Here is a 277,500-nt window from a genome sequence, read left to right on the forward strand (position 1 = left end):
CGTGGGTTCTTATATAAACACAGAAAGGCCTGAGGCTGGGGACTCGTAAAACCCCTACTGTTCTCCCAGCACAGGCTTCTTATTCACACAGCCAGTCATATGGTGTTTTAGGTGTGTTACACTGTTATCAGTAACATCCTGTAAATTCACAGCGGTAACCTTAAAAGGGCAACCATGGAGAGGGGGGGGGGGCAGTGGATGTACTATATTGCAGGCAGCAGCAGATGCCAGAGCTTCTATATCTGTCTCTTCTCTTTCTCAGTCAGTGTTATGGCAGGTATACTGTAAATCTGTGGTTCCTGCTCTGCTCTCTACAGCTAATGGCAAAGACAGAGGCTAGATGCAGGCAGGGGTCATTCAGTGACAGTGTGACAGAAGAGAAGTGGCGAACAACCATCAGACATATGGTTCGGGACCAAAGCCTTGCTGCCAGTCTGTTCCACTCGCCTGTTATTGCATTGTTATAGGACCCAGAACTACAGATGTAGGATCTTAATTTGATCACCCTGTTGCAGGAGAACTTTCCTTCAATTTAAAACGTATAGTGTATTTGAGGTTTGAAAAGGCTTCTGAAGTTTGTAATTTTCACTTTGACATTTCAGACTTGATTTTCCCTTACACAAAAATGTATCAACCCCTACAAAAATGTATATTAATTCACATAATAATTCACATTTCCTGTTTATTTTCCTGCTGTAGCAAACTGACTCAAATTAATATCCCATAGCTGTATGAGCAGAGTGATAGTAAGTAAGGCCTAACATTGCTGCAAGTACCTGGACCAAGACTTTTGGATTCAACTTAAGTTAAATGAACCCAGGAACCTTCCAGTAAGCTGTATGAAAGGGCAATATAGTCCTGAGTGGAAAACTAAACTAAACTGTCCATGAAAGTAAGCCTTTCGATGCCTTTCGACAATCAAAGAAATGCAGTCGCTGCCTGCCAGGCTCCCGGTGTAATATCCATTTCACTTTCATCCTGTCTCAACCCACCCAAGGAAAATGAGCGAGAGCGAGTCATCTAACAGTGTTTCCACCTCATCTGTCACGCTCCCAGTCCACCCTGCGTGACGCGTACGCATCAATCCTCACACGCACGCGCTAGGAAAACAGGACCGCCGTTGAAATGAACCTTAAATTACCCCTAAATCACATAATCAAACATGAAGTGGGAGGGAGGGTGGAGAACGGGCGGCTAGTTTGGGGCATAGATGTTGTTGCCTTCCCCCTCCATTCCTCCATCCACTTCTCTCTCCCGGTGTGACCGCCACTGCTGCTGGCTGCCCACAGTTGTTTGGGGAGGCTGTTTGCTCAGACACCCACAGACACCGACTCACACAACACAGCACTGGGCCTTCTCCTTCTCCACGCTGGGTTTGATGTGGTCAACGTCCGGGCACTCTCGGACCTGTGGCTCTCTGTTAGTGCGGTTAGCGAGGCTAGCAGCCCCACACACACAGCCTCTGTATTGACCCAGCCAGCCATCTAATGGCTCAGGGGCTCAGCAGACAGCCTGGCGAATAAAGAGACTCATTTAACAGCAGAGAGGGCGATACATATGCATCGAGACCCCAACATTTGTTTTGGAAGCTTTGCTCTGATAAAATAAAATTTATATGCATATTTCAAAATCAGTTTATGCTCTAATAAACTCATTGGACCTACCACAAGGGCAGAGTCCTCAGTGAACCGAAAGTTAAATTATGGCTGGTTATTTTCCCTCCCAGTTATTCCTATTAGTACTGCAGACATGAGAGAGTGGGCTTAGAGGTTAAAGGTTGAACTATAAAATAGTGATCGTTGTTAATAAAAGAGAGAAATGTGTTTATGTAAAATTCTGCCGTGTCAGTGAGTAGAGTAAAGGTTTAAGACAGTCTGGTATCCTCGTATCTCCATAGGGCTAAATGTATGGATTTACTGTCAATTGTAGAGCTTGCCATTAAGCAGATCTATAAACCAGACACTCTCTTTTTCTCAGGAACATGGTTAAATTACACTAAACATGTCACCCTGATGCTGTCCAGTTCAGTCTACCAGAGCTAACTGCTCAGGAAAGACCATGCAACTCCATGCATGGTACTGTATACTGTACGTGTGTAAAACAATTGATGAGAACAGTCAATAATCTGAACAATAATTTGTGTGAGCATCCTTTAACATTTTTGGGTCCCTTTGTTAAGGGTGAAGGTGAGTAGCTAAGTAAGTAGTAATGCTTTCTCTGAGAACACATTATGGGCCCTGGTCAAAAGTAGTGCACTATACAGTATTGGGGAGCCATTTGGGACGCAGAAAGTAGCTTTCTGCTCCTCTCCTCCACCTACTGTGTGACTGACTGAGACATGGGTGCCATGTAGTCTACATGCAGTCTGCTTTGACAGGCCTACAAAACAAACACCGGCAGATCCAGCCTGCCGTCGGTCGGCCGGTTAGTGTGGGCCGTGCTGAAACTCTCTTCTTCACTGCAGTGCCAAATGCGTGTCCATGCCAATGTGTGCTCTGACACGTTCATGTGACGGGCGGGCTGACATGCAGGATGAAAGAACAGTCTCCGCTAAACCAACAAAGTCCAATTACCCCCTCTAGTAGCAGACACTTCCAGCAGACCAGACAGAGGCCAGTTGGGCCTTGTTCCCTAAAGCCCCTTGTAAACCTAAAGTAAATCTATTGCACGTGACATGTTATGTTATGAGTGATCTCTGATAGATAAAGGGGAAGAGATGGGCCCCTGGGTGGATGAACATGCAAATAAATACATCTGTCAGTACATCTGTCAGTAACTAACCGCAGGCTTCGACGACACAGCCTAATGCAAACACAGCACACAGCGTATCACGTATCAATATTCTGTTACACAGCGTGATAGTGGGCCAAACCAAGGGGGAATATTATGCTGTTACACAGCCTGATGGTGGGCCAAACCAAGGGGGAATATTATGCTGTTACACAGCCTGATAGTGGGCCAAACCAAGGGGGAATATTATGCTGTTACACAGCCTGATAGTGGGCCAAACCAAGGGGGAATATTATGCTGTTACACAGCCTGATGGTGGGCCAAACCAAGGGGGAATATTATGCTGTTACACAGCCTGATGGTGGGCCAAACCAAGGGGGAATATTATGCTGTTACACAGCCTGATGGTGGGCCAAACCAAGGGGGAATATTATGCTGTTACACAGCCTGATGGTGGGCCAAACCAAGGGGGATATTATGCTGTTACACAGCCTGATGGTGGGCCAAACCAAGGGGGAATATTATGCTGTTACACAGCCTGATGGTGGGCCAAACCAAGGGGGAATATTATGCTGTTACACAGCCTGATGGTGGGCCAAACCAAGGGGGAATATTATGCTGTTACACAGCCTGATGGTGGGCCAAACCAAGGGGGAATATTATGCTGTTACACAGCCTGATGGTGGGCCAAATCAAGGGGGAATATTATGCTGTTACACAGCCTGATAGTGGGCCAAACCAAGGGGGAATATTATGCTGTTACACAGCCTGATGGTGGGCCAAACCAAGGGGGAATATTATGCTGTTACACAGCCTGATAGTGGGCCAAACCAGGGGGGGATATTATGCTGTTACACAGCCTGATGGTGGGCCAAACCAAGGGGGACTATTATGCTGTTACACAGCCTGATGGTGGGCCAAACCAAGGGGGGAATATTATGCTGTTACACAGCCTGATAGTGGGCCAAACCAGGGGGGGATATTATGCTGTTACACAGCCTGATGGTGGGCCAAACCAAGGGGGAATATTATGCTGTTACACAGCCTGATAGTGGGCCAAACCAGGGGGGGATATTATGCTGTTACACAGCCGGATGGTGGGCCAAACCAAGGGGGAATATTATGCTGTTACACAGCCTGATGGTGGGCCAAACCAAGGGGGGATATTATGCTGTTACACAGCCGGATGGTGGGCCAGAACACATACATGTACATCACCAAACTGAGGGGACGAGGATAAGCTTCAGTTGTCTAAACAATCTGTCTCCTCACTTCTCCTTTATTGCACTGATCTGAAAGAACTTACTAGGTTCTTTAAACATGTTTTAAAAGTCCTACAGATTACAGTACATGATGCACAGTCTAGATAATGGGGGGGGGGGTGATCATAGAGAACTAACTGTAGAGGAACCTGCTGGCGGGAAAATAAACTGAAGATCCTATGACAATAGCTGCTGCCAAAGTAAATATCTTCCATCTAGTCAGAGGAAAAATACATCTGGGGATAAGGGAGGGGATGTGAGGGAGGAACAGAGAAGGAGGGGGGGTCTTGTCCCCCTGGTTTGACTACATACACAAACACTTACTGTATGAACACCCAGCAGACATGTGCTCACACACACGTCTGGCTTTAGCACGACACTAGGGGCTCACAGGGGAATCATCGCAGCGAGCCTCCTCTAATAAAATGTGCAGTGATGGTATTAGAGAGATTTACCAGGGAAAATAAACATTCCTCACCACTCGGAGGAGAGCAGAGCGGAGCTGGGGTGGCTGGGCTGGGGTTCTTGGCTGGCTGGTACCCAGGCTGGGGTGTAGTTCAGGGAGGCGATTGGGCATCACGCTGGGCCTCTCCCTCGCCTCGCAGGATCAACGCCTGGGCCTGCATGCTTCACCTCAGTCTAGGGTCACCTGAGAGAGAGAGAGCAGTGGATGTAGTGGAACCACTGTATAGCAACTATACTAGAGAAAGAGAGTCCAGAGAGTAGTCCTGAGCGATTAACCAAAATGTTGGTTATTTTTCATTTTTTAGAAAACTAATTGACTGATGTCTTTTACATTTGATTGGATTCCATTTGGTTCTCTTTTTGAGCTGTTGTTTCTCTAGAGATAAATCAGATCATGACCGAACTGTGCAATGTAGTAGGGAGTTTCCAACAGGCCAATGTTATACATAGTTTAGCGCAGAAAACATGATTTTTAACTGCATTGACCATAATCCATAGCGCAGCAGCTACTTGTCCAGTCTGTGTTTATTTCACGCCTGCTATGTAAGAGAACGAAGAATGCGCGATCAAGAGGGGATACAGAGCAGTTGCTTTGCAAGGTATTGGTATTGAGTAGACATAAAAGTATGCCTTATTTACTTAGAAGAACTACTAAAATTGGGATTTTTGTCCAACAGCATAGGAAGCAGCTCTATAGTGATGAGATGATGAATTGGAATGAAATAATCAAGTAATCAAGTAACACAAATGTAATATACACAACAACTGAAATATTTGATTAAAGTAAAGTACTGTGAATAACTGATGGTTAATCACACATGATCCGTCACACCATCATGGAACTTTAATGTTTTATTCTGTGTTGTAACAGCATTCAACCCACATAATGCATAGTGCATTTCATGTTTTAAAAAATCATCAAAACCAAAATCATGCAAAAAATATATATAATCAGTGAGAGACCAGATAGACCAGAGAAAGAGAGACCAGAGAAAGAGAGACCAAGGAAAGAGAGACCAGAGAAAGAGAGAGACCAGAGAGAAAGAGAGACCAGAGAAAGCGGGACCAGAGAAAGAGAGAGACCAGAGAGAGAGAGACCAGAGAAAGAGAGAGACCAGAGAAAGAGAGAGACCAGAGAGAGAGACCAGAGAAAGAGAGAGAGACCAGAGAGAGAGAGAGACCAGAGAAAGCGGGACCAGAGAAAGAGAGAGACCAGAGAGAGAGACCAGAGAAAGAGAGAGACCAGAGAGAGAGAGAGACCAGAGAAAGCGGGACCAGAGAAAGAGAGAGACCAGAGAAAGCGGGACCAGAGAAAGAGAGAGACCAGAGAAAGAGAGACCAGAGAAAGAGAGACCAGAGAGAGAGACCAGAGAGAGAGAGACCAAAGAAAGCAGGACCAGAGAAAGAGAGGGACCAGAGAGAGAGACCAGAGAGAGACCAGAGAGAGAGACCAGAGAGAGAGACCAGAGAGAGAGACCAGAGAGAGAGAGAGACCAGAGAGACCAGAGAAAGAGAGAGAGAGAGACCAGAGAGAGAGAGAGACCAGAGAAAGAGAGAGAGACCAGAGAGAGAGAGAGACCAGAGAAAGCGGGACCAGAGAAAGAGACCAGAGAAAGCGGGACCAGAGAAAGAGAGGGACCAGATAGAGAGACCAGAGAGAGAGAGACCAGAGAGAGAGACCAGTGAGAGAGAGACCAGTGAGAGACCAGAGAGAGAGAGAGAGACCAGTGAGAGACCAGAGAGAGAGAGAGAGACCAGAGAGAGACCAGAGAGAGACCAGAGAGAGAGAGACAGAGAGACCAGAGAGAGAGAGAGTCAGGGCCAGAAAGCAGCGGATGTAGTGAATCAACACTCCTAACTAATGACCCAACAAAGCCAGGCCCTCCACAGGTTTCCACTGGCTCTCCTGGTCCCATGCAAACTGTTACACTGAACAAAGGGAGACTACCTTTGTGTGCTGTGCTGTGTGTGGAACCTGTGCCAACTCTTATTCCGGGGGCTTTGGTTTAGGGCTGTACTGGGGTTGGTGGGGAGGGACAGGGGGTAAAGGATAACTACCAATTAGAGTTTTCCGATTTTCCACAAAGCCATTTCAATTAAAACAGCAAGGCAGATGCTTAAAATAATCACTCTGCCCCCTTTTCGTTTTTTGGTGAATGTGCACTGAAGTGCCTGTAATTATGAGCCCAGATCCCCCAATTATAGCCAACCCTCCCCGTGCTCTTCTCTCCTCTGCTCCCACAGAGAGAGTCCTATACCTAAAGAACAGGACATATCTCTCTGCCAACGCGGCGTATCCCACCTCTTGGAACATCTGGTTTCTCACTCTCCGCTGCCGGAACCTGGCGTATCCCTAAATTAGAGCCCCGCCACCTATAAAACACTCCATCGCCGTGTGAGTGGTGCCTGAGTGACCTCTAGCAGAGCAGACGCAGCAATGACCTTGTACGCTGTGTCTCTAACACGGGGGCCCGGGAGGAGTGTATCCTTGGTGTGCCAGATCCAGGCTAGAGGAGTAAACACTGTTACCATGCACACACTGTTGACTAACACATTAGCTAGGGAAAATGAAGTTGTATTGAATTGCATAGGGAGAGACTACAGTTTGTCTAGGGGTGGATACGGAGGGGGATTTGGGGGTTGGAGGTATAAGGTAGGAGAGGAGATCCTGTCTGAGGGTAGGAGTGTGTGGTGGTGGGTTTGGGGGGTTATGACTACAGTTTGTTCAGGGGTATAGGGGTGGGGTTTGGGGGAGGTTGTAGGTATGAAGCAGTCTTTTGGAAAGGGGAGACCATGTCTGGGTAATGGGGGTTGGAGGGTAGGAGGTATGAGGCAGTCTTTTGGGATAGGTGCCAAGGGGGTGAGGCAGGCGCCAGCCTTGCCAGGCTGCGAGTGGTACCCTGTTTTGTTTCCTGATTTATTAAGTGGCACATTAATAAGCATCTCCCCTGAGGTTCAGTTCTGAAGCAAGCAGAGATTAATAGGACCACTGCACCGCACGCACACACACGCACACACACACACACGGCTCCACAATGGGCCAGCCCAGTCCCAGGCAGAGAGAAGGAGCCATTAGACTCAATGTAAATCCACCTCAAACTTTTCTAGAGAACTGTAAACCCACCACTGTATTCGGGTATCAAACCTCCCCCCCCTACTCCCTCTCTTCCCCCTCTCCCCTGAGACAAACCCCCCTCTTTCTCAACACGCCTAATGATACATGACACATTTATTTATTAGCTTCATAGAGGAACATTCCTAAGGACCGTTTGTTGTTTTTGCCAACTCTTTCATAAATATCTCTTACATCTCTACAGCTCGTTTTCATAGAGCAGCCAGAGTCCTGAGTCCTGCAGCTCTTTATTCACATATGCCTTTTACAACGTAATAGTTTGAAAACGTAAGACTTAAGTTTTAACACACACACACACAGACACACACACACACACATACACACACACACACCATGTATAAGACTACAGTTTTTATGGCCGTAGGTTTGGAATAGTATAGTGGTCTCTGGATCCATACGGCCTGGAAGGAAGGATCACTAATTTACCCAATAAAGCAGGTTGACAGTGGTGTGTTTGACATGTTGGCGGCTGGTGTGTGTGCGTGTCTGTGTGTGACGGGGCATGTGTTTTGGCGAGGTGGGATGAGAGCTATTAAGAACTTCCTGTTGCCAGAACCTCTGATGATGCTCCCTGTTAGGCCTAATAACCCTACAGACGAGTACTACCCTCAGTCCTCTGCCCTGGTCTGTGTCCTGTCCCCTTACACCAGAGCTAATGCTCAGCACCTGTTGACCCACAGCAGCTGGCCAACACTCCCCTCTACCCTTACCCTGTATTCCGTTAGCCACTCCCCCGTACCCTTACCCTGTATTCTGTTAGCCACTCCCCCGTACCCTTACCCTGTATTCTGTTAGCCACTCCCCCGTACCCTTACCCTGTATTCTGTTAGCCACTCCCCTCTACCCTTACCCTGTATTCCCCTATCACCTCCTCTGTCTCTTTCCATCTCTCCCTACAGTAGCTGTCACGCATTGCCACTGGAACACAGAGTCCAAACCAAAGCCAACAAAGAAAAATGAAAGGAACTTTTTGGATACCCCTGAAAGACATCTTTCCAAATGTATTTGACTACCTGGAACGGTTTAATGTAGCAGGGTAGAAGGGGCTTTCCATTGCATGTCCCAACGAGGAAGGTTAAAGTGAACTACGTGCTCAATTCAGGTCAGATTGACGTACACAGAACTAGGTGGTTTTAGTATGTCTACATGCATTCTTATATGAAGTTAACACAAAGTACCAAAACAACAGTTCATGGCCAAAAAAAGTCAAAACCCATTTTATTTTACTGTAATGTTCATGCTCCAAAAACAGCTTAGGAAAAGCCATCCACAACTCTCTAGGTTGACTTCTGCCCTTTGTAGCTATGCCTCATTCTTTTAATGCTATTCTCAAATAAATGTTTAAATTGCCTCCATTTAACTTGCTGAAATGCAACTGACTGGGTGAGATTCTTATCACGGTAATTACAGAAATGATTGCAAGTGATTAATTATGCATAAGAGGATGTGAACTTTAAGGGGAGAAGGAGGGTTGTATGAGAGAGATGCTGGAGAGAGATAGGCTGTATCCCAAATGGCAACTTATTCCCTATACAGTGCACCACTTTTGACCAGAGCCCTATGCCAGAGCCCAGTCAAAAGTAGTGCACTATAGGGTGGCGCAGTGGTCTAGGGCTCTGCTTCGCAGTGCTAGCTGTGCCACCAGAGACTCTGGGTGGCACAGCTACTAACTACTAACAATTGGATACCACGAAATTGGGGAGAAAAGGGGGCAAAATTCAACAACAAAAATGTTTAAAAAATAAGGGAAAAAAGTAGTGCACTATATAGGGAATAGGGTGCCATTTGGAGCACATCCATTAACAGACTGAGGGGGGACTGTACTGTAGTCTAGACCAGACTAGCAGCACAATGACCTCTACTAGAACGCCTCTGGAGAAAATATTTGTGCTGCTTTCACCTAAAAACAGACGATGACTAGTGACAACAGTTAAACAGTTATCAAATACATTTGATTGATTGATTGTGTTCATTCTCTGCAGTGTCCAGGTTCTCCAGCCCCAGACTGACCCCCAGGCTGAACAGGAAGCGAGCCCTGTCCATCTCCCCTCTCTCAGACGCCAGCATCGACCTGCAGACCATGATCCGTACCTCGCCCAACTCTCTGGTGGCTTACATCAACAACTCACGCTCCAGCTCTGCAGCCAGCAGCTCCTACGGACACCTGTCAGTCAGCGGCATCAGGTGCAGGACATACACACACGCATTCACACACATACTGTACATACATACATACACGCACGCACGCACGCACGCACGCACGCACGCACGCACGCACGCACGCACGCACACACACACACACACACACACACACACACACACACACACACACACACACACACACACACACACACACACACACACACACACACACACACTACAAGGCATTACACCAGTCACTCACTCAAAGACTTACACGGTATTCTAACTTTCCTCATCTCTGTGTTAAAGTATGTATTACTTTCACATATCTATACATCTATTGAAGGGCTCCACGTACACTAGTCACTCGCTCACTCAATCTATAGCAGAGTTATGTCTGTCTCTTGCTGTTGTAAATGGAGTGGATCTGCTAATAACTGTCCTTCCTTTCCTCTCCCAGTCCGTCGTTCACCTTCCCCCACTCCATCAACCCCATGGCATACCAGCAGCTGTTTAACCAACAGAGAGGCCTGAGTGCGTTCGGCCATACCCCTCCCCTCATCCAGCCCTCGCCCTCCTTCGCTGCCCGCCAGCATGCCCACGCCATTGCAGCCTCTGCCCTTAACACCACCCACAACACCTCCAGCTCTGAGTCCAACCAGGTGAGTCTCCTAAACCAGGGATGCAAACTGCTGAGGGCCCAAAAAGGTGACTTTTTTTGTTGTTGCACTGAAACAGGCAAAAAATCCCTGCTAGGGGGAATGCAGGTTAACTAATTAAACCACCAAGAATATGATCTACATGATCAGTCTTTGTGTGTAAAATAAAGTGGTTAATGTGAATCTAACTCACAGCTAAAAAAAGCAATCCAATGTTATTTGTTGCCTAGACTTTACAGCAAATGACACTCTTGAGAAAGAACAATACACTAATATTGCAGTTAGCCATGAAGGCCTTTATAATAGAGTGCTTGTGACCACGCACACATCTATATATTGCCATGGGGCAAAACACATCTTAAAAGAAGAAAAATAATGAAAGAAACTATTTGTGCTATTTTTGCTCTATTATAGTGGCCACTATAGACATCGACCAAGTGCACAAGGCTACATGTGTGCAAAAATAATGTTCACTGAGTAAAACCTATTTTAATCTGCCCCTCACTCACACATGTTACTGTCAAATTCAACACAACAAAAACAATATCTTTGGGCTACACTGGCCATTATTACATTGTACACTTTCTGCCTGTGGACATCTGTTCTACAATGTCCCAGCAACAGTGAGAAAGCAGGAAAGTGTGTGGTGTTCCTTTCACCTCTATAGTGGCATCCAGCTTAAACCAGGCCCAGCTCCAGCTACACTTGATCCCTGAATCCAAGCAACGCCTCATAGTTAGTTAGCTAGTTAACATTTCACACGGAATGTCAGGGTCCAGTAAGCAACTAACGCGTTATAACTTGAGGAACGACAAGGAGTCGTATACGTTACCAGTTAATAATGACCTGACTGGATCATAAAGGAACAATTGTCCAGACAGAGGATTGAGTTTACGAATGTACGGTTTATTAACCCAACTTCACACAGGCTACTGTTTGGCCGTAGCCCACGCCAAATAAACAAAGGATACCCTATGAACCAACCGTGACCTTCTCTTGTGAAGGCCAGAACTAAGAGAGAGAACAATGTCTGAACCTGGTCTTAACTTCCAACGCTCTCTGCCCAACCCCCCTCCTACTCCACCAACCACCAGGATGCCCGGCTTCAGAACACTCCAGGCATTCCCGTGATTGGCAGATAGCAGGTTGATTGGCATGTCGGTCCCCGCGAACACTGGGTACTGGCAAATACAACACAACCAACAAATAGCCTAACAAAACACACGGGTCGCTTCTTCCCAAATCGCTGATGGTTGTATCTTCTCTCTTCAGTCGCTTGTTGTGCTGATTTCTGTTGTTATGTAAATGATTGGCTGGGCCTTGGATGCAGCCAGTAGTGATCCAAACGCGCATCGCTCGTTCGCTTACAGCCAGTAGTGATCCAAACGCGCATCGCTCGTTCGCTTACAGCCAGTAGTGATCCAAACGCGCATCGCTCCTTCGCTTACAGCCAGTAGTGATCCAAACGCGCATCGCTCCTTCGCTTACAGCCAGTAGTGATCCAAACGCGCATCGCTCGTTCGCTTACAGCCAGTAGTGATCCAAACGCGCATCGCTCATTCGCTTACAGCCAGTAGTGATCCAAACGCGCATCGCTATTGTTCGCTTACAGCCAGTATTGATCCAAACGCGCATCGCTCATTCGCTTACAGCCAGTAGTGATCCAAACGCGCATCGCTCGTTCGCTTACAGCCAGTAGTGATCCAAACGCGCATCGCTCGTTCGCTTACAGCCAGTAGTGATCCAAACGCGCATCGCTCGCTCGTTCGCTTACAGCCAGTAGTGTTCCAAACGCGCATCGCTCGTTCGCTTACAGCCAGTATTGATCCAAACGCGCATCGCTCAGCCAGTAGTTCGCTTACAGCCAGTAGTGATCCAAACGCGCATCGCTCAGCCAGTAGTGATTCGCTTACAGCCAGTAGTGATCCAAACGCGCATCGCTCGTTCAGCCAGTAGTGATCCAAACGCGCTTACAGCCAGTAGTAGTGATCCAAACGCGCATCGCCAGTAGTTCCAAACGCGCATCGCTCGCTTACAGCCAGTAGTGATCCAAACGCGCATCGCTCGTTCGCTTACAGCCAGTAGTGATCCAAACGCGCATCGCTCGTTCGCTTACAGCCAGTAGTGATCCAAACGCGCACGCTCGTTCGCTTACAGCCAGTAGTGATCCAAACGCGCACGCTCGTTGATCGCACAGCCAGTAGTGATCCAAACGCGCATCGCTCGTTCGCTTACAGCCAGTAGTGATCCAAACGCGCATCGCTCGTTACAGCCAGTACAGCCAGTAGTGAGTCCAAACGCGCATCGCGCGCTTACAGCCAGTAGTGATCCAAACGCGCATCGCTCGTTCGCTTACAGCCAGTAGTGTTCCAAACGCGCATCGCTCGTTCGCTTACAGCCAGTAGTGATCCAAACGCGCATCGCTCGTTCGCTTACAGCCAGTAGTGATCCAAACGCGCATCGCTCGTTCGCTTACAGCCAGTAGTGATCCAAACGCGCATCGCTCGTTCGCTTACAGCCAGTAGTGATCCAAACGCGCATCGCTCGTTCGCTTACAGCCAGTAGTGATCCAAACGCGCATCGCTCGTTCGCTTACAGCCAGTAGTGATCCAAACGCGCATCGCTCGTTCGCTTACAGCCAGTAGTGATCCAAACGCGCATCGCTCGTTCGCTTACAGCCAGTAGTGATCCAAGCGCGCATCGCTCGTTCGCTTACAGCCAGTAGTGATCCAAACGCGCATCGCTCGTTCGCTTACAGCCAGTAGTGATCCAACCTCAACCACTCAAAACGGTGAATTTCACTGAAAGGAGACATGTTTGCATCCCTGCTAAACAGACAGACAGGGGTAATATAATAATAATCTACATCTGTCATCTCACAGAATCTGGGGTCATGTTCAGATGGCACAAAACACAAGATGTACTGAAATGAAGTGAAGATTCCCTAAGAACACCTAGAACTCTCTAACATGAATGATATGTATATTGTGTACAAGTTATGTTATTGGTAAAATTATGTCATGCTAAATTAATCCAGCCCAAGATTCTCATAAACTGTCAAGTGTTTTTGGTGAGAGATGTTTCAGCTGGAGGATGACTCCCTCCCACTAGCAGCTGTTTTTATCTGTCTCAGTTCTTAGAAGTGTTTCCTCTGTCTCCTTTATCAACATATTGTATACAATATGGTCTCTATGAATGTAAACTTCCCCCTCATTTACCATCTCCCCCTCAGACACACACAGACACCCATACATTCCATCACTATGTCTATTTTAGTACACCAATGTGCGCACACATACGCACACACACACAGAGAGAGAGAGACACACACACACAGGCAGAGAGAGCTGAATTCCCCCTCAGCTTGACAGTGAACAGAACCACATTTCCCCTGGTTTCCAGCCAAAGAAGTCAGTGTTAGTGAGATCCCAGAAGCACAGTCAGCGCGGTACTGTAGTGTAGTGTAGTGTAGTGTAGTGTAGTGTAGTGTAGTGTAGTGGCTGGGTGAGATTTGGAGATTAGAGACCCCTCCTCACTGACTCTGAACCCTCCCTTCATATATTTTCTTACGATGCTTAAACACACACACACACACACACACACACACACACACACACACACACACACACACACACACACACACACACACACACACACACACACACACACACACACACACACTGAGTGTCTCCTTCTCAGAGCCTGTGACTGAGGCTTTAAAAGGCTGTTTCTGCCTGTCGTGTTAAGAGTTGGCCGGAGGATCAAAGCTCTGAGCGTTGCAGTGTGGGTAATAATTTCTTTCTTTTCATATTTCCACTGGCTGACTCTCATAAAGCAGTCTGAACTGTTTCTCTGTGGTGGGTCGCTATACGAGTTATGGGCCCTGAGCCTGGTGCTTGGCTGGCTCAGGTTGTCTCTGGAACCAACCAACCCTCACATCATCATGTTGCCATAGAACAGAGCCAGTCAGCCAGAACCAACCTGGGTTATCTTCACACTGCCTCCATCTCTTCGCACCAGAGCACCGTAACTCTCTGACTCCTTCTATTTGGCCATTTGGCAGACATTTTTGTATGTAATCCCTGTGTGAATTGAACTCGACACTCTTACCAACTGAACCACAAAGGACCACGCTATCTGAACTCTACCTCTCGCTCTACAGTATGTCCTTCAGAAGGCTGGTATAGCCTGTGTCTCTCTAACTCCTTCTCTCTCCTGCAGAATGCTGGTAGCGACCCGGCGGTGAGCAGCACAGTCAACCCCATGATCACCAAGAGGCACAAGGTCAAGACAGAAGCAGAGGGTCCCCGGTCCATATCACCATGCTCTCAGGTATGGGACCCCACGACCCCTCACTTAATTGATCTTTATAAATGGCATACAGAAGTATAAAATACCGGGACCTTTTACTCTAGATCAATAAGACAAACTGTGTTGTTGCTTTTTCTTATCTTTACAGCGAGTTGTGCAAAAGCAATCTTAGATCATCAGGAAGCAGATAAGCAATTGCAGAATAGTACAGTATAGTTGGTAGCGATATGCTATTGTCATTTACACAAACTTGCGTGCATGCACGTCAGACACAGTCATGAACCCCTCTCTAACTGAGTCCTCTGGTCCACAGGAGCATGTTCTGGACCTGAGTGAGGAGCGGGATAAAGATGAGTGGAAGCAGGAGCCAGAGGCTGTCTACGAGACCAACTGTCACTGGGACGGCTGCACCAAGGAGTACGACACTCAGGACCAGCTCGTTCACGTGAGTTATTATAAATTATACAACAGGTGGGTCTAATCCTGGATGCTGATTCGTTAAAACCACATTGCAGCTGGTGTCTATTCCACAAGTTACCACCGGCTAAAGCTATGACGTTAAAATGCCTATTTACTTTGTTCCATCTCCCTGGCAATCCATCAGCCCAGCCAGACAATTTATAAACTTGATCTCCAATGTAAAAAGCATCTAGACATTAACTCCCATTTCTTTTAGACTAACATTTAGTTTTCAACAGTGGAGATTTGTATTAACCTTGCTGTCTGTCTCTCCATCATTTGCAACATTGTTTCAGTATTGAAACAATGTTTCAGTATTCGATCTCCAGCTGTACTATAGTAATGAACATGTAGGGGTCAGGAGTTGGGATGAGACAGGCAGGCAGGCAGCTTTTCTCAGCCAGTCGAAATCATGAATCAACATCATTTTTATGGATATACAGTGTATACAAATACATGTCAGTAGAAAACAGGCAAAACGAAACAAAGTGCAGCAAGTTTGCAGTCTTTCCAGCTTCAGTTTGAAGTGATTGTGTTAGCTGTGTTGTTGGCTAGCTCCACCGAACAACAGTGTCCTAACGAGAGAGCACATTTTCTATGCCAAGTGAAATCGCACTTCATTAGCTCATCGTTATGGATATATCCAAATAAATGTCACTAGAAACAAACGCAAATGCAGCTACTTTGCTATTATTCTGGCAGCACTGTTTAAAGGAATCTTGTGCAAGGATGAAATAGTATGAATAAATTCATCAAAATAATGTTTTTAATGATAATATAAAAGTGATAATGCCCTCGAAGCCGGTGTTTGGGGAATGTATTGGCACAGTTTGCCAGCCCTCTACTTAATCTCGGGCCTATCAACACCTGTGCCAGTATATCCTCCAAGCACTGGCTTCGAGGGCATTATCACTTAAGTGATCTTTAGTTACCGCAGAGAGTTAGGACATCTGTGAGTAGTGAGCTGCTGGTGCCATTACAGCCAGGGGTATGCCTCTGACTCTCAGTACTGTTTCATCTAGCTTAAGGGACAGTATGACAACACTCTTCACCAAATTAACTATTCTCCTCTATTACAATGACATGGGGTGCCAGTCAGATGAGGCTGGTGAGAGGAGGATAATGCCTGGAAAGGAGTGAAGGGAATGGTATCAAACATGGAAACCATGTTTTTGAGAGAGAGAGAGAGAGAGAGTCACACAGAGAGAGTCACACATAGAGAGGCACAGAGAGTCACACAGAGAGAGTCACACAGAGAGTCACAGAGAGAGAGTCACAGAGAGAGAGTCACAGAGAGAGTCACACAGAGAGAGACACACAGAGAGAGTCACACAGAGAGAGTCACACATAGAGAGGCACAGAGAGTCACACAGAGAGAGTCACACAGAGAGTCACAGAGAGAGAGTCACGGAGAGAGAGTCACAGAGAGAGTCACAGAGAGAGTCACACAGAGAGAGACACACAGAGAGAGTCACACAGAGAGAGTGTCACACACAGAGAGAGTCACACAGAGAGAGTCACACAGAGAGAGAGTTACACAGAGAGAGAGGCACACAGAGAGAGGCACGCAGAGAGAGGCACACAGAGAGAGTCACAGAGAGAGAGTCACAGAGAGAGAGTCACACAGAGAGTCACACAGAGAGAGTCACAGAGAGAGGCACACAGAGAGAGGCACACAGAGAGAGAGTCACACAGAGAGAGTCACAGAGAGAGGCACACAGAGAGAGGCACACAGAGAGAGGCATACAGATACAGGAAAAAGTTGAAAAGACCTCACATTTAAAAAATAAAAATAAATAAAGTTCAAAACGGCCTCCTCTGCTCATCCTTGAAGTGTGCATGGTTAGAGTCAGTGCGTCAAGTTTAATATTTAACCAGTCAGTGCCGGGTCAGAGCCAGGGGTTAGGGGTCACAGCTGTTGATCCTTTCCTGTAGTGGACACGCGCAGGGTTAATGAAGCCTGTTGATTGTGACTGAGGAGACATAGGTACACTAATGGCCCTGCAGCTGTAACCCCGAACCCCTGGCTCTAACCTCTGACCTTTGAACTTTGTTCTATTCCTTTCTTGTCCACTAAACTCCCGACGCAGCCTTCTCTGCTGCTCCACTCCCATAGGCTGTGATTAACAATTGGATTTCCCCAACCTGACAGACAGGTGGCAGGGGGCATTTGTCAGCCCAGTACCCAGACTGGGAGTCTCTGAGCTGAGCCTGCAATGGTCTGGAGTCTCCCAGTGTTACGGGTCAGGAGTGGATTCACCTTGGAGCCCCTTTCTCCCCCCCTTTCCACCCTCTCCCTCCACTCTCAGCACCCCGGTCCCAGACTGTCCTGACAAGTCAAGGAGGAGAGCAAACTAAGAACCCCTTTTACCCCATCTTTCCCCCTTTCACTCACCTCTCCTCCCCAACCCTCTCACTTCTCCCCCTCCTCCTTCCACCCAGCCCCTCCGCCCCATTCTGTCCTGACAGAGGGCTAGTCCAGACAAACCCAAGTTAGTTCCAGCATCCATCCCCCTACTATGCTGCTCTGTCAGGGGCTGAGGGGATCAGAAAACAGAAATTGGACCTGCTGGTGTGGATTGTAGGGTGTGGATTGTAGGGTGTGGGGTGTGGATTGTAGGGTGTGGATTGTAGGGCGTGAGGTGTGGATTGTAGGGTGTAGATTGTAGGGCATGGGGTGTGGATTGTAGGGTGTGGATTGTAGGGTGTGGGGTGTGGATTGTAGGGCGTGAGGTGTGGATTGTAGGGTGTAGATTGTAGGGCGTTTGTAGGGCATGGGGTGTGGATTGTAGGGTGTAGATTGTAGGGCATGGGGTGTGGATTGTAGGGTGTGAGGTGTGGATTGTAGGGTGTAGATTGTAGGGCATGGGGTGTGGATTGTAGGGCGTGAGGTGTGGATTGTAGGGTGTAGATTGTAGGGCATGGGGTGTGGATTGTAGGGTGTGGATTGTAGGGTGTGGTGTGTGGATTGTAGGGCGTGAGGTGTGGATTGTAGGGTGTGGATTGTAGGGTGTAGATTGTAGGGCATGGGGTGTAGATTGTAGGGTGTAGATTGTATGGTGTGGATTGTAGGGTGTAGATTGTAGGGCATGGGGTGTGGATTGTAGGGTGTGGGGTGTAGATTGTAGGGCGTGGGGTGTGGATTGTAGGGTGTAGATTGTAGGGCATGGGGTGTGGATTGTAGGGTGTAGATTGTATGGTGTGGATTGTAGGGTGTAGATTGTAGGGCGTGGGGTGTGGATTATAGGGTGTAGATTGTAGGGCGTGGGGTGTGGATTGTAGGGTGTAGATTGTAGGGCGTGGGGTGTGGATTGTAGGGTGTAGATTGTAGGGCGTGGGGTGTGGATTGTAGGGTGTAGATTGTAGGGCATGGGGTGTGGATTGTAGGGTGTAGATTGTAGGGTGTGGATTGTAGGGTTTAGATTGTAGGGCGTGGGGTGTGGATTATAGGGTGTAGATTGTAGGGCGTGGGGTGTGGATTATAGGGTGTAGATTGTAGGGCGTCGGGTGTGGATTATAGGGTGTAGATTGTAGGGTGTGGATTGTAGGGTGTAGATTGAAGGGCGTGGGATGTGTATTATAGGGTGTAGATTGTAGGGCGTGGGGTGTAGATTGTAGGGTGTGGATTATAGGGTGTAGATTGTAGGGTGTGGATTGTAGGGTGTAGATTGTAGGGCGTGAGGTGTGGATTATAGGGTGTAGATTGTAGGGCGTGGGGTGTGGATGGACAAGGTGAAGCAAAGAACATACCACAACTCTCTGGAACAAGGGTTAGGCAGCCAGGAAGGAAAATACTAACAGTATATGTCAATACATTGTAAATACAGTGTTATAAAATAATGTATTCATGAATGAGTCTCTTGTTACAGTAACTTCTAATTATATATCTCGGTAGATGTAGATGTAATAGCTGAGAGTCTGCCGCTAAGAGTTTGATAGGACTTTATACCTTCATCTACATTTCTGTACACATGCCCCTGTACTGTAGATCCAAGGTTTCACACAATGTTCTCACCAGTGAAATCACACACCTTGAAAAAATACTAATTTATGGCATAGCGCTTCTAGGTTCTATTTACCCAAACTAATTCTTCCTGAGTAGCCCCATCCTCAAACGAGGAGACAGGGATAAGGTAACCAAGGTATTTATTGAAAACCGGGGGGAAATGGGGTGCAGGTCAGGGGGAGCTCTGGCGGGTAGCAGGGAACCAGGAACTGAGGCTACGGCTTAGGCAAGGGAAGTAGGGGCAGGGTAAGCAGGTCCGGAGCGGAATCCAAGGGAGCAGTAGAGCAGGGGTCCAGGGCTGGGAAGCTGGACTTACGAGACGAGGGACTGGAGACAGGGACCAGAGTCAGAGCAGACGGAACTGTAGCGGAGATAAGAGCAGTGTCAGACTCGGGAAAACAGGCACCACAGGATAGGTATTTTCATTATTAAACATGCAATGAACTACACGGAGGGAAAAGTACACTGCATTCAGCACCACAAACAGAACTCTTGTTAACGGGTATGCACAAAAAACACAAGAAAGAGAGAGAACTCAATATTACATTTAAACTATTCAATCAGTGTGAGGAGTGAAGTCTCTGATAGGCATTGACTAGAGCAGTGAAGTCAGGTATAGTTTCTGATGTCGCTATGCGCAGGATTGCTGAGAGGTGAGAGTCAGTAAGAGATGATCTGTGCCTTGACTTGTTATATTTCATCACTGAAAATGCCTGTTCACATACATAGGTTGACCCAAACAGTGCAAACATCTTCTGAGCGTGACTCTTTATCTTTGGAAAGTTTTGTCGTCGAGAGATGCATAGAACCTTGTCAGTGACATTGTTTTGAGTAGTTCTCCAATCACTGCATCAGACTGAAGATCGATAAGCTCAAGTTGCAGGTCAGTGGGAGCGTTATCCACATTGAACCTGAAAGGAGAGGAAACCAACAGCATGTCATTTTCCAACACTTTGAAATCCTCAAAATGACAAGAAAACTCAGCGTTCAAAGCACGCAGCAGCGATGTATACTTCTCCTGCTGGTCATCTGATAGGGAACAGACTAGTAGTGTCGGAAGGTGGGTGAGATTGTTGGCTTCTACTTGGGGGTCAGGAGGAGTCATTTTCCTTTGAAGGCTTTGACAAGGCTGTACATCTGATGTGCTAAAAGGCTTGTAGTTTGGAATTCAGTTCATTCATGAGGTCCATGATGTCCACGGCGAAGGCAAAATCAGACAACCATTCTTTATATTGCAGTTGAGAGAAATCATAATTTTCCTTTCATTTACAAAAACTCAGCAATCTCCGACTTCAGGTCCCAGATTCTTTTAAGCACCTTCCCCAAACTCAGCCATCTCATGTTTGTGTGGTAGGGGAGCTCTGTCTCTTCCAACAGTGAGACAAACTGCCTGTGGTTTAGATTTTGCTCTTATGAAGTTTACCACTTTAGTGACTGTATCCACAACATGGCTCTTTTCAGAACACATTTACAGAACACCTCCTGATGAATAATGCAATGCAGGAAAATAATTTCTGGGTTCAACTAAACTACTTGATCTTGTGTCCTTTTCAAAAGGTCAACGTTTTTTCCTGTCAAGTTTGGGCACAGTCACACTGGATAAAGTCCCAGCTTTGCTACACACTTATTAACCTCCTCCAATAAATCTTTCCCTGTGGTTGTGCTCTTCATTGACTGCACTGAAGCAAGCTCCTCTGTCATTTCAAAGTCTGGGGTTTTGCCTCGTCAGAACATCAACAACTGCTCCGTGTCAGGTGCATCAATGCTCTCATCCAGGTAAAAGGAGAAATAGTTTAAATCCTTTACCTCGTCGAATCAGGTCCGCGGGCCATATTGAATCAGGTTCACGGGCCATATTGAATCAGGTTCACGGGCCATATTGAATCAGGTCCGCGGGCCATATTGAATCAGGTTCGATGGCCATGTTGAATCAGGTTCGATGGCCATGTTGAATCAGGTTCGCGGGCCATATTGAATCAGGTTTGCGGGCTATATTGAATCAGGTTCGATGGCCATGTTGAATCAGGTTCGCGGGCCATGTTGAATCAGGTCCGCGGGCCATATTGAATCAGGTTCGCGGGCCATGTTGAATCAGGTTCGCGGGCCATGTTGAATCAGGTCCGCGGGCCATATTGAATCAGGTTTGCGGGCCATGTTGAATCAGGTTTGCGGGCTATATTGAATCAGGTTCGCGGGCCATATTGAATCAGGTTCACGGGCCATATTGAATCAGGTTTGCGGGCCATATTGAATCAGGTTCGCGGGCCATATTGAATCAGGTTCGCGGGCCATGTTGAATCAGGTTCGCGGGCCATATTGAATCAGGTTTGCGGGCCATGTTGAATCAGGTTTGCGGGCTATATTGAATCAGGTTCGATGGCCATGTTGAATCAGGTTCGCGGGCCATGTTGAATCAGGTCCGCGGGCCATATTGAATCAGGTTCGATGGCCATGTTGAATCAGGTTCGCGGGCCATATTGAATCAGGTTCGCGGGCCATGTTGAATCAGGTTCGCGGGCCATGTTGAATCAGGTTCGCGGGCCATGTTGAATCAGGTTCGCGGGCCATGTTGAATCAGGTTCGCGGGCCATATTGAATCAGGTTCACGGGCCATATTGAATCAGGTTTGCGGGCCATGTTGAATCAGGTTCGCGGCCATATTGAATCAGGTTCGCGTGCCATATTGAACCAGGTTCGCGGGCCATGTTGAATCAGGTCCGCGGGCCATATTGAATCAGGTTCGCGGGCCATGTTGAATCAGGTTCGCGGGCCATATTGAATCAGGTTCGCGGGCCATATTGAATCAGGTACACGGGCCATATTGAATCAGGTTCGCGGGCCATATTGAATCAGGTTCGCGGGCCATGTTGAATCAGGTTCGCGGGCCATATTGAATCAGGTTCGCGGGCCATATTGAATCAGGTTCACGGGCCATATTGAATCAGGTCCGCGGGCCATATTGAATCAGGTTCACGGGCCATATTGAATCAGGTTCACGGGCCATATTGAATCAGGTTCACGGGCCATATTGAATCAGGTTCGCGGGCCATGTTGAATCAGGTTCGCGGGCCATATTGAATCAGGTTCGCGGGCCATATTGAATCAGGTCCGCGAGCCAAGTACGGCCCCCGGGTCGGCCTTTGCCCAGGCCTGGTGTAGATGAAGGGGAGGAGACACGTTAAACAACGATTTTTAAGCCTTGATATAATTGAGACATGGATTGTGTATGTGTGCCATTCAGAGAGTAAATGGGCAAGACAAAAGATTGAAGTACCTTTGAACGGGGGGTACCAGGAGCCAGGCGCAGCAGTTTGTGTCGAGAACTGCAACGCTGCTGGGTTTTTCACACTTAGCAGTTTCCGTGTGTATCAAGAATGGTCCACCACCTAAAGGACATCCAGCGAACTTGACACCTGTGGGAGGCATTGGAGTCAACATGAGCCAGTGTCCCTGTAGAACACTTTCAACACTTTGTAGAGTCCAAGACCCAACGTATTGAGGTTATTCTGAGGGCAAAATGAGGGTGGGGGGGTGCAACGTGTTCTTTGGGAGGGTGCACCGTGTTCCTCGAAGAACATAATCAGCTGTTGAAGCATGTGCATCTGAGGGAGAGAGAGGAGGAGATGTGTGTAAATCTCAGGTGTGACTGTCCCACAACTCATTCCTCTTCTGGTTAGTTAAGGAAGTCCCCTCCCTCTGACGCATATAGGGCCTGAGAAAACATTGTGGTTTTTTTGTGAGACACAGGACCTGACAAAACAGTTACAACCCTTTGTCTACAACGTGAGTTGCAGACAAACTGTTAGCCATGATGGATGGAGTTGTCACTCGTGGTCTGGCTTGGGGAAGGGAAGGGATCTCAGAAAGGGATGTTTGGGAGGCCTGCTCTCACAAGCTCTTTGCTGACTAAACGTCTCACTTTTCCACACACACACACACACACACACACCTCGAATGCTTTAAAGAAAGTCTGACAGTTGATTGAGAAGATCATATCCTGAAACAAGTTGAGATACATGGATGTGTCGGCTGTGTTTTACTCCCATGTAACCCCATGTTCCCGTGTTCTCTCTTCAGCACATCAACAACGACCACATCCATGGGGAGAAGAAAGAGTTTGTGTGCCATTGGGATGAGTGCTCGAGAGAGCAGAAGCCCTTCAAAGCTCAGTACATGCTGGTGGTCCACATGAGGAGACACACTGGGGAGAAGCCACACAAATGCACAGTAAGAACTCCAACTCCCAACTAGCACCTGGGCATGTACACATTATTTCAATAAGCCCAGAGCCTTCTATTATAGGTCATGGATAAGCCACTCACATAACTATCTCTCCTTGTATTAATCACATTTCTGCACAAGTCCTACCTCTAGATAGTGTTATGCTTTTCACCCTATAATAACTATTGACCATAACTTTACTGTATTTCTTCACTCCAAGCCTATTTCTTACCAGTAGTGATCCTTCCTCTCCATCTAGATGAGTTTTCCGGGAATTCCTACAGGCTTCATCTGTAGCATGCAGTCCACTCATGATGATCACATTCAGAGTGTAGTTTCCTCAGCTTCAAAGCTCATTGATGAGGCCTTGTGAGTCCAGTCCATTAAAATACTTCTGACTAGAGACTTCACAAGGCTGATTGACAGGAGGGGAGGATATTAGTTATTAAAGTGTAAAGAGTTTAGTTTTAAATCCCACATGCATCTAATTCACCCCCAGCTATCTCCCTCTCTAGCAAGTCTTGTGTTTTTGAAGGGAGGATCTTAGGTCTTTTATGTCCACTTTTGAGCGAATATAGTTTGATCCCATCTCACACAAACTGTCAATTACCCACAGTGCCCAGCACAGTATGCCGCTCTGAAGGAATACCAAATCAATGCATAGCCTATTGTAGCATACCAAAGATAAACACAGACCAGCTTTGATGCTTTGTTTCAACAAAGCTGTCCATGGTCTCTTACTTAGCTTAAATACGTGTAGTAGTCATTTTTCTCTCTGAGGCTACGTCTAACTTACCTTTGTCTCCCTCCCTCTCTTTAGTTTGAAGGATGCTGTAAGGCCTACTCTCGCCTGGAGAACCTGAAGACCCACCTGAGGTCCCACACAGGGGAGAAGCCGTACGTCTGTGAACATGAGGGCTGCAACAAAGCCTTCTCAAACGCCTCAGACAGAGCCAAGCACCAGAACCGCACACACTCCAATGAGGTAAGGCTCTTATAGACAATCACCTCAAAGACATACTTTGAGCTACATCAGTATATACCCACTGCCATTATTTAAATCAACTAATGTGCGTTTCAATTTATTTAGTTTTTATATATTGCATTTTCAGAAGACAATGAAAGAAATCAGTAATCAACATAAGCATCATAAGGTAATAAGACATACTTTAAAATTATTTTTCCCAGAAACCCTACATCTGTAAGATCCCTGGGTGCACTAAACGCTACACAGACCCCAGCTCTCTCAGGAAGCATGTGAAGACGGTTCACGGACCAGAGGCCCACATCACCAAGAAACAACGTGGCGATGTGCCTCCCAGGGGTACTCCCAAGGGAAATGGAGAGAATGAGGCAAATGCCAAACAGAGTGATAGAGGGATAGATGGAAAGATGGAGGCCAACAGCATTACTAGAGGAGTGGAGGACTGCCTGCAGGTCAAGTCAATCAAGACCGAGAACTCGATGGTAAGACTGGGTGTGACATTCCAATGTGTCATCACCACTAATTATTTAACAAAGCATTGACTTTGACTATTGTCCAAATCCTCTCAACTACTAACTTAAACTATCAATGCAAATCCTATCAGTACCATCATACATATTCTATGTTATTTGAGTCTTGTGACTCAAATGCAGGCATTTCACCATCTATCCCATCACCTTTCACGCTAACTGTGATGGACAATTGACCTGCTGATGGTCTACCCTTCTCCTAATCCAACTCACCTCTCTGGTCACTACTTGAATGTGCTTCTCTTTCTTTAACACTTTCCATAACGGACAGGCATCTCTGAGGTAAGCACCACCACTTTTTCTCTTTCATTTCAATGCTTTCTAACTCTGCATGTCAATTTTGCATCTGTACATTTGAAATTGCACTGCTCTGTTCCTTTATGTATGAAAGAATAGAGGATTACACCAAGCACTTTCCAATCGTGCTTCTAGTTTTAAAAGTCTATACTGTACTGTCTACAGTTTGATGTTTTTGCATGAGTTTATTCAGTTATATTCCTCTGTGGCCTACGTGATCTGACGGTAATGTCTGTCGGGCCATGATAAAAGTCATTATCAAATTAATATTCAAAGAACGGGACTGTTCAGCATGTGTGTGGAACAAATAGTGTCAGCAATCAAGCTGTGATCAAGACTCTTTCTAGTTCAGTCTGTGTCAGAATTCATCACTATCAACACTTGACTGTGATTAGACTCACAGTATCCCTCCATCGCTCCACAATATACTTGTTTCCTTTGTAAATGAATCCAACATATCTATGATAAATAAGATTATGAAACTATAGCTATGCTACATCGTTTATTTAATTTGTGGTTTGGCAAAGATTTTAAATACTTGATTAATCAGAATTGTGCAACTGTATTCCAGTACAGATGTTTTTTTCTCAATATCAAATCATTTCTGGGTAACAATTAAGTACCTTACTGTGATCCTTTTCAATTAAAATGGTCAAAAAGAAACAAAAATAGGTTCTTAGCAAATAGCAATTTCTCAAGCAAGAATTTTGCTAGGACTGTCTGGAAGTGGTCTGTGTGGGGAGGGGAAACTGAACACTAGCTGTTATTGGCAGAGAGATTTGGAACTCTTTCTTATTGGTCTAATAACAAATGTACTACCTGGTGATGTCACAAGGCAAGCCAAAACTCCATCCCACCAAAACAGGCTGAAATTTCAGGCATTACACTAAAAGTGCATTAACATATTTTTCACAATTTCACAGTATTATTCTAACCTCATAGTGTGAAAATATATAGAAAACACAGAACAATTCCATTAGCATATATATTATTATTATTTTTATATTATATTTAGATATTGCAGATAGATTGTAGCTTCCATCAATGTAATTGTCTACATCATTTCCAATCCCCCATATTTTTTTGTAAATATATATATACATACATACACACCCAAATATATATACATAAATGTGTGTGTGTATATATATACATATCTTTTAAAATGATATTTTCCTTTATTATTTCCCGCAAACCCTACCACCCCTCCCCTAATTGGAGTAAACTAAGAAACAACAACACTTAGGCTTCTACATCCAGCTTGTACATACTTTAAGCATATTTTTACATTGACCATGCCCTGAATTGGTCTGACTGTGGTACCTTTTTCACACTAACAAGCCAACCTGAACAAAACCACTCAGTAGAGCTTGGTTTGGCTCAGCTCAGTTCAACTTAGTAATATGAGAAGCCCTTGATAGGCTTGATCTGGTGTCTAACATAAACCATATACCCTGTCCTCCTCTCCAGACGTATCAATCCAGCCCTGGCGGTCACTCGTCATGTAGCAGTGAGCCATCGCCACTTGGCAGTGCCCACAACAATGACAGTGGAGTAGAGATGGCCCTGCACAGTGGGGGAAGCTTTGGGGAGCTGAGTGCACTGGATGACGCTCCCATGGTGGACTCCTCCACCCTCTCCCATGGCAACTCAGCAGGGGTGGGGCTTGGGCTCCGTAAAGGGGGAGGAGTCACCATCAAGCTGGAGAACATCAAGAAGGAGAGGCTGAAGAATGTGAGGGATTCGTGTCCCTGGGTCAACTCTGGTCCACAGATCCGGAACACCAACACCAAGCTGCCTCCTATTCCTGCTGTTGGTAAGAGTTTTATATAGAGTTTTTGACAACTGTTGTTAAGAACTGTCATAATGCTGAAAGTTTAATAAACGATGACAAGGAAGAAAAATATTATCTTATAAAAACAATTCTCGCTAGGGCCTCCCGAGTGGCACAGCGGTCTAAAGCACTGCATCACAGTGCTTGAGGCATCACTACAGATCCAAAATCCTGGGCTGTGTCACAGCCGGCCATGACTGGGAGAGCCATGAGGCGACACACAATTGGCACAGCGCCGTCGGGGTTAGGGGAGGGTTTGGCCGGCCGGGATGTCCTTGTCCCATCGCGCTCTAGTGACTCCTGTTGCGGGCCGGGTGCAGTGCACGCTAACATGGTGGCCAGTTGTACGGTGTTTCCTCTGACACATTGGTGCGGCTGGCTTCCGGGTTAAGTGAACAGTGTGTCAAGAAGCAGTGTGTGTTTCAGAGGATGCATGGCTCTCGATTTTCGTCTCTCCCAAGTCCGCATGGGAATTGCAGCAATGGGACAAGACCGTAACTACCAATTGGATATCACAAAATTGGGGAGAAAAAGGGGTACAAATGACCAAATAACAAACTTTATTTTTTTTTTGCGTTCATCCACAATCGGAGAGATGGAGTTGGGAGGAATTTGTGAAGCAGCCTTAGATACCAGGAAAGGTGTTTTGCCCTATATGTTCTAATGTAGTTCCTCTTGTTGGTTCCTCAGGTTCCCTTCTGGAGAACTCCAATATGATCGCTTCACCCGGGCCCTACCCTGGTCAGCGTCTTGGTGACCTGTCATCATGCGAGGTGACCATGCTAAACCAGCTGTATGAGCAGGGTCGCCGGTACAGCAACACCAGCACTGCCAGTTCAGCCTACACCAGCCGCCGCTCCTCGGGCATCTCCCCCTGCTACTCCAGCCGCCGCTCTTCCGAAGCTTCACAGTTCAGCAACCGTCACAACAACATCAGTTCAGCCGACTCCTACGACCCCATCTCCACAGACCTGTCCCGGAGATCCAGCGAGGCCAGCCAGTGTGGAGGGGGTGGTGGAAACGGCCCTAGTTTGCTCAGCCTCACCCCGGCTCAGCACTACCATCTTAAGGCCAAATATGCTGCCGCAACCGGGGGAGCTCCACCCACACCTCTGCCCAACATGGAGCGCATGAGCCTCAGGACCAGGATGGCCCTGTACGGGGACCACTCCCAGGAGAGGGAGAGCTCCTCCAATTCCAACCTGTTCCAGCCCCCTGCTGGAGCAGTGCCCAGACGCTGCAGCGACATTGGCTACAGTAACTATAGTATGATGCCCCACGAGGTCCCTGGTAACCTGCCACGGAGAGCCAGCGATCCCGTCCGCAGACCTACCTTGGACCCACTGTCCCTGCCCAGGGTCCAGCGCTACAACAGCATGAACAGTATGAACCCCAACTCCATGATGCCTCCTCCCTCTACTGATCGCCGGGGCCTGGCCATGCAGGGCTACACACGATCCGACGGAAGTCTGCACCGCCACCCTTTCGCCCCGCGGCCCCCCAGCATCTCAGAGAATTTGGTGATGGAGACCATGGCTGTGGACGGGCTGGACCATGCAGGGGACGAGGACATGGTGCTGCCTGATGATGTCGTACAGTATCTCAGGTCTCAGAACACTGGCGCCGGCCAATCAGCAGGCCCCGTCGACTACACCAACAGCCAATCACACGGCTTCCAGGTCCAAGGGAATATGACCTCCTCCCAGCAGCCCCAGCAGCAGTTCTATGGGCAAAGGAGGATGGCCATGGTGGATACCAACATGCCCCTGTCTGAGTCAGGCCAGGCCCCCCTAACGCTCTACAAGATGAGCCCTGGTTCTGGATCACAGCAACAGCAGTACCCAACCTCACCCGGTATGAACAACAAAAACAACATGCCAGTGCAGTGGAATGAGGTCAGCTCAGGGACTATGGACGCCACAGGCACCCCAAGACTCACAAAGCAGAACCTCCTCAGAAACAACAACCTGGCAGTGGTTCAGCAGAGACAGAACTGTGGGCCTTTCCAGGGTAGTATGGGTAGTAACAGTAACCAGCAGGTGATGCCTATGAGCCAGAACATGGAGCTACAAGGCTACACTCAAAGAAGCAACGCCCAAAGGATCAACTTTGTCCAACAGCAACAGAGGCAGCCATGCAGCATGAATTATACTGAGCAGATGAGTCCCCAGCAGGGATACGGCCAAGACATTGTCCCCATCCCTAACTCTGGATCTGGGAATGGCAGCCTACGACCCAACAACAACGGCATGGCACTGCCCAATGGCAGAGTAATGGCAACACATAATCCAGATATTCAAAACTACAGATCAAGGACTCAGGTTGAAAGCTATCCCCCTCACATGAATCAGGTTGAGCAGCTGAACTACAGTAGTACGCCTCAGCAGCAAGCCGTCCATACTGGGACCAGAGATGGGATGCAGCCCAGGCTTCCCATGGAGACCAAGTCTATGTCCAGACAACATGTAAGATCCAGCAGTACGATGCAGAACCGTTTCCTTCAGTCTGACTTCAATCACAACACCTCTGAGGCCAGTCCAAAGAAGCCAGGCCGCACCGCAGCACATAACGTCGGACAAAAGGGAAACTCCAACTCTAACGCTCCAATGTTATACACTGGCCAGATACACATGTTCGAGTCCAACAACAACCCGAGTTTCGATTCCCCCATGTCCCCCTGCGCACCCCAGGCACTGGTAGGCACTGCCGTTACCATGGCATCCCCAGGGGTCAACCAGGTCACCAGCACCGTGGACTCCTCTGGTGTGGAGCACGCCCAGATTGACTTTGATGCCATGTTGGATGATGGTGACCACTCCAGCCTGATGTCGGGGACCCTCAGCCCCGGGCTCCTCACAAGTCTGTCCCAGAACTCCTCCAGGCTCACCACCCCCCGTAGCTCTGTGACCCTGGCCTCTGTGCCAGCAGGGATCGGTAACATGGCCATCGGCGATATGAACTCCATGTTGACCGCCCTGGCTGAGGAGAGTAAGTTCCTCAACATGATGAGCTAACGCCTTGGCTGCATCGCAATAGTTTTTCTCCCAAAGTGTTCACGTGTTCACTTCCTTTAATGAATTTCAAAGGAAATGATTGGTGAATGGAAACTTCCCCTGGCCCATGCCTACACCAATCCAATGCTTTTACATTTGTGGGGAGTAGTGCACACTTCAGGAGGAAGGAGAGATTATTGGGACGCCCCCTTGTATACTCAGACCATTTCAAGAAAGCATCAGGAAAATTGTACTATAAAAGCTCTGATTATATGTAACAACACCTTATGGAAATAGTTACTTATCAGGACAATGTCGATCTCCACCGCCCTGAAAAGAGACTTTGCTCATCCAGTTAAATGTAATATTTGCTCAAGTACATTTTAAGTAATGTTTATGTTGATAAAGTAAGTGTAGTAAAGACATTAGGGGTATTTGTATCACTGTTTTAAAAAGCCATACTTTGTATCTACGAATAAAAATAGACAAGGGTATAAAAATACATTGGCAAATGTGTCCATTGTTGATGCTTGTTACCTTTTAAAAAGCAGTGCACTGAAAGCAGTTCACCAAGTGCCTTGATAAAAAGATCAAGTTTGAGTAATATGTGAACTCATAAAACGTACATACATGTAACAATGTTGCCAAGAAAAAATGCGTATGAAAATATTAGAATATCATTTCTCATTACAACCTTCCATCATGTTTATAAATATACTGTAAGGTACGTGGTTTAAATTATGTTGAAGAGACGTAATTATTGCAAGCCGTTTACAGTATGATGCCACTATTTAACATTGCGATGCTTTCATCTATCCTCGTATAGAGGAGCTTGCAGTGGAACAGGTTCCCTTGCCAAGCTCTTAGGGCCGGTTTCCCGGACAAAGATTAAGCCTAGTGCTGGACTACAACCCATGCTTAGTGGAGATTACCCATTGAAAATAATTTTTAGTCCAGGACTAGGCTTAATCTGTATCTGGGAAACCAGACCCTGGCGTACAGCAGGAGATGGCCCCTTTCAGTCATACTGTATAAAAGATCCTCCAAGTGCCCTCTAAAAAATGTCTAACCCTCTATGGACCCTCCTCCTTGTCAGACTTACTGTCTGATTGAAAAGGACAGAGATCTGCCTCAGTGTCAGTCAGTCTGTGAAGATACACACGGATCCCCATGCCTCGCAACGTCTTGGAGGAATCAGATCTCTAAAGGAATATGCAAGTACTCCATGTGTTCTCTATGGACATGATCACACACTAATTAGTGGATTCATTACCCCTCCCTCTTCCCTGAGTTCTGAGCTAGACATGGACTATATGGAGATTCAAATAAGGAATGTATTACTTTGATTACGAATCATATCAAAGACAATGAGATACCGCAACTCCTAAGTTTTTATTTCGTTTGTTTCCTGGAGTTAAAGTAGCCTTGTAGTATGTATAGGTATACTGCTCATTCATTTGGCTATGCTCAGTGTGAGTGTGTGTGTATGTTGTATATAGCTTTTGTACATTTCAAATACAGTATCCACGTTTTTCTTTTTGAACCAAAGTCTTGTTTTGTGTCTCCTTTGAAATCACATGGTCTCGTCCCTCTGCGACACATGAAAGCAATGTGTCGTTATCTAAACTCTTCAGCACCCACCCTAATGAATTCTACACACCATGAAAACCATCCCCATGTCAAATAACTATAGAGCGTGGCAATGTTCCCGCTGTTGCGGAGACGTCGCCTCAACTGGAAATTAACGTGACATTTTATTGCAGATCTTACGCGATACTTCATCAATACAGATTGATATACAGTACCAGTCAAAAGTTTGGATACACCTACTCATTCAATGGTTTTTCTTTATTTTTTCAAGAACTTTGAAGGTTTCTTCAAGTGCAGTTGCAAAAACCATCAAGGGCTATGATGAAACTGGCTCTCATGAGGACTGCCACAGGAAAGGAAGACCCATAGTTACCTCTGCTGCAGATGATAAGTTCATTAGCCCAAATAAATGCTTCACAGAGTTCAAGTAAGAGACACATCACAACATCAACTGTTCAGAGGAGACTGCGTGACTCACTCCTTCATGGTCGAATTGCTGCAAAGAAACCACTACTAAAGAACACCAATAACAATAAGAGATTTGCTTGAGCCAAGAAACACGAGCAATGGACATTAGACCTGTGGAAATACCTTCTTTGGTCTGATGACACTGGCGTGTCTTTGTGAGACGCAGGGTAAGTGAAAGGATGATCTCTGCATGTGTGGTGAACCATGGAGGAGGAGGTACGATGTTTTGGGGGTGCTTTGCTAGTGACACTGTCTGATTTATTCAGAATTCAAGGCACACTTAACCAGCATGGCTACCACAGCATTCTGCAGCGATACGCCATCCCATCTGATTTGCCGTTAGTGGGATTATCATTTGTTTTTCAACAGGACAATGACCCAACACACCTCCAGGCTGTGTAAGGGATATTTGACCAAGGAGAATGATGGAGTGCTGCATCAGATGACCTGGCCTCCACAATCACCCGACCTCAACCCAATTGAGATGGTTTGGGATGAGTTCAACCGCAGAGTGAAGGAAAAGCAGTCAACAAGTGCTCAGCATATGTCAAAACTGTTGTAAAAACATTCCAGGTGAATCTGGTTGAGAGAATGCCAAGAGTGCAAAGTTGTCATCAAGGCAAAGGGTGGCTACCTTGAAGGATCTAAAATATATCTTGATTTGTTTAACACTTTCATTGGTTACTACATGATTCCATATGTGTTATTTCATCGTTTTGATGTCCTCACTATTATTCTACAATGTCGAAAATAGTACAAATAAAGAAAAACCCTTGAATGAGTAGATGTGTCCAAACATTTGACTGGTACTGTAAATACATAATTGTAGCTAGCAAAATAACATCTACCTACAGTATATTTGATGTTTAGCTGCAAAGGATGCCTTTTGTTTTGGGGGGTGATTTTATCATAGATTAAGTTGAGGTGGTTAGAAAAATAGGAATAGAAGAAAATAACATAACAGGTTACTACAGATGTAGGATCTTAATTTGATCACCCTGTTGCAGGACAACTTTCCACTTCTTAAAGTTCAAAAAGGCTTCTGAAGTTTGTAATTTCCACTTTGAAATTTCATACTTGATTTTCCCTTGTGAAAAATGTATCTACCCTTACAAAGATGTCCATTAATTATAACCTGCATAATAATTCACATTTCCTGTTGCTGCAGGATTATTTTCCTGCTGCAGCAAACTGGCTCAAATTAAGATCCTATATCTGTAGTAAATAATCTAGTGAAAACTATAGAATTAGGAATTAGAACGTGTTATAGGATCTCTATGGGGAAAACATTGTTTTCTCTTTTATCCCTTCTTTTTCTCTTTCATCCATTACTTCACAATACATATTTACTTAAACAAATTAAGACATCTTTAAATGTGAATCTTCTTAGTTGTGTTGCTCTTTCAGTTTTTTTAAACAATGTCAGTAAAGGCATAAAATTCAACCTGAAAACGCAGGCTAAAAATGATTCTTCCAGAAAAACTAAATGCATATATAGCAGTTTCTAAAGTTAGGCATTTTGTCCAAAATGAACAGTGGCAGGCAGGCTCTGAGGAAATGGTTTTCAGGAAAGACATTAAACACACCAGTGGAGAGAGAGAAAGAGGAAGAGAAACAGATAGAAAGGAAGAGAGCGATAGGGGCAGAGAGGAAGACAGAGATAAGGAGAGCGGAAGAACGGGGATTGTAAAAAGGATGACGGCGTGGAGAAAGTGTAAAAGCAGGGGGAACAAATGATTTTACTCTGACAGGCAACGGAACTCTGCTGAGGATCCTTTTGATGTGTTTGCCACTCATTTCATTTGCCACTTGAATTCCTTATTCTCTCAGAGAGAGGATGGAAGAAAAATAGCCTGGGGTAATAAGGGAGCTAAGAGAACAAGAGGTTAGGACGGGAGGCAAGATGAACACTAATGGACAAGGCACTAGCTAATTAGACAAGAACACAAACGAGGTGAGATGTAAGACTCAAAACACTACCATAGAGAGAGAAAGAGAGAGTCCACAGAGATAGTCTGGGCTGGGCTTAGCTTTGCATGCCCCGTCTCAAAGCTCAGAGAAAGAGAGAATGAACGGAGAAAGAGCGAGGTTCAAGACATCACGTTCTAGAATCTACACAGTGTGTTCTCCATGCTGCTTGGTCCCATGGTTCCAGTGGTTCCAGACTGAGATGCAGTTTTATAAGAATAGGTCTCAGGGGAGAGAGCAGGGCATTCACTCTCTCTGTCCCTCTCTCTCTCTGTTTCACTCGTCCTCCCTCGTGCTCTCTCTCTATCCATCCCCCTCTCCACTTAGCTGTTGCCTAGATGGCTGACACTGGGCCGCTGGAGATGGAGCAAGAGAGAGGAGGGTGGGCAGGGCAGGGCAGCTGTTAGAGAAGGGAAGGTAGCATGATAAAACAATGCCACAACTCACACTAGGCTCAGAGGCCTTACAAATTTGATCCAAAAGGATTCTTCTTTCCAAGTGTCTTATGTTGCTGACAAAAGGCCACTAAATAAGCACCTCTTCCTATCCTCATCCAATGACAGCTCAACATCCACTGATTTAGTAGTAAGTCATTTTTATCCGCTTGAAATCCTTCCACTTTCTAATGGTATTGGGGAATCAAGCAGCTAAACTAAACCCAGTCGGCTGTAAACAATGTATCATTGTTTGTGTGAAGGCATCAGAAAATAACCTCCACATGATATAAATAAATCCACCAGAAGAAAAACTGCATGTTGTTGAAAGAGAAAGATGATCAATTACTGATCTGTTGACTATATATCTGTCTGTCTACACAAGACCACTAATCATGCAATTTCACACACCCATTAACATTACAATTATATGGTACGCAGAAAAAGACAGGAGATCAAAGATGCTGTGCAATCATTGTGAGAGAGAGTGAATGGGTGAAATAATATTATGCTATTTTAATAAACAACAGAGTGTCACATCTTGACATTTGACCCAAGTGGGCAGATCACCGTAATAAAGCAATTTATGGACTGGGCCTCTCTTGGGGATGGAAAATCCTGCTGTGCTGTGCTGTGCACCTATTTTCACAACTTCACCATTGTAATTATGCCCTACAAATACAGACTGAAACTACAGTTTGAACAGCTGAACACAGGCTTACAAATGGGGCCGGAGGAGATGGCTGCCGTTTTATGGGCTCCTAACCAATTGTGCTGTTGTGTGTATTTTCTCACATTATTTGTAACTTATTTTGTACATATTGTTTCTGCCACCATCTCTTATGACCTAAAAAAGCTTCTGGATATCAGAACAGAGATTACTCACCTCGTACTGGACAAAAATTCTTTCTTTAACAAGTCTGACGCAAAGGATTTACTTTAGACAACGGACAAGGCCCAAATCCCCGTCATTCACGTGATAGGAGACGGAGATATAGGGGTTGTAGGTTGGGGTGCTTTGTAAGAATCAGATGTCAAGTGGGTAACCCGCCTATACCTGTAGGGGGTGCGTACTGGCGGCAGAGAAGTCAGAAGCAGGAGAGCAAAAACTGTACAGCAGCGCAGTTTAATAAACAAAACCACCGTAAACAGAACAATAAATCAATGGGTAAACAAAACCCGGTACACACCAGCATAATGTGCACACGCACTACAAATAAACAATACCGGACAAGGACATGGGGTGGAACAGAGGGTTAAATACACAACATGTATGTATGTATGTGTGGGAAGACAAGACAAAACAAATGGAAAATGAAAGGTGGATAGGCGATGGCTAGAAGACCGGTGACTTCGACTAACGAACGCTGCCCGAACAAGAAGAGGGGCCGACCTCGGCGGAAGTCGTGACAATACCAGTCCTATTAGCCGATGTGCAATCATTAAATAATAAACTGGATAAACTCTGATCAAGACTATCCTACCAACGGGACATTAGAAACTGTAATATCTTATGTGGCTGAAAGATGACATGGATAACATACAGCTGGCTGGGCTTTCCGTGCATCGGCATGATGCAGCTGCCTCCGGTAAGACTAGTGGTGACGGTCTGTGTCTATTTGCCAATAACAGCTGGTGCACAAAATCTGATATTAATGAATTCTCGAGATTTTGCTCGCCTGAGGTAGAGTAAGTATCTCATGATAATCTATAGACCACACTATATATCTTTATTTTTCGAAGCTGTCTATTAACCACAAACCGATGCTGGCATTAAGACTGTACTCAACGAGCTGTATAAGGCCATAAACAAACCAGAAAATGCTCATCCAGAGGCGGTGCTCGTAGCGGCCCAGGACTTTAATGAATGAACCAATGTATATATCCTGGAAACAGCTACATTACATGAAGGATGTAGGGTATATTTGGAGATATTTTTGTCTTTCATTGTGAATCCTTTTCTTTTTAGATTTCTACCTCAAGATCTGGTGTGACCAGTTTGCTTTTGTGGTGTCTAACTATTCAGACAATTTTAAAAAGTCTGCACATAGTGTATATCATATCATTTAGGTACTTGGAGAAATAAAGGTGGTTACTTGTTATATACAGTATGACAGACAACAAGACATCAAGAAATGTGAATTATTACGATGATTATGATCCATGGACATTTTTTGTAGGGGTTAATAAATGTTTCTTAAGGGATAAGTGGAAATCATTTTTTTAAAGTTCTGCTGCAATATAGGGTGATCACAGTAAGATCCTACATCTGTCAACTGAACCCCCCCTCTAGGAGAGGCCCTAGTAGTACAGAGTGGAAATCTTATATGTAATTAAAATTGTACTTCGTGTCAGAGAGATAGCTGAGCTAGCTGAGGCTTTGATGCCTGGGGGTTTGTTCAGAGGGCATTTTAGATTGCGATAGCCGGAGGTGCCTTGAAGATGTTTCTATTGATATTCCCTTTAACAAGCTAAATGTGCTGACAACTAAGACACCACAGAAAAGAAAAGCTGAGGATCTTGCGAACTGCCAAAACAGCTCAAACATAACCCCATTTTTACATGGCCTTGTGTTTTTTTTCTTCAGATTTATAGATGAGTATTATTTTTGTGAAAGTTAGGAGGGTCCTTCTTTCAAACCACTTGGAGGGTCCTTCTTTCAAACCACATGCACTCGCTCTAACACACACACACACAAGTTTGTTGTACTATCCTTGTGGGGACCCCCAAAAAATGTCCCATTAAAATCCTATTTTCCTTAACCCCTAAACCCAAACCTAACCCTAACCCCAAACCCTAAGACTACATTTAACCGTAATTCCTAACCTTAATTCTAAACCAAACCCTAATTGTAACCCTAACCCAAATTGGAACCCTAAACCTAACCCCTAAGCCTAATTCTAACCCTAACCCTGATTGCAACCGTAACCCCTAAGCCTGAAATAGCCTTGTTCCTTGTGGGGTCCAGCGAAATGGCCCCCACCTTGTTTTTTAAAACCAAACCAAACCACACGCACACGCACACACACACACACACACACACACACACACACACACACACACACACACACACACACACACACACACACACACACAGGTAATTGTGAAGTTATAAAACAATGTGCCTTTAAATCTTGTGTGTACTGTGTGCATGTGACTGTGTGCGCGTGCGTCTGCGCATCTGTCTGCCCTTCTCCACCAGCGTGACTTTACAAGGAATGCTAAATCAAAGCCTGTGCTGTGGCCAGGGGTTCAGATTTACCTGAATTGGACTCCAACTGTAGAGCAGAGTAGAGCATCATAGTTTCCCAACTGTAGTACAGTGCAGACCTGGGTTCAAATACCATTTCATAGTACTTTGAGCATTTGCTTGAGCCTACTACTTTTGAGCCTACCTACTTGAGCCTAGAGTTTTGTGACTTTGTGACTATTCTATGGGTTCCATTGCACCAAGCAAGCTCAATCAATCACTGCTAATGTCTTTGAAATTATTTTAAATAGTACGTGAACCCAGAACTGGTGTGATGCACCCTGGCAGTGCTGACAGGCTTAACCGCCCAACTAAGCAGTCGCCTGCCCGCTCGCTTTGCTTGCCCCTTCTCACACAGGAAACCTGCCTCTGTACCAACAACAACCAGCCCCAGCAGGACCATTTACCACCTCCTGAGTAAGCCATGCCTACATCTCACAACCAATCATTTTACAGGGAACTCAAGGAAGGCACTTTTTCATTATTTGTCTGATGAGATGCCTAGTACCTTCTGTAGCTTAGGCAAAAGATTCCACTGCTGTTTCATGTTTTTCTTTTCATTATACTGTACCTTATTTCTTTAGTCTAAAACGTTGGGGGGGGTCACACTATGGATCATTTAGCTATTTTATTTCGAATTTAGGTATTGCAAAAATATATTTAAAAAGTGATTTGGTAAAATATTGATTTTGGCCTTTAGAAACGCATTGCAAAACAAATGATAAGAAAGGTTTTGAAGTGTCTGTACTAAATCTAGGAGATATAAAAAGAACATCTGGAAATATTTTTTATTTTGACACATATTTAATCCACTTTTTTGGGGTAGACAACACTACCTTCATACTTCCATTCTATTTTATTCTGGTACCGGTTACCTTCAGACAAGTCCCTTGACACTTGTGGGGGTCATAGAGCAAAACGGAGAACAAATTAAATCAAATGTTATTATTCACATACAGTGAAACACTTACTTACGAGCCCTCAACCAATAATGCAGTTTCAAAAATACAGACAAGAATAATAGATAAAAGTAACAAATAATTAAAGAGCAGGAGTAATCAACAATAGCGAGACTATATACAGGGGGTACCGGTACAGAGTCAATTTAAGGGGGCACCAGTTAAAACTTCTCCGAGATAGGGGGCACTCTTTTAATTTTTGGATAAAAAACGTTCCCGTTTTAAACAAGATATTTTGTCACAAAAAGATGCTTGACTATCTATGCATGTAATTGACAGCTTTGGAAAGAAAAAACTCTGACGTTTCCAAAACTGCAAAGATATTATCTGTGAGTGCCCCAGAACTAATGCTACAGACAAAACCAAGATGACATTTCATACAGGAAATGCCCCAGATTCTGAAGGCGCTGTGTTCCAATGTCTCCTTATTTTTTTATTTTTTTTATTTTTTATTTTACCTTTATTTAACCAGGCAAGTCAGTTAAGAACATATTCTTATTTTCAATGACGGCCTGGGAACAGTGGGTTAACTGCCTGTTCAGGGGCAGAACGACAGATTTGTACCTTGTCAGCTCGGGGGTTTGAACTCGCAACCTTCCGGTTACTAGTCCAACGCTCTAACCACTAGGCTACGCTGCCGTGGCTGTGGATGCGCCAGGAATGAGCTGTGAATGCGCCAGGAATGAGCCTGTCCTTTCTGTCGTTTCCCCAAGGTGTCTGCAGCATTGTGACGTATTTGTAGGCATATCATTGGAAGATTGACCATAAGAGACTACATTTACCAGGTGTCCGCCCGGTGTCCTGCGTCAAAATTATTGCGTAATCTCCAGGTCCATGCGTGTTCCATTTCTTCAGAGGAGAAACTAAACTGCAACAAATGACTTATCATCGAATAGATATGTGAAAAACAACTTGAGGATTGATTGTTTGCCATGTTTCTGTCGATATTATGGAGTTAATTTGGAAAAAAGTTCGCTTTAATCGTTTTGATTCGTTTTAATGACTTAATTTTCGGGTTTTTTCTTACCCAAATGTGATGAAGAAAACGGAGCGATTTGTCTACACAAATAATATTTTTGTAAAAACTGAACATTTGCTATCTAACTGAGAGTCTCCTCATTGAAAACATCTGAAGTTCTTCAAAGGTAAATTATTTTATTTGAATGCTTTTCTTGTTTTTGTGAAAATGTTGCATGCTGAATGCTAGGCTAAATGCTATGCTAGGCTATCAATACTCTTACACAAATGCTTGTTTAGCTATGGTTCAAAAGCATATTTTGAAAATCTGAGATGACAGTGTTGTTAACAAAAGGCTAAGCTTGAGAGCAAATATATTTATTTCATTTCATTTGCGATTTTCATGAATAGTTAACGTTGCGTTATGGTAATGAGCTTGAGGCTGTATTCACGATCCCGGATCCAGGATGGCTAGAATCAAGAGGTTTTAGGGTAGTATGTACATGTAGGTAGAGTTATTAAAGTGACTATGCATAGATGACAACAACAGAGAGTAGCAGCGGTGTAAAGAGGGGGCGGGGGGGGCATCCTCTGATAATGCCTGGTATAGAGGTCCTGGATGGCAGGAAGCTTGGCCCCAGTGAGATACAGGGCCATTAGCCCTACCCTCTGTAGTGCCTTGCGGTCAAGGCCGAGCAGTTGCCATACCAGACAGAGAATAATTGTCACAGAACACCATTGTGTAGGTGGATCTGTTCGGACACTAAAGACGTTTTTGTTAGAAGACCGATGTTCTGGATGTCTCACCGGCGGATGCGATGGCGTCCAATGCAAAAAGAATCTGATATCTCTTCAACTGACGAATTTGGATGAGGATTTTTTGTTAGTTATGTAACTTAGTGTAACGATCTGAGTGTAGTGGGTGAGGAGTCAGGCGCAGGAAGCAGAGAGTTCAGGGGAGTGCTATTTTAATGTACAGAGAAACGGCGAACATAAGCCAACCCTCACGAAAACACAGGGCGTAAAGAACAAACAAATGCCCCAAACAGGGGGACTTAAACTGTCCAGGGAAAACCCACAAAATGAGAAAACACAAAACCCATAGACGTGCACACAAGTACACCAAACAGACGGTCACAATAATTAATCCCGCACAAGGAACCAGGCGGGCCGGCTGACTAATAAAGCCTACTACTAACTACCTAACTCCAAACAGGTGCATTCAATAAACACATAAGAAGGGGGAGGAAATAATCAGTGGCAGCTAGTAGGCCAGCGACGACGAGCGCCACCCGAACGGGAAGGGATGTGTCCTTCGGTCGGAGTCGTGACACTTAGATTGACGCACCGGTGCATCAATTGACTCTAGAGGGTTATTAAATGATGTGACTGGAGATGTATTATTTTTCTTTAACCTTTATTTAACTAGACAAGTCAGTAAGAACACATTTTTATTTACAATGACAGCCTACACCAGCCAAACTCGGACAACGCTGGGCCAATTGTGCACCGCCCTATGGGACTCCCAGTCACGGCCGGATGTGATACAGCCTAGATTTGAACCAGGGACTGTAGTGATGCCTCTTGCACGGAGATGCAGTGCCTTAGACCGCTGCGCCACTCAGGAGCAAGGAGGAACATATTCAACAGCTGTATGATATAAATAAATATTTTTTAATTAGTCCATTTCTTTACTCACACACATTTTCACGGAAGCTAAAGAGGTCAGCCCCCGTGGCACCCGGACCATAGTTGTCACAGTACAATCCACCTGTAATTATTCACAATATGCTCCTATTCAAATCAGCATCTGTTGTTCAATAACCCTTCCTCTGTCTAAGTGACTCTGCTCCACTTGGAGTTTATTAAGACATGCCATAAAGCAAGCTTTGATGAATACACATTACTGAAACTGATCACTATTTAATATATGATATAGCATATGTCCAATACACTGAAATAACACTGTAATAACTCATTCATTAATGAATTAAATCTGCATTAGCAAGGTATTTTCCTTCTACAGTATAAGTGTTGCATCTAAATGGAGACTTGTGCTGCTTAATGGGTTAAGTCTATTGCTGTTCAAGCAGGCTCCATGTGAAAGCAGAGAGGACCCATCAGTTTGAGCTCAGTGAGCTAGAGAAGGTTAGAAAAGACTGTGTGTCTGACCAATGACCCCCCCAACCCAAAATTACAAACATGTACAATCCCCTCAGTCATTCTCCCCATAGGGATGGAAAGAGGAGACACTTACTAGACCCTTTTAGAGTAATTTAAGAACAGTGCTAAACCCCTACCAATATCTGTGCTTTTAGCACCAGCAGTGTGTCAAAACCCTGCATTTTAGGTGGGAAAGCATTCTCACACATCACATCAACCTGGGTGGGGGTGCAAGGCAGAAACAGCTGGACTGGCATTATCACTAGTAGAAGTTCTGTCCGTCACTGTGGTTGGGGCTGCTCATTCCCCTGGAAAGTTGAGCTGTTATACAGTACAATGTCAAATATTTCCTGTAAAATGTACAGTAATTTATTGGTAGCAGTTGGCCAGTAAGTTACTGTAATTTATTTTACAGTACAGCTAAGGTAATACATTTTACAGTTATCCATTTTAAGGTAACATAAATGTTACTGAAATCAAATTTACAGTGCATTACTGGAATTGCCCATGCAGCGACATATTACCCAGTGTTCTTTGCAAGTTTTCATTTTGACATTTTTGGTCATTTAGAATTTTAGCTTGTCCTTAGCATTCAGCACCTTCAACCAAGGTTGTTAAAAAAAACTGCATAAGCAAGTCAAAAGTAAGACCTTAATTTGAGCCAGTTTGCTACAGCATGAAAATAATCCTGCACTAACAGAAAATGTGAATTACGTGGATTATAATTAATGGACATTTCTTTGTAGGGGGTTGATTCATTTTTCATTAGGGCAAATCAAGTCTGACATTTTAAAGTGGAAATCACAAACTTTAGAAGCCATAAGCATTTTGAAACACATTTCACTGTACTTGTGCACGTGACATTAAAACTTACACCTTCAACGCACTACAAGTTTGCATTTCCTGTTGTGCAGGAAGATTCTCAGCAACAAATAGTGATGAAAATAAAAAAGCTCTAGCAGGGCATAAATTTGACGAACTGACTTGTTTGAAAGGTGGCATCCTATAACGGAGCCACGTTGAAGTCACTGAGCTCCTCAGTAAGGACATCCTACTGCCAATGTTTGTCTATTGAGATTGCATGGATGTGTGTTCGATATTATACAACTGTCAGCAACGGTGTGGCTTAAGTAGCCAAATCCACTAATGTGGGGTGTCCACATACTTTTGTATATATAGTGTATCTCTGACTCTCTGACTAGTGCCAATACAATACTGACATAATGTAAATTGACGGCAGAACAATGAAACACAGTACCATAGAGTAAGGGCCCAATTCAATCAGATCAGCTTTAGCCCACATCTGCAAAGCGGTTGTTTTGGCGATGTCTGTCGGAGGTGGAACTGCATTAGAACTGTCAAATGCACAAGCAGCCCTGTACGGTAGACTATTGGATGGACCGAGTCACATTAGTAATAATCCCATACAGTTTCTACACCTCAATTAGGCTGACATAAATCCGAATGACTTAGTTCAATGATTTTAAACTTGAGTGTCATTATTTCAATAGACTATTCAGCCTACTCACACTTTCTCATTCTGAACTTCTAACACGAGTGGGAGGTGTGTAGCTTCGTGACAACCACATGAGCAGCCGCTCACCGATTTGACAGTTATTAATCTCTGACACCACCAAAACACCAGCAGTGTCGAATATCACTGGGTAACACTTGATTTGATTGAATCCTGGCCTAAAAAAAATGAAATTGTAAGAAAATAATTTCTACAGTATTTTACTGCAATTCCAAGTGATTAGAGCATGCTGGTTGGCTGTAGGCATTTACATATTACAGCATATTAATGAATACTAGGTGTTTTATCTCACTTTCACTTCTAGAGGCCTAAACAAAGGCTTCCGAACTGGCCGTGATTACAGCGCAAAACAGATCAAATGGACATGGGTAAATATTCAACCATTAAAAGGTTTAAGACCCCCTACCACCGTGATCTGTTCCCTATATACATTTAATGGTTAGGGAATTACTACCACATATAACTTGTGCAACAAATAGAGGTTCTTACAAATTAAGCCTCTTGAAAAACATGCCTCTAAATATGTTAATGAGTGAGAACACCACACACTACAGTAGTCCTCAAATTGTTTTTGGCGCTCCAAAAACTCAGTATATTCCTTTATTCTGAATTACAATCAATTACTGGCAGCAGTATATTACCTTATTCTGTGTGCGTACAACATTCTCACTCAGGGGTGCAACAAATAAAGGCTCTTACAAGGCACACCTTAAAATATGTAAATGAACCAGAGACTCTTTCACTGCCCACAACATTTTCCCACAATGAACCATTATTAATACTGTAAAACACAGTTACAGTGTTTTACTTTGCATTCTACAGTGTGATGTATAACAAATGTACAGAATTTTACTGTGCATTCTACGGTAATCAACTGTATACAGTATTATACTGGTAACTAAAGCTATTCGCACTGATTCTCCTCTTAAAAAACATCAACTCAGAAAAAAAAGACATGTCCTCTCACTGTCAACTGTGTTTATTTTCAGCAAACTTAACATGTGTAAATATTTGTATGAACATAACAAGATTCAACAACTGAGGCATAAACTGAACAAGTTTCACAGACATGTGACTAACAGAAATTGAATAATGTGTCCCTGAACAAAGGAGATGGGGGTCAAAATATAAAGTAACGGTCAGTATCTGGTGTGGCCACCAGCTGCATTAAGTACTGCAATGCATCTCCTCCTCATGGACTGGACCAGATTTGCCAGTTCTTGCTGTGAGATGTTACCCCACTCTTCCACCAAGGCACCTGCAAGTTCGCAGACATTTCTGGGGGGAATGGCCCTTGCTCTAACCCTCCGATCCAACGGGTCCCAGACGTGCTCAATGGGATTGAGATACGGACTCTTCACTGGCCATGGCAGAACATTGACATTCCTGTCTTGCAGGAAAACATGCACAGAACGAGCAGTATGGCTGATGGAATTTTCATGCTGGAGGGTCATGTCAGGATGAGCCTGCAGGAAGGGTACCACATGAGGGAGGTGGATGTCTTCCCTGTAACACACAGCGTTGTCATGCTGGAGGGTCATGTCAGGATGAGCCTGCAGGAAGGGTACCACATGAGGGAGGAGGATGTCTTCACTGTAACACACAGTGTTGTCATGCTGGAGGGTCATGTCAGGATGAGCCTGCAGGAAGGGTACCACATGAGGGAGGAGGATGTCTTCACTGTAACACACAGTGTTGTCATGCTGGAGGGTCATGTCAGGATGAGCCTGCAGGAAGGGTACCACATGAGGGAGGAGGATGTCTTCACTGTACCACACAGCGTTGAGATTGCCTGCAATGACAACAAGCTCAGTCCGATGATGCTGTGACACACCAGCACCAGACCAGGTCGGACCCTCCACCTCCAAATCGATCCCACACCAGAGTACAGGCCTCAGTGTAATGCTCATTCCTTCGACGATAAACGCAAATCCAACCATCACCCCTAGTGAGACAAAACCGCGACTCGGCAGCGAAGAGCACTTTTTGCCAGGCCTGTCTGGTCCAGCGACGTTGTTGCCGGTGATGTCTGGTGAGGACCTGCCTTTACAAGAGGCCTACAAGCCCTCAGTCCAGCCTCTCTCAGCCTATTGCGGACAGTGTGAGCACTGATGGAGGGATTGTGCATTCCTGGTGTAACTCGCGCAGTTGTTGTTTCCATGTCCCGCAGGTGTGATGTTTTGCATGTGTCGATCCTGTGCAGGTGTTCTTACACGTGGTCTGCCACTGCGAGGGTGATCAGCTGTCCGTCCTGTCTTCCTGTAGCACTGTCGTAGGTGTCTCACAGTACGGACATTGCAATTTATTGCCCTGGCCACAACTGTAGTCCTCATGCCTCCTTGCAGCATGCCTAAGGTACGTTCACGCAGATGAACAGGGACCCGTGGCATCTTTTTTTGTGTTTTTCAGAGTCAGTAGAAAGGCCTCTTTAGTGTCCTAAGTTTTCATAACTGTGACCTTAATTTCCTACCGTCTGTAAGCGTCTTAACGACCGTTCCACTGGTGCATTTTTTATTTATTTTTTATTTTACCTTTATTTAACCAGGCAAGTCAGTTAAGAACACATTCTTATTTTCAATGACGGCCTGGGAACAGTGGGTTTACTGCCTGTTCAGGGGCAGAGCGACAGATTTGTACCTTGTCAGCTCGGGGGTTTGAACTCGCAACCTTCTGGTTACTAGTCCAACGCTCTAATAACTAGGCTACGCTGCCGCCCCGAGCTGTTTATGGTTCATTGAACAAGCATGGGAAACAGTGTTTAAACCCTTTAAAATTAAGATCTGTGAAGTGATTTGGATTTTTACGAATTATCTTTGAAAGACAGGGTCCTGAAAAAGGGATGTTTCTTTTTTATCATGTTTATCATGTTGTGCATAATAATAAGTTTGTCATCAAACATATGAACTGAACATTTTCAACCAACCAATCTTTTTTATTTTTTATAAATCCCCCATGATTGTTAATACTACGCAATTCAGCCGCTAATCATAGGCCAGTTTGATGGTCAGGCCAGTTGTTGCAGAGGAAACGTGATTCCAAGGGCCGGAGAGTAGGCCAGTCCCAGTTTAAAGGGTTAAGTCCTACCCCCATTTATTCTGCTGACAGCTGGCTCTAGAACAGAAACAGTTGTATCCTCTGAGACCTTGTTCAAACAGTGTACTTAGGGAACAGATCAAGCCAGCCCAACTCTCTCCCAAGATCCTCTGGATATCCAGTGATAAAGATGTCTTCCGCAGATCTCTTTAGCCAATGGTGGATATGGCAGAGGAGTGTGGTGGGTGGAGACATGTAATAATGTGTGCATACGTAGAATGTATGCACACATGACTGTAAGTCGCTTTGGATAAAAGCGTCAGCTAAATGGCATATATTATTATTATTATATTATAATAAGACTAAGACATATGATATGTGCACATGACTGGTAGATGAAGTGTCCAAGTATGTTAGACACAAGCACTAATGTAGAAATGTGGTTCAGCTTGCTGGGAGTCTATATTCTATTCTTGACACCCATAGATTAGGAAACATTTATTGAATCTTCCCCAGAATCAAGCCAAGCTTCTTAACTGGGAGGATTGTCCTACAGACGTGATCCAAATGTGTGGCAGAAAGAACGTGAGGAATGTTCTGTTAGAGAGAGACAGCACAAACATGCACACTTATGGCTTAATGCTATAGTTTGAATCAGCCAACAAATATGAGATACAAGATGAAGTGATTATGTGATCGGGCAGCGATACATACAAGAGCCCATATCCACAGTCTCAGAGTAAGAATGCTGATCTAGAATCTTTCCATATAAACTTATCGTCACGCCCTGACCTTAGAGAGCCGTTTTATTTCTCTATTTGGTTAGGTCAGGGTGTGATGTGGGGTGGGCATTCTACGTTTTGTTTTCTATGTTTCTTTATTTGTTTTGTTTTATTTTGTTTTGGCCGGGTATGGTTCTCAATCAGGGACAGCTGTCTATCGTTGTCTCTGATTGGGAATCATACTTAGGTAGCCCTTTTTCCCTCCTTTCAGTTATCTTTGTTAGTGGCACTAATGCCCTGTTAAGCTTCACAGTCTTTTATTTTTTTGTTGGCGACATTCTAATAAAGCCTCCAGTGATGATCCATGGCACGAAGCCTCCAGTGATGATCCATGGCACGAAGCCTCCAGTGATGATCCATGGCACGAAGCCTCCAGTGATGATCCATGGCACGAAGCCTCCAGTGATGATCCATGGCACGAAGCCTCCAGTGATGACCAATGGCACGAAGCCTCCAGTGATGACCAATGGCACGAAGCCTCCAGTGATGACCAATGGCACGAAGCCTCCAGTGATGACCAATGGCACGAAGCCACCAGCGACGGTCTCCAGTCCGGAGCCTCCAGCGACGATCCACAGTCCGAGGCCTCCAACGAGGGTCACGGGGCCTCCGAGTGATGTGGGGTGGGCATTTTATGTTTTGTTTTCTATGTTTCTTTATTTCTATGTTTTGGCCGGGTATGGTTCTCAATCAGGGACAGCTGTTTATCGTTGTCTCTGATTGGGAATCATACTTAGGTAGCCCTTTTCCCTCGTTTCAGTGTGGGTAATTATCTTTGTTAGTGGCACTAATGCTCTGTTAAGCTTCACGGTCATTTCTTTGTTTTGTTGGCAACATTCTAATAAAGGTCAAATGTATGTTCACCACGCTGCACCTTGGTCTCCTTCCGATGACGGCCGAGACACTTATCCGTTATGATATAAAAGGCAAAACTGATCCTAGATCAGCACTCCTGCTCTTAGAGCCTTTGTTGACTTACTGACTGTCTGAAAAACCTGGTCTCTCAGTCTGAATAGAATATAAAAAACGCATGCTTTGTGTATCAGAATTAAACACCCCACTGTGGTATTCTATTTTTCTCCGTCTAGCCACACCACAAGCCTTTTTGAAAGCACAGTTCCAGGAGCCAGAGTCCCCACTTGTTTAAACCATTAGCGATCCAGAGACAGCGAGACATTTACTGAAAAATAAACAACAACAAACAAAAGAGAGCAGGGGACCAAAAAAACTTGCTCATGACATGAATTAATTGCAAGTCACAATTTCAAACAGATGTGTGTTTGGTTGGACTTGGCCCGGCCATGCGGCTCGTGTTCCTGTTAAATATAGTCATTTAATTTGACAAACAAGTAGTGAGTGTGGGATGGGCTGTGGGCCAATGGGACCATTCAGAGAGCATTCTAATGACCCTAGGGGTCAGGGGTTATTGGAGTAAAAGCAGATCAGAGTGAGGCCGGCGGCCAGGACAAGGCCCATAAATCCACCCAGCTCAGCTCCCCTCTCTCTCAGAAGAAGCCATCTTTTAGTTTACCATTAGAATTATATCACAAGCCTCACATTGTGCTACAGCCAGGGCCAGGGTCAGGGAACCTAGCACCATGTGTAACCCAGAGGTTATAATTCAAAGAGGGGACAGTGGATTGGAGGGTGAGAGGGAAGGGTCAATGAGGTAATGTATTTTAGAAGCGTTGTGGTGCTGGCTGACTGAAGGGTTGTGGGAAACTGGCTTGGACTTTATTGGGATTTACAACTGAGAGAACATTGGACTTGGTAATGGTGGAAACAGCATGATTTGGAAAATGCAATGTGAGTAATTACTATACAAATGCTATGGGGGAGTCGGGTAAGTCGTGCCAAATGGTTAGTTGAGCCACCCCTTGTTTCTAGGTAACCATACACAAAGTTACCAAATATTTAGGAAGGGGTCATCATTTTATGGAGTCTGTGAAGGAAGGGGGGGTGTCAATGTAAATAGTCCGGGTGGCCATTTGATTAATTTTTCAGAAGTCTTGTGACTTGGGGGTAGAAGCTGTTAAGGAGCCTTTTGGTCCTAGACTTGGCGCTCCGGTACCGCTTGCTGTGCGGTAGCAGAGAGAACAGTCTATGACTTGGGTGACTGGAGTCTGAAAAAATGTTGGGCTCTGAAACCGACTGGTGTATAGGTCCTGGATGTAAGGAAGCTTGGCCCCAATGATATCCTGAGTTGTACGCACTACCCTCTGTAGCGATTTACGGTCAGATGCCGAGCAGTTGCCATACCAGGCAGTGATGCATCCAGTTAGGATGCTCTCGATGGTGCAGCTGTAGGACGTTTTGAGGATCTGGGGAACCATGCCAAATGTTTTCAGTCTCCTGAGGGGGAAAGGTATTGTCGTGCCCTCTTCACATCTGTCTTGGTGTGTTTGGACCATGATAGTTCATTGGTGATGTGGACAGCAAGGAACTTGAAACTCTTGACCCGCTCCACCTTGCCCCGTCGATGTTAACGGGGGCCTGTTCGGCCTTCCTTTTCCTATAGTCCACGATCAGCTCCTTTGTCTTGCTTACATTGAGGGAGAGGTTGTTATCCTGGCACCACACTGCCAGGTCTCTGACCTCCTCCCTGTAGGCTGTCTCATTGTTGTCGGTGATCAGGCCTACCACTGTTATGTCGTCGGCAAACTTATTGATGGTTAGAGTCGTGCTTGGCCATGCAGTCGTGGGTGAACAGGGAGTACAGGCGGGGACTAAGCACGTACCCCTGAGGGGCCCCGTGTTGAGGATCAGCGTGGAAAATGTGTTGTTGCCTACCCTTACCACCTGTAAGGAAGATGTTTAGTCCCAGGGTCCATAGCTTAGTGATGAGATTTGTGGGTACTATGGTGTTGAATGCTGAGCTGTAGTCAATGAACAGCATTCTCACATAGGTGTTCCTTTTGTACAGGTGGGAAAGGGAAGTGTTGAGTGTGATTGAGATTGTATCATCTGTGGATCTGTTGGGGCGGTATGTGAATTGGAGTGGGTCATGACCAGCCTTTCAAAGCACTTCATGGCTACCAATGTGAGTGATACAGGGTGGTAATCATTTAGGCAGGTTACCTTTGCTTTCTTGGGCACAGGGACTATGGCGGTCTGTTTGAAATGCGTAGGTATTACAGAGTTAGTCAGGGAGAGGTTGAAAATGTCAGTGAAGACACTTGCCAGTTGGTCCGTGCATGCTTTGAGTAAACGTCCTGGTAATCCATCTGGCCCTGCGGCTTTGTGAATGTTGACCTGTTTAAAGGTCTTGCTCACATCGGCTACGGAGAGCGTGATCACACAGTTGTCCGGAACAGCTTGTGCTCTCATGCATGCTTCAGTGTTGCTTGCTTCGAAGCGAGCATAAAAGACATTTAGCTCGTCTGGAAGGCTTGCGTCACTGGGCAGTTCATGGCTGGGTTTCCCTTTGTAGTCCGTAATAGTTTTCAAGCCCTGCCACATCCGACGAGCGTAGTAGTAGGATTCAATCTTATTCCTGTATTGACGCTTTGCCTGTTTGATGGTTCGACTGAGGGCATAACTAAATTTCATATAAGCGTCCGGTTTAGTGTCCCGCACCTTCAAAGCGGCAGCTCTAGCCTTTAGCTCATTGAGGATGTTGCTTGTAATCCATGGCTTCTGTTTGGGATATGTACGTATGGTCACTGTGGGGATGACGTCATCGATGCGCCTCATTGGACCCACCTGAACTCCATTATTATTTGATTGCCTCCCCTTTATCTGTCTGTTTCCTCTGTTTCATCCCCGTGTCAGCATTGATGCCATTTATTTGTCCCCTGTCCTGTCTTGTTTTATGTCCGTTATTCATTAAATGTTCTCCCCTCGACGGGCTTCCACGTCCTTGCTGGCTCGAGAGGTTTTTCTTGCCCAGGTGGGCTCGGCAGGAGCCTACCCCACGTCATGCTCTCACGCATCAGCCGGTTCATCAGGCTCCCACATCTCAGCGGGATCATCGGGCTTCTACGCCCCCAGCCAGCTTGTCCAGCGCCAATATCAGCTATGTTTTTTTAAAAGGCAGTAAATGAGGCTGAATGAACTGTTTCACTGCCAGACAGGGCTCCGCTGATAGCCAGGTGTAGCAGTGGTAAGGTGTTGGGACTGCTGTTGGGACAGCTTTATGGAGGCCCTAACAGTTTGTGGGCACCGTTTGTCACCGTTATATTATGTAATTAATGTATTGTTTAGTGTTGTGTTGTGCAGTTGCTTTACTGGCATGCATTCCCCTTTTTTATTTTATGTCCCGACTAAGATTTGATGCTAAAATTGCCACTGCCCAGGGTAAGTTGTGCCAAGAGACCACTTTTCTTGTACAAGCATTGTTTTCAAAACTGTAATGCTCTTATACATTAATTCTGATTATTTCAAGGGATAAACAACATCCCGAAATATATATTGGTCTTTGTTAGAAAGAATACTATATTTCCTTTGACGTAGTGATTCTGAATTTAAAAAATGCCTTAAAATACCCCACTCTCCCCTACATATTACAATCAAACTTTACAACATAAATATTCAGTCCTTCAGCCAGGCAGCTATACAGAGATGTTTTAACACTGAGCGGACATTCTAGGTCATTTTCATGGCTTGGCCCTTGAGAGAACACACGCACCTTTTAATTGTGCAGGTAAAAACCTTTAGCACAAAAACAAACAAAGGCTGAGAAAGAGAGTGAAGAGGGGAAAATGGTTTACTTTCACTCAACAACAACTTAGGCCAATTTGAGTGCTCTTTTGTGTGCCAACTAGACAGCCAGGGTACTTCACCATAGAGAAGCTCTGGCATGCCCTCTAGTGGTGAAGGAGTAGAATTGTGCCTTTCGAAGTGGAACTGGAGGACAAAGCAGAATGGGTTTTTGTTCAAGCAGCTTACAGATAAAACCCATGAGTTACAAAGAACAGATATAGACAACAAGTATCTCTAAACATACCATACGGAACATCCAATCAAACAAAGGATAAGCATGTGAAGCTATAAGATATGAAATTACTCTCTGCACATACTATTCTCACATTCCTCCGGCCCCCATCTCCAAGCCCACAGTGGCTGACAGAAAGATGTACTGGACAGGGGGCATAAAGTCCCACTCTATGGCCCTACATGGAGTTATGTGACTCTTGGACCTGATGAAGACCTGAGTGGTCGAAATGTTAAATTTATCACATGGGAGCATAGAATGCATTGATTGGACTGCGGGGTCTCTTTTCAACCTTGGCACCCAACAATGGCTCCATCCCAAACATTGAGCGGCACCATGCCATCTATCCCTCACATCCCATTCTCCACCCAACTCCAGTAGATTCACCTTTAACCTCTAACCCCCCCCTCATGACCCCCTGCCCATGACCTGATGCGGATTCCATTCAGCTTGGCGTCTCACCCTGGTCCTCTGAAACCTAGAACATGAACTCTGGGTAACTAAAGTGCTAGGGCATTCATGCTACAGTGCCTTGCGAAAGTATTCAGCCCCCTTGAACTTTGCGACCTTTTGCCACATTTCAGGCTTCAAACATAAAGATATAAAACTGTATTTTTTTGTGAAGAATCAACAACAAGTGGGACACAATCATGAAGTGGAACGACATTTATTGGATATTTCAAACTTTTTTAACAAATCAAAAACTGAAAAATTGGGCGTGCAAAATTATTCAGCCCCCTTAAGTTAATACTTTGTAGCGCCACCTTTTGCTGCGATTACAGCTGTAAGTCGCTTGGGGTATGTCTCTATCAGTTTTGCACATCGAGAGACTGACATTTTTTCCCATTCCTCCTTGCAAAACAGCTCGAGCTCAGTGAGGTTGGATGGAGAGCATTTGTAAACAGCAGTTTTCAGTTCTTTCCACAGATTCTTGATTGGATTCAGGTCTGGACTTTGACTTGGCCATTCTAACACCTGGATATATTTATTTTTGAACCATTCCATTGTAGATTTTGCTTTATGTTTGGATCATTGTCTTGTTGGAAGACAAATCTCCGTCCCAGTCTCAGGTCTTTTGCAGACTCCATCAGGGTTTCTTCCAGAATGGTCCTGTATTTGGCTCCATCCATCTTCCCATCAATTTTAACCATCTTCCCTGTCCCTGCTGAAGAAAAGCAGGCCCAAACCATGATGCTGCCACCACCATGTTTGACAGTGGGGATGGTGTCTTCAGGGTGATGAGCTGTGTTGCTTTTACACCAAACATAACGTTTTGCATTGTTGCCAAAAAGTTCAATTTTGGTTTCATCTGACCAGAGCACCTTCTTCCACATGTTTGGTGTGTCTCCCAGGTGGCTTGTGGCAAACTTTAAACAACACTTTTTTATGGATATCTTTAAGAAATGGCTTTCTTCTTGCCACTCTTCCATAAAGGCCAGATTTGTGCAATATACGACTGATTGTTGTCCTATGGACAGAGTGTCCCACCTCAGCTGTAGATCTCTGCAGTTCATCCAGAGTGATCATGGGCCTCTTGGCTGCATCTCTGATCAGTCTTCTCCTTGTATGAGCTGAAAGTTTAGAGGGACGGCCAGGTCTTGGTAGATTTGCAGTGGTCTGATACTCCTTCCATTTCAATATTATCTCTTGCACAGTGCTCCTTGGGATGTTTAAAGCTTGGGAAATCTTTTTGTATCCAAATCCGGCTATAAACGTCTTCACAACAGTATCTCGAACCTGCCTGGTGTGTTCCTTGTTCTTCATGATGCTCTCTGCGCTTTTAACGTACCTCTGAGACTATCACAGTGCAGGTGCATTTATACGGAGACTTGATTACACACAGGTGGATTGTATTTATCATCATTAGTCATTTAGGTCAACATTGGATCATTAAGAGATCCTCACTGAACTTCTGGAGAGAGTTTGCTGCACTGAAAGTAAAGGGGCTGAATAATTTTGCACGCCCAATTTTTCAGTTTTTGATTTGTTAAAAAAGTTTGAAATATCCAATAAATGTTGTTCCACTTCATGATTGTGTCCCACTTGTTGTTGATTCTTCACAAAAAAAATACAGTTTTATATCTTTATGTTTGAAGCCTGAAATGTGTCAAAATGTCGCAAAGTTCAAGGGGGCCGAATACTTTCGCAAGGCACTGTAAGTACTGAGATTTACCAGGCCTCACCAGATGCATAGCTCAGCCTAAACCGTGTCAGATGAAGATGTTCTGTGAGTTATGTTGGTGCAAGAGGAGCTGGAGAATCTTTGGAATGCTTTGGAGTTGCTGTGATAGGTACTTTATCAGTGGCAGTTATTGTAAGATGCAGCTGCTGGACATATTTGTTTTAGACCCTAAAACGAATCTCAGGACCCAACAATCTGTCACAATCTCAGGAATCGTGCTGCTTGAAAATCAGATTACAATTTAATTTTTAGTCAATTAAATAAAGATTTACAAATCCCAAACTATTTAGACTGTCATTAAATCTGGAGGAACTCTCAAATCAATGCTCTACCTCAGATTAAGACTCACAAAGCCTATTAGAAAGTACATGTCATTCACAGACATACCTTTCATCATTATAATATTATTCTGACAGCTCTCAATCTCCTGAGTATGATGGATACCTCAGTCAGGATACCTTAACCAGGTAGGCTAGTTGAGAACAAATTCTCATTTACAACTGTGACCTGGCCAAGATAAAGCAAAGCAGTGCGACACAAACAACAACACAGAGTTACACATGGAATAAACAAACGTACAAGCGTCAATAACACAATAGAAAAAAGAAAGGCTATATACAGTGTGTGCAAATGGCATGAGGAGGTAAGGCAATAAATAGGCCGTAGAAGCAAGTAATTACAATTTAGCAAATTAACACTGGAGTAATAGATATGCAGATGATGATGTGCAAGTAGAAATACTGTTGTACAAAAGAGCAGAAAAGTAAATAAAACGATATGGGGATGAGGTAGGTAGATTGGATGGGCTATGTACAGCTGCAGCGATCGGTTAGCTGCTTGGATAAGTGATGTTTAAAGTTAGTGAGGGAAATATAAGTCTCCAGCTTCAGCGATTTTTGCAGTTCGTTCCAGTCATTGGCAGCAGAGAACTGGAAGGAAAGGCGGCCAAAAGGGGTGTTGCCTTTGGGGATGACCAGTGAGATATACCTGCTGGAGCGCGTGCTACGGGTGGGTGTTGTCATCGTGACCAGTGAGATATACCTGCTGGAACGCGTGCTACGGGTGGGTGTTGTCATCGTGACCAGTGAGATATACCTGCTGGAGACCAGTGAGATATACCTGCTGGAACGCGTACGGGTGGGTGTTGTCATCGTGACCAGTGAGATATACCTGCTGGAACGCGTGCTACGGGTGGGTGTTGTCATCGTGACCAGTGAGATATACCTGCTGGAACGCGTGCTGCGGGTGGGTGTTGTCATCGTGACCAGTGAGATATACCTGCTGGAGCGTGCGTGCATACCTGGGTGGGTGTTGTCATCGTGACCAGTGAGATATACCTGCTGGAGCGCGTGCATCGTGACCAGGAGATGGGTGTTGTCATCGTGACCAGTGAGATATACCTGCTGGAGCGCGTGCTACGGGTGGGTGTTGTCATCGTGACCAGTGAGATATACCTGCTGGAGCGCGTGACCAGTGAGATATACCTGCTGGGTGGGTGTTGTCATGAGATATACCTGCTGACCAGTGAGATATACCTGCTGGAACGCGTGCTACGGGTGGGTGTTGTCATCGTGACCAGTGAGATATACCTGCTGGAACGCGTGGGTGGGTGTTGTCATCGTGACCAGTGAGATATACCTGCTGGAACGCGTGCTGCAGGTGAGTGTTGTCGGGATATACCTGCTGGAACGCGTGCTACGGGTGGGTGTTGTCATCGTGACCAGTGAGATATACCTGCTGGAGCGCGTGCTACGGGTGGGTGTTGTCATCGTGACCAGTGAGATATACCTGCTGGAGCGCGTGCTACGGGTGGGTGTTGTCATCGTGACCAGTGAGATATACCTGCTGGAGCGCGTGCTACGGGTGGGTGTTGTCATCGTGACCAGTGAGATATACCTGCTGGAGCGCGTGCTACGGGTGGGTGTTGTCATCGTGACCAGTGAGATATACCTGCTGGAGCGCGTGCATCGTGACCAGGGTGGGTGACCAGTGAGATATACCTGCTGGAACGCGTGTCATCGTGACCAGTGAGATATACCTGCTGGAGCGCGTGCCAGTGAGATATACCTGCTGGGTGGGTGTTGTCATCGTGACCAGTGAGATATACCTGCTGGAGCGCGTGCTACGGGTGGGTGTTGTCATCGTGACCAGTGAGATATACCTGCTGGAGCGCGTGCTGCGTGGGTGTTGTCATCGTGACCAGTGAGATATACCTGAGATATACTGGAGCGCGTGCTACGGGTGGGTGTTGTCATCGTGACCAGTGAGATATACCTGCTGGAGCCAGTGAGATATACCTGCTGGAACGTGCTACGGGTGAGATATACCTGCTGGAGCGCGTGCTACGGTGGGTTGTCATCGTGACCAGTGAGATATACCTGCTGGAGCGCGTGCTACGGGTGGGTGTTGTCATCGTGACCAGTGAGATATACCTGCTGGAGCGCGTGCTACGGGTGGGTGTTGTCATCGTGACCAGTGAGATATACCTGCTGGAGCGTGTGCTACGGGTGGGTGTTGTCATCGTGACCAGTGAGATATACCTGCTGGAGCGCGTGCTATGGGTGGGTGTTGTCATCGTGACCAGTGAGATATACCTACTGGAACGCGTGCTATTCATTCAACATTTTTAGGGTCCGTACACAGATCGGCTACATACTACAGCTAGCTACACATCCATAGGCATACAATTATTTTTATCATTCACTACAAAATAAGCAGTACATAGTTAGCTAGCTATGTTAATTCAGCTGCATTGCAAGGCAAGCGTACACAATTGCACATTCAATTTGCAGTAAATGCTTTAGCTAGCTAGACTCTTTACATCCACTGTTTCACAAGACGATAGCATGGTTTGCTGGTTTTCCCAGGAGTCCCTATAACATTAACAACACAAATTACAAATTCATTCTCCTAACACTAGCGCGCATGACTCGTTATGACGTTGTAACAACTAACATCTGGTTCCACCGTAATGTTTTGTCAACCATCTTTGCTGAAGAACGCCACAAGGCAAAGGGTGGCTCGTGTCAAAATGTATATTTGGAACCACTCGATATGATTGGTCATATAAAAACCTTGCATCCATGCTTTAACTCCCCCTTGTGGAGGTCTGGAGCCGTGACGCCGAGTACCTCTAAATCCCACGGTGCAAACTCGCAATTTTTAAAGGAGGAACCATTGTAGATTCCTAGTCTGGATTTGCATTTAAATTTGTGTAGGCTTGTGAATAAGGCACAGGACTGGTCTACGTCAAGGGTGTATATTCAGTACTATAGCACACAGATGGAAATCAGTTAAGAACAAATTCTTATTTACAATGACAGCCTACCAGGGAACAGTGGGTTAACTGCCTTGTTCAGGGGCAGAACGACAGATTTTTACCTTGTCAGCTCAGGGATTTGATCCGGCAACCTTTTAGGTTACTGGCCCAACATTCTAACCACTAGGCTACCTGCCGCCCAAGTTAAGACAAGGAGAAAGAGGAATCTAATTTAGACGAAGGCCCTTGCACACAGTTTCAGTATAACACACACTCGTTTAAAATCCCTATTTCAACTAAGTGCCTGAAAATCGTTGACATTTATTCCCAATTTCTTTTGCACTAATTCAGTGAAGTCAGATGCTTGCCATGTTGCCAACAGTGTCTTCTGCATCCTTTAGGTCTCTCCCCCTTTCGACATAAGCATTTTCTCATTTGGGAAAAGGTCTGTCCTCTTCCCTCTGTGACACGGAAAACATTAGTTGAGGAGATGTCAATTCGTTAGTAGGTGAGGATCATTGAAGATAGTCATGTGTATCCTAACTGAATCTTTCACATAAGAGTTTAGAAATCTGCCACACCCCCTTTGAATCAGCTTTTGCTTTTCGGGGGAGAAAAGCATGCAAACATTTAAAAACAATATATTACTTAAGGTTTATGTATAAAATGTCTTGCACAACTAACTTGAAAAAGAAGGGTCAACACTGCAAATATTGACTCTTTGCATCAACTTCATGTAAATTGTCAATAAAAGCCTTTGACAATTATGAAATGCTTGTAATTATACTTCAGTATTCCATAGTAACATCTGACAAAAATATCTAAAGACACTGAAGCAGCAAACTTTGTGGAAATTATATACATTTACATTACATTTAAGTCATTTAGCAGACGCTCTTATCCAGAGCGACTTACAAATTGGTGCATTCACCTTATGACATCCAGTAGAATAGTCACTTTAAAATAGTGCATCTAAATCTTAAAGGGGGGGGGGGAGAAGGATTACTTATCCTATCCTAGGTATTCCTTAAAGAGGTGGGGTTTCAGGTGTCTCCGGAAGGTGGTGATTGACTCCGCTGTCCTGGCGTCGTGAGGGAGTTTGTTCCACCATTGGGGAGCCAGAGCAGCGAACAGTTTTGACTGGGCTGAGCGGGAACTGTACTTCCTCAGTGGTAGGGAGGCGAGCAGGCCAGAGGTGGATGAACGCAGTGCCCTTGTTTGGGTGTAGGGCCTGATCAGAGCCTGGAGGTACTGAGGTGCCGTTCCCCTCACAGCTCCATAGGCAAGCACCATGGTCTTGTAGTGGATGCGAGCTTCAACTGGAAGCCAGTGGAGAGAGCGGAGGAGCGGGGTGATGTGAGAGAACTTGGGAAGGTTGAACACCAGACGGGCTGCGGCGTTCTGGATGAGTTGTAGGGTTTAATGGCACAGGCAGGGAGCCCAGCCAACAGCGAGTTGCAGTAATCCAGACGGGAGATGACAAGTGCCTGGATTAGGACCTGCGCGCTTCCTGTGTGAGGCAGGGTCGTACTCTGCGGATGTTGTAGAGCATGAACCTGCAGGAACGGGCCACCGCCTTGATGTTAGTTGAGAACAACAGGGTGTTGTCCAGGATCACGCCAAGGTTCTTAGCGCTCTGGGAGGAGGACACAATGGAGTTGTCAACCGTGATGGCGAGATCATGGAACGGGCAGTCCTTCCCGGGAGGAAGAGCAGCTCCGTCTTGCCGAGGTTCAGCTTGAGGTGGTGATCCGTCATCCACACTGATATGTCTGCCAGACATGCAGAGATGCGATTCGCCACCTGGTCATCAGAAGGGGGAAAGGAGAAGATTAATTGTGTGTCGTCTGCATAGCAATGATAGGAGAGACCATGTGAGATTATGACAGAGCCAAGTGACTTGGTGTATAGCGAGAATAGGAGAGGGCCTAGAACAGAGCCCTGGGGGACACCAGTGGTGAGAGCGCGTGGTGAGGAGACAGATTCTCGCCACGCCACCTGGTAGGAGCGACCTGTCAGGTAGGACGCAATCCAAGCGTGGGCCGCGCCGGAGATGCCCAACTCGGAGAGGGTGGAGAGGAGGATCTGATGGTTCACAGTATCGAAGGCAGCCGATAGGTCTAGAAGGATGAGAGCAGAGGAGAGAGAGTTAGCTTTAGCGGTGCGGAGCGCCTCCGTGATACAGAGAAGAGCAGTCTCAGTTGAATGACTAGTCTTGAAACCTGACTGATTTGGATCAAGAAGGTCATTCAGAGAGAGATAGCGGGAGAGCTGGCCAAGGACGGCACGTTCAAGAGTTTTGGAGAGAAAAGAAAGAAGGGATACTGGTCTGTAGTTGTTGACATCGGAGGGATTGAGTGTAGGTTTTTTCAGAAGGGGTGCAACTCTCGCTCTCTTGAGGACGGAAGGGACGTAGCCAGCGGTCAGGGATGAGTTGATGAGCGAGGTGAGGTAAGGGAAAGGTCTCCGGAAATGGTCTGGAGAAGAGAGGAGGGGATAGGGTCAAGCGGGCAGGTTGTTGGGCGGCCGGCATCACAAGACGCGAGATTTCATCTGGAGAGAGAGGGGAGAAAGAGGTCAGAGCACAGGGTAGGGCAGTGTGAGCAAACCAGCGGTGCCGTTTGACTTAGCAAACAAGGATCGGATGTCGTCGACCTTCTTTTCAAAATGGTTGACGAAGTCATCTGCAGAGAGGGAGGAGGGGGGGGGGAGGATTCAGGAGTGAGGAGAAGGTGGCAAAGAGCTTCCTAGGGTTAGAGGCAGATGCTTGGAATTTAGAGTGGTAGAAAATGGCTTTAGCAGCAGAGACAGAGGAGGAAAATGTAGAGAGGAGGGAGTGAAAGGATGCCAGGTCCGCAGGGAGGCGAGTTTTCCCTCATTTCCGCTCAGCTGCCCGGAGCCCTGTTCTGTGAGCTCGCAATGAGTCGTCGAGCCACGGGGCGGGAGAGGAGGACCGCGCCGGCCTGGAGGATAGGGGACATAGAGAGTCAAAGGATGCAGAAAGGGAGGAGAGGAAGGTTGAGGAGGCAGAATCAGGAGATAGGTTGGAGAAGGTTTGAGCAGAGGGAAGAGATGATAGGATGGAAGAGGAGAGAGTAGCGGGGGAGAGGGAGCGAAGGTTGGGACGGCGCGATACCATCCGAGTAGGGGCAGTGTGGGAGGTGTTAGATGAGAGCGAGAGGGAAAAGGATACAAGGTAGTGGTCGGAGACTTGGAGGGGAGTTGCAATGAGGTTAGTGGAAGAACAGCATCTAGTAAAGATGAGGTCGAGCGTATTGCCTGCCTTGTGAGTAGGGGGAAGGTGAGAGGGTGAGGTCAAAAGAGGAGAGGAGTGGAAAGAAGGAGGCAGAGAGGAATGAGTCAAAGGTAGACGTGGGGAGGTTAAAGTCGCCCAGCACTGTAAGAGGTGAGCCGTCCTCAGGAAAGGAGCTTATCAAGGTATCAAGCTCATTGATGAACTCTCCGAGGGAACCTGGAGGGCGATAAATGATAAGGATGTTAAGCTTGAAAGGGCTGGTAACTGTGACAGCATGGAATTCAAAGGAGGCGATAGACAGATGGGTGAGGGGAGAAAGAGAGAATGACCACTTGGGAGAGATGAGGATCCCGGTGCCACCACCCCGCTGACCAGAAGCTCTCGGGGTGTGCGAGAACACGTGGGCGGACGAAGAGAGAGCAGTAGGAGTAGCAGTGTTGTCTGTGGTGATCCATGTTTCCGTCAGTGCCAAGAAGTCGAGGGACTGGAGGGAGGCATAGGCTGAGATGAACTCTGCCTTGTTGGCCGCAGATCGGCAGTTCCAGAGACTACCGGAGACCTGGAACTCCACGTGGGTCGTGCGCGCTGGGACCACCAGATTAGGGTGGCTGCGGCCACGCGGTGTGGAGCGTTTGTATGGTCTGTGCAGAGAGGAGAGAACAGGGATAGACAGACACATAGTTGACAGGCTACAGAAGAGGCTACGCTAATGCAAAGGAGATTGGAATGACAAGTGGACTACACGTCTCGAATGTTCAGAAAGTTAAGCTTACGTAGCAAGAATCTTATTGACTAAAATGATTAAAATGATACAGTACTGCTGAAGTAGGCTAGCTGGCAGTAGCTGCGTTGTTGACACTACACTAATCAAGTCGTTCCGTTGAGTGTAATAGTTTCTGCAGTGCTGCTATTCGGGGGCTAGCTGGCTAGCTAGCAGTGTTGTTTACGTTACGTTGCGTTAAGAGAACGACAATAGCTGGCTAGCTAACCTAGAAAATCGCTCTAGACTACACAATTATCTTTGATACAAAGACGGCTATGTAGCTAGCTATGTAGCTAGCTACGATCAAACAAATCAAACCGTTGTACTGTAATGAAATGAAATGAAAATGTGATACTACCTGTGAATGCGATCGGGTTGTTGAGTACTATTCAGTAGACGTTGGCTAGCTGTTAGCTGTTAGCTGTTGGCTAGCTAGCAGAGTCTCCTACGTTAAGGATGACAAATAGCTGGCTAGCTAACCTCGGTAAATTAAGATGATCACTCCAAGACTACACACTCTAAACTACACAATTATCTTGGATACAAAGACAGCTATGTAGCTGGCTAACACTAAACTAATCAAGTCGTTCAGTAGAGTGTAATAGTGTAATAGCACTACAGTGGTGCTAATCTGTGGGCGTTTGCTAGCGTTTGCTAGCTGCTGGGCGAATAGCAGTGAAGGCTACGTTAGGGCGACGAAATACGATAATTATGCAATTATCTCTGATACAAGGACGGCTCTGTAGCTAGCTAAGAAGAAATTGCTAAGATTAGACAGATCAACCGTTGTACTATAATGAAATGTAATGAAAAAGTTATACTACCTGCGGAGCGAAGTGCGATGCGACCGCTCGCTCCAAGCCGGAACCAGGAGTATATATTTGAAACCATAGTTTCAGCTAACCACGTGAGACCAGCTAACTATTTAATGTTGCTGTCAGGAAAGCTTCAATCATGAATGGTAAGTTTGCAGTTTTACATGATAACTTTAAACACAGGCTACATATTTTATGTTCAGTCTAGTTGTGTTGAAGCCACCGCGTCTCCATCTTGGTACTCCACCACCATTGTAAAAAATATTTTGGAAGCTATATAAATGCATTTACCACTGTCTACATTCATTTTTTCCAATCTTATTATATTACAGACACCTTAATGCATACTTTTAAAAATAAAAAATATTGGAGATCGCTAATGTTACTATCCACACTACAACAACAAAATGCTTAAATATATGTAATTTTTTCCTTGAAACATTTAAATGAAGTACTGTAGAATTCCATTAATTCCTATGGAAGACTGCTCCTGCTGGTTCTGGTACCATCTCTCCCTGTACCCCTTGCGACCAGACTGACCTCACTTGGAGGTCATGTCAGAGGTGAGCAATGAGTTACCTAACAAGTGTCCTAGACCATCCACCTACTGTTTCACAACTCCTGTGTTAAACAAGTGTCCCCTGGGCCTCAACCTGATCTGTATTGTAGTTAGAGCTGCATTATGTTATAATTCCGTGTTACAGGTTTTGGTTTTTCCATTTGTTTTGAGTGCGACTTTAGCACGTATAGGACCTTAGCCATAGGGCGCACCAATTGGTGTCACCTCATTAGTCAGTATGTGTTACACCTGTGCTGGTTGCCATCTCGTTAGTGGGAAGGTATTTCACCTGCACTGGCCCAGGTGCTATTCTTTATCTGATCTTCCCTGTTTTGGTTTTGCTCCACTTTTTGGTTTGATTCCTATCTTTATCTTTGGTGTGGGATTTTCTTTTGTTAGCCTCTTGGGAAAATTTTTGCACTCATGGTGGGTGTCTTTTAGGACCCAGTTGTTGTTGTTACTAGTCAACTTTTAGTTGACAACCCCATGAGTGTCTTTCAGAACCCCTCCGAAAACACCTGTTTAGTTTGGTTGTTGTCAGTGATTCTTCGTTAGTTCTTCTTTCAGTTTGAGTGACAATTTTGTTTTTTTCTTGTTGGGGAACATAACATTCTTCATTAAATACATTGAGCTGATCTTGTTTATACTGTAACAAATGTTAGTGAATGATAAATTGAACTCAGAAGAATAGTACAGAGCAGTGCAAAATTCTTTATGTTGAGTGAAATCACATCACAGTCATGGCAGTCAAGTTTTTTTCATTAAAATTCAAGCATTAGCAGTAATACTTAACGTATTGGACAATATCAAGCTATTTCAATTTCAGTACAGGTATGTGGAACAACTGATATGCTGTACATAAAATGTTACATTAAATGGGAGATAAATAACAGAAGCAGGATAGAATCCTTAGCTATTACAGCTGTATGATTTGTTCATTTGCCTTATCTGTAAGTCTGTACTGGGGGTTGAAATATTTGTCTAGATTCTTTTAATTCAAATGTTTAAAATAGGAAAAGCAATTGTGGCCCGAAGCAAACAGAGTTAATACTTTACATCACTTTTGAAACACTGTAGTATTGCTAAACACTATTGAATAAACATAAACCATGTGGATAGGAAAGATATCATTTGAAGATGAAATCAAAGTAAGTTTCAGAATGAATACTTGAATGTGACCCCTAGAAAACAGTTGGTCCTCACTCTTTATGAAACAATATGTACTGATACCGCAGAAAGTAATGTTTGCCTTCTAATATGTAACATCAAACAAATCAACAACTATAGATCGTAACAAAGGAATGCCAATAATGTAGTATATTTTGGATTTCTTTGAACAACACTTTATGATACATTTCAACAACTTAAAGAGTGATTTTAAATAGATTTTTATGATATTTACTTTTTTTTTTTTTTAAACATGTCCATTTTGCAGGAGTAATGAACCATGCTTTATAAACGAATTACACATCTCATCAAAATTAACCAATAACTTAATAAAAAAATACATTAAAAAAGTAAACTAAAAAGCTGTCTCAAGGACATTTTCAGAGTTATTGCAATGCCTGGACAGGAACATGATATATAGAATAAGCTATGAACAATATATACAATTCCACTATTTAATGTTACAAAGTTTCAATACTCCACAACAAGCCCTATACGTTCCAGACACTTGAACAGGGATCTAAACTATCCACTCCAGACCTGTCCTCCAGTCACTTCAACACAACATGGTAGCCATCATTATTTTCATCTGCAATTAGAAGATTAACATAGGACAACTATTAGCTCTGTTAAAACATTAAATAAGTATACAAATTGCATATTTACATGAGGTTCTGTGCATTTAAGAGGTTAGTGAGGGAAATATGACCTTTCAGAGTGTTGACAACAAAGCTGGTTTCCTCTGTGAAGTTCTGCACCATCTGAGAAATAAGAAATTAAGAAGATATTAATTTGACATTTAAATGGCATCTTTCTCTTTATTTGTTTGATGCTGGTAGTCAATCAGTAACCAGATATCATAATCAAGTGCATGGAAACAGCGCTGGCCATATCAGCCTGAGCCAGTTGATTCTGTTGTAGTTCCTCTGCATCCATAGGTCTACATTCCCCTGTTTCCTACCAGTCATTAATGATTGATTTTCTATGCCGTTGCCATTTACACAGGGCCATTAGTGATATTAGTGACCCAAGCTGACTGACCCATGCCAGCCCAGGGCACAAACAACCAACACAGGGCCTCTGGAGGAAATACAGATAACCTAACAACTCCACAACCCCTACCACTATCACTATCACTACTCACTGATAGAAACACTACCCACGACCCCAACCCCAACCCCTGCCACTAGCACTATCACTACTCACCGATAGAACAACTACCCACGACCCCAACCCCTACCACTAGCACTATCACTACTCACTGATAGAAACACTACCCACGACCCCAACCCCTACCACTAGCACTATCACTACTCACCGATAGAACAACTACCCATGACCCCAACCCCTACCACTAGCACTATCACTACTCACTGATAGAAACACTACCCACGACCCCTACCCCTACCACTAGCACTATCACTACTCACTGATAGAAACACTACCCACGACCCCAACCCCTACCACTAGCACTATCACTACTCACTGATAGAAACACTACCCACGACCCCAACCCCTGCCACTAGCACTATCACTACTCACCGATAGAACAACTACCCACGACCCCAACCCCTACCACTAGCACGATCACTACTCACTGATAGAAACACTACCCACGACCCCTACCCCTACCACTAGCACTATCACTACTCACTGATAGAACAACTACCCACGACCCCAACCCCTACCACTAGCACTATCACTACTCACTGATAGAAACACTACCCACGACCCCTACCCCTACCACTAGCACTATCACTACTCACTGATAGAACAACTACCCACGACCCCAACCCCTACCACTAGCACTATCACTACTCACCGATAGAACAACTACCCACGACCCCAACCCCTACCACTAGCACTATCACTACTCACTGATAGAAACACTACCCACGACCCCTACCCCTACCACTAGCACTATCACTACTCACTGATAGAAACACTACCCACGACCCCTACCCCTACCACTATCACTACTCACTGATAGAACAACTACCCACGACCCCAACCCCTACCACTAGCACTATCACTACTCACCGATAGAACAACTACCCACGACCCCAACCCCTGCCACTAGCACTATCACTACTCACCGATAGAACAACTACCCACGACCCCAACCCCTACCACTAGCACTATCACTACTCACCGATAGAACAACTACCCACAACCCCAACCCCTGCCACTAGCACTATCACTACTCACCGATAGAACAACTACCCACGACCCCAACCCCTACCACTAGCACTATCACTACTCACTGATAGAAACACTACCCACGACCCCAACCCCTGCCACTAGCACTATCACTACTCACCGATAGAAACACTACCCACGACCCCAATCCCTACCACTAGCACTATCACTACTCACTGATAGAACAACTACCCACGACCCCAACCCCTACCACTAGCACTATCACTACTCACTGATAGAAACACTACCCACGACCCCAACCCCTACCACTAGCACTATCACTACTCACCGATAGAACAACTACCCACGACCCCAACCCCTACCACTAGCACTATCACTACTCACTGATAGAAACACTACCCACGACCCCAACCCCTACCACTAGCACTATCACTACTCACTGATAGAACAACTACCCACGACCCCAACCCCTACCACTAGCACTATCACTACTCAACGATAGAACAACTACCCACGACCCCAACCCCTACCACTAGCATTATCACTACTCACCGATAGAACAACTACCCACGACCCCAACCCCTACCACTAGCACTATCACTACTCACCGATAGAACAACTACCCACGACCCCAACCCCTACCACTAGCACTATCACTACTCACTGATAGAAACACTACCCACGACCCCAACCCCTACCACTAGCACTATCACTACTCACTGATAGAACAACTACCCACGACCCCAACCCCTACCACTAGCACTATCACTACTCACTGATAGAAACACTACCCACGACCCCTACCCCTACCACTAGCACTATCACTACTCACTGATAGAAACACTACCCACGACCCCAACCAATACCACTAGCACTATCATTACTCACTGATAGAAACACTACCCACGACCCCAACCCCTACCACTAGCACTATCACTACTCACTGATAGAACAACTACCCACGACCCCTACCACTAGCACTATCACTACTCACCGAAAGAAACACTACCCACGACCCCAACCCCTACCACTAGCACTATCACGACTCACCGATAGAAACACTACCCACGACCCCTACCACTAGCACTATCACTACTCACCGAAAGAAACACTACCCACGACCCCAACCCCTACCACTAGCACTATCACTACTCACTGATAGAAACACTACCCACGACCTTAACCCCTACCACTAGCACTACTCACTGATAGAAACACTACCCATGACCCCAACCCCTGCCACTAGCACTATCACTACTCACCGATAGAAACACTACCCACGACCCCAACCCCTACCACTAGCACTATCACGACTCACCGATAGAAACACTACCCACGACCCCTACCACTAGCACTATCACTACTCACCGAAAGAAACACTACCCACGACCCCAACCCCTACCACTATCACTACTCACTGATAGAACAACTACCCACGACCCCAACCCCTACCACTAGCACTATCACTACTCACTGCTAGAAACACTACCCACGACCCCAACCCCTACCACTAGCACTATCACTACTCACTGATAGAAACACTACCCACGACCCCAACCCCTACCACTAGCACTATCACTACTCACTGATAGAACAACTACCCACGACCCCAACCCCTACCACTAGCACTATCACTACTCACCGAAAGAAACACTACCCACGACCCCAACCCCTACCACTAGCACTATCACGACTCACCGATAGAAACACTACCCACGACCCCTACCACTAGCACTATCACTACTCACCGAAAGAAACACTACCCACGACCCCAACCCCTACCACTAGCACTATCACTACTCACTGATAGAAACACTACCCACGACCTTAACCCCTACCACTAGCACGATCACTACTCACTGATAGAAACACTACCCATGACCCCAACCCCTGCCACTAGCACTATCACTACTCACCGATAGAAACACTACCCACGACCCCAACCCCTACCACTAGCACTATCACGACTCACCGATAGAAACACTACCCACGACCCCTACCACTAGCACTACTCACCGAAAGAAACACTACCCACGACCCCAACCCCTACCACTAGCACTATCACTACTCACTGATAGAACCACTACCCACGACCTTAACCCCTACCACTAGCACGATCACTACTCACTGATAGAAACACTACCCATGACCCCAAACCCTACCACTATCACTACCCATGACCCCAACCCCTACTTACTGATATAAACACTACCCATGACCCCAAACCCTACCACTATCACTACTCAGTGATAGAAACACTACCCATGACCCCAACCCCTACGCACTGATAGAAACACTACCCATGACCCCAACCCCTACCACTAGCACTATTCACTGATAAACACTACCCATGACCCCAACCACTAGCACTACCACTACTCACTCACTGATAGAAACACTACCCATGACCCCAACCCCTAGAACTACTCAACAAATGTTTTCAAAACTTTGTCTCCCTCTGAAAATGCATTGGAGGAGAAGGTCAGAGGGTTACTTTGTAAAGCCAAGTAATTCATCTGCAGTTACTAATGATTAAATATGCATACATACAATATAACTACTAACCAAATGCTTGAAAATCAAATAGTAATCTGTAGATACACTATATCCTTCATCTGAACTCTGACCCCTGCCTTCTCTCACCTCATCAGAGACCAGTATGTGTATCCCTGTGGGTCCTTGTCTGTAGATGTGGCTGATCTGCTGGGGAGTTACACTGTAAAGGAGAGCTATCTTCTCTGAACTCTGACCCCTGCCATATCTCACCTCATCAGAGACCAGTATGTGTATCCCTGTGGGTCCTTGTCTGTAGATGTGGCTGATCTGCTGGGGAGTTACACTGTAAAGGAGAGCTATCTTCTCTGAGAGGTCCCCCAGTGTCAGGTCCTCCAGATATAGAGCATGGTACACTATAGACATAGGAGGAAAGGCGATTAGCTGAGGGTTAGAGATCATCATCAGCTAAAACATGATATGGGAAATACTGGAAAATCACTGGAGGTTCTTAGTCCAGGACTAGGCTTATCTTTGTCTGGGAAAGGGTCCTTTGGTGTCAGATAACTAGTACCCAGAAAAATTGGAGATGTACAGTAACCTACCCTCTCCCCCCCCGGGCTTTGTCTGTGGTTGATTCCTGGCTTGTTGTTGACACACATAGATGGTGAGGCGGGGCTGTATACACCTGTACAGAGTAAAGACGAATAACACCCATCCAGAATTGACCATGGTAAATGTGGGATAAAAGTTACACACTTGAGTAAAGTACTAATTAAACATGTGAAGTGTTGCCAAAAAATGTATATTGGATTAGTCTTCCTGCCACTGCAGTTTAGTCTCACCTTCCTTTGATGGTGTTGAACAGCCGGATGCCATCTGACGGACCACAGATTTGGATCAGGTCCTCTCTGCTCATCTTCAACAGGTCAGCACCTACAACATTCACAGAAGATCCACAGTCACTTACAAACTGGTCTGATGACGTTTTGGAGGAACAAGGACATAAAGAGAGAGAAAAGTCCCTGGTTATTCTCTGCCTTTCTACAAAGTTAGAAGCAATTCTAGATTTGTGGTGTCTGACAGTCATCTGAGTGTCATTCATGTGTTAAATTATTTCACTTTAAAAATAATCTATATTTAATTTTCACTGGAAATGTCCTTCAGATATCAATTACATGCATCAAAACAAAAAGCTACAAAGAAAGGTTTATAGTCTTAGAAACAGGCATAACATTGTCAAGGAAATGGATGCTCTGGCAACAGTGTTCAGGAACATACAACTAGGTCTTAAGGTTGAGTCTTGCATTAATTGAACCACACACACTACCTGAGAACCTGGAGAAGAGCCTACAGTAAGGCGAGAACCTGTGAAGCTGAAGCCACAGCTGCGTGTCCTGCGGTGAGGACGATGGCACAAGGTGCTACATGTCAAAAAGAAGAAGAGCCCTTGAAATGAGTAGCTATAGCACCCACTGACTGCCCACTGTCTCCAAACAATTGCCTAAAAAAATAAGAGATGAGAGCAATGGCATTAATACTACTTCTCCCGTTACTTACATCAGAAGAGCAGCCGGACAGAATCAGCTCCCCCTGCTGGATTGGAGAGCTGTTGCTATAAAAGTAAAGTGTCACACAAATGGGGAAGATGACAAGAGTTGGGTCATTAAGTAATGACTTGTCCTGATAAGACTAGTGCAAATAGGCAGATCCAATGGGATTGCACTGTAGATAATGGAGGATCCAATTTGGCTAACCTCTTGTCCTACATAACGGTTTTTCAGAAAATGCGTGGGTGTGCAACTGAACTGCCATAGATGCACAAAGACAGACAAATCCTATATTTACCTCATGATCAACAATTTAAGTCATTGAAACAGTTAAATTCATCCAGATAAGAGAGGTGTCTTACCCATCAGTAAAGCTACATGAGGTGGGGGAGCTGTGGTAGACTGGGGAAGGAGTGTTGTTAGTGCTACTGAGATTTGGGGCATCAGGCCAGGGGGAACACTGAAACAAAAGAGAGAGGAAATGAACTTTAATAAGATGTCCATGGCAAAGAGAAAGGTACGTCTGGTTACTGTTTTACTAGGACAATGTGATTGTAGACTGATACAGACATAAGTGGGAAATCCTAGAAACCTAAAACCAGGTTGGTAGAAAACAATCACTGTTTTTTCCAGCATGTTGGTTTGACGTCAAAAGAAAAGGCACTGACGGACTGTTGCCCTAACTGTCACAATCATTAACAGACAACTGCATCAAGGGCTGGTTAGAGTGACTACGGAGTCAATCAACATGAGTGGACTTAAGCAACATATTAACATATTATGACAGAATAGCTTGTCAAGTGACAAGCCACAGTGTTAGGGTCCCTCACCTCGGTAAGCATGGTGGTTTCATGAGAGGATTGGTATTTCTCCCTGTCTTGATGGGACTTTTTATCAATCTTTTCCCTATCAGTCTTCAGTTTACGATCAGCTCCTTTTGGCTTAAAGAAAATAGAAGAAAATATTAAGTACACAAAGAAATTAAATGGACTAATAGCTCTCACAACCAGAAATGCACACACACACACACACACACACACACACACCCACCCACCCACCCACCCACCCACCCACCTAAGAGCCCCTTTACCTTGAAGACCTTGACCTGACAGCTGGAGGAGTGCATATGTTCCAGGTACTCTCCATGTTCGTTCTGAGTGAAGGTGTCTATCTGGATACGGAAGGGAACTCCCTTCTCCCCACCATGCTTCCTAGGGGTGAACTCAGTGCTAATGCAGTTGACCTGAACACAAACAAACATACATACACAGTCCATGAGCCATTCTATATGGTAATTAGAGTTTCAAATGCAAGAGATGGGTGGAATTGGAAAATAGTACCTCTGGGATGTGGGAAGTTACTGTATAAACTCACTTCCTAAAACCTTTTATATGTCTAATGATTTTACTTTCACCCCCCCCAATTCCAGGACCAAAGTAAGCTAGAAAGCAGGGAAAAGAACTAGATATTTGACCGTGTTACCTGGATGAAGACGGATGCGTTCTTGACGGGATCCCAGAGGAACTCTATAGTGTTGAGCTGCAGTGGGTGAGCACGAGGCTCGACGACACCCACAGAGAGGGGGGTATCTGGACACAGTCAATCAAGTCAGTAAGTCACAGCAGGTCAGAATAAATTATTATGCCTTTTTACCAGGTAGATACTTAGAAAGGATTAGTCAAAACGGTAAATAACTAATAATTGCATAGTAATTACACTTCACTATTAGACCAAAGGCAATGTAGATCATATCATAGGTCAGTCATCAAACATACTGTGGTTGGGCTTTACTTAAGAAGTTCTCTGGTCTGCAGGCAACCAGCCTTACCTACATCCAGGATTCTGTCCCCAGGCCTGTTCCATCTCCAACCCTCCAGCTGCTGATGTTCTGTGTACTGCAGGCGCCGGTCATGAAACACCACACGCACAATGCTCTGTGGACAAGCAGGACAAAGCATTAGTACGAAGCACAGTGACTAGGCAAGGCAGCCTCGCACGTGGCCGATCGTGTCGTTCGGCAAAGTGCGAAGAGCTACGCACAATCTCCCAGAAGAACCATTTACAGATAATTTATTCAGACAGCATTAATGAGTGGAGATCCATATGGATTGCATCACCCTTGGCTTTGACTCATATGAATAACACTTCAAATAACAGCCACAGATTCCCATTGACGAAAAGCATAGAAAGGTAGATAATGCTGTGGTTAAAGGATTCAATTATGTCTGATGGTTGTGCAATAATCTGCCATCATAACAAAACTATTTGTTGACAGAAGCTATGAGATAAAATATCCATGAGTTCTTCCTGTGCTATTAAGACATTTAGTGAGGAATCAGTAGAAGTTGTTTGAAGTGTCACCGTTTGAGAACAAAGCACATACATAAAGATTGTCATTATTAAAGCCCTGGTCGGGATGGGTAACGACAGACTAGACAACTGACTGTGCATACTTAATTATTGTTTCCACGCAAACGAAGGGACATAAATTAATGTTCCTCCTCACTGTTGCATTAGTATTAAGTTAATTGCACATTTAAAACCTACTAAGAACATAAATCAAATCGTAAAATTAACAACCTGTAAAAACAACGTTTCCATTAATTTCAGCCTATTACACTGAGAGGCTCATGCGTGACTGCGCAGAGCACAAGGACATAGACAGACACAACACGTCATCTGTTTGTACAAGTGCCACCTGTTCCATTCTAGTGTCGTTAGACTGCTTCATTGAACACGACCGAAATATGACCGTCCATTCCTGACAGCCTGACGACACAGAACTTTCAAGTGGATGGATATGTGTATTGGGACATGGCTAAATTAAATTAAAATGACTTCATTTTTCCCTTCATGGAAAATGCATACCGATATCTGCCTTAATTTTAAACCAAGTCATTTGATTGAATTTCACTGGGGAAAGACATAAACGTATATCAAAGTCGAGTCCCATAATTCATATCACTTAAAAACAAACATAGATACAACATATTATAACAACCTGCAACAAAATGTGCACATAGTGACAACTTGAGTTGTACTAATGGGTGTTATTCATAAACCAGTGGCATCTTCAATATACCACTTGTTCTTTTTTAAATAATTAAATAAAGTTAAACACGGTTTCCTTTACAACAGACATGGGATTGTAATAATTCCCTTGCTATATTGATCAACGTTCTTGATGCACATTTCGTATTTGAAAAAGAAAAACAAGAAATACATTTCAACAAAGAAAAAGATGTCAAAACGTTATGAATAACTCCCAGTAGTAAAGTCTATAGACGAAAGCAGAATTGTACGTAAGATGAACTTATGCAAAAAGAGCAAATAAGACAACTTGAAGGTATGTGATGTGCGATAAAGCTGATGTGTTGAAGGGTAAGCTGAACTGAGCTGAGTGTGTGGTGGTGTATAAGTTCAGAAGGGGAGAAGATGGGTGATAGTACCAAGTCTTCAAAGATGGCACCCGCCCAACCCCCGAAGTGGAAAGAAGAGGGTTGAGGAGTCACCTGTGTGTTGACAGTTTCAGGAAATGGAGGATACATACAAACAGATAAAGAAAAAAAGGTCAGAGAAGAGGTCACATGAAAGTTAAAAATACATACACAATACCTTTAACCTACCTTAACATATTTGCTGCTTATATCTGTATACTCCACTAGTTTTCTGTTAAGCATACGGATTTCGTAGGACTGACCTACATTTTAAAACATTAAGACAAACCTGATTAAAATTGAAAAATGTGAAATCAATTAGTCAGAAAAAGGGGCAGCATAAGAATAGAAATGCATTCAATAGGCACCTTTTCTTTAACAATCATTTTACAGTCAGGGTTTACCCCCATAGACCCTTTGCAGTGCCCCCTAGAAGTTTTCAACCAGATTATGGTTGAGCCCACCAATTGTCAAGTAAAAATCTTTACTTTGCAATTTACTATTACAATTTCCATCATATCAAGCAAGTACTTCTGTGCAATAGTCATGTCATATAAACATATTTTAAAGGCAGGTAGACCTACATAGTAGACTAACTTTTTTTTCTTTCTTTTTTTAAATGTGGGGGTTGTATAATTTTGGGCTGGTTTACCAATAGTTTCCAATTTCATTCACCGAAATATGCAACCTACTTAGTAACTTTCGGTAAATGGCCGTCTTATATGCAATATATTCATAATACAAAAATCCAATGATGATCGTAAATTAGACCACAAGAGAGAACAAGAAGATGAGAACAATGAGGGAAAATGCAGTTCAAGATAAGATGAATATGAAAATCAACTATATACCTTGGGGGAGCTTTCATAAACTGAAGTGGAATATCTAGAGATCCAAGATTCCTGATGTGGGACTATTTAAAGGGGAATTGTGTGTCTCTATGTAAATAAGCTGAACAAGATTTACTCAAATGTAAGTGTCATTCATCTTGTGTGGGTAGTAAATGTAAAGAAAAAAGAGTGAATATGACCATTACATGAACTTCCTTTGCCTAAAGATGAGCGTGCAGCATGTGTGTGATGCAGTTGTTCGGTTTACTGGAGGGATGTTTTTTCCATATTGTATCAGTGCTGATAAGAGGGAGAATGTTCTTCTGAGTGGGCCTACACTCAATTACGTGCCATGAATTCAATTCCATCCAACAACCTATAACTTTAGTAATAAAGAAAGAATAGCTAGCTACCTTGGTTTAGATAAGTCAGAGTTTCTTCTTGCTGTTTTACAGCTGGCGAGGTGGCTGCACAGAGAACATATTGGAAAGGAGACCATTTGGCGCCATTTTCTGTTGCGTGCCGTTCCTCCTCGTGTTTCAGGAAAGGCGCCAAAGCATCTCTGAGCGAGAGCAGCGAGAGAGGAGAGGGAAAATGTGCGGTTGATCATTAATTATCGAAGCGTAAATAAGTAAGAGGCTTCTCAATGGTCAGCCAGATTTAATCTTATCAGTACCTCTTGACTATGGTGTAGGTAGGTAAAATGTTTTAATTAACTTGTATGATGCATAATCACATTGCACAACATTATTTAGCCATATATTTTGTACTTTATCCAATGCACCTCAGATTTAAATGTAGAGTAGCAATTTTGCAAGATCTTGGCCTAAGCTACTACAACACTCAAGTGCAATATTGGTGAAGTTGTGGGCTAATTCAAATGTATGAAACATTTTGCTGCTTTCAATCCCATTTAAATGTTAAATTTTTTTCTTAAAGGCTTCATAAATTTTTTTCTCCACTGAATTAAACTTTTCTGATTATTAAAGTTCTCTAAAAACATACTAAAGTTTCCTAATTGGAGATGTCCACTTACCGAATATAACTTGCAGTTGAATGCTGGTGGTAGGGCTCTGGCTGATTGTGCCAAAACAACATGTTTTCCAGTGCAGCGTCTAAAGTATCCCCAGAAACAGAGAATGGGAGTTGGGAATGGCACCCTGGTGTGTTGTTTCCACAGGTAGGTCTGATAGCGCTCTCAAAGAAGTTTGCCGGCCAGCACCCACGCTCCAGACTTATATACCGGGTATGACATCACTTTCAACTCATTAGAATACCTTACATGACCTTTGAGAAGCGGACTGTGACTCACTGTTTGCCTCCCAAATGGCACCCTATTCCCAATATAGTGCACTACTTTTGACCATAGTTCCATAGGGCTTTGGTCAAAAGTAGTGCACTATGTAGGAAATAGGGTGCCATTTGGGATACATTCACTGAAACACTTCCCCTGCCCCATAGTAGTGCAGGACAGGTAGCTTAAAATTTGAATAAGCGCACAGTCCGATTTGTATTTTTTAATGGCTACTTGGCAAGATTAGCTTTAACATATCTTTTTTTTCTCTAGTGTTTTTGCTTTATTTTGTAAAAAAAAAAAAATACATACAGTACCAATCAAAAGTTTGGACACACCTACTCATTCATTCTACATTGTAGAATAATAGTGAAGACATCAAAACTATAAAATAACACATGTAGAATCATGTAACCAAATCAAAATATATTTTATATTCTTCAAAGTAGCTACCCTTTGCACACTCATGGCATTCTCTCAACCAGCTTCATAAGGAATGCTTTTCCAACAGTCTTGAAGGAGTTCCCAGATACAGTTGAAGTCGGAGGTTTACATAAACTTAGGTCGGAGTCATTAAAACAAACTATAGTTTTGGCAAGTCGGTTAGGACATCTACTTTGTGCATGACACAAGTCATTTTTCCAACAATTGTTTACAGACAGATTTCACTTATAATTCACTGTATCACAATTCCAGTGGGTCAGAAGATTACATACACTAAGTTGACTGTGCCTTTAAACAGCTTGAAAAATTCCAGAAAATTGTGTCATGGCTTTAGAAGTTTCTGTTAGGCTAATTGTCATCATTTGAGTCAATTGGAGGTGTACCTGTGGATGTATTTCAAGGCCTACCTTCAAACTCAGTGCCTCTTTGCTTTTGACATCATGGGAAAATCAAAAGAAATCAGCCAAGACCTCAGAATAATTAATTAATGAGGAAGGAAAATTTGGTGGATATATTGAAGCAACATCTCAAGTCATCAGTCCAGAAGTTAAAGCTTGGTCGCAAATGGGTCTTCCAAATGGACAATGACCCCAAGCACACTTCCAAAGTTCTGGTAAAATGGCTTAAGGACGACAAAGTCAAGGTATTGGAGTGGCCATCACAAGGCCCTGACCTCAATCCTATAGAAAATGTGTGGGCAGAACTGAAAAAGTGTGTGCAAGCAAGGAGGCCTACAAACCTGACTCAGTTACACCAGCTCTGTCAGGAGGAATGGGCCAAAATTCACCCAAATGATTGTGGGAAGCTCGTGCGAAATGTTTGACCCAAGTGAAACCATTTAAAGGCAATGCTACCAAATACTAATTGAGTACATGTAAATTTCTGACCCACTGGGAATGTGATGAAAGAAATAAAAGCTGAAATAAATAATTCTCTCTACTATTATTCTGACATTTCACATTCTTAAAATAAAGTGGTGACTGACCTAAGACAGGGAATTTTTACTCTGATTAAATGTCAGGAATTGCGATATACTGAGTTTAAATGTATTTGGCTAAGGTGTATGTAAACTTCCGACTTCAAATGTATGCTGAGCACTTGTTGGCTGCTTTTCCTTCACTCTCCAGTCCAACTCATCCCAAACCATCTAATTTGGGTTGAGGTCAGGTGATTGCGGAGGCCAGGTCATCTGATGCAGCACTCCATCACTCTCCTTGGTCAAATAGCCCTTACACAGCCTGGAGGTGTGTTTTGGGTCAATGTCCTGTTGAAAACCAAATGATAATCCCACTAAGCGCAAACCAGATGGGATGGTGTATCACTGCAGAATGCTGTGGTAGCCATGCTGGTTAAGTGTGCTTTGAATTTGAAAAAAAAATCACAGACAGTGTCACCAGCAAAGCACCCCCACACCATTACACCTCCTCCTCCATGCTTCATGTGGGAATCACACATGCAGAGAGCATCCATTCACCTACTCTGCATCTCACAAAGACATGGCGGTTGGAACAACAATTCTCAATTTCGGACTCATCAGACCAAAAGGACAGATTTCCACGGTCCAATGGCCATTGCTCGTGTTTCTTGGCCCAAGCTAGTCTCTTCCTCTTATTGGTGTCCCTTACTAATGGTTTCTTTACAGCATTTCCACCATGTAGGTCTGATTCCAGCAGTCTCCTCTGAACAGTTGATGTTGAGATGTCTGTTACTTGAACTTTTTGAAGCATTTATTTGGCCTGCAATCTGAGGGTCAGTTAACTCTAATGAATGTATCCTTTGCAGCAGAGGTAACTCTGGGTCTTCCTTTCCTGTGGTGGTCCTCATGAGAGCCAGTTTCATCATAGTGCATGACGTTTTTTGCGACTGCACTTGAAGGTTCTTGACATTTTCCGTATTGACTGACCTTCAGGTCTTAAAGTAATGGACTGTCGTTTCTCTTTGCTTATTTGGCCTTTTCTTGCCATCTTCTGTATACCACCCCTACCTTGTCACAACACAATTGACTGGCTCAAACACAATAAGGAAATAATTCACTTTTAACAAAGCACACCTGTTAATTGAAATGCATTCCCTGTGGCTACCTCATGAAGATAGTTGAGAGAATGCCAAGAGTGTGCAAAGCTGTCATCAAGGCAAAAGGTGGCTACATTGAAGAATCTCGAATATAACATATATTTTTCTTCAACAACTTTTTTGGTTACTACATGATTCCATTTGTGTTATTTCATAGTTTTAATGTCTTCGCTATTATTCTATAATGTAGAAAAAAGTATAAATAAAGAAATATCCTTGAATGAGTAGGTGTGTCCAAACTTTTGACTGGTATTATATACACTGCTCAAAAAATAAAGGGAACACTTAAACAACACAATGTAACTCCAAGTCAATCACACTTCTGTGAAATCAAACTGTCCACTTAGGAAGCAACACTGATTGTTGTTGTGCAAATGGAATAGACAACAGGTGGAAATTATAGGCAATTAGCAAGACACCCCCAATAAAGGAGTGGTTCTGCAGTTGGGGACCACAGACCACTTCTCAGTTGCTATGCTTCCTGGCTGATGTTTTGGTCACTTATGAATGCTGGCGGTACTTTCACTCTAGTGGTAGCATGAGACGGAGTCTACAACCCACACAAGTGGCTCAGGTAGTGCAGCTCATCCAGGATGGCACATCAATGCGAGCTGTGGCAAGAAGGTTTGCTGTGTCTGTCAGTGTAGTGTCCAGAGCATGGAGGCGCTACCAGGAGACAGGCCAGTACATCAGGAGACGTGGAGGAGGCCGTAGGAGGGCAACAACCCAGCAGCAGGACCGCTACCTCCGCCTTTGTGCAAGGAGGAGCACTGCCAGAGCCCTGCAAAATGACCTCCAGCAGGCCACAAATGTGCATATGTCTGCTCAAACGGTCAGAAACAGACTCCATGAGGGTGGTATGAGGGCCCGATGTCCACAGGTGGGGGTTGTGCTTACAGCCCAACACCGTGCAGGACGTTTGACATTTGCCAGAGAACACCAAGATTGGCAAATTCGCCACTGGCGCCTGTGCTCTTCAAAGATTAGAGCAGGTTCACACTGAGCACGTGACAGACGTGACAGAGTCTGGAGATGCCGTAGAGAACGTTCTGCTGCCTGCAACATCCTCCAGCATGACCGGTTTGGCGGTGGGTAAGTCATGGTGTGGGGTGGCATTTCTTTGGGGGGCCGCACAGCCCTCCATGTGCTCGCCAGAGGTAGCCTGACTGCCATTAGGTACCGAGATGAGATCCTCAGACCCCTTGTGACACCATATGCTGGTGCGGTTGGCCCTGGGTTCCTCCTAATGCAAGACAATGCTAGACCTCATGTGGCTGGAGTGTGTCAGCAAGTTCTGCAAGAGGAAGGCCTTGATGCTATGGACTGGCCCGCCCGTTCCCCAGACCTGAATCCAATTGAGCACATCTGGGACATCATGTCTCGCTCCATCCACCAACGCCACGTTGCACCACAGACTGTCCAGGAGTTGGCCTGGGAGGAGAGGAGATCTGGGAGGAGATCCCTCAGGAGACCATCCGCCACCTCATCAGGAGCTTGCCCAGGCGTTGTAGGGAGGTCATACCGGCACGTGGAGGCCACACACCGTAAAAAGGTTATTCAATGGGCTATTTGTCCCTGGCTCAACCTACTGTAGCAGCCTATGCTTCAGCTCCCTTGGTAGCCAAGGGAACTCTTTTCGTATCAAAAGAGCATATCAAAGTCTCAGTTGGGTTAATGTTTAGACAGAAGAACTAATGCACAACTCAGCACTCAAATTTGTTTAAAAATTAATGGGAGACTGAGCAATCGAACTGCATACAAATGCTAAATTCAATCACCTAAATATACAAATACAAACTTACATAAACAAAGTGAATCAACTTGAATGTTCGTTTATTTCTAAAGCAAACAAATGTACATTGAGGCAAATCATTTATCACAGGTGGATGTTAACGAAAACCCTTCTGTACAAGTTGTCATGAAAAACTACAACTAAAATAAAACTATCATAAAAACAGATATGAATCTTAAATGACAAAACAATAGAAACAAACACAATAACATGCAAAGGGAACAGATTGCTAGGATTAGCTTCTCTTAGGGACCATCATAACCAGCAGATAATGATCCAGATCTTCAGCCAGATCAGCCAATACTTTGTCTTTAACAAAACAATTGGCTTCTCCCTAACACACAATCAAATAAAATGAACATACTTACAAAAGGATGATGGCCCCATTTAAAAACAAAGCAAACAATTAGTGTCATTTTTAAAACTGTTCAACAGATGGAAATAGATGCCACACACTTTACTATGGTAACAAGGCACGCACACAGTGTACCTTTATAAAGCCACATGCCCAAATATGTAGTACTGTACTAAAGGAGACCCAGTACTGTATATGTCTGCTTGGCATCTTGAGACGGTTAGGTCCTGTACAGTGTACACAGTTGTCTAGGGCAGACAGAGTCTTCGTAGTTCTGGACAACTCACAGAGCTCTGTGAGTGTATTCCTGCCAGGTGGCTACCTGTTGTTGTAAAGGCTGACCAAACTGATGCGGTTACAAGTGCACTTCAACAGCGAAAACAGGACCCATCGATTAAAGGCAGCACCAAGTGGATGTGCTGCCCAAAAACATGCAAGCTAATTCGCTAGCGTGCAAAAAAAGTGAGAGAGCCAACCTTTTTATTTCATTACACGAAAGTTGCGAAGTGGTGATTGATTAAGAGTCATGTACAAAATACTAAAATTTGCTCATCATGGTATTTTCTTTATTGCAAAAGCTGTAGTTGCTTGAAAGGAAGGTGATGAGAAGATGGGTGTAATACTGTATTATTATAAACAACTAACATTTGCATCATCGTGGTGAATATTATTGTATCGGTTTGCAAGCCAGTTTATTGTAGTTCCTGGAGTAATGGTTTCACATTTTTAAGAGCTGAGAGCTTCTGTATGTACATCTATCCTGTAGAAGTGATCCAAACATTACTGTGGAAAATTAACATAAACCTAGTTGGGACGGTTTCCTGGACGCATATTAAGACTAGGACTAAAACATACTTTTAATAGATATTCTCCATTGAGAATAGTTTTTAATCCAGGACTAGGAGTCTGTCTCAATGAATACACTGATATCCTTCCAAAACTGAGCCTGTAATATTCGCATTATCAATAAGTGTAGGGTTGTTACTCATCAGACAGGTATACGTTATAAACAGCAGTATCAATGCCATAATCTGGCAACATAGGTGGGAATAAATAAACGTGACACTTTGGATTTGTTTAGTGTTTTCACTGACAAGTTTGTATGTTGTCATGACTTATAATGGCCCACTCATTCAGTGTGACATCATTAGCAACATGGACATTGAGTAGGTTGTGAACACTCATTCAGTGTGACATCATTAGCAACATGGACATTGAGTAGGTTGTGAACACTCATTCAGTGTGACATCATTAGCAACATGGACATTGAGTAGGTTGTGAACACTCATTCAGTGTGACATCATTAGCAACATGGACATTGAGTAGGTTGTGAACACTCATTCTCATTATATGAGTTGGAAGTGATCCATTCCATTTCACTTGATTGAGGTTGGAATGTAATTTCATAATTCAGGGAATGTAAATAAATATTTGTTTTTATTTGACAATGGAAATGGAGTTAACCACAACAATAATTGATTGTGAGTTGGCATCTTTACCGCTCTCCTTATTTTGAACAGCTTCAATTTTAGATTACCAATTTCTGTTTGAAAAAATGAAGGTCACCATTTATTTAATACAATACTTCTATTTTTTCTCATGATATAGCCAAGCTATTAGCTGGAAGTTGGCCTCTGATAATGTTTCATTATAATTTCTCCCAAACTAATGGATACTAACAATAACAAATAGTGTTAGCTTACCTGGGCTTAAGTTAGTCTTTATAATGATTGACATACGTAAAAAAAAAATATTAAAATGTTTTCTTCTTTCACTTTTTATAGGATTGTATAACGTCATACCTCAATCTACTAATTCTACTTCATTCGCTGACATATTTGGTTTTCATTGTTCCTAAACTGTTTATAGGGGCTTTGTATCCTCACTGGGCCAGTCATATGATTCTTTATCACAAACCGACTGTCATGTGGTCCCCCTTGACAGGTCTTCTGACCTCAATGGGACTTCCTGGTTAAACGTGAAGGCCCTATTCTACTGTGACGTTTCAGGCTGTGTTTACTCATCCAATGGCATTTGAAGTGATGTTTTGTTTTTGCTGAATCAATATCAGGGTATTATTTAGTATTGGACCATACGTACCATTCTTATTGGACCATATCATAACCCTTGGTTACGTTTCCATCCCTACACTCTGAATGCTCAACATAATGAATATCTGATCTTTACCTTGCAACACATTGCTAGTGATGCGTCATAACAGCTGGGGGGGGCGACAACGATGGGACGAGACAAATGAAGGTACAAGTTCCATGGGGGAAAAAAAGAGCAAAGTAAGTGAATTGGTGGTTGGAGCGATGAGCAGGTCATAGTGTCACCCAGAGGAGTCCAGTGGGGTGAAGGAGAGAAGAAAAGATCAGGAATGGAGAGGTCTGGAAGAGGCACGACTATGAATCTGTCCCAAATGGCACCCTATTCCCTATATAGTGCACTACTTCTGGCCTGAGCACAACAGTAGTGCACTATATAGGGAAAAGGATGACAATTTGGGAAGCAACCTTTCCCCCCTAATTCATATGCACAGTACAGGCAGACGGATCTGTGTTTCCCTCCCTCTGCTCCTACAGTTAGCTGTGTGAAGAGACATCCGAGGAACTGCTGCTGTTGCTGTTGGTTGTCTGAGCCCTCTTGATGTACAAGTTCAGCAGCTTCATCTGCAAGAAGAACAGTTTTGCATTGTTGTGATCATGACGGAAAAGTTACAGTGGCACCGTTGTCCCGACCAGGGTTGGTAAAAGTAAGTCAACTGAAATGTCAATATCAGGATGTTGGGTTTGCTTCCTGAATTAACATCTACAATACATTTTAGTACTTTAGCAGACGCTCTAACCAGGGCGACTTACAGTATTGAGAACTCAGCGACACAGGACTCAAAATGGAATTTACCCCAACCCTGGTCTAGACCAATCAGATGACCGAAAGCTGTGGCGGTACTGAGGTGACGGGAGAACGGCTGGCGTAGCGTGACAGGCAGAGTGACCTTAGTAACATTTAGCTCATTGTGCCAATTGCGTATTTCCTCACAGAAATGAGGACAACATTGTTTCAAGGTTGACATCTACTAATGAATGGGTAATCATTTTGTAAGTTAATGTTAGCGAGAATGTTTTTAAATCGGAGCGAGCTAGGTCATCCAGTGGAATGACATGCCTGATTAGAGTAGAGCTTGCTAAGGGAAATGTGTGTTATAGTCTACTTACTACGGCGGCTCTAGGATTAGGCTTTGGGCATGGCACTGCTTGGAATGTCGTGAGGGTCCAGAGTCTCTAATAAGGTGTAAACGCTAACTAATTAAACGGTTGCTGTAGCGATGAACCTACGAGCCAATGCTCCGTGACCCTGCTGCTTTCTCAACCCATCCAAGGTCATTGTGCAACAGGCTCAATCCAGCCAGCACACTCTCTTACTCTCACTTTATGCCGGCCTGCCTGTCAGAAACCAGGAATAGGAGGGGGAAAAGGGGATTCACATTGGATAGTGTTCATAAGGCACAAAATGGAAGAAAACGGTCCGAAACGAGGAAGTACTACCTGAACTTGTCCAATAAGAAACACAGATTTTCGTTTTCAGTTGCACAATGTTTTGCTACAGTGTGTCCTAATGAGTATGACCCTGATGGACTCCAGTGCCCCCTTGTGCACTCCAATTACCCTTACTGTACATCCAAACCACACACCACAGACCAAACCAGTCAAAACCAGAGGCGAAATAAAAACCTGGAAAACCGATAAGGGGGTTGTGTTTGGGAGACGTGTGTGTGTGTGTGTGAGGACTTTGAGATGCAGACGAGCACATGCCAGTGGTGGGTAGCGTACCTTGCTGCCCGTGAGTAGCTGCAGGTGTGGTTTGAGCTCTTCTCCAATCACGGAGTAGATGGCCACCAGACAGAACACGCTGGCCTTGCGAACACTACTCTCTGTGTTGTCATAGCCCTGGGAACAGACATGCAGACTATCACTGGACTGGCTGCCAGCAGGAGAAACAAGCACGCACACGCACACACACACACACACACACACACACACACACACACACACACACACACACACACACACACACACACACACACACACACACACACACACACACACACACACACACAGCGAGCAGCGAACACACTCGTGAACGAGCACACATAGAACAACAGGTCATTGGGAACGTGGGAGGAGTGGCAGAGGTGTGTGCCCAGGGGCAGAGTACAGGCAAACATTTCCAGGTACAAATAAGGCAAACAGTTCTCACTGTCAAAATATGAACATGAACAAATACGGTGTAGGCCTAGAAACTACCAAGGATGTTCCTACTAGATTTTCTTTCCATGACCCCTTACCCTAATCCTGCATCGCAGGAGTTCTAAACCAAGTCATCTACAGAGCTAAAACCACTATTTACATTAAGAAAACAGAGAAACACTTTGTTTTCTGTGCAGTCGCAGTATGATTGAGACATTATCTGTCCACCACTCCACTAAGCAACTTATGCAATTTTACATGTTTTTTATTGAACCTTTATTTACAAAGGTAGTCATGCTGAGATCAAGGTCTTTCAACAGATGAGACCTATATACACATCAATGCACATCAATATATACATCAACAAACAATATAAACTATACACGTCAATACACATATCAACAATATATAAAACAGAAACAACGGCAATACACGAAAAAGCAAAACACAAGCATAGAAAACAAACACATTCTTCATTAATAAGGTCCTGAATCAGCCTTTTGAATTGTCCTAGAGTCACCAACTCATCCAACTTCATAGAGCATTCCACAAGTAAGGTGCAAAAAAAACTAAAAGCAGATTTACCTAACTAGCCACTCCTGAGACCGGGTCTGAAGTAAGGTACGGCGGAGGTTAATGCAGGAGGACTTTATAAACAAAAAGAGTGCAAAGCAAAGAGGGCCAGCCTACTTTCTGATACAGTGGTGTGTACTGAACCTATGCAGTGGTGTGTACTGAACCTACACAGTGGTGTGTACTGAACCTACACAGTGGTGTGTACTGAACCTACACAGTGGTGTGTACTGAACCTGTGGTGTGTAACCTACGCAGTGGTGTGTACTGAACCTACGCAGTGTTGTGTACTGAACCTACACAGTGGTGTGTACTGAACCTATGCAGTGATGTGTACAGTACTGAACCTACACAGTGGTGTGTACTGAACCTGTGGTGTGTACTGAACCTACACAGTGGTGTGTACTGAACCTACACAACCTACACAGTGGTGTGTACTGAACCTACACAGTGGTGTGTACTGAACCTACACAGTGGTGTGTACTGAACCTACGCAGTGATGTGTACTGAACCTACGCAGTGTTGTGTACTGAACCTACACAGTGGTGTGTACTGAACCTATGCAGTGATGTGTACTGAACCTATGCAGTGATGTGTACTGAACCTATGCAGTGATGTGTACTGAACCTATGCAGTGATGTGTACTGAACCTATGCAGTGGTGTGTACTGAACCTATGCAGTGGTGTGTACTGAACCTATGCAGTGGTGTGTACTGAACCTACACAGTGGTGTGTACTGAACCTACACGGTGGTGTGTACTGAACCTACACAGTGGTGTGTACTGAACCTACGCAGTGGTGTGTACTGAACCTATGCAGTGGTGTGTACTGAACCTATGCAGTGGTGTGTACTGAACCTACGCAGTGGTGTGTACAGAACCTACACAGTGGTGTGTACTGAACCTACGCAGTGTTGTGTACTGAACCTACACAGTGGTGTGTACTGAACCTACACAGTGGTGTGTACTGAACCTACACAGTGGTGTGTACTGAACCTACACAGTGGTGTGTACTGAACCTATGCAGTGGTGTGTACTGAACCTACACAGTGGTGTGTACTGAACCTACACAGTGGTGTGTACTGAACCTATGCAGTGATGTGTACTGAACCTACACAGTGGTGTGTACTGAACCTACACAGTGGTGTGTACTGAACCTATGCAGTGATGTGTACTGAACCTACACAGTGGTGTGTACTGAACCTACACAGTGGTGTGTACTGAACCTATGCAGTGATGTGTACTGAACCTACACAGTGGTGTGTACTGAACGTATGCAGTGATGTGTACTGAACCTACACAGTGGTGTGTACTGAACCTATGCAGTGGTGTGTACTGAACCTATGCAGTGATGTGTACTGAACCTACACAGTGGTGTGTACTGAACCTATGCAGTGATGTGTACTGAACCTACACAGTGGTGTGTACTGAACCTATGCAGTGGTGTGTACTGAACCTACACAGTGGTGTGTACTGAACATATTGCCATTAATAATGTGTAGTGTGCTACGATAAACTTTGTCCAATGGCTTCAATACAGTGGCAGCTGCATTCATATAGACAATATCATCATAGTCTATAAACAGTATACATTTCATTTGAATAACTATGTAATCCATGCAGAAATTGAACCCACAACCTTCCCACTAGGCACAGACGTCTTCATCTCAACATCTAGTTTGGATTTACATTTGATTGAGTTGCTAACTAAAGTGAATTCATATGGAAATCAACAAAAAATGTAACCATGTCATTGGATTTAGGTTAAAAGTTGTGTGACAGAAATACAAAAAAATTGACTATTTTTTGCAAATCCAATGTTTGATTCAACTTCATCACATATAAAAACAAGTATGAAAAGACGTGGAAACAACTCTGATTTAACTAGTTTGTGCCCAGTGGGTTGCCGTAACCAGCGTAGCACCGCACTCTTACCAAACACTCACATAATGCAAAACAGGACCAGATTCTCACCTGCAGTAGTCCTGGTATGATGTCAGGCAGCAGCTGGTGCAGGGACTCCTTGGTGATGCGTTCGATCACCTTAGTCTGCATCTTGATGGCAGCCAGGTTGATGGGGTAGTCAGCCGTCTGGACGATGGGACACAGCACCTTGATACACTGCTCTGGGTGGATGGAGCTGGCTAGGGTGGAGGCAGACTCCTCCGCTGCTCTTACCACCTACGGGGAAAGTGGAGGGAGAAGGTTTATATGGTGATTTATATCATGGGTTTGATGACAGAGAACTGCTCTGGGTGTAACAGTGATAAGAGAGACCATGTGGAAGATATGACAGAAGCAAGAATGGACTTGGTATACAGCGAGAACAGGACTGGTACCGAGCCTTGGGGGACACCAGGGAGTATAAATATAAGGAGTTGCACCTCCTTGTGGGAGTCTTTGTGTGCCTCCAGGGTCTTCATGATGGTGAGTTCAGCGTAGTTCTTGAAGCGGGCCGGCTGGTTCCGCAGTATCTCCTTCAGTACCCTCAGTGCCATGGCCCGGATAGTGTACTGCATGGGAGGGTAACAAGCCACCATTACAAACCATACATGCATTCTTGCTCACAGACATGCACCCCTGCCGACTGACATGCACCCCTGCTCACAGACATGAACCCCTGCTCACAGACATGCACCCCTGCTCACAGACATGCACCCCTGCTCACAGACATGCACCCCTGCTCACAGACATGCAGCCCACACCCACACGCCAAAAGCCATATCTTTCAGCTTCAGAATGTTTTACATTTGCAGCTAAACAAATAATCAGTGAGGTAGTTGGGGATGCAGTCTTATTATTATGTATGAATGTGTTTGTCACAATAATAATCACCATCATTGCAAGTAAAACCTTCCAACTAGCTGCAGTCTATCTGTCATGTCAGAACTAGTAAAAGTAAAGGATCCCTACGTCTTTATCCCCCAGTGTCTCCAGGAGCAGTAGGAGGATGGTCTTGAAGTGTTCGTCCCACACGGCCAGGCTGTCCTCCCGGGTGATCTTCAGGAGCTCCACCAAAGCCCCTTTACGCTCCTCCATGCGTTCATTGTGATTTGACAGTTCCTTCAGCAGGTCTGCAACCAGGTCCGAGTGGTCCTGGGAACCTGGGGAGAGGACAGAGGAGAAGACTGGGTGAGTGGTCCGGTTCATATAACACTCAGCCCTAGCTAGCTACTAACCCCATGTACCAACAAAAAAGCGACAAGGAAATGGATGGCAATGGAAACAGCATTGAAAAACTTTAGAAAACAAAAAACGATAGTCATGGAGTAGTGTCTCTACCTGGAGCAAAGCCCTTAGAGAGCACCATCTTGTTTTCACCACTGCTGTCCTGCCGACGGCCTGTAGAGGGAAGAAGTGGGAGAGGAGCGAGGAAGACAATCAGACTTACTTTTCACTGCAGATAAAGGGCCATCCTAATCCCAATGTTTTTGGTCTAAGCAGGAGGTGGAGTCACAGGATCAAGGTTCAAGCAGAGGTCAAAGGTGACTCACAGTCTCTAAACTGCTCCACATCGTCATCAAACACGGCCTCCTTCAGGGCGCTCTTGTCGTAGGATGAGGTGATGGTGTCTCCGTATCCGTAGGGGGCGAACTCCCTGGTTCGCGGCCCAGAGAAGGAGCGGGGGGACGGGGTGTTGAGAAGAGAGGTCTTGTTATCCAGGGCCGTACGCCCACCCTCCACCACATCCAGCCCCAGACGGGCATCAGAGCATGGAGAGGGCGCCACACCTTCCCGTCCCGCCTGGGGGGAGAGAGAGAACAGAGTTAGTCTCAGACGTGGAAATGGTTATGACATCCAGGGCAGTGGGGGCTGCTGTGGGAGGACGACTCATAATAATATTTTGCTAATAATTCCGCTACAGACATTACAACGTGCCTGTCCTCCCCAATTAAGGGGTCACCAACCTGCTGTGAACCAGAAAGGTATATAGGAACGCAACATGAAGTCCTGGTCCAGTATCCACAAAGCATCTCAGAGTACGAGTGCTGATCTAGAATCCGTTTTGCCTTTTAGATCATAAGGAATAAGATTATATGGACAGATCCTAGATCAGCACTTCTACTCTGAGATGCTTTGTGGATACGGGCACTGGGCTCTTTTCCAATTTGTTTGTCTTCATGTCCTCTCTCTTCGCCTCTTACTCAAAATTCATTAGAGGAGGAGGTGAAAGGGGTGGGACTTTGGATGTATTCTCCTATTCGTTTTGATAAGGAGCGAGGAGAGAGGACACTTCCAATGCAGAGGTTGGGACTCACAGCATCGTCCCTCTTCCCTCTCAACTCGTTGAGGTCCTCCTGGCTGCGGTAGCTGAAGCTCTGGATGGCCTCTGTGACCCCTCGCAGGGAGCTGTAGATCTCATCAGAGTTCATGTTCTCTGTGTCATACTCCAACATACTAAAGAGACAGAACAGGAAGAGAGGATTTATATAAAGTGTCCCTCAGGACAGCAGACACACAAACAGTAAAGCTGCACACACACACATGAATACACTTATAGGGACACTTGCCGTTTCAGTCTGACACCGTACAAGAGGTTAATGCTTCTGCAAGCTAAGTAGATGACCTTCAGACAGATAGGTAAAGATGTATTCTGGGCAAAGCTCTGAAAATGGATGATGGTGTGTGATGTTCTAACTACCCAATTTGTCACTTGTAAGGGATTAGTTAGGAGGGACTGATACATCCCCAGAGAACATTGACAACATAGTGCAAAAAGAGACAACAAAAAAAAGGAAAATGTTCCCTATTGTTCCCTATGTTCCCTATTGTTCCCTATGTTCCCAATCCCTATTGGTCGAGGAAATATTGGGAGGACAACAGAAGCACGACGTGTCACTTCCTGTCCTGGCCATCCTAGGGAACTGAAGCTCCGCCCCTAGGTGTGTTACCTGGGAGAGTACGCTCTGCGGAGGACCCTGAGGGCGGGTCCGGCGGGGGTGGAGTGAGGTGGAGGAGGATGAGGGGGGTGCTTAGGTAGCCCATCGCCACTCCAACACCCACCCCACAACCGACTGTGGCCACAGAGGAACAGGCGGAGAAGGAGAGAACGGGACAGGGTGGGGGCAACAACACAAGAGGCCACACACACAGAGGAGAGAGAGAGAAAGAAGGAAGGAAAAATAGAGAAAGAAGAAGGGAGGAGTGCAGCAGAGAGAGAGAGGAGGGAAGAGAAAAATAAACTATAGTCTGAGTTGTGGTTAGAGGTTGGCATGCGTTAATATGAGTAGAGTATTAGAATGCATGGTGAAGGAGAACAAGCCCTCAGTCAGTCAAGCAGCGCTCTGTGGTTTAGCCATGCATTAGGAGACAAACAGACACTGGCACCTCTGGATGGAGGTCAGAGAAGGTGGGTACGTACCTGGGAGATAGCCCCCCATGGGAGCAGTTGGTTGGGGAAGTGAGAGGGCTGGTCCGGCTTGGGGGGTGCCGGCTTGGGGTCCGCCCAATAGTGTTGCTGGGAGAACTCTGAGAAAGAAAGAGACAAACAGGTTTATAAATGGTAAATATGCACCAAAAATAAAATATTACTAATGACCTCACCAATATTGATAAGGCTGCTGGTGTAAACAGATCCCCCTCCCTTTTATCCCTGGTTGTACTCATTTACCACGCTGCTGGTGTAAACAGATCCCCCTCCCTTTTATCCCTGGTTGTACTCATTTACCACGCTGCTGGTGTAAACAGATCCCCCTCCCTTTTATCCCTGGTTGTACTCATTTACCACGCTGCTGGTGTAAACAGATCCCCCTCCCTTTTATCCCTGGTTGTACTCATTTACCACGCTGCTGGTGTAAACAGATCCCCCTCCCTTTTATCCCTGGTTGTACTCATTTACCACGCTGCTGGTGTAAACAGATCCCCCTCCCTTTTATCCCTGGTTGTACTCATTTACCACGCTGCTGGTGTAAACAGATCCCCCTCCCTTTTATCCCTGGTTGTACTCATTTACCACGCTGCTGGTGTTGCTGGAGTTCTTCAGGTGGTTCTGGAGCAGCTTGGTGGCCCCGTCCTGGAAGGTCTTGGGCAGGGCTCCCAGCAGCATGGTGAACTCTGGAGTGTTCAGCTCAAACAGAGAGATCAGCACAACCTGGGCTGCCTGGGGGGCAGAGGGACATACAGTAGTCAATTGTGGGTTATGGACTGTCTGGGGGACAGATAGGGGGAACAGGGACATAGATAATAGTGGGTTATGGGCTACAAGGGGGGCAGATAGGGGGAACAGGGACATATAGCCAATAGTGGGTTAGGGGCTACATGGGGGACAGATAGGGGGAACAGGGACATAGATAATAGTGGGTTAGGGGCTACATGGGGGACAGATAGGGGGAACAGGGACATAGATAATAGTGGGTTATGGCTACATGGGGGATAGATAGGGGGAACAGGGACATATAGTCAATAGTGGGTTATGTATTCTTACAGGGAAGCTCTTTGCTCCTCTAGGAACTAAAATTAATTTGTCAGCTAACCATACCAGTGGAGAGACTTGGATGTACACCTTGAAACTGCTGTGTCTGTAGTGTTATATACTGAATAAAACAGTACAGAGAAACAGTCCAAACATCTAAATCACAGTTGATCACATTATCAAACATGTTTTTGCAACTTCTGCTGTAATATACATTTGTGGTGAGTGACATCATGCTTTAAAAACAAAATATTAAATTCACAAGTACTTAGTTCTAGCAGGTTAGACATTGCTTATAACAAGGACTGAGACATTACCTTAATTAATACAAAACCATTTTAAATAATTAAAGTAATTCTTTCTACTAGAAACGACCATGTCAGCATGCATATGTAGAGGCTGTTAATGTGGTTCAAAACAGACAATGTGTTAGGCACAGAACAAAAGGGAAAATAGCATTCAAGTTTTCACATCGTTATTCAGCGATGATATCGGTCGGTAGAACTTCGAACAAACAAAGCAACTATCCATTCACATACTCCTGAGACCTAATGACATAAATTCTTTGTTGTGTTGTAGTAGTGTTCTGTTGGCGAACAACGGCAGTTTTACTTTCAAACCTGCCCATTTATCCAGAATCAAATTCGCAAGGCATAGCTACTGTAGGTTAAAGCGAGCAGTAGAAAGGGCTAGAGCGTGAAGGTGAGGTAAAAAAGGCAAGGCCACACTTGAGATCATTTCACACTCTTTGAGGCAGCTAGGCATCTGTGCAGCTCGGCAGGCGGTGCGTGCTTGGCGGTGGACAGTGATTGGTTGATGAGGCACTACCTGCTTACACCTCTCTTCCAGTTGCCCCTCCCCGGCCTGCTGGGACAGTAAGGCTGTAGTACTGGACCTGCCTGATAGCTCCTCCACCACCCAGTTATGAAGGGTCTGGGGCACAGTGGCAGGGAGGTAGAATTATGGGTATTGTAGTTTTGACAAAGGAAAGCAGATGTTTATAGGAGTACACTACTATAAACATAGACAAGGTTATAGCTGTTAACAGGGTCCTCCTGTGGGATGCAAGTGGGGTATATAAAGTTTGTTTCTATTATAAAACAATTAAAAGCATGAAAATAATATTTATTTCCCATTCCTTTAAAGATTATTTTTAGGCTAGCTGTTTTTAATACCCTACAGTGTATGGTACGTCCTGTGTTAAAAACTAGTTGAGGACTTAAATTGGAACTAGCAGTGGTGGAAAAACAAACAACCCAAGAGTGAACACACGTCCTGCCACAGAACAGAGAGATAGCAGAGTCTTATCACCAGGTCATTTCTGGTGGAACATGGATTCATTGCCAACACAGTTAATAAGAACATAAACAAATACAAACATAAAATCTGTAGTAATTCAAATGACGTAAATCCCTGTGTATCGATAGCTACATTTTAATATGGATAACATTTAAAAACTGTTGAATGCATTTCTTCTAAAGGAGGGTGTCTGAGTTTTGCTAATAGTTAACAACAACTGATGACCGACTTAATCAAAGCGAACCAATCCTAAAAAAAAAGTAAAGCTGAGGAAGTAATCTAGCTGCTGTACTATTAGCATTGCAGTATTATCGTTGTTTTCTGCCTAGAGAGCATGTTATTCAGATGGTATTTATTGAGCAGGCCCTTGGGACTATGCCCTAACTAGTAGGTCCTACTTTCCACTGAGACATACAGTGCCTATAGAGTCTACAACCCCCTTGGATTTCTTCACATTTTATTGTGTTACAAAGTGGGATTAAAATGGATTTAACTGTCATTTTCTGTCAACGATCTATACAAAACACTTCGTACTGTCAAAGTCAAAAGGTTATTTCATTTTTTTGATTAATGAAAAATAAAACACTAATATACCTTAATTATAAGTATTCAACCTCCCCATAGTCAATAAATGTTAGAAACACCTTTGTCAGCGATTAAAGCTGTGATTCTTCCTGGGTAAGTCTCATAAGAGCTTTGCACACCTGTATTGTGCAATATTTGCCCATTACTCTTTTCAGAATTCTTCAAGCTCTGTCAAGGTGTTGGGGAGCATGGCTAGACAGCCATTTTCAAGTCTTGCCATAGACTGCCAAGTAGATTTAAGTCAAAACTGTAACTTCGCAACTCAGGAACATTCCCAGTCTTCTCGGTAAGCAACTTCAGTGTAGATTTGGCTTTGTGTTTTTGGTTATTGTCCTGCTGAAAGGTGAATTCCTCTCCCAGTGTCTGGTGGAAAGCAGACTGAACCAGGTTTTCCTCTGGGCTTTTGCCTGTGCTAAGCTCTATTCAGTTTCTTTTTATCCTAAAAAAAACTCCCTAGTCCTTGCTGATGACAAGCATACCCATAACATGATGGAGGCCGTTTCTCAGTGATGTGCTGGATTTGCCCCAAACATAAGACTTTGCACTTAGGCCAAACAGTGTATTACTTTATAGTGACACCACAATAATGACCTAAATGACAGAGATAAATTAATAATTACAAATAAACACAAATGGAAATATTCCAAAACATGTTAATTGTTGTTTCATACATTAACATGTTTTAGAATATTTTCATTCTGTTTATTTGTAATTATTCCTTTCCCTCTGTCATTTAGGTCATTATTGTGGCGTCACTATAATGTTGTTGATCTATCCTCAATTATATCCCATCCCAGCCATTGAACTCTGTAGCTGTTTAAAATCACCAATGGCCTCATGGTGACATCCCTAAGCATGTTTCCTTCCTGTCCTGCAGCTCAGTTCAGGAGGACGACTGCAATCGTCCAGTTCAGGAGGACGACTGTATTAAACCACCCATGTGTCTGGGTGGTTTAATACTGCATCCACAGCATAATTATTAACTTGCCCATGCTTTACGAGATATTCAATGTCTAATTTGTTATTGTAACCCATCTACCAATCAAAGCCCTTCTGTATGCTTACGAAAAGCTCCCTGGTCTGTAGTTGAATTTGTGCTTGAAATTCAATACTTGACTGAGGGTCCTTACAGATGTTGTATGGGGGACAAAAGAAGAGGTAGTCATTAAAAATCATGTCAACCCCTATTATTTCACACAGAGTGAATCCATATAACTTATTATGTGACTTGTTAAGCCAAAGTTAACTTCTGAATAACTTAGCCTTGCCTCGACAAAGTGGGTGAATACCTATGCAACAACTATATTTTAGTTATTTAATTTGAATTAATTTATAAAATGTGTAGATTTTTTTTCTTCACTTTGACATTATGAGTGTTTTGTGTAGATCAATGACAAAAAATTACAATTAAACCTAGTTCCATCCCAATTTGTTACGCAACAACATGTGAAAACATTTCAAGTGGTTGTAGACTTTCTATAGGCACTGCACCTTCCTGACGTCGGAGCTCTTGGGCTCTGTGGTCCAGGTAATGATGCGAGATACAGCCAGTCGGGTTTCACTGGAGTTGACAAAGTCTGTCGGATCCATCTGTCTTGCCAGTGATTCTATGTACTTCAGAATGGCCACCTTCACCTGCATGATACACACATGGTTTAGCTTCAAGATTCACACAGTATTTAGCTACATGATTCACACAGACTGTTAATCTACATGATTCACACAGTGTTAAGCTACATGATTCACACAGTGTTAAGCTACACGTTTCACACAGAGTGTTAAGCTACACGATTCACACATACACGATTCACACAGAGTGTTAAGCTATACGATTCACACAGAGTGTTAAGCTACACGATTCACACAAAGTGTTAAGCTACACGATTCACACAGTGTTAAGCTACATGATTCATACGGAGTGTTAAGCTACATGATTCATACAGAGTGTTAAGCTACATGATTCATACAGAGTGTTAAGCTACATGATTCATACAGTGTTAAGCTACATGATTCATACAGTGTTAAGATACATGATTCACACAGAGTGTTAAGCTACATGATTCATACAGTGTTATGCTACATGATTCACACAGAGTGTTAAGCTACATGATTCACACAGTGTTATGCTACATGATTCACACAGAGTGTTAAGCTACATGATTCACACAGGCATTTAGCAAGTTTACTTTTAAAATATTTGACAATATCATCATGGCACTGTGTCTACTGGTATTTGAAATCATAAACTCTTAGACCCTGAGCCAATCCCTAAAACAAACAGAAAATCATCTAGCTAGGTAACATTCTATGCAAACTGTACCTTGAGGTTGGGTGTCTGTGTCTGGTCAACAATGAACCTCATCAGGATGTTGAACTGGTGATCAAACGGAAAAGACTCCCTAAGGAGAACAAAACAGAAAACACTAAAAGTTACTACCTGCCCTCCCGATGTCACAGGAAGGCCAGAAAGATCATCAAGGACAACAACCACCCGAGCCACTGCCTGTTCACCCCGCTACCATCCAGAAGGCGAGGTCAGTACAGGTGCATCAAAGCTGGGACCTAGAGACTGAAAAACAGCTTCTATCTCAAGGCCATCAGACTGTTAAACAGCCATCACTAACATTGAGTGGCTGCTGCCAACATACTGACTCAACTCTAGCCACTTTAATAATGGAAAAATTGATGTATCAATTTATCACTAGCCACTTTATATAATGTTTACACACCCTACATTACTCATCTCATATGTATATACTGTACTCTATACCATCTACTGCGTCTTGATGTAATTAAATGGATCACTAGCCACTTTAAACAATGCCACTTAATATAATGTTCTCATACCCTACATTACTCATCTCATATGTATATACTTTACGCTATACCATCTACTGCATCTGCCATCTTGATGTAATGTATCACTAGCCATTTTAATATCCCTAGGGTAGGGGGCAGCATTTGGAATTTTGGATGAAAAGCATGCCCAAATGAAACTGCCTTCTACTCAGGCCCAGAAGATAGGATATGCATATCATCAGTAGATTTGGATAGAAAACACTCTAACTCACTTGTTATTGTAGTTTTCTATTCAATGCCATTACAGTATCCATTTATTAGGCCCTAAATTGCAGTTCCTATGCCTTCCACTAGATGTCAACAGTCTTTAGAAATTGTTTCAGGCTTGTATTCTGAAAAATTAGGGAGTAAGAGCTGTCTGAATGAGTGGACCCTGCCGTGTCACAGCGACCAGAGAGAGTGCCTTTCTTGTTTACCTTTTATATAGACAACGTTATTGTCCGGTTGAAATATTATTGATTATTTCGGCTACAAACAACCTGATGATTGAATATAAACATCGTTTGACATGTTTCTATGAACTTTACGGATACAATTTGGATTTTTTTGTCTGCCTGTTGTGACTGCGTTTGTGCCTGTGGATTACTGAAGAAAACATGCGAACAAAACGTAGGTTTTCAGATATAAAGAGAGACTTTATTGAACAAAAGGAACATTTATTGAAAAAATGAATGTCTTCTGAGTGCAAACATATGAAGATCATCAAAGGTAAGTGATTCATTTTATCTCTATTTCTGACTTGTGTAACTCTTCTACTTGGCTGGTTACTGTTTGTAATGATTTGTCTGCTGAGCTATGTTCTCAAATAATTGTAAGGTATGCTTCCGCCGTAAAGCATTTTTTAAATCTGACACCGTGGTTGGATTCATAAGAAGTTAGTTGTATCTTTTCTGAATTTGTATAATGAGTATTTCTGTATTTGAATTTGGCGCTCTGCAATCTCACTGGATGTTGGCCAGGTGGGACGCTAGCGTCCCACATACCCTAGAGGTTAAACAATGCCGCTTTATATGTTTTCATACCCTATATTATTCATCTCATATGTATATACTGTACTCTATATCATCTACTGCCATCTATATCTTCTCTATACCATCTTGCCTATGCCGTTCGGCCATCACTCATTTATATATTTTTATGTACATATTCATATTAATTCCTTTACACTTGTGTGTATAAGGTAGTTGTTGTGAAATTGTTAGGTTATATTACTTGTTAGATATTACTGCATGGTCGGAACTAGAAGCACAAGCATTTCGCTACACTTGCATTAACATCTGCTAACTATGTGTATGTGACAAATACATTTGATTTGATGAAATCAAACTCTACTGAGGTGGCCTGGTTACACATCCACCATAGTTGGGTAATTCTTACCAAACTGTCCATTTACAAAATGTCCTCTTGAATCCAAAAAAATAGGATCTGTACTTCTCTATTTCATAATTATGTTTTTTGATCAGATATTATCGATTTTACCAGCATTTTCACAAAATGATCACTACGTAACAATTTTCGAAGTCCAAAAAACATTTTACATTGCTCACCTAATGAAAAGGTGTGAGTCAAACATAACACTGAACAAAAAAAATATTTCAAATGAAATTATACAAAAAATGTAACAATTCAATTGGACTTTTTCCCAATTAAAACTCTTTAGCCATTTCCATAATGAGAAGGCCAAGTGGGTTAAAGGGGGTGTTTGAGAATAAGAACCTAATTTTTAAGGCATATACTGTAAGCTAATTAATTTACTTAATTTTGCTCATCTAAGTACTATTGCTCTAGGTGATGAATCATGGGTGAATACAACTTTTAGTTTTTACAGGAACTTGAATAAGTGATAGTGTCTGGACATGTCTCATTACCTATGTTTATACGTAATACATACAGTTGAAGTCAGAAGTTTACATACACCTTAGCCAAATACATTTAAACTCAGTATTTCACAATTCCTGTCATGTAATCCTAGGTAAAATTCCCTGGCTTAGGTCAGTTAGGGTCACCACTTTATTTTAACAATGTGAAATGTCAGAATAATAGTAGAGAAAATGATTTATTTCAGCTTTTATTTCTTTCATCACATTCCCAGCGGGTCAGAAGTTTACATACACTCTATTAGTATTCAGTAGCATTGACTTTAAATTGTTTCACTTGGGTCAAACGTTTCGGGTAGCCTTCCACAGGCTTCCCACAATAGGTTGGGTGAATTTTGGCCCATTCCTCCTGACAGAGCTGATGTAACTGAGTCAGGTTGTAGGCCTCCTTTCTCGCACACGCTTTTTCAGTTCTACCTACAAATCTTCTATGGGATTGAGGTCAGGGCTTTGTGATGGCCACTCCAATACCCTGACTTTGTTGTCCTTAAGCCATTTTGCCACAACTTTGGAAGTATGCTTGGGGTCATTGTCCATTTGGAAGACCCATTTGCGACCAAACTTTAACTTCCTGACTGATGTCTTGAGTAGAGGTCGACTGATTAATCGGAATGGCCGATTGTGGCCAATTACATTGCACTCCACGAGGAGACTCTGTGGCAGGCTGACCACCTGTTACCTTGGCTCCTTGCTGCACTCGCGTAAGTTGCTAGCTAGCATTAAACTTATCTTATAAAAACAAATCAATCTTAACTTAATCACTAGTTAACTACACATGGTTGATGATATTACTAGTTTATCTAGCGTGTCCTGCGTTGCATATAATCAATGCGGTGCCTGTTAATTTATCATCGAATGACAGACTACTTCGCCAAACGGGTGATGATTTAACAACTGTCGTTGCACCAATGTGTACCTAACCATAAACATCAATACCTTTCATAAAATCAATACACAAGTAAACATTTTTAAACCTGCATATTTAGTTCATATTGCCTGCTAACATGAATTTCTTTTAACTAGGGAAATTGTGTCACTTCTCTTGCGTTCTGTGCAAGCAGAGTCAGGGTATATGCAGCCGTTTGGGCCGCCTGGCTCGTTGCGAACTGTGTGAAGTCCATTTCTTCCTAACAAAGACCGTAATTAATTTGCCAGAATTTTACATAATTATGACATAACATTGCACAACCTTCAATGTAACACAACATTTAGACTTATGGATGCCGCCCGTTCTATAAAATACGGAACGGTTCCATATTTCAGCGAAAGAATAAACGTTTTTATAGTTTCCGGATTTGACCATGTTAATAACCTAAGGCTTGTATTTCTGTGTGTTATTATATTATAATTAAGCCTATGATTTGATATTTAATAGAGCAGTCTGACTGAGCGATGGTAGGCAGCAGCAGGTTCGTAAGCATTCATTCAAACAGCACTTTCCTGCGTTTGCCAGCAGCTCTTCGCTGTGCCTCAAGCATTGAGTTGTTTATGACTTTAAGCCTATCAACTCCCGAGATTAGGCTGGCAATACTAAAGTGCCAATAAGAACATAACATATTCAAAGGTTAATGAAATACAAATGGTATAGAGAGAAATAGTCCTATAATTCCTATAAAAACTACAACCTAAAACTTCTTACCTGGGAATATTGAAGACTCACTTAAAAAGGAATCACCAGCATGTTCTCATGTTCTGAGCAAGGAACTGAAAATGTTAGCTTTTTTACATGGCACATATTGCACTTTTACTTTCTTCTCCAACACTGTGTTTTTCCATTATTTAAACCAAATTGAACATATTTCATTACTTATTTGAGACTAAATGGATTTTCTTGATGTATTATATGAAGTTAAAATAAAAGTGTAGGGCCTCCCGGGTGGTGCAGTGGTTAAGGGGGCTGTACTGCAGCGCCAGCTGTGCCATCAGAGACTCTGGGTTCGCGCCCAGGCTCTGTCGTAACCGGCCGCGACCGGGAGGTCCGTGGAGTGACGCACAATTGGCCTAGCTTCGTCCGGGTTAGGGAGGGCTTGGCCGGTAGGGATGTCCTTGTCTCATTGCGCACCAGGGACTCCTGTGGCACAGTGCGCGCTAACCAAGGTTGCCAGGTGCACGGTGTTTCCTCCGACACATTGGTGCGGCTGGCTTCCGGGTTGGATACGCACCAAGCAGTGCAGCTTGGTTGGGTTGTGTATCTTTCAACATTAGTCTCTCCTGAGCCCGTACGGGAGTTGTAGCGATGAGACAAGATAGTAGCTTCTAAAATGATTGGATACGACAAAATTGGGGAGAAAAAGGGGTGAAATTCCAAAACAATAAAAATACATTTAAAAAAGTGTTAATTCAGTATTGTTGTAATTGTCTTCATTACAAATATATAAACATCAGCTGATTAATTGGTATCGGCTTTTTTTGGTCCTCCAATAATTGGTATCGGCGTTGAAAAATCATAATCGGTCGACCTCTAGTCTTGAGATGTTGTTTCAATATATCCACATCATTTTTCTTCCTCATCTATTTTTGTGAAGTGCACCAGTCCCTCCTGCAGCAAAGGACCCCCACAACATGATGCTGCCACCCCCGTGCTTCACGGTTTGGATGGTATTCTTCAGCATGCAAGCCTCCCCTTTTTCCTGCAAACATAACGATGGTCATTATGGCCAAACAGTTCTATTTTTGTTTCGTCAGATCAGAGGACATTTCTCCAAAAAGTACGATATTTGTCCCCATGTGCAGTTGCAAACCGTAGTCTGGCTTTTTTATGGTGGTTTTGGAGCAGTGGCTTCTTCCTTGCTGAGCGGCCTTTCAGGTTATGTCGATATAGGACTTATTTACTATGGATATAGATACTTTTGCACCGTTTCCTCCAGCATCTTCACAAGGTCCTTTGCTGTTGTTCTGGGATTCATTTGCACTTTTCTCACCAAAGTACGTTCATCTCTAGGAGAAAGTATGCGTCTCCTTCCTGAGCGGTATGACAGCTGCGTGGTCCCATGGTGTTTATACTTGCGTACTATTGTTTGAACAGATGAAGTGGTACCTTCAAGCATTTGGAAATTGCTCCCAAGGATGAACCAGACTTGTGGAGGTCTACAAATTATTTCTGCGGTCTTGGCTGAATTATTTTGATTTTCCCATGATGTCAAGCAAAGAGGCACTGAGTTTGAAGGTAGGCCATGAAATACATCCACAGGTACACCTCCAATTGATTCAAATGATGTCAATTAGCCTAACAGAAGCTTCTAAAGCCATGACATAATTTTCTGGAATTTTCCAAGCTGTTTAAAGGCACAGTCAACTTAGTGTATGTAAACTTCTGACCCACTGGAATTGTGATACAGTGAATTATAAGTGAAATAACCTGTCTGTAAACAATTGTTGAAAAAATGAATTCTGTCATGCACAAAGTAGATGTCCTTACCGACTTGCCAAAACTATAGTTTGTTGACAAGAAATTTGTGGAGTGGTTGAAAAATAAGTTTTAATGACTCCAACCTGTGTATGTAAACTTCCGACTTCAACTGTATTATAGTTGAATGTAAATATAAACATTTGATGATTTATGGACAAACTACAGCAAAACACAGTATTTTGTGTTTTATTCAAACAAGTTTGGTTTTGTAAATTATGTTTTTCATAAAATGACCTGAGAATCTGAATGTGTGCAAATGTACAAAATTCAGGCGAAAATGTAAAATGTATTTAAAATGAGACACTTTCCCAAAAACTAGACATCTTAGTCCTCAGAATGACAGTTGACCATGGTTTTGTAACTCATTTTGCTATAGACATTTTAAAACTGGTTTCATGAGAAACCCTCAAGTGCTCAAACAATGTTTAAAAGCTATGTAAAAAGACAATATCCAAGCAAAGCACAGTTTGGTTTGGGTCGGCATTGCGTGAAAATGTTTAGAGATGTAATCGGAGGGGGGATGTAGAGGTCCATACCTGGTGATGTCCAGAGCCTTCTGGACCTTGGCCTGGACAGACCCCAGCAGGTCAGCTCCCATCTTCTTCAGTAGCTGGGTGAGCAGGACAAACAGCCAGTCCTGCAGGTCTTCTCTATGCACCAAGATAAAGTCCAACAGAGTCTCCAGAAACATACTAAACACCTGAGGGACACACACACACACACACACACACACACACACACACACACACACACACACACACACACACACACACACACACACACACACACACACACACACACACACACACACACACACACACACACACAGCACCTTTATAAAAGTAACAACACAGGCAATAGGTGTCTGTACAGTAGAAAATTGAAATAATAAAAACACACACTTACTCTCTGTTGTTAAAATCCACACCAAAGCAGACCATGCAACAAAACACTCAATTAGTTTTCAGACAAATCACTGCAAAGCAATGGGTTTTTGAATGTCAAAAGTAAAAGTTATGAGTGAGTGTGTCAATGTATTGATATGAAACGTTCAAACAACACAGGTGAACATCCTGTCACCTACCTTGCTGTGTGGATCTGCAAACATCCTGCTGAAGATCTCACATAGTCTCTTCAGCTCCACTCGGCTGCAACACACAAACAGCATCCACCGGCAGACATTAGTAAACACAGGCAGACATCACTAATAGATGTCAGAGAGGCTTGATTTAAAGCAGCTCCTTCTGGAGACAATGTTGCTGCCCTCACAGGGAGAGCAGGCAGACAAATGGCCTCGTCTCACAATCTGACTCCTCTGAAACTCATCTTTCACTTTACCACCTGACGGGGGGCATTATAGCTGCAGGGTCCTCGTGACCAGTCATTTCTCCCTCAATTAAGGAAAGCTATGAAAATAAACACCCTGCTGGACTCTCCTTGACAGGATATCCTCTTTAAAAGTTGAACAATTTCAAAAAGGAAATTCTAATTTATATATGAAAAAGAATCAAGACTACTTCAAACCCTATCCACAGCTGGCAGAACATTCTTAACAACAATTCTACTATCTCGAATGCCATCGAAAAAGACAGCAATGCATAGAAAATACTTAGTGAACCCTACATGACAGAGGTAGGAGCAGATCAGCATAGTTACAGTGACATGACTTCCAAAAAGTCCACCCCCCTGGCCCCGCACCCACCTGAGTATTCTTTGGTTCTTGAGTAGGTTCTGCAGACCCAGCAGACCCTCCTTCCTCTCTGACCAGTTGGAGCTGGCACAGTGGTTTAGCACCTCCGCCACATCCTCCGTTTGACGCAGGTAGTGAGGGATACCTAGATAATAATATATATATACCATTCAGAAGATGCTTTTATCCAAGTGCATACATTTTAGTCTATGTGAATCTATCAGGATTCGAACCCACTACCCGTATGTTGCTAGTTCCATGTTCTTACCAACTCAGTAACAACACAGGACCACATACCTCCGTTCCTGGACCCGTATGAGCGCTCTGAGCATGCACTGGATGCGTCGCTGTTAGCATCGTCGTCAGAATAGATACCCGGAGACTCATACCGCCGCCTCATTGGCTTCCTCTGTTCGGAGAGAATGGGAAGGGATGGGTAATGGTGAGGTCATTGTTCACAGGACCAGGAGAGAAGTGGGACAGGCAAGCTAGACCTCTGGTCACTTTGTCACTCAAACTCAACCAGGAAGTAGGATTTAATGGGCTACGATACGATGCCATTCACAATGAATGAGGTAGCCATGCAATTTGTTCCAACTGTTGATTTTTCATGATTGATATGAACATGCAGAGAGATGATTAAATAATGTTATAAGAATGCCTATTGTTAATAATATTTTATTGAATAATAAACTAAAATCTGCCAGCAATTGCTTTTGGCCAAATAGCAACATTTAGTGATGGTACATTTTTGTTGATTAGTGAATAGAATGAATAAACAAACGGTACACGAATTGGACAACTACCTTATTATTTCTGGAGTCTCCTAACAGCTGAAGTTACAGGCAACCAAGCAGGAAAGAGAAAGAGGGATATTTTAGAGGGAAAATATCATGACTGCAGTCCTGCTTGGGAATAAGATAAGACATGTTTTTATCTACATGGTAACAATGTTGACTTTCTTGCAGTCAAAGTCTTTCTTATTGAAATATATACTGACATTCTGATTTCCATACACAAACACAGGCTTCATTTCATCTCATTACATTTTACTACTCAATGCAGTTTTATTTTCTGACAAAAAAAAAAAAAAAAACTGGGATTCATTCATTTTTAGGAGGGCCCACAGTAAACATCTAAACACAGACTTAAAATGCATATGGTTTCCACATCAAGTCCTCAGCGATTAACTGGCATGCCTTAATGAGGGACTGACTAAGTGTAACTCTACCTTAAGACAAACTGTCTTCAGAACTGGCAGCTGGTAAAAGTTGATTGGTAACTTACCAGTGCATCAGCCACAGCAGCCTCCACCTCAGTGCCAGTGTTGAGGACTCTCATGGCATTTACTGAGGCAGAGATACGGTCCTGGTGAATCAAACCAAACCGATCTGGGGGGAGAGGAGAGGGGGGTGAGTGGAGTAACACAAGAGAAAGTCAATGGGATCTTGCTCTAGGGAGACAAAAGGCAATATGATGGGGTTTACAGACCATACACCAAAAATATATAAAAAACTAAAACACCAGAAAGCTTGAGTGATATGTAAAAGATGAATAGTGAAAAAGATGACACCAACAGAAATCACCAGAGAATGATTAGTGCTCATTTGAAATGAAGAGAAAAGAAACTGAGACTTGCAAACGGGGAAATAAACAACTCTTATATGAGATACTCAATACACTGAAGTACAAATACATCATACAATGTCCAAAAAGTCACTAACAAGGAGAAAATCATACAGATGGGGACAGGCCTTTTGATTACACAGTAACACAAGCTTTTTAAAAGAAAATCACAAAACATCATATTGAAGCAGATGATAACGACACATAATATGACAAAGCAGCACGCTTACAGATCTCCTCCTCAAAAGTTTGAACAAAATATTGCATCCTGTGGCAGGGTGGGCACAGCCCTCACAGCAACATGTATGGACTCATGCTGGCATAATCGCTAAATGTGGAAATGAGAGGGTGGGGCATGCAGGTCACCTGACTGGCCGTGGGGGTCAGCCGTGGATAGGGCACTGGTAGAGCGGGAAGTACGTCGGGAGGCTGCAAGGGACAGGAGGGGTGGATGACACCCGGGGCGTTAGTGACACAAACGCAACAGGTACCGTCCTCTGTACTTGAATCAGTCTCAGCGCCTGGCTGCATTAATCCACTATGATTATGAGCAACCAACCACATCTACAACAGTCATAGGATAGGAGGGGCGAGTATCCCTCATGTATCCCACTTTGTCCCTCTTGTTGTTGTCCCCCATGACAAAGCAGTGACAAAGTTGTGTCATTTCCTGAGATGTGGCAGGAGCACAGGAGAGAGCTGAGAAGCAGGTCAGCTATGGACATTGAATACGATGACACATACATTACACTGTTTACTGTAGTCACTACCTATTCTGCCTCTTGTTTTATATTTATTATGAGATGTGCCAAATCATTTTTCATTGGACCAAAAACAGAATCCTAGAACATCCAGAGATTTTCGTGATCTTTCCACGTTGCTGGTCATTATATTACACATACAAAGGCACACAAATACTTATATAGCATAAGACTTGGAGAATTCCCAACAAGACAGACACAAACAAGACAGCGCAGTGATTATATTCCAGAAACTTTGAGAGGGTTAGTGCAGGCAGAGTAGATCAGAGAAGGCAAGAGAAGTTCTAGAGGGGGATCTTCTATCTAGACATCCTGGGGTGTACAGGGAGGCTGGGACAGAGAGTAGGGGTTTAGAGGCGGGGGCTGAGGAGTGGGTACTAGTGGGCCTTGCTGCTTACGGGAGGCCTCCTGGTGTCCGGTTGGTCGTGGTACTCACCAAGAGGCTTGAAACCCCGAGCAGGGCTGGTGTCTCGGCTGCTTTCCCTAGAGGTTTCCCTGCTGCAGCCCTGACTCATGCTGGGCCGGGGGATACGGCTCCTCGCTAGCATGTGGTAGGAGGAGAGAGGAGTACCAGGAACAAGAGCTTTACCACACAGCCTGGCTGTCAGTAGGGCAGTAGAACACAGGTTTGGGGTTAGTGAGGTGATGCCTGGGGTTGGGCTGGGGTTGGGGACTGGAATAAGAGAGGGGAGGGGGTGAGGGGAAGGAGGACTCTGGGACGTGGTGGTGGGTCTGCTGGACATCAGGTTAAATTTTAGAACTTAAGTTAGCGCAAGTCCATTTTTAAATGTTTTTGTTATTTTGTGACAAGGATTAGGTTGTCAATGAAAAGACGATTGGTATGACTGTAGCTTACAACAGATAAACAGAGTTAATACACAATATAAAAACAAAGAAAACAATTAAGAATTAAAAGAGGGTATAAAAATAAAGATATGGTAAAAACACCAAAGAAAGACAAACCATTATAGTCAATTATAACAAAAAATATGAACTGAAAATGATTCAGAAGAAGACAAAAATACAAACTTAAAAACATTGCAACGTCTAATTGTCAATTTACTGATGTAAAAAAAGGCGGCCTTCCCAATTCAGGACGGACGGACGGACGGACAGACAGACAGACAGACGGACAGACGGACAGACAAGAAGCTAAGATGGGGGGAGCTGTTTGGTCGATGAAATACACAGACCAATCAAACAAAGCAATAGGACAGGGCCAGTGTGTCACGCCCTGACCATAGAGAGGCTTTTTATCTCTATTTGGTTAGGTCAGAGTGTGACTAGGGTGGGTAATCTAGGTTGTGTATTTCTATGTTGACCTGGTATGGTTCCCAATCAGAGGCAGCAGTTTATCGTTGTCTCTGATTGGGGATCACATTAAGGCAGACATTTTCCCACTGTGTTTCTGTGGGATATATATATATATTTTTTAGCCAGTGAGCACTCCAGAACGTCACGTTTAGTTTATTCTGTATTGTTTTGTTGTGCGGTTCACTTAATAAACAATGTCGAACCGATTTCCTGCTGCGCTTTGGTCCGAGTGTTCTTACGACGATCGTGACAGAAGATCCCACCACACCAGGACTAAGCAGCGTGCCCAGGAGGAGAAGGTATCCTGGACTTGGGAGGAGATCTTGGATGGGAAGGGATCCTGGACTTGGGTGGAAATCCTGGCAGGACAGGGTAGCCTTCCTTGGGGGCAGATGCAAGGAGAGAAGGGAGGACAGCGACAACGCTGGGGTTCGCGGCCACAAAGAAAGCCCAAAAGACAGACCAAAATTGTTTTTGGGGGGGGCACGCGGGGTGGGTGGCAGAGCCAGGGAGTGAACCAGAGCCCGTCTGGGAGAGGATGGAGAAATTGGAGGGAGGGAGTCAGCTCCCCGTATGAGGAGCATGCGATCAGTCTGGTGAAATCTGTGCCAGCTCCACGCACCATGTCTCCAGTGCGCCTCCACAGCCCAGTACGTCCTGTGCTAGCTCCATGCACTCGCCGTGCGGAGTGTGTCATAGTTCCGGTACAATTTGTGCCGGCTCTATGCACCAGGTCTCCAGTGCGCCTCCACAGCCCAGTACGTCCTGTGCTAGCTCCCCGCACTCGCCGTGCGGAGGTTGTCATCTGTTCGGTACCAGTTGTGCCGGCTCCACGCACCAGGTCTCCAGTACGTCTCCCCAGTCCGGTACGTCCTTTGCCTGCTCCTCGCACTTGCCCTGAAGTGCGTCTCCCCAGTTCGGTGCCAGCTCCACGCACCAGGCCTTCGGTGCGCCTCCCCAGTCCGGTGCGTCCTGTGCCAGCTCCCCGCACTCTCCCTGAAGTGCGTGTCACCAGTCCGGTGCCACCTGTGCCGGCTCCACGCATCAGGCCTCCAGTGCGTCTCCCCAGTCAAGCTCCAAGGCAGGAGCCTTCCTCTGCACCGATGTCCAGTCTAGACCCGGTGTCCAGTCCAGCTCCAAGGCAGGAGCCTTCCTCTGCGCCGGTGTCCAGTCCAGGCACAGTGTTCAGCCCAGGTCCAGGGCCGGATCCGCGAGCGGAGTGGGTACTTCGCCCCGCACCGGAGCCGCCACCGATGCTAGATGCCCACCCGGACCCTCCCCTATAGAGTCAGGTTTTGCAGCCAGAATCCGCACCTTTGGCAGGGGTACTGTCACGCCCTGACCATAGAGAGCCTTTTTATTCTCTATTTTGGTTAGGTCGGGGTGTGACTAGGGTGGGTAATCTAGGTTGTGTATTTCTATGTTGGCCTGGTATGGTTCCCAATCAGAGGCAGCTGTTTATCGTTGTCTCTGATTGGGGATCATATTTAGGCAGCCATTTCTCCACTGTGTTTTTGTTTCGTTTATTGTTTTGTTGTGCGGTTCACAATAAAAAATGTCAAACCGATTTCACGCTGCGCTTTGGTCCGAGTGTTCTTACGACGATCGTGACACAGTGACTCAGTCTGACTGGAAGGAAGGACATAAGCTGGGCTGCTGATGACAGAGCTTGACCTACAGAGGCTCATCCCGAAAGAGGGGCCACCCCAATGATGTGACATGCTTGGATGAGAGACCCCTCCCAAAACATTGTTTTCTTCTTAACTGCTAACCCTGAGAGACAGCTACAGTCCATAGAAGATGAAAGACGGGCGCTTACCATTCACCCCTCTTTCCAAGGGACCTTGCCTTTTCACATTCAGTATTTTGTTATTCAGTGTTTTACCATTCAGTATTTTGATATTCAGTATTTTACTATTCAGTATTTTGTTATTCAGTATTTTGCCATTCAGTATTTACATTTTAGTCATTTAGCAGAAGCTCTTATCCAGAGTGCCTTGCTCAAGGGCACGTCGACAGATTTTTCACCTAGTCGGCTCGGAGATTCAAACCAGTGACCTTTCGGTTACAGCCCAACGCTCTTAACCGTAAGGCTACCTGCTGCCCCCGTTTGAGTTCAAAGGGTCCATTGGTGCGTCATAACCTTACTATGTGGGTATCCTTGCATTCAAGGCTTATCTTTTGTGTTTGTGTTTCCTTGTTTTGTGTTTATGACCGGGAAAACCAAGATAGTGTATCTGAGCTTCAAAGGACACACTTGGTGTACTGTATATAAGGTTATCACTAGATTGATAGAAGTGCACAATGATGACTTTGGGCATATCACCGGCATGTTTTGACACATACATGGCCCTCGACAGCATGTGTGTGGTATCCTATTGATCAGCATACATGTGCTGTCTGTTATGTATGTGTATCCAGTGTGTAGGTAATACACTGTTCATTTAGGCAGTTACTTAGTTACTATGTGCGTTGCTAGCAAATTACAAATCTATTTTTCCTCGTATAGAGTGAATACATGATTTATTTTGTGTTTACATGCACAATGCTGAAGTTGTGAGGACATGTAAAAGGTCCATTACCTAGTCCCAGTCGGCTGGGAGAGGAATCTCTACTGCAGCCCTGGCTGCGGGGGACCTTGCTCCTCTTGTCTGCAGGGGTGCTGGAGGCTGAGGGGGGCCTGCTGATCCTCCCGTACCCAGACGAGTGGCCCAGAAGCTTTCCAGGGGAACTGGAGCGACTGCCAGCTGCAGGAAGGACAACGCACAGGAGTCACAGGCAGAGAGTGAAACGATACGATGGGTCACAGCGAGCAGAGCGACGCACCTCTTCATGGCATGCTGGGAAGGTTCTGTCACGGCTCAAAGCTGAATTCCCTCATTTTCTATCTCATTCTTTCTGGGGGAATATTTCATTACTTAAATGTTTCTAATGGCAAATGTCACTTATTGTAGTAATAAAATAATCATATACAACTCTTAGCAGTCACTTATCTAAAGCCACTTACAGTACAGTGAGTGCATAATGTGCATGTGATTCCAGTGGGAATTGAACCCACAACTTTGGCTTTACTAGAGCCACACCAACTGAGCACATATCTCTGTGTGTTTACAGTGCCTTGGTGATTTGGAGGGGAATAATCCACAGAATGTCAAACCAACACTTGAGGTAACGGGACCAATAACATTCTGTTTCTATTCTAACATAGATATTGGATTTCAGCTTTGATGAGATAGATAGGGAGGGACATATAAACAGTTGCAGGACAAACAAGATGGGTTGAATCCAGGGTCTAACTGGGCTGTGGGAAAACCAATCAGTGATTACAACAACAACACCAACGGCATCAACAATGAAAACAGTTCAGAGAACACAGACAACAATCAACAATTGACAACAAAATGTACCAATCAAAACACTTGTGAAACTAAAATAATAAACATGCACTTGAGTTGAATGGACCATAAAATAATGAATTGATTGACATGCAGAGAACTGCACAGGAGGAAGGGATGGGACTAAGAACTGGATTCTTTACTCTGATTGGATGAAGTCCGGGCCTTACCACCGCCAGTGGGGTTAGCAGATCTGGATCCTGTGGTTGTTATGGTAGCAAGCGGCAGAACAGGACGTGAAAATAAAACGGTCAAATGTGACAGAGAGTAGTGTTAGCCCAGCATGCACTGGGCCAGATGTTATCTGTCGATGTCATGTTACACATGCACATATCATTGAAGCCCCTCATCGAGGCTTCAGAGAGAGAGAGGGACAGAGGGAGAGAGAAAACCACACACACATCTTGTGAAAGGGTGCACTAATAACAGGCGCTCAAAGTTCCTTCAGGATGTAAAATGTATGAGGTAAAACATCACACAGACTGACGAGAGAAATTAAGAGAACCTAGTATATAAACTGAAGAGAACCTAGTATTTTGGGGCGGCAGGTAGCCTAGTGGTTAGAGTGTTGGACCAGTAACCGAAAGGTTGCTACATCGAATCCCCGAGCTGACAAGGTAAAAATCTGTCGTTCTGCCCCTTAACAAGGCAGTTAACCCACTGTTCCTAGGCCGTCATTGTAAATAATAATTTGTTCTTAACGGACTTGTCTAGTTAAATAAAAATAAATTGTATATAAACTGAAGAGAACCTAGTATATGAGTTGGACTGGAGAGTGAAGGAAAAGCAGCCAACAAGTGCTCAGCATATGTGGGAATTCCTTCAAGACAGTTGGAAAAGTTTCTAGGTGAAGCTGGTTAAGAGAATGCCAAGAGTGTGCAAAGCTGTCACATCAAGGCAAAGGACGGCTACTTTGAAGAATCTAAAATATATTTTGATTTGTTCAACACTTTTTTGATTACTACATGATTCCATGTGTATTATTTCATTTGTTTTGATGTATTCACTATTATTGTATAATATAGAAAATAGTAAAAATAAAGAAAAACCCTTGAATGAGTAGGTATGTACAAACTTTTGACTGGTACTGTATATAAACTGAAGATGTAGTATGAGCTCACAGCAGACAGGATAAAGGTCAAACTGGGGGTTTACATGATAATGAGAGACTGGAGATGACATTGTGGACCGCTTCCCTGAGTTCAGACAGTGTGCTGTGAGGGAATGAAATCGGTCTTGGGTTCTTTTGCTGACAGTGTGTGTGTGTGTGTGTGTGTGTGTGTGTGTGTGTGTGTGTGTGTGTGTGTGTGTGTGTGTGTGTGTGTGTGTGTGTACTCACGCTGGGACTGGGATACCATTTTGGCTCGGCTGCGCCCCCTGCTGTCAGTCACAGTAGCGCTGGCTCCGACGGCACTGCCAGCGCTTGTCCTCCTCGTACGCACACGACCTGTAGAAAACACAGGGAGTTAGTAAGAGAGTTGAAGCCACTACACTACAAATGATACTGTATGCAAGCAGTTGTGCACCACAGTTTACCACGACACTAAACAAAGAAACTGCTTTAAACTGACGGGGACAAAAGATCTGGATGTGGGGGGGTTCTGAAACACAGACAAACATACTGAATATTTCTACACATTCCCACAAAGAAATGCATTGGATCTGGGAAACGTGTGTCTAAAGCAACATCAAGACAACAACATTCTTTACAGTATGTTAAACTACTCTTCAGTTTATTTGAAAAATCGCAAAAAAAATGGCATTGTCATATTTGCAATCCAGCCAAGTAATGTTCCTAAGAGCTGGGACAGCACATTGACTGATGCTGAGAAAGAGATTGGGGCGTTCAGATGTCTGCTAATTTTCGACTGTATTATCAAAAAGGTATTCTTACATTTTTCCAGCAAACCTCTCCAATTTTAGATACACAGACACACATGCACTCACAACCACCACACATTGAGAATATCTCTTTCCACAACAGCTGGGACCTGGCTCTACACCTTAGCCCAGGGTTTCCTCAAGTCGGTCCTGGCGCCCCCCCCCCCAGGGTGCACGTCTTGTTTTTTACCCTACACAGCTGATTCAAATAGTCAAAGCTTGATGATGAGTTGGTTATTGGTGTCGTGCTGGGACAAAAACAAAACATGCACCCAGGGGGAAACCCTGCCTCGGCCAACAACGAGTCTTATGGGTAGAAGCAGTGACCTTATATTCATTGGAAGATGTTTGATAAGCGAGGTCCTACTCAGTCAGAGAGTGCATTACATTACAGGATCGGGAAAGGCCTTTCCTTAAAAGAACAACAAAGTCTATAAGTGATATCTAGATAATTAGAAGAGTACCAAGAGGTAGAGGATCACCTTGAAAGGCAGGCAACACTAAACCTCAGTGACCTCTGACCTCTTAACACAGACCACTTACACACAGACAGAGACCAAAGGGTGGGTGAGTTTCACTGCATGCAACATTCACCTTTACATACATAAAACAGAGTGCTTTCCCTTCGCTAATCCCTAATAAACTAAATGTAAAGGGGGGCTCAGCCGAACCTTTGACTGTCCCCGACAGATGCAGACACACAAACACACACAGATCTTACCCATATTAATTTTACCAGGTGTGCCATCTTTTGGGCATAAATCAAAGCGGGGGGCGGCGGGTGAAGAGAGTTATAGAATTAAACATTAGTACCAGTTAGCCAGGAGAGAGAGAGAGAGAGAGAGAGAGAGAGAGAAATAGAGCAAGAGATAGAGTGAGAGTGAGAGAGTGAGAGAGTGAGAGAGAGAGAGAGAGAGAGAGAGAGAGAGAGAGAGAGAGAGAGAGAGAGAGAGAGAGAGAGAGAGAGAGAGAGAGAGAGAGAGAGGGAGAGGTGGGAGAAAGACGTCTCATTAGTAATGGATAGTAAGCAGTACACTCCACAGGGACGCGTTAGGGAAAGAACAGAGGGACAGCAGCTGGATTGCAGGACTCCTCAGTATCAAATTGGTACGTGGAGAGTTTTTCATCATTATTTATCAAGGACTTGAATATTTATATAATGGTCAGTCGTCAAATCAGAGTGATTATAGGCAGCCATTTGACATCTTTAGTTTAATTAGTTTACATACAAAACTTTGGAGCCTGTCTATCTGCACATTTTGGCCTTGTTGTCTGTTTCATGTTTCTATACAGCTTAATGATGTCTTACTTACAACCCTCACATGAATTCATATCTACATACCAGTGTTTTTCAGATTTTAATTTCTACAGAATAATGTAATTAAGACATGGTGGTAACTTTGAGAAATGACTCTTCCAGAACTGAATAGCGCGAGTCGGTTTGACTACTTTGTGTCTCTCTCTCTCCATCCGTGCCACACACTGACTGTCACCCACACCGGCCTCTGCTCTTCTCCCGCCCCTCCCCCCACCCGCTGAAACCAGAAGAGCACTCCATTTAAAAAAAATGTAAACATGTATTTCGACTATCTGGATATCCAAAGAAATATCATGATATCATGATAATAATAAAGTAATTATAAATGTCCATTCCTAGTGTGTGTCTGATTTACCTAGAGAGGCGTAGGAGCCTGGGGGCAGAGTAGCGGCTGAGCTGAAGGGAGAAGCGGAGGGCACGGTGACCAGACAGGATTTGGCGCTGGCCGCAGCGTTCACATCGACGTCACTACGGGAACGCTGAAGAGAACCGCCGGGGTTAGAGTTCACCCTGGAACTCACCATCTTCCCTGCCATCGGGGAGACAGGGAGAACGGGAGAGGTTGAAATATCAACATATCATACCAACACATTATACATTTCATTAGTCGGTATTTAGTCTCACAGAGGACAACATTATAATCGGATTTGCAAGAGACACCTGACATAACCCACAAATAGAAAGAGGTGGCATGAAATAAGCAAGACGTGTTGAGAAATGAATACTGTAGCAGCTAGTACTCTTACCCCTTGTCATGCCGCCTCCTATGACACTCTTGACAGACAGGGGCCGGCTGAGTAGAGAGAAGGACACACCATTATGGAGTTATTGGAGTTATTAACAGCTCAGTATCCCTATACTTCACACTACCAAAAACAAGACAAAACGATGTCATAGGCCAGGGCTCAGAACCCTCGGACGATGTACGGAAAATGATGATTCAAACTGCCAGTGACATTATAAAAGATAAAGGTCTGGACACCAGTTCAGGGCTCAGACCCCTCTGACAATGAGGATGAAGAGGAAGATTAGCTCACTCTCTCCAGTCGTTAAACTGGATCAACCGATACAATCTACCTCAGTGTGTCCATGAGGCAGACAGATCCATTAGTGGTGTGTTCAAATCAATGATACATTTTTCCACATCATCATCAATCATATGAAGGGATAAAGAGAGAGGAAGGGATGGGGGGAAGGGGAAAGTAAGGGATGGAGTGGTGTCTTGATGCTCTTCTGAAAGGAGGAAGATGAGCAGTCTGACTTGGGGAGGGAAGGAGGGGTGGATGGATGAAGGGATGAAAGTAAACAGGGATGAGGGAAGGATAGAGGGAGAGGTATCTTACTTGAGGCTCTCCTGAGAGGAGGAGGATGAGCGGTCTGATTGGGGGAGGGACACAACGCTGTCAGAACTTTTCAGGTGTGACTGGAGAGCCTTCTGATAGGTCGACTCCAGGGCCTGGAAAAGATGCTCCGCTTCCCTGCTGTAGTGGCCATGGAAACCCCAATAACACCTATGGGTGAGGGAGGAAGGAGGGGGTGGAGAAGGTTTGAGGTCACATAGGTCACAGCCCCTCATATCAGTACATGAACAGAACTGTCAGCACACATTTTCTAAAACGTTTACATTTGAGTCATTTAGCAGACAAACTTATCAAGAGCGACATACAGGAGCAATTAGGGTTAAGTGCCTTGCTCAAGGGCACATCGACAGAGCCTTGTTGGCTCTGGGATTCGAACCAGCAACCTTTCAGTTACTGGCCCAATGCTCTAACCACTAAGCTACCTGCGACCCACATACCTCTGATAGGTCACCGGAGGGAAAGTTACATACTGTATGAGACAATGCCCGGAGGAATTTATATTCGTAGTAAAATAAGAGACACAGAGAGATGTCATTTTATTCCATATTGTTATCCATACTGTCAGTCATGAAATCATAAAGCAATATATTACTTTTTACAAACTACAAAGACAAATTCTTTGTTTTACTGAGGACAAATTCAGACAAATTTACCAAATAAACAACCATAAAAACAGAACTTACTTTCTGGCCACGGACCTGGCCTCTGAGTCGGCATCATGGATCCCTTTCTTGATGGTCTCCGTCAGAATAGCCACGTGCCTGGTGGGGTAGTAGGCAAACATGACAGAGGCAACTTCAGGTACAGCAGCCAGGAAACCACAACTACACCAACAGAGAGTGTGTGTGTTTACCTCTCCAGTGTATGTGTCTGCCACTCCAGTGTGTGTGTTTACCTCTCCAGTGTATGTGTTTACCTCTCCAGTGTATGTGTCTGCCACTCCAGTGTGTGTGTTTACCTCTCCAGTGTATGTGTCTGCCACTCCAGTGTGTGTGTTTACCTCTCCAGTGTGTGTGTTTACCTCTCCAGTGTGTGTGTTTACCTCTCCAGTGTGTGTGTCTGCCACTCCAGTGTGTGTGTTTACCTCTCCAGTGTGTGTGTTTACCTCTCCAGTGTGTGTTTACCTCTCCAGTGTGTGTGTTTACCTCTCCAGTGTGTGTGTTTACCTCTCCAGTGTGTGTGTCTGCCACTCCAGTGTGTGTGTTTACCTCTCCAGTGTGTGTGTCTGCCACTCCAGTGTGTGTGTTTACCTCTCCAGTGTGTGTGTCTGCCACTCCAGTGTGTGTGTTTACCTCTCCAGTGTGTGTGTCTGCCACTCCAGTGTGTGTGTCTGCCACTCCAGTGTGTGTGTCTGCCACTCCAGTGTGTGTGTTTACCTCTCCAGTGTGTGTGTTTACCTCTCCAGTGTATGTGTCTGCCACTCCAGTGTGTGTCTGCCACTCCAGTGTGTGTGTTTACCTCTCCAGTGTGTGTGTTTACCTCTCCAGTGTGTGTGTTTACCTCTCCAGTGTGTGTGTTTACCTCTCCAGTGTGTGTGTCTGCCACTCCAGTGTGTGTGTTTACCTCTCCAGTGTGTGTGTCTGCCACTCCAGTGTGTGTGTTTACCTCTCCAGTGTGTGTGTGTCTGCCACTCCAGTGTGTGTGTTTACCTCTCCAGTGTGTGTGTCTGCCACTCCAGTGTGTGTGTCTGCCACTCCAGTGTGTGTGTTTACCTCTCCAGTGTGTGTGTTTACCTCTCCAGTGTATGTGTCTGCCACTCCAGTGTGTGTGTTTACCTCTCCAGTGTATGTGTCTGCCACTCCAGTGTGTGTGTTTACCTCTCCAGTGTATGTGTCTGCCACTCCAGTGTGTGTGTTTACCTCTCCAGTGTGTGTGTTTACCTCTCCAGTGTGTGTGTTTACCTCTCCAGTGTGTGTGTCTGCCACTCCAGTGTGTGTGTTTACCTCTCCAGTGTGTGTGTTTACCTCTCCAGTGTGTGTGTTTACCTCTCCAGTGTGTGTGTTTACCTCTCCAGTGTGTGTGTTTACCTCTCCAGTGTATGTGTCTGCCACTCCAGTGTGTGTGTTTACCTCTCCAGTGTATGTGTCTGCCACTCCAGTGTGTGTGTCTGCCACTCCAGTATGTGTGTTTACCTCTCCAGTGTGTGTGTTTACCTCTCCAGTGTGTGTGTCTGCCACTCCAGTGTGTGTGTTTACCTCTCCAGTGTGTGTGTTTGCCACTCCAGTGTGTGTGTTTACCTCTCCAGTGTGTGTGTCTGCCACTCCAGTGTGTGTGTTTACCTCTCCAGTGTGTGTGTTTACCTCTCCAGTGTGTGTGTTTACCCCTCTCCAGTGTGTGTGTTTACCTCTCCAGTGTGTGTGTTTACCTCTCCAGTGTGTGTCTGCCACTCCAGTGTGTGTGTTTACCTCTCCAGTGTGTGTGTTTACCTCTCCAGTGTGTGTGTTTACCTCTCCAGTGTATGTGTCTGCCACTCCAGTGTGTGTGTTTACCTCTCCAGTGTGTGTGTCTGCCACTCCAGTGTGTGTGTTTACCTCTCCAGTGTGTGTGTCTGCCACTCCAGTGTGTGTGTTTACCTCTCCAGTGTATGTGTCTGCCACTCCAGTGTGTGTGTTTACCTCTCCAGTGTGTGTTTACCTCTCCAGTGTGTGTGTCTGCCACTCCAGTGTGTGTGTTTACCTCTCCAGTGTGTGTGTCTGCCACTCCTGTGTGTGTGTTTACCTCTCCAGTGTGTGTGTTTACCTCTCCAGTGTGTGTGTTTACCTCTCCAGTGTATGTGTCTGCCACTCCAGTGTGTGTGTTTACCTCTCCAGTGTATGTGTCTGCCACTCCAGTGTGTGTGTTTACCTCTCCAGTGTATGTGTCTGCCACTCCAGTGTGTGTGTTTACCTCTCCAGTGTGTGTGTTTACCTCTCCAGTGTGTGTGTTTACCTCTCCAGTGTGTGTGTCTGCCACTCCAGTGTGTGTGTTTACCTCTCCAGTGTGTGTGTTTACCTCTCCAGTGTGTGTGTTTACCTCTCCAGTGTGTGTGTCTGCCACTCCAGTGTGTGTGTCTGCCACTCCAGTGTGTGTGTTTACCTCTCCAGTGTGTGTGTTTACCTCTCCAGTGTGTGTGTTTACCTCTCCAGTGTATGTGTATGCCACTCCAGTGTGTGTGTTTACCTCTCCAGTGTATGTGTCTGCCACTCCAGTGTGTGTGTTTACCTCTCCAGTGTATGTGTCTGCCACTCCAGTGTGTGTGTTTACCTCTCCAGTGTGTGTGTTTACCTCTCCAGTGTGTGTCTGCCACTCCAGTGTGTGTGTTTACCTCTCCAGCGTGTGTGTTTACCTCTCCAGTGTGTGTGTTTACCTCTCCAGTGTGTGTGTTTACCTCTCCAGTGTGTGTGTTTACCTCTCCAGTGTGTGTGTCTGCCACTCCAGTGTGTGTGTTTACCTCTCCAGTGTATGTGTCTGCCACTCCAGTGTGTGTGTTTACCTCTCCAGTGTGTGTGTCTGCCACTCCAGTATGTGTGTTTACCTCTCCAGTGTGTGTGTTTACCTCTCCAGTGTGTGTGTCTGCCACTCCAGTGTGTGTGTTTACCTCTCCAGTGTGTGTGTCTGCCACTCCAGTGTGTGTGTTTACCTCTCCAGTGTGTGTGTCTGCCACTCCAGTGTGTGTGTTTACCTCTCCAGTGTGTGTGTTTACCTCTCCAGTGTGTGTGTTTACCCCTCTCCAGTGTGTGTGTTTACCTCTCCAGTGTGTGTGTTTACCTCTCCAGTGTGTGTCTGCCACTCCAGTGTGTGTGTTTACCTCTCCAGTGTGTGTGTTTACCTCTCCAGTGTATGTGTCTGCCACTCCAGTGTGTGTGTTTACCTCTCCAGTGTGTGTGTCTGCCACTCCAGTGTGTGTGTTTACCTCTCCAGTGTGTGTGTCTGCCACTCCAGTGTGTGTGTTTACCTCTCCAGTGTATGTGTCTGCCACTCCAGTGTGTGTGTTTACCTCTCCAGTGTGTGTGTTTACCTCTCCAGTGTGTGTGTTTACCTCTCCAGTGTGTGTGTCTGCCACTCCAGTGTGTGTGTTTACCTCTCCAGTGTGTGTGTCTGCCACTCCTGTGTGTGTGTTTACCTCTCCAGTGTGTGTGTCTGCCACTCCAGTGTGTGTGTTTACCTCTCCAGTGTGTGTGTCTGCCACTCCAGTGTGTGTGTCTGCCACTCCAGTGTGTGTGTTTACCTCTCCAGTGTGTGTGTTTACCTCTCCAGTGTGTGTGTCTGCCACTCCAGTAATAACAGCTCTAAGAACTCATAACTGCGCCTGGAGAGAAGAGACATGATGAGAGTTAACACATTTATAAGGGAAACCTCAGGGAAAGACAGAAGATGTTCACACCAAATGATTTCACAGAGGATCTTTGAGTCTTTACCGTCTGACTGCCACTGATTTGGACGTGCAGTTACTAGTGATGATTGGGATGAGACGTGAGTAGTGTGTATGCTGGAAGAAAGAGGAGGAGGTCCCAGAGGTCTTCAGATACAGGTTATTTTCCACCTCCCAGTGTCTTAACAACACATTTCACAACCAGATATCAGTTATACTGAGTAATAAATACATCAGGAAATAATTAATTTTCTGTTTGACACAGTAGCTAATGCATGAATCCCATTCATCCAATGTGATTCAACCCCTGACGTACGGTATATGAATGTCTGCATATACAGTTTGTGTGCAGTACTCACCCTGAGGATGAGACGTATGGCTGCCATGCCAGACGTGGCCATCACCTTGGCACTGTTTGGCACCAGGTTGAGCAGTGTGGGCATCAGGGTCTCTGCACAGTGGTCAAACTTGTTGCCCATTAGCGTGGACAAGTATCTGAAGAGGGGAGGGGAGAGATTGAACACATACAGCAAACCAATATCAATCAAAGATGTTAAATCTCCTCAGAAACATTTGATTTAACGTACTGGAACTTATACTGAACAAGAATATAAACGCAACATGCAACAATTTCAAAGATTACAGTTACAGTTCATATAAGGAAATCAGACAATTGAAATAAATTAATTAGGTCCTAATCTTTGGATTTCACATGACTGGGCAGGGGCGCAAAAAACTAATTCTGATTGGGTGGACCTGGGAGGGCATAGGCCTACCCACTTGGGAGCCAGGCCCAGCCAATCAGAATTAGTTTTTCTCTACAAAAGGGCTTTATTACAGACAGAAATACTTCTCAGCAAACCCCCCCTCCTCTGAAGATCCCGCAGGTGAAGAAACCGGATGTGGAGATCCTGGGCTGGCGTGGTTGCACGTGATCTGTGGTTGTTAGGCTGGTTGGACATATTGCCAAATTCATTGGCAATATGGTCATTTATGAACATTTGAACATCTTGGCCATGTTCTGTTATAATTTCCACCCGGCACAGCCAGAAGAGGACTGGCCACCCCACATATGCTCTCTCTAATTCTCTCTTTCTTTCTCTCTCTCTGAGGACCTGAGCCCTAGGACCGTGCCCCAGGACTACCTGACATGATGACTCCTTGCTGTCCCCAGTCCACCTGACTGTGCTGCTGCTCCAGTTTCAACTGTTCTGCCTTATTATTATTCGACCATGCTGGTCATTTATGAACATTTGAACATCTTGGCCATGTTCTGTTATAATCTCCACCCGGCACAGCCAGAAGAGGACTGGCCACCCCACATAGCCTGGTTCCTCTCTAGGTTTCTTCCTAGGTTTTGGCCTTTCTAGGGAGTTTTTCCTAGCCACCGTGCTTCTACACCTGCATTGCTTGCTGTTTAGGGTTTTAGGCTGGGTTTCTGTACAGCACTTTGAGATATCAGCTGATGTACGAAGGGCTATATAAATACATTTTATTTTATTTTATTTTATTTGATTGGAGGTGGCTTATGGTAGAGAAATTAACATTACATTCTCTGGCAATTGCTCTGGTGGGCATTCCTGCAGTCTGTATGCTAATTGCACACTCCCTCAATTTGAGACATCTGTGTCATTGTGTTGTGTGACAAAACTGCACATTTTAGAGTGGCCTTTTATTGTCACCAGCACAAGTTGCACATTTGTAAGTAATGATCATGCTGTTTAATGCCATGTAAAATATGTGCCATGTAAAAAAGCTAACGTTTAAGTTCCTTGCTCAGAACATGAGAACATATGAAAGTTGGTGGTTCCTTTTAACATGAGGCTTCAATATTCCAAGGTAAGAGGTTTTAGGTTGTAGTTAATATAGTATTTATATGACTATTTCTCTCTATACCATTTGTATTTCATATACCTTTGACTATTGGATGTTCTTATAGGCACTATAGTATTGGCAGTGTAACAGTATAGCTTCCGTCCCCCTCCTCGTCCCTACCTGGGCTCGAACCAGGAACACATCGACATCAGCCACACTCGAAGCATCGTTACCCATCGCTCCACAAAAGCCCCACTTGCAGCGCAAGGGGAATAACTACTCCAAATCTAAAAGCGAGTGACGTTTGAAACAGTATTAGCGCACACCCAGCTAACTAGCTAGCCATTTCACATTGGTTACACCAGCCATTAGGCTGATAGGCTTGAAGTCATAAACAGCACTGTGCTTGCGAATAGCTGCTGGCAAAACACACGAAAGTGCTGTTTTAATGAATGACTACAGGCCTGCTGCTGCTCAGTCAGACTGCTCTATCAAATCAGACTTAATTATAACATAATAACACGCAGAAATACGAGCCTTTGGTCATTAATATGATCCAATCCGGAAACTATCATTTCGAAAACAAAACGTTTAATATTTCAGTGAAATACGGAACCGTTCGGGAATTTTATATAACGGGTGGCATTCCTAAGTCTAAATATTCCTGTTACATTGCACAACCTTCAATGTATGTCATAATTACGTAAAATTCTGGCAAATTAGTTCGCAATGAGCCAGGCAGCCCAAACTGTTGCATATACCCTGACTCTGCATGCAATGAACGCAAGAGAAATGACACAATTTCACCTGGTTAATATTGTCTGCTAAACTGGATTAGTAGTTATAACTAGTGATTATGATTGATAGTTTTTATAAGATAAGTTTAATACTAGCTAGCAATTTACCTTGGCTTCTACTGCATTCGTGTAACAGGCAGACTACTCATGGAGTGCAATGGTGAGAGCGTTGGACTGTGCGGTTGCAAGATTGGAACCCCTGAGCTGACAGGGTGAAAATCTGTCGTTCTGCCCCTGAACAAGGAAGTTAGCCCACAGTTCCTAGGCAGTCACTGAAAATAAGTATGTGTTCTTAACTGACTTGCCGAGTTAAATAAAAGGTATTTCCGATTGTTATGAAAACTTGAAATCGGCCCTAATTAATTGGCCATTCCGATTAATCGATCGACCTCTAGTCAAGATACACATTTAAAGATCAGGTTGATTTACAAACTGGGCCAGGTGGGACGAGGAGCTTCCCTCCCTTTAATGTCACCACTTTACTGTGGCATTTCCCAGAGTTGCTACATATGTAACCACTGCCTCTGGTCAGCCTTACTCAACCACTCTGAGATAGCAGCTTTTGGAACAGATGGTTAACTCAACAGTGTAGATAACTCTACTTGGCATAGAAGTGGAAGAGAGAGGTTGAAAGCTGGTTTGCGTGTCTGCAGGTCCTTACCCCAGTGTGATGCAGGCCTCTCGTACCACCTGGGACCTCAGGTCTTTAGCCGACAGCTTCAGAGGGGCCTCCAGCAGACGAAGCTGCTGAGGGAAACTCTCATACTCCAGCGCTCCAGCCAGGAGCAGAGAACGCACCTTCTTCAGCTAGACAGAGGAAACACAAACGTTTACGCTACAACAGTCGTTTCTGACTGTTTATAGGCTACTACTGTCAACAAGGCCAGAATATACAGTACAAGGTGCTGAGATGGTCATGCAGACATTGATCATTAGTGGTTGTGGTCCTTACAGCGATGACTCGGTGCTCCCAGTCGTTTTTGTCGTCAGACAGAACCTCCCGGACCTTGGAGAGGTTTTCCTCCATCTCTCTGTTGGAGTGGATCTGGAGAGGAGAGGAAAGACAGGAGTCATACTGGGGTTGATAGCAATTTATACTGTAAACACACACACATAACCCCTATCTGTGCATGTTACCTGGATAGTAGGAACCTCTTCAAAAGCCTTGATGAAGTCCTCCTCATCTACTGCTCCTGCAGCAGCATCTTTAGCAGAGATCTTACCGGGTCCGGTGGCAGAGCTGGGCCTGCGGACAGAAGCTGCAGCTACAGTCCTCCTCCCGCTGGGGGGCGCCTTGGAGGACGATGCGGAGGAGCAGGACCGGCCCCCATCCACAGAGTCCTCATCATCAAAGTTCTTATCTGCCAGGGGAGAGAGGAGAGGAGTGGCGTTAGTCCAGTTTTAAGTTATATCATTTCTGCATTGGTGACCACCATGTTCATTAAGACACACCTTAAGGAAACAAAAACAAGCATTTTATATTGGACACCTAGCCTAGTATGTTCCAGTTTCACTTCTGTTTCCTGTCTACTGAGCTCGACCCTGTTGTTTGGGGTGAGTGTGTGGGTGTTGTAACCCACCCATCTGCCATGCTGGGTGTAGCTAGCTCATTTCATCTGGATTGTCACTGTTACATGAATACAATCCGTTCTGTCACTTCTACAGTTTTCCGGTGTACACGAGGGATTATGAACGAAGAGAAAATATGATCCTGGAGAGATGCCTGGAGCCAACATTATTTCCCAGAAAGCTATGTGAGAGAACAGTAATGTACTCCTCAGCAGGAAGACAAACTGCACACCATAAAAAAAATGTTTTTCTTAGGAGGGATTCATACAATAAAAATAGCGAATCAAAGCATGTTCAAAGGTTGTGTCCCAAACACCATAGTAACGTTAGTGGTAATTATGAAAGACAGCAAAACAAGTCACCATTCAGACAACCAGACCGATATCTCCATAAACAAAGCAACAGGCAGGCACACGGAGAGAAACGCCCCGTTCACAGCTGTCTTCCCCCACTCATCCTCCTCACAACACTCCATTCCTCCACCAGACTGCTAACCTGTAATTACCATCAAACCAGTATATATCTACTAAGAGAGAGAGAGCGAGAGAGAGAAGAATTTGAGAAAGGCAGATCAATTGGGGAAAAGAGAGGAGGGAAAAAACATCGGGAGAGATGTCGGTAGGTAGTGTGAGAGGAACAGAGAGAGAGACACACCACGTAAAGAGAATATATTATAAATAGCATCTGGTTCTTACAGGCACAGATCTTCTTACACACCAGCTTCCTCAGCATCATGATCTATAGCACGCGCTCTAAAGTATTTCCTCACCAAGCTTCTGCATCAGCAGTGTGTGTGTGTGTGTGTGTGTGTGTGTGTGTCTGTGTGACGCGTGCCTTTGTGAGGGTGCCTGTGCAGCTCTGTGATGACAGTGCTAGACCAGCTTCCCCCTTAAACCCTTCTGTCCAAGGGTTAGCTGTCAAACACAGTGTGTGTGTGTGCGTGTGTGTGTAGCAGGAGGATGCTGGCAGTTCCTGCATTGCCAGCCTGGTGTGACATGTCCTTAGGGACATTGGTTGTCCACCACAGAGGGAGGGGAGGGGCCAGCACCTGTGATGTCACCTCTGATCAATCATTGTTTATTCAGGGTGTTGCTGGAGGAAACAACAAAAGGAACCTAGCCCGGTGGTCATTGGCCCAGGATAAAAAAACACAGTTTATAGTCCCACTACTGTTACTTACACTGCATTACGCATATTCATATGTATGAATACGTATGTAAATTAATTCCTATTTTCACGGCACGTCACACTATAACACTAGCATACCTCAACATTGTGTTGGCTTCATTTTCCCCTGGAGCCTGTCTAGCATGCTGTCAAACTATCTCAGTGAAAACCGTCACTAGCTCACCCACCCAGTTAAGAAAGCCTTTGTTCCAACATAACAAAAGCATAAAATCAATTATGCTTTGCCTCATGCAAGCTGCTGATATTATACATAGTTTGCCTGGAGTCTCCCTGCTCTAGCATCCATCTACCCTTAGTTTATATACAAGAAAACATAAAGCACATACTGGTTTTAGAAAACATCCCTCTCATGTTCGTATGCATACTCACACAGCAGTGCTTTATTACACTGATCGAGAGTAAAGTTATGGCCCCTTAGCTCTCTAGTGTAGTGTTAGTTATTTAAGTGTGGCGTGTGGGGGCTAGCATTATCACTGTGAGACTACAGTCTCAGTGATGACTGAGGCTAGCATTATCACTGTGAGACTACAGTCTCAGTGATGACTAAGGCTAGCATTATCACTGTGAGACAACAGTCTCAGTAATGACTGAGGTTAGCATTATCACTGTGAGACTACAGTCTCAGTGATGACTGAGGCTAGCATTATCACTGTGAGACAACAGTCTCAGTGATGACTGAGGTTAGCATTATCACTGTGAGACTACAGTCTCAGTGATGACTAAGGCTAGCATTATCACTGTGAGACAACAGTCTCAGTAATGACTGAGGTTAGCATTATCACTGTGAGACAACATTCAATACAGTGATGACTGAGGTTAGCATTATCACTGTGAGACTACAGTCTCAGTGATGACTGAGGTTAGCATTATCACTGTGAGACAACAGTCTCGGTGATGACTGAGGTTAGCATTATCACTGTGAGACAACAGTCTCAGTGATGACTGAGGTTAGCATTATCACTGTGAGACAACAGTCTCAGTGATGACTGAGGTTAGCATTATCACTGTGAGACAACAGTCTCAGTGATGACTGAGGTTAGCATTATCACTGTGAGACAACAGTCTCAGTGATGACTGAGGTTAGCATTATCACTGTGAGACAACAGTCTCAGTGATGACTGAGGTTAGCATTATCACTGTGAGACAACAGTCAATACAGTGATGACTGAGGTTAGCATTATCACTGTGAGACAACAGTCAATACAGTGATGACTGATGTTAGCATTATCACTGTGAGACAACAGTCTCAGTGATGACTGAGGTTAGCATTATCACTGTGAGACAACAGTCTCAGTGATGACTGAGGTTAGCATTATCACTGTGAGACAACTGTCTCAGTGATGACTGAGGTTAGCATTATCACTGTGAGACAACAGTCTCAGTGATGACTGAGGTTAGCATTATCACTGTGAGACAACAGTCTCGGTGATGACTGAGGTTAGCATTATCACTGTGAGACAACAGTCTCGGTGATGACTGAGGTTAGCATTATCACTGTGAGACAACAGTCTCATCTGACATTATCACTGTGAGACAACAGTCTCAGTGATGACTGAGGTTAGCATTATCACTGTGAGACAACAGTCTCAGTGATGACTGAGGTTAGCATTATCACTGTGAGACAACAGTCTCAGTGATGACTGAGGTTAGCATTATCACTGTGAGACAACAGTCTCGGTGATGACTGAGGTTAGCATTATCACTGTGAGACAACAGTCTCAGTGATGACTGAGGTTAGCATTATCACTGTGAGACAACAGTCTCAGTGATGACTCAGGTTAGCATTATCACTGTGAGATAACAGTCTCAGTGATGACTGAGGTTAGCATTATCACTGTGAGACAACAGTCTCAGTGATGTAAAGTGGCTGTTCCACTGGACGTCATAAGGTGAATGCACCAATTTGTAAGTCGCTCTGGATAAGAGCGTCTGCTAAATGACTTAAATGTAATGTAAAAAATGTAAATGTTAGCATTATCACTGTGAGACAACAGTCTCAGTGATGACTGAGGTTAGCATTATTGTACCAAAGAAACAGAGACGGGACTGCAGCCTGTGAAATGCATGTGAAAAGGCTCATCCAACAGCATCTATCTTACTGACGGCACACGTTCCATTTGCTTTGCACTGAGGCTAGCAGCATCAGGGTACCAGAGACACAGGGAGGAGACTGCAGCATGTGGGATGGCTCAATGTACTAGGAGGAAATGTCAACTTTATTCAACAGCATCCATCTCATTAATTGAACAACTTCAAATCAGTTTTTCCCTGATCGTTAAATGACATGGAGAGTTTCAGACATAGTTAGAACAGGATAGATAGAACTGTTCTATATCGATGGTCTTAGAGCACTGAAAGAATAGCCTGAGACAAACTCCATGATAATGTTCAGAGAACCCTCCCAAATACCATCTCTAAACGGAGACTATTTACCTTCAGTTTATTGATTGCAGCAGTTACAGCAGCACTTAATCAAACACTGACACAAAAATGTCTTGAGCTGATTTATACACACATAGGGAGCCATTAACATAGCGGGCGGATGGACGGACACACACACACCCCCGTCCTCCCTGGGGGCAGTAGTTAGGTCGTGAGCTGTGTGTCTGTAGCTTGCGGCAGAGGGGTCGTGTTAGTAATCCACATCATCATCTAACTCCATCACATCCTGCCTGCTCTGCCCTCAGCCTGCTCTGCCCTCAGCCTGCTCTGCCCTCAGCCTGCTCTGCCCTCAGCCTGCTCTGCCCTCAGCCTGCTCTGCCCTCAGCCTGCTCTGCCCTCAGCCTGCTCTGCCCTCAGCCTGCTCTGCCCTCAGCCTGCTCTGCCCTCAGCCTGCTCTGCCCTCAGCCTGCTCTGCCCTCAGCCTGCTCTGCCCTCAGCCTGCTCTGCCCTCAGCCTGCTCTGCCTAGTGATATGATTACTGTAAGCTGGACTGTCCTGTTCTACATGTAGGCTACTATGTGACTATGCATTATATGACCTATTTCTCGAGCTGAATGCTCAAAGTCTTGGTCACTGGTCAATGACTGTGTGGAGTAGAGGTCGACCGATTATGATTTTTCAGCGCCGATGCCGATTATTGGAGGACCAAAAAAAGTCGATACCGATTAATTTTTATTTCTTTATTTGTAATAATGACAATTACAACAATACTGAATGAACACTTATTTGAACTTAATATAATACCTCAATAAAATCAATTTAGCCTTAAATAAATAATGAAACATGTTCAATTTGGTTTAAATAATGCAAAAACAAAGTGTTGGAGAAGAAAGTAAAACTGCAATATGTGCCATGTAAGAAAGCTAACGTTTAAGTTCCTTGCTCAGAACATGAGAACACATGAAAGCTGGTGGTTCCTTTTAACATGAGTCTTCAATATTCCCAGGTAAGAAGTTTTAGATTGTAGTTATTATAGGAATTATAGGACTATTTCTCGCTATACGATTTGTATTTCATATCCCTTTGAATATTGGATGTTCTTATAGGCACTTCAGTATTGCCAGTGTAACAGTATAGCTTCCGTCCCTCTCCTCGCCCCTACCTGGGCTCGAATCAGGGACATATCGACAACAGCCACCCTCGAAGCAGCGTTACCCATGCAGAGCAAGGGCAAAACGCACGAAAGTGCTGTTTGAATGAATGCTTTCGAGCCTGCTGGTGCCTACCATCGCTCAATCAGGCTGCACTATCAAATCATAGACTTAATTATAACATAATAACACAGAGACATACGAGCCTGAGGTCATTAATATGGTCGAATCCGGAAACTATCATCGCGAAAACAAGAGGTTTATTATTTCAGTGAAATACGGAACCGTTCCGTATTTTATCTAACGGGTGGCATCCATAAGTCTAAATATTCTTGTTACATTGCACAACCTTCAATGTTATGTCATAATTACGTACAATTCTGGTAAATTAGTTCGCAACGAGCCAGGCGGCCCAAACTGTTGCATATACCCTGACTCTGCGTGCAATGAACGGAAGAGAAGTGACACAATTTCACCTGGTTAATATTACCTGCTAACCTGGATTTCTTTTAGCTAAATATGCAGGTTTAAAAATATATACTTGCGTATTGATTTTAAGAAAGGCATTGATGTTTATGGTTAGGTACACGTTGGAGCAATGACAGTCCTTTTTCGCCGCATCGATTATATGCAATGCAGGAGACGCTAGATAAACTAGTAATATCATCAACCATGTGTAGTTGGTTATAACTCGTGATTATGATTGATTGATTGTTTTTATAAGATAAGTTTAATGATAGCTAGCAAATTACCTTGGCTTCTTACTGCATTCGCGTAACAGGCAGGCTCCTCGTGGAGTGCAATGTAAGGCATGTGGTCAGAGCGTTGGACTAGTTAACCATAAGGATGCAAGATTGAATCCCCGAGCTGACGAGGTAAAAAATCTGTTGTTCTGCCCCTGAACAAGGCAGTTAACCCACTGTTCCTAGGCCGTCATTGAAAATAAGAATGTGTTCTTAACTGACTTGCCTAGTTAAATAAAGATGTTAAAAAAATTAAGTAAAAATTAAATCGGTGTCCAAAACTACCGATTTCCGATTGTTTTGAAAACTTGAAATCAGCCCTAATTAATCGGCCACTCCTATTAATCCGTCAACCTCTCGTATGGAGGATTGGTAGGGAAAGACAGGTAAGACCATCAGTGACTTGTCCTTGATGATAGAGGAGGAATAATATGGGTGATGTTATGGAGAGGTTGTCCTCTCTGGCACCCTCTGCTGGTGAAAGTGAAACTGCATTGTCTGCCCCATAGAGACATTCACATCATTGTATGGCTCTATCTGGTTCACAGGAAGTTGTCTGACTGTAGTCTACATCCTTCAGGAAGTTTAACAGTTCAAGTGTCCCCCAACCGCCACAGATTCTCTCTCCAACTAAAACCTCCCCAACACTGCAGGACTGCCATTGACCGCTTTCTGACTGCTACTAGAGTTGCTCTATAAAGCAATATTATGTATGAAACTGCTAGCTAGAGCTAGACAAGTATATGGAAGAGAAAAGAAGACATACGTGACAGCACAGCAGAACTGATATAGGTCAGTACTCAGGCTTCAGGAATGTTACTGAAATGACGCACTTCACTGCCAAACTCAAAGATCAGGGAGAGAACAGAGAAACAAAAATGGATGGGTGGATGGATGGATAGAGAGGATGTCTGTATCTCTGGGGAACAGGAACAGAACAGTAACTTAATGCATTTCTCAGTATATGGAATATCACCACGGGTCATTATTGCGGTTTCAGGATTACTATAAGGACAAACACTTACTAACAAAACCACCATAAAAATTCACTAGGGAAGAATGCCATTAACAGAATACACACTACACTACCTAATCTGTCCACTAGATGCTGAAGCACCCTGTGTGCTGCACAGGTTGGCATTTATTGGGATGACTCATGTACTGGAGGCAGCTCTGCAGGGTCGTCACTAGCTGGCACAGCCACAAAGTCATAAAAATCATAGTCAAAAAAGTCATACAACCACATGCCTAACCTTAAATTAAAGGAAAGATTAACCCATTCTGATTTGTATATTGTTTTGGTGCATTTATGAGCAATGTTATATTGTTTACCAGGGTAAATATTTGTGGTGTATCTGAGCTATTGCCGTTCACGCACCCGATATGACGTATCATTACAATAAAGCTGCTCTCACGACATTGGAAGTGAGATTGCGAACACACCTTTTAGATTGCGAAAACATCTATTATACATTTCAATACTGGCCAATGTCATAACGCTGGAGGTTGTCTTCTCCCGAATGAGCCAATGATCATATTTCTGCGATATTCCTACCTCGAGAAATGTGTAATTTAACAGAGGGTCCACCACATTTCTCCTATTTGTCAGCCTCTTCAGTCCAGGATGCATTGCATAGTGCCGTTGAGAATGTCAGACTCCACTCTGCAAGGCACATCAATCTGCAGTTTGAACATGGTGAGATTGTAGACACCTAAATTGATAGTGCAGTTTGTTTAGGCGATTTCACAGCTAACTAGCAACTTCATATGCTGATATTGACTTTGGTATTACTGTATGTAGCTATGTTTCCTAGCGAGCAATAGAGAAAGCATTGCATTGTGGGTTTTGTCGTAGACTTGAGCTGCAACAGATTTCCACAATGTTTTTCACGTTGCTACCAACCTTATTATAATGACAAAATGAATCATTTGTTCACAACAAAAAAATGTTCTCACATATCACTGTTATTTAACATAGTAAATTATAGGAATTGGTGGTTTTGGGTGGATCTTTCCTTTAAGAACAGCTCTGGATAAGAGCGTCTGATAGGACAGCGGAGTCAATCACCACCTTCCGGAGACACCTGAAACCCCACCTCTTCAAGGAATACCTAGGATAGGGTAAGTAATCCTTCTCACCCCCCCCCCCAACAAGATTTAGATGCAAGTGGCTGTTCCACTGGTTGTCATAGGTGTTTGCACCAATTTGTAAGTCGCTCTGGATAAGAGCGTCTGCTAAATGACTTAAATGTAATGTAAATGTAAAATGTTAAATGTTAATGTTAACTTTGAAATTGTCCCATCTAGTGGAAATTGCTCAGCTATGTCTCCAGGACAAGATTTATCCCAATAAACCTGTGTGTGCTGCATGCGCAAGTGGCTGCAGAGCAGATGAGTCCTCATTTCACTCCACATTCTGCAGCATCCTGACTGCGTATCAGGCAGCACTGGTAATCCCTGGGACACAGATTTATATTTTGTGGATTTCTTAGGCTCAGGCGATGCTTTTCTCATGTCCGTTCTAAACTGGAGGGTGAGAAAGAATGGAAGTATTTTCTTTAGTTCCTTCCATGCAAGTTTCTCCTGATTCAGGCTCCAGGGGTTCTGAGTACCCAGCTGATCTGGGGGAGATAGCCTGGTACCAGATCCGTCTAAGGCTGGGGGGAAGAGCATTGCTGCACTGAGTGGCATTCTGTTTTCAACAACTAATTCCTCCAGCACTGTCCTGGTCTGTCTGTCTGTGAGCCTGTCACTCTAGTCAGCAGTTTACATAAGTCTGAGGGCTTCAGGCTAGGCTAATGTTCAGCACAATGTCATTAGTGATCTCTCATTATGCTGATGCCTATAAGAGCAAACAGGGACCGCTCAGATAAAACACCCACCCCATCCCTCGCTCACTCTGAGACACACGCATGTGCACACACACAGGCGCGCGCGCTGAATAATAATAACCATTACTAAAGCATTTGACAATGTTCTGCTTCCCTATAATCCCTAAAGGATTTAAATCCATGTGAATCTAACGTTTGGAAAAGGAGAGAAAGAGAGCTCACGCTTACTTGGTATCGTTCCTTGACAGCCCGCTATGGGAGGAGTTCCCTGTTGCCATGGTAAAATAACCATAGAAAGGCTTAAGTGGCAGATCAGGTTCAAGACTCTCTTTCCATTGATTGCTCATGTGTCAAGGAGGGTCAAAGATCATCTACCTCGTCAGTCAGCTACGCTCTTCAGGCTTTTAAATGAGATATCTCTGATTACTGAATGTAGGATGAAAAGCCGATCTTTCCATAGTGTTTGAAAGGCTCTGTTAATTAAAACTGATCTGCTTTGCTACGTAATAAGACAGCCAACAAAGCAAAAATATTTTACACACAGAGGGGAAAGTGTGTCCCTAAGGAGCCACCGTACCAGTGGGATCTCTCATACTTTACGGGCAGTGGCGACTGGCTCCATGTTTGCCAGGGTGAGCAGACAGAAATCAGAGACTGAAAATAAGCAAAGAGTCAGTATTAAGTGTGGCCAAGTGTTAGGTGAATGTTGAGTGTTGTAAACAAAGGCAGGAATGTGGTAAAGTAATGGTCTGGCTCTCACCATAAAGTACTACATCCCCCTCTGGTAAAGGCAAAACAAAGTGAAAGCCTCCAGCATCAAGTGTACTGTCAGGAGTTCGGCCTAACCTATTCATCAAAGTATGAAAGGACAGAGGTAGACAGACAGACTGGGGATTTAGAACAGAGCCTGCAGCAGCATCCTAACAGTGAAGGTTAGTGGATGTGCTTCAGTCAGACACTTAGTTATGTCTTCAACTCTAGACAGTCGGTTTATTCTGAGCCATGACTTTTGTAAAAATCCTATAACAAACAAGATATAAAGCCTAGGTCAAGCAGCACAACAACATCTGTCCCTATATAGTGCACTACTTTTGAACAGGGCCATATGGTCAACTGTAGTGCATACGATGAATAGGATGCCATGTGGGACTCACCCTAAATGTTTGGGTTCAGAGTCAAGACTGCTGCTGTGACAAATGGGACAATAAAGGCCAGATCTGAAAGGGGAAAAAACACAGGTAGTTGAAAAATGACATAAACAAAAAAATATTTGGGGAAATGTTATCACAGCATAGACACACACACAGCTGAGACCCGGGCTCTGGGCTGTTTCAGAGGGGTAAAAGTACGTTTCTATACGACTTCATTATAACAAAACAAACAGGTCAGCTCCTCAGTAGTCTCTCTATGTCTCTCTAGAGGAGCATATAGTTAGTTCTTAATGAAGAGTCAATCAAAGGTTGAGATAAAAGTCAGCAGCCATCTGTCAGTGACGAAATCCACCCAGCAGGCTGAAGGGCAATGTCAGTTAATTGAACACTGATAGCACTTTGAGATATCCCCGCGTCTATGGCAAGACAGACAGTGATGGATATTCACTTTCTCAGTGGTACTCTTATGGCTGTAGCAAGGGCAGTAAAGGAAAGTATTATTTGTATTATTATTAAACTATACAAGTTTATCCTCCAGAATATAGATTACAGCAAACAATATGTACATTTTTTCTAAGGGAAAATCAAGTCTGAAATGTTAAATTGCAAACTTCCAAAGCCTTTTTATACATCAATTACACTACAAGTTTTACATGTCCTGTAGTGGGTGATCAAATTAAGATGCTACATCTGTACAAACCATAACAAATTGTTAGTTTGAATTAACAGAGCTTTATACTGCATCGCTGTCGTTTAACTCCCTACTATCCCCTTGGACAAGGAGGCTACTGCTGGTACTAAAGTAACCCTTAGCTTCCCTTACATATCTAACTCTGGCATTTGGCCTTAATGTTTGCAAGTGGATGAATGGGTAAAGGTTATTCTTACCAGGCCTTTGGTGTTATGTCCATCCTTCACACACACAGCTGTCCAGGGTCAAGTTAAGTACACCCTGTCACCAGCCCTACTCTGCTCCAGTGACCAGCACTGGAATGATACTCTGCCCCCGTGACCAGCACTGGAATGATACTCTGCCCCAGTGACCAGCACTGGAATGATACTCTGCCCCAGTGACCAGCACTGGAATGATACTCTGCCCCAGTGACCAGCACTGGAACGATACTCTGCCCCAGTGACCAGCACTGGAACGATACTCTACCCCAGTGACCAGCACTGGAACGATACTCTACCCCAGTGACCAGCACTGGAACGATACTCTACCCCAGTGACCAGCACTGGAACGATACTCTGCCCCAGTGACCAGCACTGGAACGATACTCTGCCCCAGTGACCAGCACTGGAACGATACTCTGCCCCAGTGACCAGCACTGGAACGATACTCTGCCCCAGTGACCAGCACTGGAACGATACTCTACCCCAGTGACCAGCACTGGAACGATACTCTACCCCAGTGACCAGCACTGGAACGATACTCTACCCCAGTGACCAGCACTGGAACGATACTCTGCCCCAGTGACCAGCACTGGAACGATACTCTGCCCCAGTGACCAGCACTGGAACGATACTCTTCCCCAGTGACCAGCACTGGAACGATACTCTGCCCCGGTGACCAGCACTGGAACGATACTCTGCCCCGGTGACCAGCACTGGAACGATACTCTGCCCCGGTGACCAGCACTGGAACGATACTCTGCCCCGGTGACCAGCACTGGAACGATACTCTGCCCCGGTGACCAGCACTGGAACGATACTCTGCCCCAGTGACCAGCACTGGAACGATACTCTGTCGCAGTGACCAGCACTGGAATGATACTCTGCCCCAGTGACCAGCACTGGAATGATACTCTACCCCAGTGACCAGCACTGGAACGATACTCTGCCCCAGTGACCAGCACTGGAACGATACTCTGCCCCAGTGACCAGCACTGGAATGATACTCTGCCCCAGTGACCAGCACTGGAACGATACTCTGCCCCAGTGACCAGCACTGGAACGATACTCTGCCCCAGTGACCAGCACTGGAATGATACTCTGCCCCAGTGACCAGCCCTGGAATGATACTCTGCCCCAGTGACCAGCACTGGAATGATACTCTGCCCCAGTGACCAGCACTGGAATGATACTCTGCCACAGTGACTGCAATGGTTTCCTAAAGGTACATTATTAATAATGTGTGTGTGTGTTTTGTGTGTGATGTGTGTGTCTGAGAGAGAGCTGCTGCTGCCCTGTCAGTCACAAACCAGTCAGTCCAGTCACCCTACCAACCAAGAGTGTGTGTGCGCATCAGTGTTTCCTCTGGAAAATGTGTTCGCTTTAGGGGAAAGTTAGCGGGGGTGAGGGTCCCCCCTATTTTGGTGGGTTCCGGTGTCCTCCCCCCAAAACAAAATATGTATAAGCACTGAAAAGCTTGGTTCTTGTGACTTTTTTTAAAATGAAAAAAATCAAATAAACCATCTAAAATATAATTTCCACCCCCAGAAATGAGTTCAATAACATATTGGTAAAATTATTATTGTATTACAGGATGCAATTGAAAGTTGAGTGCTGCAGCTATCTAAAGAAACACAACAGAGACCTTTCTGAAATAAATCACAGCATTTGAAAACAAATGTTTTACCTCCTCTCTGAACCAAACCCAGAACTGTTCCCTGGTCTTGGTCTTCTCCACCTGGCCTCCTCTCCCTCCAGACCCATTGGGTCATCGAGGTCCTGGTGGAGTTGGCTCAGAAAAACACACATAATGCTGTAGACTAGTATAGACTAAATATGCACAAACATTTTTAGCCCTTAGATTAATTAAAGGATATTCGACTAACCATGTGGCGTATTATATAGCCACGGCTTCAGTCTGTAAATATTAAACCACTTTAAATCCCATTCGGATTGCCGGTGGTGGAAACTTGGCCTTACTCCCCTCTCCTTTTCACACCTCCATCTCCCTTCCTGGCTCCCTCCTTTCCTCTGTTCCACTCTGGTCCCCTCCCTCCTTTCCTCTGTTCCACTCTGCTCCCCTCTCTCCTTTCATCTGTTCCACTCTGCTCCCCTCTCTCCTTTCCTCTGTTCCACTCCGCTCCCCTCTCTCCTTTCCTCTGTTCCACTCTGCTCCCCTCTCTCTTTTCCTCTGCTCCCCTCTCTCCTTTCCTCTGTTCCACTCTGCTCCCCTCTCTCCTTTCCTCTGTTCCACTCTGCTCCCCTCTCTCCTTTCCTCTGTTCCACTCTGCTCCCCTCTCTCCTTTTCACACCTCCATCTCCCTTCCTGGCTCTCTCCTTTCCTCTGTTCCACTCTGCTCCCCTCTCTCCTTTTCACACCTCCATCTCCCTTCCTGGCTCTCTCCTTTCCTCTGTTCCACTCTGCTCCCCTCTCTCCTTTTCACACCTCCATCTCCCTTCCTGGCTCTCTCCTTTCCTCTGTTCCACTCTGCTCCCCTCTCTCCTTTTCACACCTCCATCTCCCCTCCTGGCTCTCTCCTTTCCTCTGTTCCACTCTGCTCCCCTCTCTCCTTTTCACACCTCCATCTCCCTTCCTGGCTCCCTCCTTTCCTCTGTTCCACTCTGCTTCCCTCTCTCCTTTTCACACCTCCATCTCCCTTCCTGGCTCTCTCCTTTCCTCTGTTCCACTCTGCTCCCCTCTCTCCTTTTCACACCTCCATCTCCCCTCCTGGCTCTCTCCTTTCCTCTGTTCCACTCTGCTCCCCTCTCTCCTTTTCTCCTTCCAGCTCCCTTCCTGGCTCTCTCATTTCCTCTGTTCCACTCTGCTCCCCTCTCTCCTTTTCTCCTTCCAGCTCCCTTCCTGGCTCTCTCCTTTCCTCTGTTCCACTCTGCTCCCCTCTATCCTTTTCTCCTTCCAGCTCCCTTCCTGGCTCTCTCCTTTCCTCTGCTCCACTCTGCTCCCCTCTGTCCTTTTCACACCGCCATCTCCCTTCCTGGCTCTCTCCTTTCCTCTGTTCCACTCTGCTCCCCTCTCTCCTTTTCGCACCTCCATCTCCCTTCCTGGCTCCCTCCTTTCCTCTGTTCCACTCTGCTCCCCTCTCTCCTTTTCTCCTTCCAGCTCCCTTCCTGGCTCTCTCCTTTCCTCTGTTCCACTCTGCTCCCCTCTCTCCTTTTCTCCTTCCAGCTCCCTTCCTGGCTCTCTCCTTTCCTCTGTTCCACTCTGCTCCCCTCTCTCCTTTTCACACCTCCATCTCCCTTCCTGGCTCTCTCCTTTCCTCTGTTCCACTCTGCTCCCCTCTCTCCTTTTCACACCTCCATCTCCCTTCCTGGCTCTCTCCTTTCCTCTGTTCCACTCTGCTCCCCTCTCTCCTTTTCACACCTCCATCTCCCCTCCTGGCGCTTTCCTTTCCTCTGCTCCATTCTGTCCCTTATGCATCCCTACCTCACTCCCGGGATTCCGCCTCTTCTCTGTCTCGTAAAGTAAGCCATACACTTGTTATAAAAACTATAAGCTTTTAAAGAGTTAGCTAACAAAATAAAGTTTGTCCCTGCTCCCCCTTTCTCTTTCGCTGCTGCGGCTGGAAATATTTAAATAAAGTCATCTGAGAAAAAAGTTATGTAATCAAAGACAGATAAATGTAGCTATCTTGCTTGCACTTGATACAGTTCCAAATGAACTAGCTAGCTAACTTGCTAGACTAGTAACGCTAGTTAACCATGTTTCTATCATCAACATACTTGTGGATATTGGATAGATAATTGCTGTTACAATTGCGGCAGCAATATTATAGATCTAAATGATGCTAGAAGAGTTAAGGTTATAGCTAGCTTATGTAGTTAACAAGCTGGCTAGCTGACTTTAGTCAAATAAACTAACGTACCTTTCTTTCAGTTCCTCACGCAGAAGCACTCTGAAGTGATTCAAGTGAATTGTGCTTCGCGCCGCAGAGCTTTTGTATTGAGCACTGGTCACTCGCTCACTGGTTGCCTGCCACAGCTCACAGAGCTAAATAACCTTCAGAAGTGTGTTGAACCAAGACAGAATATCTATTTACCAAGAAAAGTGAATGTGCTGTACAGAACTGTATTGAAACTATGTTTGGGAGAAATAGGATGTTTCTTTTGGTGTGGCGAGAATGATTATGTTGTGGAGCAGCGCCACACTTAAACTAACGCAAAGGAAACACTGGTGTGCATGCTTAGAGAGAGTGTTTCTAAAAATGTTCTCTCTTGTTTAACATGCCACTGTATAACCAAGATCATTTCACCATAATATGTGACTCGTTTTAGGAAACTAGGCGCATGTCGCACATCACTACTTCAGAGGAGATGTGATTTTTGGCAGAACTGCCTTCTGTAACGTGAACTTTCATGTGCCTTAATAACAAACTTGTATGCCATCTGTAAATACGAATAAATAAATAAAATTACGAGCCTAGTTGGTTTAGCCACAGAAAGAGACAGGAACCTTCCCGCTAGCCATGATTGGTTGAGATAATAAGTGAGCTGTACATGCCAAGCGGGCCACCATTGTTCCTGTTCCCAAGAAAGCTAAGGTAACTGAGCTAAACGACGACCGCCCCGTAGCACTCACTTCCGTCATCATGAAGTGCTTTGAGAGACTAGTCAAGGACCATATCACCTCCACCCTACCTGAAACCCTAGACCCACTCCAATTTGCTTACCGCCCAAATAGGTCCACAGACGATGCAATCTCAACCACACTGCACACTGCCCTAACCCACCTGGACAAGAGGAGTACCTATGTGAGAATGCTGTTCATCGACTACAGCTCGGCATTCAACACCATAGTACCCTCCAAGCTCGTCATCAAGCTCGAGACCCTGGGTCTCGACCCCGCCCTGTGCAACTGGGTACTGGACTTCCTGACGGGCCGCCCCCAGGTGGTGAGGGTAGGCAACAACATCTCCTCCCCGCTGATCCTCAACACGGGGGCCCCACAAGGGTGCGTTCTGAGCCCTCTCCTGTACTCCCTGTTCACCCACGACTGCGTGGCCACGCACGCCTCCAACTCAATCATCAAGTTTGCGGACGACACAACAGTGGTAGGCTTGATTACCAACAACGACGAGACGGCCTACAGGGAGGAGGTGAGGGCCCTCGGAGTGTGGTGTCAGGAAAATAACCTCACACTCAACGTCAACAAAACTAAGGAGATGATTGTGGACTTCAGGAAACAGCAGAGGGAACACCCCCCTATCCACATCGATGTAACAGTAGTGGAGAGGGTAGCAAGTTTTAAGTTCCTCGGCATACACATCACAGACTAACTGAATTGGTCCACTCACACTGACAGCGTCGTGAAGAAGGCGCAGCAGCGCCTCTTCAACCTCAGGAGGCTGAAGAAATTTGGCTTGTCACCAAAAGCACTCACAAACTTCTACAGATGCACAATCGAGAGCATCCTGGCGGGCTGTATCACCGCCTGGTACGGCAACTGCTCCGCCCTCAACCGTAAGGCTCTCCAGAGGGTAGTGAGGTCTGCACAACGCATCACCGGGGGCAAACTACCTGCCCTCCAGGACACCTACACCACCCGATGTTACAGGAAAGCCATAAAGATCATCAAGGACATCAACCACCCGAACCACTGCCTGTTCACCCCGCTATCATCCAGAAGGTGAGGTCAGTACAGGTGCATCAAAGCTGGGACCGAGAGACTGAAAAACAGCTTCTATCTCAAGGCCATCAGACTGTTAAACAGCCACCACTAACATTGAGTGGCTGCTGCCAACACACTGTGATTGACACTGACCCAACTCCAGCCACTTTAATAATGGGAATTGATGGGAAATTATGTAAATATATCACTAGCCACTTTAAACAATGCTACCTTATATAATGTTACTTACCCTACATTATTCATCTCATATGCATACGTATATACTGTACTCTACATCATCGACTGCATCCTTATGTAATACATGTATCACTAGCCACTTTAACTATGCCACTTTGTTTACTTTGTCTACATACTCATCTCATATGTATATACTGTACTCGATACCATCTACTGTATGCTGCTCTGTACCATCACTCATTCATATATCCTTATGTACATATTCTTTATCCCCTTACACTGTGTATAAGACAGTAGTTTTGGAATTGTTAGTTAGATTACTTGTTGGTTATCACTGCATTGTCGGAACTAGAAGCACAAGCATTTCGCTACACTCGCATTAACATCTGCTAACCATGTGTATGTGACAAATAAAATTTGATTTGATTTGATTGGTCTGCCATGTAGCACACTTCTGTCTATAACATGATCTGGTCAGTATGTGTAGGTAATCCTTTCTAACACGTCTTTTTTTGAAAGATACTGCAAAGGTGTTCTCCACTTTCTGGAGTTTGGAAATCAGTGGAAGTAGAGTATGATAGCTAAGAGGATGGAGAAAATTCTGGTGTTTGATTGCAAATATGCAGACGGAGTCGAAAAGAGAACAAACAGAAGGCTGTTGTATTAAACACCTGTCTCCGGATTACATCTTCAAACTATGGGCAACCATGGCATCTGTGATAGAGAGGGAGAAGCGTCCATACATGTATATGGGTAAGACAGTCTAGCTAGCTACATTTTCAGATATTACACGTATCTAATTTAGTCAGTAAGTTGTTTTCATTTTAAGTTAATGTGTACTGTTAGCTAGCTAACGTTAGCTGGCTCTCTCACTAGCTAAAGTTACGTGTAAGGTGTGTAGTTATATTATTTGTATCTCAGAGCCATTTGTATTGCTAGTTATAGCCTAATGTTAGCTAGCTAACATTGAACGTTATGAGTTGGGATTATGGTTCATTGTTTAGCTAGCTAGCTATATGTCTAAACAAAAGACTCCACTATGCATTTCAATAGAATGTTCATGATGTCACTGCGACAACTGTCGCTAGACGTAGATGGTAAATTCGCTCTGGCTATCTACTCCGATTTCAGAGCACTCTCGTCTGTGTGTGCCAGAGTGCAGAATAACTGATGAATTAACGAACGCTCAACACCCGTTGAATATGGCCGATGTCAGTAAATGTTGGCAAAAAAAAGTTATTCAATTGTTGCCAGCAGCACATTTGCAATCACCAACTTTAGCCAGTTAGTTTGGGTGCTCCTTGGCCAGAGCGTCCAGTGTGCGCTCTAAACGCTCTGAGAGCGGAAAAACTCTGAATTTACGAATGGACAATCTGACGGACGCCCAGAGCACATTCTGAGCACACTTTGGCACTCCAGAATAAATTTACGAACAAACCCGTAGTATAAACCAGCCTTTAATCTTGAAATCTTTGGTTGTTTAGTACACGGCCTCACATGTGAATCCTTAAAGAGATGGGTGTGGCTAAATCTTAAGAGGGTGTGAACAATGCTGAATGGGTGTAGACAAAAAGAGCTCTCCAGTATGTGTACCAAGACATTCAAGGGCCATTTTCTCAAAAGTGAGGTTACAAGTAACTTTCAAAGCAGAATTACTTTCCCATTGTACCTCAACTGTAGTGTATGATATATCATTTTCCAGCTCTGAGTCTCTACTTTTATCCAAAGCAAAAAACACCATTTCAAATGTTGCTACATAAAACGGAATTGAGCCGGTCGGTCACGTATTGACCAACCCCCTCGGAGCTCCATATCAGCTCTCTGTCACAATACACTGGATGTAGTCTTCCAGGCCAGGGAGGGGCCAGGATCTGTGTGGTTATCTATTGAGTGGCCGTAGCCTAGCGTGTACGAAAAGCAGCTGGGTGTAAATATGAAGTCAGCTTTGCCTTCTGAATGTCTAAAAAGTCATACAGATGTTTCTTGACAGGACAGAATGCAGTTTGACCTGATGCATGGCATGTACTGCCAGCCTCATGCAGACTCCCCCCCCACACACACACAAAACAGCGTATGAGCAAGTGGTCAGTGTTAAGTGCAGAGCTTTATGAGCCAATGGTGGACCTGGTTAGTACTGCTTCTAGAAAACAGAGTAGAGGAATCAGAGCAGCATTACCTAAAACCTGCCTTTGTTAGTCATTACAAAATGGCCATCTTGCATGTGCAGTTAAATGCATCACGGTCAGCACTAACTTATCACTGATTGAACTCTAGTATAGTATATATAAAAGAGCAGCCATTAACAGACTAACACACACACCATCTGTGAAGTATTTTTGCTGTGCCCAAATCCACTGTGTGTGTGTGACACAGCTTGCACTGTGTGATCCTCTGAGTGTGTGATGGGATTAGAAGGCTTTCTTTTGAATCTGAATTCCCTCTGCTGCTCCTCCTCTCCCGCTCTGCCTCTCTCCGTGTTCTTGACCATCTCCTCCCGTTCCTCTTCCGTCCCTTTAACGAGCCTCAACACACATGTCATCATAGTAGGCTACTAAGGGGAGGACGACTCTTAATAATGGCCAGAACGATGCAAATGGAATGGTGTCAAACACCTGGAAACCATGTGTTTGATGTATTTGATACTATTCCACTAATTCAACTCCAGTCAGAACGATGAGGACAGACCTTGTAGAAGACAAACAGTCTTAAGATTAGCTAACGTACCATAGAACCCCCCAGGATTTAACAACACAATGATGCTTTCTAATCAAAGCACCAGCACATTCTAAACACAGCTGAATTCGCAGTGACTAGGACCCATTATCCAGACAGAGTTATTCTCCTATATGGTCCAGCAGAAGAAAATCAACACCACATTTTTAGACAGACGTCATAAAGTTTACTGCAGCCTCCTGTTCTGAAGAGGGAGAGGCACATCTTCGAGGAGACCTCAATAAGAGACATTTACCCCGAGTAGACTATGAAGGAAAATACATTTGACTTAAAGTCCCCTCAATAATGCTTGTTGTACAGGATGACTTAAAGTTAAGACAAAGGTACAGTGAGATTGAACAAGCAGGGACCACACAGCATCGTATCACCAAAACGTATCACCAAACCAAAACAGACTCTCCTCCAGCCTCACGAAGCAGCAGGCTGACGGGGGGGTGAGCGATTTCTCACATTAAACTGCAGGGAGGCAGAAGCGTGAAATACAACGTTTAATACTCTGCTTGAAATGTCAACCGAATGATATACACTGAGTATACAAACCTATTTCCATGACATAGACTGACCAGGTAATTCCAGGTGAAAGCTATGACACCTTATTACATTTACATTTAAGTCATTTAGCAGACGCTCTTATCCAGAGCGACTTACAAATTGGTGCATTCACCTTATGACATCCAGTGGAACAGCCACTTTACAATAGTGCATCTAAATCTTTTAGGGGGGTGAGAAGGATTACTTATCCTATCCTAGGTATTCCTTGAAGAGGTGGGGTTTCAGGTGTCTATAGGTATATATATATATACACTCAAAAAAATAAAGGGAACACTTAAACAACACAATGTAACTCCAAGTCAATCACACTTCTGTGAAATCAAACTGTCCACTTAGGAAGCAACACTGATTGACAATAAATGTCACATGCTGTTGTGCAAATGGAATAGACAACATGTGTAAATTATAGGCATTTAGCAAGACACCCCCAATAAAGGAGTGGTTCTGCAGGTGGGGACCACAGACCACTTCTCAGTTCCTATGCTTCCTGGCTGATGTTTTGGTCACTTTTGAATGCTGGCGGTGCTTTTACTCTAGTGGTTGCATGAGACGGAGTCTACAACCCACACAAGTGGCTCAGGTAGTGCAGCTCATCCAGCATGGCACATCAATGCGAGATTTGGCAAGAAGGTTTGCTGTGTCTGTCAGCGTAGTGTCCAGAGCATGGAGGCGCTACCAGGAGACAGACCAGTACATCAGGAGATGTGGAGGAGGCCGTAGGAGGGAAAAAACCCAGCAGCAGGACTGCTACCTCTGCCTTTGTGCAAGGAGGAGCAGGAGGACCACTGCCAGAGCCCTGCAAAATGACCTCCAGCAGGCCACAAATGTGCATGTGTCTGCTCAAACGGTCAGAAACAGACTCCATGAGGGTGGTATGAGGGCCCGACGTCCACAGGTGGGGGTTGTGCTTACAGCCCAACACCGTGCAGGACGTTTGGCATTTGCCAGAGAACACCAAGATTGGCAAATCCGCCACTGGCGCCCTCTGCTCTTCACAGATGAAAGCAGGTTCACACTGAGCACGTGACAGACGTGACAGTCTGGAGACGCCGTGGAGAACGTTCTGCTGCCTGCAACATCCTCCAGTATGACCGGTTTGACAGTGGGTCAGTCATGGTGTGGGGTGGAATTTCTTTGGGGGGCCGCACAGCCCTCCATGTGTTCGCCAGAGGTAGCCTGACTGCCATTAGGTACCGAGATGAGATCCTCAGACCCCTTGTGAGACCATATGCTGGTGCGATTGGCCCTGGGTTCCTCCTAATGCAAGACAATGCTAGACCTCATGTGGCTGGAGTGTGTCAGCAGTTCCTGCAAGAGGAAGGCATTGATGCTATGGACTGGCCCGCCCGTTCCCCAGACCTGAATCCAATTGAGCACATCTGGGACATCATGTCGCGTTCCATCCACCAACGCCACGTTGTACCACAGACTGTCCAGGAGTTGGCAGATGCTTTAGTCCAGGTCTGGGAGGAGATCCCTCGGGAGACCATCCACCACCTCATCAGGAGCATGCCCAAGCGTTGTCGGGAGGTCATACAGGCACGTGAAGGCCACACACTACTGAGCCTCATTTTGACTTGTTTTAAGGACATTACATCAAAGTTGGATCAGCCTGTAATGTGGTTTTCCACTTTAATTCTGAGTGTGACTCCAAATCCAGACCTCCATGGGTTGATAAATTTGATTTCCATCGATAATGTGTGTGATTTTGTTGTTAGCACATTAAACTATGTAAAGAAAAAAGTATTTAATAAGAATATTTCATTCATTGAGATCTAGGATGTGTTATTTTAGTGTTCCCTTAATTATTTTGAGCAGTATAGATATATATATATATATATATATATATATATATATATATAAATAAAAACACACATATAGTTGAAGTCGGAAGTTTACATACACCTTAGCCAAATACATTTAAACTCACTTTTTCACAATTCCTGACATTTAGTCCTTGTTAAAATTCCATCTTAGGTCAGTTAGGATCACCACCACTCCAAAACCACCATATAAAAGCCAGACTATGGTTTGCTACTGTACATGGGGACAAAAATCATACTTTTTGGGGAAATGTCCTCTGGTCTGATGAAACAAAAATAGAACTGTTTGGCCGTAATGACCATCCTTATGTTTTGAGGAAAAATGGGGAGGCTTGCAAGCTGAAGAATACCATCACGACGTGAAGCACGGGGGTGGCAGCATCATGTTGTGGGGGTCTTTTGCTGCAGGAGGGACTGGTGCACTTCACAAAATAGATGGCATCATGAGGTAGGAAAATGATGTGGATATATTGAAGCAACATCTCAAGACATCAGTCAGGAAGTTGAAGCTTGGTCGCAAATGGGTCTTCCAAACGGACAATGACCCCAAGCATACTTCCAAAGTTGTGGCAAAATGGCTTAAGGACAACAAAGTCAAGGTATTGGAGTGGCCATCACAAAGCCCTGACCTCGATCCTATAGAACATTTGTGGGCAGAACTGAAAAAGCGTGTGCGAGCAAGAAGGCCTACAAACCTGACTCAGTTACACCAGCTCTGTCAGTAGGAATGGGCCAAAATTCACCCAACTTATTGTGGGAAGCTTGTGGAGGGCTACCCGAAACGTTTGACCCAAGTTAAACAATTAAAGGCAATGCCACCAAATACTAATTTAGTGTATGTAGCTTCTGACCCACTGGAATTGTGAAAATACTGAGTTTAAATGTATTTGCCTAAGGTGTATGTAAACTTCCGACTTCAACTGTATGTATAGTGGGGCAAAAAAGTATTTAGTCAGCCACCAATTGTGCAAGTTCTCCCACTTAATAAGATGAGAGAGGCCTGTAATTTTCACCATAGGTACACTTTAACTATGACAGACAAAATGAGAAACAAAAATCCAGAAAATCACATTGTAGGATTTTTAATGAATTTATTTGCAAATTATGGTGGAAAATAATTATCTGGTCACCTACAAACAGGCAAGATTTCTGACTCTCACAGACCTGTAACTTCTTCTTTGAGGCTCCTCTGTCCTCCACTCGTTACCTGTATTAATGGCACCTGTTTGAACTTGTTATCAGTATAAAAGACACCTGTCCATAACCTCAAACAGTCACACTCCAAACTCCACTATGGCCAAGACCAAAGAGCTGTTAAAGGACACCAGAAACAAAATTGTAGACCTGCACCAGGCCGGGAAGACTGAATCTGCAATAGGTAAGCAGCTTGGTTTGAAGAAATCAACTGTGGGAGCAATTATTAGGAAATGGAAGACATACAAGACCACTGATAATCTCCCTCGATCTGGGGCTCCACGCAAGATCTCACCCCTTGGGGTCAAAATGATCACAAGAACGGTGAGCAAAAATCCCAGAACCACACGGGGGGACAGAATGAATGACCTGCAGAGAGCTGGGACCATAGTAACAAAGCCTACCATCAGTAACACACTACGCCGCCAGGGACTCAAATCCTGCAGTGCCAGACATGTCCCCCTGCTTAAGCCAGTACTTGTCCAGGCCCGTCTTAAGTTTGCTAGAGAGCATTTGGATGATCCAGAAGAAGATTGGGAGAATGTCATATGGTCAGATGAAACCAAAATATAACTTTTTGGTAAAAACTCAACTCGTCGTGTTTGGAGGACAAAGAATGCTGAGTTGCATCCAAAGAACACTATACCTACTGTGAAGCATGGGTGTCAACATGCTTTGGGGCTGTTTTTCTGCAAAGGGACCAGGACGACTGATCAGTGTAAAGGAAAGAATGAATGGGGCCATGTAACATTTAGATTTTGAGTGAAAACCTCCTTCCATCAGCAAGGGCATTGAAGATGAAACATGGCTGGGTCTTTCAGCATGACAATGATCCCAAACACACCACCCGGGCAACGAAGGAGTGGCTTCGTAAGAAGCATTTCAAGGTCCTGGAGTGGCCTAGTCAGTCTCCAGATCACAACCCCATAGAAAATCTTTGGAGGGGGTTAAAAGTCTGTGTTGCCCAGAAACAGCCCCAAAACAGCATTGCTCTAGAGGAGATCTGCATGGAGGAATGGGCCAAAATACCAGCAACAGTGTGTGAAAACCTTGTGAAGACTTACAGAAAACATTTGACCTCTGTCATTGCCAACAAAAGGTATATAACAAATTATTGAGATAAACTTTTGTTATTGACCAAATACTTATTTTCCACCATATTTTGCAAATAAATTCATTAAAAATCCTACAATGTGATTTTCTGGATTTCTTTCCCTCATTTTGTCTGTCATAGTTGAAGTGTACCTATGATAAATTACAGGCCTCTCTCATCTTTTTAAGTAGGAGAACTTGCACAATTGGTGACTGACTAAATACTTTTTTGCCCCACTAGATGTATGTATGTATGTATGTATGTATGTATGTATGTATGTATGTATGTATGTATGTATGTATGTATGTATGTATGTATGTATGTATGTATGTATGTATGTATGTATGTATGTATGTATGTATGTATGTATGGTAAACAACAACAATCGTTCTCTATTAGAGAGTTTGAAAACAACAGCCCCACCATTCACTGTCTGTTGTTTTTCAATCTATATGTTCACTATCTAGGCACTAGGAACTGGGCCTACAACCTCAAATTGCTACATTGTCTCACAAGAAATATACAAAATAACTAGACAAATCATGAGTTAATATGATTTTCTCTACCTTACAAATCACTGCCCCCCCTAGAGAGTGAGAGCGAGAGAGAGAAACAACCATTCGCCTCTGAGCCCTGTGTGTTCTGCCCTTGACATGAAATAGTCCATCCCATTCGGGCTCTTACCTTCCCCAGTTGTCATAGTGCCTAGCCTTCCTTCCATGCAGAGCAGAGTGAAGAGAGTGAGTGAACAGTCAGGGAGAATGTTGCTTCACGTCTGTGTGTGTGTCTCTCTCTGCACTCCTCTCTCTCTCTCCTCCTGTTCTAGTCTGGTGACTGCTGAATCATCCAATACCGCTGCCTTCGCTCTCATTTTACATTTACATTTGAGTCATTTAGCAGACGCTCTTATCCTGAGCAACTTACAGTAGTGAGTGCATACATTTTCATACTTTGTTATATGCATACTGGTCTCCCCTGGGAATCGAACCTACAACTCTGGCATTGCAAGTAGAGGGCTGCGGGTCCGGACAGAGATCATTGTGGCGCGGTCTGCATTTGTCATGATGCGGGCGGTCAGACTGCTGACTTAGGAATGTAAAATGTTGTTATTCCACAAGGCCTACTTGCTGTATTAAAAGCACATCTTTATCTCATTGTTTACACACTCTCGGAATTTGGTGCTTCAAGCTGGGACCATGGCTGGCAAGTGAGCTGCGTCACACATGCCTAAAATAACATTGCGGGACTGCGGTTGGGTTCGGGACAAGTTCTTGCTGTAGTGTGTGGAAGTCGGACAAAAAGCCCGTGGGGGTAGGCGGGTGCGGTATGAAAAGCTGCGGGTGCTGGCGGGATGAAGAAATCAGTCCCGCGCAGACCTCTAGGTGCAACTGCCATGGTGTACCAACTGAGCCACATGGGAACACATATCAAAAGGCTCAGGCTGCTGCAGTGCACCCCTCATTTGCAGAGAAGTGACATTTGGGCTTTTAGTAACAAAAAACGCCACTCAAATCAGATGAAGGTTGGCATGTGATTAACAGAAGAAACATCAGAGGGTGAACATACAACCAGCACAAACTGAGTCAATGGATGGCTTCTTTATCTCATGAGTCATCTCAACAGTACCTATAAGCCTTCTGCAAGATACATCTGGGGACTTATGCCAAATCACTGTGTTGTGGCAAATGTGACTTCTACAGTAAGTCTATATGAGATTCACAGCCACAATCTGACAGCAGCAGCCTACACATCACAACCTTTCACCTCTACAGGAGGAAAACCCATCGCTTATGCGTCAGCAGTCAGGACATTCTAACATCCCATCATATCCCAGGAGATGAACTACTAAAGTTTCTATTTCCTGTCAACTAAACTGAAGCATGTTCTACTTGTAGCCGATGTATGCCTCTAGGGAATACAGATACTTTACCACTACAATGACAGATGAAATTCAGTAGTTGGCAATGCCAATAGCTTTTCTTTTGGTTTCAATCCATTAGCAACATTTCTCCGTGTTCCTTTGAGGTAAGACAGATGGAGGTTGAGGTTACTCTGGTCAGATGGAAAGGAACAGGAGAGCTATTCCTTCAGTTCCCTGACTAGCTGGGAGCATTCTGTCCCCATCTGTGTCTCCAGGTCCTAATGGCTAGGGGGCCCACACAACGCTGGTCAGCACAGAGGGTAGTATTCATTAGGACACACTGCAGCAAAATGTTTTGCAACAACGAGTGTTTCTAATTGGTCAAGTTCGGGTAGTTCCTCCCCGTTTCAGCCCGTTCTGTTCCATTTGGTACCTAATGAATACGATCCATGTCTCCGCAGTGAAAGGTCCTCATTACCATGTGTGCTGTTGACTGCCCTCCTCTCTAAGTTACACACACACAGAGAAACTATTTCCCTCAGAGTTGAGAGCTGAGCTCCTTTTTACAAGGTAAGGGAACAATCTTAGTCATCGCTCTCAGCTCTGTCATACATTAATTTGAGTTGAACCGTTTGGGGAAAACAAAAGCGCCAAGTGCATAATGAATGGTGTAATATTACTTTTAATTTTCCAATTAAAATGTCATCAAAACAGCATGCGTCTGAAATGAATCTGGAAATATGATTTTGAAGAGTGAGGGGGTGAAGCAATATAGCCGTTTCACAGAGAGGCTTTCTTGAACGTTTTTTTTCCCTTAAATGTCTGATTCTGATCAACAATAATGTCAAAAGCTTTAGAGAGTGGGTTGTTTATGCTATTATGCACAATAAAACAAAACATTAACTTCTATTAAATATAATATTATTACTGTGTTACGTCTCAGGGTGATTTCATTTACATGAATGATTTGTTGTCTCTCTCAGTAAAGTCCATCGTAATAGTCCTTGAGGGAGAAGTTACTGTCTGAGGGCATGGAAAACAGTTAACTAACTGCCGAGCAGCTTCCACAGTTCCCCTCAGCTCAGCCATTCTACCTGTCCTGCAAACAAACACTGTACCCAGTCAGCTAGAATGTGCCGGAGTCAGCGAGCCCTTGCCCACGTCACAGCTCTGGTTACACACTGACAGTGGACACTGAAACTGCTGCGACAAAAGGGACTGAAACGCACACATAGATAGCTGTAAAGAAGGTATTTGTTTTTTATTTTTAATACATTTGTAAACATTTCTAAAAACCTGTTTTCGTTTTGTCATTATGAGGTATTGTGTGTAGATTGATGAAGAAACAAATTATTGAATCAATTTTAGAGTAAGGCTGTAACGTAACAAAATGTGGAAAAAGTGAACGGGCCTGAATACTTTCCGAATGCTCTGTATAGACACAAACACACACTTGAAGGGATTACAGTGAGTCTGATCTGGCTTGGCTACACTGAGGGAATGCAACATCTGAGACCCAGAGGTGGCGGCCCTCCTGTGGGGAAACTCATCCACTCAAGTCCCAGGTTGTCAGTCTGGCCCTCAGGCCTCCTCTCACCCACATACAAACCCACACACTGGTGACAGATTTGGAGAGTGGACACAACATGGGCAGGCCACAATGGTGCCAACAGCAAGGGGAGAGAAAGGAGAGGACAGAAAACAAGTGGTGAGAGGGAGGAGGAAGCAAGAAAGCTGGGGAAAGAGTGCGTGAAAATGGAGGGAGAGAGGAACAGTTTCTCAGCATACAGTTCCTGGCCTCATACATAAAAAAACAACAACAAATAAACAAACAAACAAACGTGATGCAATACCCATTTATCCCCATCCCAAATCCAATTCACATTTTCTACAAGTACAAAAGCACATTGTACCGATGTTTTCTTGTTTTGCCTAATCTCAGACGGCACTACCTGCTTGAGGTAGAAACAAGCCTCAACTTAAAAAGATAAAAGTAAAGACTATGAGCTCCGGTTGTGTTGTGTTTAATTCCCTCAGCCCAAAAAGAAATGTAGCTAAATATCCAGCCTAGAGAGACACATGCAGAGAGAGAGAGAGAGAGAGATACATGCGCAGAGAGAGAGAGAGAGAGAGAAACATGCGCAGAGAGAGAGAGAGACATGCGCAGAGAGAGAGAGACACACGCAGAGAGAGAGAGAGAGACACGCGCAGAGAGAGAGAGAGAGACACGCGCAGAGAGAGAGAGACACGTGCAGAGAGAGAGAGAGAGACACACGCAGAGAGAGAGAGACACAGAGAGAGAGAGAGAGACACGCAGAGAGAGAGAGAGACACACGCGCAGAGAGAGACACATGGAGAGAAGAGAGAGAGAGAGAGAGAGAGAGAGACACAGAGAGAGAGAGAGAGAGACACGCAGAGAGAGACAGACACGCAGAGAGAGAGAGAGAGAGAGAGAGGGAGAGAGAGAGAGAGAGACACACACGCAGAGAGAAAGACACACACGCAGAGAGAAAGAGACACATGGAGAGAGAGAGACATGCAGAGAGAGAGAGACACGCACAGAGAGAGAGAGAGACACGCACACGCATATCTACTGGGTGAAATTCCACAGTGTGCCATCACAGCAGCAAGATTTGTGACCTGTTGCCACAAGAAAAGGGTAACCAGTGAAGAACAAACACCATTGTAAATACAACCCATATTTATGCTTATTTATTTTCCCTTGTGTACTTTAACCATTTGTACATTGTTACAACACTGTATATATATATATAATATGACATTTTTAATGTCTTTATTGTTTTGAAACTTCTGTATGTGTAATGTTTGCTGTTATTTTTTATTGTTTATTTAACTTTTGTATATTATCTACCTCACTTGCTTTGGCAATGTTAACACGTTTCCCATGCCAATAAAGCCCCTTGAATTGAATTGAGACAAACGCAGAGAGAGAGAGAGACACGCAGAGAGAGAGAGAGAGACACACAGAGAGAGAGAGAGAGTTTCAAAAGCAGCAGCTACTCTTCCTGGGGTCCACACATTAATAGACAACAGCTCAAGGACAGAACTACATCAATTCAAAAATAAATAAAAAAGGCACACATAGCCAACATATCAATACCAATACATACACACAAACTGTCTAGGTCAAATAGGGGAGAGTCGTTGTGTCGTGAGGTGTTGCTTTATCTGTTTTTTGAAAACCAGGTTTACTGTTCATCTGAGCAATATGAGATGGAACAGAGTTCCATGCAATAAGGGCTCTATATAATACTGTACGCTTTCTTCAATTTGATCTGGATTTGGGGACTGTGAAAAGACCCCTGGTGGCATGTCTGGTGGGGTAAGTGTGTGTGTCAGAGCTGTGTGGAAGTTGACTATGCAAACTATTTTCAACACATTAATGTTTCTTATAAAAAGAAAAAGAAAGAGAGAGAGAGAGCGAGCGAAACAGAGAGATCTCACAGAGAAATTAGGCAAATCCCCTCATAACCCTAGAGCTCCATGGGAAACAGCTCTCAGCTAAGTCAATAAGATTCTAAGGTTCTATTTGAGTCCGTCCAGAAACTCGAAGTGCATACAAAATACACAGGAAAATGAAAACAGGAAGGAAGCAAACAGACACAAACAGCCCCAGAAGCAATGGTAATAGCCCCTCCACCGTGAATCAACAGAACAGGGGTCCAGCAGCAGCATCACTCACCTGAACCCGAGGATGGGATCATGTTCCCAGCTCTTTGGACTTCATCAAATCTACTGAAGATTACATTCAACCTGCAGAGGAGAGGAGCAGAAGGTTATATTCAACCTGCAGAGGAGAGGAGCAGAAGGTTATATTCAACCTGCAGAGGAGAGGAGCAGAAGGTTATATTCAACCTGCAGAGGAGAGGAGCAGAAGGTTATATTCAACCTGCAGAGGAGAGGAGCAGAAGGTTATATTCAACCTGCAGAGGAATAAAACAAGGAAAGGAAGGAAGAGAAGGGGAAAGGAAGGAAGAGAAGAGGAAAGGAAGGAAGAGAAGAGGAAAGGAAGGAAGAGAAGGGGAAAGGAAGGAAGAGAAGGGGAAAGGAAGGAAGAGAAGGGGAAAGGAAGGAAGAGAAGAGGAAAGGAAGGAAGAGAAGAGGAAAGGAAGGAAGAGAAGGGGAAAGGAAGGAAGAGAAGGGGAAAGGAAGGAAGAGAAGAAAGGAAGGAAGAGAAGAGGAAAGGAAGGAAGAGAAGAGGAAAGGAAGGAAGGAAAGAAGGAAGAGAAGAGGAAATGAAGGAAGAGAAGGGGAAAGGAAGGAAGAGAAGGGGAAAGGAAGGAAGAGAAGGGGAAAGGAAAGGAAGGAAGAGAAGAGGAAAGGAAGGAAGAGAAGAGGAAAGGAAGGAAGAGAAGAGGAAAGGAAGGAAGAGAAGGGGAAAGGAAGGAAGAGAAGGGGAAAGGAAGGAAGAGAAGAGGGAAGGAAGGAAGGAAGGAAGGAAGGAAGGAAGGAAGGAAGGAAGGAAGGAAGGAAGGAAGAGAAAAGAGAGAAAACAGGTCAGAAAACTGAAAAAGAAACAGGAAGGTGAATAGCCTTCTCACTGATTCACCCGACATTATGGATCTGTACCTGTCAGAGAACACATTTCCCTCTGGCCTATTCAGAAGAAAGAACAGAGAGCCAAACTAGACCACATAGAACTGGTAGATGAGCATTTAATAGGTAGAATGAGCGTTTGGAACGACCTTGGCCCAAAGAATGTGGAGGGAAAACCTAAAAAGGCAGGACTGATAGAATCTAATACCGAATACAATTTCCTCCAAGTCACCCTAGTGGTGTAGTGCTACTGTTTAGGTCATAATATTTCAAATGAAATTTGTACCGACAGAATATTATTATAGTATATGCATAAAAAGCATCTTCTAATTGCAACATTTGACCTATGCCCACACATTGTCTCAAGAAAATGTTATATTTGTAGTACCTTCAAAACACCAAATTAGGCATATTTCATTTCAAAATAGGCCATCACTGTCAATCGTGAATGATAATTCCTCAGGTTGTCGCGGTGAATTGTCCAAACTATGTCTGCATGAAAATCATTGATGTCAATCAGTTTCATGGGAAAATGCATTTAGATCTTCTGAAACGACTGTTTGGGGAGTGAATTAGAGCAGATGGTGTTAAATATATGCCATTTAGCAGACGCTTTTATCCAAAGCGACTTACAGTCATGTGTGCATACATTCTACGTATGGGTGGTCCCGGGGATCGAACCCACTACCCTGGCGTTACAAGCGCCATGCTCTACCAACTGAGCTACAGAAGGACCACTAAACTATTAGCTTTTCTTGTTTTTCGTTTCATATCAAAGAAAATATATCCTGCCTAGTGGCACGCATCACTTAACATGGTCCACACACACCCGCACAGTCGTGAAGAGGGCACGGCAGCACCTCTTTCCCCTCAAGAGGCTGAAAAGAATTGTCATGGGCCCTCAGATCCTCAAAAGGTTCTACAGCAACTTGACAAGCTGCCTCACCACTTGACCGCAAAGCGCTACAAAGGGTGGTGCGAACAGCCCAGTACATCACTGGGGCTGAGCTACCTGCCATCCAGGACCTCTATATCAGGCGGTCTGCAGCAAAGTACCCCGACAACATGATGCTGCCAACCCGTGCTTCACGGTTGGGATGGTGTTCTTCGGCTTGCAAGCCTCCCCCTTTATCCTCCAAACATAACGATGGTCATTATGGCCAAAAAGTTTATTTTTGTTTCATCAGACCAGAGGATATTTCTCAAGAAAATACAATCTTTGTCCGCATGTGCAGTTGCAAACCGTAGTGTGGCTTTTTTATGGCGGTTTTGGAGTAGTGACTTCTTCCTTGCTGAGCGGCCTTTCAGGTTATGTCGATATTGGACTCGTTTTACTGTGGCTATAAATACTTTTGTACCTGTTTCCTCCAGCATCTTCACAAGGTCCTTTGCTGTTGTTCTGGGATTGATTTGCACTTTTCGCAGCAAAGTACATTAATCTCTAGGAGACCGAACGCGTCTCCTTCCTGAGCAGTATGACGGCTGAGTGGTCCCATGGTGTTTATACGTGCGTACTATTGTTTGTACAGATGAACGTGGTACCTTCAGGCGTTTGGAAATTGCTCCCAAGGATGAACTAGACTTGTGGAGGTCTACAATTCATTTTCTGAGGTCTTGGCTGATTTCTTTTGATTTTGCCATGATGTCAAGCAAAGAGGCACTTGAATGTAGGCCTTGAAATACATCCACAGGTACACCCCCAATTGACTCAAATGATGTCAATTAGCCTATCAGAAGATTCTAAAGCAATGACATCATTTTCTGTAATTTTCCAAGCTGTTTAAAAGGCACAGTCAACTTAGTGTATGTAAACTTCTGACCCACTGGAATTGTGATGCAATACATTTTAAGTGAAATAATCTGTCCATAATCAATTGTTGGAAAAATGACTTGTGTCATGCACAAAGTAGATGTCCTAAGCAACTTTCAAAAACTATCATTTGTTAACTCCCCCTCTTCGAAGGGGGAGACACCCTGGACCCAAACTGTTACAGACCTATATCCATCCTGCCCTGCCTATCTAAGGTCTTCGAAAGCCAAGTCAACAAACAGGTCACTGACCATCTCGAATCCCACCGTACCTTCTCCGCTGTGCAATCTGGTTTCCGAGCCGGTCACGGGTGCACCTCAGCCACACTCAAGGTACTAAACGATATCATAACCGCCATCGATAAAAGACAGTACTGTGCAGCCGTCTTCATCGACCTTGCCAAGGCCTTCGACTCTGTCAATCACCATATTCTTATCGGCAGACTCAGTAGCCTCGGTTTTTCGGATGACTGCCTTGCCTGGTTCACCAATTACTTTGCAGACAGAGTTCAGTGTGTCAAATCGGAGGGCATGCTGTCCGGTCCTCTGGCAGTCTCTATGGGGGTGCCACGGGGTTCAATTCTCGGGCCGACTCTTTTCTCTGTATATATCAATGATGTTGCTCTTGCTGCGGGCGATTCCCTGATCCACCTCTACGCAGACGACACCATTCTATATACTTTCGGCCCGTCATTGGACACTGTGCTATCTAACCGTCAAACGAGCTTCAATGCCATACAACACTCCTTCCGTGGCCTCCAACTGCTCTTAAACGCTAGTAAAACCAAATGCATGCTTTTCAACCGATCGCTGCCTGCACCCGCATGCCCGACTAGCATCACCACCCTGGATGGTTCTGACCTTGAATATGTGGACATCTATAAGTACCTAGGTGTCTGGCTAGACTGCAAACTCTCCTTCCAGACTCATATCAAACATCTCCAATCGAAAATCAAATCAAGAGTCGGCTTTCTATTCAGCAAAAAAAAAGCCTCCTTCACTCACGCCGCCAAGCTTACCCTAGTAAAACTGACTATCCTACCGATCCTCGACTTCGGCGATGTCATCTACAAAATGGCTTCCAACACTCTACTCAGCAAACTGGATGCAGTCTATCACAGTGCCATCCGTTTTGTCACTAAAGCACCTTATGGCCCTCGCTACATATTCGTCGCCAGACCCACTGGCTCCAGGTCATCTACAAGTCCATGCTAGGTAAAGCTCCGCCTTATCTCAGTTCACTGGTCACGATGGCAACACCCATCCGTAGCAGGCGCTCCAGCAGGTGCATCTCATTGATCATCCCTAAAGCCAACACCTCATTTGGCCGCCTTTCGTTCCAGTACTCTGCTGCCTGTGACTGGAACGAATTGCAAAAATCGCTGAAGTTGGAGACTTTTATCTCCCTCACCAACTTCAAACATCAGCTATCTGAGCAGCTAACCGATCGCTGCAGCTGTACATAGTCTATTGGTAAATAGCCCACCCATTTCACCTACCTCATCCCCGTACTGTTTTATTTATTTACTTTTCTGCTCTTTTGCACACCAATATCTCTACCTGTACATGACCATCTGATCATTTATCACTCCAGTGTTAATCTGCAAAATTGTAATTATTCGCCTACCTCCTCATGCCTTTTGCACACATTGTATATAGACTCCCCTTTTTTTCTACTGTGTTATTGACTTGTTAATTGTTTACTCCATGTGTAACTCTTGTGTTGTCTGTTCACACTGCTATGCTTTATCTTGGCCAGGTCGCAGTTGCAAATGAGAACTTGTTCTCAACTAGCCTACCTGGTTAAATAAAGGTGAAATAAAATAAAATAAAAAATAAAACGAGAAATGTGTGGAGTGGTTGAAAAACTAGTTTAAATGACTTCCACCTAAGTGTATGTAAAGTTCCGATTTCAACTGTATACACACATTTACACTCATTATTTGCTGCTGCTGCTGTTCTTTATTTTACTCTGAATATTATCTATCCTGATACCTCGTCACTACTCTGGCTTCTTGTAAATATCTAACTCAATTACCTCATACCCTTGCACATTGATATGGTACTGGTACTCCCTGTATATACTGGTACTCCCTGTATATAGCTCCAAGTTTTGCGTATTTTATTTTATTCCTCGTGTTAGTTAGTATTTTATATTATTATTTTCTAAACTCTGCATCTTTGCGAAAGGTTCATAAACAAGCATTTCACTGTAAAGTTGTGTTCGGCGAATGTGATAAATGACATTTGATTTGATGCGCTGTTGAGTTTTGACCGCATGAGAAAGAAATGCCGCTATTCAGCTTCATCTAACCATCCCAAAAAAATCTCATTTGAAATGAGGCGTTTTTGGCGTAAGAGTAACATTATAGGCATACTATGCTGTTATATTCAGTTCTGTTATCATCATCTTGCGGGACATTGATCCAGCTCATGTATTCTCAAATTGAAAAAGCTCCGGCAGGACTCGGTAACGTTTGTCCATCTTGAGACACTTTGCTAATATACACTTCCTCAAAATAGTCCGTATTAATCTAAATATGTAATTGATTTTTACATTTCTGCAGAGATCTTAGTTGCGTAATTTTACATCGAACTAAGGTGTTTGGTGCAGTATTTCTAATTTCTCAAAATGTGCATGAAAACGGGTAGTCTATCATTGAATGACAACAAACACTTCATTTAAGGATCCCTACTGTTGACCAATGAGTAACGAAGGGGTGTAGATATCGGCTCCGAACTTCGGCTTGCCTCCAAAAACAATTGTGTGTGCGCACAAACAGCCGAAAAAACCCTTACCGAAGACCAAAACGAACAATAACGTCATAAAATGTCCTCATAACGTATGCACAAACTGTTACAGATGGGAGGCATGCGGGCGCCTTTACGGATCAAATGAGGCAGGACTTTATTTGGTGTCAGTTAGTGAAAATGCTGTGTAGATTTAATCCCTCCAGATTTCTATTGAGTCACTTTGACTTGGAAATGAGGCCAAAACTAGAAGCTGTCAGCTAAACCTTTTTCATTCTAATGCTATTTTACAAAATTTGCATTTGCTTCTCTCTTTCTTTTCAAATATAATACAGTCCTAAGCCAATATCCCCATCCCTTTTCCCACAGAAGGTAGCTTGCTAAATTGCCCAAATTAGAATTTGACATTCTCACACTGTTTGCAACATAGGCTTTTTAAATCACATGCACTACTGTGGTAGACATTGATGTACTCAAATCGTTGTTAAGAACACATTGAGTCAAATAAACACAACGCACACTGCTTGGAGGAAATAGCAGGAAACTCCAATGTGAACATATCGATAAGAAGACTTAGTTAGTGTTTAACTGGATATAACAAAATGCTTTTTAATTGCTCATGGATCTCTTGGAGGAAATGGATTAAGAATGTTCCTACAGACAGGAGGAGGGCACAGGTGGGCACTAGAGAGCCTCAGCACCCACCATGCCCCGGGCCCAGAACCAATCTAATCATAGGCAGAGGAAGCACTCCTAAAGGGAGACTAAAGGAGCTTATCCCTCCTCCAACCATGCCCCTTCAAGCTCCCTTTATAAAGAGTCATCTCTTCCCTTTGGGTCTGGGAAATAGTTTTGTAATACTACCTACAACAATGAAGAGTGGGTAGGAGCAATTGCAAGGATCAACAATGTGGGATGTAAGAGGAAGACTGACTGTGAAAAACAGTTCATAGTGACAAACTGAGATCAAGGAGGATGGGCCACCTTCTTCACAGAGTGCATTGCATGTTGACATGGTAGTAAACCAAACTAAAAAGGGGGAACAGTAGTAAACTAAACAGGGGACGATCAGAGAGACAGATGCCCCAGTCGGAATGGTTCCAGGAACAGCTATTCGACTTTAACTCTCAACCAAAGAGACAATTGGGAGTGAATCAATCTGCTGCCCAGACCCACTCAAACACTTAGTTAGAGCCCAGGCTGAGTCATCATAACCATCGTCTCTGTCACTCCCACTACCATCATGTTGAGAGAGAGAGAATGAGTTGGAAACTGAGCTGCACTAACCTCCTGTCAAATTTATGACCATATTAGAGACACATATTCCCATCAGATGACACAGACCCACAAAGGATTCGAAAACAAATTCAATTTTGATAAACTATAGGGTGAAATACTATTGGGTGAAATACCACTGTCTGCTGTCACAGCAGCAAGATTTGTGACCTGTTGCCACAAGAAAAGGGCAACCAGTGAAGAACAAACACCATTGTAAATACAACCCATATTTATGTTTATTTATTTATCCCTGGGAGGGAGGGAGGGAGGGAGGGAGGGAGGGAGGGAGGGAGGGAGGGAGGGAGGGAGGGAGGGAGGGAGGGAGGGAGGGGGGAGGGGGGAGGGAGGGAGGGGGAGGGGGGGGGAGGGAGGGAGGGAGGGGGGGGTGAGAGACAGAGACAGACACCGAGAATCAGTGACAGACAATCAGAGTGACAGACAGAGAGACAGGCAGACAGAGACAGGCAGAGACACAGAAAGACAGAGGAAGAATGTTCATCATACCGTGACTGTGGTAGGCCCTTCTTGCTGAGGTCCATCCTCACCCTCTCCCCCACATGTCTGTAGATCTCCACCAGGCAGCCCATAGCTCCGTCTCTCACCTAAGGACACCAGGGGGAGGTTCAAAGTTCATCTAGAACATGCCCTAACAGGACTACAATAGAATATGAAAATGTCTTTATCTACGGACAGAATGCAACTCCCATTCACTCACAGATGTGTAAACGCCAACACTAATATGATTTGTTTAGCAGATCTTGAAACAGTCGCTGAACAGAATCATTACCCTGCATCCCCCAAAAGATAGCACTGTTCTGTTCTGTGGCTGCCACTAGGGGGCGTCATGTCCCTGTAGAAATGCCTTTGTGTCCATCTGTGCTAGAGGCCCACTCCCTCTCCCTCCCTGACCAGCAGTGTAATAAACTGATTCATGACACAGCAAACGCACCTGACTGGTGGGATCTCCTAGTAGATTGCATATGTGAGGGACTATTTTACTGAGGGTTAAGCCTTGGGCTCCGTACCTGGAAGAACAAAGAGGAAGAGAGAGAGAAAGCAATGACATCATAGGTAAGCATCAGCATCACTGCAAATAGACTCCTGACAATAAAGACCTTACCATAATAACATTTTAAAATTCCCTATGATACACATGAGATAATATTGACACATTTTAAATCAAACCAGCCTCATCCATGCTCTCGGCAGTCAGCTACAATTACATTGCTATCAGAGTATTAGAAAGGAGAAATCTAAAAATGTATATTGAATCTTACCTTGCCTGTGACGAAGGAATGATGGAAAAACATGAGCAATGGTAAAAGAGATCAGCCGAGAGCTCTAATGACAATCTGTTGTATAGTAAGAACAGACAGATTGATAGATGGGTGATTGAGAGGCCAGGCAGTCTTACATGTTGAGCGTTGAGATGAGACAAAGGCACACTCCCTCTCTGGTCCTGTTGTTCTTGTGTTTGAAGCCTCCCAGCATTCTGTCCCACACGTACTGGGGAGGAGAGGACAGGATATTTGCACCAGGTCAACAATCAAATAGCTTTTTGTCACGGATCAGGTCATATCAAGTAACATACAATCGAGTCAGGAATCAAAACCTACCTGGGACTCAGGAATGAATCAACAGGGAACTGGGAAGGAATTGTGGGATTGACTCAAGACCTTTGTCAATAACTCGTCTATGAGGACATGTTAGCCCAGGAAAGCTCCACCTGTGGGGTGTGTGTGTGTGTGTGTGTGTGTGTGTGTGTGTGTGTGTGTGTGTGTGTGTGTGTGTGTGTGTGTGTGTGTGCGCACACATACCTGTGGGGTGGCAGCCTGCTCCATGATCTTCAACAGCAGGATTTGATCTTGGTCTCTGACTTGGTCTTTGGAATCCCCCAGACGATCTATCAGACTGGGCAGTACTGGAGACACACAGGGGAGAGGGATGGACACACAGGGGAGAGGGATGGACACACAGGGTAGAGGGATGGACACACAGGGGAGAGGGATGGACACACAGGGGAGAGGGATAGACACACAGGGGAGAGGGATAGACACACAGGGGAGAGGGATAGACACACAGGGGAGAGGGATAGACACACAGGGGAGAGGGATAGACACACAGGGGAGAGGGATGGACACACAGGGGAGAGGGATGGACACACAGGGGAGAGGGATAGACACACAGGGGAGAGGGATGAACACACAGGGGAGAGGGATGGACACACAGGGGAGAGGGATAGACACACAGGGGAGAGGGATGGACACACAGGGGAGAGGGATGGACACACAGGGGAGAGGGATGGACACACAGGGGAGAGGGATGGACACACAGGGGAGAGGGATGGACACACAGGGGAGAGGGATGGACACACAGGGGAGAGGGATAGACACACAGGGGAGAGGGATGGACACACAGGGGAGAGGGATGGACACACAGGGGAGAGGGATAGACACACAGGGGAGAGGGATGGACACACAGGGGAGAGGGATGGACACACAGGGGAGAGGGATAGACACACAGGGGAGAGGGATGGACACACAGGGGAGAGGGATGGACACACAGGGGAGAGGGATGGACACACAGGGAGAGGGATGGGGGACACACAGGAGAGAGGGATGGACACACAGGGGAGAGGGATGGACACACAGGGGAGAGGGATGGACACACAGGGGAGAGGGATGGACACACAGGGGAGAGGGATGGACACACAGGGGAGAGGGATGGACACACAGGGGAGAGGGATGGACACACAGGGGAGAGGGATGGACACACAGGGGAGAGGGATGGACACACAGGGGAGAGGGATGGACACACAGGGGAGAGAAGAGAAGACAGGGGAGAGGGATGGACACACAGGGGAGAAGGATGGACACACAGGGGAGAGGGATGGACACACAGGGGAGAGGGATGAACACACAGGGGAGAGAAGAGAAGACAGGGGAGAGAAGAGAAGACAGGGGAGAGAAGAGAAGACAGGGGAAGGGTTAGCATTGCTATCTAAAGATGTGGACGTTGAGTTAAAATCCAATGGAGCTCAAACGTTTAGTCAAGGCAGGGATACAAGCGTTTTTTAGTCAGGCATTTTGTCTAGAAATCTAAAACAATCTTTTATTTGAACTCCTTTAACCATGAAGAAAGTGATATTTTTTAAGATAATAAAATGACACTATCTCACCTGTTCCCACATGGTTCCTAAATCGGTCCTGTAACCTTGTCACTAGGACAGATAAAAGGTCTATTCCAAGCAAAGCCACCTGGAAAACACAAAAGGAGAACATTTTGAATAAACAAAAATACAAAATGACAACATATGAAATAAAAGTACATCGAAATAAATAAAACAACATCTTAAATTATCTCTTTTTAACAACATTAAACAATCTAACAATAAACAATTCCTTCTGATTCAGTCCAGTATGCAAATTAGTTTCACAAAGGGTTGAGGGTAAACTGAAATATAATCACTCTATCTGCTGAAAAAAGGACCATGTATGATGCTGCCACTCTGAAACATGTAATATTGACTTATTACAACTTTTGTACAGTGCTGCCATAGAAAACTCATTTGAAAAGGTTGCCAGTCACCATGGGAAAAGTTGCCAGTCACCATGGGAAAAGTTGCCAGTCACCATGGGAAAAGTTGCCAGTCACCATGGGAAAAGTTGCCAGTCACCATGGGAAAAGTTTCCAGTCACCATGGGAAAAGTTTCCAGTCACCATGGGAAAAGTTTCCAGTCACCATGGGAAAAGTTTCCAGTCACCATGGGAAAAGTTGCCAGTCACCATGGGAAAAGTTGCCAGTCACCATGGGAAAAGTTGCCAGTCACCATGGGAAAAGTTTCCAGTCACCATGGGAAAAGGTTGCCAGTCACCATGGGAAAAGTTGCCAGTCACCATGGGAAAAGGTTGCCAGTCACCATGGGAAAAGGTTGCCAGTCACCATGGGAAAAGGTTGCCAGTCACCATGGGAAAAGTTGCCAGTCACCATGGGAAAAGGTTGCCAGTCACCATGGGAAAAGTTGCCAGTCACCATGGGAAAAGTTGCCAGTCACCATGGGAAAAGTTGCCAGTCACCATGGGAAAAGTTTCCAGTCACCATGGGAAAAGTTTCCAGTCACCATGGGAAAAGTTTCCAGTCACCATGGGAAAAGTTGCCAGTCAACATGGGAAAAGTTTCCAGTCACCATGGGAAAAGTTTCCAGTCACCATGGGAAAAGTTGCCAGTCACCATGGGAAAAGTTTCCAGTCACCATGGGAAAAGTTGCCAGTCACCATGGGAAAAGTTGCCAGTCAACATGGGAAAAGTTTCCAGTCACCATGGGAAAAGTTGCCAGTCACCATGGGAAAAGTTGCCAGTCACCATGGGAAAAGTTGCCAGTCACCATGGGAAAAGTTGCCAGTCAACATGGGAAAAGTTGCCAGTCACCATGGGAAAAGTTGCCAGTCACCATGGGAAAAGTTGCCAGTCAACATGGGAAAAGTTGCCAGTCACCATGGGAAAAGTTGCCAGTCAACATGGGAAAAGTCACCATGGGAAAAGTTGCCAGTCACCATGACCAGTCACCATGGGAAAAGTTGACAGTCAACATGGGAAAAGTTGACAGTCACCATGGGAAAAGTTGCCAGTCAACATGGGAAAAGTTTCCAGTCACCATGGGAAAAGTTTCACCATGGGAGTCAACATGGGAAAAGTTTCCAGTCACCATGGGAAAAGTTTCCAGTCACCATGGGAAAAGTTTCCAGTCACCATGGGAAAAGAGTCACCATGGGAAAAGTTTCCAGTCAACATGGGAAAAGTTGCCAGTCACCATGGGAAAAGTTGACAGTCACCATGGGAAAAGTTGACAGTCACCATGGGAAAAGTTGACAGTCAACATGGGAAAAGTTGACAGTCACCATGGGAAAAGTCACCATGGGAAAAGTTGCCAGTCAACATGGGAAAAGTTGCCAGTCACCATGGGAAAAGTTGCCAGTCACCATGGGAAAAGTTGCCAGTCACCATGGGAAAAGTTGCCAGTCAACATGGGAAAAGTTGCCAGTCACCATGGGAAAAGTTGCCAGTCACCATGGGAAAAGTTGCCAGTCACCATGGGAAAAACCATGGCTGATGTCAGGTAAAAGCACTGTGCCCCCAAATAGTTAGCTGTCCTTGTCATGGGGTGAGAGAGCTGCTCAACGAACATCTAGTGAGAGTAGCCCTGTTAACACCATAACAACACATAAGCATCACCTGAGCTTGTGCCGGCCATGGTGCAATTTTTGAAACTTTCAATCTTGTAAATAAAATACAACTCCGCGCAATGAACCCTGCAGCATTGATGAACACTGCCATCTACTGGTGAGTGTGATAGAAGTGTAGGAAGTAACAGTGTTGCATAGTCCAGGCAGCCAGCAACAGACACGACCGACCTATGTTATCCAATTTCACAGCTTCCGTATCATATGTAGCACAATTAACAGCGCTCCTTTCCTCAGTTTAGGCTGGAGACTGGTTCAGGTTTACTAGAACACTACCAGCAGCAGGCATGTCTGCCCTGGGGGCATAATCCTGATCCTTTGTTCTCATCTGCAGATGAAAGGGAATTACAGTAATTAAACTGATGACAAGCCTAAAACAAAAAGGTCTGGAGAACTAAAACTGGATGTCCAGAGGAGAGGACAACATTACAAAGAGCCCCAAATTGCAGCTCTGATTTCAACTACATTCAGTCTCTTCTCTGAGGGAAATGTAGATTCTCTATGGGTCACAAACTACTCATCTTAGAATCTGCTTACCCCATTTAGAACCCTAAACCTAACCCCTAAACCTAAAAAGCCTTTGTCCTCGTGGTGACCTGGGAAATGTTTTACTTACTTTTACTGTCCTTTCAGGGATTTCCAGGAACCACTAGGATAGTAATACAAGCCCACAAAAGACACACACTTGGTCATCATGGGGAGAGGAGGGTGGAGGATGGCTGCTGCAGTGCAACCTCCCTCCCTGCCTCACCCCTCTCCGCCTGTCTTCCGCCTGCCTCCCCCTCCCTGCCTGCGTATGAGTGAGTGAGTGAGTGAGTGAGTGAGTGAGTGAGTGAGTGAGTGAGTGAGTGAGTGAGTGAGTGAGTGAGTGAGTGAGTGAGTGAGTGAGTGAGTGTTTCCTCACTCTTCCTCTGCCTGGGCCTCTCCAGCCTGATCCATCCACCCGTCCAGTCAGTCTAGCCCAAGCTAGTCTCCACCCCCAGAGAGAAACAGACCTCTCCTACTCCCTACAGACAGACAGATGGCTATACTGCCTCCCCCTCCTGTCTCACCCCCAGGCCCTCCCTTCCCACAGCATCCCCCGCCTCCCCCTGGCTCAGGGCTGATAATAGTAGGGATTTCTCCCTTCATCATGGCTGCTCTACACTTCATTTCAACATAACATGGCCTTCTCTTATATTGCTCCTCTCACTGACTTTAACTAGGGGTATGTTGACATTTTGAGACAAGCTAGCAGACTGGCTGGGACTGTTGTTCTACTTTCCCTGCATTCAGGTTCATTTGTTCACCTTGGCTGACTAGTGAGGAGCCGAGTATGGATCTCCACCCGGAGATAGAGGCTCCAGGACACTGAGGCTGGTGGCCATCCTGTCTGACACGCTGGTAAAATAATCTCACCTCAGTCCCCATTAAACCTGCAGCTCTGCATCTCTCTCTCTACAGTACTGTAGCCATTCGTAGCATACAGTGGCATCATTGCCATCAGCTGGCTGAGAGGATGAACAACTCCTAAAATTCTATGACAAGCAGAACCTACAGTCCTACACACAGTAGATCTCTATATGACATGGATAAACAAGGAAGGGGACATTAGATGATTCCATGCCTATCCTCCTGGCAGTAAGACATGTCAAACAAAGCAAAAGGCCCCAGCCAGTAGTGCTAGCTTGGTATAGCCAGCTAGATGTGTTCTCCAATACTACAGGATGGGTGGTTACCTCTCGTCCCACAATCCATTATAATGGACCACTTAATGACATCTCATTCACTTAAACGTGTCTGCTACTCATCGCTGTGTCATGAGTCATGGAAAATAAGGATTCTCCCTCTGCTCTCATCTGATGTGGCTGGACCAGGCTTAGATTGAATCATGGCAAAGCCCATTCGCTTTGAGACTTTTATTTTATTCCCAGTGGCCTGACACTATACACACACAAACACACAAACACAACCTCCTCCCTCCCTTGTCTGTTGAGACAGTAGAAGGACATATTAGATCAGACAGGCATGGGTGTATTGCAGATTAATTCGCACGCGCACAGACACACACACTATGGGCTCTCCCTCCCTCACTGCAGTCATTTTCTATGAGTCAGGGGAACAGCTGGGCTGAGCGGTGTCTGGAGGAGAAGAGAAAGCCAGCCAGTTAGCCAGCCTGTGCTGTCTGGACAGACAGAGCCCAGAGGCAGAGCTATACAGTAGTTACCTAACACCCTGTCATTGGTCTGGATTCCTGACCCTAGTTCCCTCCCTTACACTACAACATCAACGGTTTACCAGCTGGGGTGGGAGTCAGAGCAGAGGTTTGAGTGGACTGATACTAAACTACAGCTGCACGAAATGTGCAAAAAATCTCATTGTTACAGATTGCGATTTGACTTGCGATATAGATCAAAACACTTTGGGTGAACTGTTGGAATCATAGAAATAACATGATTTATATTAAGAAGCAAAGTGGAAAGCATAATTGTTCTCGTTTGGAACAATGTGTTGACATCACTTGACCTAACAAAACAGCATGCAAATTTAGATCGAATCAACAGCAAGGAGGAGGAGGAACTGTGCAGGTTGAGTGACAGGGGGTGAGATGACAGAGTAAACTATTCAAATGTATGCTGCACATGGCTGAGTGGAGTTTCAAAATATTGAGATATGGCTCGGCCATCTCTTGCGATACGGATATTGCACATCAATATTGCGATTTCGATGTGAATTGGATGAATTGTGCAGCTCTATCGTCGACCAGTGCTTGGGGACAGCACGGTACTGAGTGATGCCAATAATATTATACTTCAGCTGCTCTGTATGTTGTTCCTGGAAGCCCAGGACAGTGACTCAGCGATAGACTAGTCAGCAGGCAATACTCAGGAGCCTGAAGGGGAATTGGCCTAGCTGTTCTAAAGCGGAGTCGAGGAAAAACTTGTAAACATGCGTATACGAAACGCGCACACACACACACACACACACCAGTGTTTCCAGTACACTTCACACAGACAATGCACCATTTCTGCCTCTCTATTCAAGCTTGAATTCCTGGATTGAAAACAATAAAATAAGAGTCTGCTCTTCCAGCTAAACTCAGCAAAAAAAAGAAACGTCCTCTCACTGCCAACAGCATTTGTTTTCAGCCAAATTAACATGTGTAAATATTCGTATGAACATAACAAGATTCAACAACTGAGACATAAACTGAACAAGTTCCACAAACATGTGACTAACAGAAATTGAATAATGTGTCCCTGAACAAAGGGGGGTCAAAATCAAAAGTAACAGTCAGTATCTGGTGTGGCCACCAGCTGCATTAAGTACTGCAGTGCAGCTCCTCCTCATAGACTGCACCAGATTTGCCAGTTCTGCACCTGCAAGTTCTCTGACATTTCTGGGGGGGAATGGCCCTAGCCCTCACCCTCCGATCCAACAGATCCCAGACGTGCTCAATGAGATTGAGATCCGGGCTCTTTGCTGGCCATGGCAGAACACTGACATTCCTGTCTTGCAGGAAATCATGCACAGAACGAGCAGTATGGCTGGTGGCATTGTCATGCTGGAGGGTCAAAAGCTGCCGCTTTCAAGGTGCGGGACTCTAACCCAGAAGCTTATAAGAAGTCCTACTATGCTTGTTTTATAGAATTTGGCAGTACATCCAACCGGATGATTTGGGCCTAATTTATTTATTTTAATTTACTGTAACTCAGTCAAATCTTTGAAATTGTTGCATGTTGCGTTATATTTTTGTTCAGTATTAAAGCAACAGTAATTTTTCCTACTTTGATCTGGTTTCCTTCAAATATCATCCAGTTTCATGAAAAACATCATTTTGACTGTTCATGACCTTTAACTTCTTATGGCTGGGGGCAGTATTGAGTAGCTTGGATGAATAAGGTGCCCAGAGGTGCCCAGAGTAAACTGCCTGCTCCTCAGTCCCAGTTGCTAATATATGCATATTATTAGTATATTTTGATAGAAAACACTCTGAAGTTTATAAAACTGTTTGAATGATGTCTGTGAGTATAACAGAACTTATATGGCAGGCAAAAACCAGAGAAAAAAATCCAACCAGGAAGTGGGAAATCTGAGGTTGGTCGATTTGCAACTCAGCCCCTACCGAAGATAAAGTGGGATATTGGTCATCTTGCACTTTCTAAGGCTTCCACTAGATGTCAACCGTCTTTAGAAACTTGTTTGAGGCTTCTTCTGTAAAGGGGGGCTGAATGAGAGGGGAATGAGTCAGAGGTCTGCCAGCAGTCACAAGCTGGTCACGCGCATTCACATGAGAGGTAGCTCCCGTTCCATTTGCTTTTCTAAAGACAAAGGTTGGAATATTATTGAAGTTTTATGTTAAAAACAATCCTAAAGATTGATTCTATACAATTCATTTCAATTCAAATTTATTTATATAGCCCTTTGTACATCAGCTGATATCTCAAAGTCTAAAACCCCAAACAGCAAGCAATATACATCGTTTGACATGTTTCTACGGACTGTAACGGAACTTTTTGACATTTCGTCTGCAACTAGTTAGCGCGTTTGGTAAACAAATTAAAACTCACGAAGCGTGTTAACAAAAGTAGCTATTTGGACATAAATTATGGACATTATCGTACAAATCAAACATTTATTGTGGAACTAGGATTCCTGGGAGTGCATTCTGATGAAGATCATCAAAGGTAAGTGAATATTTCTAATGTTATTTCTGACTTCTGTTGACTGCACAATATGGCGGATATCTTTTTGGCTTGTTGGATCTCTGAGCGCCGTACTAAGATTATTGCATGGTTTGCTTTTTCCGTAAAGCTTTTTTGAAGAGAATGCATTGAGGAGAAGTGTATCTATCTATGTATAACACTTGAATTATCATCAACATTTATAATGAGTATTTTTGTAAATTGATGTGGCTCTCTGCAAAATCACAGGATGTTTTTGGAACTACTGAACATAATGCGCCCAATGTATACTGAGATTTTTTTTATATAAATATGAACTTTATCGAACAAAACATACATGTATTGTGTAACATGAAGTCCTATGAGTGTCATCTGATGAAGATCTTCAAAGGTTAGTGATTACTTCTATCTCTATTTCTGATTTTTGTGACGCCACTCTTTGGCTGGAAAAATGGCGGTGTTTTTCTGTGACTTGGCTCTGACCTAACATAATCGTTTGTGGTGCTTTCGCTGCAAAGCCTATTTGAAATCGGACACTGTGGTGGGATTAACAACAAGATTACCTTTAAAATGGTATAAGATATGTTTGAGGAATTCTTATTATGAGATTTCTGTTATTTTGAATTTGGCGCCCTGCACTTTCACTGGCTGTTGTGATATCGATCCCGTTAACGGGATCTCAGCCCTAAGATGTTTAAAAAGGCAAATGTATTTTATAAAAAATAATAATAATAATCATAAATGATAAAATAGTTTGACAACCCTGTTTGTAAGATTTTTAATTATATTAATCTAAACCGTTTATCTTTTCCAGTGATGAACACATGGATGCCTCATGGTATGGTATGGGAAAATGGGGCAACTTTGAGCATCTTTATCTCTTGAATGTTTTAGCATTCAGGTCCCAAAAGCCACATATTTTTTGCTGTCAAAAATAGATTGAATTGAACTGGATTTACCACTATAGCCTCTCCCCTGAAACTGACACACCATCACCATCACCAGGCGGGGCAGGGCAGGGCAGGGCAGGGCAGGGTTGGCTCGACTGTGGCTGAGGACGGACTGTGGCTGACTGCTGACCACACACATTCCCCTCACACACACTCAGGCTAGAGGAAGCACAGCTCCAGCCACGGGACAGACCTGTCTGACAGGATAGAAAAATGCATCAGTTTGCAACATGATGACTAATGTTCTGCTGGAAGTGAAGGCATCAAACATGGCCTACAAACAAACAGTCAGCAGCTGATTCAGGATGTCTGACACTACATGACAGAAACCTGGGAGCTACAGCCTGATCCAACTGCCGCTTCTTTGGGAGGACATAACGTTACTAGTTGTACAGGACAAATTGGGCTTCCTCACTGAAATAGGAGAGGACAAAAAAAAAAAATTTTGTGTGGTTTAAAAAACAAATGGTATACTTTTATGGTTGAAAAGGGATATCCAAAGTTTAAAAACTGTAAAGTCCATACATTTAAAAGGGTAAAAAATTAAATGTAAAAGTAGTGGGAAGTCTTGAGGTCATTGCCCTCCCCCCTTGCTAGCCCTGAAAGCAATGAACTTTAAAACCAAACATGAAGAGAACAGGGGATATCTTTGGTCAACCTTTCACAAACACCATCCATGTTATTGAACAAAGACATCTCTTTTCTGGAGAAAATAACTGTTGGAGCCTGACCGTTGTTTGAGTCTTGCTGATATCATGTGGTTGGTAGGGACCCTAAAATACCCTAAAATAGCCTAAATGCCCCGTGCTTGTAAGAAACCATTTCACTTGTCTGAGGGCAGTGGGGATAGGTGGTAACGGGGAGAATTTGGGGCACTTTCACCCCAGCTCTGAAGGCTGATAATATACAGCCACTGACCTCAGACATTAAAAAGGTCACTCATAAAAGAGATCAGGGTGGGAATTCCAACCGCTGACAGGACAAATCAGATGTGTAGGCCTAATCAGCATGCACATTGCTGTGCTAGAAGATGTTGGAGCCGGGACCTGCTTGTTGGGTTAGGACAGGTGTCAAACCTCTTCAATGACCACCTATTTAGTGTGTTTTATTGTTTTATGTCTGTGCATGTAGCACCAGCTCATTTAATGAGACGATTGAAAAACATGCTAGCTAGCAGCTACACACACACACACATACTGTCATGTAACTTCAAACCATGAATTTGCAGTTCAATGATAAATCCAGTACCCATAGCACACAGCCTGTCCTCTCAGGTCCAGCTATGCATAATGCATAGCGTAGTACTCATTTCAGAGAATGTATTCCATCTAGGAGAGAGAAAACTCATTATTACAAAAACAGCTGAATTAGCTCTTCACTTGATTGGAGATGGGTGGTCGGTGCTCTGCTCTGCCTACCACATCTGAAAATACTAAGTCAGCCTAACCACCATCCTGAGGCGATATGGGACAAGGTTCCTATCAGTTCTCAGTGTTCTAAATGTGAACACTACTGCAGAGGAGAGCAGAGAGACCATGGCTGTGCATTCTCAATGTAGTAGGTGTCACTCAGAATGATATGATTACAGAGCTTGGGTCTGGGAGCAGAGAAACCATGGCTGTGCATTCTCAATGTAGTAGGTGTCACTCAGAATGATATTATTACAGAGCTTGGGTCTGGGAGCAGAGAAACCATGGCTGTGCATTCTCAATGTAAAAGGTGTCACTCAGAATGATATTATTACAGAGCTTGGGTCTGGGAGCAGAGAAACCATGGCTGTGCATTCTCAATGTAGTAGGTGTCACTCAGAATGATATGATTACAGAGCTTGGGTTAGGGAGCAGAGAAACCATGGCTGTGCATTCTCAATGTAGTAGGTGTCACTCAGAATGATATTATTACAGAGCTTGGGTCTGGGAGCAGAGAAACCATGGCTGTGCATTCTCAATGTAAAAGGTGTCACTCAGAATGATATTATTACAGAGCTTGGGTCTGGGAGCAGAGAAACCATGGCTGTGCATTCTCAATGTAGTAGGTGTCACTCAGAATGATATGATTACAGAGCTTGGGTCTGGGAGCAGAGAAACCATGGCTGTGCATTCTCAATGTAGTAGGTGTCACTCAGAATGATATTATTACAGAGCTTGGGTCTGGGAGCAGAGAAACCATGGCTGTGCATTCTCAATGTAAAAGGTGTCACTCAGAATGATATTATTACAGAGCTTGGGTCTGGGAGCAGAGAAACCATGGCTGTGCATTCTCAATGTAGTAGGTGTCACTCAGAATGATATTATTACAGAGCTTGGGTCTGGGAGCAGAGAAACCATGGCTGTGCATTCTCAATGTAGTAGGTGTCACTCAGAATGATATTATTACAGAGCTTGGGTCTGGGAGCAGAGAAACCATGGCTGTGCATTCTCAATGTAGTAGGTGTCACTCAGAATGATATTATTACAGAGCTTGGGTCTGGCAGCAGAGAGACCATGGCTGTGCATTCTCAATGTAGTAGGTGTCACTCAGAATGATATTATTACAGAGCTTGGGTCTGGCAGCAGAGAGACCATGGCTGTGCATTCTCAATGTAGTAGGTGTCACTCAGAATGATATGATTACAGAGCTTGGGTCTGGGAGCAGAGAGACCATGACAAAATAAAATCCTGGGAGGGAGACAGAAACACATGAAGTGAACACAGTGACTTAACACATGAAGAGTGTTGATATGTGTGTTCTTCAAGACATATATTGTAGATGGAGGTGCTTGCTAAGGTGTTGCATTCTCTCACAATGTACTGTAAAGCCAGTCCACAACCAGCATGACAACTACAATAGTCTCCTGGTTTCAACCAGCATGACAACTACAATAGTCTCCTGGCTTCAACCAGCATGACAACTACAATGGTCTCCTGGCTTCAACCAGCATGACAACTACAATAGTCTCCTGGCTTCAACCAGCATGATAACTACAATAGTCTCCTGGCTTCAACCAGCATGACAACTACAATAGTCTCCTGGCTTCAACCTGCATGACAACTACAATAGTCTCCTGGCTTCAACCAGCATGACAACTACAATAGTCTCCTGGCTTCAACCAGCATGACAACTACAATAGTCTCCTGGCTTCAACCAGCATGACAACTACAATAGTCTCCTGGCTTCAACCAGCATGACAACTACAATAGTCTCCTGGCTTCAACCAGCATGATAACTACAATGGTCTCCTGGCTTCAACCAGCATGACAACTACAATAGTCTCCTGGCTTCAACCAGCGTGACAACTACAATGGTCTCCTGGCTTCAACCAGCATGACAACTACAATGGTCTCCTGGTTTCAACCAGCATGACAACTACAATAGTCTCCTGGCTTCAACCAGCATGACAACTACAATAGTCTCCTGGCTTCAACCAGCATGACAACTACAATAGTCTCCTGGCTTCAACCAGCATGACAACTACAATAGTCTCCTGGCTTCAACCAGCATGATATCTACAATGGTCTCCTGGCTTCAACCAGCATGACAACTACAATAGTCTCCTGGCTTCAACCAGCATGACAACTACAATGGTCTCCTGGCTTCAACCAGCATGACAACTACAATGGTCTCCTGGTTTCAACCAGCATGACAACTACAATAGTCTCCTGGCTTCAACCAGCATGATAACTACAGCGGTCTCCTGGCTTCTGTATTCCCCATTATCTCTCACAGATGGAAGGATGCCAATGTCGACTAGTGTCCACTTGGGAATGTTTTATTATTAGGTCTAAACCCTCTTCTGTCCCTCCAGCTCTTACCTGGGATGAAGCCACCGTGTGCTATACTGATGTTAGTTGATCAGTAGAATGGTGGTACAATTACACTGCCATATTTTTGTTGATCAGCTGTGTTGAGCTGCCATGACAACAGCTTCACCTCCTCAGCAAGGCTGACTGGGCAAAACAACAGCACTCTGACAATGTGATATGGATCGAATAGATATACAGGAAAATGATAGGGAGAAGGACTGAATCCAGAGGGCTAAAGGAAGTTTGTCTCCTAAAAACCATTTGAACAGAAACATGAACAGAAACAGAATCCAATTGCTAACAGAGAGACTGCCGCACAAAGCTTAAGAAAACAGAGGGGTGTGCTGAACACACAAGTCAGACAACAGAGATATTGTGCATCACAGGAAGAGAGAAAGAGAGAAAATAAAATACCAAAGTTTGGCTGGAGTAACTGATTGACACTGACAGCTTCCCTTGTCATTCAAACAATAACCATGAAGCAGAACGGCAGAGAGAGCTTGAACACCGATGACCTAAACCCTTTGATATAGAGCCTCCCTCGGACGACACCATAGCCATGCCATGACTCATGCATGATAAATTGTGCACTACGGTTGTAATCAAGTTATGCTTGTACAGCCTAATTGAGTTGAGTGGAGATTTTGCAGACGCTGGGTTACAGCGAAACAACAAGGTTTACAGTTCCCTCAACTGGAACTGCTGTTCAACACTGAGAAGAAACAAACAAAGATGGAAAGACCGCTAGGAGATTAGTTGTTATGCCTTTAGATAGGGCCCATTACATAAGAGCGCTGTGGTTCTCTGCTCCACAGGGGCCTACACACAGGAGACTGTTGTTTAGAAGAGAAGAGGCCTACTGATGCTCATCTGATTAGCCCCTCAGGGTCTCAAGCTAGGCCCCTCTCTCAGGCCACAGATATCCTGCAATTCGCTTCGGATTTAGAGTACAAACTGTTCTCAACTTCTAAATTATTGTTAAACTCTCCAGAAATAGAGCTGGTAGGCCAGGATCTAGGCTAGTGCCAAAAACGAGGCAAAGAGGACTTCATAAATAAATGTTTTAAACTGGAGACAGTACGGTACATTTCTCTTATAAACAGGGATGGTATTGTACAGTCTCAGAGATTAGAAGTCTGATAGAGCGGAATAAAATGCTATTAGATGGTCAAGGAGCATCTTCAGCTGTGCTGAGTTATGACAGTCTACTGCGGTACTATGGACGGTATGCTAGACAGGTTGTTTGACAGGTAGCTAGCAAGTTGTGTCATGTCACCTCTCCTGTTCTCAATATACATCAATGAAATGGCATACAAAAACAGCGACCTCACTCTCAAAGGCCCTGGTTGCTTGCCTGAAGGGCAAATGCATTTTAAGCTACTCTACTGCCTTGATTTAACAATAGCTTCCTTGACCTCAATGTCACCAAGACTAAATAACTATGCCTTGGGATCAATGTTACTTCAAATGTTTTTTGGCACTGAGCAAATTTCAGGTGTGCTGAGTACAAACATGAACATTGTGAAAATTCTGTGTAACTTCCAGCATGCGTTTATTGTGAATACTCAGGCTGTACCCGCTATAAATTACAGTTTTAACAGTGGCGGAGTAGGCTACTGTGGCTATTTGATCCTAATCTAGCGCTACCAGAGTGGTCTATCATCAAAAACAAATGGAAGAAAATACATCCCATAACATTTAAACATGGAAATATCTGTTCTATCATTCAGCCTACAGTAGCAGTCAATGTGTGTTGTTCAATATAGGCCTACAATCCATGAGACATTTGAAAAAAAACATGCAGAGCTTTACATTAACTGGTTAATCCACTTGTCGTTCAGACAAGGATGTGACTGAAAATGTTGAGTTATTACAGAGAATAAGACAGCATATTCAAGACCATCTCAAAATGTATTTTGATGTCCGGATGAAAAGTGTGCCCAAAGTAAACTGCCTGTTACTCAGGCCCGGAAGCTAGGATATGCATATAATTGATAGATTTGGATAGAAAACACTCAAGTTTCTAAAACTGTTAAAATAATGTCTGTGAGTATAACAGAACTGATATGGAAGGCGAAACCCAGAGGACAAACCACCCCCCTACCAACAAAAAAAATTCAGCCTACAGCCTACCACTGTTTCCAATGGCTTTCATGTTTATTATGAGGCCAAAACCTCCCAGATTGCATTTCCTAGGGCTAGATGCCAACTGTCTTTCGAAAGAGTTTCAGGCTTGTTTTTGGAAAAATTAGCTAAAATTTGTAGTTTTTCTAGGTGGTTCCCAAAGACAATAATGATTCTCTGTCTTAAATTTGATCGTTTATTTACGTATTAGGGTTTGATTATAAACGTTGTTTGACTTGTTTGGACGTTTGGGATACATTTTTTATGCATTTTGAAGGAGGGAAACCGGTGGATTATTGAATGAACTTTTGGGGATATAAAGAAGGACATTATCGAACAAAAAGGACCATTTGTGATGTAGCTGGGACCTTTTGAAGATCTTCTTCTGTTGGCACTCCAAACGTAAGGCATTTATTATATCGCTGTTTCTGACTTTCCACAGGGGCCTGGCCGGGTCTGGTTGAAATATGTCTTTCATGCTTTTGTATGCGGGGCACTGTCCTCAGATAATCGCATGGTGTGCTTTCGCCATAAAGCCTTTTTGAAATCTGACACAGCGGCTGGATTAACAAGAAGATAAGCTTTATTTTGATGTATAAGACTTTTATTTTCATGATTGTTAAATATTTATATTTCTGTAATTTGAATTTCACGCTCTGCAATTTCACCGGATGTTGAGGTGGGTCGCTAGCGGAACACCTGCGCTTGAAACGTTAAGACATATATATATGCCATTTAGCAGACACTTTTATCCAAAGCGACTTACAGTCATGTGTGCATACATTCTACGTATGGGTGGTCACGGGAATCGAACCCACTACCGTGGCGTTACAAGCGCCATGCTCTACCAACTGAGCTACAGAAGGACCACATATATATATATATATATATAAGACATATGACTTGCTTTTCAAAGATGGCTAGAAATTAACACATTTTGTGCGCTTGTAGGAAGCAACCACTCTCCCATTGCTGACTAGAAATGTGCCATCACTGGGCTAACAACTCACTAACTAGCAAATAATATGAACAAATGTGCACAGGTGGCTACATGCAGCTCTCACTTTGATTTCAAAACAAGGCATCTACTCGAACACTCATGCTGTAAACACAGTCCAGTTCAATGTGAATGGCACAGATCCATATATGGCAATGGCTATTTGCATATAGGCCTAATGCAGCTCTGATTGGTTATGGTGCACTGCTCTGTGTAGAGTATGGGCCTGGGTCATGCTTGTCATTGAAATAGAATCCTACTCCAATGCGCTCTGCTTATAACAAAATATCTTCAAATAAAATGGTATTTGTCACATGAGCCAAATAAAACATGAAATGCTTACTTACAAGCCCTTAACAATGCATTTCAAGAAATAGAGTTAAGAAAATATTTACTAAATAAACTAAAATACAAATTAAAAAAGTAACAATTAAATAACAATAATGAGGCTATATACAGGGGGTACCACTACCGAGTCAATGTGCGGGGGAGGGGTCAATGTAAATAGTCCGGTTGGCCATTTTATTAATTGTTCAACAGTCTTATGGCTTGGGGGTAGAAGCTGTTAAGGAGCCTTTCGGACCAAGACTTGGCGCTCTGGTACTGCTTGCCATGCGGTAGCAGAGAGAACAGTCTATGACTTAGATGACTGGAGTCTGTGATTAAAAAGGTGCCACTCTCAAGGAAATGTTGTTTTAAAAAATGAGGTGGAACAGTACATGTATTCGTACCAAACCGTTCGGTACAGGGACCTGGGTTCGGTCCACACTGTGAATCCAAATGAATACATGAAAAATAAATATACAAAATAAAAACAATAGGCCTATAGGCTATGCGTACGCTGCATAGTAGGCCTATGCCTCATGAGTAAACATGAGTGTGAAAACAAATTTAGGCTATTCCAAGGGGAATCCCTCGCTCTCCCCGCCCTCCATTTGGCAAATCTGACCCTACTTCTATCCTCCGGATTCCTGCTTACAAGCAAAATCTAAAGCAGGAAGTACCAGTGACTCGCTCAATACGGAAGTGGTCAGATGACGCAGATGCTACACTCCAGGAATGTTTTACTAGCACAGACTGGAATATGTTCTGGGATTCATCCAATGGCATTGAGGAGTATACCACCTCAGTCATCAGCTTCATCAAAATGTGCATCGATGACGTCCTCCCCACAGTGGCTGTAAATACAGTTGAAGTCGGAAGTTTACATACACCTTAGCCAAATACATTTAAACTCAGTTTTTCACAATTCCTGACATTTAATCATTGTAAAAATTCCCTGTCTTAGGTCAGTTAGGATCACCACAAGAAATTTATTTTGAAGACTCCAACTTTATTTTAAGAACGTGAAACCCAGACATGAGCTGCCCAGTGACACAAGCCTACCAGACGAGCTAAATGCCTTTTAGGCTCTCTTTGAGGCAAGCAACACTGAAGCATGCACCAGGGCACCATCTGTTCTGGATTACTGTGTGATAATGCTCTCGGTAGCCGATGTGAACAAAACCATTACACATAGGTCAACATTCACAAAGCCGCTGGGCCAGACGGATTACCAGGACGTGTACTCAAAGCATGTGCGGACCAAGTGTCTTCACTGACATGTTCAACCTCTCCCTGACCAAGTCTGTAATACCTACATGTTTCAAGCAGACCACCATAGTCCATCAACAGTATCCTCCAGGACACCCTAGACCCACTCCAATTCGCATACCGCCCCAACAGGTCCACAGATGACGCCATTTCAATCGCACTCCACACTGCCCTTTCTCACCGGGACAAAAGGAACACCTATGTGAGAATATTGTTAATTGACTACAGCTCAACGTTCAACACCGTAGTGCCCACAAAGCTCACCACTAAGCTAAGGAACATGGGACTAAACACCTCCCTCTGCAACTGGATCCTGGACTTCCTGACGGGCCATCCCCAAGTAGGTAGAGTAGGCAACAACCCGTCTGCCGCGCTGATCCTTAACACTGGGGCCCCTCAGGGGTGCGTACTTAGTCTCCTACTGTATTCCCTGTTCACCCACGACTGCGTGGCCAAACACGACTCCAACACCATCATCAAGTTTGCTGACGACACAACAGTGGTAGGCCTGATCTGCGACAACGATGAGATGGCCTATAGAGAGGAGGTCAGAGAACTGGCAGTGTGGTGCCAGGACAGAAACTGCTCCCTCAATGTGTGCAAGACTAAGGAGCTGATCGTGGACTACAGGAAAAGGCGGGCCAAACAGGCCACCATTAGTGGAGCGGGTCGAGAGTTTCAAATTCCTTGGTGTCCACATCACCAATGAACTATCATGGTCCAAACATACCAAGACAGTCATGAAGAGGGCACGACAATACCTTTCCCCCTCAGGAGACTGAAAAGATTTGGCATGGGTCCCCAGATCCTCAAAAGGTTCTACAGCTGCAACATCCAGAGCATTCTGACCGGTTGGATCACTGCCTGGTATGGTAACTGCTCGGCATCTGACCGTAAGGTGCTACAGAGGGTAGTGTGAACGGCCCAGTACATCACTGGGGCCAAGCTTCCTGCCATCCAGGACCTATATAATAGGCGGTATCAGAGGAAAGCACATAAAATTATCAGAGACACCAGTCACCTGTCACGCCTTGGCCTTAGTTATCTTTGTTTTCTTTATTATTTTGGTTAGGTCAGGGTGTGACATGGGGGATTTATGTGTTTTGTCTGGTCTAGGGTTTTTTGTATGTTTATGGGGCTGTTTCCTTTCTAGGTAGTTTGTATGTCTATGGTTGCCTAGATTGGTTCTCAATTAGAGGCAGCTGTCTATCGTTGTCTCTGATTGGGAACCATATTTAGGCAGCCATATTCTGTGGGTACTTTGTGGGTGGTTGTCTTCTGTCTGTGTCATTGCACCAGATAGGACTGTTTCAGTTTTCACATTTGTTGTTTTGTATTGTGTTCTTGTGTATGGTCTTTATTAAACATGTTGAACTCTAACCACGCAGCATTTTGGTCTTCCTATCCTTCAGCGGAAGAAAGCTGTTACATCACCCAAGTTATAGACTGTTTTCTCTGCTACCGCACGGCAACCGGTACTGGAGCGCCAAGTCTAGGACCAAAAGGCTCCTCAACAGCTTCTACCCCCAAGCCATAAGACTGCTGAATAATTCAGAAAATCACCACCGGACAATTTACAGTGACCCCCCCCTTGTACACTGCTGCTACTCGGTGTTTGTTTGTTACCTTTGCATAGTCACTTCACCCCAACCTACATGTACAGATTACCTCAACTAGCATGTACTTCCACACACTGACTCGGTACCGGTGCCCCCTGTATATAGCCTCGTTATTGTTATTCTTATTGTGTTACTTTTTATTTTAGTCTACTTTGTAAATATTTTCTTCTTCTTGAATAGCACTTTTGGTTAAGGGCCTGTAATTAAGCATTTCACAGTAAAGTCTCTTGTTGTATTCGCTGCATGTGACAAATAAAGTTTGATTTGAGTATACTAGAGCAAGACGGAATTGCAAAGAAACAACACAATATAGTCTCCCCTCTGCATTCAAGCAGCCCTTGGCAGCAGATTCTGACCAGGCCAAATAGCCTACCTATCGCTCTTGGAATCTATGTTTATGTTTTTTACAGTTCTTGGTTTATGCGTCCATTCTCGGTGGTTGAGAATAGTGGGTTCAGCACCTCATGAAAGTACTCACACCACTTTACAAACTTCCCTCTTGCATCCATTTCAGGAAACTGGTAGTACCGGCTCTATGTAAGCAAGCCAAAGTTTTCATTGAATTCGCCAATGCACCTTTTGTTGTGCCTACTTAACAGTGACAGCCCATCACATTAACCGGGAGTGGAAGATGTACCACGCTACAGACACACCCCCTTTATGAACATCACAAGTGCGCATCTGGCACTGAAGGAGGCTGTCATGGTGCGTTCGTAACCAAGTGGGAAGTGAGAATTTATCACATACGACTAGGAAAATTCTACTTGAACGGCCCTCAAACTGGTAAATACTAGGACTGGGACGAAACCAGTATCGCAATCCTCATTAGTATCGTGGCAAGGAAACGAAACACAAAACAGATTTAACTTCTTTAGGAAAACAGCCCTAATGTTGGAAACAAACATCATTAGTGTAATGGTTTTCCTCTTCTTCGTCTGAAGAGGAGGTGTGGTATGGATCGGACCAAGATGCATGGCATGGTAAGTGTTCATGATGTTTATTTTAAAGACAAACTGAACACTAAAATAATAAATGTAACGTGAATAATCGAAACCGAAAACAGTACCGTGTGGTGAACAAACACAGACACGGAAACAAACACCCACAAACCAACAGTGAAACCCAGGATACCTAAGTATGATTCTCAATCAGAGACAACTAATGACACCTGCCTCTGATTGAGAACCATACTAAGCCGAAACATAGAAATCCCAAAATCATAGAAAAACAAACATAGACTGCCCACCCCAACTCACGCCCTGACCATACTAAATAATGACAAACAAAGGAAATAAAGGTCAGAACGTGACAATTAGGTTGTCACCCGAACTCAAATGTCTTTATTTTACATACAGCACTACATCACAGCCCTAGTAATTACTAGTGGGAAACTAGTTTATCATCCTGAGCACCCAGTTCTTCCACAGTGACCTCTGACTCCACCCACTAAGGAAATTGCCTCTTTAACAGCATTTTCGGGCAGGTAAATTCAACATCAAAACAGCATTTATAAAAAGCGAATCTATTAATGTGGTTTTGGAAATCTAGAATTTGTTTACAAGAATGATAGGTGTACTTTTAGTTTATGGTTGGGCACAGCTTGTTGCCCATTTGCCAATTTACGTTCAATTCACATGAACGCATCCAACTGGCATTTACAACTGGCATTTACGACTGGTAAATTCCCACCTCCCACATGGTTACAAACGTAGCATCAGAGTTTAAACTTCAGAGGCCCAACATAACAATCTGGTAACAGCAGACAATGCAAGGAACATTGTGAATGCTGAACAGTGTGAATGGCATTTCATTTTTCCGCTGTACCCAAACCGAACTGTGACCACAAAACTACAATATGTTCCGAACCATTCTCTCTCTGATCAACAGTGGAAAGAGAGACCACACAAGTAGGCTACAGACAGTAGAGTCAGAGAGCTCACGGACTCAAAACACAAACACACTGGAACTTCAACTGTTTCCGATCACTATCACATCACTCACTCCCAGATTCAGCAATCACATTTTTTAATGAGTCAAAAAGACTTGATGAGATCATTTCTCTATTGATTAATAGATCTCCCAGGAAACCAAACTTATAGCTAAAGGGTCTGATGAATAATAGGATTAAATGTTCCTCAATCCTCTTTGAATGGGTCGTAATCAGCACGGAGGGACAACTATATACGTAGGCTACCTTCACACAGCCAGTCTGAGGGCAGGACAGAGTAATGAGCAGGGAGGGACTACTGTAGATGTAAGCTACCTTCACACAGCCAGTCTGAGGGCAGGACAGAGTAATGAGCAGGGAGGGACTACTGTAGATGTAGGCTACCTTCACACAGCCAGTCTGAGGGCAGGACAGAGTAATGAGCAGGGAGGGACTACTGTAGATGTAGGCTACCTTCACACAGCCAGTCTGAGGGCAGGACAGAGTAATGAGCAGGGAGGGACTACTGTAGATGTAAGCTACCTTCACACAGCCAGTCTGAGGGCAGGACAGAGTAATGAGCAGGGAGGGACTACTGTAGATGTAAGCTACCTTCACACAGCCAGTCTGAGGGCAGGACAGTGTAATGAGCAGGGAGGGACTACTGTAGATGTAGGCTACCTTCACACAGCCAGTCTGAGGGCAGGACAGAGTAATGAGCAGGGAGGGACTACTGTAGATGTAAGCTACCTTCACACAGCCAGTCTGAGGGCAGGACAGAGTAATGAGCAGGGAGGGACTACTGTAGATGTAGGCTACCTTCACACAGCCAGTCTGAGGGCAGGACAGAGTAATGAGCAGGGAGGGACTACTGTAGATGTAAGCTACCTTCACACAGCCAGTCTGAGGGCAGGACAGAGTAATGAGCAGGGAGGGACTACTGTAGATGTAGGCTACCTTCACACAGCCAGTCTGAGGGCAGGACAGAGTAATGAGCAGGGAGGGACTACTGTAGATGTAGGCTACCTTCACACAGCCAGTCTGAGGGTTTGGCAGGGTAAGTGAATGCCTTTCCAATCTCTTTTGTCTGGTTGCCACAGAGATCCCATATTCGCCTGCTGGTGCCTGATAATTATTGGTTGATAATGCAGGAATTAGGTTTTGAATTTTTAGAGCGGTAACATTGAATATTTGTTTGCAAAATGTTACTTTTCAAAATTGGTTATTTTTCCCTCCAGCACAATGCCTTGACAAAGCCACTGAATACCGCAAAATACAATGGATAAGGAACATGCCTGGGATTGAGATGTGAATTATGCCACCTAACTCAGCAAATAGGCTACCCCTCAGATGAAGTACCAGCACAGATTAAAACTAACAGTAAACAAAGGGGAGTGGCAGAGAGACAAAGCAGAGAGACAACACAACACAGAGAGAAGACAACAGCAGGGATACTCAGACATCAAAGAGTGTGTCAAGACTCTGGGTTATGTTTAGCCTAGCTGATGACTCTGGGTTATGTTTAGCCTAGCTGATGACTCTGGGTTATGTTTAGCCTAGCTGATGACTCTGGGTTATGTTTAGCCTAGCTGATGACTCTGGGTTATGTTTAGCCTAGCTGATGACTCTGGGTTATGTTTAGCCTAGCTGATGACTCTGGGTTATGTTTAGCCTAGCTGATGACTCTGGGTTATGTTTAGCCTAGCTGATGACTCTGGGTTATGTTTAGCCTAGCTGATGACTCTGGGTTATGTTTAGCCTAGCTGATGACTCTGGGTTGTGTTTAGCCTAGCTGATGACTCTGGGTTGTGTTTAGCCTAGCTGATGACTCTGGGTTGTGTTTAGCCTAGCTGATGACTCTGGGTTGTGTTTAGCCTAGCTGATGACTCTGGGTTGTGTTTAGCCTAGCTGATGACTCTGGGTTGTGTTTAGCCTAGCTGATGACTCTGGGTTGTGTTTAGCCTAGCTGATGACTCTGGGTTGTGTTTAGCCTAGCTGATGACTCTGGGTTGTGTTTAGCCTAGCTGATGACTCTGATGACTCTGGGTTGTGTTTAGCCTAGCTGATGACTCTGGGTTATGTTTAGCCTAGCTGATGACTCTGGGTTATGTTTAGCCTAGCTGATGACTCTGGGTTATGTTTAGCCTAGCTGATGACTCTGGGTTATGTTTAGCCTAGCTGATGACTCTGGGTTGTGTTTAGCCTAGCTGATGACTCTGGCTTGTGTTTAGCCTAGCTGATGACTCTGGCTTGTGTTTAGCCTAGCTGATGACTCTGGCTTGTGTTTAGCCTAGCTGATGACTCTGGGTTATGTTTAGCCTTGCTGATGACTCTGGGTTATGTTTAGCCTAGCTGATGACTCTGGGTTATGTTTAGCCTAGCTGATGACTCTGGGTTATGTTTAGCCTAGCTGATGACTCTGGGTTATGTTTAGCCTAGCTGATGACTCTGGGTTATGTTTAGCCTAGCTGATGACTCTGGGTTATGTTTAGCCTAGCTGATGACTCTGGGTTATGTTTAGCCTTGCTGATGACTCTGGGTTATGTTTAGCCTAGCTGATGACTCTGGGTTATGTTTAGCCTAGCTGATGACTCTGGGTTATGTTTAGCCTAGATGACTCTGGGTTATGTTTACTCTGATGACTCTGTTATGTTTAGCCTAGCTGATGACTCTGGGTTATGTTTAGCCTAGCTGATGACTCTGGGTTATGTTTAGCCTAGCTGATGACTCTGGGTTATGTTTAGCCTAGCTGATGACTCTGGGTTATGTTTAGCCTAGCTGATGACTCTGGGTTATGTTTAGCCTAGCTGATGACTCTGGGTTATGTTTAGCCTAGCTGATGACTCTGGGTTGTGTTTAGCCTAGCTGATGACTCTGGGTTGTGTTTAGCCTTATGTTTAGCTGATGACTCTGGGTTGTGTTTAGCCTAGCTGATGACTCTGGGTTGTGTTTAGCCTAGCTGATGACTCTGGGTTGTGTTTAGCCTAGCTGATGACTCTGGGTTGTGTTTAGCCTAGCTGATGACTCTGGGTTGTGTTTAGCCTAGCTGATGACTCTGGGTTGTGTTTAGCCTAGCTGATGACTCTGGGTTGTGTTTAGCCTAGCTGATGACTCTGGGTTGTGTTTAGCCTAGCTGATGACTCTGGGTTGTGTTTAGCCTAGCTGATGACTCTGGGTTGTGTTTAGCCTAGCTGATGACTCTGGGTTGTGTTTAGCCTAGCTGATGACTCTGGGTTGTGTTTAGCCTAGCTGATGACTCTGGGTTGTGTTTAGCCTAGCTGATGACTCTGGGTTGTGTTTAGCCTAGCTGATGACTCTGGGTTGTGTTTAGCCTAGCTGATGACTCTGGGTTATGTTTAGCCTAGCTGATGACTCTGGGTTGTGTTTAGCCTAGCTGATGACTCTGGGTTATGTTTAGCCTAGCTGATGACTCTGGGTTGTGTTTAGCCTAGCTGATGACTCTGGGTTGTGTTTAGCCTAGCTGATGACTCTGGGTTGTGTTTAGCCTAGCTGATGACTCTGGGTTGTGTTTAGCCTAGCTGATGACTCTGGGTTGTGTTTAGCCTAGCTGATGACTCTGGGTTGTGTTTAGCCTAGCTGATGACTCTGGGTTGTGTTTAGCCTAGCTGATGACTCTGGGTTGTGTTTAGCCTAGCTGATGACTGATGACTCTGGGTTGTGTTTAGCCTAGCTGATGACTCTGGGTTGTGTTTAGCCTAGCTGATGACTCTGGGTTGTGTTTAGCCTTGCTGATGACTCTGGGTTGTGTTTAGCCTTGCTGATGACTCTGGGTTATGTTTAGCCTTGCTGATGACTCTGGGTTGTGTTTAGCCTAGCTGATGACTCTGGGTTGTGTTTAGCCTAGCTGATGACTCTGGGTTGTGTTTAGCCTAGCTGATGACTCTGGGTTGTGTTTAGCCTAGCTGATGACTCTGGGTTGTGTTTAGCCTAGCTGATGACTCTGGGTTGTGTTTAGCCTAGCTGATGACTCTGGGTTGTGTTTAGCCTAGCTGATGACTCTGGGTTGTGTTTAGCCTAGCTGATGACTCTGGGTTGTGTTTAGCCTAGCTGATGACTCTGGGTTGTGTTTAGCCTGATGACTGATGACTCTGGGTTATGTTTAGCCTAGCTGATGACTCTGGGTTGTGTTTAGCCTAGCTGATGACTCTGGGTTGTGTTTAGCTGATGACTCTGGGTTATAGCTGATGACTCTGGGTTGTGTTTAGCCTAGCTGATGACTCTGGGTTGTGTTTAGCCTAGCTGATGACTCTGGGTTGTGTTTAGCCTAGCTGATGACTCTGGGTTATGTTTAGCCTAGCTGATGACTCTGGGTTGTGTTTAGCCTAGCTGATGACTCTGGGTTGTGTTTAGCCTAGCTGATGACTCTGGGTTTATGTTTAGCCTAGCTGATGACTCTGGGTTATGTTTAGCCTAGCTGATGACTCTGGGTTATGTTTAGCCTAGCTGATGACTCTGGGTTATGTTTAGCCTAGACTGATGACTCTGGGTTATGTTTAGCCTAGCTGATGACTCTGGGTTATGTTTAGCCTAGCTGATGACTCTGGGTTATGTTTAGCCTGGGTTATGTTTAGCTGATGACTCTGGGTTATGTTTAGCCTAGCTGATGACTCTGGGTTATGTTTAGCCTAGCTGATGACTCTGGGTTATGTTTAGCCTAGCTGATGACTCTGGGTTATGTTTAGCCTAGCTGATGACTCTGGGTTATGTTTAGCCTAGCTGATGACTCTGGGTTATGTTTAGCCTAGCTGATGACTCTGGGTTATGTTTAGCCTAGCTGATGACTCTGGGTTGTGTTTAGCCTAGCTGATGACTCTGGGTTATGTTTAGCCTAGCTGATGACTCTGGGTTATGTTGACTCTGGGTTATGTTTAGCCTTGCTGATGACTCTGGGTTATGTTTAGCCTAGCTGATGACTCTGGGTTATGTTTAGCCTAGCTGATGACTCTGGGTTATGTTTAGCCTAGCTGATGACTCTGGGTTATGTTTAGCCTAGCTGATGACTCTGGGTTATGTTTAGCCTAGCTGATGACTCTGGGTTATGTTTAGCCTAGCTGATGACTCTGGGTTATGTTTAGCCTTGCTGATGACTCTGGGTTATGTTTAGCCTTGCTGATGACTCTGGGTTATGTTTAGCCTAGCTGATGACTCTGGGTTATGTTTAGCCTAGCTGATGACTCTGGGTTATGTTTAGCCTAGCTGATGACTCTGGGTTATGTTTAGCCTAGCTGATGACTCTGGGTTATGTTTAGCCTAGCTGATGACTCTGGGTTATGTTTAGCCTAGCTGATGACTCTGGGTTATGTTTAGCCTAGCTGATGACTCTGGGTTATGTTTAGCCTAGCTGATGACTCTGGGTTATGTTTAGCCTAGCTGATGACTCTGGGTTATGTTTAGCCTAGCTGATGACTCTGGGTTATGTTTAGCCTAGCTGATGACTCTGGGTCATGTTTAGCCTAGCTGATGACCCTGGGTTATGTTTAGCCTAGCTGATGACTCTGGGTTATGTTTAGCCTAGCTGATGACTTGACAGGGTTAGAGGGGGAAGAGAGAGAGACGGAAGATAGAGTGCAGTAAAAGAGGGAGAGAGAAAGAGAGCTGGCATGCTGCCAAGAAGAGGAGCCACACACAAACTCTCTAGTGTCTCACTAGCAGGTTCATTAAGCCAGTCTCTAGCCCTATTCCCCCCCACCCCTTCCTCCTCCTCTCCCATCCTCCTCCTCCCTCTGCATCATCCCCACCATCATGGCGCTATCCTGCTGCCAGCCTGGCTGTGTTCTCGCTGGAACTCCACATCCTGCTGCCAACCTGGCTGTGTTCTCGCTGGAACTCCACATCCTGCTGCCAACCTGGCTGTGTTCTCGCTGGAACTCCACATCCTGCTGCCAGCCTGGCTGTGTTCTCGCTGGAACTCCACATCCTGCTGCCAGCCTGGCTGTGTTCTCGCTGGAACTCCACATCCTGCTGCCAACCTGGCTGTGTTCTCGCTGGAACTCCACATCCTGCTGCCAGCATGGCTGTGTTCTCGCTGGAACTCCACATCCTGCTGTCAACCTGGCTGTGTTCTCGCTGGAACTCCACATCCTGCTGCCAGCCTGGCTGTGTTCCCGCTGGAACTCCACATCCTGCTTCCAACCTGGCTGTGTTCTCACTGGAACTCCACATCCTGCTGCCAGCCTGGCTGTGTTCTCACTGGAACTCCACATCCTGCTGCCAACCTGGCTGTGTTCTCACTGGAACTCCACATCCTGCTGCCAACCTGGCTGTGTTCTCGCTGGAACTCCACATCCTGCTGCCAGCATGGCTGTGTTCTCACTGGAACTCCACATCCTGCTGCCAACCTGGCTGTGTTCTCACTGGAACTCCACATCCTGCTGCCAGCCTGGCTGTGTTCTCACTGGAACTCCACATCCTGCTGCCAGCCTGGCTGTGTTCTCACTGGAACTCCACATCCTGCTGCCAACCTGGCTGTGTTCACACTGGAACTCCACATCCTGCTGCCAACCTGGGTGCCGCCTGAAACACTGCTACCACAGCAGCACCTCCACTAACACTGCTGCACAGCACACCAACAGGCCCGGAGGATAAAAGCACACTCACACATGATCATGGATGCAGACACACACAAACACGCTGCAACAAGATCCTACTATGATCAATAATTTCTGTTCAGAGAACAAGGACAATATGAAACTAAATATGATGCAGAAGGACAAAGAGGGTAATACACTGACTGCAATAGTGAGGCTAGCCTCAGACAGGATTAAGAGGTACCTCACAAGAGGAGATGGGGGTGGATGGCAGTCTTCTGATAGAGCCTTGGCTCAGATCTTGGAAGTGACACAGACAGACAGGCAGACAGTGTGTGCTTGCCCTCTGGAGGCACATGAAGGACAGGAGCCCCCCCCTACTTTCTAGTCAAAACATAACAAGCACATCTTTTTGGATTAACATTTAACACAAGCTCCTGTTTGTCTTGATTCTACAAGCACAAAGTCCTCCTAAGTGGGATGACATGTCCCCAGAGGGGTTTCAGAGCTGAACCTTAGTCCTGTCTGTCCCTGTACCACAGTATGCTAGATGAATAACCCAAGAGTTTAGCCAACTTCAACAGTCACTCAGTCAGGTAGTCATCCAGTCAGTCAGTCAGGTAGTCATCCAGTCAGTCAAGTAATCAATCGGGTAGTCATCCAGTCAGTCAGGTAATCAGTCAGTCAGTCAGTCAGGTTTCCAAGAAGGAAATGCCTGGCTTGCTGTTGCACAGAGCGCATCATATTACAGTGTAAGCCACACAACGGTCTGTGTTGCTCTGTACAGTACATATTAGAGGTCGACCGATTAATCGGAATGGACGAATAATTAGGGCCGATTTCAAGTTTTCATAATCAGAAATCAGTCATTTTGAACCTTTATTTCTTCTTTATTTAACTAGGCAAATCAGTTAAGAACACATTCTTATTTTCAATGACGGCCGAGGAACGGTGGGTTAATTGCCTTGTTCAGCAGCAGAACGACAGATTTTTACCTTGTCAGCGCAGGGATTCAATCTTGCAACCTTATGGTTAACTAGTCCAACGTTCTAACCACCTGCCTCACGAGGAGCCCGCCTGTTATGCGAATGCAGTAAGAAGCAAAGGTAAGTTGCTAGCTAGCATTAAACTTAATCAATCCTAATCACTAGTTATAACTACACATGGTTGATGATATTACTATTTTATCTAGCGTGTCCTATGTTGCATATAATCGATGCGGTGCGCATTTGCGGAAAAGGACTGTCTTTGCTCCAATGTGTACCTAACCATAAACATCGATGCCTTTCTTAAAATCAATACACAGAAGTATACATTTTTAAACCTGCATATTTTGCTAAAAGAAATCCAGGTTAGCAGGCAATATTAACCAGGTGAAATTGTGTCACTTCTCTTGCGTTCATTGCACGCAGAGTCAGGGTATATGCAACTGTTTGGGCAGACTGGCTCATTTCGAACTAATTCGCCAGAATTTTACGTGATTATGACATAACATTGACGGTTGTGCAATGTAACAGGAATATTTAGACTTATGGATGCCAACCGTTAGATAAAATACGGAACGGTTCCGTATTTCACTGAAAGAATAACGTCTTGTTTTCGAGGTGATGGTTTCTGGATTCGACCATATTAATGACCGAAGGCTCGCATTTCTATGTGTTATGTTATTTGATAGAGCAGTCTCACTGAGCGATGGTAGGCACCAGCAGGCTCATAAGCATTCATTCAAACAGCACTTTCGTGCGTTTTGCCAGCAGCTCAGCTGTTTATGACTTCAAGCCTATTAACTCCCGAGATTAGGCTGGTGTAACGATGTGATGTGAAATGGCTAACTAGTTAGCGGGGTGCGCGCTAATAGTGTTTCAAACGTCACTCGCTCTGAGACTGGAGTAGTTGGAGTAGTTGTTCCCCTTGCTCTGCAAGGGCCACGGCTTTTGTGGAGCGATGGGTAACGCTGCTTCAAGGGTGGCTGTTGTCGTTGTGTTCCTGGTTCAAGCCCAGGTAGGAGCGAGGAGAGGGACGGAAGCTATACTGTTACACTGGCAATACTAAAGTTCCTATAAGAACATCCTAATAGTCAAAGGTATATGAAATACAAATGGTATAGAGAGAAATAGTCCTAGAATTCCTATAATAACTACAACCTAAAACTTCTTACCTGGGAATATTGAAGACTCATGTTAAAACGAACCACAAGCTTTCATATGTTCTCATGTTCTGAGCAAGGAACTTAAACGTTAGCTTTCTTACATGGCACATATTGCACTTTTACCTTCTTCTCCAACACTTTGTTTTTGCATTATTTACAACAAATTGAACATTTCATTATTTGAGGCTAAATTGATTTTATTGATGTATTATATTAAGTTAACATAAGTGTTCATTCAGTATTGTTGTAATTGTCATTATTACAAATGTTTTTAAAAATGTAAAAATTAAATGTTAAAAAATAAAATTAAAATCGGCCGATTTAATCGGTATCGGCGTTGAAAAATCATAATCGGTCGACCTCTAGTACATATCATACAAGGTCAAGTAAGACCTGGGCATTAGTAAAGGCTTAGGGGCCTACTGGACTTGTGCTGCTCCCATCACTCAAACCAGGGACATGTTCATCTCCTTGCCTCTCACCACCTCAAGCCATGCGGGACTATGACCCACTGCAACAGAGCTAAACGAAGGAGCAGCTTTCCATGACAAATCACATGCCATCCATCATCACAAAAGAACACACAGACAACATGCACTTGAAGTCAGAAGTTTACATACACCTTAGCCAAATACATTTAAACTCAGTATTTCACAATTCCTGACATTTAATCCTAGTAAGAATTCCCTGTCTTAGGTCAGTTAGGATCACCACTTTATTTTAAGAATGTGAAATGTCAGAATAATAGTGGAGATAATTATTTATTTCAGATTTTATTTCTTTCATCACATTCCCAGTGGGTCAGAAGTTTACATACACTCAATTAGTATCCGGTAGCATTGCCTTTAAAGTGTTTAACTTGGGTCAAACATTTCGAGTAGCCTTCCACAAGCTTCCCACAATAAGTTGGGTGAATTTTGGCCAATTCCTCCTGACAGAGCTGGTGTAACTGAGTCAGGTTTGTAGGCCTCCTTGCTCGCACCCGCTTTTTCAGTTCTTCCCAAAAATGATCTATGGGATTGAGGTCAGGGCTTTGTAATGGCCACTCCAATACCTTGACTTTGTTGTCCTTTGGAAGTATGATTGGGGTCATTGTCCATTTGGAAGAACCATTTGCAACCAAGCTTGAACTTCCTGACTGATGTCTTGAGATGTTGCTTCAATATAGCCACATAATTTGAAATTGTGGTACAGTGAATTATAAGTGAAACGGTCTGTAAATAATTGTTGGAAAAACTACTTGTCATGCACAAAGTAGATGTTATAACCGACTTGACAAAACTATAGTTTGTTAACAATACATTTGTGGAGTGGTTGAAAAACAAGTTAATGACACCAACCTAAGTATATGTAAACTTCCGACTTCAACTGTAAGTAGCAGAGCTGGGTTTAACAGTAGCACTACAGAACATACTGACTGAGAAAGTTGGTAGAATATAGAATATGGTTTGAAGCTGCATTGGACAGGCAGCAGTGCACGATTAGCAGAACATATTGAGGAACTAGTTGGTAGAATATGGTTTGAGGGTTTTTTGGACCAGTGCCAAGTAAAGAGTTTTCCCTAGGTCTGTATGATTTAGGAGGCCTCTTTGGAGTGACAACTTCATGCTAATACATCTTTAAATGTAGCCACAGGGAACACAAGACTAAGTTAGGCTATTTGCTAACCCTGACTTTTACTGTGAATACTGTATATCATTTGTCAGTACAGCAACAAGGCAAAGTCTGGCAGTGCAATATAACAGCCAGTCACTATCATGGCTACATTGTCTCGTCCACTGTCCTCTTCTTCTGGCCAATGGTCATCATCCTCCGAGGACAGAGAGACAGCGAGGACACACAGGACTACACCAATTAGAGGACAGGAATACACCAGCTTGCAAGCCAGCCTCTCTTTCTCAATTCAAGTTTCAATTAAATTTAAGGGCTTTATTGGCATGGGAAACATATGTTTACATTGCCAAAGCAGGTGAAATAGATCATTAACAAAAGTGAAATAAAACAAAAAATGTTTACAGTAAACATTACACTCACAAAGAAATATGAAGCAGCCATGTAAAGAATTAAGCAACATTTCTTAAAATCAAAGGTGGCCATTATTTGAGCTGAAGCGAGAGAAAATACACTGACTTCAGAATGGAATGTTGCCTTTTCACATCTCATTCATATGTTGCCTGACTACAATATTATATCTTGATGTTAATAAATACATCCTGTGTTAATTTTGGCATGTTTACCTGCTACGTACTGAAGATCGCAAGCCCGCAATAAGTCAATACGGATAACTGGCTAGCTAATACTGTTAGCTAGTCAGATAGCCACAAAGAACTGTTAGGTAGCTACCCACAAATAATTGGCATCTATCTTGCATAATATTAGTTTTAGGTCATGTTTGCCTGTTAAACTATCTGGCTAGCTACATTATTACGTTTCACATATAGCTAGCTGATAGTAATGAAGTAAAACGTTTGCTTTGTGTATATCTTGTTTCGTCTATTGTTGCCATTGTCCTGGCTGGAAAAACGTTCAGTGAATGAGGAGGTGAAGCGTGAGGTAATATAGTAGAGGGAGAGCGAGTGCTTCTCAAATGTAAAGTTTTATGCATTCTCCACACTCTCGTCCTCACAAGAGCGTACTCAAGAGAATGTCGTACTCAGAGCATGAGCATGTGGAGCACGGTAGTATGCATATTGAGAAACACCCAGGGTCTTTGTCACAAATGGCACCATATTCCTTATATATTGCACTACTTTTGACCAGGGCCCATAGGCTTCCCATGCAGGCATTTCGTATAGCTCAGTATCACAGGGCTCTATGCCTCGGTGTAGACTGACTCACAGACAACACTTCAGCCCAAATCCAGAGAGAGACAGGCTTCCTGCTGAGGTGTTTCTGAACCAGACAGAGAGGGAGAAAGACTGGGACAGAGAAGGAGAGTGAGAGAGATTTGAGACGGAGAGAAAGATTGGCAGGCTGAACCCTCCACTGAGGCATGGGGAGGGTATGAGAGGTAGGGAGGCTGAGTGGAGACATTTAGGCAGTGTTGTCTGACTGATTTCTTCAAGCCTCATCAAACAGCTGATTCTGTGAGGTCATTGATTTGGTCAGAGAGACCGCTCAGCTCACCTGGTTTCCCTGGACTGCAGTGTGCTATATTGTGTGAGTGGCAGATTGATGGCTGAGAGAAGTAACACAGACAGTAGCCCTATCCTGCATAGATTTATTTTTTGCTAAGCTTCAGAATTTTTTCCTGAACTATTGAATCTGCGTGAGAGGTCAGCTGCTGCTTTGGGTAACAAAGGCGATATAAAACAGGGCTACAGGAGTTTGGTGGGGATTGGTAGAGGAGATTATTAGTGTGTTTTGATGGAGTGCAGCAGGGCAGAATATCCTTAGCAGGGTCAGTTGATGATTGCTGAAGAAGACGTGATCCTTAGTTTGGAATGAAATACTGCAGCGCCAGACAAGCAGGAGAGCAGAGCCAGCACGCCAAATATAAACACGCAGTACCGCAAACAGGCCTATGTTGTGACAGGCCACAGTGGACAGACAACAGACACAGTGTAATCTGTCTGAATAAGCCTCAGGATTAGCTGGAATAATGACAGTGTAATACTGTTCCCTTGGATGATTGCTCTTTATCAACAGCAGAGAGACACACCTCTATCACTATACTATCATTAGGTATACAATTACATGGTAATTAGGGAAGTAACAACTCACCAATAAACATCTGAATCAGGTACCAATACAAGCGTAAGATACAAGTGCATCGGACCGCGGACACCAAACCAATCCAAATGTAGCATGCATCGTTCAGAAAATAGATACAAACGTTACGAAATCACCGGTTCAACTGATGTGTCCTCTCGTTCAGTGGCGAACTGCAGGTAACTGTGTTGACAGTCATTGACCTAGGCAATATCAGTAGCCTAGGCAAACTGTGGACTGTACCCAGCTTCACACGCTGACCAACACGAGTTAAGCGGCCTGTTCCTGATCTTGCACATCTGCACGGCACCTTCAGCATATTTAAATGATAAAATGGCTTGCGTGGTATTAGGCTTTATTAGTTGAATGACAACCTATGTAATTTTCTAAGTTATTGTTAACTACACGGCCGGACGACCGTATATCTTTTATTAAAAGCTAACTTCATGCATTGCTTCACATTGTGTTGAAAATATTCTACACATTTGATCATGAGGCTATGAGAAAATATTACAGTTTTCAGGCTAATTTCCTGCAATTCTACACTTTTTGCCATGGGTCTGAGTGAAAAAATGTGCTTTTTAATATCTCATCTCATGCTGTTGTTCACATTGTTCACGTTCCTGTATCATATTGGAACCCATGTCTAGATACAGTTGAAGTCGGAAGTTTACATACACTTAGGTTGGAGTCATTAAAACTAGTTTTTCAACCACTCCACACATTTATTGTTAACAAACTATAGTTTTGGCAAGTCGGTTAGGACATCTACTTCCAACAATTGTTTACAGACAGATTATTTGACTTACTCACAATTCCAGTGGGTCAGAAGTTTACATACACTAAGTTGACTATGCCTTTCAACAGCTTGGAAAATTCCAGAAAATTATGTCATGGCTTTAGAAACTGAAAAAAAAAAAAAAAAAATTTGCACGCCCAATTTTTCAGTTTTTGAATTGTTAAAAAAGTTTGAAATATCCAATAAATGTCGTTCCACTTCATGATTGTGTCCCACTTGTTGTTGAATCTTCACAAAAAAATACAGTTTTATATCTTTATGTTTGAAGCCTGAAATGTGGCAAAAGGTCGCAAAGTTCAAGGGGGCCGAATACTTTCGCAAGGCACTGTATATAAACTTCTGACCCACTGGGAATATGATGAAAGAAATAAAAGCTGAAATCAATTATTCTCTCTACTATTATTCTGACATTTCACATTCTTAAAATAAAGTGGTGATCCTAACTGACCTAAGACGGGGAATTTTTACTAGGATTAAATGTCAGGAATTGTGAGGGAAAAAAATGAGTTTAAATGTATTTGGCTAAGATGTATGTAAACATCCGACTTCAACTGTACTGTATCATCTTGAAAGGGAAAGATAAAACATGAATTAACATTAGGGATGTTGAAGTGAGGCAAGGCTGCTGAGTCAATACAGACACACCCTTGTATGGAGGAGACTGCAGCAGAAAAAACACTAAGAAAGGAAATGTCAACTACTACCAAACTGATCACAGCTCTTCCTCGGTTGTTAGACTATATGTCCTCATTGCATATGTATGAATCAAGATGAAGTTCACTGTGAGCTGAGGGGACAGACATGGTACTATGTTGTTATCCCTCACCCTGTCCTCTCTGTAAGTCTTAATGGGATAGTCTGCCAAATGAAGGATTAAAGACTACTGTAATACTACAGTAATACTACTACAGTAATTCCACACACGTCACTCCATTACCAGCTTAGGTAGAGCAGTGACAGTTACTATGTTGGCAGGCCTATATGTAGAATAGTAGGAGGAGAGATTCACTATTGTTCCGTTGGGGAATGGGTATGCCTATAGTACCACTTGTTCATTCCATTACATATGATCTCTTGCCATTCAATGAAGACAATCAACAGACCTGTAGTGATGACGGAACCAGATACAGTCCTAGTTCAAGGTTTCAAGGAGGATCACAATCCACGAAGACCACAGTCAATGTGTTCAAAGTGAAAAGCTGTGGTCCCCTCCCCACACACTGTCTCTCTCCCCAAATACTTTCCACATTACTCAGCCCATCAGCCGCAGTCTGCGTCCAGGCACGCTCCGCTCCAAGGTCTAGGCACTGCCTGGCCTGCCGTTCAGAGTCACAGCAGAGAATCATTACACTACCAGACAATGTAGACAGAGGAGAATTTTCCTGTCAATGGTCCAACTGCCCCATCTGACCTTTGACCCTGATTTAACCAGCGACCAACATTAAGCTTTTAGAAGCACACAGAAACATACTACATTTTACAAAAACAATGATGTGGCGAAAAGGAGGAAGACTTTTGGAACCATAGCCCTTTGACCTGTAACGGAGCACTAGTGTCATCACTGAAGGATCCAGGTCAGAAGCCTATTGGTACAAATGAGATTGTGGAGAGTCTGGGCTGCAAGCAAAAAGTGAAGACAACCCTCTTCGGCCCTGTGGAGCCCCATCCCTGAACCCCTCTCACTATGTCATCACATAACCCACATGGAGCCCCTTCAGCTGAGCAGTAATCAGGCCAGCTCAAATTAGGCCTAAAGCCTCTCTCTCTGTCTGTCTCTCTAGCTCTCTGTACCAACACAACACCTAGGTCCTAATTAGGGCTGTAATGGTGACCGTATTACCGTCACACCAGCAGTCACAAGTCATGACCACAGTCAAATTCCATGTGTTGGGTGTAAGATAGCCCACCGACTGATAATGTGCCACAGCCCTAATGACCATCTTCCTAGCTGTGCCAGAAACAGTAGGCGAAGGGAAGAGCCTGGAGCACTTAGCCTTAGTTTACCAGCTCAGAGGGCCTGAGCCCCGGGGCAAAGGCAGCTAAACACAGGGACTGCAAGGAGGGAAAACAGGGCGGACAGAAGTCTGAGACCCACTTTAAACTATGTAGGCCAGGGAAAGTATGGTTTTGTCTAGATAGATATCTCAAAAGGTACCAGCATACAATAAGCTGCGTATCACAACAATAAATCACCAGCTTCGTAAACAATGCAAGGAAATATCCACACAGAAAGATGGGATAGAATAGAAGCACTGACATATCGGACATATGTCCTCAAAATTGGGCTAGATACTGTAAGTCATAGGCCTTTATGCCCCAGGAAGAATTCCAAATTATTAACAATCTTCAAATTTTACATGAATATTTTAGCTATTTCTTTTTATAAAACAATGAAGTTTATGTTAAGGTGTAAGGTCAGTGTGAAAGCATTGAGCAGGATTCAGGTAAAGTGATCCTTGTAGATGGAAGAAAGGACTCATTGCCATTCTGTTCAGTGGAGTTCTTCTGCTTGTCTCAGGCACATTACATAGGCCAGTTAATGCTCTATAAAACATGCTTAGTAAGGAGGAAAGAATTTGAACTGGTATCCCTGTAAAGATCTGCTTTGGAACGGATATCTTATGGGTCAGCTCAGCCACATAATACAATAATGTTTTAATCAGGTTTGTTGATTCATGTCATTAAACTTCAAGGGATACTTTGGAATTTTAGCAATTTACTTTCCCAGAGTCAGATGAACTCATGGGTCCCATTTGTATGTCTCTGCATCCAGTATGAGGGAAGTTAGAGGTAGTTTTGAGAGCCAATGCTAACTAGCGCTAGCGCAATGACTGGAAGTCTATGGCCTCTACTAGAATGCTAGCAGTTACCATATACTTCCGGTCATTGCGCTAACACTGCATAGCAATTGTGCTAATGCTAGTTAGCAACTTCCTTCAAACTGCATGCAGAGACAAAAAAATGGTACCCATGAGTTCACTGCCAAAATTCTGAAGTATCCCTTTAATGAGGGCACCTATCGAAGATGCTTCCTCAAATCAGCATTAATGTCACTAACATTATGGTTCTCAGAGCACAATACATATTCATCACAAGTCCAACTATCTGGAGCTTAAAGACAACAAGTGTGTCTTTCCCCCAAAAAAATGTTTTGTATTCGTATCTGAAAAGCGTGATTATGTTGTTTATCTACTGAATAACACAGATGAAATTGAAAACTTCCTCTGACCTCTGAAAACCAACATGTTTGAATGCCAACACAAGATCAATGCCATTAGTTTACTCTGTCTACCAACCCAACAATAGCCAGAGGACAAATCCCCAAAAGGATATTGGACAGTCTGGCCATATTCTTCATCTCTTGACAACACTATCCCCATTCACCACTCTCAATATATCTCCAGAGTGGCTTTGATATCTACTTTTAAGAATGATGGAAGAGTTAAAGTTCTCAGTCACTGCGACGGATTTCCATCATATGGATTGAAACATTTCAATTGAAAAATGGAATTTCAAAAGCATGGTCATAACTTTTTTTAAATCAAAGCAGAGGTTAACTTGGTCACGCAGACAATCGATCTGAGATCAACTTAAAGATGCACTATGCAGAAATCGCTCTGCCATTTCCTGGTTGCTAAAATTCTAATCAAGTTTGCCTAATTTCACTTTATGTGACAAAACAAGCAAGTATAATGAAGAGAATCATTGTACCATCTAAATCATTGTGAAATATATTTTCCATAATCAAAAATATTGTATTTTAAGCTGTTGTACAAAACAGAAAGTAAAAGAAGCAAAGAATCAATTTAAAAACCTGAAGCATAGAAATATTGCACATAGAACAGCTCTTCCGCTTCAGACTTGCTTTCAATGAGAATGGCAGCTCTATAACTCACATTTCTATTTTAATTTTGTGGGGTCACCGAAAAAGTTACATATTGCATCTTTACGTTTCAGTAATTGGATTTCTTTTTTGCATTAACCATTGATGACATGTAAATAAAATAAAATAAATATTGGTCGCTTACACATATTTTGCAGATGTTATCGCGGGTGTAACGAAATGCTTATGTTCCTAGCTCCAACAGTACAAAACAATACACACAAATAAAAAAAAAGATAAATGTAGAAATATTAGAACAAGTAGCTAACTACTCTCATGAAGCCCTTTATATATCTATGCCTCTCAGCTATCTAGCTGCTATCTGACTGCATATTCACCCCTCTTACCTTGAAGTTGGAACAGTTGACCCAGGTGGTAGCGATGCTGTCCACCATCCTGTCCAGACCTGTCTGGTCTTGCTCCAGATCCTGGGACCTATCCTTATCCAGGATGTAATCTATGAGCTCCTGTCCCACCTGCACCTTCCTCCCCAGGTCTTTCTGCACCACCTGGGCCAGACAGTACTCCATATTGACCTCCATGGTCTCGGCCTCGACTCTCCCTCTTCGGTCCCACCACTAGCTTCCACTGATCCAGGCAGTGGGAAGGCCGAATACAAATGGGTGTGACCCCCACCGGGCGTGTGTGCCCTGGAAAAAAAAGGCAACACAAGAGCAGGCTCCAAACACTGGATTGATGTAGCCTATTTATATCCCTTGGGCAGGCCGTGAACTAGGCTGTGTGATGGGTGCGAGGAGCTAGCTAGAGGTCAGGCCGCGGGGATGGAGGGAGCCTGGGGAATGGCAGCTATGCACCATGTGTGTCTGGATGGCAGCTGCGGAGGGTTTTCTTCTCTTCTCTCGCGCTCTCTTTTTTTTCTTCTTTGTGTTGAAGTGAGTCTGAGCCACTCCGTTAGTACCAGGCTGGGCAGAGATGATGGTTGTGAGAGCAGCCGTGGGTAAGGCTCATGAAGTGACAGTAACTGGAGAAGGAGAGCAGGGAAGGTCTGGAAGGAAAGAGCTTCATAGCTTAGTGGTCCCTAGTTCCCGGGAAGGCCTGGGGTCAAGAATAGAAAAGGGAAGGTCGTTAACACAATCCCACCCTCCTGTCTTCAAATTGTAAATGCTACACAACCTGCCGCCATGGCAACTTGGGTCAATGTAGAGTTCACTTGAGCCCCTAAGCCCGGTGTGTTACTGGGCAATTCCACAATAAAGGGCACAGACTCAGATTTTTCATTTTAAAATGTATGCCAAAAGAGCCTGCCCCCAAATAAGGCCAGGTCCACACCAGACCAAATCTGAACCAATCATAGACGTCTATGTTTCACAAGTTTGTACATCACAGTACAGCACAGTGAAGTAGATATCTTCAGTACAGTACATTTCTGTACTATAGTGTTCGCTACACTGCTGTGCTGTACTTTTCTTTACTGTTCTCTACTGTACAAACATGTGAAACATATACATCTATGAGTGGTTCAGATTTGGTCTGGCCAAGGCGGTCCGACCAAATTTCAACGAGTTTTCTACGTCCATGGACATCCGGTGCCCAGTCGGGGAGGATACTTAAATGGAAAGAGGGTAGGTGGTAGGTGTCATTAAGAACTGGGAGAGGTGACATTAACTGGAGAGAGAGAAGAAAGAGAGTGAGAATGGCAGAGAAAGAGGGAGAGGTTTTCCAGACTGTTTTCAGTCTTGCTTTGACCACCAGATGACAGATAGAGAAAGAAAAGTTATGAGCTGAACATAACAGTATGCCAGTGGAAGGGAGTAAACTAGCAGGTAACCCAACTGTGGTTTGTGACTACTATGATTTCCCATTGTAGCCAATTCAACTGCAGTAATTATGTTAGCAATTTGTTTTTTTCGAACGGAATTTCAATGCACAAGTTAATGATTCTTAAACTGACAGAAGGCAAATATTATGATTTGTTTACTATAGAGAAGTGTTGATATTAGTTGACAGGGTCTTTACTTCAACATTACTGTGTGGTGATCTATTTCTAATACCTTTTAAGACTTTTTCTGATAGATGTTGTCTAAAACCTCTTTTCTATCTGTTTGACTCAAATTCAAAGGCACTCGCACATCTGAGCTATCTTTTTTTGCAAGTGGATGGTAACAGTTCAATAAGATGAGAAAAAATAAGAAAGCCGCACACTACTGTTGATAGTATCACTGCTCTTGATTAAGCTTTACGTATATGACTAAAGCCTTTGTTTATTCCTAATTTTTAGGATGGAAAATGTATATATACACCTTTAATTAAAAATTAAAATAAAAAATGAAATGAAATACTCATTTGACATGCTCCTATGAACTTCAGATGCTGTTTCTCATGGGTCCTTTATGTGGAAATGCCCTACTGCAATGTTGACACGTCATATCAAATCGGCTTTGTTTGTGTATGATGTGACCTGCCAGCAAGAAATGCATAATTCTCCTAAGAAGTATGTCGAATTTGTCTGTGTCTGGGCAATACAACTGTAGTCGGAGTTCGTCAGACATGCCAAACTGCTAAAGGGACAAAGATTTGCACTGTCAGAAAGTCTGACATTACCCACAAACTAAGAACCATGAAGTAGGCAATTTTATATGAAATATCTGTTAAATGTATGGGTGATATAGTCGGGTCCAAAGTCGCTGTGGTTTTGCTAACTCCTATGGTCGTTATCATGCCATGGGAGTCTTGGGACCATGCTATATGGTTCCAAAACCGTATTATCATGGTTGTCAGTTTGTGGGGACTGTCTGATTGCATGAATAGGCAGAACACACTCACAGAGGATTACTTAAACAAAGACTGTCAGACCCACAACCGAAGAAGTCATACAACACAAGCAAGACTTGTCACGCACCATTATTTTGGTATTTACACTGAAAACACAGGGAACGCAGGAACGATTAGCTGCCGATAATAAACAGACACAATTATGACAAGTATCCGTGTGCTTGAATTATTGCACAAGTAGCCTTGTACAGTTTTCTACTGTATCTAACGTTAGCTAGCTTTTGTATCTGCTTGTGGCTGACAGCTAGCCAACAGCAGCAGTCGTATGTGCTTGCCAGTTATTGCTTAGTCAAGCGCTGTCTGGTTAAAATATACCACTAATTCCTATAAGAGACTGACAGTTAAATGAAAACACGTTAAAAAACAACCGCATATTTTGACAACAATTGTAGCAACTATGGACCGGAGTCAAGCGTTACAGTAGATACCCTGTTATTTGAACTAGCGCTAGCCCTTTTTCATTGATTAGCTAACGTTAAATGAAACACCACACATAGCTAGCTTACTGTTAGCTAACGTTACTTCACACAACGTGATAATCTATTCTGAATGAAAGCATGCATACATTTGAAACGGTTTGTCTTATTACTTACCATGCCATACTCAGATCAATACAAATTTCTGAAGTCTTTGTAAATATTGTCGGGTTATGACTATTGAGCAGCATCGAGGCACCTCAGTCGCCACCCGGAATACCGTTTGCTGGACAATAATGGTATTGACGTGGGGATGCGCTTGGAAATGAGCGAATGCACATTTCTGTTCACTACTTCCCTCCTAAATATATTTTCTTCAGCGGATTAAATTGCCCTTGATGTGGCTAATAGTTGTGTGAATGCAGCGTTTCTAAATTTGAAGAGTGCCACAGCAACTCAGTAGTTTATGTGAAGGGAGGCGCAATGGTGCAAGAGCCACCCAAGCGACTCATGTCCTGTTGCTCTGAACCTGTCAAACTAGTAATGCCTTGATCACACCAATCGTGTCTGCGCGAAATAGTGTGCAACATCTGGATGTGTGCAACAAAAGTTCTAGTCACATTCTGCTACAATTTTTGTCAAGCCGTCTACGCGTAGATTGACGCATACGTCAGATAAATCCAACATATGCAGCACAGACGCTGCTTTCCATTGGAAATTACTGCACTTCTGCTGTACCACAATTAAAAACCCTGTCGGTGTGACCGAGGCGTAAACCACTAGTCTTCAGCGACATCTTCTGGCATAAACAGATATTTTCATAGAATAGACTGCGGTCATGGCATTGTGATGTGATATCCAAACCCAAAGTCAAGCTTTTACATGTATTACAGATCATGACCATTTATTTTGACAACCCAAATTACCAAAGCACATTGACAAATAAACGCAATCTAAAATTACTGCAGGTGGATGATATCCGCATGAGTCCATGTCGCTAATACCGACAAAAAATAATGATAACTCAATATTTTTAGTCTGTATGGCTCCAGTCAAATGCAATCCCACCCAACTACTGAGAATGGTTGTTTTCTCATAGTTTGTTAAATTTACAATTAGGTGTGCCTCATTTACGAGCCACCAAAGACATAACAAGTACATTTTCTGCTTTGTCATTCCACCTTATGGTATAGCTGTGGGGCTTTAGGGGGCGCTATACAGGTTCGTAGGTTAACCCTCAACTGCCAACAGTCATTGGCTCTTTAGCCATTCTCTGGGAAATTATATAGAGGACCAACCAACCACCATGTACAAATGTCTCTGCTTTACATGCAAGGCAATTATAACAAGTTATTGTCCTTCAACATCGGTGTTGGCATTCGTTCAATCAGCGCCTCCTTCCTTGACAATGGGCTCCACATCACCCTCCGAAGGCTCTTCTCCCCCTTCTAGGAAGGAGGACTCCTCAGTCTCCTCCTCTGAGGAGCACTCGTCATCTGACTCTGCTCTTTCACTTTTGCCTCTGGACTTTTTGGGGGCTGGTGTATTCTTGATGATGATTTCACCGTCGCTGTCATCTTCATTGATCTTCATGGACCTCCTCCTCTCCAGGACAGAGGGGGTGCACACTGGGGTGACATCCTGAGGGGAAACATATCAACACAGAGGATGTTATACCCAGGGCATTTCAGAGCTATGGGTCTCTATGAGGTCAGCCTCTATTGATGTATCTCTATGAGTCAATGAGTGGGTATTTTGCTTACTGAGTGCGAGAATCATTTACTTGTTAGATATCGTGATGTGATTGTGGGCACATGGGTTTAATCACCTTGCTATACAGAGCAGGCAATAAGCTTAACGTACCACAATACTGTTGGCACAGTTCTCACCCCAGACAACTGGTACACCTGAGGTAAGTTTCAGAATGTGCCAAAAAGCATAGCTATATACAACAAAAAAAGCATTCTGTAGTTCAAAGTAGTCATTCAAAAATGTGTTATTTTCAGATTAATTGTCCTTACCTCACTACATGTGGACGCATTCACAGTGTCATCTAACGTTTTCTTCTGTGGCACTTGGGAAGCCTTCAAGGGTTTACAATAGATTAGGATACAAGTCAATAATGCAGGATCAAATTCAATACATTCAAATTGTTTTGAAAATGTGAACGTATTGAATTTTGACTTTAATTTCACACAAAGAAACATCTATTGAACTGTTGAGTCAAATGCAAAACTTACAAATCCTGGGAAGTCATAGTCAATTCCCTTCTCTGCTAGCCTCTTGCGGAGCTTGGACTCTTTGCGCAGTAGCCTTCCAGTCATCTCCGTGACCTCCTCTGGTGTGTGTCTCTTGTTATAGCGAGCCACAGCAGGCTGCCTGGGCTTCTTAAACTCTCTTTGTGATCCCACAAACAGCTTCTCATGCACCTTCTCAGTGGGGACCAGGTGACCTGTGGAACAGAATACAACTTTATTAGTGCATCTGTCTTCTCTCCTCCCACAAAACACACACACTACAAGACATCAAGAGCAAGGGGCAAACGTTAGACCTGAACGTATGACTCTGGGTTTAAATTAGTAGCAAAAGGGCAGCTTATTTCTTCAGAACTTACATTTGATCAATCTCTCGCCCATCAGGTAGTTGTTCATGGTCTCAGCCACGATCTTGGCAACATCGTCGCAGTCAAACTCCACAAATGCATAACCTTTGCTCCCACCTGTCTGAGAGGAGAAAGGTCAAATGTTTCACTGGATCCCCCTTCAATCTAGCTCTCGAAACCCCCCTTATCCATGGAGTTTTCTGCGGTTCGATAAAGCCACCATTGGCTGCGTGTTAACGACAATTCTGAGGCGGTGTTTAAACTTCTAGAAATGACCATCATTGCTTGTGTAGCCGATGTGAAGTGACGTCACTTGCTCTGAGACCTTGAAGTAGTGGTTCCCCTTGCTCAGCAAGGGCCGCGGCTTTTGTGGAGCAATGGGTAACGATGCTTAGAGGGTGACTGTTGACGTGTGCAGAGCGTCCCTGGTTCGCGCCCAGGTCGGGGCGAGGGGACGGACGTGAAGTCTATACTGTTACACTTGGGGTTTTCGAAACATGTGACCCTCATCTTTCATATCAGCGAGAAAAAAAAAGTTTAATATTTTAAAAAAAAGATATGCTTACTGTAGCAGTTTTAGAGTGCTAGATCCATATGCTGTGTGCGCCTCCAGTTGACAAACTACACATCCGCCCCAGTTATGCACAGGAGTTCGGCACATGCTAGAGACATGGTTGTGTGGAAAAACTAACCCTTAACCTATAGGTGTAGTAAGTTAAGCTGCTGTTTTTAGACAATTATTTCTGGGTGATATGAAAGATGTTCTTTATGTTTCTAAAAACATTACCACAACAAATGCATCTTAAAGTTTAGAATGTGCATCAGGGCTCTCTGGCCATAAAATACTATCCTCAGTAGGCGCTAAAGGTAGTTAGCGTCTATGAACGGGTTACCCTCAACCTGATCTCTATCATATCATGTATTATTTAGGTTTTACCATAAAACACTAATTCCATCCATGTTCACTTGCCATTAATGATATATAGCTATGCATGAGTGGCATGAATCTTTCCCATGAGTGGTTATACAGTAAGTTCGTGTGGGCACATGGGTTTAATCACACTGCTATACAGAGCAGGCAATAAGCTTAACGTACCACAATACTCTAGGCACTGTTATCTCACCCCAGGCAACTGGTACACCTGAGGTAATTTTCAGACGGGGCCATAAACCTGTGATGAATCAAGTGATACGCATGTGAAAGTATGTTTGTCAAAATATAAATGACATGTTTGCCTTGACAAGTAAGTAGGCTGGAAATATCCACCATCTTATTCATAAGATCACTGATCAAAGATCGACGATACCTTTTTACTCCTGGCCAGTCGTAACCTGACGACTTTTCCAAACTGTTCAAAGTAGGATTTGAGCTGAGGTTCAAACAAGCCAGTGGGAAGGTGACCAACATAAATCACTCCTGGACTTATTTGGTGTCCCTGTAGAAAAATGAGTAAGATGTGTCAAAGCATAATCCAAAATTGACTAAGAACATCAATACTCTGTCCGAGTTTTATAGCTAACGTTAGCTCGTTACCTAGCAAGTTAATAAATAAATAGTTAGCAAGTTAGTGACAAGCAGCACATCGCCTGATGAAACAAACTAAAAAAAACAAATGGTTGGATGAACTAACAAGTCCATTTTTAAAATAAACGAGGATTATTATTTAATTGTAGCAGTCTAGCTAGATTGCAAGTTCCACATGTGGACTGTCGTTAGCTTTCAGGCCACTGGTAGAGTCGCATGCGTTTGGGAAAACTAACCTTGTTGGGTCGCTTCTTCACCTCCTGGACTTTCTTCTTGAATTCAGCCTCCTCTTTAGGGTTCAAAGCAAGTAAAGCTTTAGTCGGCTTAGTGGCCGCCGGTGCCTTTGTTTCTGTCATGACAGTTATTTTATTATTTTAACAGAAGTAAAATTATTCGCGAGAGAACACACGACGTTCCGATCCCAAAATGACCACGTTTTCTTCTCTTCCGCCAAGTAACCCACGTGACTACACTCAACGACGAGTTAGTTGAGTCAACTACAGTTGTCCTTATTTCTAAACAGCGTCACCTATGGGCCGGAGGGATAGCAAGGCATCTCTTGATTGGACCCACAACACCTTTATTCTTATTTTATCATGATAACAGCAGTGGTGTAAAGTACTTATGTAGAAATACTTTAAAGTACTATTTCAGTATATTTTTTTTATATATCTGTACTTTACTTTACTATTTATATTTTGACAACTTTTACTTTACTACATTCCTAAAGACAATATTGTACTTTTACTCCATACATTTTCCTTGACAACCAAAAATACTCCTTACATTTTGAATGATTAGCAGGACACGAAAATAGTCTAATTCAAGCACTTGTCAACCGAACACCCCTGGTCATGCCTTCTGCCTCTGATGTGGCGGACTCACTAAACCGAAATGCTTTGTTTGTAAATTATGTCGGGTTAGGGTTAGTGTTGGAGTGTGCCATTGGCTTTCCGTAAATAAAAAAAACAAGAAAATGGTGCCACCTGGTTTGCTTAATATCATGAATTTTAAATAACAAAAGTAAAAGTATAAATAATTTCAGTATATTTTAAACCAAATACTTTTAATCAAGTAGTCATTTTCTATAAAGGTATCTTTACTTTAACTCAAGTATGACTTTTTATGACTTTTTCCACCTCTGGATAAAAGCTGTTGTCATAACAAAATAGGAAGGAAGCAGGTAGAGTTTCCTAGAGCAGGCAGAGTTTCCTAGAGCAGGTAGAGTTTCCTAGAGCAGGCAGAGTTTCCTAGAGCAGGCAGAGTTTCCTAGAGCAGGCAGAGTTTCCAGTGGATTGACCTAACCAGGATGTCAAAGGTAGGCAATTCAAGTAATATCACATTATTTAATTATCTTTGAAATGTAGTATAAGTCATATTTTGTTGTTTGGAACATAATTTAGTTTTTGATCATATCCAGTGTGTTTTTTTTTAATGCAACATCAAAATGCATTACCTTTACAGCCTGCTTAAAACTATAGACGATGTAGATTGCAATTTACACCAAGTATTACAATAACTCTGATATGAGAAACATCTCAAAATCTCAGAAATAAAAAGTACAGAGAGAGAAAGGTTAAAAGCACAGAGATCTTCCATTGCTTCTCTTCCAGAGCGAACGGTGGATCAGAACTCAAGTAAAGCACTGTGTCTGTGTTTACACAGGAAGCCCAATTCTGATCTTTTGCCCAATTATTGGCAAAAGATCTGATCTGACCAATGATTGGGCAAAGTATCAGAATTCAGCTGCCTGTGTAATCGCAGCCTATGAGACCTAAAAGAGTTACGTAACTGGAGTCTATCAGGAGAGGCAAACACATTCAATCCCTGTCCTCAACTAGAGAGATCCATTGAAAAATAAGAAGACAGTCTGTATCGATAGAGAGAGAGATGAAGCGTCAAGCATGCACTAACAGGTTAGAACCTACAGACAGTGAGACGCAGGATCAGCTAAAATCAACACTCTGCACTTACAGCATTTTTGTCAAAGCTAACATGGTGTGCATATGGCATCTTTAGAACGGAGTCTAGAGATGTGATGTATCAATGTGAGGGTTATGGCGAGAGCTACAATACATCACAGTTAAGAGGGGAGGTCTCACCATTGTTTCTGTGAGGTGGAAGAGCTCATAAGGACACTACTGACCTGCAAAAAAACGAACCAAAATCTAAAACTGACACCTACATAAGCCCTAACCTTAACCAAACTTAACACTGACCCTAAATCTAAACTTTTCTGAAATTAGATATCGGTTTGCATGTTAGGAGTGTCCATATAGCCTTTTCCTAAATGAGGGAAGGGGATTTACTTAAAGTCCCTTCAAATAAATGAATACATAACATATTAACAATATTATTTTCCAAACAGTACCAATGGCACACTCTTAGAAAAAAAGGGTTCCAAAAGGGTTCTTTGGTTGTCCCCATAGGAGAACCTTTTTTTGGTTCCAGGTAGAACCCTCTGTAAAAAAGGGTTCTACATGGAACCCAAAAGAGTTCTTTCTGGAACCAAAAGGGTTCTACCTGCCACCAACAAGGGTTCTTCAAAGGTTTCTCCAATGGGAGCTGAAGAACCCTTTAAGGTTCTGAATAACACTTTTTTTTTAAAGAGTGCAGGCATGAAGGGCTGTAATTGAATGATAAAATATAATGAAATGCATCTAATAGTTTCTAATGTAATGAGAATTAATTTTCTTTCAAAGCTTCTGCCTACTGGCTAGATTTGAGTGCTGGCAAATCTCTTTGGAGCTCACAAACATAGGATTTTTTTCCGTTCTAATTTTCCCCTCTTATTTTCTTCTCCCTGTTCTTCCTTGGGAGTATGTTTTCACCATCTATTGATAACTTTAGATAACCCCTTTACAGAACTGCCCCTGTGAAACGAATGTTATCGGGGGGAGAAGAGGACCAAGGTGCAGCGTGGTAAGTATTCATAATATGTTTAATAAATACGAAACATTTGAACAAAACAAAAACTGTTCTGCAAGGTGCAATACACAAAACAGAAAACAACTACCCACAAAACCCATGTGGGCAAGAGCTACCTAAGTATGGTTCTCAATCAGAGACAACAACAGACAGCTGTCCCTGATTGAGAACCATACCCGGCCAAAACAAACGACATACAAAAACATAGAAAAAAGAACATAGAATGCCCACACTAGTCACACCCTGGTCTAACCAAAATAGAGAATAAAAGCCTCTCTATGGCCAGGTCGTGACACCCTGGCAAGAATATTTACTCTTATGTGTGTATGAAAATCATTGCCAAAAGCTTGGCCTAGATGCTGAGCACATCAAAGGCTTGTGGTGTTTTGTTCACCTGCTGTGAAGAGAGCTCTGGGCAGTGTGTGTCTGATTGTGTGTTTGATTGCAAAACCCAACTCAGACAAACTAGTATTGATTGAAGTTTGTTACTTTCCAGATCTGTTCCGATCGGCAGCTGAGGCGGGACCCCGCGACATTCTGAAGCTGTACAACCCTTAGGGCAATGTCATCAACATCTCCCCATGCCTGGAGCCCACCAGTCCTAACTCCTGCTATAAGCTAGAGGTGGTGGCTGCTGACTGCAACAGTGAGATGTTAGGTTTTCTGTGCTATGGCACCAGAGCGATTTGGTTGACAGTGCCAGATTTGCATTGTTATTGTGTTCTAACTCTTGTTTGTTTCATAAGGGCCTGTACTGTATACTGTGTATATTGACTTTGGTATTTTAATCAATTGTGTAGCTCATGTTGCAGGTGTGGAGCTTGCTGTGGCACTATGATTTGACCTCTCCTCCATGGAGAAAAGGTAAAGAACATATACAGTACCAGTCAAAAGTTTGGGCACAAGTGCTCCGCATATGTGGGAATTTCTTCAAGACCATTGGAAAAGCATTCCAGGTGAAGCTGGTTGAGAGAATGTCAAGAGTGTGCAAAGCTGTCATTAAGGCAAACGGTGACTACGTTGAAGAATCTCAAATATATAATGTATTTTGATTTAACACTTTTTTGGTTACTACATGATTCCATATGTGTTATTTCATAGTTTTGATGTCTTCACTATTATTCTAAAATGTAGAAAACAAGTACAAATAAAGAACAACCCTTAAATTAGTAGGTGTGTCCAAATGTTTGACTGGTACTGTAATATAGAATAAAGAATATAGCAAACATATAGAATCAACCATTCACAAGGTTGGGGCCAGTTCTGAAACTGTCTGCCCATGTGAGGAAGCTTTGTAAGTCAGTAGGGCCATATGTTCTTTACCCCAGACTGCAGGGCTTGGAGAACAAGATCCTGATTGAGGCTGGTGAGACTCCTGCAACATTGTATGAGATAAAGAGAAAGGAGAAGTCATTACGGGAGAAACTTGAGGTAGGTTGTGTTTTTGATGCTGCACAGCTTCAATTTGATACATTTTATGAAAAGGCTCATTCATTTCCCAGTATGTAACTTCACCGTGTTCTCCACCTAGCCGACTATATCCGTCTCCCTACAAAGTGGTGAACATCTCAGCTGGCTTGGACTGTTCAAAGAGCTGTCTGAAGAACACACAAGTCCTCTCCTTTCAACCACAAGATAAGCCTGTGCAAGACCACAGAGGAGTGTGAACATGTACAGGAAAAGTTCCTGCAGATGAGGCAGGTTTGCTTTTTACACTCTCTGTCGATAGAGACAGTGTGATATCAAATGAATATAATCTTAGGCTCATGTCACTCTTATCCAGACTACATTGCTTGAATGGTAGCGTTGCAACTGAGATTATTTTTTTCATAGGAAAATAACAGAACAGTCATTTTATGTTCCCCACAGTTCCCTCAAGGTATCAGAGGAAGTGAGACAGTACCTCATCACCACAACTTTTGACAATTGGTGAGTTCCCCATCTATTCAATGTGCCCTTGAGCAAGGCACAAAACCCCAATTGCTCCTGTAAGTCGTTCTGGATAAGAGCGTCTGCTAAATGACTAAAATGTCAAATGTAATTTGTCTTTTTCCACTTTACTTAGAAAAATGTACCAATGGACTTTCTTACACAGTAGAAGTAGCAGAGAAGTGGGTTGTGAGCAGTGGTGGAAAAAGTACCCAATTGTCATATTTAAGTAAAAATAAAGATACCATAAATAGAAAATTACTCAAGTAAAAGTCACCCAGTAAAATAGTACTTGAGTAAAAGTCTAAAAGTATTTAGTTTTAAATATACTTAAGTATCAATGCAGACTGATGACATAATATGACCAGGGATGTTCTCTTGATAAGTGTGTAATTTGGGAAAAAAATGATGTCCTGCTAAGCATTCAAAATGTAACAAGTGCTTTTGGGTGTCAGGGTACTTTACACCACTGCTAATTGGTGAAGGACATCCAAGTCCCTCCATTGAAGAAATACTCAATCGAATCATTCAGTGGTTTGCCAGCTAAGACATTGATTTATTGAAGACCAACCAGTGATAACATGATGTAGATGTTCTTTTTTTTTACTTGGCCTGCACAATTTCAATATCAAATCAAATGTTATTAGTCACATGCGCCGAATACAACAGGTACCTTACCGTGAAATGTTTACTTGCGAGCCCCTAACCAACAACGCAGTAAAAAAAAATCATTAAGGAATAAGAAATAAAAGTAACAAGTAATTAAAGAGCAGCAGTAAAATACAATAGCAAGACTATATACAGGGCGGTACCGGTAGATATACATTTAAGTTGTACTAAACATGTAATAACACAGCACTGTGACACCACACAACCATAGAAGTCCTTTAGCAATAAACCAAAACCAATTGTAAATGTTGTCTATTAGTATAATTCATGCGGATGAATGTTATAGCAAGTATCCATCATTGAGCTGTATTCTCTCTGGACTTAAAGCAAGTATCCATCATTGAGCTGTATTCTCTCTGGACTTAAAGCAAGTATCCATCATTGAGCTGTATTCTCTCTGGACTTAAAGCAAGTATCCATCATTGAGCTGTATTCTCTCTGGACTTAAAGCAAGTATCCATCATTGAGCTGTATTCTCTCTGGACTTCTCCTCTTAAGATGATTCTTTATTCACTGGTAGATGTGTGGGCTGATCTGGCTGACCAAATGTGTGACCTGAAAAGTAAGATTGACGCCATTGACCTGCTCACCATACTGACCTCTGCAGTCTGTCACGACCTTGATCACACGGGATACAACAACTCCTACCAGTTGACCCATCTACTATATCTGACCACCACAGATACAGTAGTGCACACTCTGTGTGTATGTGTGAGTGCATCCGAGTCAACGGATAGCTCACATCAGCCCTATCTTTCAGAGAAATGTTCATACTGAAGTGGCCCTGCACTACAATCTCCCCCTTGGAGAACCACCACTTTGCTGTGTCTTTTGAGTTTCTGGAGAAGTTAAGGGTGGTATGGGTGGCTGGAGTTGGGCTATGGTGTGGATACACTTTTCAGATGACAACAGTACACTGTTGGTCTTTCTTACAGAATGAAAACAACATTTTCAGAAATTTGACATCTGAACAGTATAACTGGATAAGAGGGCATCATCAAGAAAGAATGTATTTCTTAGCTGCCTCCGCACCACAAACACATGTTTACGGTTATTGATAGAGGAAATTATGGTTGAAATGACTAATTATGTATACATTCCAATCAGAACTGACTAGTCCAAATGCTATAATGTACTGTACATGTGAATTTTCTCTCTTGCTCCCTTTCCCAATTGTATATAATGTAGTCAGGAGTTTAGTAACAATGAAGGTCTGTTCCTTAGTTCATTCAGTTGTACAAATCTCCAGGTGGTGGGAACGGGCCATCTCCAGATTGTCTAGAATGTTGATTTATACTGACTGGCCTTGACTTCGTGCTGATAACGCGAAGGCTCAAGAGCTAGGGGGCCCCTCTGCTTGTGAAATAGAACGTTTGGAAAACGCTGACGTCATTTTCAGTTTATAACCTGTGGAAATGTGTGTATGCATTGAGTACTCTCTTGTAATAAACGCTGTTTACCTTTGGCTTTTAAGACTGGTCTCAATCTACTTCATGCATAATTAATGAACTTACAACTCATTAATGAATTAGAAATGAGTGCGAATTGATTTTGGCAATAAAACATACAGGAATTTAGAATTCCTCTATCAATTTGGTCCTTCGAGAGCCGGATCTAAATACCTCTCCCTGTGCCTGGAGGTAGTACGCTGGAAAATCGTGCACGGACGAGTTTTTGACTCGTTTTACTAAAGACCTGACCTCTGAATTGAGGTTAAAATTGAAACAGGCCTGCGTATTATCACAGAGGACAGAGAGGGTGACTAGATTCAAACGAACAATGCTTATCCCAGTCGGCAGCAGGTAAAGTAGACTTTATTCTCGAATTTGGGAGGGATTATTTAGGATATTTATTGATTAAAATGTTATGAAGGAGTTGAATTTGATCAATAATAGGTGCTTGAATATTCCGAACAAATAGAAATGGGTTTCTACCAGGGGTATTAACCAGGATATCGATAAAAAGGAAGCAGGTCCGAAATTGATCTGAGGTAAGGTGCGCTACCATCAAATAAACTACAGCTTAATACGGCCTGGTTTTGCAAGCCAAGGATTATTAAGGAGTGATATAGTACGCATTGGAGAATTAGGACGCTTGTTCCGTACAAATAGGATGGCCAATAATTCAATAAACATACCTAAATAAAGTTTTTACCTGATAGTCTATCTGTATATGGGAAGCTGACTGCGGAAAGTAGCAGATAGGTATGTTAAAATAGGTGAGGATAAATTAGGCTTGGTGAGAAGGCAGGGTAATTCTAGGCGAACAGAATAAATGAACCTGTACAATGCTGAAAGAAATTAATATCAAATGATAAGTGATTAGTCTAGATTAGTGAGATTCGAGACATTAACGATTGAAAGTCCCAAAAAGAATATCCTTTGGGTGAAATGTTATTGTCCGATCAAAAGTCTTCTATAGACGTGGTTCACAGGAGAGGTCAACTTAGTCTAGAGTAGTGATGGCTAAAACACTGCTTCCTTCTGAATGGAGAATAGAGTGGATAATACTAATTAAGTCTGTGGTGTGGATCTCACCACATCCTGTTCTCTACTGCTCTCCCTCGGAGTGACATGGAGAAGCTGGAGGGTCTTCCTGTGACTCCATTCATGGACAGGGTGACCAAAGCCATCCTCTCAGACAAGCTTCCAATCAAATCAAATGTTATTTGTTTACACATGGTTAGCAGATGTTAATGCGAGTGTAGCGAAATGCTTGTGCTTCTAGTTCCGACATTGCAGTAATAACCAACGAGTAATCTAACCTAACAATTTCACAACAACTACCTTATACACACAAGGAATGAAGAATACAGTGGGGCAAAAAAGTATTTAGTCAGCCACCAATTGTGCAAGTTCTCCCACTTAAAAAGATGAGAGAGGAACTATGACAGACAAAATGAGAGAAAAAAAATCCAGAAAATCACATTGTAGGATTTTTTATTAATTAATTTACAAATTATGGTGTAAAATAAGTATTTGGTCACCTACAAACAAGCAAGATTTCTGGCTCTCACAGACCTGTAACTTCTTCTTTAAGAGGCTCCTCTGTCCTCCACTCGTTACCTGTATTAATGGCACCTGTTTGAACTTGTTATCAGTATAAAAGACACCTGTCCACAACCTCAAACAGTCACACTCCAAACTCCACTATGGCCAAGACCAAAGAGCTGTCAAAGGACACCAGAAACAAAATTGTAGACCTGCACCAGGCTGGGAAGACTGAATCTGCAATAGGTAAGCAGCTTGGTTTGAAGAAATCAACTGTGGGAGCAATTATTAGGAAATGGAAGACATGCAAGACCACTGATAATCTCCCTCGATCTGGGGCTCCACGCAAGATCTCACCCCGTGGGGTCAAAAGGATCACAAGAACGGTGTGCAAAAATCCCAGAACCACACGGGGGGACAGAGTGAATGACCTGCAGAGAGCTGGGACCATAGTAACAAAGCCTACCATCAGTAACACACTACGCCGCCAGGGACTCAAATCCTGCAGTGCCAGACGTGTCCCCTTGCTTAAGCCAGTACATGTCCAGGCCCGTCTGAAGTTTGCTGGAGAGCATTTGGATGATCCAGAAGATTGGGAGAATGTCATATGGTCAGATGAAACCAAAATATAACTTTTTGGTAAAAACTCAACTCGTCGTGTTTGGAGGACAAAGAATGCTGAGTTGTATCCAAAGAACACCATACCTACTGTGAAGCATGGGGTGGAAACATCATGCTTTGGGGCTGTTTTTCTGCAAAGGGACCAGGACGACTGATCAGTGTAAAGGAAAGAATGAATGGGGCCATGTATCGTGAGATTTTGTGTGAAAACCTCTTTCCATCAGCAAGGGCATTGAAGTTGAAATATGGCTGGGTCTTTCAGCATGACAATGATCCCAAACACACCGCCCGGGCAACAAAGGAGTGGATTCGTAAGAAGCATTTCAAGGTCCTGGAGTGGCCTAGCCAGTCTCCAGATCTCAACCCCATAGAAAATCTTTGGAGGGAGTTGAAAGTCTGTGTTGCCCAGCAACAGACACCAAAACATCACTGCTCTAGAGGATATCTGCATGGAGGAATGGGCCAAAATACCAGCAACAGTGTGTGAAAACCTTGTGAAGACTTACAGAAAACATTTGACCTCTGTCATTACCAACAAAGGGTATATAACAAAGTATTGAGATAAACTTTTGTTATTGACCAAATACTTATTTTACACCATAATTTGCAAATAAATTCATTAAAAATCCTACAATGTGATTTTCTGGATTTTTTTTTGTAATTTTGTCTGTCATAGTTGAAGTGTACCTATTATGAAAATTACAGGCCTCTGATCTTTTTAAGTGGGAGAACTTGCACAATTGGTGGCTGACTAAATACTTTTTTGCCCCACTGTATGTACATAAAAAATACATGAATGAGTGATAGTACAGAACGGCATAGGCAAGATGCAGTAGATGGTATCGAGTACAGTATGTACATATGAGATGAGTAACGTAGGGTATGTAAACATATAAAAGTGGCATTGTTTAAAGTGGCTAGTGATACATGTATTACATCAAGATGGCAAGATGCAGTAGATGGTATCGAGTACAGTATATACATATGAGATGAGTAATGTAGGGTATGTAAACATATGAAGTGGCATTGTTTAAAGTGGCTAGTGATACATTTTTCATCAATTTTTACATTCTTAAAGTGTTGAGTCAGTATGTTGGCAGTTTAACAGTCTGATGGCCTTGAGATAGAAGCTGTTTTTCAGTCTCTCGGTCCCTGCTTTGATGCACCTGCACTGAATGTTTCCTGAAGTGCACGATCATCTCCTTTGTTTTGTTGACGTTGAGTGTGAGGTTATTTTCCTGACACCACACTCAGAGGGCCCTCACCTCCTCCCTGTAGGCCGTCTCGTCGTTGTTGGTAATCAAGCCTACCACTGTAGTGTCGTCTGCAAACTTGATGATTGAGTTGAAATTATAATAACAAAGATCCAGGGCTTCATTGGCTTCGTCCAATTACCTTTTCATGGAGCTGGCCAACCTCTTCACCTGACTGGAGGTAAGATCTTCACCTACAACCACTTATCTAACGTAGCTTCATTGTGTTTCAACTGCATCCACTAGCTGTGGAATGAAAAAGCTACCGGTACTCACTCATATTCTAGAGTGAAAAATGTGCCGGTACCCAAGCAGGAGAAAATGCAAGGCACAGCCATGCCGGTAGTCTGCACCGGTTGGCACTGGCCCAACTCAAGCAGACATATTTGTGTAAACCTCTCCAGAGTGACCCTTTTCCTCTCTGTGCCCCTGTAGCAGCACGTCATAGACTCGGTGTGTAAAGGCCCTGGACTACTACACAGAGATTGAGAAAGCACCAGAGAGAGAGAAACTGATCTGAGCACCAAGCGACAAGGCAGCCACAGCCAAGAACAAGGATACTACACTTCAGAACCCTCAGAAGATAGTCCATCAGAGACTGGGAACACCTAGAAACCAGCCACATTGTGATGGCCTGCTGATAGGCTAGTGTACAGTATGACCAGGAGTAACCAAGCAAACAATAGAAAGGATATTACTGTGACATTACTGACTGTGTCACAAATAGTGATTTAAAGCACTTTACTAATATGGCTCCTTTGGTCTTTGTAGAAAAGAGGTATTCACAGTCTTGTTACGGGACTTTTGCCTGCTGTTTTTTGCTACATAAATGTTTTTACTGCATATATTCAGTATTTCAAAATATTTGTATATTAACCAGGTAGGCCCGTTGATAAATATGATCTATATAAAACAATTTCGCTTGTATTTTACTTTTAGATTGAGGTATTTTACTGATTCTAAAAGAGACAAACACAACAATCAAACGTTTTCATGTTTTAACAATGTAGCAACGTAGATTTTCATTATCTTGGTTATAATTTGGTGACGCAACAAAAAAAATCGATATGGGAGAATGATGACATCACCTCCATGCGACACATTTACGAAGGACCCATGTGCACGCATTGGTATTTTTTTTTGTTTAGCTACCAACTGTTTTGATTCATTGTGCAAAAGAAAACTAGTTACCATATCCTTTACAAAATACAATAATTTGTAGAAAGATGTCTGTCCCGGAAATGTTCAGTTACATTCAGGGTTTTCTGAGTGCGGATCAAGAAATAAGAGAGGTAATGTTTCTGTCAACCGAGCTAGCTCAGAACTGCAAAGCTAGCATTTGACTCAGTTGTACAGTCAGTGAGGCTTGCATTGAATAACATGTCCACTTAAAATGCGCTGTATGGTAAACTGCGTGCAAGAAATGTTTTGCAGACATTTGCTATATAGCTAGCTAGCAGCTAACTACAGTCATTGCAATTGTTAGGAGGACACATGCATGCATTTTGTTTTTGCAAATTCATACCGTTGTCTAGCCAGCTAACGGCTCATGTTGTCTTCCAGGACATTCGAAAAGTGGTCCAGGTTCTGGAACAGACAGCGAGGGAGATCCTGACATTGCTTCAAAGTGTCCATCAACCATCTGGATTCAAAGAGAGTGAGTGCCCAATCACATGGGGTACATTCGTTATTGTACCGTAGCGAAACATTTTTCAAACAAAACGTTTCTTATTAGAGAGTCTGGGCTAATAGTCAGATGTAATTACAGCTCCAACAATGCAGCACAAAGTGAAATAAAAACAATACAAATAAGTAATATATAATTAATGTTAACAACTGTGACAATTATACATCTACGTCGGTGGAAACGTAGCTGACTAGTGGTGTCTATAGAGTACCACAGTATGAGTCATAATACCCATAAAACCTAGCGGTCAGACAGGGAAATGGTTCCAATCGTTTTTCCACCATTAATTTCCACCATAGGGGATTTTAGAAACTAAGAAAAAAAGGGTTGTATTTCATGTACCGTGTAAATCTCTCTAAGACAAGGTGACTTATCAATATATTTGCCTGTATTCGCCCCACAAAAAATGTGATGCTAATTACCTGCTTATGTGGATATCATAAACAACTACAAATGCCATGATGATCTGGGCGAGAATGCCGAATCGATGCATTAACTAGCTAATGTTAGCACTGATTGGCTACATATCTTTAAATGTACAATTCTGTGAACTCTCTTGTGCAGTATTTATTTTGTACTTTTTACCCCATTTTCTCCCATCGCTGCAAATCCCGTATGGACTCGCAGAGGGGAAGGTCGAGAGGAAACTAGTTACCATATATCATGCGTCCTCGGAAACGCAACCCTGCCAAGCCGCAGTGCTTTTTGACACACTGCTCGCTTAACCCAGAAGCCAGCCGCGCCAATGTGTCGTAGGAAACGCCGTGCAACTGAAGTCAGCGTGCATGTGCCCCGGCCTGCCACAACGAGGCGCTAGAGCGAGATGAGACAAGGACCTCCCGGCCGGCCTAACCCGGACGACGCTGGGCCAATAGTGAGCCGCCTTTCTGGGTCTCCCGGTCACAGCCGGCTGCAACACAACCTGAGGTTGAACCCGGGTCTGTAGTGACGCCACTAGCACTGCGATGCAGTGCCTTAGACCGCTGCGCCACTCGGCTCACAAGTTTTAAATTGACACAATAGCTGTTAGCAAAGGCATACGCTAGGGATAATGTGCTGGAGCTTGCAGGGATTTGTAGTTTTGCATGATGTCTTGTTCGGGTGGGTGAGGGAAGTGCAGTGGCAATTGCGTTGTCCGTGGATCTGTCAGGGCGGTAGACGAATTGGAGAAGTTTGAGTGTGTCGGGGAGGGTGTTGTGGTCTTTGACTAGCCTCTCAAAGCACTTCATGACGAAAGAAGTGGCAAGTTCATGTAGTCCCTCCCGGTTTTGGTCTGTTTTCTTTTGTTTTACTCCTAGTCCACGGTTCTATTCACGATCACTTGTGATGGCTTATCTTACTGATTGACTCACTGCTTTGCAGGTTCTCTGTCACCTTGTCATAACTGTTTCTGTTTTGTCCTGTCACACTAGTTCCCAGTAAGTGTGCAATTGCACAGGAACTGTTTAGCACAGTCTGGATGTACTTTAGAGAGATCAAAACAAGATTCCCTGTGGAGCAGTACTGCATGTAGCTACATAAATGTCTCTTTCTTGTCCCCTTGTCTGTCACACTAGTTCCCAGTAAGTGCCAAAAGGCCAGGGAACTGTTTTGTACAGTCAGGATGCACCTTGGAGAACTCAAAACCAAATTCCCAGTGGACCAGTACTACAGGTAGGACCTACACATGGGTGAATCTAAAGTAAGCTACTTTTTTTGCAGCAACTTATTCACAATTCCCTGTCCACAGAATGACATTCATAAGGGAAATGATAAATTACAAGTCTCTTTATTACCATGTTCAGTTATGGAGTGATATTGTCTGTCTTCTCTCCTTGTTATTGAAAGGACAAACTAACATGTCATTTTCCATCCTCCACTCTGCTTCTAGGTTCCATGAGCACTGGAGGTTTGTTCTGCAGCGCCTGGCCTTCCTGGCAGCATTCGTTGTCTACCTGGAGAGTGAGTCTCTGGTGACACGTGAAGAAGTGGCACAAATACTAGGAAGTAGGTGTCAGTTCATTTGGGTGCCTTTGTTTTAGCTCGCCCGGTACCCCAGTGGATGGAGTTTGAACATTTTAGACCATTCCAATGTTAAATCTCCTCCCACCCGGTGTACTAGGCAAGCTAAAACAAATGTACCCATTACCTTGAGTTGAACTTTTCTCAAGGCAATGGGTACATTTGCAGACTGTTCCTCTGTCAATCGGCAGTCAGGTAGTGCTGTGGTAGTCATACATTTTCCCTATTTATTGTAGTTGAGGTGGTGAGAGAGAAGGGATTCCATCTGGATGTTGAGGACTACCTGGCAGGTGTGCTGATCATGGCCAGTGAATTGGTGAGAATGAATTGAGTGGCATTGTACCATTTTAATATATCAGTACATTGGTTTATACAAAATGTACATATGTTTTTTTTTCGATAATATATGATGGTTAATTAAAATGATTATTAACATGAATAAACTCACCTGTTCTCTCTAGTCTCGCCTGGCAGTCAACAGCGTCACAGCAGGGGACTATAGCCGGCCCCTCCGCATCTCCAACTTCATCAACGAGCTGGACTCAGGCTTCCGCCTGCTCAACCTCAAGAATGACCCCCTGCGTAAGCGCTACGATGGCCTCAAGTACGATGTGAAGAAGATAGAGGAGGTGGTCTACGACCTGTCTATCCGCGGCTTGTCCAAGGAGCTGGAGGCTGGGGGAGACAAGTAGAGCTGAGGATGTGGGGCCAGGGCGCTACCCTAGGCTGGGACCTGACCTCTCCATGACTGGGACAGTGGAGTCTTGACCTGCTGGAAAGCAGGAATAGGAGGTCTGTGGCCCCCACAGCCTAGGACAGACTGATGTTTGTTTGGAGAAGTGCATGTGAGGGAATGAGTCTGTCAGTGGGATTGGAAAGCCTTTTATATAAAGGCACAGTTGTTTGAAGGGGAGGGGTTGTTGCAGTTTGATACTGGTGATTGGAAATGTTCATTTAATGTCCAACATACTGTATGCCTGTTAAGTTTGCTGTTTTTGCTTTTCATATATTTTGTACAGGTCACCATCTATGTATTGAATTATTAATGTTAATTTCATTTTAGGGGGTGCTGACAGGGTGTACATTTCCATCCAAGAGAAAATAAATTGTTATGACTACGATGTTGAAAAAAGTGCTTAATTTTTGAGTTGAGCAAATAAATCATTTGGTTGTTGTGCTGTTTTTCTACCAAAAACCATCTGATATAACACAAGAACTTGCTTTTGGCTAGTTTAGTCTTTGAATTTTCTGTTCACGGGTTGATGTCTCAATGTTAAAACATCCAGCAAAGAAACGGCAAGGGGGAAGTGCAGATCTAAGGCCACTTGATTCTACGTGTCTGGCTTTCTTATTTGCCATTTCCGCCATGTTCTTGCTTGCAATTCTTATCTCCTCATTTAGTAATAACTCTTGTGACTCCAGACTCATTTCCTGTTCCTTACTCTGATTTCCTGAAACATTGCATCTCTTTCTCAAGTCTTCCCTTAATTTCTCATTTTCTGTTCGGTCTCCTCTGTCTTTCTCAATACAGAGGGAAGCAAGGAGAGAACGAGGAACCTAAAGAGCCAGGGTTAATATCAATTTTATTTCCTTGATTCCTCTGTCCTTGCCTCTTCAAAATGCATTGGAGAAGTATCTGAGGAGAAGAACCCCAGGTCTTCTGCCCGAATATGCCTTGACAAGGCGAGGAGAGGGGACGTGAGGAATCTAGGAATTACAATTGATGTCCATCCCAATTCAGGTCAGAATGGTATTGACAATGTCTAATGGCTTCTAATCACTCGGCTATGTACACTGCAGACATGGCAGTGCCATTTAGAGACAGGAAAATACTGTACTTCATTCGTGACAAAGCTTTCAGTCTTAAAATATTGATTTTGATACATTGTTATGGCCAACTTCTATGCCTCTAATGCATATGTACTGTAGTTGAATTGTAGTAAATATAATTGACTGTATTGTTGCACTTTTTCCTATGTGCTTTTTTTGTTTTTGTAAATTGCTTGCAAACAATTCCATCTGATTTAAAGGAATATTGTATTTTATTTCTGAATTTGAAAATGTTCCAAGTAAATATTTCTAGCTAATGGTGTTTTGTTTAATTTGTCCTAGTTGGTGTCAAAGAAGCACTTTTCACTGATTGCTCTCGTAAAGCGAGACTTCTGTCCAAACACGTACGTCCAATAATTGCCCTGTTCCTTTTATGAATTAACCACGCCTTATTAGCATACAAGAACACCTCTTTCACTATTTCAGAATATGACTTGATGACTCAAAGCACAATGGATAGCAATAAGTGGAAATGGGTAAAGTACAAAGAAAAATGTATTTAACATGTCATTTTTTAATATAATTCACAAAATCTTACATAAAGGAAATATCACAGGTCTAAAATGCAGAGGAAAAACATTTGACAGTCCAGCAGGTCTCGGATATTTTCAAAATGTTTACACAGCATCGGTCTTCCCATATACGGTAGTAATCATTTAGTGGAACAAGATGGAAGCTGAAAGAATTCAAACAATACAAATAGAATGATATTCTAATTCTATGATTCTAACAGTGCTAGCGCCATTGGAAGGTGATGAACAGTAAGAGACAGGCAGTAGTCCACTCCGTACATCATTCTCTGTCCAAAAACAGTGATTCACTACCTCCCTTAACCTATGCTACTCCTGGACTAAACACAATCAGACTAAACAGTATATGGAGGTTAGATTTGTTTGATAAGAAGTATTGCCTTGACCTGCTGTATGTAGTCAGCTGTGGTCCTATATGTTTCCCGAACTTAAAGAGTTCTGTGAATAAACAACACAACCGACAGAATAAAGCTTTTGAAATCATGATTGGCAGATAGCATTGTTGAAGAGTGACAGTCGCACCTTAATATGGATCTACTTTGTAGTCTTAATTATAAAGTGCCTTCAGATTCAGAAACATCAGACACAAAAACAGATTTTAGGAGAAGGGAAGTCACACTTGAGGTAAGGGCACAGGTAATCTATGACATAATGTAGGAACACTAGCAGCCGATGGAGGGATCAGAACTGCCTGTAAATTCTGTCATCCAAAAAGATTTCACTAAATTTCAGATTGGTGAATGTAGTGTTCACACTGGTATAACCAGGCTATGTAAGCAGGCTTTTTAAGTCTCTTTCTGCTGATACCTCGGGGAAGAGGGCGGTCTGACTTGATGACCATTTCCAGATACTCATAGTTTTATCAACATTACTGTGACTGGCAACAGAAGAAATGCTTTTGTTAATTTAGAGTGAAATAAAAACCCAAGGAACAAAAGCTCACAATTTCCCCATCTGATTGTCATGGAACAGCACACTGTGAAGACATTAGACTGGCGCTACTGTGTCAGCTTTAGCTACTAAACTCATGGTCCAGGTTGATCTGTGTTTGAGGCCTTTCCACCTCCACTTTGGCCATGCTGTACTACCACATTCAAGTACAGGTATAAAGGCTTTGAGAGTTTGAATAAACAGTTGACAATACTGGTAGTGGCCAAACCAGGCCTAGGCTTGAAGTTCAAGTGCACATTCTTCTAGGGCCGAACCTCTGTAGCTCATCTGTGCCAATAACATCACTTCCAGTCATAGGTGGGATAATAAGCTCTCGATTTCCCATAATTACAAAGTCTGACCAGATGTGGAGAAACTAAAATAAATAGCTAAAATTGCACAATTTATTGCTTCTTTGTGACTTGAGCCCACCCAGCACAGTGATACAAATCAGTGGAGGCTGGTGGGGGGCACTATAGGAGGACAGGCTCATTGTAATGGCTAGAATACATGGAATGGTATCAAACACATCAAACATGGAAACCACGTTTGACTCCGTTCCATTCATTCCATTTAAGTGCTTACAATGAGCCCGTTCTCCTATAGCTCCTCCCACCAGCCTCCTCTGATACAAGTATGTCCACAACCCTTGGTTTAAACTGTCTGACAGACACTGTCTGCACAGCATCCATCCGTCACTGACGGACTTCCTACTATGGATGCCATTTCTCGGATCTCTGCTGGCAGTGGACATTGCTTCTGACACAGAGGGCAAAAGAAAGGTGGGAAGAGGCTAGTGATTTTGACTTACCTTAGCCAGGTAAAATAAAAGTTCCTGTCTTTTTTTACTAAGCTGTAGTCCAAGTCCCCATTGTATAATTTAACAGTAGTTTTTCACTAATTTGTGCATTTCCATTAGCATTACAGAGTCATGTTTTTCAATCATCAACTTCAACCATGCTTTTCAACACAGACACCAGTTAGTCAGTATACTGAAAACATCTCTTTCTTCAAGAGCAAACAGTTTTGACAACCAAGGCCAGCAGTGTTCCCAACCAAGTCTCCTTTTTTGGTCATGCAAGTGGCTGATCATTTTTAGACAGAAGCTAAAAACTATACCTTCATACGTTTCGTTACAGTATGGTGCACTTGCAGTTTTTCTTAGAAAAAAGTGCTATCCTCATCATAACATGGAACCTCACAAATCCCACCCTAAAACCTCAGAAACAAATCGCTCCACCATCCAGAAGCATGGTCAATTCTTTTTGCAGTAGTAGTACATCTATTTACACTGGTATCCAGCCAGGGAAACGGTGTCCCTCAGTCTCAGGACCTGCCCTGGTTTGTGTTCATCATAATATTGGGGAGTGCGTTACGCCTCTTCCTCCACAGCCCCAGGTCACGGGTATACCTCTTGATTTGCCGGAACCACTGCTGCGTCCGGGGTTTATCTGAGGCCCTAAAAACAAAGGCCTCCTTACGTATGTCCAGCACCTCAAAGGTGTCCTCGCAGTCAGGGTCGCCCGACACCACACAGTTGGCCAGGTGGATGGGTTCTCTGAGCACGGTGAACTTCCCACTGCTCTTGTCTTTGATGAGCACCAGCACACCGTCCCACACGCCGTGCTCCTGCTGCTCCACCTTGGCCTCGCCGTCCGTCTGAGACAGACCCTCTCCAGGCCGCTGCGTATGCACCATCAACAGACTCTGGATGTTCTGGAACTTGAGGCCTTTACTGCCCTTCTTCACCCACTGTCCGTCTGCAGGCTGGGAGAGCTGCAGGGGCCCCTCCATGACGAAGCGCGTGTTCTCCCTGGCCCAGCCCACAGTCTTCATGGACATCTCCCGCATCTCGATGTTAATGACCTCGCGGTTTTTGCGGCTGTCGCGGCGAAAGGAACGCAGAGTCCAGGTCAGGGTTCCTTCCTGCTTGGTCTTCATGTTGATGTGCTCCAGGTGAGACTCCACGCGGCTCTTGGCCTCTCGGAGACGGCCATGGTCGGGGTGGCACTCCATGGTGACCTTGCTGATGCGGCTCAGGAGGAGGGGGTACTTGGTGACCCTCTGAAGGGGAGCCATGAGGAAAGAGCGCAGGTTCATACGCCGCAGGGCTGTGTTGTCATTCTGGGACACGTCCAGGAAGATCCTGAGAGAGGGAGAGAGAGAAGGAGAGAGACAGAGTGATATTAACATACTGTTTAATTGTGATCGTAGGCCAGAGAGTCTCAGATTTAATTGTAAAGTTGAGAGCAGTGGGAATCACAAGACAATACAGGGTTATAGGTGAGATGTGAAGTAGTTGCCTGGGTCTAAAAATAGTAATGACTTCATCACCGTTCTCAGAATAGGTCCAGTTATGAATTAATGACAACCTTCTGTCTCTTCCATTAAGAATAACACAGCGTAGTAGGAACTTAGGGTTCCAAGTTACTGTTCTTCTGCTCTTAGAGCACAGAAGAGAATTCTGCTCAGTGGAAATTTCCAAAACAACACGTTCTTTTTCACTTGATCTCAATCTTGAATAAGGAAATATTAAAAACCAAAGTTCCCTTATTTGTAACTATAATACAGAAAACAATAGTTGATCAAATCCTGCAAGTACCCGTACAGTATAAACTACCAATATACAGGCGCATCAAATCTGAGACTGAAAAACAGCTTCTACACTATATATACAAAAGTATGTGGACTCCCCTTCAAATGAGTGGATTCGGCTATTTCAGCCACACCCGTTGCTGACAGGTGTATTAAATCGAGCACACAGGCATGTAATCTCCATAGCCAAACATTGCAAGTAGAATGGCCTTACTGAAGAGCTCAGTGATTTTCAACGTGGCACCGTCATAGGATGCCACCTATCCAACAAGTCAATCGCAGTCGGCATTCCAATTCATCCCAAAGGTGTACGATGGTGAGTGTTGAGGTCAGAGCTCTGTGTAGACCAGTCAAGTTATTCCACACAGATCTCAACAAACCATTTCTCTATGGACCTCGCTTTCTGCATGGGGGCATTGTCATGCTGAAACAGGAAAGGGCCTTCCCCAAACTGTTACCACAAAGTTGGAAGCACAGAATCGTCTAGAATGCCATTGTATGCTGTAGCGTTAAGATTTCCCTTCACTGGAACTAAGGAGCCTCGCCCGAACCATGAAAAACAGCCCCAGACCATTATTCCTTCTCCACCAAACTTTATAGTTGGCACTATACATTCGGGCAAGTAGCATTCTCCTGGCATTGAAGGCGTGTCCACATACTTTTGTTTATATAATGTATATATTTATATTCCGTACTCTGACATCGCTCGTTCACATATTTCTTATTTTCTTTCTTTTTCTTTTTGGGGGATTTGTGTGTATCATTTTTTAATGTTCAGCATCACTGCAATGTTGGAGCTAGAAACATAAGCATTTTGCTGCACCTGCGATAATGTTTGTAAAATATGTGTACGGGACAAATAAAATATGACTTAATCTTTGAAGTGTTACTTTACAGTCCTTACCTCAGAAGTTCTTTCTCCTTCTCCAAGGTGTTGAGCATGTTGACAGAGGTGGACTGCTGCAGGCAGTAAGTCTGGAAGGCTGGCAGCATGTTGACAAACTCCAGGAACATCTCTCCAATGCACACTGTTAGCAGGTCCTCATCTCCCTGCAAGGGAACAAGCAGAGACATAGATTTAGAACATCTCTATAGGGCAATAGTATGACCACAGTGTAATCTCAGAACACAGAACCAAAACGTGTGTGCACTAGCTAGCTAGCTAACACGAGAGATTAACCACAGTGAACCACAAGCCACTGTGTCACTTTTTCAACATGATGTATACCAAACTAAAAAACAATTATGCTTTTTGACGAATCACCAGGCCACCGATAACATGAATGACTGGTGTTCTTTCTGAAGTAGGCTTATCACCTAGTCAATGACCACTGATAACATGAGTGACTGGTGTTCTTTCTGAAGTAGGCTTATCACCTAGTCAATGACCACTGATAACATGAGTGACTGGTGTTCTTTCTGAAGTAGGCTTATCACCTAGTCAATGACCACTGATAACATGAGTGACTGGTGTTCTTTCTGAAGTAGGCTTATCACCTAGTCAATGACCACTGATAACATGAATGACTGGTGTTCTTTCTGAAGTAGGCTTATCACCTAGTCAATGACCACTGATAACATGAGTGACTGGTGTTCTTTCTGAAGTAGGCTTATCACCTAGTCAATGACCACTGATAACATGAATGACTGGTGTTCTTTCTGAAGTAGGCTTATCACCTAGTCAATGACCACTGATAACATGAGTGACTGGTGTTCTTTCTGAAGTAGGCTTATCACCTAGTCAATGACCACTGATAAAGAATAACGTGACTGATTGGTGGTGGTTCTATCTGACTCACCTGGTCGAAGGCCTGGTCGATGCTTTCCTGCAGGTGTTCAGTGAAGCGTTCATTGACGTCTATGAGCTCCTGAACATTGCTGAACACCACGGTCAGCTGTTCTGGGGTCAGCAGCCCGGCGCTCTGCATGGGACAGTAGAACTCCTCCTTGATTATTCTTAGGTCCTCCCCATAACTTGACTCCGTGTTCAGGAACTCTAAGATGGCTTCCTTCCTCTCCGTCCTCAGCTTGGTGCAGCGCTCACACATACCGGTCCCCTCACCCTCTGTCCGGGCCACCCCGTGCCCGTCTCTCTGGCCACAGTCTGGGCAGGGTCTCTGGGCCTCCCAGGCCCTGAGAGAGGCAGAAGGTCTCTTCCAGACGCGGGCCAGGCAGGGTCCAATCCCGCTGTCCACCCTTCCCACCTCGGCCCCTCCACTATGGTGTACTCTCCGGGGTTCATCGTCATCATCGCGGTCGTCACAAAGACCCACCACGCCACTGTCGGCACTTAGGCTGCTCACGGTGCTCCAGCGGTGCTGTCCACCACGCGTCACACCCAGACTCCCTAGATGCTCTTCACCGCGGGGTTCAGAACGGACCCGCACCGAGGCAGGAGCTGTGGGACAAACACACACAAGAAGTGAACTGTTGTAGGCTTTTAGTTATACAGTTTTTTGGAACATAAGCAGTGGCGACCCGTCATTCAGGGCAGGTGGAGCCACCTCTTTTAAGACCCACATTTTTAGCTTAAAAAAAATATATGTATTATACATTATATATATATATTATTTTGGAGGGGGGTTACCTGTTTTGCATGTCTTTTTGGCATTAATACGTGTCACATATCTGTTTACAAACAATGTAAAAAAATAAAAATAAAATATTTGAGTTAATAAAGCCACATACAAACATGGTCTCTTTTTTGGTTTCTTGATTAAGGCAGATCCAAAATGCAGGTGTTTCAGCCGAGCTCAGTGCTTTCTGTGGTGGTGGGACAGCCAGAGGAAAATACGGAGCGTAGGTGTTGGTAATGTTCTCTAGTTGCACCATGATTAGCTGTGTTCTTGTCACTCGTGGGGACAGTATGTCAATTCTAAGGGTAGACCTTGAAAATTCAAGCCCCTTGGGAGCTGCCATAGAGATACATTAGAAGTGCCCATCCAAGAAGGCTCAAGGTCATTGGCCATAGATAAAATGACATCAAATCACATATCTACAGTAGCTTTGATTGGACTGATCATGTCAACATCAGTCTTAGCGACCGGGAGACCCATGGGGCGGCGCACAATTGGCCCAGTGTCGTCCAGGTTAGGGAAGGGTTTGGCCGGCAGGGATGTCCTTGTCCCATCGTGCACTCGCAACTCCTGGTAGGGACGGGAGCAGTGCACGTTGACGTGGTTGCTAGGTGTACAGTGATTCCTCCGACACATTGGTGCGGCTGGCTTCCGAGTTAAGTGGGCATTGTGTCAAGAAGCAGTGCGTCTTGGTTGGGTAGTGTTTCGAAGGACACACGGCTCTCGACCTTCGCCTGTCCCGAGTCCGTACGGGAGTTGCAGCGATGAGACAAGACTGTAACTACCAATTGGATACCATGAAATTGGGGAGAAAAAGGGATACATATATATATATATATTTTTTTTAAATGATATCGCAAATTCAACAATGAGTGGTTTGGAAGGAATCAAGTGACAGTGGCTAACTGCAAACATCACCGGCCTGCAATTCATTGGAGTGGCTGTGTGGTCCCAAATCTGGGATTAAGTGTCTCCTTTCCAAGTTTAAAATGAGAAACATTCAACATTGGCCATGCTGTCAATGAAGCATGATTTGTGCTGTGCACAAAACAACTGTTAACTCAGAACTGCAAAAACTTGACTTCAGTGAGTTCAAGACAACTGGGGATTCCGGAAAAAACGAGCTCTGGCTGGGAAATCTGTTTTGACTGGTCATCCAACTCGGAATTGTAAGTCGGGAACTCGGGCCTCTTTCTAGAGCTACGACCTGAAGGTCAATGACATCATCATGATTCAACCTTGTTTTTTTCTGAGTTCCCAGTTGTCTTGAAAGCGCCATACATCTCGAGAATGCCAGACTTTAATGACAAAATTTGCCCACGAAGGACTGCCGTGCCACCTTCAAGTGAGCACAGCACAACAAGGTGGGTCCAAACATCTATTGTATGCTGCTGCACAAATGATGTAATATGCCAGGGAGATATGTACAGTGTACTGTAGCTCAGAAAGTAATACTAAGTGTATGTTGTGTAGTAAGCTGTTAGCAGCCCATGTGCCTCACCCTAATCATTTGGTCTATTTACCCCTCTTCATTTCGCCTACTGTTCTGACTTGGTGGTGCACATGTAGCCTATAACCTGTTTTAGAGAAACGTAATCATCCAATTTTGTAAGAGATTTCATTGTCTGCTTATATGCCCCTTTTATTTATCTGACTGTTCTGACTTGGTGTACAGGGAGAATACTGTAAGAACGGCCCACGTTCTGAATTCTGTCACCGTACATTTCAAACATTCTAAACAAATAGTTATATTGACTACGTCCGTCCTAGCTCGCTCAATAATATCCTAATCGAAATTACAGATGGCCTATTATCCGCTTGTCGTCCCCTTATGCCATAGTTTGTACATCTCAATTGTCATTAGAAACCACATTTGTATAAGCAAGTCAGCCATATTAGCTATGATTTTTTTAAAGGCCGTAAATGAGGCTGAATGAACTGTTTCGCTGCCAGACAAGGCTCCGCTGATAGCCAGGAGTAGCAGTGGTAAGGTGTTGGGACTGCTGTTAGGACAGCTTTATGGAGGCCCTAACAGTTTGTGGGCACCGTTTGTCACCGTTATTGCGCAATTCATGTATTGTTTAGTGTTGTGATGTGTAGTGGCTTTGCTGGCATGCATCCTGCTTTATATATATTTTTGGGCCCCACCAAGATGTACATGCTAAATTCACCACTCGATATAAGCAACAAATTATTTTGTTCTAAGTGAACAAGAGACCTCCCAGCCTCACTTCAATGCTTGAACATTCATTACTTTGTTGTAATGCTAAATGATAGAGATGGATTACATAGATATGTAAAGGACAATCCCTCCTCCCTTCTGTTCACCTCTAGGTTTAACCCTTGTTCTGGCATGTCAATAGTGCTTAAAGGCCAACATTAACATAAAGAGTTTGGGACTATAAGGTTCTATCGGCATTTTTGTCAAACATTTAGTTACTGACATAGCCTTGTTCTGGTAAATGTCCTCTACCTAAATTGTGCTCTTAAAAACCCCAATTAATGTTGATACAGTTGAAGTCGGAAGTTTACATACACTTAGGTTGGAGTCATTAAAACTCATTTGTCAACCACTCCACAAATTTCAAACTATAGTTTTGGCAAGTCGGTTAGGACATCTACTTTGTGCATGACACAAGTAATTTTTCCAACAATTGTTTACAGAAAGATTATTTCACTTATAATTCACTGTATCACAATTCCAGTGGGTCAGAAGTTTACATACACTAAGTTGACTGTGCCTTTAAACAGCTTGAAAAATTCCAGAAAATTATGTCACGGCTTTAGAAGCGTGTGATAGGTTAATTGAAATAATTTGAGTCAATTGGAGGTGTACCTGTGGATATATTTCAACTCAGTGCCTCTTCGCTTGACATCATGGGAAAATCAAAAGAAATCAGCCAAAAATAATTGTTGACCTCCACAAGTCTGCTTCATCCTTAGGAGCAATTTCCAAATGCCTGAAGGTACCACGTTCATCTGTACAAACAATAGTACGCAAGTGTAAACACCATGGAACCACACAGCCGTCATACCGCTCAGGAAGGAGACTTGTTCTGTCTCCTAGAGTTGAATGTACTTTGGTGCGAAAAGTGCAAATCAATCCCAGAACAACAGCAAAGGACCATGTGAAGATGCTGGAGGAAACAGGTACAAAAGTATCTATATCCACAGTAAAACGAGTCCTGTATCAACATAACCTGAAAGGCCGCTCAGCAAGGAAGAAGCCGCTGCTCCAAAACTGCCATAAAAAAAGCCAGACTATGGTTTGCAACTGCACTTTGGTGCAAAGATCGTACTTTTTGGAGAAATGTCCTCTGGTCTGATGAAATAAAAATAGAGCTGTTTGGCCATAATGACCATCGTTATGTTGGGAGGAAAAATGGGAGGCTTGCAAGCCGAAGAACACCATCTCAACCGTGAAGCACGGGGGTGGCAGCATCATGTTGTGGGGGTGCTTTGCTGCAGGAGGGACTGGTGCACTTCACAAAATAGATGACATCATGAGTAAGGAGAATTATGTGGCTATATTGAAGCAACATCTCAAGACATTAGTCGGGAAGTTAAAGCTTGGTCGTAAATGGGTCTTCCAAATGGACAATGACACCAAGCATACTGCCAAAGTTGTGGCAAAATTGCTTAAGGACAACAAAGTCAAGGTATCGGAGTGGCCATCCGATACCTTGAAAAAGTGTGTGCGAGCAAGGAGGCCTACAAACCTGACTCAGTTACATCAGCTCTGTCAGGAGGAATTGGCCAAAATTCACCCAACTTATTGTGGGAAGCTTGTGGAAGGCTACCTGAAACATTTGACCAAAGTTAAACAATTTAAGGGCAATGCTACCAAATACTAATTGAGTGTATGTAAACTTCTGACCCACTGGGAATATGATGAAAGAAATAAAAGCTGAAATAAATCATTCTCTCCACTATTATTCTGACATTTCACATTCTTAAAATAAAGTGGTGATCCTAACTGACCTAAAACAGGGAATTCTCAAGGATTAAATGTCAGGAATTGTGAAAACAGTTTAGATGTATTTGGATAAGGTGTATGTAAATTTACGACTTCAACTCTAAGTCCAAAATAATACAATATTTAAATTGCTGATGCCATTCAAACCAATGAGGGTTCAGAACAATAAAGCTGATTATCTCAGAATCATCTTTTTGCAGATGGAACCTTATAGTCTCAAGCTCACGATATGGCATATTGACTAACATACTCCCTAACATGTCAGATAGTTTCATGTTGAGGACGCAGGGTGTTAATTGAAGAGTGAAAGCTCAGAAATAGGGTCAATATGTTGTTATATAACCCTGCACTGTATATAGCCCTACACTCTTAGAAAAAAGGGTTCCAAAAGGGTTCTTCGGCTAACCTCATAGGAGAACCATTTTTGGTTCCAGGTAGAACCCTTTTTGGTTCCAGGCAGAACTCTTTGGGTATAGGGTTATTCAAATGGTTCCCCTATAGGGACAGCCGAAGAACCCTTTTAGGTTCTAGATAGCACCTTTTTTTCTAAGAATGTATCGTAAAGAGACAAAACTTAATAGCCTTCTACTCTTCAAAACAGTCCCAAACTCTTCAAAACAGGACCAAACCCTTCAAAACAGGCCCAATCTTAAATTACTGTAAGGGCCTCTGAAAAAAGCTATTTAAAAATCATACACGATAGCTAGTTACTTTATACTGATTAAGATGGCTGCCCTGCACACAATCGGAGGAGAACAGAGAGCTCAGGCTCCAAATATGAGTGCAGTGATTCAGAAAGATCTAAACTGTCCTGAAGGAAGCTGTTTCAATAGCAAAGACACAATCACACTGCAGTGGTGAGGTCCATAACGTAAAGCTAGAATAGGGCCCATTCATTCTAACACACACCTTTACTGTAGCACGTATCATCCCATCGGGACATTTGGCTTGTACAACACTAGAGACAATGTACAGTAGCTCCACCCACCGCTGTCCCTGTCCCGTCGCTGGCTGTGGAGGCGTGCAGCGGCAGCAATTTTCATCTCCAGCTGTTTGCGCTTGGCGGCGTCGGCCGGCATGGGGTCGCTGTAGTGGGGCCGGAGGCGGCACTCGCGCTGGGCCCTCACCGATTCGGCCGGTTCATAGGCTGCGTCCGAGCTGGAGCGCCTGCAGCCCAGGCCAGAGTGCTGCTGATTGGAGAGACACACCTGTCAATCACCTGAATATGTCATCAGTTATTGAAAGAGATGGTAACGTGAGAGACCTATAGAATGTGGGTTGGCTGTATTACACACTCAGGGGCCTGAGAGCATGTACTGCAGCATGCAGTTTTCCTGCTCATGGTGCCATCATCATCTCAATCTCAACAGATATTGATCCATTCTGAACCTGGTAGGTTTGACTAATGAAATGGTGTTTAATATCCTGAGAGATAGACTGTACTGTTAATATGATACTAGAGGTCGACCGATTAATATTTTCTCAACGCCGATACCGATTATTGGAGGACCCCAAAAAAAAGCCTATACCGATTAATCGGCCAATTTTATATATATATTTGTAATAATGACAATTACAACAATACTGAATGAACTGGTCTTCACACAGTTCGCAATGAGCCAGGCGGCCCAAACTGTTGCATATACCCTGACTCTGCTTGCACTGAATGCAAGAGAAGTGACACAATTATCCTCTCCCCTCTCTCTCCAGATGAAATATCGCGTCTTGTGACGGCCGGCCGCCCAACAACCTGCCCGCTTGACCCTATCCCCTCCTCTCTTCTCCAGACCATTTCCGGAGACCTTCTCCCTTACCTCACCTCGCTCATCAACTCATCCCTGACCGCTGGCTTCCGTCTTCAAGAGAGCGAGAGTTGCACCCCTTCTGAAAAAACCTACACTCGATCCCTCCGATGTCAACAACTACAGACCAGTATCCCTTCTTTCTTTTCTCTCCAAAACTCTTGAGCGTGCCGTCCTTGGCCAGCTCTACCGCTATCTCTCTCAGAATGACCTTCTTGATCCAAATCAGTCAGGTTTCAAGACTAGTCATTCAACTGAGACTGCTCTTCTCTGCATCACGGAGGCGCTCCGCACTGCTAAAGCTAACTCTCTCTCCTCTGCTCTCATCCTTCTAGACCTATCGGCTGCCTTCGATACTGTGAACCATCAGATCCTCCTCTCCACCCTCTCCGAGTTGGGCATCTCCGGCGCGGCCCACGCTTGGATTGCGTCCTACCTGACAGGTCGCTCCTACCAGGTGGCGTGGCGAGAATCTGTCTCCTCACCACGCGCTCTCACCACTGGTGTCCCCCAGGGCTCTGTTCTAGGCCCTCTCCTATTCTCGCTATACACCAAGTCACTTGGCTCTGTCATAACCTCACATGGTCTCTCCTATCATTGCTATGCAGACGACACACAATTAATCTTCTCCTTTCCCCCTTCTGATGACCAGGTGGCGAATCGCATCTCTGCATGTCTGGCAGACATATCAGTGTGGATGACGGATCACCACCTCAAGCTGAACCTCGGCAAGACGGAGCTCCTCTTCCTCCCGGGGAAGGACTGCCCGTTCCATGATCTCGCCATCACGGTTGACAACTCCATTGTGTCCTCCTCCCAGAGCGCTAAGAACCTTGGCGTGATCCTGGACAACACCCTGTCGTTCTCAACTAACATCAAGGCGGTGGCCCGTTCCTGTAGGTTCATGCTCTACAACATCCGCAGAGTACGACCCTGTCTCACACAGGAAGCGGCGCAGGTCCTAATCCAGGCACTTGTCATCTCCCGTCTGGATTACTGCAACTCGCTGTTGGCTGGGCTCCCTGCCTGTGCCATTAAACCCCTACAACTCATCCAGAACGCCGCAGCCCGTCTGGTGTTCAACCTTCCCAAGTTCTCTCACGTCACCCCGCTCCTCCACTCTCTCCACTGGCTTCCAGTTGAATCTCGCATCCGCTACAAGACCATGGTGCTTGCCTACGGAGCTGTGAGGGGAACGGCACCTCAGTACCTCCAGGCTCTGATCAGGCCCTACACCCAAACAAGGGCACTGCGTTCATCCACCTCTGGCCTGCTCGCCTCCCTACCACTGAGGAAGTACAGTTCCCGCTCAGCCCAGTCAAAACTGTTCACTGCTCTGGCCCCCAATGGTGGAACAAACTCCCTCACGACGCCAGGACAGCGGAGTCAATCACCACCTTCCGGAGACACCTGAAACCCCACCTCTTTAAGGAATACCTAGGAAGGATAAGTAATCCTTCTATATATAATAATATAATAATAATATATGCCATTTAAGACGCTTTTATCCAAAGCGACATACATTCTACGTATGGGTGGTCCCGGGGATCGAACCCACTAAAAGATGCTCTAGAGCTACAGGACCACCACTTCTCACCCCCGCCCCCTAAAAGATTTAGATGCACTATTGTAAAGTGGCTGTTCCACTGGATGTCATAAGGTGAATGCACCAATTTGTAAGTCGCTCTGGATAAGAGCGTCTGCTAAATGACTTAAATGTAAATGTAGTTAATACTGCCTGATAACATGCATTTATTTTAACTAAATAAGCAGGTTTAAAAAATATACTTCTGTGTATTGACTTTAAGGAAGGCATTGATGTTTATGGTTAGGGACATTGGTGCAACGATTGTGCTTATTTCACGAATGTGCTTTTGTTAAATCATCACCCGTTTGGCGAAGTTGAAGTAGGCTGTGATTCGATGATAAATTAAAGGGCACCGCTTTTATCATATGCAACGCAGGACACGCTAGATAAACTAGTAATATCATCAACCATGTGTAGTTAACAAGTGACTATGTGAAGATTGATTGTTTTTTATAAGATGAATGCTAAGTTTAATGCTAGCTAGCAACTTACCTTGGCTCCTTGCAGCCACAAGGTCCTTTTGATGCTGCACTCGTGTAACAGGTGGTCAGCCTGCCATGAAGTCTCCTCGTGGATTGCAATGTAATCAGCCATAATCGTCGCCCAAAAAGGCAGATGACCGATTGTTATGAAAACTTTAAATCGGCCCTAATTAATCGGCCAGGCCATGCCGATTAATCGGTCGACCTCTATATGATACCCTTGACTCTGAGAGGCTGTCCATGTTGTATGTACTCAGACAGACCACTGGCACATATCTGTGTCTGTTTCCTTCACGGAATGACTTGGGATGCCTTGGGATGGAATAGGAATGCTAGGGAAGCCTTATAATGGAATGGGAATGCTAGGGAAGCCTTATAATGGAATGGGAATGCTAGGGAAGCCTTATAATGGAATGGGAATGCTAGGGAATCCTTATAATGGAATGGGAATGCTAGGGAAGCCTTATAATGGAATGGGAATGCTAGGGAAGCCTTATAATGGAATGGGAATGCTAGGGAAGCCTTATAATGGAATGGGAATGCTAGGGGAGCCTTGGAATGGAATGGGAATGCTAGGGAAGCATTGGAATGGAATGGGAATGCTAGGGAAGCCTTGGAATGGAAATGCTAGGGAAGCATTGGAATGGAATGGGAATGCTAGGGAAGCCTTGGAATGGAATGGAAATGCTAGGGAAGCATTGGAATGGAATGGGAATGCTAGGGAAGCCTTATAATGGAATGGGAATGCTAGGGAAGCCTTTGAGATTTTAGAAAATACCCCAAATACTAGAGACAACATTATGAGTCTGACACAATATTATAGCCTGACACAATGGCACCAATGCTAGGTGGATTGCATGGATTGCATTGGTGTAAGTCAAATGATTCCTGCATACATCATGGTGGGCCTCATCATGGAACTAAAGATCAGGTGAAAGGTCATCAGACTGACAGGGTGACCCCCTGACCCCTCACCTCTCTACAGACGCTCATTCAGCATCATTAGTGATCGACATAGCTGAATGACAGCAGCTCATTAATTGACAGGTCATCATCAATCGGCCCCCAAACTGCTAACGTCTAGACTCTGGTTCCTAGCATCAGCTTGATAAACAACACATAGCTGCAGACCTATGCATGATAAACAACATGACTGTGGCTGAAAACAAAGGGCATTGGGGTATGTTTTCATATCCAATGAGACACAGGTGGGAAATATGACACGTCGCTAGGGCTCAGGTATCACACAGAATAATTAATGACGCGGTTGGATGCGGGTATTAATGAATTGCGGTTGGCCATGACTGGAAAAACACACTGCCATTCTCCATGCATTAAATAAGCCGGTGCATGCAACAGCAACAATGACTGAGCTATGAACAAAAAGCAGTGGTGGAATATATGATGTCAGCGTTCGTTCTCACCTATAGCATCCTTCCTCATACAAAATACATGACGGACTGTCAGCCATAAACCCAAACTACCCTGGTTGTCGATACGTGATGCTTGATGCTGTAACCTCAACCCCAGCAGAGGCAGAGATGTGTTGGTTGGATTATTGCACAAATGAACACAATGCAACAACAACTACCGACAGACGGCTAGCAGCTGGGTAGCTGCGTTTCACACAGAGAGGACAGGAGGACAGACAGCCGAGCCAGCCAAGCAGAACAGCACACAGATGAGATGAAGAAGCCCGGTCAGTTACCACCATGAACCTGCTCTTTAATTCTCCCTCTCTCCTGAGTCCTTTTCCCAGGCAGATGCAGAGCTGCGCTGGGAGGAAGACGCTGAGGCTGCGGGTGTAGCTGCATGCCTGCCTGCGGTTGTCAGGGGCTCATCACAGACGTCTGTCTGGCTCTGTGTGTGTGTCTGCAGCCTCCTGCCTGATGCCTGCCTGGAAATGCAGTCCCTCTGTTCTGTTCTGCTCTGTTCTGCCCTAACCATCCTCACATACCCCTGTCTGTGTGCGTGCCACAGCCCACCACTGTCTTCAGTATATTGAGTGAGAGACAGATAGAGAGAAAAGGTCAATGAAAATGAATAATGATGTGGCGAAGTAGAGAGTAGAGAGAAAGAGAGAGAGAGAGAGGAGAGAGATTCTGCTTACGCATTCTGCAGTTAGTTCTTCTCCTCCTCCTGCTGCAGGCTTGTCGCAAGCCTCCTCTCCACAGGCCGTCGCGGTTGTCATGGAGACGGTGGAGGATTGAAAATCTGGTGGGGGAGCGATGTTAGCGCTGTCGTCCTGGTCACCTGACAGCCTGACGGGGGCCTCTGCCGCTGCAATCTCTGCACTGCAGCTGGAGACAGAGGGAGGAGGGAGAGGGAGAGAGAGAGAGAGAGTAGAGAGAGGTAAAAGGAGGGAGAGAGAGAGAGAGAAAGACAAAGGGAGGGAGAGAAAGAAAGGGACAGAGAGAGCGAGAGAGAAGGAGAGAGAGAGAGAGAGAGAGAGAGAGAGAGAGAGAAGGAGAGAGAGAGGGGGAATGACGAGAGGTGTTGGAAAAGACAGAACAGGAGAGGATGGAATTATGATTCCTGGCACTTCTCTCCATTCATATCATTCAGTTTCATCCTCCCTTCCCACTGTCCCCCTTCACCACTCCAGGGACCCATTCTCTTCTCCTCTCTCTCCCAGGCAGAGGGACTCAGGGGCTGGGTAGTGAGACGCATCAATTCCCATTAACACCTGAACTCCTGGAACAGATGATGGACCACAGGGCAGGATGCTGCCTCCCTCCCTCGCCCCACAACACATGGACCACAGGGCAGGATGCTGCCTCCCTCCCTCGCCCCACAACACATGGACCACAGGGCAGGATGCTGCCTCCCTCCCTCGCCCCACAACACATGGACCACAGGGCAGGATGCTGCCTCCCTCCCTCGCCCCAAAACACATGGACCACAGGGCAGGATGCTGCCTCCCTTGCTCCACACCACATGGACCACAGGGCAGGATGCTGCCTCCCTCGCTCCACACCACATGAACTACAGGGCAGGATGCTGCCTCCCTCGCTCGCCCCAAAACACATGGACCACAGGGCAGGATGCTGCCTCCCTCGCTCCACACCGCATGGACCACAGGGCAGGATGCTGCCTCTCTCGCCCCACAACACATGGACCACAGGGCAGGATGCTGCCTCCCTCGCTCCACACCACATGAACCACAGGGCAGGATGCTGCCTCCCTCGCTCCACACCACATGGACCACAGAGCAGGATGCTGCCTCCCTCGCTCCACACCACATGGACCACAGGGCAGGATGCTGCCTCCCTCGCCCCACAACACATGGACCACAGGGCAGGATGCTGCCTCCCTCGCTCCACACCACATGAACCATAGGGCAGGATGCTGCCCCCCTCCCTCGTCTGACAGAGCTCCAGAGTTCGTCTGTGGAGAAGGGAGAACCTTCCAGAAGGACAATCATCTCCACCAATAAGGCCTTTATGGTAGAGTGGCCAGACAGAAGCCACTCCTCATTAAAAGGCACATGACAGCCCGCTTAGAGTTTGCCAAAAGACACCAAAAGGACTCTTTGGCCTGAATGTCAAGCGTCATGTCTGGAGGAAACCTGTCACCGTCCCTACAGTGAAGCATGATGGTGGTAGCATCATGCTGTGTGGATGTTTTTCAGAGACTGGGACACTTGTCACGATCGAGGGAAAGATGAACGGAGCAAAGTACAGAGAGAACCTTGATGAAAACCTGCTCCAGAGCGCTCAGGACCTCAGACTGGAGAGAAGGTACACCTTCCAGAAGGACAATGACTCTAAGGACACAGCCAAGACAATGGAAGAGTGGCTTCGGGACAAGTCTCTGAATTTGAGTAGCCCTGCCAGAGCCCGGACTTGAACCCGATCTAACATTTCTGGAGAGACCTGAAAATAGCTGTGTAGCGATGCTCCCCATCTAACTTGACAGAGCTTGAGAGGATCTGCAGAGAAGAAGGAAGAAACTCCCCAAATACAGGTGTGCCAAGCTTGTAGCATCATACCCAAGAGGACTCGAGGCTGTGATCGCTGTCAAAGGTGCTTCAACAATGTTCTGAGTAAAGGGTCTGAATATTTATGTAAATTTGATATTTAAGCATTTAATACATTTGCAAACATTTCTAAAAAACTGTTTTTGCTTTGTCATTATGTGGTATTGTGAGAGGAAAAATGTGATCTATTTTAGAATAAGGCTGTAACGTAACAAAATGTGGAAAAAGTCCAGGGGTCTGAATAATTCCGAATGCACTGTATAGCCATCATATATACTGTATATTCTAAATATATTAGTAGGCCTAATCAATCTCTCTATTCATGTTTAAATATTAATGTCCCTGTTAGGGGAAAATAGGACATTAAAACCATAAGGTGTGTATTTGTCATTAGGAAAGAGAGAGCCCAGAGCTTAAGCACACCCAAGAGCACTGTTCCAGAGCTTCCCATTAATAGATCCCTGCTCCACCATCCCATCAGGTCTATACTACAGTATAACACATGGGAATAGCATTGTAATTGCCTGGTGAAAAAGACATCAGACTAGCCACAGTTCGATAGCCATCATGATTGCAAGCCTGTATGGGACACTGAGGAGCGCTAACACAAAGACTTGTTTAGTGGAGTCGAGAGAGACTGAGATTGGTTAAAACTAGACCCTTGGAGTGCATGCATAGCATTAGAAAATTACACATTTTTAATGACCAACTTGATGCTATTAAAGGTCAAATTAAAACCTACTAAGAATATATTGTATGAACATACTGTATATTAGAACAAAATAGCCTACATGCATGTATTAAACCCCTTGGGAATAGCTACCTCAGATTCTAGCCATTCATAAGCAGCATGGGGATGAGAAACTATTAACATCCCTCTGTCGCCTGTCCTCTGTACTCTGTTTCCTGTCCTCTGTTCCCTGTCCCCCGTTTCCTGTCCTCTGTTCCCTGTCCCCGTTTCCTGTCCTCTGTTCCCTGTCCCCCGTCCTCTGTTCCCTGTCCCCCGTTTCCTGTCCTCTGTTCCCTGTCCCCCGTTTCCTGTCCTCTGTTCCCTGTCCCCCGTTTCCTGTCCTCTGTTCCCTGTCCCCCGTTTCCTGTCTCCTGTTCCCTGTCCCCCATTTCCTGTCCTCTGTTCCCTGTCCTCTGTCCCCTGTACTCTGTCCGCCGTTCCCTGTCCTCTGTCCCCTTTTCCCTGTCCTCTGTCCCCTGTCCTCTGTCTCCTGTTCCCTGTCCTCTGTCCCCTGTACTCTGTCTCCTGTACTCTGTCCGCCGTTCCCTGTCCTCTGTCCCCTGTACTCTGTCTCCTGTTCCCTGTACTCTGTCCCCTTTTCCCTGTCCTCTGTCCCCTGTACTCTGTCTCCTGTTCCCTGTCCTCTGTCCCCTGTACTCTGTCCGCCGTTCCCTGTCCTCTGTCCCCTGTACTCTGTCTCCTGTTCCCTGTCCTCTGTCCCCTGTACTCTGTCCGCCGTTCCCTGTCCTCTGTCCCCTGTACTCTGTCTCCTGTTCCCTGTCCTCTGTCCCCCGTTCCCTGTCCTCTGTCCCCTGTACTCTGTACCCCGTTCCCTGTCCTCTGTCCCCCGTTCCCTGTCCCCTGTACTCTGTTCCCTGTCCTCTGTCCCCTGTACTCTGTCCCCCGTTCCCTGTCCTCTGTCCCCTGTACTCTGTCCCCCGTTCCCTGTCCTCTGTCCCCTGTACTCTGTCTCCTGTTCCCTGTCCTCTGTCCCCTGTCCCCCGTTCCCTGTCCTCTGTCCCCTGTACTCTGTCCGCCGTCCCTGTCCTCTGTCCCCTGTACTCTGTCCCCCGTTCCCTGTCCCCTCTGTCCCCGTTCCCTGTCCTCTGTACTCTGTCCCCCGTTCCCTGTCCTCTGTCCCCTGTACTCTGCCCCCGTTCCCTGTCCTCTGTCCCCCGTTCCCTGTCCTCTGTACTCTGTCCCCCGTTCCCTGTCCTCTGTCCTCTGTACTCTGTCCCCCGTTCCCTGTCCTCTGTCCCCTGTACTCTGTCCCCCGTTCTCTGTCCTCTGTCCCCTGTACTCTGTCCCCCGTTCCCTGTCCTCTGTCCCCTGTACTCTGTCCCCCGTTCCCTGTCCCCTGTACTCTGTCCGCCGTTCCCTGTCCTCTGTCCTCTGTACTCTGTCCCCCATTCCCTGTCCTCTGTCCCCTGTACTCTGTCCCCCGTTCCCTGTCCTCTGTCCCCTGTACTCTGTCCTCCGTGTCCTCTGTACTCTGTCCCCCGTTCCCTGTCCTCTGTACTCTGTCCCCGTTCCCTGTCCTCTGTCCCCTGTACTTTGTCCCCCGTTCCCTGTCCTCTGTCCCCTGTACTCTGTCCCCCGTTCCCTGTCCTCTGTCCCCTGTACTCTGTCCCCCGTTCCCTGTCCTCCGTTCCCTGTCCTCTGTCCCCTGTACTCTGTCCCCCGTTCCCTGTCCTCTGTACTCTGTCCCCCGTCCCCTCTGTCCCCTGTACTCTGTCCCCCGTTCCCTGTCCTCTGTACTCTGTCCCCCATTCCCTGTCCTCTGTACTCTGTCCCCCGTTCCCTGTCCTCTGTCCCCTGTACTCTGTCCCCCGTTCCCTGTCCTCTGTCCCCTGTACTCTGTCCCCCGTTCCCTGTCCTCTGTCCCCTGTACTCTGTCCCCCGTTCCCTGTCCTCTGTACTCTGTCCCCCGTTCCCTGTCCTCTGTACTCTGTCCCCCGTTCCCTGTCCTCTGTCCTCTGTCCCCTGTACTCTGTCCCCCGTTCCCTGTCCTCTGTCCCCTGTACTCTGTCCCCCGTTCCCTGTCCTCTGTCCCCTGTACTCTGTCTCCTGTTCCCTGTCCTCTGTCCCCTGTCCCCCGTTCCCTGTCCTCTGTCCCCTGTACTCTGTCCCCCGTTCCCTGTCCTCTGTCCCCTGTACTCTGTCCCCCGTTCCCTGTCCCCTGTACTCTGTCCCCCGTTCCCTGTCCTCTGTACTCTGTCCCCCGTTCCCTGTCCTCTGTCCCCTGTACTCTGCCCCCGTTCCCTGTCCTCTGTCCCCCGTTCCCTGTCCTCTGTACTCTGTCCCCCGTTCCCTGTCCTCTGTCCTCTGTACTCTGTCCCCCGTTCCCTGTCCTCTGTCCCCTGTACTCTGTCCCCGTTCTCTGTCCTCTGTCCCCTGTACTCTGTCCCCGTTCCCTGTCCTCTGTCCCCTGTACTCTGTCCCCCGTTCCCTGTCCCCTGTACTCTGTCCTTCCCTGTCCTCTGTCCTCTGTACTCTGTCCCCCATTCCCTGTCCTCTGTCCCCTGTACTCTGTCCCCCGTTCCCTGTCCTCTGTCCCCTGTACTCTGTCCCCTGTCCTCTGTACTCTGTCCCCCGTTCCCTGTCCTCTGTACTCTGTCCCCCGTTCCCTGTCCTCTGTCCCCTGTACTTTGTCCCCCGTTCCCTGTCCTCTGTCCCCTGTACTCTGTCCCCCGTTCCCTGTCCTCTGTCCCCTGTACTCTGTCCCCCGTTCCCTGTCCTCCGTTCCCTGTCCTCTGTCCCCTGTACTCTGTCCCCCGTTCCCTGTCCTCTGTACTCTGTCCCCCGTTCCCTGTCCTCTGTCCCCTGTACTCTGTCCCCCGTTCCCTGTCCTCTGTACTCTGTCCCCCATTCCCTGTCCTCTGTACTCTGTCCCCCGTTCCCTGTCCTCTGTCCCCTGTACTCTGTCCCCCGTTCCCTGTCCTCTGTCCCCTGTACTCTGTCCCCCGTTCCCTGTCCTCTGTCCCCTGTACTCCCCCGTTCCCTGTCCTCTGTCTCTGTCCCCCGTTCCCTGTCCCTGTACTCTGTCCCCCTCCCTGTCCTCTGTCCTCTGTCCCCTGTACTCTGTCCCCCGTTCCCTGTCCTCTGTCCCCTGTACTCTGGCCCCTGTTCCCTGTCCTCTGTCCCCTGTTCCCTGTCCTCTGTCCCCTGTACTCTGTCCCCCGTTCCCTGTCCCCTGTACTCTGTCCCCCGTTCCCTGTCCTCTGTCCCCTGTACTCTGTCCCCCGTTCCCTGTCCTCTGTCCCCTGTACTCTGTCCCCCGTTCCCTGTCCTCTGTCCCCTGTACTCTGTCCCCGTTCCCTGTCCTCTGTACTCTGTCCCCCGTTCCCTGTCCTCTGTACTCTGTCCCCCGTTCCCTGTCCTCTGTACTCTGTCCCCCGTTCCTGTCCTCTGTACTCTGTCCCCCGTTCCCTGTCCTCTGTACTCTGTCCCCCATTCCCTGTCCTCTGTCCCCTGTACTCTGTCCCCCGTTCCCTGTCCTCTGTACTCTGTCCCCGTTTCCTGTCCTCTGTTCCTGTCCTCTGTCCCCTGTACTTTGTCCCCCGTTCCCTGTCCTTCGTTCCCTGTCCTTCATTCCCTGTCCTCTGTTCCCTGTCTTCTGTCCCCTCTCCTGTCCTCTGTCCCTGTACTCTGTCCCCGTTCCCTGTCCTCTGTACTCTGTCCCCGTTTCCTGTCCCCCGTTCCCTGTCCTCTGTCCCCTGTACTTTGTCCCCCGTTCCCTGTCCTTCGTTCCCTGTCCTTCATTCCCTGTCCTCTGTTCCCTGTCTTCTGTCCCCTCTCCTGTCCTCTGTCCCCTGTACTCTGTCCCCCGTTCCCTGTCCCTTGTTCCCTGTCCTCTGTTCCCTGTCTTCTGTCCCCTCTCATGTCCTCTGTCCCCTGGCACCTGTCCTCTGTCCTCAGGTCCCATGTCCGACGTGTGAGGAGTTTCATTTTTGAAAGTGTGTCACACAGTTTTCCTGTCTGGCGAAACTACCACCTGCAGTATATCGTCTGTGCTATCATGCAGCTCAGTCTACAGTCTTGTTTGATCCATCATAACCCCTAGCACTGTCTGACTCTGCAGACAGAGGTGACAGAAACAGTGATATATATGGGTGAGAGGTGACAGATACAGTGATATATATGGGTGAGAGGTGACAGATACAGTGATATCTATGGGTGAGAGGTGACAGACACAGTGATATATATGGGTGAGAGGTGACAGATACAGTGATATATATGGGTGAGAGGTGACAGATACAGGGATATCTATGGGTGAGAGGTGACAGACACAGTGATATATATGGGTGAGAGGTGACAGACACAGTGATATCTATGGGTGAGAGGTGACAGACACAGTGATATATATGGGTGAGAGGTGACAGACACAGTGATATATATGGGTGAGAGGTGACAGATACAGTGATATCTATGGGTGAGAGGTGACAGACACAGTGATATATATGGGTGAGAGGTGACAGACACAGTGATATATATGGGTGAGAGGTGACAGATACAGTGATATCTATGGGTGAGAGGTGACAGATACAGTGATATATATGGGTGAGAGGTGACAGACACAGTGATATCTATGGGTGAGAGGTGACAGATACAGTGATATCTATGGGTGAGAGGTGACAGACACAGTGATATATATGGGTGAGAGGTGACAGATACAGTGATATATATGGGTGAGAGGTGACAGATAGAGTGATATCTATGGGTGAGAGGTGACAGATACAGTGATATCTATGGGTGAGAGGTGACAGATACAGTGATATCTATGGGTGAGAGGTGACAGATACAGTGATATCTATGGGTGAGAGGTGACAGATACAGTGATATCTATGGGTGAGAGGTGACAGATTCAGTGATATCTATGGGTGACAGAAGGAGGCACAGTGGAGCAGCCTGACTGACTGTCAGGGAGGGAGCCATTTATGACACAGAAAATGAAGAATACAAGGCTATCCATTCCTCTCATGGTCACCACTGAAACTTACAATCCTATAACTCTTCTCTAGTATACTACACCTTGTCCTGAGCCTGTTATACACCATAAGAGACTACTACAGACATGTCTCAGAGAAAATCTTCACTGTGTCTAAAGGCCCACATAGACTGTACCATTTTAGCCATCCCAGACAAAATGTCCACGTCGTGGGCAAAAACGATTTTCTTATATCTTGGCTCGTTCTATGTGACAGGCTCTAGGTCTGCTGATTACGTACCAGTATGTGCGGTCGTAGGCTCTGAGAAAGTTCTGGCAGTGTCAGAAATGAGCTTTAATCATGTACTGTGTCTGGTGTCACGAGCTGATCCTGGTGACTGACCAATAAGAACACAGCTAGCTCTGGGTATGCATACAATAATATGAATAATGTGAATAGTCAGATTAATATAATAGTTTGATTTAAGGGTTTACATGCTTGGCAAGAAGAACGATTTCCGAAATAATATTGTTTACACATCTGAAATCCGGCAACTTTTGGGGATTTTGATAAATGCCCAAAATCGCAAATCCAAATAAACGTTCTACCACAACAAGCAGGTTTGGAAGCCTATTTGATTCTGATTTCGGACATATACAGTTTGTTAATGAAACTTATTTATAAGATGCAAACGTTCAGTTTTTCCGAACTCACTTCACTCGTACATAAGCACAGAGGAAGGATTGCGCTGCTAGTGCTGGCACATGCGCAGATCAAATACACCGCTGCAGTTGACGTAACCTAACATGCTGACCACACTGCTCGCGCTGCAAAATGAATGTACACATACATGTTATTCAATCATTTCATCCAAACTGCTGGCGTGCGTCAACGAGCGTAGCTAGGCACTAAAATAGAACGTGGTTCTATTTTTGACACTTGACGCGCTGCAAGTCCCGCCTCTCCTATCTCCTCATTGGTTTTTAGGACCATATACCCAAGTGGGTGATTGAAAGATGAACTGAGGTCCACACTCCTGTCCAGTTGGTGGTGGTAAGGCACCTTAAAGTTGGAGTAGAGGACCTTGTGCATTTCAGGTAAAATAACAACCCAATGTTTATATCCCAGGACAAATGAGGTAGCAACAGCAAGCTAGATATCTAAACTGCCATGAATGTTTCATGTGTTTCGACCTGTCCCCATATTAATATAGTTGGTTCAGAGTTCATTTTGATATTTCAACCTGCGTGTCCTGATCACGTCTGGTGTGGATAGACAAAATCAACATGTGTACAATGGAGCACGCGGACGCCTGGTCTAGTCAGTATGTAAATCAACGGAGCATACGTTGGCTGACAGAGCCTCACAAGCCAATCGCAGAATGTGACAACAGAACTGAAGCAAATCGTACAATCTGGCCAGGTTGATATCAAGATTTTAATTTGATAACATCGCACAGTGTGACACGTAATAATAGTAAAAGAGTGAATCTGATGTACAGTGTGGGAAGGCCTTGAGGCAGCACGTGTGAATGCTACATTGTCAGACTATGAACGATGCCAAATCAGGCTCTACATCTCTCCTTGATTTGCCGAACCACACCAGACTGGAGGCTTCATCTGTTTAGCAAACAGTATGCCTAAACCAGCTGCCACAGTGAGAGGGGGAGGAGGAGGGTGGCAGTGCCAACCTGAAGTGCCAACCAGCTGTCCTGTGACTGTGAGCCTTTGGAGCAGGCCTGGGTTAAAAATGTATTTGAAATCTTTCAAGTACTTTATCCATCCTTGTTGGAACTTCCCTGGCGCAATGGAACCAATGAATAGTCTCAAAAGTGCACAACCTATCCATCTGGCATTCCAGGCAGGCTCAAGACAAACACTCAAAGTATGTGAAAGATTACAATTCCTATTTGAACCCAGTTGGGTCTGCTATGGAGATGATGTGTCAGACTGGAGACGGGAGACCCTGGCACAGCCACAACGGTCTCCTCTGGTAGCCAATCCTGTTAACTGTAAAATCTGTTCATAATAAGCTGTGATAAATCAATAACAACACTAACACAAATGTCACCGTTGAAGAACCACTACAGCGCACGCCATTGGATCCAATTTTACCATCAAAGAGCAGAAGCGGGCTACAAGGCAAGCTTTTTGGCAAAAGCATGTGCATCCATCTTAAATGAAAACTAGCAGTAAATTAACTGGTAGATTTAGTGTTTAACATTCTAGTTTTCTTTTCTTGTTAATGATCTCTTTACATGGCTACGGTCCAATTGAAATTCAATTAGCTTTGGCTTTCATCTTAGTAAGCACATACAGTAGCTTCCACAAAGCAATAAGGCAAATTCAGTTAGATAAAAGCTTAATTACTGTAATGACTGAATCCCATTGATGATCCAATGAATGATGGGTCTCCCCCCAGGCCCTTCATTTTCAGCTTCACCTTTACCTTCACCTGCTCACTAACCTCTTCTTGATGAGGTCCAGGGCGGAGCCGATGAACCCATCCTTCATCTTGTAGATCTTGGCTCCATAGCTGGAGAGGTCAGTCCTGTCCAAGAGCAGGGCTGGGCAGCAGCTGGAGGGGCCCTCTGCATTCTCCTTGTGAGGAGGAGGGAAGGGGACCTGGGAGGCCCAAGGCACACTGAGCCCCACATTAGGCTTTCTGTCCTGGGCCTGGGTATGATACATGGTCCCCTTCCCCTGGGTCTTACTGGAGGGCTGGAGGGGAGAGCGGGGAGTAGGGCCTGTGCATATAGCTTTGTTAGAGACTGTAGTCTGAATGCTGGCTTTTAGCTGGGGAGTAGGGCCAGTGAAGATGGGAGAGGATGAGTGCAAAGTGCTGGCTGTGGGAGTCTCTCCACTGCCTCTCCTCTCCTCGCTCCCCCTCTCCTCCCTCTCTCCGCTACCTCTCCTCTCCCCGCTCCCCCTCTCCTCCCTCTCTCCGCTACCTCTCCTCTCCTCGCTCCCCCTCTCCTCCCTCTCTCCACTGCCTCTCCTCTCCTCGCTCCCCCTCTCCTCCCTCTCTCCACTGCCTCTCCTCTCCCCGCTCCCCCTCTCCTCCCTTTCTTCACTGCCCCTCCTCTCCTCGCTCCCCCTCTCCTCCCTCTCTCCACTGCCTCTCCTCTCCCCGCTCCCCCTCTCCTCCCTTTCTTCGCTGCCCCTCCTCTCCTCGCTCCCCCTCTCCTTTCTCTCTCCACTGCCTCTCCTCTCCCCGCTCCCCCTCTCCTCCCTCTCTTCACTGCCTCTCCTCTCTTCGCTCTCCCTCTCCTCCTCCTGAGAGGACTGAGAGTCTCGCCGTCCCAATGGGGCTGTCTGAGTCTTACAGTCTATGCCTGTCCTTGGGCTCTGGCTGCCTGTCCCTGGGCTCTGGCTGCCTGTCCTTGGGCTCTGGCTGCCTGTCCCTGGGCTCTGGCTGCCTGTCCCTGGGCTCTGGCTGCCTGTCCCTGGGCTCTGGCTGCCTGTACCAGTCTCTGGCGGTTGGTCTATAGTTATTACTGTAGTAGCATTACTCCTGCTCTCTGTCTGTCCACTCTCTCCCTCTCTCTGTCTCATCCTCTTAAACTCCTTGAAGGTAGGGATGTGCAGGCGGCCCATAGGGGGCCTCTTACGCTCGGCTATGAGCTCAGCACTACTTCCAGTGACAGAGATGGACTCGGTGGTGAAGGACATGGCCATGTCTGGGGTTTGAGGGGTCTCCAGGGAGGCATGGAGGGCCAGGTTTGGGGTGCTGTTCTGCCGGCGGAGCTGAAGGCGTCTCAGAACCTCCTGCTTGATTTCCTCAGGGCTGGTGAGGTGCCGGACATACAGAGGTCTCCCAACGTACCTCTGGTGGGGGGATGAGTCCCTCTCTGAGCACCCACTCAGGATGGGAGTGGTACTGCCTGGGGTTACCTGAGGTCGAAGAGGCTTCAGGGGTTCTGCTGCCGATCTGGCGCTTTGGAGGCGGAGCTTCTCCCTTAGCCCTTTCCTGCCATTGGTGGTAGTGTTCACCCCCCAATCATCTGTGCCGGGGAACAGCCACTGGGGGAAGAGGGGCAGCTCCTTCCTCCCCAACCCTCCCAGACCCCTCCCCAGGCGGGGGTGGGGGTGGGGGTAGAACGGCAGGCTCTCAGGACCGTAGCCCTGGGGCCCTGTCCCCTCCGAGGGCCCATCGTACCAGTGGCTGGTGGCAGTGCAGCGGAAGATGAACCCACTGTCCACACTGCCTCTGTAGGGGGCACAATAAGGGGAACAGTAGAGGCCTGGTTCAGACACAGAATTACTCCAGTTCAAGTTCTCCATGCTGCGGTAGAGTCTAGTTCCACAGCCTTTGTTCATGTTCCAACAGGGCCCTGGGTCCAGCCCCAGGCCTGACCCTGACCCTAACTCCAGCCCAGAGTCAGGACCCCTGGGTGGGTGCTGCACACTGTTGGTGGAGCAGTACCGGAGCCCCAGGTTAGTGAGTAATGCACTGCTGTTAGACCGTGGTATGAAGGGGCACTGGCCAGGGAAGGGCGGGTAGGGGGGTACGCTGTGGCCTCTGAAGCCAGAGAGGGGTTGGGGCAGGGGGAAGTCATTGAGGCTGAGGCAGGGCTCCAGATCCATGGTGAGACCAGTGGTGCAGGTGTAGCCCGCGAGGCCGTGGCCTTGGCCGGGGGAGCAGCCCGCTGAGGGGTAGTCACATGGTGGAGTGGCCTTCACGTCCGGCATGGCTGCAGTATGAGCCACCATAATTCAGAGAGAGGCTCCGGGAAACTGGCCCTAAAGGACAGAGATGAGACACACAGGGGAATGAGCTGGGAGATAGAGCACTGTCTGCAAACACACACACACACGCTTACGCACAAAAGCATGTGCACACACACACACACAGTCACAGACACACACAGACACACACAATGTCACAGTGCATCTATACGTTAGCTGTACCAAAACATTTCAGGAATTGAATTTGAAGGACAAACGCTGAGGGCAGTTGAGATAATCCTGGAAATGACAAATCCATTACATACAGTACATAAAGTACATACAGTACACACTGTACCTTCAGTATATACAGCACATACAGGGCAAACTGTACATACAGCTCATACAGTACATACTGTACCTTCAGTATATACAGTACACACAGTACATACAGTACACATAGTACATACAGTACACACAGTACATACAGTACACAGAGTACATACAGTACACACAGTACATACAGTACATGTCATGAATGAGATTAGCATTCTTTTAGATTACATTTTGATTTTAGCTCCATGGTTGAGCTTCTGTGAGATGTTTTAGCCATGTGACAATCAACCATCAAAGAAAATATGACAAATATTAGGACAATATGACACTAGGACAATTATACTAGGACAATATGACACTAGGACAATTATACTAGGACAATATGACACTAGAACAATTATACTAGGACAATATGACACTAGGACAATTATACTAGGACAATATGACACTAGGATAATTATACTAGGACAATATGACATTAGGACAATATGACACCAGGACAATTATACTAGGACAATTATACTAGAACAATATGACACTAGGACAATATGACATTAGGACAATATGACACTAGGACAATTATACAAGGACAATATGACACCAGGACAATTATATTAGGACAATATGACACTAGAACAATTATACTAGGACAATATGACACGAGGACAATTATACTAGGACAATTATACTAGGACAATATGACATTAGGACAATATGACACTAGGACAATTATACTAGGACAATATGACATTAGGACAATTATACTAGGACAATTATACAAGGACAATATGATACTAGGACAATATGACACTAGGACAATATGACACGAGGACAATATGACACTAGGACAATATGACACTAGAACAATTATACTAGGACAATATGACACTAGGACAATATGACACTAGGTCAATATGACACTAGGACAATTATACTAGGACAATATGACACTAGGACAATATGACACTAGGACAATATGACACTAGGACAATATGACACTAGAACAATTATACTAGGACAATATGACACTAGGACAATATGACACTAGGACAATATGACACTAGGACAATATGACACTAGGGCAATATGACACTAGGACAATATGACACTAGGACAATATGACACTAGGACAATATGACACTAGGACAATTATACTAGGACAATATGACACTAGGACAATATGACACTAGGACAATATGACACTAGGTCAATTATACTAGGACAATTATACAAGGACAATATGATACTAGGACAATAGGACACTAGGACAATATGACACTAGGAAAATATGACACTAGGACAATATGACAACTAGAACAATTATACTAGGACAATATGACACTAATACAATATGACACTAGGTCAATATGACACTAGGACAATATGACACTAATACAATATGACACTAGGACAATATGACACTAGGACAATATGACAACTAGAACAATTATACTAGGACAATATGACACTAGGACAATATGACACTAGGACAATATGACACTAGAACAATTATACTAGGACAATATGACACTAGGACAATATGACACTAGGACAATATGACACTAGAACAATTATACTAGGACAATATGACACTAGGACAATATGACACTAGGACAATATGACACTAGAACAATTATACTAGGACAATATGACACTAGGACAATATGACACTAGGACAATATGACACTAGAACAATATATACTAGGACAATATGACACTAGGACAATATGACACTAGGACAATATGACACTAGGACAATATGACAACTAGAACAATTATACTAGGACAATATGACACTAGGACAATATGACACTAGGACAATATGACACTAGAACAATTATACTAGGACAATATGACACTAGGACAATATGACACTAGGACAATTATACTAGGACAATATGACACTAGGACAATATGACACTAGGACAATATGACACTAGGACAATATGACACTAGAACAATTATACTAGGACAATATGACACTAGGACAATATGACACTAGGACAATATGACACTAGGACAATATGACACTAGGACAATATGACACTAGGACAATTATACTAGGACAATATGACACTAGGACAATATGACACTAGGACAATATGACACTAGGACAATATGACACTAGAACAATTATACTAGGACAATATGACACTAGGACAATATGACACTAGGACAATATGACACTAGGACAATATGACACTAGGGCAATATGACACTAGGACAATATGACACTAGGACAATATGACACTAGGACAATATGACACTAGGACAATTATACTAGGACAATATGACACTAGGACAATATGACACTAGGACAATATGACACTAGGACAATATGACACTAGGACAATTATACTAGGACAATATGACACTAGGACAATATGACACTAGGTCAATATGACACTAGGACAATATGACACTAGGACAATATGACACTAGGACAATTATACTAGGACAATATGACACTAGGACAATATGACACTAGGACAATATGACACTAGGACAATATGACACTAGGACAATATGACACTAGGACAATTATACTAGGACAATTATACAAGGACAATATGATACTAGGACAATATGACACTAGGACAATATGACACTAGGACAATATGACACTAGGACAATATGACAACTAGAACAATTATACTAGGACAATATGACACTAGGACAATATGACACTAGGTCAATATGACACTAGGACAATTATACTAGGACAATATGACACTAGGACAATATGACACTAGGACAATATGACACTAGGACAATATGACACTAGGACAATATGACACTAGGGCAATATGACACTAGGACAATATGACACTAGGACAATATGACACTAGGACAATATGACACTAGGACAATTATACTAGGACAATATGACACTAGGACAATATGACACTAGGACAATATGACACTAGGACAATATGACACTAGGACAATATGACACTAGGACAATTATACTAGGACAATATGACACTAGGACAATATGACACTAGGTCAATATGACACTAGGACAATATGACACTAGGACAATATGACACTAGGACAATTATACTAGGACAATATGACACTAGGACAATATGACACTAGGACAATATGACACTAGAACAATTCTACTAGGACAATATGACACTAGGACAATTATACTAGGACAATATGACATTAGGACAATTATACTAGGACAATATGACATTAGGACAATTATACTAGGACAATATGACATTAGGACAATTATACTAGGACAATTATACTAAGACAATTATACTAGGACAATATGACATTAGGACAATTATACTAGGACAATATGACATTAGGACAATTATACTAGGTCAATATGACACTAGGACAATATGACACTAGGACAATTATACTAGGACAATATGACATTAGGACAATTATACTAGGACAATTATACTAGGACAATATGACATTAGGACAATTATACTAGGTCAATATGACATTAGGACAATTATACTAGGACAATTATACTAGGACAATATGACATTAGGACAATTATACTAGGACAATATGACACTAGGACAATTATACTAGGTCAATATGACATTAGGACAATTATACTAGGTCAATATGACATTAGGACAATATGACACTAGGACAATTATACTAGGTCAATATGACATTAGGACAATTATACCAGGACAATTATACTAGGACAATTATACTAGGACAATTATACTAGGACAATATGACATTAGGACAATTATACTAGGTCAATATGACATTAGGACAATTATACTAGGACAATTATACTAGGACAATATGACATTAGGACAATTATACTAGGTCAATATGACATTAGGACAATATGAAACTAGGACAATTATACTAGGTCAATATGACATTAGGACAATATGACATTAGGACAATATGACATTAGGACAATATGACATTAGGACAATATGACATTAGGACAATTATACTAGGTCAATATGACATTAGGACAATATGACACTAGGACAATTATACTAGGTCAATATGACATTAGGACAATATGACACTAGGACAATTATACTAGGTCAATATGACATTAGGACAATATGACACTAGGACAATTATACTAGGTCAATTATACTAGGTCAATATGACATTAGGACAATTATACTAGGACAATATGACACTAGGACAATTATACTAGGACAATATGACACTAGGACAATATGACACTAGGACAATTATACTAGGTCAATATGACACTAGGACAATTATACTAGGACAATATGACATTAGGACAATTATACTAGGACAATATGATACTAGGACAATTATACTAGGACAATATGACACTAGGACAATATGACACTAGGACAATTATACTAGGTCAATATGACACTAGGACAATTATACTAGGACAATATGACACTAGGACAATTATACGAGGACAATATGACACTAGGACAATTATATTAGGTCAATATGACACTAGGACAATTATACTAGGACAATATGACATTAGGACAATTATACTAGGACAATATGACACTAGGACAATTATACTAGGTCAATATGACACTAGGACAATTATACTAGGACAATATGACACTAGGACAATTATACTAGGACAATATGACACTAGGACAATTATACTAGGACAATATGACACTAGAACAATTATACTAGGACAATATGACATTAGGACAATTATACTAGGACAATATGACACTAGGACAATTATACTAGGTCAATATGACACTAGGACAATTATACTAGGACAATATGACACTAGGACAATATGACATTAGGACAATATGACACTAGGACAATTATACTAGGACAATATGACACTAGGACAATTATACTCGGACAATATGACACTAGGACAATTATACTCGGGCAATATGACACTAGGACAATATGACACTAGGACAATATGACACTAGGACAATTATACGAGGACAATATGACACTAGGACAATTATACTAGGTCAATATGAGACTAGGACAATTATACTAGGACAATATGACACAAGGACAAAATGACATTAGGACAATATGACACTAGGACAATTATACTAGGACAATATGACACTAGGACAATATGACATTAGGACAATATGACACTAGGACAATTATACTAGGACAATATGACACTAGGACAATTATACTAGGACAATATGACACTAGGACAATATGACATTAGGACAATATGACATTAGAAAAAAAAAAAAAAAAAAAAAAAAATCCTCCCCACCCTCTCCGAGTTGGGCATCTCCGGCGCGAGCCCACGCTTGGATTGCGTCCTACCTGACAGGTCGCTCCTACCAGGTGGCGTGGCGAGAATCTGTCTCCTCACCACGCGCTCTCACCACTGGTGTCCCCCAGGGCTCTGTTCTAGGCCCTCTCCTATTCTCGCTATACACCAAGTCACTTGGCTCTGTCATAACCTCACATGGTCTCTCCTATCATTGCTATGCAGACGACACACAATTAATCTTCTCCTTTCCCCCTTCTGATGACCAGGTGGCGAATCGCATCTCTGCATGTCTGGCAGACATATCAGTGTGGATGACGGATCACCACCTCAAGCTGAACCTCGGCAAGACGGAGCTCCTCTTCCTCCCGGGAAGGACTGCCCGTTCCATGATCTCGCCATCACGGTTGACAACTCCATTGTGTCCTCCTCCCAGAGCGCTAAGAACCTTGGTGTGATCCTGGACAACACCCTGTCGTTCTCAACTAACATCAAGGCGGTGGCCCGTTCCTGTAGGTTCATGCTCTACAACATCCGCAGAGTACGACCCTGCCTCACACAGGAAGCGGCGCAGGTCCTAATCCAGGCACTTGTCATCTCCCGTCTGGATTACTGCAACTCGCTGTTGGCTGGGCTCCCTGCCTGTGCCATTAAACCCCTACAACTCATCCAGAACGCCGCAGCCCGTCTGGTGTTCAACCTTCCCAAGTTCTCTCACGTCACCCCGCTCCTCCGCTCTCTCCACTGCCTTCAGTTGAAGCTCGCATCCGCTACAAGACCATGGTGCTTGCCTACGGAGCTGTGAGGGGAACGGCACCTCAGTACCTCCAGGCTCTGATCAGGCCCTACACCCAAACAAGGGCACTGCGTTCATCCACCTCTGGCCTGCTCGCCTCCCTACCACTGAGGAAGTACAGTTCCCGCTCAGCCCAGTCAAAACTGTTCGCTGCTCTGGCCCCCAATGGTGGAACAAACTCCCTCACGACGCCAGGACAGCGGAGTCAATCACCACCTTCCGGAGACACCTGAAACCCCACCTCTTTAAGGAATACCTAGGATAGGATAAAGTAATCCTTCTCACCCCCTCCTTAAAAGATTTAGATGCACTATTGTAAAGTGGCTGTTCCACTGGATGTCATAAGGTGAATGCACCAATTTGTAAGTCGCTCTGGATAAGAGCGTCTGCTAAATGACTTAAATGTAAATGTAAATGTATGACACTAGGACAATATGACACTAGGACAATTATACTAGGACAATATGACACTAGAACAATTATACTAGGACAATATGACACTAGGACAATATGACACTAGGACAATTATACTAGGACAATATGACACTAGAGCAATTATACTAGGACAATATGACACTAGAACAATTATACTAGGACAATTATACGAGGACAATTATACGAGGACAATATGACATTAGGACAATTATACTAGGACAATTATACTAGGACAATATGACACTAGGACAATATGACACTAGGACAATTATACTAGGACAATATGACATTAGGACAATTATACTAGGACAATATGACACTAGGACAATATGACATTAGGACAATATGACACTAGGACAATTATACTAGGACAATATGACACTAGGACAATTATACTAGGATAATATGACACTAGGACAATTATACTAGGACAATATGACACAAGGACAAAATGACATCAGGACAATATGACACTAGGACAATTATACTAGGACAATATGACACTAGGACAATATGACATTAGGACAATATGACACTAGGACAATTATACTAGGACAATATGACACTAGGACAATTATACTAGGACAATATGACACTAGGACAATATGACATTAGGACAATATGACATTAGAAAAAAAAAAAAAAAAAAAAAAAAATCCTCCCCACCCTCTCCGAGTTGGGCATCTCCGGCGCGGCCCACGCTTGGATTGCGTCCTACCTGACAGGTCGCTCCTACCAGGTGGCGTGGCGAGAATCTGTCTCCTCACCACGCGCTCTCACCACTGGTGTCCCCCAGGGCTCTGTTCTAGGCCCTCTCCTATTCTCGCTATACACCAAGTCACTTGGCTCTGTCATAACCTCACATGGTCTCTCCTATCATTGCTATGCAGACGACACACAATTAATCTTCTCCTTTCCCCCTTCTGATGACCAGGTGGCGAATCGCATCTCTGCATGTCTGGCAGACATATCAGTGTGGATGACGGATCACCACCTCAAGCTGAACCTCGGCAAGACGGAGCTCCTCTTCCTCCCGGGGAAGGACTGCCCGTTCCATGATCTCGCCATCACGGTTGACAACTCCATTGTGTCCTCCTCCCAGAGCGCTAAGAACCTTGGTGTGATCCTGGACAACACCCTGTCGTTCTCAACTAACATCAAGGCGGTGGCCCGTTCCTGTAGGTTCATGCTCTACAACATCCGCAGAGTACGACCCTGCCTCACACAGGAAGCGGCGCAGGTCCTAATCCAGGCACTTGTCATCTCCCGTCTGGATTACTGCAACTCGCTGTTGGCTGGGCTCCCTGCCTGTGCCATTAAACCCCTACAACTCATCCAGAACGCCGCAGCCCGTCTGGTGTTCAACCTTCCCAAGTTCTCTCACGTCACCCCGCTCCTCCGCTCTCTCCACTGGCTTCAGTTGAAGCTCGCATCCGCTACAAGACCATGGTGCTTGCCTACGGAGCTGTGAGGGGAACGGCACCTCAGTACCTCCAGGCTCTGATCAGGCCCTACACCCAAACAAGGGCACTGCGTTCATCCACCTCTGGCCTGCTCGCCTCCCTACCACTGAGGAAGTACAGTTCCCGCTCAGCCCAGTCAAAACTGTTCGCTGCTCTGGCCCCCAATGGTGGAACAAACTCCTCACGACGCCAGGACAGCGGAGTCAATCACCACCTTCCGGAGACACCTGAAACCCCACCTCTTTAAGGAATACCTAGGATAGGATAAAGTAATCCTTCTCACCCCCCTCCTTAAAAGATTTAGATGCACTATTGTAAAGTGGCTGTTCCACTGGATGTCATAAGGTGAATGCACCAATTTGTAAGTCGCTCTGGATAAGAGCGTCTGCTAAATGACTTAAATGTAAATGTATGACACTAGGACAATATGACACTAGGACAATTATACTAGGACAATATGACACTAGAACAATTATACTAGGACAATATGACACTAGGACAATATGACACTAGGACAATTATACTAGGACAATATGACACTAGAGCAATTATACTAGGACAATATGACACTAGAACAATTATACTAGGACAATTATACGAGGACAATTATACGAGGACAATATGACATTAGGACAATTATACTAGGACAATTATACTAGGACAATATGACACTAGGACAATATGACACTAGGACAATTATACTAGGACAATATGACATTAGGACAATTATACTAGGACAATATGACACTAGGTCAATATGACACTAGGACAATATGACACTAGGACAATATGACACTAGGACAATTATACTAGGACAATATGACATTAGGACAATTATACTAGGACAATATGACACTAGGTCAATATGACACTAGGACAATATGACACTAGGACAATATGACACTAGAACAATCATACTAGGACAATATGGCACTAGGACAATATGACACTAGGACAATATGACACTAGGACAATATGGCACTAGGACAATATGACACTAGGACAATTTTACTAGGACAATATGACACTAGGACAATATGACACTAGAACAATCATACTAGGACAATATGACACTAGGACAATATGACACTAGGACAATTATACTAGGACAATATGACATTAGGACAATTATACTAGAACAATATGACACTAGGTCAATATGACACTAGGACAATATGACACTAGGACAATATGACACTAGGACAATTATACTAGGACAATATGACATTAGGACAATTATACTAGGTCAATATGACACTAGGACAATATGACACCAGGACAATATGACACTAGAACAATCATACTAGGACAATATGGCACTAGGACAATATGACACTAGGACAATATGACACTAGGACAATATGACACTAGGACAATATGGCACTAGGACAATATGACACTAGGACAATTATACTAGGACAATATGACACGAGGACAATATGACACTAGGACAATATGACACTAGAACAATCATACTAGGACAATGTGACATAGGACACTAGGACAATATGACACTAGGACAATATGACACTAGGACAATATGACACTAGGACAATTATACTAGGACAATATGACACTAGAACAATTATACTAGGACAATATGACACTAGGACAATTATACGAGGACAATATGACACTCGGACAATATGACACTAGGACAATATGACACTAGGACAATATGACATTAGGACAATTATACTAGGTCAATATGACATTAGGATAATTATACTAGGACAATATGACATTAGGACAATTATACTAGGTCAATATGACACTAGGACAATTATACTAGGACAATATGACACTAGGACAATATGACACTAGGACAATATGACACTAGGACAATATGACACTAGGACAATTATACTCGGACAATATGACACTAGGACAATTATACTCGGGCAATATGACACTAGGACAATATGACACTAGGACAATATGACACTAGGACAATTATACGAGGACAATATGACACTAGGACAATTATACTAGGTCAATATGAGACTAGGACAATTATACTAGGACAATATGACACTAGAACAATTATACTAGGACAATATGACACTAGGACAATTATACTAGTTCAATTACACTAAGACAATTAGACTAGGTCAATTATACTAGGACAATATGACACTAGGACAATATGACACTAGAACAATTATACTAGGACAATATGACACTAGAACAATTATACTAGGACAATATGACACTAGAACAATTATACTAGGACAATATGATACTAGGACAATATGACACTAGGTCAATATGACACTAGGACAATATGACACTAGGACAATTATACTCGGACAATATGACACTAGGACAATTATACTCGGGCAATATGACACTAGGACAATATGACACTAGGACAATATGACACTAGGACAATTATACTAGGACAATATGACACTAGAACAATTATACTAGGACAATATGCCACTAGAACAATTATACTAGACCGACTCTCTTCTCTGTATACATCAATGAGGTCGCTCTTGCTGCTGGTGAGTCCCTGATCCACCTCTACGCAGACGACACCATTCTGTATACTTCCGGTCCTTCTTTGGACACTGTGTTAACAACCCTCCAGGCAAGCTTCAATGCCATACAACTCTCCTTCCGTGGCTTCCAATTGCTCTTAGATACAAGTAAAACTAAATGCATGCTCTTCAACCGATCGCTACCTGCACCTACCCGCCTGTCCAACATCACTACTCTGGACGGCTCTGACTTAGAATACGTGGACAACTACAAATACTTAGGTGTCTGGTTAGGCTGTAAACTCTCCTTCCAGGCCCATATCAAACATCTCCAATCCAAAGTTAAATCTAGAATTGGCTTCCTATTTCGCAACAAAGCATCCTTCACTCATGCTGCCAAACATACCCTTGTAAAACTGACCATCCTACCAATCCTCAACTTTGGCGATGTCATTTACAAAATAGCCTCAATACCCTACTCAACAAATTGGATGCAGTCTATCACAGTGCAATCCGTTTTGTCACCAAAGCCCCATATACTACCCACCATTGCGACTTGTACGCTCTCGTTGGCTGGCCCTCGCTTCATACTCGTCGCCAAAGCCACTGGCTCCATGTCATCTGCAAGACCCTGCTAGGTAAAGTCCCCCCTTATCTCAGCTCGCTGGTCACCATAGCATCTCCCACCTGTAGCACACGCTCCAGCAGGTATATCTCTCTAGTCACCCCCAAAACCAATTCTTTCTTTGGCCGCCTCTCCTTCCAGTTCTCTGCTGCCAATGACTGGAACGAACTACAAAAATCTCTGAAACTGGAAACACTTATCTCCCTCACTAGCTTTAAGCACCAACTGTCAGAGCATCTTACTGCACCTGTACATAGCCCACCTATAATTTAGCCCAAACAACTACCTCTTTCCCAATTGTATTTAATTCATTTATTTATTTTGCTCCTTTGCACCCCATTATTTTTATTTCTACTTTGCACATTCTTCCATTGCAAAACTACCATTCCAGTGTTTTACTTGCTATATTGTATTTACTTTGCCACCATGGCCTTTTTTGCCTTTACCTCCCTTCTCACCTAATTTGCTCACATTGTATATAGACTTGTTTATACTGTATTATTGACTGTATGTTTGTTTTACTCCATGTGTAACTCTGTGTCGTTGTATCTGTCGAACTGTTTTGCTTTATCTTGGCCAGGTCGCAATTGTAAATGAGAACTTGTTCTCAACTTGCCTACCTGGTTAAATAAAAGTGAAATAAAATAAAATAACTAAATAAATACTCGGACAATATGACACTAGAACAATTATACTAGGACAACATGACACTAGAACAATTATACGAAGACAATATGACACTAGAACAATTATACCAGGACAATATGACATTAGGACAATATGACACCAGGACAATTATACTAGGACAATTATACTAGGACAATATGACACTAGAACAATTATACTAGGACAATATGACACTAGGACAATATGACACTAGGACAATATGACACTAGGACAATATGACACTAGGACAATTATACTAGGACAATATGACACTAGAACAATTATACTAGGACAATATGACATTAGGACAATATGACACTAGGACAATTATACTAGGACAATATGACACCAGAACAATATGACACTAGGACAATATGACACTAGGACAATTATACTAGGACAATATGACACTAGGACAATATGACACTAGAACAATTATACTAGGACAATATGACACTAGGACAATTATACTAGGACAATATGACACTTGGACAATATGACACTAGGACAATTATACTAGGACAATATGACACTAGAACAATTATACTAGGACAATATGACACTAGAACAATTATACTAGGACAATATGACACTAGGACAATTATACTAGGTCAATATGACACTAGAACAATTATACTCTGACAATATGACATTAGGACAATATGACACTAGGACAATTCTACTAGGACAATATGACATTAGGGCAATATGACACTAGGACAATTACCGGTATACTAGGACAATATGACACTAGGACAATATGACACTAGGACAATTATACTTGGACAATATGACACTAGGACAATTATACTAGGACAATTATACTAGGACAATATGACACTAGGACAATTATACTAGGACAATATGACACAAGGACAATATGACACTAGGACAATATGACACTTGGACAATATGACACTAGGACAATTATACTAGGACAATTATACTAGGACAATATGACACTAGGACAATATGACACTTGGACAATATGACACTAGGACAATATGGCACTAGGACAATATGGCACTAGGACAATATGACACTTGGACAATATGACACTAGGACAATTATACTAGGACAATATGACACTAGGACAATATGACACTTGGACAGTATTACACTTGGACAATATGACACTAGGACAATATGACACTTGGACAATATGACACTAGGACAATATGGCACTAGGACAATATGACACTAGGACGATTATACTAGGACAATATGACACTTGGACAATATGACACAAGGACAATATGACACTAGGACAATATGACACTTGGACAATATGACACTAGGACAATTATACTAGGACAATATGACACTAGGACAATATGACACTTGGACAATATGACACTAGGACAATGATACTAGGACAATATGACACTTGGACAATATGACACTAGGACAATATGACACTAGGACAATATGACACTTGGACAATATGACACTAGGACAATGATACTAGGACAATATGACACTTGGACAATATGACACTAGGACAATATGACACTAGGACAATATGACACTAAGACAATGATACTAGGACAATATGGCACTAGGACAATATGGCACTCGGACGCGGGGATAGCAAGTCCCCACTCCACACAATGTCATTGTCCCTGATGCGTGATTCCTTCCGTTAACTTGAATAATAATTTTGCTCATTTTGCTCCACAGCAAGGAAAAAAATAAGGGATTTATTTGCCCTCTCTCTTTCTGCTCGGGCCATGATGAAAAACCAGAGGAGGAAAATAAAAGATTAAGCTGAACGGACAGTAATGAAGTTAGCTTTCACCTTTCAATTGACTAATCAGAGAGGAGCGGTGGATTAGGAGGAGAGGAGAAAGAGAGACAGAGGGAGCGAGAGACAGAGAGACAGAGAGAGAGAGAGACAGAGAGAGAGAAATGAGAAGTGAGAGAGGGAGAGGGATAGGGAGAGGGAAAGGGAGAGAGAGAAAGAAAGAGAAATGAGAAGTGAGAGAGACAGAGACAGAGGGAGAGAGAGAGAGAGAGAGAGAGAGAGAGAGAGAGAGAGAGAGAGAGAGAGAGAGAAAGAAGAGAACAAAAGAGAGCAATAGTGCTGTGTAGTGGACTAACTCCTCTCTCTCTGTAATTAGTAGATTGTATGGCTGAGGGCCAGGGCTGAGCATATAGCTTGCAAGCTACCTCTGTAATCTTCCGCACAGATCAGGGTCGAAAGACATACCGCACTTAGTTATGAAACAGTCCTTCATTAGGCAGACTCATCATCCCTCATCCCTCCCTGATGCATTGATGAATGCAATAAAAATAGGTTTATTTACTAATGGCCCCTCCTCTTTTACCACTTGGCTCTAAGGCTCCAGAGAAAAATCTGATAGTGGATAATACATTTAGCAATATTCCTAACATGTTGGAGGTAAAAGGACGATATTCAGGTTTAATTAAAAACTCTACTCCTGGAAATACATCAGCCGTCCTCAAATCTTTATTTGTCACATGCTTGGTAAACAACAGGTGTAGACAAACAGTGAAATGCTAACTTACGGGCCCTTCCCAACAACAGGTGTAGACAAACAGTGAAATGCTAACTTCCGGGCCCTTCCCAACAACAGGTGTAGACAAACAGTGAAATGCTAACTTCCGGGCCCTTCCCAACAACAGGTGTAGACAAACAGTGAAATGCTAACTTACGGGCCCTTCCCAACAACAGGTGTAGACAAACAGTGAAATGCTAACTTACGGGCCCTTCCCAACAACAGGTGTAGACAAACAGTGAAATGCTAACTTCCGGGCCCTTCCCAACAACAGGTGTAGACAAACAGTGAAATGCTAACTTACGGGCCCTTCCCAACAACAGGTGTAGACAAACAGTGAAATGCTAACTTCCGGGCCCTTCCCAACAACAGGTGTAGACAAACAGTGAAATGCTAACTTCCGGGCCCTTCCCAACAACAGGTGTAGACAAACAGTGAAATGCTAACTTACGGGCCCTTCCCAACAACAGGTGTAGACAAACAGTGAAATGCTAACTTACGGGCCCTTCCCAACAACAGGTGTAGACAAACAGTGAAATGCTAACTTATGGGCCCTTCCCAACAACAGGTGTAGACAAACGGTGAAATGCTAACTTACGGGCCCTTCCCAACAACAGGTGTAGACAAACAGTGAAATGCTAACTTACGGGCCCTTCCCAACAACACAGAGAGAAAGGAAGGGGAATAATAGGCACATGATAACAAGGAATAAATCCAGTACCGAATCCATGTGCAGGGGTACGAGGTAATTGAGGGAAATATGTACATATAGGTAGGGATGAAGTAACTAGGCAACGAGATAGATAATAAACAGTAACAGCAGCGTATGTGATGAATCAAAAGAGTTAGTGCAAAAAGGGTTGATGCAGGTAGTTAAATAGTTGACCAATAGCTACCGGGACTAACTATTTAACAGTCTTATGGCTTGGGGATAGGAGCTGTTCAGGGTCCTGTTGGTCCATCGGTACTGCTTGCCTTGCAGCCGCAAAGTGAACTGTCTATGACTTTGACCATTTTTAGGGCCTTTCTCTGACACCACCTGGTGTAGAAGTCCTGGATGACATGGAACTTGGCCCCAGTGATGTACTGGGCCCTACACACCACACTCTGTAGGGCAGGGGTGTCAAAGTCAAATGGACGGAGGGCCAAATAAAACATTTAGCTACAAGCCGAGGGCCGGACTGTTCGAATGTTCATTGAAAATTTTTTAAATGACGCATATAGTCTAGTGAACCTAATTGAACCTACTGAAAACCTAACAAATATATTCCAATATGATCAGATAAATAAAGCAATATTTTCTTATGGCTCTGTCAGTAATCTTTAATTTTCAACAGACACAAAAGACAAATTTCCTTTATATAAAAATCCCCATAACATGAACATTAAATGAAAGAAACCGGTATTCAAGGCACCATCAGTAGCCTATATTTTCTATTTTAGCAAAAGTGGGCTAAATTTACTTCAAAGAAAAAAACAATAATAGCAATTTTCTATCATCCACTCAACTGAAATATTTTAAAAATATAATTGGATTGAAATACAATAAAATAAAGTGCAAAAATCTATTAATCAAAAACAACACTTTGTTTAAGGAGAAGTAACATGCAGTGAAAACAAATATTAAACTTTAACTTTTAAACTTGAACTGAGTAAAAACTCTAAATATGTGATTGCACAGTAATGTTCACTTGTTTGAGGTTGAGGGTGATACTTGGTGGTGTCCCATCTTTTCCACAAGTTCATCAATGTTCGGGGTAAGGCTCTGAGCTGAGGAAATCCTCAGAATTGAGTGGAGGTGTTCAGCAGTAAGTCGACTTCTGTGTGATGTTTTGTTCAAGTTCATCAAAGAAAACAGTTGTTCACACAGGTATGTGCTGCCAAACATAGACAACGTTTGAGCAGCCTGGATGCGCAGCTGGGGCATTGTGTCGGGGAGGAAACGGGCGAACTCCGCAGCACCCACTGCCGCATATTTTGCCCTCAGTGCATCATTGCATTGGAGGTCAATCAACTCCATTTGGAGGTTTGGTGGTGAGCTTTCCACGTCAACAGCAAATGGGTTACCGAGCAGTTCCAACCTGCTTTTTTGTGCTTCAAAGTCAGCAAATCGGCTCCAAAGTCAGCGGCAAGCATACCTATTTTATCAGCCAACTGTGCGCTCGGGAACGCACTGGTAGAGAGCTTCTCTTTCATGGTCTGGCAGCTGGGAAAGTGGCTCAAATTTTCTTTCCGCATCTGCGTCTCCCACAGAGTCAGTTTGGTTTTAAATGCCTTCACTGTACTGTACATATCAGAGATGACACGATCCCGACCCTGCAGCTGCAAGTTCATTGCATTCAGATGACTCGTAATGTCACACAGAAAAGCCATTTCACACAGAAACATTTCGTCTCGGAGTTGTGTTGTGTCTTTCCCTTTGCTGTCCAAGAACAGACAAATCTCCTCACGAAGCTCGAAACATCTTTGAAGCACCTTTCCCTGGCTTAGCCATCGCACCTCTGTGTGATAAGGCAAATCACCATGCTCCGTTTCTAACTCCGTCAGAAATGCCTTGAACTGGCGGTGATTCAAACCTTTGGCTCTGATAAAGTTAACTGTGCGCGTGATGATGCTCATTACATGCTCCATTTTCAAGGCTTTACCGCACAACGCTTCCTGGTGTATGATACAATGATAAGCTGTCAGCTCACCTGTCGCGTTTTCCTCTTGCATCTTTTCCCGTATCTTCGCCACCAGTCCGCTCCTGTGTCCACACATCGCAGGTGCTCCGTCGGTTGTCAAACCCACGAGTTTTTCCCAAGGCAGCTCCATCTCATTTACACATCTTGACACCTCTTCATACAAATCATGCCCCGTAGTTGTGCCATGCATAGGACGTAAAGCCAAAAACTCCTCTGTCACGCTTAGGCTGGAGTCCACTCCGCGGATGAAAATTGACAACTGGGCAATGTCAGAAATGTCGGTGCTCTCATCCACAGCCAAGGAATATGCAATGAAATCTTTTCCCTTTTTCACAAGCTGCTCTTTTAGATTGATGGACAACTGGTCTACTCTCTCGGCAATGGTGTTTCTGCTCAGACTCACATTTAAAAAGAGTTGCCTTTTTTCTGGGCAAACTTCGTCACAAACTTTAATCATGCAGTTTTTGATGAAATCCCCTCCGTAAATGGCCGGGCTGATTTAGCGATCTCTTCTGCCAAAATAAAACTGGCCTTGACAGCAGCCTGGCCTTGTGATTTGGCTTTTTTGAACAGAGCCTGTCGAGATTTGAGGCCTCGTTTTAATTCCTCTGCCTTTTGTAGCCTTTGTTCCATGTCCATATTCTTGTTTTTGTCCGCGTGTTTCGTTTCATAATGTCGTCTCAGATTATACTCTTTCAGTACCGCCACACTTTCTCCACACAGAAGACACAGGTTTTCCAGCTACCTCCGTGAACAAATACTCCGACTCCCACCTTGTTTGAAACCCCGGTTCTCAGTGTCCACCTTCCGTTTTGCCATTTTTGATGGGTATCTGAAAGTTAATTTTACTGTGATGCTGACAACTGCTGTGCCAATAAATATTGAAATGAAGCAGCCTACTGCTCGGTGCGTCACCGTTGCATTGTGGGAAATGTAGTATTGGTGCGTGTAAAAGATCTGCGGGCTGCCGGCTTGCTGCGGTCTGCGGGCCGGTTCTAATAATAAATCAAGATCATCCCAGGGGCCGTAAAAAACCTTCTCGCCTGGGCCGGATGTGGCCCGCGGGCCTTGACTCTGACATATGTGCTGTAGGGCCTTGTGGTCGGATGCCAAGCAGTTGCCAAGTTATTCTCCAAATACTACTGTGTCACACCACTCATAATATCAGGTCACGTTGGTCATCGATCTCTTCTCAGTACTCCTCAATGTGTGATCACCTAGATGAGTCAGTGTGTGTGTCTACCGCTGTGACTCTCAGGACATTGCACAACAACCTTGAACATCATATTCCAGTGATCTATCAGGTTGGTTTTAACTCAATCCTCCAATCACCACCCATTACACCCTGTAGCAGTATAAATCTACCCCATTTTACAACCAGGTATGCCCTACAGCAGTATAAACTTCCCCCATTTTACAGCCAGGTATGCCCTACAGCAGTATAAACTTCCCCCATTTTACAGCCAGGTATGCCCTACAGCAGTATAAACTTCCCCCATTTTACAACCAGGTATGCCCTACAGCAGTATAAACTTCCCCCAATTTACAGCCAGGTATGCCCTACAGCAGTATAAACTTCCCCCATTTTACAGCCAGGTATGCCCTACAGCAGTATAAACTTCCCCCATTTTACAGCCAGGTATGCCCTACAGCAGTATAAACTTCCCCCATTTTACAGCCAGGTATGCCCTACAGCAGTATAAACTTCCCCCATTTTACAGCCAGGTATGCCGTACAGCAGTATAAACTTACCCCATTTTACAGCCAGGTATGCCCTACAGCAGTATAAACTTACCCCATTTTACAACCAGGTATGCCCTACAGCAGTAAAAACTTACCCCATTTTACAACCAGGTATGCCCTACAGCAGTATAAACTTACCCCATTTTACAACCAGGTATGCCCTACAGCAGTATAAACTTACCCCATTTTACAGCCAGGTATGCCCTACAGCAGTATAAACTTCCCCCATTTTACAGCCAGGTATGCCCTACAGCAGTATAAACTTCCCCCATTTTACAACCAGGTATGCCCTACAGCAGTATAAACTTCCCCCATTTTACAGCCAGGTATGCCCTACAGCAGTATAAACTTCCCCCATTTTACAACCAGGTATGCCCTACAGCAGTATAAACTTCCCCCATTTTACAACCAGGTATGCCCTACAGCAGTATAAACCTCCCCCATTTTACAGCCAGGTATGCCCTACAGCAGTATAAACTTCCCCCATTTTACAACCAGGTATGCCCTACAGCAGTATAAACTTACCCCATTTTACAACCAGGTATGCCCTACAGCAGTATAAACGTACCCCATTTTACAACCAGGTATGCCCTACAGCAGTATAAACTTACCCCATTTTACAACCAGGTATGCCCTACAGCAGTATAAACTTACCCCATTTTACAGCCAGGTATGCCCTACAGCAGTATAAACTTACCCCATTTTACAGCCAGGTATGCCCTACAGCAGTATAAACTTACCCCATTTTAATAAATTCTCTGTGGCCTTATTCTCCTTCAGTTTAGCCTCCTGGTCATTGGCTCTGTTCCAAACACACAGCCTTTTCAGCTTCTTCACAGTCTGTATTCAGTGGAGCACACCAGTGAGTCTAGAGACAACAGCACCCAGACAGTCGTGGCCTGGAGCAAGAAGAGAGAGATACAAGTCAATCAATAACTGAGAGTTAAATAAACAAACCAACAGAAAATATTTCTGTATTCCGAGAGAGGAGGAGCGAGAGAGAGAGATATACTTCTAGATGTATTTGATCATGTAAAACAAGCCACACTGAACTGAATTAGCCATAAGCAAGTAACATCATTAGAGATTGATTACATTTTCAGGGAAACATATACACGCACACACTCACACACTGATGTACACACAGCCAACTCTCATCACCGATGTACACACAGCCAACTCTCATCCCTGATGTACACACAGCCAACTCTCATCCCTGATGTACACACAGCCAACTTTCATCCCTGATGTACACACAGCCAACTCTCATCCCTGATGTACACACAGCCAACTCTCATCCCTGATGTACACACAGCCAACTCACATCCCTGATGTACACACAGCCAACTCTCATCCCTGATGTACACACAGCCAACTCTCATCCCTGATGTACACACAGCCAACTCTAATCACTGATGTACACACAGCCAACTCTCATCACTGATATACACACAGCCAACTCTCATCCCTGATGTACACACAGCCAACTCTCATCCCTGATGTACACACAGCCAACTCTCATCCCTGATGTACACACAGCCAACTCTAATCACTGATATACACACAGCCAACTCTCATCCCTGATGTACACACAGCCAACTCTCATCCCTGATGTACACACAGCCAACTCTCATCCCTGATGTACACACAGCCAACTCTCATCCCTGATGTACACACAGCCAACTCTCATCACTGATATACACACAGCCAACTCTCATCCCTGATGTACACACAGCCAACTCTCATCCCTGATGTACACACAGCCAACTCTCATCCCTGATGTACACACAGCCAACTCTCATCCCTGATGTACACACAGCCAACTCTCATCACTGATGTACACACAGCCAACTCTCATCCCTGATGTACACACAGCCAACTCTCATCACCGATGTACACACAGCCAACTCTCATCCCTGATGTACACACAGCCAACTCTCATCCCTGATGTACACACAGCCAACTCTCATCCCTGATGTACACACAGCCAACTCATCCCTGATGTACACACAGCCAACTCTCATCCCTGATGTACACACAGCCAACTCTCATCCCTGATGTACACACAGCCAACTCTCATCCCTGATGTACACACAGCCAACTCTCATCACTGATGTACACACAGCCAACTCTCATCACTGATTCATACACAGACAACTCAAACTACATCTAACAGATCACCACATATCTCATGTCAAACTACATCTAACATTCCATAGAAATATAAGCAGAAAATAACACAGAAAACACATTCTTACCCAGTTCCAAACAGGCTCTAGAATAGATTTCCTATGACTTCCATTCCATTCCCATCCTCAGAACACAAATCTCTGCATCCTAAACCATCATAGCTACCTGAGAGAGACTGAGAGTCTAAAAGCAGCACAGTCACTGATGGCACTTGACTTTTTTTTAGAAGCCAACCAGTTTCCATTTGTGACAGCCCCCTGGGTAGGTAGTGTGGAGGATGGAGAATGGAGTAGTGAAAGCCGGAGGTTTGACAAGCCAAGTGCCTGTGATAGCTAAGTGCCTGGCCCCATCCCCTGGTATGAGTGACAGGTCAGTGTGGGATGGCAGATGAGTGACAGAGACCCTGTCCCACCTCCCTGCGGACCCTTCCCTATAGATTGTAGAATGTGAGGCAGCGGCAGTACCAGAGGAGCTGACACACACACAAACACACACACACACACACACACACACACACACACACACACACACACACACACACACACACACACACACACACACACACACACACACACACACACACACACACACACACACACACACACACACACACACAGACAGACAGAGAGGAGCACACACACACACACACACACACACACACACACACACACACATAGCCATACAACGACAGACACACACACACACACACACACACACACACACACACACACACACACACACACACACACACACACACACACACACACACACACACACACACACACACACACACACACACACACACAGAGAGAGAGAGGAGCTGCACCCCAGTAGCTTCTAGCATCTATGTTTAGAACCATGGTGGTACTGCTCACTTAACTTCCTGCTACAGATGTAGGATCTTAATTTGATCACCCTGTTGCAGGACAACTTTATAACTTGTAGTGTATTTGAAGTTTAAAAAGGCTTCTGAAGTTTATAATTTCCACTTAAACATTTCAGATTAGATTTTCCCTTACGAAAAATGCATCAACCCCTATAAAAAGTCCATGAATTATAATCCACATTTCCTGCTGCGGCAGCATTATTTCCTGCTGTAGCAAACTGTCTCAAATTAAGATCATGAATCTGTAAACACTAAGAATTGCCTCATCTGACCCACAGTAATACCACTGCAGCGCTGTGTGTGTGTATAGTCTGATTGGACAGGCATCAGAAAGTCCTGTTTATCCAGTATGGGTATGAATCCCCTGGAGATTCCCACCTCTCCTCTCATGTGCCATTGAGGACTCTTTCACTACGCAGCTCTGAAAGAGATGCTCACATCACTGTACCACAAGACAGAGTAGCAGTGTACCAGAGCCTCGTACTGCATTAACAATAGTTTCTGAATTACTGTTTTTTTTCCTTTAACCTTCATTTAACTAGGTAAGTCAGTTAAGAACAAATCCTTATTTACAATGACGGCCTAGGAACAGTGGGTTAACGGCCTTGTTCAGGAGCAGAACGACAGATTTTTACCTTGTCAGCTCGGGGATTTGATCTTGCAACCTTTCAGTTACTAGTCCAACATTCTAACCACTAGGGTACCTCCCGGCCTTCTGTTTGCGTGTGTGTGTGTGCATGTGTGCGCGTGTGTGTGTGCTCGTGCATGTGTGCTCACTGGGCTCATGTGTGTTCTCTGTGTGTGGTAAGTGTCTGTCTACACATCACAGACCACTATATTGTCCCAGCAGGTGTTTTGAGGCTAATCCACCATACGGTGTGACTATTGTGTGAGAGGGAGCATCAGTCAAACCAGCTGGAGAGCAGAGAATGGCCGTCCCTCACTATGGGACAGTCACGGTACTACTGGTAATGTGTGGATAGGTGTGACGTGAACTGATGTGTTCAGTGTTTTCCTCACTGACTTGTCAGTGCTAGACTGGGGTGTGATCTGTGGTGTGGACAAGACAAGCCCTGTACGGTACACAACAGCCTGGGACCGTGTGTGGAATGGACCCTGCAACCACTGACAAAACATGGTCAGTTAGAGTTTTGAAGGCTCTTACATTCTACAATCTGTCTGTGTCTGTATTATGGGCATGGTGGCATTACATTCTACAACCTGTCTGTCTGTCTGTCTGTCTGTCTGTCTGTCTGTCTGTCTGTCTGTCTGTCTGTCTGTCTGTCTGTCTGTCTGTCTGTATTATGGGCATGGTGACATTACATTCTACAACCTGTCTGTCTGTCTGTCTGTCTGTCTGTCTGTCTGTCTGTCTGTCTGTCTGTCTGTCTGTCTGTCTGTCTGTCTTATGGGCATGGTGGCATTACATTCTACAACCTGTCTGTCTGTCTGTCTGTCTGTCTGTCTGTCTGTCTGTCTGTCTGTCTGTCTGTCTGGGCATGGTGGCATTACATTCTACAACCTGTCTGTCTGTCTGTCTGTCTGTCTGTCTGTCTGTCTGTCTGTCTGTCTGTCTGTCTGTCTGTCTGTCTGTATTATGGGCATGGTGGCATTACATTCTACAACCTGTCTGTCTGTCTGTCTGTCTGTCTGTCTGTCTGTCTGTCTGTCTGTCTGTCTGTCTGTCTGTCTGTCTGTCTGTCTGTCTGTCTGTCTGTATTATGGGCATGGTGACATTACATTCTACAACCTGTCTGTCTGTCTGTCTGTCTGTCTGTCTGTCTGTCTGTCTGTCTGTCTGTCTGTATGGGCATGTCATGTCTGTCTGTCTGTCTGTCTGTCTTACATTCTCTGTCTGTCTGTCTGTCTGTCTGTCTGTCTGTCTGTATTATGGGCATGGTGGCATTACATTCTACAACCTGTCTGTCTGTCTGTCTGTCTGTCTGTCTGTCTGTCTGTCTCTGTCTGTCTGTCTGTCTGTCTGTCTGTATGTATTATGGGCATGGTGGCATTACATTCTACAACCTGTCTGTCTGTCTGTCTGTCTGTCTGTCTGTCTGTCTGTCTGTCTGTCTGTCTGTCTGTCTGTCTGTATTATGGGCATGGTGGCATTACATTCTACTGTCTGTCAACTGTCTGTCTGTCTGTCTGTCTGTCTGTCTGTCTGTCTGTCTGTCTGTCTGTATTATGGGCATGGTGGCATTACATTCTACAACCTGTCTGTCTGTCTGTCTGTCTGTCTGTCTGTCTGTCTGTCTGTCTGTCTGTCTGTATGTATTATGGGCATGGTGGCATTACATTCTACAACCTGTCTGTCTGTCTGTCTGTCTGTCTGTCTGTCTGTCTGTCTGTCTGTCTGTCTGTCTGTCTGTATTATGGGCATGGTGGCATTACATTCTACAACCTGTCTGTCTGTCTGTCTGTCTGTCTGTCTGTCTGTCTGTCTGTCTGTCTGTCTGTCTGTATGTATGGGCATGGTGGCATTACATTCTACAACCTGTCTGTCTGTCTGTCTGTCTGTCTGTCTGTCTGTCTGTCTGTCTGTCTCTGTCTGTCTGTCTTATGGGCATGGTGGCATTACATTCTACAACCTGTCTGTCTGTCTGTCTGTCTGTCTGTCTGTCTGTCTGTCTGTCTGTCTGTCTGTCTGTCTGTCTGTCTGTCTGTCTGTCTGTCTGTCTTATGGGCATGGTGGCATTATTACATTCTACAACGTCTGTCTGTCTGTCTGTCTGTCTGTCTGTCTGTCTGTATTATGGGCATGGTGGCATTACATTCTACAACCTGTCTGTCTGTCTGTCTGTCTGTCTGTCTGTCTGTCTGTCTGTCTGTCTGTTATGGGCATGGTGGCATTACATTCTACAACCTGTCTGTCTGTCTGTCTGTCTGTCTGTCTGTCTGTCTGTCTGTCTGTCTGTCTGTCTGTATTATGGGCATGGTGGCATTACATTCTACAACCTGTCTGTCTCTGTCTGTCTGTCTGTCTGTCTGTCTGTCTGTATGTCTGTATGGGCATGGTGGCATTACATTCTACAACCTGTCTGTCTGTCTGTCTGTCTGTCTGTCTGTCTGTCTGTCTGTCTGTCTGTCTGTATTATGGGCATGGTGGCATTACATTCTACAACCTGTCTGTCTGTCTGTCTGTCTGTCTGTCTGTCTGTCTGTCTGTCTGTATGTCATGGGGCATGGTGGCATTACATTCTACAACCTGTCTGTCTGTCTGTCTGTCTGTCTGTCTGTCTGTCTGTCTGTCTGTCTGTCTGTCTGTCTGTCTGTATTATGGGCATGGTGGCATTACATTCTACAACCTGTCTGTCTGTCTGTCTGTCTGTCTGTCTGTCTGTCTGTCTGTCTGGTGGCATGTCTGTCTGTCTGTCTGTCTGTCTGTCTGTCTGTCTGTCTGTATGTCTGTCTGTCTGTCTGTCTGTCTGTCTGTCTGTCTGTCTGTCTGTCTGTATTATGGGCATGGTGGCATTACATTCTACAACCTGTCTGTCTGTCTGTCTGTCTGTCTGTCTGTCTGTCTGTCTGTCTGTCTGTCTGTATGGGCTGGTGGCATTACATTCTACAACCTGTCTGTCTGTCTGTCTGTCTGTCTGTCTGTCTGTCTGTCTGTCTGTCTGTCTGTATTATGGGCATGGTGGCATTACATTCTACAACCTGTCTGTCTGTCTGTCTGTCTGTCTGTCTGTCTGTCTGTCTGTCATGGTGGCATTACATTCTACAACCTGTCTGTCTGTCTGTCTGTCTGTCTGTCTGTCTGTCTGTCTGTGTCTTATGGGCATGGTGGCATTACATTCTACAACCTGTCTGTCTGTCTGTCTGTCTGTCTGTCTGTCTGTCTGTGTCTGTCTGTCTGTCTGTATTATGGGCATGGTGGCATTACATTCTACAACCTGTCTGTCTGTCTGTCTGTCTGTCTGTCTGTCTGTCTGTCTGTCTGTCTGTCTGTCTGTCTGTCTGTC

The 277,500-nt window shown here is 44.3% G+C and overlaps 6 protein-coding genes, 1 long non-coding RNA gene and 3 other non-coding genes across 26 annotated transcripts in view; 4 read left to right on the top strand and 6 right to left on the bottom strand.

Moving 5' to 3' along the window:
* The window catches only part of LOC118386335 (zinc finger protein GLI2-like), a 37,561-nt gene extending 4,699 nt beyond the window's left edge, over positions 1 to 32,862 (top strand). The window contains exons 3-11 of the mRNA XM_052521800.1: positions 9,573 to 9,774; positions 10,193 to 10,394; positions 14,613 to 14,723; positions 15,016 to 15,147; positions 23,245 to 23,394; positions 24,209 to 24,373; positions 24,577 to 24,855; positions 26,671 to 27,016; positions 27,725 to 32,862. Coding sequence (XP_052377760.1) covers positions 9,573 to 9,774; positions 10,193 to 10,394; positions 14,613 to 14,723; positions 15,016 to 15,147; positions 23,245 to 23,394; positions 24,209 to 24,373; positions 24,577 to 24,855; positions 26,671 to 27,016; positions 27,725 to 30,048 — 3,911 coding nt within the window. The 3' untranslated portion in view covers positions 30,049 to 32,862. The remainder of the gene's footprint in view (positions 1 to 9,572; positions 9,775 to 10,192; positions 10,395 to 14,612; positions 14,724 to 15,015; positions 15,148 to 23,244; positions 23,395 to 24,208; positions 24,374 to 24,576; positions 24,856 to 26,670; positions 27,017 to 27,724) is intronic.
* On the top strand, positions 18,831 to 23,100 carry LOC127931140 (uncharacterized). 3 transcript variants are annotated; one of them, XR_008139906.1, is made up of 4 exons: positions 18,831 to 21,055; positions 21,263 to 21,538; positions 21,746 to 21,997; positions 22,044 to 23,100. It is a non-coding gene; the product is annotated as an uncharacterized LOC127931140 (long non-coding RNA). The 3 variants fall into 3 exon arrangements; XR_008139904.1 differs by lacking the exon at positions 18,831 to 21,055 and having other exon boundaries at positions 21,093 to 21,538; XR_008139905.1 differs by lacking the exon at positions 18,831 to 21,055 and having other exon boundaries at positions 21,093 to 21,400; positions 21,723 to 21,997.
* Positions 32,863 to 63,623: 30,761 nt separating the features above from the next.
* Positions 63,624 to 75,763, bottom strand: LOC118386336 (transcription factor CP2-like protein 1). 2 transcript variants are annotated; one of them, XM_035774016.2, is made up of 15 exons: positions 75,606 to 75,763; positions 74,983 to 75,131; positions 73,929 to 74,002; positions 72,131 to 72,236; positions 71,785 to 71,891; positions 71,393 to 71,545; positions 71,133 to 71,243; positions 70,665 to 70,762; positions 70,313 to 70,367; positions 70,083 to 70,176; positions 69,598 to 69,688; positions 69,358 to 69,440; positions 69,026 to 69,168; positions 64,809 to 64,860; positions 63,624 to 64,688 (listed from the first exon to the last, which is right to left on the bottom strand). In XM_035774016.2, the coding sequence occupies exons 1-15, from the start codon at positions 75,665 to 75,667 to the stop codon at positions 64,651 to 64,653; spliced, it is 1,416 nt and encodes a 471-aa protein (XP_035629909.1). In that variant the 5' UTR covers positions 75,668 to 75,763; the 3' UTR covers positions 63,624 to 64,650. The 2 variants fall into 2 exon arrangements, with proteins under 2 accessions (XP_035629909.1, XP_052378664.1); XM_052522704.1 differs by lacking the exons at positions 73,929 to 74,002; positions 74,983 to 75,131; positions 75,606 to 75,763 and adding an exon at positions 73,752 to 73,910.
* A 6,178-nt stretch (positions 75,764 to 81,941) lies between these two features.
* LOC118386337 (CLIP-associating protein 1-like) lies at positions 81,942 to 203,409 on the bottom strand. Of its 14 annotated transcripts, XM_052522705.1 has the most exons (44): positions 202,851 to 203,409; positions 199,812 to 200,520; positions 162,656 to 162,734; positions 161,295 to 161,398; positions 160,892 to 160,983; positions 160,427 to 160,502; positions 159,982 to 160,079; positions 152,786 to 152,856; positions 123,237 to 123,460; positions 123,052 to 123,144; positions 122,761 to 122,906; positions 119,847 to 119,982; positions 119,534 to 119,604; positions 119,365 to 119,424; positions 115,820 to 115,897; positions 115,119 to 115,286; positions 114,522 to 114,568; positions 114,131 to 114,304; positions 113,179 to 113,205; positions 111,916 to 112,023; positions 110,720 to 110,776; positions 109,764 to 109,928; positions 106,304 to 106,408; positions 105,473 to 105,535; positions 104,768 to 104,871; positions 104,287 to 104,313; positions 103,778 to 103,889; positions 103,493 to 103,625; positions 102,875 to 102,938; positions 102,327 to 102,490; positions 95,966 to 96,044; positions 95,137 to 95,280; positions 92,590 to 92,694; positions 91,303 to 91,449; positions 90,712 to 90,818; positions 90,242 to 90,364; positions 89,609 to 89,747; positions 88,844 to 89,093; positions 88,632 to 88,691; positions 88,263 to 88,453; positions 87,734 to 87,862; positions 87,324 to 87,530; positions 84,361 to 84,477; positions 81,942 to 83,199 (listed from the first exon to the last, which is right to left on the bottom strand). In XM_052522705.1, the coding sequence occupies exons 2-44, from the start codon at positions 200,004 to 200,006 to the stop codon at positions 83,113 to 83,115; spliced, it is 4,926 nt and encodes a 1,641-aa protein (XP_052378665.1). In that variant the 5' UTR covers positions 200,007 to 200,520; positions 202,851 to 203,409; the 3' UTR covers positions 81,942 to 83,112. The 14 variants fall into 14 exon arrangements, with proteins under 14 accessions (XP_052378665.1, XP_052378666.1, XP_052378668.1 ...); XM_052522706.1 differs by lacking the exon at positions 110,720 to 110,776; XM_052522708.1 differs by lacking the exon at positions 106,304 to 106,408.
* Positions 164,623 to 164,747, top strand: LOC118386553 (U4atac minor spliceosomal RNA). The gene has a single exon (XR_004826258.1). It is a non-coding gene; the product is annotated as a U4atac minor spliceosomal RNA (small nuclear RNA).
* A 151-nt stretch (positions 203,410 to 203,560) lies between the features above and the next one.
* LOC118386339 (MKI67 FHA domain-interacting nucleolar phosphoprotein-like) lies at positions 203,561 to 207,268 on the bottom strand. The gene is made up of 6 exons (XM_035774025.2): positions 207,037 to 207,268; positions 206,583 to 206,711; positions 205,288 to 205,396; positions 204,914 to 205,125; positions 204,695 to 204,757; positions 203,561 to 204,314 (listed from the first exon to the last, which is right to left on the bottom strand). The coding sequence occupies exons 1-6, from the start codon at positions 207,154 to 207,156 to the stop codon at positions 204,057 to 204,059; spliced, it is 891 nt and encodes a 296-aa protein (XP_035629918.1). The 5' UTR covers positions 207,157 to 207,268; the 3' UTR covers positions 203,561 to 204,056.
* Positions 204,476 to 204,601, bottom strand: LOC118386555 (small nucleolar RNA ACA64). The gene has a single exon (XR_004826260.1). It is a non-coding gene; the product is annotated as a small nucleolar RNA ACA64 (small nucleolar RNA).
* LOC118386554 (small nucleolar RNA ACA64) lies at positions 206,311 to 206,438 on the bottom strand. The gene has a single exon (XR_004826259.1). It is a non-coding gene; the product is annotated as a small nucleolar RNA ACA64 (small nucleolar RNA).
* An 11,008-nt stretch (positions 207,269 to 218,276) lies between the features above and the next one.
* On the top strand, positions 218,277 to 221,999 carry tsn (translin). The gene is made up of 6 exons (XM_035774026.2): positions 218,277 to 218,482; positions 218,754 to 218,847; positions 220,434 to 220,530; positions 220,748 to 220,863; positions 221,115 to 221,194; positions 221,340 to 221,999. Exons 1-6 carry the CDS (start codon positions 218,417 to 218,419, stop codon positions 221,568 to 221,570), a joined length of 684 nt encoding a protein of 227 aa, XP_035629919.1. The 5' UTR covers positions 218,277 to 218,416; the 3' UTR covers positions 221,571 to 221,999.
* A 1,203-nt stretch (positions 222,000 to 223,202) lies between these two features.
* Positions 223,203 to 277,500, bottom strand: part of LOC118385853 (rho guanine nucleotide exchange factor 17-like) — a 72,864-nt gene continuing 18,566 nt past the window's right edge. Inside the window, exons 2-9 of the mRNA XM_052521801.1 lie at positions 271,200 to 271,358; positions 250,061 to 251,566; positions 249,291 to 249,805; positions 239,298 to 239,487; positions 234,304 to 234,502; positions 228,563 to 229,161; positions 227,668 to 227,813; positions 223,203 to 226,314 (exon numbers count right to left, since the gene is read on the bottom strand). Of these exons, the coding sequence (XP_052377761.1) occupies positions 225,495 to 226,314; positions 227,668 to 227,813; positions 228,563 to 229,161; positions 234,304 to 234,502; positions 239,298 to 239,487; positions 249,291 to 249,805; positions 250,061 to 251,536 (3,945 nt within the window). The 5' untranslated portion in view covers positions 251,537 to 251,566; positions 271,200 to 271,358 and the 3' untranslated portion in view covers positions 223,203 to 225,494. The remainder of the gene's footprint in view (positions 226,315 to 227,667; positions 227,814 to 228,562; positions 229,162 to 234,303; positions 234,503 to 239,297; positions 239,488 to 249,290; positions 249,806 to 250,060; positions 251,567 to 271,199; positions 271,359 to 277,500) is intronic.

This window comes from Oncorhynchus keta, chromosome 7 (assembly GCF_023373465.1).
Source record: "Oncorhynchus keta strain PuntledgeMale-10-30-2019 chromosome 7, Oket_V2, whole genome shotgun sequence".
In the NCBI taxonomy this organism is placed as follows: domain Eukaryota; kingdom Metazoa; phylum Chordata; class Actinopteri; order Salmoniformes; family Salmonidae; genus Oncorhynchus; species Oncorhynchus keta.

Coding starts and splice junctions, on each gene's coding strand:
- LOC118386336 (XM_035774016.2), bottom strand. CDS start 75,667: ATGTTGTTTTGGCACAATCAGCCAGAGCCCTACCACCAGCATTCAACT. Junction 71,546..71,784: donor ACGCATCCGTCTTCATCCAG/GTAACACGGTCA, acceptor GTTTGTGTTCAG/GTCAACTGCATTAGCACTGA. Junction 69,441..69,597: donor TTCAACACCATCAAAGGAAG/GTGAGACTAAAC, acceptor TACTCTGTACAG/GTGTATACAGCCCCGCCTCA.
- LOC118386337 (XM_052522705.1), bottom strand. CDS start 200,006: ATGGAGGTCAATATGGAGTACTGTCTGGCCCAGGTGGTGCAGAAAGAC. Junction 114,569..115,118: donor TCCTCTCAGGAGAGCCTCAA/GTAAGATACCTC, acceptor CTCTCTACTCAG/CCGGCCCCTGTCTGTCAAGA. Junction 91,450..92,589: donor TGGAAGAGAGGTGTAAGCAG/GTAGTGCCTCAT, acceptor TCTGCCCCCCAG/GCAGCCCAGGTTGTGCTGAT.
- LOC118386339 (XM_035774025.2), bottom strand. CDS start 207,156: ATGACAGAAACAAAGGCACCGGCGGCCACTAAGCCGACTAAAGCTTTA. Junction 206,712..207,036: donor TGAAGAAGCGACCCAACAAG/GTTAGTTTTCCC, acceptor ATTTTTCTACAG/GGACACCAAATAAGTCCAGG. Junction 204,315..204,694: donor ATGCGTCCACATGTAGTGAG/GTAAGGACAATT, acceptor GTTTCCCCTCAG/GATGTCACCCCAGTGTGCAC.
- tsn (XM_035774026.2), top strand. CDS start 218,417: ATGTCTGTCCCGGAAATGTTCAGTTACATTCAGGGTTTTCTGAGTGCG. Junction 220,531..220,747: donor CCAGTGGACCAGTACTACAG/GTAGGACCTACA, acceptor CTCTGCTTCTAG/GTTCCATGAGCACTGGAGGT. Junction 220,864..221,114: donor AGTGGCACAAATACTAGGAA/GTAGGTGTCAGT, acceptor TATTTATTGTAG/TTGAGGTGGTGAGAGAGAAG.